The sequence below is a fragment of the Lissotriton helveticus genome, chromosome 5_1 (assembly GCF_964261635.1).
Source record: "Lissotriton helveticus chromosome 5_1, aLisHel1.1, whole genome shotgun sequence".
NCBI lineage: Eukaryota > Metazoa > Chordata > Amphibia > Caudata > Salamandridae > Lissotriton > Lissotriton helveticus.
The window spans coordinates 685,927,251-686,215,608 of record NC_136065.1 but is presented as its reverse complement, the minus strand read 5'-3'; positions in this window follow the sequence as shown (position 1 = coordinate 686,215,608).

The window sequence follows — 288,358 nt, the reverse complement described above, 5'->3', positions numbered from 1 at the left end:
GTGACTGTCATCTATTTGTTTCATACAAATTATTATTTGTATTATGCACGTGATTTCCACCTTTTTCTTAAGATGTTTTGCCTGTGGATTCACCTCTTACATTTTTGCATTCCAGCATGTGACTTTCCTATTTTACAGAAATTTTCTGTCAAGGATTTGTCACCTACACTTTTAGTGTGTTATGTTTTATCTTATATTAGTACATTGCATGTGACTCTGTAGTTTAGTCACCTACATATTCCTAATTAGTGTACGTTGTGCACACGTCACTTTATAGGAATTGTAATTTAATTAAGTACTTTTTGGTGATTTTCTTTTTCGCATATTTTAATTGTGACTTCTCCGTTTCTTTCACTTTGCTGGTCTGGCCAACTGGCATGTTGTGTGGGTGACGGTGAATTCTTTTCCTTACATCTTGTGAAATTCAATGCGAAAATATGTATTATCAATCTATTCCTGTTTTATGTGTAAAAGGGGGAAGGGGTGGTCGTTATAGATACTTTTATGTATTCATTCATAATTTCTATTCTACAATGTAAGATCCAATTTTAGGAGGACCATTCTCATACTTTACGCTATTCTTTTGTTTGTTCATTTGTAAGGGGGAAGGTGGTGTGGTATCCTGGTTTGGATGCCACGTGCCTTTCTTATTATCCTGTCTTGCTGCTCAGCCCTATCTGGGTGAATGGTGGAATGTTGAGTGTGTGAGGTAATATGGAATGTGTGGTGTGTGGATGGATGACAGTTGGAAGAGAGGGCTGAGTAGCAAGAGAGCTGCTCCTGGTGGGGTTTAGGAGAGACTTGAGTATACTTATATGATCCTTAAATGATACTTTAATGACTATATGATTCAAGCTGATTAATCTTCAATAAACCTTCTTAAATGATCACAACTCGGCTACCGATCATCTTATTACAGTCAGTCAGTCAGTCAGTGAGAGTCAGTCAGTCAGTGAGAGAGTCAGTCAGTCAGTGAGAGAGAGTGAGAGAGTCAGTTAGTCAGTCAATCAGTGTGAGAGAGTCAGTCAGTCAGTGGGAGAGTCAGTCAGTGAGACCGAGTCTGTCAGTCAGTGAGAGTGAGAGAGTCAGTCAGTCAGTCAGTGAAAGCCAGCGAGAGAGTTAGTCAGTCAGTGAGAGACAGCCATAAACTGAACCCTCCATGTCACGCAAAACAAAGATGGCGTTGGCCTGTCCATAAGGCCCCAGTGGCAAGGTGCCACCGCTAGGAGAAAGCATACCAACCTGCATTGATTGGGCATCAGCACTATGCAAACCAACATCTGAATGGAAACTTCAAGTAATAGCCGGGGCTATAAAATGCCACCACCTCCCTCAAACAGCCTGTACACACCAGCCATCTGTTCACAAAAGACTGAGCGCCTTCTGGAGGAGAGGAGGGAGTTTGAATGACCTCTCCATCAGTTATTTGGGATATTAGTCCGTAAAAGAAGACCTTTTCAATCCCAGAGCTGGCAGCTTGGGGTCGGCCATAGCCTTTGGGCCTGTGAGCTGGAGACGCCCAATGGCCAATTAACGCCAGCACTCACACCTCACACAGTTTAGAGTTTCATGGAATCGCCCCCACCCACCCCTCCGACAAGCCAAGTGTGACCAGCAAGCAACCGAGAGCGGCAGCAGGTACAGCGCTGAGGTCTTACGAGAAACACACCTGGGCAGACACCACAGGGGTGCAGCGCAGAAGCCTCATGCTGGAGACAGGAGACAGGGTGCCCTCGTCACCCCGATGAGGCTGCACCCTGCGGAACACAGCAGAGAGGGACTCCGCCCCACGGGCCTTCTGTAACACTGAGAAATTGCACAAAACTGCTACCGTAAACACACTCCCGCATAACTTTTTGTGAAATCACTGCCCCGATTTCCTGCCACGCATGTATCTTGGAAAATAGTGCGCTGGTTTATCCATGTACCAACTAAAGACAGCGAAAACAGGAGCGCCTAAAATGCAGACTCTAGTGGGGGTTGGGGGTGGGATTAAGAACACTTGAGACGCCACATAAGTCACTGAGAACAAGCGCAATGTGCCCATGAAGCTACAGTATACAATGAGGGGGCCCCAGTATAATAACATCTAAAGTGTCAGACAAACAAATCACAATAAAATACAATTGTAGAAAGCAAGGTGCAAACGAAACGTTTCGGTTGTTTAGTGTTATTTAATTACACTGAAACTGATCGTCTTTTCATCAGGCAATTATTGAAGAGCCTACATTTTTACCATCATTTCAACATGACAGTGCCCCAAGTGGAAAGAAGAGGGATGGGGGAGGCTGTGACTTAGGTGGGGTTGTGAGGTAAAGTTTAAAAAGGGTGACAGAAAATCAAAGACAGTTCAGGCATGTGTTCCTCGTATGCCTGTGCAATAGGTGGTCAAGTACACATTCATCATAGTACAAAATACATGTACAATTTTGCCATGTTACTAGAGAAGACAAAATAAGCTAATGACATGTGAAGTTATTGCTTTTTATTCTTGTAGAAAATTTCTTTATATATAAAAAGATTTGCACATAGAATCACATTATTTAAAATGGTGTTTAGCTTATCAAAAGACAGCTACAACATCAACAGTTCAAAACATAAATTAAAACAATTACATTTAATTTGAAAAATCATATAAAAAAACAACAAAGGAATAATTTTCACTAAAAAACACACAAATAGCACAAAATTAATATCAGTGGCACAATATTATTGTCGACGCGCGTTTCGGCGACCTGCGCCTTGTTCAGGAGTAGCCACATGTAATTAAGTCACCAAGATATCGATTACCTAGGTACTTTACTAGATTCTTCTCGAAGGATTAGGAGAAGGGAACTTATTAACTACAATAATTTCAAGGGCGTTGATACTGATTCGACTGTCCTTCGTTGTATACGGTATTCGAGTTCGAGTATGCAATAAACTGAATAAGAAAGACCGAACTCACAAGCTCCCAATCAAATAAAATTGGCTATGTTGATAGTTTGGGATATGCTAAGATCTGGATATAGGGATATTTTAAAGTTTTGCCTCCTGGTCTGTAAAAACCGATGTTTCCCAAGGTTCCACTAGAAATCCTCCTGATATGGGGATATTCAAATACTTTTACTTGTGAAATCAATGTACCGACCAGGGGCCCGAACCGGCGTATTTCTCGGATTTTAATTCTTCATCCTGGATGAAGAATTAAAATCAGAGAAATATCCTTATACTCAAATAATATTGTGCCACTGATATTAATTATGTGCTATTTGTGTGTTTTTTTGTGAAAATTATTCCTTTGTTGTTTTTTTAAAATAATGTTTCAAATTAAATGTAATTGTTTTAATTTATGTTCTGAACTGTTGATGTTGTAGCTGTCTTTTGATAAGCTAAACACCATTTTAAATAATGTGATTCTATGTGCAAATCTTTTTATATATAAAGAAATTTTCTACAAGAATAAAAAGCAATAACTTCACATGTCATTAGCTTATTTTGTCCTCTCTAGTATCATTGTTGACAAGCAAATAGTGAATTGCCTAGGTTGTTATTTTCATATGTTATGTCCCTGACCTAGGAATTTTCTGAAATCGGTCAAGCAGGGGGTCCTTGTTATTTTCACTCAATTTTGCCATGTAACACAAGGTTCACAGTAAGGTAAGTACTGTTGACAGGACTGGCAAAACTCAAATGTCGACATTTCGACCCCAATTGTTGTGTAGGTTCTTTTCGGCCTTACACCAGGGGTCTACTTCAGGACAGTGGTGTGGGGTGAAGGGGGACCTGGAAGGGGACAAGGGATGGAGTGTCACATCCAAGCTAGGGCGCACAATAAAAACCACAAAATCCCATAAGCTGGGTTGGACCATTATAATTACCATGAGTGAAAGGGAGGATTCTCACTAATCAATGGTGGAGAATCAAGGGGCTCCGTTGCTCACAAACAAATGGCGAAAAGAGTGAGAAGACACCTGTGGAGATAAGGTGACAGTCAGCCATCTGTTCCACAATGAAAGGAAAAATGAGGGTTCTAAGTCAAAACAATAACTCACTAAGCCAGTGAAAGGCAATCCAGGCAAATCAGGGATCCATCATTCACAGGACGGCCGAAGCATGTGACTGTAGTCGTAAATGAATTAAAGCTCCAGAGTCAATCAAGGGAGAAACCAGAATCAATCTGTGAGGGGAAGCAAACCAGCTATAGATAATGACCCACAGCGTGGCAGTCAAAAACGCATTACAAGTAATGTTACCCAATGTGAACGGGTGTGCGACATGCAAGTGCCGCGCGAAGAGAGGACTATTAAGACTGCGCGTGGGACAGCCAAGAATTAGTCGTTTGGTGATGGAAACGCGGTAAAGACAAATATATAAATGCAGAGGAAGGAAGATATAAACTGCATCTGAGTTAGGTTAAAACTGCTCGGTGGTAGCCTGCAAGTGAACAATAAGTGAAGGGCCAAACTATTTGTAAGGTGGGTAAGTACTACAATGGAGTGCCTCTGCATGGTTAATGCATCAAGTTTAGGAAGGCTGATGGTGCTCTGAATCAGATCAAATGCCCCTGTTTGGCAAATAGTTAAAAATGGCATGGCCTGGTATCGCAATGTGCTCAGTGAAGTAGCTGCCGCCATAAGTTTAAACACACGTGGTCCTAAAAGACATCAATATTCTGTGAAGGGCAATTGGAATGCCCTCTGTGGGTAAGCGATGAAGTGTAACCTTATCACAGTACGCATAGGTGTATGCCATGTGCAACAATTGTTCGAATGGTAATCTACAACCTAAGCTGGCGTGGCTGCGAACCAGAGTTAAAAAGCAGCCATAGACATGACTAAGCAGGCTGTGTGGGGACCGTGATTGTGACAGGAGCAAGTGAAAAAAAAGGATCGCACTATGGAAAGTATCACTTAGTTGTCTTATTGCGTGAATGCGTTAAAAATCCTGTCAGTGAAAGATACGTGAGTGCCCCGATGCCCCGATGGTGACTGAAGCCCCTGACACGGATACACAGGAATTAAAGGGATCTCACAACTCTTCACTCCCACGTCGGAAAGCTAGCAAGAAAACACCATCATACATTCTCCTTTTTTAAAAACCTGGTGCAACAGTGACAAAGTTAACGGCTGCATAGGGCAAATAATAATTCACTCACCGCTATGGTGGACACAGCGTATCAAGAAAGCGATCGCTATAACGGCGGCCTTGGTGCTATTAACACCTTAGGAGCTAGTAAACAAACCTCCCCAGTGCTGCGCTGTCCATTATCCAGTGCTGAACTGGACGTCCAGCGGTCGCACGCAGCACTGGGGAGGTAGTGCCCGTGACGACCGTTGGCCGACGGCAGCACCTAAAGGGTTAAAGGCATTGGCGTGCCGCGTAATGCGTGCACGCTTGCTGCCTCGAGTGACTTTAGAGCACTGGTAGCCGCCCGACCGGGCCGATTCACCGAGTGAAGAAAAACAACGAGAAGGTGGCAGTATTGCATAACTCTAATCTGGTAAAAGGACAGGAAACGATAAAAAACTAGTTGGAGAAATTCATACCTATTGTGTAATAAATAAAGGTACTCAACTAGAACGATAGTCAGGTCAGTTGCCATGTTGACACCGAGGATGCATATTGGTTAAAGCATGGTGACAGGAGCACTTAAGGCACAAAGTACTTATTGGATTGCAAAACATTGTAAAGCTGGCACTGAAAGAATCACTAACATGTGTTGTATTAGTTGGCAAATACAGATAGTAGACACTAGTATTGACAATGGCATAACTGTTTAATGTGCACTGTAAATAGGAGAAAAGGAATGTGCAAACATAAACCATACACATCTTTGCAAACTAGGAATTACATGTCCAAAAACACATGGTTTTTATAGATTTAAACTAGATTTTGAGGACCAACAGAAGTTGTTGACCAGTTAATAAGTAGAGACAATCAAATCAGTAATGACAGTAGTATGGCTGTTACATACATACATATTGCAAATACAGTTGGAGAGGTCTGTATACACTCCCAACATAAACGTCTTTTAGTATTAAATCTTTTTATTGAAAGATCAAGGCACATACACAGAAAGTGTTTATCAATATCGCCCCCTTCAACCATTGCATAGCAAATCCCAAAACTCATAAGAAACAGATAAAACAATTCCAAAGTGCGGGGTAAGGTTCGTGAAAGGGCGCTTGGTATGTGCAAATGATCAGTAGTGGATAAAAGAAAAAGAACACTCAAACAAAACCCCCGACTCACCCTAACCCACCCTTCACCACCCTCCTCCCACGTTCCAAGTCCACCACTCCAGTCATCCAAGAGCTCCTCTCCGCTAGTCTGTCGCCGGGTGCTCCACATCAGAGAGGCGCAACAATCGCAAGAAGCGAGGACAAGTGACCTCCCAAAACTCCGAGGCCAACAAAGACAGAAAGGGTTGCCACAGCTCAGCATATTTGGCCCACTCCCCAGCCAGAGTCAATGAAAGCTTCTCCATACCTAACACAAACCACAAGCGGTGTAGCCAACCTTGGAATGTAGGGATGTGTGTAGTGCGCCAGTGGGAAATGATAATCGCAATCAGGCGACCCCTGCGGAAACGCAGTGGATATGTGAGTGGATTTGGTAGGCCCAACAATACATACAATGGAAATCGTGGGATCTCTGTTCCAAAGTGTGCATCCACCTCATCCAAAATGTTCTTCCAATATTCCTGAACATGAACACAGACCCAACGCAGGAGTACCAGTGTGCCCACCTGACCACAACCCTGCCAGCATGTCGCCTCTCTAGAGTGATCCATCTCATGCAACCTTTCAGGAGTATAATACCAGTAGGTAGCGACCTTGGTGAGTGTGTCTGTAAGGCCCATGTGATAGGCAGAGTGCCTAGCTCTATAAAAAATGCCCTCCTGTTCCTTATGGCTAAACGTCCTCCCCAGTTCCCTTTCCCAGCGCGCCTTCCCCGAGCTATAGGTATGAGTGTATTTAACCTGCAACATCTTGTACGAATCTGAGATGAGTTGTTTATCGGATTTGCGTGTGATTAACCAGTATTCATACGGTAGAAGCCGCCTGTCAGCCCTAGAGCGTACCTGCTCACTAAGCGCCCAGTGCCGAGCTTGTAGAAAGCGGAGCCTCTCTGCCTCTGGTAATCCATACTCTTGACGGAATACATAACACCCTCCTCAGTGTACAAGTGGAAAAGGTACCTGCACCCGGCCGGCCTCCACCTCGCGTATGCCACCGAATCCATGCCTGGGGTGAAGTCAGGGTTATCCATTAAAGGGGTAAGTGGAGACGGGAAGGTGGTAAGCTCATGTTTGATAATTGTATGATCCCAAACCTCCATGGGGACCCTGGTGATATACGAGGCATACAAATTAGGAGGTCTATGCTGCTTACGAAGGAAGGAGATGTCCTGCAATGGCGACCTGCAACCGCCTGTTCCTGAAAGAGCCAGCGTTTGTTAGACTCCCATTTGCTCCACTCCACAAGAAGGCGCAGCTGTGCCGCCTGAAAGTAGAGCAACAGGTCCAGGAAGCCAAGGCCCCCGGATTCAGGGGGAAGTGTAACGACACGCAGCTTTAGGCGCGGCTTTCTGTCATTCCAAATAAACTGAGCTAGCTCCGACTGTGTCTGTTTTATGCAGCCCGCTGGCGGGCGCAACGAAATAGTGCGGAACAGATACAGGATTTGGGGCAAAATCGTCATCTTGACTGCCACAACTTTACCCAACCAGGATAGAGAAAAGTGCTTTCACCGTTCCAACTCTTGCCTAATTTTCTGTCGCAGCAGGGTATAATTAATGCTAACCGTGGCCGGTAGCGAGGGGGCCAACTGGATCCCCAGATAGGGAATCCCATCTGTCACCCATTGGAAGGGGAACGAACCCTGCAGGAACTCTCTAGTCGATTTCTCCAAGGACAGATCAAGTGCCATGGACTTGCTCATATTCACCTTAAAGCCGGCCACCTGGGTAAAAGAACGCAGGTCTTCGAAGCATGCAGGCAGCGACTCTCGTGGATGGGACAGCGTAAGCAGGATGTCGTCGGCATAAAGGCTGATGGTGGGAATGTAGCCTCCAAACTTGATTCCCCGCACCCTCTGGTTAAACCTCAGCCTCTGCGCCAACGACTCCATGTAGAGGGCAAAAAGCAGAGGCGACAATGGGCACCCCTGCCTCGTGCCCCATTCTATAGCAAACGGAGGGGATGTGCAACTGTTAACTCGGACCGCCGCAGTTGGAAATGTATAGCAATTCAAAACATAAGTACGGAACTTTTCCCCCAACCCCACCTTCTCCAGGACTCTTTCCAAGTAAGGCCAATGGACCCGATCAAACGCTTTTTCAGCGTCGATGGCAAGCATCATGAATTGCCCCTGTGTATGCGTAGCTTTTTCCACCAGATGCAAGGCCCTCCTAGTATTGTCCGAGGTTTGGTGCTCCTGGATGAAGCCCGCCTGATCCAGGTCCTTTAAGTCGCCCATGTGAGGTGCAAGATGGGCCGCTAGAATTCCCGTATATATTCCCGTATATATTTTAAGATCAACATTAAGGAGGGAAATCGGACAGTACACCCCTAATTGTGAACGATCCTTCCCTGGCTTCAGAATAACGACAATAGTAGCCTCTAGGAGATCGCCTGAGATCATCCCCGGTTCCAAAAAGGAATTAAAAAGGTTCATAAGAAGGGGAGCCACCTGTGCACAGAACGTCTTATAAAAACTCGCAGGGAAGCCATCTGGTCCCGGCGTCTTCGCCAACTTCAAGCGAGAGATGGCAGCAATGACCTCCTCCAGTCGAACATCGTGGTCCAGGTGATCTGCCTGGTCCCTCGTGAGAGCTGGAAGTGGAACGGAATCTAGAAAAGCCTCTCCGGCTGAAGCCCCTGGAGGGTTCCCAGCATATAGATCGGCATAAAATTCGCCAAAGGCACAGGCAATATCAGCATCGTCCTTGACGCGCCTGCCATCCTGCTGGAGAATCTCCTGCACATTCTGGCGTTGTCTGACTTCACGTAGCTTGTGAGCAAGGAGACACCCGCACCGGTCGCCACCCGTGTAATATGCATGTTTCAGTCTTAGTGTTGCGAATTCTGCCCGATCCTGATCTATAGCTGCTAGCTGTTGCAGCGCTGCCTTAAGCTGCCTCCACACTCGGGCCCCCGTCCTTTGATGCATTTGCTCCAACTCCCGTGTCTGCTGACTGAGTTCCTTCCGCTTACACGCGCGCTCAACATTATCGGCCGCCGAGATCGCTATATACTCGCCTCTGACCACAGCTTTCAATGCCGCCCACTGCGTTGCAAGCGTGGTATCCGCATTACTATTATGTAGGAAGTAGTCAGCCATAACTCGTATCCGCGCAACCACATCCTTGCGGTGCAATAGTGTGTCCTGGAGGCGTTGGCAGCGTGTTGCACGCGTAGCAGGGGGAAGGGCAAGAACAACTGTAACCGGTGCGTGATCCGATAGGGATGCGGTCCCAATTTCTACCGCGGTCGCCAGCGCCTGTACGGGAGCTGAAGCTAATAAATAATCTAAGCGGGCGTATGTTTTGTGTGCATTGGCATAATAGGAGTATTCCCATCTTCGAGGGTGAAAAAAGCGTCACAAGTCCACTAAGCCCAACTCACCCAGACGGGACAACCCCTCTGCAGTGAGAGTACCTGATTGGGAAGTGCGTTGACATGACCTATCCAATGTGTTATCGAAAACTAAGCTAAGATCGCCTCCCAGCAAGACATGACGGTCAGGAGTATTGGAAGCTTCAGTAATGGCTAAGTCAAAAAATCTCTCTTGACCCTCATTGGGAGCATAAACGGACCCAATCGTGAATGTGGAGGCACACACAGAAAACCCATAGGTCAACAACCGTCCCTTAATCTCCGCCCCTTTGTGCAGCACCCTATACTTGAAGCTCTGGGCCACCAGAATTGCAACCCCGCGGTCTTCGTAGCATTAGAAGAGAAGAACTGTAATGGGAATTTCCGGGACCGGAGATGATGGCAGTCACTCTGTAGCAAGTGCATCTCCTGCAAGAGACAGATGTCCGCTTGGGAATTCTCCAGGAGTGAGAGGACCACTTTGCGCTTTACTGGATTATTTAACCCCCTCACGTTTAGTGTAAGGATTTTAAGCTCTGTGGCTGGCATTCAGTCGGTCAAGAACAGAAAAGGTGAAAGAGAGCCATTCACAGGGGAATGGATCGGGCCGTGAACATCTTGCTGCCATAGTTGACACACGCTAGATGACCTGTCACAACCACAAACATCCGGTGGACTTGGAACACCCCGACCCTACCCCCAGTCTCCCCGCCCCAAAACCCCCCAAAAAGAAGCAAAACAAGCACAGTCACAATGTCCATCATCCCAAGATGACTGGAAGAAGAGTACGTATGGGTAATCTAACTAACTCCAAACAGACCCCCTCCCGCCACCGACCCAGGAAACATAGTAGGTAAACAGTCAGCCCTGGAAAAACATAAAAATCAGCCGGTTGGGGAAGGATTCCTGTCCAATGCGACCACCTCCACCACAGCTCGCTGACCCTCTACGATCTCCGCCACAGGGGGTTTCTTTACTCATCACCGTCTGCGCTGCTGCCGCCACTGGGGCCTAGAAGCGTCCTCGGCAGTGGTTTGGTTCGTCGCCTCCTCCTCCTCAGCAGGTGGATCAATGCCCAGCAGACGGCAGACTTCCAACACTGAACGCAGTTGATAGATCTTATTGTCCAGTTTAAACACCAAGCGAAACGGGTGGCCCCAGCTATAAGAAATGCTGCGCTGTTGCAGGTGGGCCGTTACCGGTTTGCAGGGTCTGGGTTTTTGCAATGTAAAAGCCAACAAGTCTTGGAACAGGACTGGTGACTTGCCCTGGAAGGACAATGGATGCATCTGCCTAGCTTTCTGGAGGATCTCTTCTTTAGTGCAAAAGTCTTGCCCGCAAACTAAGATGTCCGGCGGTGGCACCTGGAGGGCCCGCAGCGCTCTGTCAAGGCGAAGCTCCGACTCTAGTGGTCATCCCAAAATGTGATTGAACAGCTCTCGTGTGAAGCAGAACAGGTCCTTTGTCTCATCTGTCAGCTGCACATTCCGAACCCTGACATTGAGCCGTCGGCCGTCGGGAACAGTTCTCTAGATCCTCAACATGAGTCTGAAGGTCCACCAGTTGGTCATGTATTGGGATAAGTTCTTGTTGCAAAAACGCTATTTCCGTGTCCTTTCCGTCACTCTTACACTCAAGTTCGGCCACCCACTCGCCAATTCCGTCTACGTCCCTGCGGACCTCCCTGATTTCCCCTGCGAACTCCTTTTTCAGAGTGTGGATATCCTCTCGTAAGGAGGTAAACAGTGACTCCAGAAAGGCTTTAGTGAAGGGCTCAGATCCCTCTTCCTGCGCCGAGAGGGCCGGCATCGAGGCGGAGGCCATGGCACTGAGTTGCTGGTTCGCCTCAACCTTGGCAAATAGGTCCTTCACCATTTTGTTCTTACGTCCTCTGGTGGTGGACATCCCCCACTCCATCGTACCACCTCAGCACCCAGGTCGGGGGCCCCTCCGGTCCGCTCCGCCCCAACAGACCCAAAGAGTCCTTTTGACTGCCGGCGGATCAGAACCAAACCACCCGGCCTTCGTCGACCCGTCGAAAGGATCGTCCCTTGCGACAGAAGCGGAAACGCTTGCTCGTCTTCTCAGGTCACGGTTAAGGCCAGTATATTCTCCCCTAGGCAGGTTGTCTCGACGCCAGTGGACCTCTATTCTCAGGCCCCCTGCCTCCACCGAATGCCACACCTCAGAGTTCCACTCACAGGACAGGCTGAACCGCTGGACGTTGCTGTGACTTGCTATGCTCAGAGGACCCTCCCGCAGCATTCCATGAGCCAGTTGAATCTCCCTTGCAGGGTATGGAGCCGGTCATACTCGACGGCCGATCCCACCTCGCCTCAGCCAAAGAGTACAACACTGCCCCCCAAATCCAAAGACTCACCCCAGGTCCGCAGGGAGCGTCCGTACAATCACTCCGCTCAAGCCAATGCGGGTCGAGGTAGGCCGTTGGATCCCCTCTCCAGCCGGCTCTTGCTCTTCACATCCAGGTGCGGAGGTCCCCCGCACTCCCGCAGCTCCAAGGTCATTGGGGTCAGGCCAATGAGAGGCACCACTACCACTCCACGGGACCACTGTCCGTCCTCCAGGCGAGCCGGCTCACCACCTCCAGCTCCCTAGGGTGGCCTGTACCCCAGCCACAGTCACGTTCGCCAGGGCCCGCAGTCCGGTCCATGCAGCGACCCAAGATGGTAGCCTCTCACTGCCCCTCGCCTCCGCTCAGTCAGTGCGTCTCCCCCACTGTCCCCACGACTCTAGCTGCCACCTCTCTTCTCTCTGTAGGGGGAGGGCCGCAACCGCGACCTCCAGTTATTCGCGGCAGCAGGCTGGGTAGTCAGACGCACCAGGCACGCCACTCGACCTCTCGGCCTCGCTCCTCTCTCCGGTACCTCAGGCCCCCACCTCAGTCACCTCGCTCGCGGGCAGGGTAGCCGAGCAGGGCAGTCCACCTCCCACTGCTGCAAGGCCGGCCACCGGTTCCTGGAAGCTCCGACACGCTCCTCAGTCACAACCTCTGGACCAAATGGGTCGCCCTCCTCACAAGATCGCGGCCCGGATCGTCGCCTCAGCTCCACCTCATGCCACTGCCATCGGGGGCCCCCAGATACCAGTCCTCCAGGCCCGCACTGCTGGCACCTGCTCTCTGGCTCCCACACCGCTGTTCCCCAGACTGCCCAGGCCACCGCTCAGGTACTCGGGTGCTCCGTTATCGAGCTCAGCGTCCGTGCCTTCCTCCACTGGCGGAGCCGCAGCTCCGACTTTTCTCAGGCCGCTAGCCCCAAATGGCACCGCAACTGCTCACTCCGGCCCGGAAAGCGGCCCACAGTGACCCCGGGCAAATCCGCCACCCGGGCACGGGCCGACTGATGCTGGAACGACCCGAAGGTTGGTGCTAGAAAAGGCCGTCGGCTGGAGCTCCGGAGTCGTCCTTCTGCTCATGCCGCTATCTTGGCCACGCCCCCGTACACGTCTTTTAATAGTGGGAATTTCATTACCAAAAGCAATGGGCGTTTAAGTGTGACCATGGAGCGTAGCTACAACAAAGGTGGTTGGAGCAAGTCTCAGGAGAACCCAGTGTGAGTGGGGGTAGTTTGGGGTTCTCTCATTCTCTAGTCAGACATGCTAATTAGGCATTGCTGGTATCGGATTCATTAAGTGCACATAAAACAATTATGCCATTGTCAATACTAGTATCTACTATCTGTATTTGCCAACTAATACAAAACACGTTAGTGATTCTTTCATGGCCAGCTTTATAATCTTTTGAGTACCTTTATTTATTACACAATAGGTATGAATTTCTCAAACCAGTTTTTTATCGTTTCATGTCCTTTTACCAGATTAGAGTTATGCAATACTGCCACCTACTCGTAGTCTTTCTTCACTCGGGTGAATCAGCCCGGTCGGGCGGCTACCAGCGTTCTGACGTCACTCGAGGCAGCAAACGTGCACGCATCACGCCAATACCTTTAATAGCACCAAGGCCGCCGCGGTAGCGATCGCTTTCTTGATACGCTGCATCCACCAGAGCGGTGGGTGAGTTATTTCCCCCATGCAGCCATTAACTTTGTCACTGTTGCACCAGATTTTTAGAACAGGAGAATGTAGGATGGTGTTTTCTTGTTAGTTTTCCGACGTGGTAGTGAAGCGTTGTGAAATCCCTTTAATTACTGTGTATCCGAGTCAGGGGCTTCAGTCACCATCGCGGCACTCACGTATCTTTCACTGACAGGATTTTTAATGCGTTCACGCAGTAAGACAACTATGTGATCCTTTCCATAATGAGATCCTTTTTTCACTTGCTCCAGTCACAATCACGGCCCCCACACAGCCTGCTTAGTCATTTCCGTGGCTGCTTCTTAACGCGGGTTCGCAGCCACGCCAGCTTAGGTTGTAGATTACCATTCTGACAATTGTTGCAAATGGCATACACCTATGCGTACTGTGATAAGGTTACACTTCATTGTTTACCCACAGAAGGCATTCCAATTGCCCTTCACAGAATATTGATGTATTTTAGAGCTTAAGGGCCACGTGTGTTTACACTTATGGCGGCAGCTACTTCACTGAGCACATTGCGATACCAGGCCATGCCATTTTTAACTTTTTGTCAAACAGGGGCATTTGATCTGTTTCAGAGCACCATCAGCCTTTTTAAACATGATGCATTAACCATGCAGAGGCACTCCATTCTAGTACTTACCCACCATACAAATAATTTGGCCCTTTACTTATCGTTCACTCGCAGGCTACCACCGAGCAGTTTTAACTCAACTCAGATGCAGTTTATATCTTCCTTCCGCTGCACTTATATATTTGTCTATTCCGCGTTTCCATCAGCAAATGACTAATTCTTGGCTGTCCAACGCGCAGTCTTAATAGTCCTCTCTACGCGCGGCACTTGCATGTCGCACACCCGTTCACAGTGGGTAACATTACTTGTAATGCGTTTTTGACCGCCACGCTGTGGGTCATTATCTATAGCTGGTTACTTTCCCCTCACAGATTGATTCTGGTTTCTCCCTTGATTGACTCGGGAGCCTTAATTCATTTACGACTACAGGCACATGCTTCGGCCTTCCTGTGAATGATGGATCCCTGATTTGCCTGGATTGCCTTTCACTGGCTTAGTGAGTTATTGTTTTGACTTAGAACCCTCATTTTTTCCTTCATTGTGGAACAGATGGCTGACAGTCACCTTATCTCCACAGGTGTCTTCTCACTCTTGTCGCCATTTGTTTGTGAGCAACGGAGCCCCTTGTTTCTCCACCATTGATTAGTGAGAATCCTCCCTTTCACTTATGGTAATTATAATGGTCCAACCCAGCTTATGGGATTTTGTGTAGCTTTTTGTGAGTCCTAGCTTGGATGTGACACTCCATCCCTTGACCCCTTCCAGGTCCCCCTTCACCCCACACCACTATCCTGAAGAAGACTCCTCGCGTAAGGCCGAAAAGCCCCTACACAACAATTGGGGTAGAAACTTCGACATTTGAGTTTTGCCAGTCCTTTCAACAGTACTTACCTTACTGTGAACCTCGTGCTACATGGCAAAATTGTACATGTATTTTGTACTATGATGAATGTGCACTTGACCACCTATTGCACAGGCATATGAAGAATACATGCCTGAACTGTCTGTAAATTTCTGTCACCATTTTTAAACTTTACCACACAACCCCACCTAAGTCACAGCCTCCCCCTACCCTCTTCTTTCCACTTGGGGCACTGTCATGTTGAAATGATGTTAAAAATGTAGGCTCTTAAATAATTGCCTGATGAAAAGACAATCAGTTTCAGTGTGATTAAATAACACAGAAACAACCAAATGTTTCGTTTGCACCTTGCTTTCTACAATTGTACTTTAATGTGATTTGTTTGTCTGTCTGACACTTTAGATATTACAAAACTGGGACCACCTCATTGTATACTGTTTAGCACCCAGGTTCCAGTGATTCCGGGTTTACCCTTTTGCTTAAACATGAAGCTACAGTGCCCCGACAGCTCGGTAGGTACAACCTTTGCTGCAGAGCCTGGTCTACCCTGCGCCTTTCAACCCGGTGAGGATAAAAATGATTCACATACGGTATATAGTGGTAACATAAGTGGAGGTAGAAAGGCAATTCCCTGTTCGCCTGTCTCACAAAATGTCAGCTTAATAGAAAGATGTGGCAGTAAGCTTAACCTCTGAGTCAAGACCTATCCCACTCTCTGGTCTGGTTTGTAGCCCTGAAGTAATGAAGTCTACGGACTGAGACCTTTGTAAATCTGAAAAGAAATGGCGAAAGGTCCTATTCACCTTAGACACGTCCCCCCAAATCCATAAACAAAATATGAATTACCCCATGTTAAGCATACCAAATGATGTCAAACCTTCGGTCTAAACAGTAATGGTCTGACGGCAAATGGTAGCATGGTCCCCTGAGCATGTGAAGAAATGCTTCTTACATCCCTCTTCACACCGGTGTTGAGTCATCACACTGGCCCACAAGAGCATGGGGGGGTGTCGGGGGTCACTGAGGCGTCTGGTGACACCAGAAGATTGGCGGGCCTCCATGGGCACACACCTCTCTCTGCTCCAGGGGACGGCGGGGCATGTCTGGGCACCATACTCTGTAGGAGACACGGATAGGACAGTGCACGCCACGACTCTGGGCTCTGCCTCCCACTTACCACAAGGGGGCTAAAAATGACCGGCGCTTACAAATTGGAGACGTTTCAAAAGAAGGCCTTCCCCACCACAGCCCCCGCAAAACCCCCACAACGCTCCACGTGTAAGCAATCTGCCTAAATGTGTAGTGTCCATGCATTTTTTGATAGCTGCAAAGAAGGGGCATGCTTTCACAGGAGTTACCCAGACTTTCCGTGTTCGCACAAGGTTCAGGTGTAAAAAGTATCACGTCTAGGTCCCTAACCTTTCATAATGTGGCCAGAAAGGCTTAAAACGCATCCTTATGGAGCCTAAAATAGCCCTTACAGTGCAGGAGAATCTGGAGCAAGTACCATCGACAACTATGTGGTACTGTGTGCAGATATACTCAAGATGTCAGTGTGCTCTGCGAGGGCGGTGCATTACCGTCAGCCGGCCTATTGCTAAATAGAGCCAGCAGTAGAGTGACCAGATATAACCAGGAAGTAATGCATGGAACCACAATGAAAGCCTTGGCCGCGAAAGTGAAAGGTGACACAAAACAGATGTCATCCTGCGCGCCGATGCGTGACACAAAACAGATGTCAGCCTGTGCGCCGCTGCTACCTCCCCAGAGCAATTGCGTGCTGAAGCCAGGCGCAAAGGCCAATGGTGTCTGAGCATAAAATGCACAAGCTTCTCCTGAAGCTGAAGTGATTCCAAGAGGTCGATTTCCTATGCAGCGCTCGACCTAAAAAGGAAAGTAGTGCATAATTACGTGAGCTGCGGAAGGGCACAAGTACTTGAACCATTGGCCAGGAGACGGACAAACACAAGAGGCAGGAGGGAAGCCCACACTTGCGAATGAATAACAAGCAAGCAAATGAGAGTGACAACCAAGCCAACAAACAGTAAGCAGGATTTAAGCCCCCTGCAAGTAAACAAAATGTCTTGCAAGCGACAGCGCATGCAGTGTCTCAGGTGAGTCCTAAAAATGGCTGGGACATAGTGTCTGGGTCGCTTAGGTCCCTGTGATAACGGCAACTCAAAACACCCTAGTGAATCACATTTGCACTTGGCATTTGGTAGGTATTTGTGTCCCATTTACACTTTTCTGGTCAACAACAGGGGCTAACCATACAATTGCTTCCACTCACAATTCATTCCTTTTGTCGCACTACAACTGGACTTATTTGCCTCCACAAAACAGGAATGAGCACAGTTTGCACTCTGCTCCTTATAGGTGCTAATGTTAAAATGAGCTGTAGTAGCATTTATGCACATGGCCTCCCTACTGTGCAGGTCTAAATGTTCTCTTCGATGCTCCTCAATAGATCAAAGTGACAGTGCAATACTTACAATGTATTTATTACATTTCCCTTTAGATAATGCAAGTATAAATACAATTGCAATATATTGAGACTGTAGAAACCGGGAGAAGTATGTTACATAAATCTGATGGCATTAGAAAAAAATTAATAAACAAAAGTATCATGACCTGTTGTGAACAATGACTACTTTCACAGCGAAAGGAAACTTCAAGAGCCCTCTAGACAGTGCTCGTTTTGAGGGGACGAAAAAGACTTGTTTCACCAGGTGTCGAAACATTGTGGCCTCATTCTGAGTGCCCCGGTACCCCAGATTTGGGCTAAATGGGAGTGTATACCTGACTCGGGATTACAAATTGTGTACACATTTTGCACTTTTCCCCCTACAGAAATTTGGCAGGTAAGAAGAACCAGTGAAAACTGGATAGTGAAATACTACAATGTTCTGAGTATTGCACCCTGGAACAGAGACCAGTATAGTCACCCTAGATATGCAGGAGGCTTGAAATTATCCCTTTTGTGATTCTAAGCCTATGGTGAACCCTATGACTGCCATGGATTTCTGTGTACTCCTCTACTAGACATTGTCTCCTATGCTTGCACAGAGCGTGTTTAAACATTGGACAGGGCAGTAAACCTCAGCTTTATGTCTTGTGCCTAAGATGTATATACACACTCCATTATTGTACATGAGCTACACGCAGACCTGCCAACTCATACGCTACCACTGTGTGTCACACGATTTCGGCTTCTTCACACTTTCACCCAGTGAGAAGACAAGATGACACAGTGGCTGGCAGAGGAGTTGGAAACCGCCTCTTTGAAAGCTGTATCCAGCCAAAGTCCATTAAGAGGTATGAAAACACCAGAGGACATCGGTAGTAGCCCCTGCAACCTTTGTGTTTTGTTTTTGTTTTATTGGTGGGGGAATGAGGTCCATATGTGCAGAAGGGCCTCAGAGGTAGTTCTCAGCATAAAGCCCCACCCCTCCAAAGCCATGCTCCCCTCTCACAAGACACATTTTATTTCCAAGTTGGCAGGTCTGTACACATGTTTATTATGCATATTTATGCCAGGTAGCCAAGAGGTCAGTGCAGCAACAAATGGCTCCTGAACGTTTGCCCAGAATCATCAGGTCCCAATGCCATAGAAAATACATGTTAAAAAACAGAACTCGTAAACCTAAGCAGTGTGAGAATAAAGATGGACAACTGGATCACAAGGAGATATAAAATACAACATGTTCCAGGAACATCTTATTTATTTCTGGTAGGTGAATTGTACAGGACATCAGGAAGATAGTGTCGTAGGACATGCGAAAATCATCCACACGTACATATGGCTCCAGTCCTGCAGGAAGCCGTTCCTCTAGACTATCGATCACCCAAAATCATATAGGCAAAAAAAGAGGTGGTCCAGCTGTTATGTTCAGGCAAACATGACATATCACTAAAGTTGTTGACATCACCATAAAGTATTGTGAGGCTCTTCTCAACAGATGCAATCCTACACCGTCTTCCTCCTGTAACTTCCTGCTCCTTTACAGACCTCCACCCAGCAAGACGACATTCCCAGACGCACTTATAGACACAGTTTCAAAACTGATAACAATACACTCCAACCTATGTGTTCTGGGAGGCCTCAACATTTGGTTTGACAAACCCAATAGGACCCATCCAAAAACAATAATCACTGGCCTAGACGCACTAATCCTGCATCAGATTGTCCACAAACCCACACACATTGCTGAACATATCCTAGATATCAGTTTTTGCTAATACCGAACTAGTTACCTTTCAAACTACAACTCCAGTCACATGGTCAGACCACCACCTGCTTGCTTTCCAACATAAAACAACACTAAGCGACACACCTAAAACTACCTTACACCCATCCACCTATCAACCATGGCACAAACTCAATTTGGAACACTTAGAAACACAACTAACACCCAGGACAAATCTGGAAACAATAAATTCTGTTAAAAAAACGATATGAGTGGCTACGGGAAGCTTTTGACATGCTGATACCACACAAAACCACACAAAAGAAAAAAAACACCTTGGAGAAACATAAAGATAAAATACATTAAAAAACTAATTAGAAAGCTGCAACATACCTGGCTCAAAACAAACGCCAAACAAGACAAACTTCACCAACAGAAAATTAACAGATTATAGAAGTCAGCTATCACAAAAGCTAAGAAAATGTACTATTCAGACAGAGTTCAAAATGCTAAATGTGCAAATATAGAATCCTATAAAATACTTAATGAATTTCGCAAACCAAATTGCCTAGAAGGAACTCATCCTGTTACTCAAGATTTCACAGACAAACTGGCAAATCATTACACTGACAAAGCAGACATGTTGGACTCATACTTAAAACAGAGACAAAGCACCAGAACTAACCCTTTGATAAAACAACAATCCAAGAATACTCTAACCCAGCCTCTCCTAATTTATGGACCTGGTCAAAGCAAGCAGGCCTGCCGGCAGCCCTTCTGACCGTGTCCACCACAAACTTTCAAGACAATTCTTTTAACAACCTCTGCTGCCACTCCAGTAAGAAGAATCATCAACGATTCCTTAACCACCGGAATATTTTGAGAAGAACTCAAAAAGTCATACATATGCCCTTTACTGAAGAAAACAAACTTGGACCAGCTGAACCCTGACAACTACAGACCCATTACAAATGGACATTTCCTGGGCAAACTGGTAGAAAGAGCAGCGTTCGCTCAGATGACACAATTCATTGCAGAGAATGACAGACTTTCAGACTTCCAAACAGGTTTCCGTCCGGGAAGAGACACAGAATCGTCCCTCCTTGCCATCTCGGATGACCTGAATAACACAGTAGACCGCAACAGGGTTGCTGCACTTCTCCTCTTGCACCTCTCGGCTGCCTTTGACACGGTTGACCATGACACTGAAACAAAGACTCTATGAAGCTGGCATAGAGGGGACTGCTCTAGACAGGATCGTGTCCTACCTTCGAAACAGAATTAATGTCATCCATGCTCCACCTTTCTCACCCAAACCATACTCCACAAAAGCAGGGGTCCCTCAAGGCTCTGTAATCTCGCCCATGCTTTTCAACATCTACATGAAGTCATTACCGGTACTGATCAATCAATTTCACCCCACGTGCTATAACTATGCAGATGATACACAAATACTCCTTGAACTGGAATGCCCCGCCCCAAAGACATTGGAAACTCCCCAATTTTCAGTTGTCTCAGAGTCGTGGATCAGTGGATGACTTGGAGCCACCTCAAATTGAATGCTTTCAAAATGGAAATACTCAGCTGTGGCGATTGGAAACATTATGTCCCGCTTGTCGCCTGGCCTGATGAACTGGTATCACCACCTAAAGTATCAAAGGAAGTAAGAAACCTCGGAATGACCATGAACTCCAAGCTGTCGATGAATGCCCAAGGGGACAAACTAGCAAGAACAAGCTTTGTCACTATAAAAACGCTGCAACTAATTTTCCCTCATTTGGGATTTTCACAGAAGGTCCAAGCTCTACCATGGATCACCTTTAACGACCATGAAAAGACTACACCGGATTCAGAACTCGGCTGCCAGACTACTCTTGCATATCAAACCGTGAGACCACATCCCACCTGCCTTGAAAACCCTGCATTGGTTACCGGTTACAAAGAAGATCCACGTTCAAGTTGCTTTGTATCACCCACAAAGCAATGCATGGAATGGGACCATTCTTCATCAGGAATGAAATCACCAAACACATTGAACAAAGGAACATCCGCTCTAAAATGGCACCTCGCCTCAAAATCCCACCATACAAGAAAAAAACCATGAGTGGCACATCCTTCTCTGTTCAAGCAGCCAAACTATGGAACTCTTTACCCCTCAACATAAGATCCACAGACAGCCACCTTATCTTCAGAAAACTGCTCAAGAATTGGCTCTTCGCCACATAAGCACCATACGCAAACAGAAATTTACAGCATAACCCTGTGTATATAATCATTTATTTTACTATAGATATGTACCTATCTTTGTGTATTGCTTTGTATAAACATGTAGAATAATTGTTTAAAAAAATAAAAAAAAATAAAAGTACAATAAGACCTTGAAAACCGGAGTTTATCTGGTGCATCTTTGGTCTACATGTGCTTCGCCAATTGTGTATCTATGTACCTTCCATTTACTTGGATCTGTATGTTTGACACTTTCCTCCTGAAAAGCATATCGAATGGACTACCCTATTTATCTTCCTGTACCTCTATCAATATCTTTCATCTACATATACCTAACTCCTTTGTGCATCTATATACTTTCAATGTACTTATGGATCTATATATTTATCACTTTGTTTCCAGTTCAGCCTATCCAATGCACTACCCTATTTCTCACCCTATACCTCTCTCAATACCTCTCTCAATATATCTTCTAACCCAACTTTTGACTCATCTCAAACTTCTTTCTACTACTCTTTCCAATGGACTACCCTATTTCTCACCCTATACACATATCAATATATCTTCTACACCCACTCTCTCATTTATCCCAAATCCCATACCACTACTATGATCCCCAAAATAACCCTTTCTAGACTCTCCCTTACTCTACCTCTACTTGCATCATCTGACACTTCTTTTGCTATACCGATCCCCAAAACAAACCTTTCTAAACATCTTTCCTCTGACTCTTCCCCTCCACAACCCCTTTTTACTCATCCAAAAGCCTCTTCCTACTGCTATGACCTCCCCCCCAAAAAATCTAAACCCTTCACCCTCCTATCACTTTTCACTATCCTTTTCAATCAAAATAACAGAGTAACATGTTCACTTCTCAAATTTCATATTCCACTATACTAATTCACCACTAATCCTTCATGGGTCGCGGAGTAGCATGCTACACGCCAAAAAAGCGCTTTAACACCTTATCAGAGGTAAGCAAGCATTATATAAATGCAAACCTTTTCCCCTATTCTATTCTCCGCTACCTTTCTCTATCCAACTGAATACCACATCCACCACTCAAACTACTTTCATATTTCACTATACTAATTTTCAACACTAATCCTTTATGGGTTCCGGAGTAGCGTGCTACTCGCCAATAAAGCGATTCAACACCCCATCAGGGTTACAAGCGATATATAAATGCAAACCTTTTCCCTTTTCTACCCCTCCCCAACTCTTCTCAATCCAAATAACTGACTAACATATCCACCACTCAAATTACTTTCATATTTCACTATACTAATTCAACACTAATCCTCATGGGTTCCAGAGTAGCGTGCTACTCACCCAAAAAAAGCCCTTCAAACCCCATCAGGGGTAGCAAGCGCTATATAAATACAAACCTCTTTCCCTCTTCAATCTTGGCGCTACCTTTCTCTATCCAAATAACTGATTAACATATCCACCACTCAAATTACTTCAGATTTCACCACACTATACTAATTTTCAACACTAATCCTTTAATGGGTTCCGGAGTAGCGTGCAACTCACCAGAAAAGCACTTCAACACCCCTTCAGGGGTAACAAGTGCTATATGAATGCAAACCTTTCTCCCCCTCCTATCCCCCTGCTATCCTTCTCACTCCAAATAACTGACTAATATCCACCACTCAAATTACTTTCATATTTCAGCATACTAATTCACCACTAATCCTTTATGGGTTTCCGGAGTAGCGTGCTACTGCCCAAAAAAGACGTGCTTCAACACTCCATCAGGGGTAACAAGTGCTATATAAATACTAACCTTTTTCCCTCTTCTATCCTTCGAAATTCAAATAACTGACTAACCTATCTACCACTTTAATTACTTTCATATTTCACTGTACTAATTCAACACTAATCCTTTATGGGTCCCGCAGTAGCGTGCTACTTACCGAAAAAGCACTTCGGCGCCTCGTCAGAGGTAGTAAGCGCTATATAAATGCAATTACAATACAATACAATAAGAGATCAATAGAACAGTTGTAAGTAGCACAATACACAGTGGGCTCCAGGGGAGACCAAACTATATACCACAGAGCCCAAGCAACATGGGGGAGGCCAGGTGGAGCTTTTTAGGCGGCTATAGAGGAGTTTGGCTCTGGATCACCCCTTCGGCCGGCACCTACTCAGCCGGACCTTGGACATCGTTTTTTCTCATCTCTCCGTTGGGTTTCCTTCCCTCTCCTCACCCCACCTTAGGTCGCCTACACCCCTCCCATCCTGTACTTTCACCGACACATGGGATGTTTTGGATTGTTGATCCCAAACCGGTTTGTTCTGTCTTTCACATTGACTTTTTATACCCCTGAACTACTTCCTACTGTGTTGGTATGATCTGCATTCTCTACCCCTTTTTTACCATTTCCCCTCTACCCTCCATTTCCCATTTGACTTGTGTTTTGGTTATGCTATGAGCTAATAACTCATGTTATTATGTAATCAGTTTTTAGGTCTGGCCTGAGCCAGCACATGCGCTACCTTGTGAGACATTTAGTAACTGGGTTTTTAAAAGTGCTGTGTACGTGACAAAGAGGGGCTGTATGTTTAAGGTAAAAATAAAAAGATGTTTTCTTTTTTTATGAAGCCCTCACCCACCTACCTAGTTGGTGGCATGCTTCATCATCGAGCCCACCTGGTGACACTGAGTGTGTCCCTGATGTGCTACAACGCCTGTTTACAGCGGAGCAGGTATTTTACTGAGTGTGCAGTGAGGTGGTGTTGAAGTGACATTTAAAAACTGTACAGTGGTCCCATTACCCACAGGGTCTATTTCAATGTTTGGGCTACTGGCAGTAGTAAAAGCAAGGCGGTGGATGTGGGTGGAGTAATAATTACAAACTCCTACATCCAACAGACTGTCTACGTGTTTCAGCCAGGCCTTGGGTATGTACTGGCTTTCCTCAGGACCTTAAAGTGAAAGTGTGGGATCTAAACTTAAGTGTAGTATTAGACCAAAAAATGTGATGCACGCTCTAGGGTGCACTAAGTGTAAGAGGGGGATTCCCTCTCAGAGCATCCCGCCACAACAGCCGACTAGGTTCCACACGGGTGCAGAGCTGACATGTAATTTTACCAACAGCCTGAAACCCCTGCCGGGATCTAATGAGGCGTTCTCTGCTAATCCCAAACGAATGCTCTGTTAAAAGTCCTAACACACACTTTTGCTGGCCTAGCGCTTGCGGTTACGCGCGCGTGCACACGCGCAGCCGCCAGCTTTCAGCGACCGATCAAGCACCATCTGGCCTTCCTCTCGCTTGTCCACCCCTCCCCACCACAGAGCATGTCTCGCGGCCGCGTGTCTTCTTTTATTTCCTTTTCGCACGTCTTGTTTTAAATGACACCCTGATCTGCGGAGGCGCGCCTCTCCCCAGCAGTGCACTGTGAATATTTTTCAATATCTTTTCGTTGCAGATGTTGTCAAACCTGCAACTGTGCGTAATTAACACTCCCGAAGTTCGGAATCATTCCCCTCATGTGTTTATAATGTGCTCTGGGGTCGGTACACTCGGGCGTCATTCTGAACGACTGAGAAATGTATTTTCTCCACTTTTTTTGTTGATTCGAGCAATGGCGCCAGCTTGTTTACATGCTTGTTCTTTGTGCCACCTCCTCGCCAATCGCGGGTGCAGGGCGCTCCCTCCAGACTCAGTTCCCTTAATTATCCGATTCCTTCCCCCAACACCTCCTGCTTGCCGCTTCCGAAACATCTCTTGGTAATTGTTAATTATTTTCAGCACTTTTCTTTAATTAGAAAATGTGGCACATTAACTTTAAATTTACTGAGCCAGCAACTCGCTTAGACATGCACCATTATTTCTACACCGCACAATTGGGTTTGCCTTTCATATCGCATTGTGAAGATTTCTTAATATCTTTCCATTGCAGATGTTGTCAAACCTGCAAACGTGCTTGATTAACACTCCCGGAGTTCTGTATAATTCCCCTAATCTGTTTTGTGTGATTTTAATGTGCTCTGGGCGTCGGTACACTCAGGCGCCATTCTGAATCTGTATTTTCTCCGCTTTGTCTGTACACACTTTCTTCTGTCTGTGTGCACGCTTGCATTGGTCTCTGTCAAATGGCCTCTACTTTCTGGTGCTGTGGTAGAGACGTTATAATGCATGGGCAAAGTGGGCCCTGGCCTTTTAAGGGACCCCCTGAAACAGCCTGCTCTGTTCTGTAGAAAGTATTTCCCTGATAACCTTAAATAAATCTTAAACAGATGATTTAAACACCATTTTCCTTTAAATTTAATTTAGATGTGAGCGATGTGTGAGTTTATAACAGGCATTTGCAGGCAAATGTTTGTTTTACAATACTAAGCAACATCTATACAATAAGCATTGGCATAGCTAATAGGTCTCGCTTTTGGGACCTTGTAAGTGTTTACCCATACAACAGTTGATGTTGTTGCACCAAGGATATTGTGCTGCATAACTATATACTTATAAGGTCCCAAAAGCGAAACCTATTGGCTATGCCAATGCTTGTTCTCCTTGTTTATACTTGGCTCCTGTAACTGATGTTTATTTTGTAACCGATAACTTGCTAATCCTCATGTAAAGCACTCTGAGACCTGGGGGTCTAACCAGTGCTATATAAAACTCTGCAGAAAAAAAAATACTAACATAGTTGTATAGAAATCACGACTTGAGTCAAGACAAGGTCTGGAGCATGTAGAATTGCTGGGAACCCAAGGAACCACCCAAGGTGAGTAGACAAGGACCCCACAGAGGATGAGTGCAGTGTGCTAACACGACCGCGGGCTCCGTACAATTCTATTGGGAAGTCGCGGTTACAATTATAAAGTTTAAGGACCCTTCTAGGTGGACTTCGAGCAAACCCTTTGGAACATAAGGGGTTAGAGAGCCACCCCACCCACGGATATCATAGTACCCTAGTTACCTATCCCAGGGGAGCCGGGTGCATAGGTGTGGATCGGTGTCGGAAACTGCCGTCGTTCTCAATGGAGGGCTGTGAAGAAGTACTGCTGCCGTGAAGGTGAAAAGGGTCCGGAGGAATCCAAGCCTGGATTCTGGAAGGAAAGAACCTGAAAGCAGAGGGGACAGAGTCTGGGTCACTTTAGCGTGACCAGGGGCTCGGTAGACAAATGCCCACCGATGTCGGGTGCTTAAGTTGCGAAGGAGGGATGCTTGTCTCTGCAGCCACGAGGACCAGGAGATGTCGAGGATGACCAGGAGCCAGATGCGAGTTTGTAGTATGTTTATCTAGGGACCTGTATCGATACTCCAATTTCTGACCCTTGTCCGGTTATAAATCACTAATATCCATACAACGGCACAGAAACCAGTTTCATAAATTAGTCATAGCGCATGCTGTCACATTAAGCAAGCACTATTCCTCCAGCCCCCTAGAAGGCACACCGAGTTCTCTAAACAAACCAAGCCTCCAGCAAACCTGGGAAATCCCCGCTGCTATTGTTTTGATTTCGTTCGAGAACTCCTGTAAAGAATGTAAGAACGACCAGTTCTTAATTGACGTCTTATGTCCATCCTTACGTCAAACCCGGCACCTCTCAGGTATAAATATACCGACGCTGCCCTAAGTAAACAAACGGTGGTGATGAGCTTGGAGCAGCGACTACTTGCCGGAGAGCCCAGCTGATGCGAGAGCCCACGGACGCTGCCCCTCCCCTTTTGACGCGCTGAGGAAAAACGCGGCCTTTCCTCTTGCCGAGGAATCCAGCCTCCAGCGTTTCCAGCTTGCCCTCGCGGGTAACTGGGATACCGAGTCCTGAGACAGAGATACCAGCCCTCCTGCCTTCTAAAATCCCAGGTACTTAACTGACTAACCCCTTACAGAGAATTCTTGAGTCAGACTCTTGGCAAAACAAACTTAACTTAAACTGCTACTTACTTACTCCCTCCCATGTATTAGGCTTAGGTCAGGTACACCGGGGTAGGCGTAGTTAGAAGCACCAGTTGAGTACGATTAGTCAATGTATATATGTATGTATATCTTTTATCCATTTTAAAGTATCATATGCCTAAGAAACCATATCAATGCTTTTACAGTATTATTTTATAATCCTGCTTTTACTGTATGCACTTTACTTAACTATCAGTATTACAATTGTAGCGATTCATTTCTCTTGTATGAGAAAAGAGACTGATCAATAAATAACACCTTTTATTGAAAACGCCCGTCTCTTCTTTTCTCTACAATCTGGTGAAACTAAGTATGCACGTATTGACTGAGTAAAATAGCTGTCTTTTGTTTTCACACGACTCTAGAGATATACTCTTGATTAGGGAGAGCAAAGTTGTCATGTTCTATGGTTGTCAGAAACTAAATCCCTTCTTGTCTATCCAGGGAGGTTAAACTCCTCCTCGCCTATTCGAGAAAGTTTCTAGTGAACTCTGAGCTAGCTGGCACACAAAACTTAAGTCTAATATCGTCAGTAAAAGACCTAGTTAACCTCAGTCCTACGTCTACACTACTGAAGATATTATTCCAATGCGCAGAGCCTATTGGGAATATAGGAACTACACTACATGGCGCCCAACGTTTGGTAAGGCGATAAATCTAACGCAAGGCATTAGAGTACCTCAGTCGTGCTTTTTCACACAGACCCTTTCTCCCATAAATACTCCAAAGACGTCTGGAGTGGGTCAAAGGTTAAAAATCCGCCAGAACTTAGTAGAAAGAGATTTCTATGTATGGTTTTTGGTTTATTCAACGTTGAAGGATACAGTGTTCCAAAATATTGTGCACCTAATCTTTGTTTCCTTGGAAACCTGATCTGCAACAAAAAACCTTCCTGTCAGTAAAATGTCAGACGGTGAAGAAGAAAGGGAGACAGCTAGAATAGCAGCTCAACTCCTAGCGGATGACACAAGTCTCCTACAGCAAGACCCGGATGCAATACTCATCCCGGTCAGCATAAGAAAAACTATAACACTTAAACTTATAGAAAATGGACTAACACCCAGAGGTGGTACAGTCATATTCGTAATTGAGGCACACAAATATCGGCAGACAGAGGTATTCTATTCATGGATAAACTTTCCAGCAGCAAACGCTGTCACACATGAGTTCCACTGTTATAAAATAGAGGAACCTCCAGATGAGTACACTCCTTTCGAGGAGGTGGAAATACCATTAAAATACCAAGAGTACCTGCTCTGGTTTAAAAGCGCCCTAAAACATAATGATCACATCACCAGGCACTGTCCACTAGGTAGACCAGGAGCAACGTGGCCGGTTCTAGCCGGTTACACACCACATCCAGACATTGAAAAAATGTCAATACCAGAACTTTTGGTACAGTTAAAACAACTGATTAAAATACATAGACAATTAGTCCAATATGTAATGCGGACTTCAACAGTCCAACCAGCTATTAAAATTCCACAGCTGCCCCCTCATCAGGAGAACACAAATAAAATCACACCACAGAACATACAGTCCTGTCTAGGCAAAGTACCCATTAAACGGGAACAAATTCCATTCTGGTTAGCACAAAAAATCACTCAAATAGAGGCGGTATTTCCGGATACTACCCCTACTGAGAAACACAGAATTCTGACTATCGGCCTTCCAATGGGGATCGCACCACATGTGGAGGACTGTGACACTTGGGGCACAGTCTTTGCTTCCATTTACACAAAAACACATGGTGTTCCTTCCATGGCGGTAATACCAGATGTACTAAAACAGATTCAAAATTAATACGGTCCAGAACCTGCTTTAACTCTGGGTATGAAATTACTGAAAGACTTCAAGCAGGTCTCAGCTTTATTGTTATCCAACATAAAAGGGGAAGCAGCATCTGTGGCGATCCACCAGAAGTTGAAAGAAACAGATATAGCAGAACAACCATTTGAACTTGCCAGAATCATAGAAAAATCATATGAAGAACTAGGAAGAGATAGTTTGGGTGGGAAACCAGTGAAACCCTAACTAACTGAAAATCCTGAAAAGGTATTTATTAAAAATAATCTAACAGCTCCAAAAAAGAACTGAGATGGAAATAAACAATCCACTCCCAAAGAAAAAAGATTCCAGTCCAGAGGAAGGTCTCCTCGGCGGAGAGAGAGATCTCCGGACCAAGGACACAAGTCTCCCCAGAGGGAGCCCTCTGAGAAAAAATACAACCTTAGAAATAGGGATAATTTGAAGAAACCTGATAGATATCAAGATATTGATACACGTCGCTCTCGATCTTTTCAGACTTCCTCGCAGAAATCGGAAAAAAGAGGACGGTCAGAACAAAGGGAAGAGCACTTCAAGTCCAAAGACAAGGAACCTGCTCATCAAAGTAAAAAGTTACAATTTCCAAAGAAAAAGGTACTATAACAAAGTGAATGTAAACCGCTGCACTCCAAATGTATATATAGTAGTAGAATTTGTACCACTAGTCCAATCTTATAGGTACTTCAGGTGTTCACCTCCTGGGTCACGAGGTGCTATAGACAAATAGAACCGGAAATCCTACGGCGAGTAGGAGTAACCTGAAGTACTCTTGGGCACACAGGTGCTGTCAATTGTTAAACGTAGTTAGTCCAAAAGTAAGTTGTAGATATTAGTCCATACAGTTTACGTTTGTTTCAACTGTTTATTTGTAAATCATCATATTCAATTCATATGACTGGATAATCTCATCATATATTCCATAGTTAATTCTCCAAAAAACATGTTAATGCTCCACATTGTTTTGGAATCCCCAATGCATTTCGCACAAAAGTGCGCTTCCTCAGGAGGTCTGTAATTAAATAGAAATAACACAAATCGGTACACTGCACGTATCCAGGAGCAGGTAAATACATGTATATGCGCACTAATTAGACAAGTGAATACTAGTCTAACTGAAGGTAAATGTGTAAAGAATGAACAGTGGAAGGTAACAAGTGAGAGCCAAAAGACAAGAGGGTGCTCCACGTGTATATCTACAGTGAATAATAAGAAGTGAGAAGAGCCAAAGAAAATCCAAAGAAAATCAGTGTCTAAATATATGTTCAACATCACGCGGATAGAATGCCAAAGGTACCGGAGGAAGCCAAGAGTTTAGCAAAATGTAAAACCGTGCACTGCATTTTCCCGTGCGGTTAAACACCCATCCATAGAGTCAAAGAAACGTGAGGTATCGAAGGACAATAGTGGTATCGATGTCTTACCGATGTGAAGAAAAACGGCGAATTAACGTAGGGTAATCGTGTATCGGCGAGGACCAGGCTCCGTGACTAGCAGGAACCCGGAAGACGCCACGCATGCGCAATCATGCGGTAAAACGTGTTTCAGAAAGTAAACATAGAAAAGAGACATGCTCGGCACCCGTGTGTTTAAAAATGAGAAGATAGACTCGTTAAGAGAGAGATGCAGGTATTCGCCATAGGCAAAAAGTGGGAAAAAATCAAAACGTCTGACAGGAGTGTTAAAAAAGTAGGTACAACAGTAAATATGAGATAAAGCAATGTGACGTAATTAGGAATGAATAATATAGTGAGATAACAAGAATCAAGAGAAGGAAAATAAAATGTAAAACAGAGGATATGTCAGCAACATATAAATACACCCTCAAGTAAAACAACGATATGAATACAAATGATCAAAAAATACTATAGGATCACAGCTAAATAGAGATCAATATATATAATGCAATTTGTCACTGGTATCAAAACATTATTCATAGATGACAACTAAATTCAAGACGATCATTTAGTCCTTTAGGCTGAACCGCCTGCAATCGGTATATCCAGTATAGCTCCCGCTGTAATAGCTGTTTGTTGTTGTCCTTGTGTGGTTGTTTCTCAACTGTTTCCAAAATAAAGAATCGTATCTGACTCGGGTTATGCGCATGTTGAATGAAGTGTGCAGCAATATTTGATTTTAGGTTTTTGGTGCGGATGTTACTCCGGTGTTCATTTAGCCTAATTTTGATTTTGCGTTCAGTTTTACCCACATAAGGGAGACCACATGGGCATTTTATCATGTATACAACATTGTTAGTATCGCACGTAGCATTAACTTGAAGATTAATGGTAGTTCCTTGAGTAGGGTGAGTCATAGTGGATCCAAGAATTATACTGTTGCAGTGACTACAGTTGTAGCATGGGATGGTTCCTTTGAAAATGATTTGACTGCTAGTTGTAGGTTGCTTGATTAGTTGTTGTATAGTCTTAGTGCGTTGGTAGGCAAATATTGGGGGCTTTTCAAAAATTTGGTTGAAGTCAGTCTCTGATTGCAGTAATGGCCAGTGTTTGCGAATAACCTCTTTAATTTGTCGTGATTGTGTGGAATATTTAGATACAAATACAGAGCGGGTTTCTTGTTGTTGAACTTTCAATTTGGGTTTCAATAGTTCACCTCGGTTCTTGAGTTTTACTCTGTTTTCAGCAGTGGCTGTAATGTGTTCCGGGTATCCACGTTGGTGGAATTTTTGAACAATTTTTGCGCTGTTGGTTTTGTATAAATCCTCTGTAGAAGCAATGCGTTTGGCTCTCAATAATTGTGAGTACGGTAGATGCTGTTTAAGACTGGGTTGATGAAAGCTTTTGTGATGTAAATAATTATTGCGATCTGTAACTTTGGTGAAAATGGAAGTAGTAAATTGATTATCGCACAATTTGACAAGTACATCCAGAAAAGCAATTTCGGTTTTGTTTAAGGTGTGAGTGAATTGAATCCTGTCGTTGACCGTGTTGAGGTAATTAATTGCAGCAAGAAATTGAGTCTCCGTACCTTGCCAAACAAGAAAAATGTCATCAATATATCTGTAGTATGCACACATGTGCGGTTGCCAAAGTACATTGTGGAGTATGTGTTGTTGTTCGAATGCATACATGAAAAGATTAGCATATGCTGGAGCAGCACAGTTGCCTATTGCTACTCCAGACAGTTGCAAATAGTACTGGTTGTCTGGAGTTTTAAAATAGCTGTGGTGTAAGATGAATTGCATCAATTCCATTATAAACACCTGGAGATCCAGTGGCTTGTCAGTTTGTACTAGAGCAGTCTCTAAAGCTTCCAATCCCAGATTGTGAGGGATTGAGGTATATAAGGAGTTGACATCAATCGTGCATAAGACAATGGGTTGGTCATTGGGAATTACAATTTGTTGTAATTTGTTTAAAAAGTCGGTGGTATCCTGAATGAATGTACTCATGCCTTTAACACTTGCTTGTAAATGTTTATCAATGTACGTTCCCGTGGGGGCGTGTATTGAGTTGGTAGTGCTTACAATTGGTCTGAATGGTGGTTGTCTGGGGTTCTTATGAATTTTAGGTACTAAGTAGATATATGGTACCTGAGGGTAATCCTTGATAAGATATCTTTTGTCTCTGTCAGAGATGGTGTTGGCAGATACAGCTTTGTTGATAATCTTTATTAGTATCTCTTTGAAAGCACACGTAGGATCGGAGCTCAAAAGCATGTATAAATCTGGATTGTGAAGATGTTCATGCAAACCTTGTTGGTAATACGTAGAGTCCAGAACGACAATGGCGCCGCCCTTGTCCGCCTTACATATGGTCAATGTCTGATTGTTAGCAAGTTGTTTGATGGCTTGTCTCTCTTTAATCATAAGGTTACTACGGTTGTTTTTTTGAGTGTCAAACAGTAGGTGCAAGTCCTGTTGCACTACTTTTTCAAAAACATCCAGAACCTTATGGCTAGTGGGAGCCATAAAGTTACTGGGAGGACGTAAACCCATAAGAGTATCTCTGTCTTGAGTAGTGGTAGGTACACAAATGTTATCAAAAAAATGTCTTAGTCGTAGTGTTCTCATAAACTTGTAGAATGAAATGGAGATATCCAATTCATTAGTTTGGTACGTAAGAACGAAGTTCATACCTTTTTGTAACACTTGTTCTTGTATTTGATTTAAAGGACATTTAGAGATGTTAACAACTAAATTCTGTGACTTCTGGTCGATTTCGCCGGTGGGAGTAAATTGTCTCTGGCTTCTGGACCTCCTCGATCGTCGGTTGGTTCGGGACCAACATCTAAAAAAGAATCTGCAGTGGCGGTGGTGGTTGATTCTGTGGTAGTTTTAGAGGTAGTTGGTTGTTCAGGTCTTGTATTCTCAGTTGGAGGTTGTTGTCGTGGTCTGCCTCGTGGAGGCATTCTACATGCAGAGTCCTCTGAAGATGATGTCTCTCCATCTGTCGATCTATTAGGTTGGTTGCGGTTTTGTCTTCTGGCCGCATATATCTCGGCCCAATTATACACCTCCCCTAACTTGTAGTCGACCGTATCACGTTTGAACTTTCTCAGTTTTCTTTCGTTAATTTCTTTGATGTATGTATCTAGTTTACTGTTAATATCCTCTAGGGTGGTGGTAAATTCCTCTTGGGTAATTTTTTGACTAAGTTCGTGTTTAAGTTGTTTGACTTCTTTTTCAAGTTCCTCTAAAAGTTTGGAAAGTTCTTCAACAATCAGGAGGATCAAGTCGAGTGAGCATTTATTTAGTATGCCATACCATTTCTCGGTGAACCGGGGATTGTTTTTGCACAATGTTGACTTGAGAGGGATTCGCAAACCTCTGGGAATGCGCTGTACACGATGGTATCTAATGAGTGTCGAAGCATGAAGTCGTTGGTTAATCTCTCGTTTAGCTGTGAATAATAGTTGGCGCACATTAGCTTGTATTGATCCTGTACTTGATGCAATATATTCCGGCTCCTGGATTAATGAGTAAATTCTGTCGGTATCGTTGGTGTCAAATTCAAAGGTTTCAGCCTTATTGCTGGTTAAGCCAGCGATATCTGCATAGGACATGGTTGTGGGTGCTGAAGCGGTGTGAGCCAGAGGGAACTATAACAAAGTGAATGTAAACCGCTGCACTCCAAATGTATATATAGTAGTAGAATTTGTACCACTAGTCCAATCTTATAGGTACTTCAGGTGTTCACCTCCTGGGTCACGAGGTGCTATAGACAAATAGAACCGGAAATCCTACGGCGAGTAGGAGTAACCTGAAGTACTCTTGGGCACACAGGTGCTGTCAATTGTTAAACGTAGTTAGTCCAAAAGTAAGTTGTAGATATTAGTCCATACAGTTTACGTTTGTTTACACTGTTTATTTGTAAATCATCATATTCAATTCATATGACTGGATAATCTCATCATATATTCCATAGTTAATTCTCCCAAAAACATGTTAATGCTCCACATTGTTTTGGAATCCCCAATGCATTTCGCACAAAAGTGCGCTTCCTCAGGGGGTCTGTAATTAAATAGAAATAACACAAATCGGTACACTGCACGTATCCAGGAGCAGGTAAATACATGTATATGCGCACTAATTAGACAAGTGAATACTAGTCTAACTGAAGGTAAATGTGTAAAGAATGAACAGTGGAAGGTAACAAGTGAGAGCCAAAAGACAAGAGGGTGCTCCACGTGTATATCTACAGTGAATAATAAGAAGTGAGAAGAGCCAAAGAAAATCCAAAGAAAATCAGTGTCTAAATATATGTTCAACATCACGCGGATAGAATGCCAAAGGTACCGGAGGAAGCCAAGAGTTTAGCAAAATGTAAAACCGTGCACTGCATTTTCCCGTGCGGTTAAACACCCATCCATAGTGTCAAAGAAACGTGAGGTATCGAAGGACAATAGTGGTATCGATGTCTTACCGATGTGAAGAAAAACGGCGAATTAACGTAGGGTAATCGTGTATCGGCGAGGACCAGGCTCCGTGACTAGCAGGAACCCGGAAGACGCCACGCATGCACAATCATGCGGTAAAACGTGTTTCAGAAAGTAAACATAGAAAAGAGACATGCTCGGCACCCGTGTGTTTAAAAATGAGAAGATAGACTCGTTAAGAGAGAGATGCAGGTATTCGCCATAGGCAAAAAGTGGGAAAAATATATGCTAATCTTTTCATGTATGCATTCGAACAACAACACATACTCCACAATGTACTTTGGCAACCGCACATGTGTGCATACTACAGATATATTGATGACATTTTTCTTGTTTGGCAAGGTACGGAGACTCAATTTCTTGCTGCAATCAATTACCTCAACACGGTCAACGACAGGATTCAATTCACTCACACCTTAAACAAAACCGAAATTGCTTTTCTGGATGTACTTGTCAAATTGTGCGATAATCAATTTACTACTTCCATTTTCACCAAAGTTACAGATCGCAATAATTATTTACATCACAAAAGCTTTCATCAACCCAGTCTTAAACAGCATCTACCGTACTCACAATTATTGAGAGCCAAACGCATTGCTTCTACAGAGGATTTATACAAAACCAACAGCGCAAAAATTGTTCAAAAATTCCACCAACGTGGATACCCGGAACACATTACAGCCACTGCTGAAAACAGAGTAAAACTCAAGAACCGAGATGAACTATTGAAACCCAAATTGAAAGTTCAACAACAAGAAACCCGCTCTGTATTTGTATCTAAATATTCCACACAATCACGACAAATTAAAGAGGTTATTCACAAACACTGGCCATTAACGCAATCAGAGACTGACTTCAACCAAATTTTTGAAAAGCCCCCAATATTTGCCTACCAACGCACTAAGACTATACAACAACTAATCAAGCAACCTACAACTAGCAGTCAAATCATTTTCAAAGGAACCATCCCATGCTACAACTGTAGTCACTGCAACAGTATAATTCTTGGATCCACTATGACTCACCCTACTCAAGGAACTACCATTAATCTTCAAGTTAATGCTACGTGCGATACTAACAATGTTGTATACATGATAAAATGCCCATGTGGTCTCCCTTATGTGGGTAAAACTGAACGCAAAATCAAAATTAGGCTAAATGAACACCGGAGTAACATCCGCACCAAAAACCTAAAATCAAATATTGCTGCACACTTCATTCAACATGCGCATAACCCGAGTCAGATACGATTCTTGATTTTGGAAACAGTTGAGAAACAACCACACAAGGACACCAACAAACAGCTATTACAGCGGGAGCTATACTGGATATACCGATTGCAGGCGGTTCAGCCTAAAGGACTAAATGATCGTCTTGAATTTAGTTGTCATCTATGAATAATGTTTTGATACCAGTGACAAATTGCATTATATATATTGATCTCTATTTAGCTGTGATCCTATAGTATTTTTTGATCATTTGTATTCATATCGTTGTTTTACTTGAGGGTGTATTTATATGTTGCTGACATATCCTCTGTTTTACATTTTATTTTCCTTCTCTTGATTCTTGTTATCTCACTATATTATTCATTCCTAATTACGTCACATTGCTTTATCTCATATTTACTGTTGTACCTACTTTTTTAACACTCCTGTCAGACGTTTTGATTTTTTCCCACTTTTTGCCTATGGCGAATACCTGCATCTCTCTCTTAACGAGTCTATCTTCTCATTTTTAAACACACGGGTGCCGAGCATGTCTCTTTTCTATGTTTACTTTCTGAAACACGTTTTACCGCATGATTGCGCATGCGTGGCGTCTTCCGGGTTCCTGCTAGTCACGGAGCCTGGTCCTCGCCGATACACGATTACCCTACGTTAATTCGCCGTTTTTCTTCACATCGGTAAGACATCGATACCACTATTGTCCTTCGATACCTCACGTTTCTTTGACACTATGGATGGGTGTTTAACCGCACGGGAAAATGCAGTGCACGGTTTTACATTTTGCTAAACTCTTGGCTTCCTCCGGTACCTTTGGCATTCTATCCGCGTGATGTTGAACATATATTTAGACACTGATTTTCTTTGGATTTTCTTTGGCTCTTCTCACTTCTTATTATTCACTGTAGATATACACGTGGAGCACCCTCTTGTCTTTTGGCTCTCACTTGTTACCTTCCACTGTTCATTCTTTACACATTTACCTTCAGTTAGACTAGTATTCACTTGTCTAATTAGTGCGCATATACATGTATTTACCTGCTCCTGGATACGTGCAGTGTACCGATTTGTGTTATTTCTATTTAATTACAGAACCCCTGAGGAAGCGCACTTTTGTGCGAAATGCATTGGGGATTCCAAAACAATGTGGAGCATTAACATGTTTTTTGGAGAATTAACTATGGAATATATGATGAGATTATCCAGTCATATGAATTGAATATGATGATTTACAAATAAGCAGTTGAAACAAACGTAAACTGTATGGACTAATATCTACAACTTACTTTTGGACTAACTACGTTTAACAATTGACAGCACCTGTGTGCCCAAGAGTACTTCAGGTTACTCCTACTCGCCGTAGGATTTCCGGTTCAAAGAAAAAGGTAGCCAGTATTAAAGTAATCAAACATGCCGAGGATACTGAGGACACAGCTGAAAAACGGAGAGTGGGCTCAGACAATGCTAGACAGCGCAGCAGAAGTGAGCATAGCTCACAAGATCCTGATGAATCATCTGGAGACAGTGGACACGAATGAATACATTCAGGTGGAAACTGCAGACACCAGAGTTAGCAAACCTCATAAAATATACGAAATAACATTACGTATAGAGGGAGATAAGACTAGGAAAATAAGGGGTCTATTTTGGGATAATCTCTCCAAAGGCTATGACATCCTTTTAGCTGAAAAAGACTGGCCACCGGAGTTTGTCAGGGAGTACCCTCCTGGCGAAGAAATGATTATGCCTGCCTTCTCAAATCACATTCCAATTCATAAAAAATATACACTTGCAAGAAAGTGGGCAGTAGCCCAAGCTCCTGCATTATATAAAAACCATGTGGGATGGGATGAGGACTCTTTTCCTCACAAAATCCAGTTAAAATCACAACCAACTGCACAAAGGCAGTACCCAATTAAGCAAGAAGCAAAAAAACAGGTCAGGGAGATCTTAGATCAACTTGAATACCACGGGGGGATTGAAACATGCACCTCACAAATGAACAATCCTTTGTTTCCTGTCTCCAAGCCAGATGATTCATATTGTCTAGTTTTGGACTACAGACACCTTAACTCATGTTGCAAAACATTTGCAGTACAAAACTCACACAGTGCAGCACTAATGAATAGCATAGTGCGCAAAAAATACAAAACAACATTAGACATCTCTAATGGATTCTTTTGTCAAAATATAGCACCAGAAAGCAGATATTTGACCGCTTTCTCTATAAATGGCTCGCAGAAAAATTTCTGTCGTTTGCCACAGGGGTTCAAGAACAGCCCAGGATTATTCTCAGCGAGAGTAACAGAGTTACTACAAATATATGATGATGAGGCATTATCTTATGTCGATGACATCTATCTAACAGATGATGACTTGGATACTCACTTGAAAAGAGTGAACACCATAATACTTGGGTTCGCAGCAGAGGGTTACAAATCAACTTCAAGAAGTCAAGAATTGCCCATCTGACTGTCCTGTTTTTAAGATATGAATTATCAAGTGAAGGCAAAAGCCTGGCTGACAATTTCCTAGAGAAATGTGCCGTAATCCAAGCACCAAGAACGCTGAAAAACTTACAATCAATTCTAGGTTTCCTGAATTTTGGAAGAACTTACATTCTAAATTATGCAGAGAGAGTTAAACCTCTCTATGACCTAATAAAACCAGATTTTAAAACAATCAATTGGACTCAAAACACACAGAGATTTTGAGATCATTGCAAACAGACATGTTAGCTAAAACAAAATTGCAAACACGCGATAACACACGCAACCTTGTAATCCGAGTCATCCCAGGAAGATGCGGATTCACATACCTGACCTCTAATGAGGGAGAAACGGTACCAATAGCATACAAATCACATTTGTACACAGAAGCTGAAAAAACATCAGCATCAAGGAAAACATTGTTCATGCGGTTCAAACAGCTGTAGTAAGAGAAAGATACCAAGCTGACGGCAGACAGATTACTGTTAGAACAGCAGAATCAGCCTTTGAGGCATTAACAAGCCCATGTAATTTACCTACTATGGCATTATATCCAAAATGGATACAATGGGAAAATTCTCTTGCTACAGACAAGGTGAAATACTATTTTGACCCGGAAATGAAAAAATAAAAAAATCTAGAATACGAAAGAGAATACCCTCTGCCAATCGACATTCTGCCCATACGACAGTACGCCTGTGTAATATATACAGACGGACATGCACAACCCTCGGTTTGGGGAAAACAAGCCTATAACGCCACATGCGAAATTGTTAAATACGTGTGGCGCGGAGATAAATTGAGACCTCTGGTAACTAAAACACATTCAGTGGAAAATAATTCAGAACAACAAACTGAAATAATAGCGTTAAAAATGGCGCTATATAATGCTGATCGCGAATTCCCGACACTAATAGTGTGCGAATCATATTACTGCGTCAAAACATACAATAAAGATTTGCAGAACTGGGTTCAAAACGGTTACAAAGATGACACAGGTGCCACAATAAAGCAAAAATCGCTTTGGGAACAAGTAGTTCTTTTACAGAAAGAACTACCAAAGACTCACGTGATACATTCATTGAGTCATGAACGTGATGGCGTTCACGTTCCAGGGAATTTATTGGCTGAGACAGCCAAAGCGGAAGCAACTAAATCAGCTCCCGTAGCTACAAAAAAGCGTTCAGGAAAATACGTTGACGGGGAAACCATGCTGGCGGTGAAAACGTCATCAAAAGGCGACTGCTCAGCGCTACCCATCACCTATCCACTCAATTATACATACATAATCGATGCAAACTCCGTTCCTTTTGCTCGAATCCCTGGAGTGGGGGATAGAGTAATTCCAAACACGAACAGGAGAGTCTTGTTAATAGCAGACGCACATATGGGTGAGGGTCTCAGACACCTCAAGCTTAAAGATTCTCTAGAAGAATTGCAATCCACGTACTGGTGGCCAGGAATGAGCCTGCAACATCACATATTTGCGAAAAACTGTCCAAACTGCAACAGAGATCGCAGTGGCAACCGAGACGGTGTTTTGCCATGGCGTTTCGCTCAAGATGGGATTAAACAATAAATATATAAAACCCAATATGAATAATGCGTCATATTAACATATAGAGACTATCATCACTTAAAATGTAGACCCCAGCTCTCGGCTGACGTCTGAACTGTTATAAAACGATTTGCGAGTCTATAATGGCATATACGCATGGGGCATGCTACATCCTGACCATGGTCCTGCTTTTAGCTCTCCAGCTTATGGGAAGGGCATGGCCAGCATGGGCATTGCATTGCGGGACTCTTATCACTTCGTTCCTGAGGGAAACGGGATGGTGTAAAGAAAAAACCAAGGCATAGATCAATCTATAACGGCAAAGGTATTAGGTTCGGGAGCTGGGTGGGTCAAACATTTAATAAGTGTCCAACGTAGTCTTAATAATCTGCCAAGAATTTCTCTGAGGGGTCTCAGTCCGTACGAGCTATTGTTTGGGACTAGAATGTTAATCCAGGACCTCGATAGTCAAACTTCAGTGGTTAAAGAAAAATGCTTTGATATCAAAGATCGTTTGGCTATTTTACAGGACTTAAATGAAACAAGAAAAGACCTGAGCAACATAAAGTTTAAACAACAGCCAACAACCACTGAAGAGAAACCACCTGTCCCAGCAAGGCCTGTCTGGATTCCAAAAATCGGGGATCTGGTCAGAGAGAAAATAACGGTAAAGAAGGAATTTGGGCCTTCTTACAGAAGGGCAGTACCTGTCTTAGCTATCAACGGAACAAGATCAGTTGTGCTACCGCCCCTTACTGGTAAAAAGGAGAACCGAGTTGTATCCATCGACTTGGTTAAACCACAATCATGTGGCCGATAATAAGTAGTAGGCCAAGTGGACTCCCAAGAAATAGCAGAACACCAAAATTTGCTACAAACACAGAGGTTCAAACTGAGAGACTAATCACATTTGATAAACCTACAGTGAATCAACAAGGACTATGCAACAAAGCCATGGAACTTAAACCTCTTGAAACCCAAATCTTACATCAAGAAACACCAGTCTACAATGATGTAACCACAGACTATGCTAATGAAACAAAGCAAATTCCAAAAACAAAAAGGAATCCAGAAGCAATTGAAACAATTGACAGAACAACATCAGGCTATTTCATCAACTTCGATGATTTCTCTGAGGATCCGAGCGAACCTGAGGAACTGCAGACACCATCAAAGACTTTTAAAGACAAAGCTAAAGAACTCTTTCATCAACTACAAGAAACCTATCTGATTTCTCCATGGATTGAATTTTGGGTGGCACAAGGTGTATTTGTCCTCATACTTTGGCCCATCCTGGTACTATACTTGGGTCATTTCATTGAGGGAAAATATGTTACAATGGACACAGCAAGTCAGAATATCAACTTGGTCCTGAATCCACACAAGTCTTCACACATCGAGAAAAGAGAACTTTCTTCAGTAAACTTCACAGCCAATCCTATACCCGGTGGGGTAGCATGGGACAAAACTGATTACGAAATCTATGGCCCTGTTGAGCTCCTGAAGTATCCTCATCAATTCAAGATTTCATTAAGTGACTTTGTAAAATCAAGCACATTCGCTGATGATTGGGACTTTGAAAGTATTAATGATATGATGTCAGATCTAGTGATGTCAGCTAAATTTACAGAACATGATTATTTACAGGGTTCATCTAATTATGACCAGATGTACTGTTACAACCACTATGGTAACCATTATCTGCATAAATCTGCTCAACCTAGAAATGTTTTTAATTATAACCAATGGGAACATTGTGCAACTCCACCAAAAGGCAGTTCGAAAACATTTTATGAAAAATGTCCATATTTCTCAGGGTTTAACACAAGTAATGCAGAAACGTTTTATTTCAAACTGTTAAATAAGACAGGAATGAAAACCATGCTTACAAATACAAAATTAATCTATTCAGATAAATTTTTTGACAAAATGAATACATTCGGTTTTGATTTCTGGAACAATAACATTGAAACTAAAACAATCTGGGGTACAAGAGATTGTCAGGTCAAAGGTATAGAATCATTGTTTAGAGCCTGCATGATCCCAGAACAAATTGTATTCTTGAATGACACAATTCAACAGACAACCTGTTTTGGCTTAGCCAAAATTAAAGACTTAAACAAACCGTCTATTCCAAAACCAACACCTGACAGTAATAACACTACAGATGATGAGATAGACGTATCCCATATTTTAAACCAAAACAGAACACATCCTGATTGGAAAAAATGGTTGATCTGGCCCACAGACACGAACAACTGTCAAGATAGATTCCTGAACAAAATAGAGGGGTTAACATTAACCAGGCCAGACCCTAGATACTCCCAGCGACAACATCCAGGGATTGTAACTACATACAGTGTAGGTAAACTCTGCCTCGAATGGCTACGAACATCCACACTGGCAGAAATTAAGCAACACTTGACTTTACTTAAAGAAGGTGCTGACTTCATTATGGGACCACGCAAACAGCGTCAAAAACGTTTCATAGCGGCCTCTATATATGCAGCTTACAACGAAGCTTGGAAAATAACTCAAATTGAAACAGCAGAGAAAATACGAGAAATTGACCGTGTTAATTTGGAAAAATCACTTTCTGTTGTGGACAATGGGTTAATGACTCTGTCTTCCAGAATATATTCACTGGACAGTATTGTATCATCTGCAATCGATATAATAGAACAAGACTTACTGATGTTACAACACGGTCAGTCCCAATTGCGTTCTATTGGACAGCTTGGCTGGACGTTACAAAATCTGCGTTCAGGCTACGTGCCTTGGCGTTTAATCAACACAACGTCATTATTCGGTATCTTTAACCTTACTGATACACAAATCAGCTTGGCACAAAAGGGTGCAGAGTATACAATTCTGAGCATTGAAAAACTTGAGAGATTATCATTGACAATGTCAGAACGACCTGTCATTGAATGGATAATACATGGAATCATAACTATTCCGATAACGACTTTCCAATTTCGATACTGCCAGAAATATATACAGGCAGGCCAGTATGAAAGGTTGGGTAAAGGATACATTAAGTCAACATGGAACCTACCTTATACACACACATGTTATAGTGAAAAAGGACAGAGTGTATTTCTTAGTGGTAACAATTGTGAAAAATCACTAAGTGGTATACTTCTGTGTCAGGGTATAAGTTTACATGGGGCCTGTGAGGGGACTTCAAATAACCTTTCATGTCACCAGCTCGGCACACCTGCAACAAAAATAGAACCATTCTTTAGAAGACTTTCTAACGGGAGTTACATTCTAATTGTAGATCACAGATGTTGTGGCTTGCTGCCAGGAAATCCTTATCTAGTAAGCGTAAGTTCCATGGTCACTTGCTGTGAGCGAGTATTGTATCCAAACGACACTCCAGATAGGGAGGGAAAAATTTGGCCCAGTTTGAAAATCTCTTCTATTCGAATTGATACTTTAAGCAGAATGAAGACTGTGCTCCTACAGACGCCAGTTCACTTGACGTCATCAAAAGAAACGTATGATCTCCAAGTTGCAAGGACAACGGAAGAGATACATGCATTGTTATTGACAAATTGCCCCCTACACTTCGCAGAAATGCTAAACGAAATATTAAACATTTCGGATACGAATGGTATCGCGAGTGTATTTAAGACCGTTTTTCGGGACTGTTAACCCCATTCAAAGCAGTCCTGGGTATATTTCCCAATTTCGTCCATTCTGTCTTTGGCGGACTTCCACTCCTGTTGGGACTCGTAGCAGGCATCTTATTTTTGCTACTCCTGCTTCGTTATGGCAAGCCATGTCACAGACAAGTCACCAGCAACAATGGAAGAAACGATCCTAGCTATACGCTATCGGGACCGCATAACTAAAGTCCTTGGATTAGCCCGGCTAAGAGATCTGAATATGACCTGGTTTCTTTCGTTCAGACTCATATGGCAGAATTGTGTCTTACCTGTATTGAGATGCATGCTATGCGACGAAGAATGCGTGTTGGACACATGTCTTACACTACAATCAGAAGTACCATTGGATGCAGATACTTTGTTGGGTCCAGTAAAGGCTCATGCATTGTGCTGTCCCCAGCGGCTACCTATCCTGATGACGGCATTTGTGGAGACTTCACCACTACGATTGAAGGGTAGTGAAGTACAGGATGAAAGCAGCATCAACCAGGTACGGCCTTCTGTAAGCAATGCTGATCAAAACATCACTGAAAGCGAACATGCGCACGACTGCATGGTAGCGACATTCTCCTACTTGGTCGAACTTTCACCTGAAGCGGTAAACTGCTTTTTTGAAAATCTATCTGACATGATGTTTTCCCCCGAACTGAAAGAATAACTTTAAGCAATCGAGCACACATCGTTCCCTGAACTCTGAATTTGTCCTTCGGTTTTAAAAACAAAGCTACTGACAATTTTTTCCTTCTTCCCCTGAAAACGAAAACTTTTTTTCCCAAATCCAAAATATTTACTTTTTGGCACTTATCTTCTGCTTAAAGTAGAACTATTCTTAGAGAACAGAGCTTCTATGTTTAGGAACTCTAGAGACAATATTTTACCTCAGCCTCTAGCATATTTACAAGTAATTGTATCTATATGTGATGAAGTGGTCTCGCACTTTTTCTTCTGTATTAAGAGCCATTTCATGTGTTATTTTCGCAAATCATTCATGCTGAGATAAATTGTGCTTCCCTTTTTTGAATGATTACACTGCTTGAATGCATACAGCACCTATACTCATTTTCGTGTATTTCGAATATGCCTATTTTCAAATGCAAAAAATGTATTTTGGGGTGGTTCGGTATACACATGCACTATTAGTTATGTTTACTATTGATTAGGTTAGTAAATATGGACATGAATTTGTGGAGTGGGTGTAGTGTGTTTATCTAGGGACCTGTATCGATACTCCAATTTCTGACCCTTGTCCGGTTATAAATCACTAATATCCATACAACGGCACAGAAACCAGTTTCATAAATTAGTCATAGCGCATGCTGTCACATTAAGCAAGCACTATTCCTCCAGCCCCCTAGAAGGCACACCGAGTTCTCTAAACAAACCAAGCCTCCAGCAAACCTGGGAAATCCCCGCTGCTATTGTTTTGATTTCGTTTGAGAACTCCTGTAAAGAATGTAAGAACGACCAGTTCTTAATTAACGTCTTATGTCCATCCTTACGTCAAACCCGGCACCTCAAACCCTATCTTTTATCCATTTTAAAGTATCATATGGCTAAGAAACCATATCAATGCTTTTACAGTATTATTTTATAATCCTGCTTTTACTGTATGCACTTTACTTAACTACCAGTATTACAAATGTAGCGATTCATTTCTCTTGTATGAGAAAAGAGACTGATCAATAAATAACACCTTTTATTGAAAACGCCCGTCTCTTCTTTTCTCTACAATCTGGTGAATCTAAGTATGCACGTATTGACTGAGTAAAATAGCTGTCTTTTGTTTTCACACAACTCTAGAGATATACTCTTGATTAGGGAGAGCAAAGTTGTCATGTTCTATGGTTGTCAGAAACTAAATCCCTTCTTGTCTATCCAGGGAGGTTAAACTCCTCCTCGCCTATTCGAGAAAGTTTCTAGTGAACTCTGAGCTAGCTGGCACACAAAACTTAAGTCTAATATCGTCAGTAAAAGACCTAGTTAACCTCAGTCCTACGTCTACACTACTGAAGATATTATTCCAATGCGCAGAGCCTATTGGGAATATAGGAACTACACTACATGGCACCCAACGTTTGGTAAGGCGATAAATCTAACGCAAGGCATTAGAGTAACTCAGTCGTGCTTTTTCACACAGACCCTTTCTCCCATAAATACTCCAAAGACGTCTGGAGTGGGTCAAAGGTTAAAAATCTACCAGAACTTAGTAGAAAGAGATTTCTATGTATGGTTTTTGGTTTATTCAACGTTGAAGGATACAGTGTTCCAAAATATTGTGCACCTAATCTTTGTTTCCTTGGAAACCTGATCTGCAACAAAAAACCTTCCTGTCAGTAAAATGTCAGACGGTGAAGAAGAAAGGGAGACAGCTAGAATAGCAGCTCAACTCCTAGCGGATGACACAAGTCTCCTACAGCAAGACCCGGATGCAATACTCATCCCGGTCAGCATAAGAAAAACTATAACACTTAAACTTATAGAAAATGGACTAACACCCAGAGGTGGTACAGTCATATTCGTAATTGAGGCACACGAATATCGGCAGACAGAGGTATTCTATTCATGGATAAACTTTCCAGCAGCAAACGCTGTCACACATGAGTTCCACTGTTATAAAATAGAGGAACCTCCGGATGAGTACACTCCTTTCGAGGAGGTGGAAAGACCATTAAAATACCAAGAGTACCTGCTCTGGTTTAAAGGCGCCCTAAAACATAATGATCACATCACCAGGCATTATTCCAATGCGCAGAGCCTATTGGGAATATAGGAACTACACTATAAGTTGTCCCACAAAGGATGTCAAGTGCTGAGTGGCGGTGTCCGGCGGGAGCATCAACAAGCCTTGGCAAAAGCAACCCATGCAGGAATGTCAAACAGGTTACAATGTGGACCAGCAAGGTCCAGGGGACTCACCAAGCAATGGGGAGTCAGGGCACGACTGTAGCAACCAGAGAAGCTCAATAGAAATCATTATGACCCTCAGGAGGACCCACAGGCCGAATGACCAGGAGGCGCGAGGGGACCTTGAGCTGATTGCAAAGTACCAGCCCACGGATCACTCGGAGTGAGGAGGCCCAAGGTCTTTGGTGCAAATACTGCTCAGGGTCTGGACTACCGAGATTCCAATGCACAAGCTCGGTAATCACCAACAAGCAAATCAATCAATCAATCAATCATTTGTAAAGCGCACTACATACCCGCGAGGGTCTCAAGTCACGGGGGGGGGCGCTACTGATCAAACAGCCAGGTCTTGAGTATCATCCTGAAGGTCATCAGGTCTTGGGTCTGTTGTAGGCTCAGTGGGAGGGTGTTCCATGTCTTGACGGCGAGGTGGGAGAAGGATCTCCCACTGGTGGTTGTTCTTCGGATGCGCAAGACGGTGGTGAGTGAGAGGTCGGCGGAGCGTAGCTGGCTGTTGGGGATGTAGAAGGAGAGCAGTCTGTTGAGGTAGGCTGGGCCGGTCTTATGGAGTGCCTTGTGTGCATGGGTGAGGAGCTTGAAGGATATCGTCTTGTTGACGGGGAGCTAGTGCAGTTTTCTCAGGTGGGGGTGATGTGGCTATGGCGTGGTACGTCGAGGATCAGTCGTGCTAAGGCGTTTTGGATGCGTTGTAGTCATTTGATGAGCTTGGTCGGGGCTTCCGCGTAGAGGGTGTTTCCATTGTCGAGTCTGCTGCTGTCGAGGGCCTGGGTGACTGTCTTTCTTGTATCTGTCGGGATCCATCTGTGGATCTTGTGGAGCATGCGGAGGGTGTTGAAGCAGGAGGAGGAGAGAGCGTTGACTTGCTTGGTCATTGAGAGCATTGAGTCGAGGATGATTCCCAGGTTGCGTGCATGGTCGGTGGGTGTCGGGGCTGCCCCCAGTGCCGTCGGCCACCAGGAGTCGTCCCAGGCTGAAGGGTTGGAGTCGAAGATGAGGACCTCTGTCTTGTCCGAGTTCACCTTCAGACGGCTGGTCTTCATCCAGTCAGCGACAGCCTTCATTCCTTCGTGGAGGTTGGCTTTGGCGGTGATGGGGTCCTTGGTGAGGGAGAGGAAAGGCTGAGTGTCGTTGGCATAGGAGATTATGTTGAGGTCGTGCTGTCGGGCTACGTGTGTGAGCAGGCCATGTAAACGTTGAACAGCGTCGGGCTGAGGGAGGATCCCTGGGGTACGCCTCAGATGATCTCGGAGGCTTTGGAATGGAACGGGGGGAGGCGGACCCTCTGGGTTCTGCCGGAGAGGAAGGAGGTGGTCCAATCCAGAGCCTTATCTCGGATCCCTGCGGCGTGGAGGTGTGCACGTAGTATGCGGTGGCAGACAGTGTCGAAGGCAGAAGAGAGGTCTAGGAGGATGAGTGCTGCAGTCTAACCGTTGTCCAGCAGGGTCCTGACGTCGTCAGTGGGAGCGATGAGGGCAGTGGTTGCTGCGGAACCCTGACTGGGAAGGGTCCAGGATTCTGTTTTCTTCGAGGTATCAGGTTAGCTGTCTGTTGACGGTTTTCTCGATGACCTTGGCCGGGAAGGAGAGCAGAGAGATGGGTCGGAGTTCTTGAGGTCTCTTGGTTCTGCCTTCGGTTTTTTGAGTAGGGTGTTGATCTCGGCGTGTTTCTAGATTGCTGGGAAGGTCGCGGCCTCGAGAGAGAGATTGATGACGTTGTGCAGTTGGGGTGCGATGGAGCTGCTTGCTCTGTTGAAGACGTGGTGCGGGATTGGGTCTGACTGAGAGCCGGAGTGGATTGTGCGCATGGTCTTGATGGTGTCATCGATGCTCATGCTGGCCCAGGCTAGCAGGTGGTCGTGGTCGATGGTGTGCGGAGGGTCTGTTGTGTTGCTGTCTGTTGGGGCTGTCTGGGTGTTGAAGCTGTCGTGGATGTCTGCTATCTTGCTGTGGAAGAAGGTGGGAAGGGAGTCGCACAGGGCTTGCGACAGCGGGATGTTGTTGATGTTGGAGCTGGGGTTGGAGAGTTCCTTCACGATGTTGAAGAGCTCCTTGCTATTGTGTGAGTTGTTGTCGAGGTGGTCTTTGAAGGAGGTCCTCTTGGCCGCCCTGATGAGGTGATGGTGGTTGCGGATGGCGTCCTTCTGTGCTGCGTGGCTGTCCGGAGTTTGTTCACTGTGCCATTTCTTCTCTAGTTTCCGGCAGGCTTGCTTGGAGGCTAGGAGTTCTGGGGAGAATCAGCTGGCTCTCTTGCTGGTGTCTCTGTGGGGGGGTTTCTTCAGCGGGGCGAGGGTGTTGGCGCAGTCCTCGATCCAGCATCTGAAGCTGTGGGCAGCGTCGTCGGTGTTGGAGGGTTCGGTGGGTGGGCTGAGAGCGAGGTTTGCGTGTAGTTGGTCTTCGGTGATTTTGCTCCAGCCGAGGCGGGGGATCTGTTGGGTGCGGTGGTGTGTGGTGGGTTTCTGGAAGGCAAAGTGGATTCAGCGGTGGTCGGTCCAGAGGAGTTCGGTGGTGTGGCTGACGGAGACGTGCAGGTTTGAGGAGAAGACGGGGTCGAGCGTGTGGCCGGCGGAGTGGGTCAGCATTGTGACGAGTTGCTTCAGTCCGAGGTTGGCGAGGTTGGCGATCAGGGTTGTGGAGTTGTTGTCGTTGTTGTTCTCTTTTTAAAAAAAAAATGTTTTTATTGAACCAGGACATACCCGAGTCATAACATACACAATTCCAAATGGTACATAACACAATAGCAATATACAGTAAAAGAATATTGGAGCAAATGCAGACAAACTGGAAACTGAAACAAAGTTATCAGGACGTCTTGAAAAAGGTTAGAGAATACAAACACAGGAACCAACCAGCAACATCAATATCAGCAATATATAGCTCTAACAGTAATTACTACCCCTGAGAGTCGGGCTTATTCCTGCTTTCCAATTACTAACAGGAAGCCAAATTGCAGCTCCCAGCTTCTTTGCTTTGTAGCCCCTTGTGGCATAAATAGTTGTTTCGTAGCTATAAACCGCTATGAAACGGGCTAGCCACATCTGGAAGCTGGGAGGATGAGACTCTTTCCAGCGTGCAGACAAGATGATTCTTAATACCGCTGTACCAATAAATAAAAGTCTTTCTTCGCTTCTTGACAGGCTTCAAGAATTGTCATAACCCAACAAATATAAAGAGTCGGAATCAGGGAGTTTATGTCCAAACAGTTCTTCGCAAAAGTCAGAGATCATACTTTTTATTAAGTCCAACTCACAGCAATTACTAAACATGTGGATTATGGTCGCTGGTCCAAGTAAACACCTGGGACACAGGTCATTCTCTCTTTTACCCCATGCGTGTAACTTAGCCGGAGTATAATAGAGACTGAAAATAGTTTTAAAAAGCTGCGCTTTGAGGTTACTGGACATAAGAAGAAGGTGGGTCAATTTCAAAACTCTATAAATATCAACATTGGGGTTGCTCAGTTTAGCTGCCCACTTTACTTCGGTTTTTTCAAGATCGTCCTGGATTTTAGTCAATAAGATACCATACAGTATTCCAATTCTAGTCTTTGATCTGCTCATTACATCAATAATTTCAATACTAAGCATGCAGATGGATGATTCATTGGCTTTAAGCTTAGCATGCAATTGTACAAATTTAAGGTAATCTCCAGTAGACAAATTATATTTCAGTTTTAGATCCAAAAAGGTAGTTTCAAAACCTCTTAACAAAAAGTCATTAATTGTTCTAATACCGAGCCTTTCCCATTTTTTCGCTATAGCATCAAAATCCAAGCCAGTTGTAACATTCGAGTGCCACAGAGGTGTATACCTATTAATTTTCCCAATATGCATATGCTTAGTAATCTTGTTCCATACCCTCAGGGTGCTAGTTATAGTAGCAAATTTACAGTTCTTTCTATAGTACATCGAATCTGTATGCCGTAGAAAAAGACCCCTCACTTTCTGCCCAAGTATGAGCTCATATATTGATGGTATTGAGCTAATTTCGACATTGCCTTCAGTGGCAGGGAGGCAGATCATAATAGCAATGTGTTGCAGAAATGTCGCCCAATAATACAGGGTTGTATTGGGTATAGCAAGCCCACCTCTCTCCAGTGGTAGTGAAAGTAGGTTATGTGACCTCCTAATCTTGCCTTGCTGCCAGATGAATTTGGACATAGGAGTTTAATGTTTTTAATATTTTATCATCAATGGCAAGGGGAATAGCACAGAATAAATATAGACACTTGGGTAGCACATTCATTTTTAAAAAATTGCCTCTACCTACAATTGATAAATGAAGACTATTTACTCGATCTAAATCTTGCTTTATCTTATCCAGTAGGGGGTTGAAGTTGAGCCTTGAAATAAGTTTAATATTAGGGCTGATAACAACTCCCATATATGTAGCTTTATTAGCAGTCCTAATATCGGGGCAAATAATATTATCAGTACATACTATTGCTGTCTTCCCCTTGTTACGACAGTAGCCTGAGTGATTGCCATATTCCATCGTCACATTCTCAATTGCGTTCATGGCTTCCAACGGGTCAGATGTGATAACCACGATGTCGTCGGCATAAGCCAATAGCTTCGTTTCATATTGGCCACAAACAACAGGTTTATTTGACTGATTCTCAAGAAGTTTTAAGATTAAAGGGTTAATATAGAGTGCAAATAATAAGGGTGAACAGGGGCACCCCTGCCTGCTGCCCCTGGAAACGTAGATATAACCAGAATCAAAACCTAACATCTGCAATTTTGCTTTGGGAGATAAATACATACACTTAATAGATTTCACAAATTTGGGGCCGAAATTATTTCATGACATGACCGCCCAGAGGAAAGACCAGGAAACGCGGTCGAAGGCTTTTTCAGCGTCTAGTAGGATCATTGACATCCGGCCCCCCATAACAGACATGGCATCGAATAGGGCGATAGCCCTACATATGTGATCAGTAGTCCCCTTGCCTGGGACAAAGCCATGCTGCCACGGGGAGACCAAGTGTTCAATGACCCTGCTGAGCCTGGCGGCCATCACTTTAGCGTATAATTTTGAGTCCGAATTGATTAAGAAATTGGGCGATAAGACGTTAATTGTTCGGGAGGTTTACCTTTTTTAGGGAAGAGAATTATATTAGCCTCATTCCATGATTCAGGGGGGACCCCATTATATTGAATCCCTAAAAATAAATCATGAAGAAAAGGTCCGAGTTGGTGACTTAATACTTTATATAAATCAAAAGGTATTTTGTCCGGGTCAGTGGTTTTGCTCGATGAGAGTGACGACAAGGCAGCCAGCAACTCTGCCAAAATAATTTCTTTTTCTAAATCTTGCCGAGATACATCGTCTAGACGTAGTTCAGCCTCTGGGCTGTTAAGGAGGTTTTTTAAATAAACAGACGAATCATTTTCTGATAATATTGTTGAAACAACAATATAATATCTGAGGTTTGGGTATAAGTCTGCCCATTATCATGTATAGAGCTGATATTATTAGAGACATTCTTCTGCCGTGTGCGTAATGCCAACTGTCTACCAACCTTTTCACCGCTCTCATATATATCCTTCCTATAGGCCCTATAAGTTTGAGCAGCTCTCTGACTGAGGCTATGGGTAAGTTCTGATTTTAATACTGCTACTTGATACATCCCGTGCTTCGCATCAAGTCCCTGTGAGATTTGTGTAGTATGTTTTTCTTCGGCTTTTGCTAGGGCTAGTATCTTTACATTATATTCACTAGTTAGTTGCTTCCTAGCCCTATTTTGAAAGCTAATAGTTTCACCTCTTAGTGCAGCTTTGAAACTGTCCCAAACGTTATTTCTCGACGTACTAAACCGATTGATGCTGAAGAATTCTTCTGTCCATTTTTTAATAAAAGTGATATACTCATTATTCAGCAGCAATTTACGGTCGAACGTCCATGGCCTGCACTGCTTAGATGGATTTCCCAGTTTAGTTATAAAGATAAGTGGATTATGGTCTGAAATGATCTTCGGACATTTACTGATTGAGGACTGTGAGGCTAGATCGTTAGTAACAAAAATATAATCTATCCGAATATGTTTCTGATGTGGATTCGAGAAATATGTGTACCCTGGATCTTGATGGTTCATATGAGCCCATAAATCAATTAGGCCCAGGCTATCAACCAATCTTTTAATAGCCTTAAAAACGTTCGGCTTACGGACAACATACTTCTGTTGGAGGGGGTTTATGTTTGACTGAGTTTTAAGGGAGATGTTAAAATCCCCACAAACAATAAGTGGGCCCTGCCAAGTAGAGAGCTCTTTTTCTAAAAACTCAAAAACAGCAGGATCATCTTGATTCGACACATAGATGGTGCAGACAGTGATGCCCAGGGCAAGTTTAACCACTGCCCACCTGCCATGAGGGTCTGAGAGGTGGCGTAGTACCTCACCTAGATGTGTTTTAACTAAAATCGCCACCCCCCTTATATTTGATGTTTGTATCGATGTTGCCAGTAGATTATAGCCCCTCAGCTTCAACAGTGATCTTTTCGCCCAGGGAACGTGTGTCTCTTGAAGACAAAGAATATCAACTGGGTTTAGGCGAATCAATTCAGCCAGCCGCTATCGTTTATTAATGGTCAGTAATCACCCTACGTTCAAGGTTTGAATAGTCAGCCTACCCATTGGCGTATAAGAATAATTAACCAAACTGTCTTCCAAAAATACTGTTTAATATGCATCGTCTTGCTTTGCTTTACATTTGCTTTAGCAGAAAAAAAACGCCCAGCTGGGCAGCAAATAGTATACAGTATGATCAGTGTGACTCCTGTTAGTTGACCTGGTTCTTTTCTGTGATTTTCAATTGCCCCCCCCCCATCTCCCAACCTCCCCACCCACCCCCGAATGCCCCTCCCCCCAAGCTAGTCCCCCCGCACCATAGGCATTCAGACTCCACCAGAGTCTGGGTGATGAAAAGCAGTGCAACACCTGAGCTACTGCCTCAGACTATATAACACCATAAATAGGACACCAACAGCAAACAAAAAAAAGCTAAATAGTGCACCCCTCAAAAACAATATAATACAGTGTGTATTCTCACTTCAAATTTTCTCACTTCAGTTTTCAGGAGGGATGCTAAATTAAGTTAACAACCTACTCATTCCCTTATATTTTTTTTTATAGCTCGTCCAAATAAGCTTTAGCTTTAATCTCCGACAGAAAGAATTTTGACTGGTCACCTCGAACAACCTTTAATCTGGCAGGATTGTTCAGATACGCCTGGGCTCCCTTATCCTGGAAGGGCTTAATTAATGAACGCAAGCGCCATCGTCGCTCGACTGTTGCATGGCAAAAGTCCGGCCTTGTAAAGTACGAAAAATCATTGAAAATCAGTTTGTGATCAGGCCTCGCTTTCTCTGCAACTGTCTGCTTTAGCAAAAAATTTCCAAAATAAACTAAGATAGCGCGTGGATAAACTCCAGGTTTGGGTGGTAGATTAAACGGCATCCGATGGGCCTGTTGAATTTCGACATCCCAATTCCAGTTAGTTGCTTCAGGGATTGACTCCCTGAACAACTTCACCACAAAGGCACGCACATTTTCCCCTCCACTTTCTCAGGGATTCCTAATATGCGTAGATTATTGCGGCGTTGCCGATTTTCAAAATCTTCAAGTTTCCATTTCATGTCTGTTAGTTCTGCTTCTTGTAGTTTAATTTTTTCGGTGTTTGCCGCGGCCTCATTTTCGTTAAGGAGCACCCTTGACTCAATCTCGGTGACCCTTTCCCCGAACGTAGTACAGGTCTTGGTGAGTTTTCTGACCACCCCTTGCACTTTACGAAGTGCTGCTCTTGATCTCTTACTGTCTAGAGTTGTCTCTTCCCTATGAGCTGCAATGGCCTGCAGAATAGTCTCCACAGCTGTTGATGAAAGCTCAAATGAGGGGTTAAGGGGTCCTTGTGTGAGGTGCTGAGACTGGTTTGAGGTGGGGTGATCCCCAGCTGAGCTGCTTTGCACAGATCTAGAAGTAGGAATTGGTTTGGAGCGTATTGTGTTGACTTTCAAGCTTTCTTCCGCACTATCCCCCTCAGAGGAACTGTAGATAAACTCAGATTCTTCATCGGACTCCAAATCGGACTCAAATTCTTTTGACCCCTCAGCTTCTATCTCCGCTCGCGCTTCATCTGAGAAGGAGTAGAATTCACTCGATTCCTTATCCCCCTCAGTTGCTAGATTGAGCATTGATGCTATAGGTCGCAAATCATGAGCAGCTTCAGATACCAGCAAAGAGGGGGAGTAATCTCAGGAAGTGTTACGGGCGGGGCAGCATTTGTTGGCGTATTAGAGATAGTTAGCACTGATGTTGCGGGGGAATAGTGGGTAGAGTTTGAATTAGTTCCGGAATATGAGTGTTTGCTTCGCTGGCCTGGCCCTCTTGCCCCTCTTGCCACTCTTGGACTCCAAGTATGTTTCCGCCCTCTCCAGAGAAGGACATACAGTGCCCTGCTAAACCTTGCTCGCCATTTCCATCGTTATCTGCTGCATCGTTGTTGTTCTCAAGGTGAAAGTTCAGGTCTCCGAGGAGGATGTAGTCCGTGGAGGTCAGGGCGTGCGTGCTGATCAAGTCGCCAATGGAGTCCCTGAACTGGGGGCAGGGTCTGGGGGGTCGGTAGGCGAGGGTGCCTCTGAGGGTGGAGTTAGGGTTGTGTGGATCTGGAAATGCATGTGTTCGGCGGTGCTGAGCGCGTCGTCGGTGCTAGTCGAGACCCTGATGCTGTTCTTGTGGAAGATGGCGATTCCTCCTCCGACTTTGTTGGTGCGGTCACTGCGGGTGATCTTGTAGCCGTCAGGGACGGCTATGGCAATGTCGGGTGCGGAGGAGTCATTAAACCAGGTCTCTATCAGGAAGGCGACGTCCGGGGATGTTGTGTCGAGCAGGTCCCAGAGGTCGATAGCATGCTTGCGTGCGGAGCGGGTGTTCAGTAGTATGCATCGGAGGCGGTTGGGGTCTTTCTTGGCGGGTGGTTTGTCGGCTCTGAGGCTGGTGTAGATGCAGTTCTGGCAGGTATAAGGGCCGTGTGTGCGTTTTGGGGCGGCCTTGAAGCAGGTGTGGCTCCGTCCGGAGTTGAGAGCGTGCAGAGTGCTGGCATCGTAGTGGCGGCGGTTGACGTGGTGGGTGCCGGGGCCAGGGGTTCTGGCACTGGACGCAGTCCAGGCATGGACAGGTGCAGACGGGCTTGCCTTAGGCATGCCTTTGGCGAGCCAGCGGGGCGCCCACTGCGCGCAAATGCAACTGCAAATGAACGCTGTGCACAGGGGTTATGCAGTCCCCACAAGGGATACTAGCCTCAAACTCGCTGAGAGGGCAGTTCAACCTCAGTGACCTTCAGAAACCCACCTCCTGTGTTGCTGAAATCTTCGGAGTCCGCAGGATCTCTAAAGCAGCAGACCAGTCAGTTGCTTTGAGGTACCTGCTAAGGCAGGGGAGGGACTCCTTCACTCCAAGGAAGATTGTTCAGTTGTCCTTAGTGCAACACAGGTCCTGCACAGACTAAGCATCAGGCAGTAAGGGGGACAAAGTTGAGCCCAGTCGAGGTCCAGCAAAGTCCAGAGTGTCCAGACAGTCGAAGGTAAGTGGTTTCTTCTTGTAGAATCTTGTTCACGTAAAATTTTAAGTCTTACAGCCAGGTAAACCCTTTTGTACCCACGGGAGAGGGCTGGACAGATTCAGGGAACCCTGCGAGGGGAGGGGCAGGACAGAGGGGAGGTTACTCCCACGTGTTTTGTTCAGTTTCACGCCAGAGCAGGAGCCAATGGCTCCCAGAACTGGTTTGAGCTGGACTATGCACAGGGACACCAAATGTGCCCCAGGTGCAGAATTTCATCCATCTCAGAGTGCAACCCACCCAGCCCCAATACACTAAATCCTGTCTGGGAGGTGGTCACACCTCCCTGTAACAGGATGCCTATTGTGCTGCCTTCCTCTGCTCGAGCTTGGCTCAGCAGCACGAGGGCAGAAATGTGTCTCTGGTCGGCAGCATCCATTTTGTGCTGTCCCGGTCGAGAAGGCTGGCACTGGATAGATCAGTGACACCATGAAGCTCACTTCAGAAGGGTGGAATCATATCCCACACCGGCTACCAGTGTGGAGGTATGATTCCAAGATTTTTTATACCAAACACGATATGTTTCTATGCAGCCGTTTTCGAGATAGCTGTTACCGCAAGGTTATAATGCACCTCTGCCTATATGTCACAGAGAACCCGGGAGAATGGTCTCTGAAGGCTACAGAGAGGCTCTGCTCATACAGGGGTTCCCTCTCACATAAAACCCAGCACCCTGCCTTCAGGATTGATAAGGCCTGCTATAGGGGTGGCTTATAAGTTTTAAGTGTAGTGACCAATAGATATAGTGAATCTATATCTAAAGTAAGTGGTGCAAGCACCAGCTTACACAGGTTGCAGTAGCAGACCTGTAGTTCCTTTTTGCATGGCCTCTCATGGGTGGCATAATACATGCTTCAGCCCATCGGAGGCCTCTGGGGTACCTATGCCCTGGGTATATGGGTACCATATACTAGGGACTTATAAGGGTACCCCAGTATCCAATCTGGAGTGTACCAAAGTACATGTATGTCAATTTAAAGGAGAAAGCAGATAGACTGGAGTCCTGATTAGCAGGATCCCAGTCAGACTAGTCAAAAACTGCAACATCAATCAAAAGTGGGGGTAACCATAAGAAGCAGATCCTACTTTCCTATATTAAACAACAACAACAAAAAATGCCAGCTCAATCAGTTGAAACGTTACTGAAAACACATTGACATGTGGTGCCACACAGTGGAAAGCCCTATTCGAAGTTTGATTGGCCACCGTCTGCTGCTTATTGCAGCATTTGCTTGTTAAATTGGTACTAACTAGGTGCAACCAATGCCCATACAGTGTCAACAAGTGTAAAAACAACAAAATAGTGAAGCAGCACTATCACAAAATGTGCTGCATTACGCTGCATAAATTAGTTTTTTTGCTGCATAATGTACTCAAACCTGCTGCATAATGTGGCCCTCCCCTGTCGCATAATCGCAGTAGCCCTGGTTCTAGGTAGTGTCAGCAGAAGCACATGGAACAGCATTGGGCCATGTGAGTAAGCTGATTCAGAAAAGGGGGTGGTGATGAACAGAGTGCCTGAATTAAGCAGACCACTCTTACCCAGTCCAAAGATCAGGGCTTGATCCATCACCGTTTTTTAGCTCACTGCACCATCCCAGCTCAGAACTTGGCTATATGTGAGTAAGCAGCAGCACAGGGAAGCGGGGAGGCTCCTTCGGGTACATCAGAAACACAGAGTAAAGGAGGGATACATCACAGGAACCAGTGGGAAGAGGCAGCAGGGAGGGAGGAGCAGTGCACGTTCAGGGTACGGGGAAGTGCAGGGACCAGGTGGAAGGAAGCAGGAGAGCATCTAGGCCGATAGGGGCTTTTTTCAGTGTAAATGTGAAAGGGAGCAGGGCAGGTGGCATTGCAGGGCCCATGGAGTTGAAAGCAGCACTTGGGGCTGATGCATTGCATGTTCTGGGGGAAGCAGCACATAGTCCTGATGGAGCAACACAGGGCCTAGAGGAAACAGCATGAAGAAGCAGGAGGCATGAGCAGAAGACAGCCCAGCAGCAAAGCAGGCAGGATCCATGAAGGAGTGCGGCATAGAATCCAAGGACAGCTCAGGATTTGGCAGAGAGCACATTGTCTGGGGTAGAGCAGCCCAGGCTTCAGGATGGGATTCTTACAAGGTCCGGGGACAAAGCAGCCTGGGTGGTTTTGCAGTGTAGAAGCCTGTGGTCTGAAGAACAAGCAGCAGAGCTCCCATAGTGGTGCAGCACAGGAAGTGCAGAGTTCAAGGGTGTGACAGCAAATTTTGCATCCTCACAACTTCAGTTGGTGCCTTGATCAATAACAAGGCTCAAAAAAGCTACAAGAAAGGAGAACAGGCGTAAGCAACTCCTCCCTCCCAGTTACCTTGTGGTCAAAGGCATATCTGCAGAGCAGAGTTGGGGGATATCCTGCACAGCTGTATGAGGCAGCCACATGTATGCTATTATTTGAACTTTTCTAAGGCTCTAATTCCAAGTAGGTCTGAAGAGGGGGTGATAATTATTATAACTGGTAAATACCAATATAGCAGGATAAGGTAACTTCCTACTATTCTGGGTTGATGCAGACTTAAAGGGAACTATATACGCAAGCAATGCTTGCCACAAAGAATTTTACATATATCGGAGTTTCACTGCAGATTTTGCTCTGATAAAGTTAAACAGATTTTACCTGCTATCTGTCCCAGCGAAATTGCAGGGACGTAGGCCCACATTTATCAAAATCTCATGCAATGCAACGTAGCAAGTTACCTTGCTGTACAAAGGGATGGAATGTGCTGCATACCATAATACAGCGCATTCTTGTGCTTTCCTAGCGCAGGCACACTTTGTGCTGCCTAGCGCCAACGCAGACAGCCTTGCGTCATGTTGCAAGGGTGCCGGCATTGCAGGCAGGATTGGTTTTGTGCACAAAAACAATCCTCAGAGGCATTTTCCTTTTCCTGCAGCACACTTACGAGGAGAAATAAATGTCAGAATCCATGGGTGGATGTGTAGGATCACAAACACATAGAAGAGCAGACCAGGTCTATGGGATGGTGTGTCGCCATGTCAAGGAACAATAGAAAGTGTGTATGAGCGAATGCAGTCAAAGACATAGGCTTGTACAAATCCCCTCAGCCCACCGTTGTGGTGGAGTTAACGTCATGTGGGAATTCCCACATGACGTTAACTCCACCACACCATCCCATAGACCTGGTCTGCTCTTCTATGTGTTTGTTGTCCTGACAGTAGGGGTACGAACAGACAGGTCATTAAATATTCCCCTTGACCCTCCACACACATTTTTGTTATTGTTATTTGGATGTGTAGGATCACCTACACTCCGCCCATGGCACGCCTCCCTGCCACAGATTAACGCAAGGCAGCGGTTTGTGCTGCCTTGTGGTACTCTAGATTGGTCTAGGTGGCCTTGCGTGGCTTGATAAATCTCATTTAGGTTTTGCGTCACCCATGCGTCTCCTTGCGAGGAGCAAGGGCTACACAAAACCTTGATAAATATAGGCTGTGATGTTTATCCCAGAATTCGAACTCCGAACTGATCAGAATTTGCTTCCAAACCCGGAATCAGGGACTCAGGCCCTCATTACCTGAGCCCTGGTAATTGGTGTGATATTTATCTGACTTGATAAAATCCGACTCCTTTATCACAAAGATAATAATTATTACTTCTCATATCACAACTAATTCGGCAACTCATATTTTGGGCCTAAGGTGGGGAAATGTACAAACTCTTCTATTGCTGCAGCATATCAATTTTGGATGATTTACCCAAAGTAACTACGGCCATATTATCAAGAAAGGGCGATACATTATCGCCGCTTTTATCGGCAGGAAACTGCCGCTAAAGCGGGGATAATGGGCTTGATGATATCCCCTTGTGAATTCCCATAGAAGCCCAGTTTCTGGTGTTAACCTGGCCTTCTATGAGAATCCCCAAGGGCATATTATCAAGCCCATTATCGCCGCTTTAGCGACAGTTTGCTGCCGATAAAAGCGGCGATAATGTATCGCCCTTTCTTGATAATATGGTCCTACATCTTCAGTTAATGAGCTGTAACTTCATACTGTGGCTGCAAAAACCAGTGCAACCCTGCTAGCAGTGTGGGTGAAAATGGAGAGCTTCACCCAGCTGTTCCATCTGCTGGTTATTTATGCAGGTGTCTGGGCAGCCTGCTACTTTCCGGTAAGTGGACAAAAACATTCTTTGCAGACAGGGTGCGCAGCAAGGAAGGCTTAGCTGCAAGTTTGTTTACGCCTCCAATATTTTCCTCCAAATATCACCAATTAAATTGAGACGCTGGGCACTGCATGTAAAAAACGTGCTTTCTTAATCATTTACAAGGCTTTATTCAGAAATCTATGTATGGTTGCTATAAAAGCAAAGCGCTTTGAAAAGAAATGTACATTTGTGAACAGTTTGTACAATTACACCTTTCGAAGATTTGAAGATAACATATCGAAAGCACACTGTTGACCTGCTGTCAGTCACCAATGGGCAGTGTGACCAACTGGCATAGGTGCAAATTCAGGACGGTAAGTGTAAAAATTCAGGACAAAGGGTCAAAATTCAGGACCAAAATTCAGGACAAAAATTCAGGACAAAGGGTCAAAATTCAGGACAAAATTTCAGGACAATAGGTAAGTTTTACAGACATGTCAAAGTTGCACGATAGTATAAAAGTAAGTAAATAGGCAACCACTTGATTATAAGTTAAAATAAGTTTATATTAGGTTGAGAAAATCGTTTTTTTGGTGTGTGCGCAGCTTTGAGCTTTTAACTGTGCAGGTCTTTTTGTGGTATTTTATATGATAATAATCTATTTATATGGTTACTGAACTCGTTTGTCCAGTCTGATATTTTGTTTACAACTCATGATCCTGAGCGGGCATGTTTGTTGAGAGAAGTGGTCAGGAAGATCTGCTGAGATAGACTTTGTCACTAGCATCTCATATCTGAGTGCCATTGTTAGATGTAAAGCGGCATGCACAGGTGAACTAAAGGAAGGATTGCCGTGATGAACACACTATAGGGTACGCATTATGGGTGTTTCAGCAAGTGGAACTTAAAATCTGGAATCTGACTTTGCTTATAGGGGCTTCGCAGAAAGTTGCACTAGCTAAAGAAAGTCACAAAGGTGCCTTTTCCTGCAGCTTTCTTAAAGAAGGCACTGTGGATGCACTATTACAAAGTTTATTTTTGACACCTTGCCTATTGCTACAAACACAATATACATCTCGAGCACAGCTCATGGCACTATGAGGCTCTCCCTAAAACCTTACACTTAAAACAAAAAATGCAAACATTTACAATTACTAGTGTAACATTCAAGTAGTAGTTGGGTGTCACACAAAATGTCATATGCATGATGTATAGATCCCATATATATGCACACAGCATACACAGAATAGTAACACATAGGCAAGGGAGTAGCCAGACAATGTAAATACCTCCCACTTAGAACTAAAGCTCTTATGGCACCAAGAAAGCAAAGTAAGTCATCACAACCCTCCCCAGCACAGGCGTAGCTAGAGCTTCTGGTGCCCGGGGCTATCCCTCAGATTGCCACCCATGGCAGGTGGGAGGGAGGGGGATGGGGGGGGGGTCCTGGTGAAAAAGACGGCGAGCACTTGAAAGAGGTCCGAAAGGCACATAGTATCGCCGCTAATAGTTACCTTGATCATGCAAGTTACATGCACATACAGGACACAGTCCAAGGCTACACAGTAGGTTGGAAGGCACATCTTTTAAAGCTTTTACCAGCTCCCTCTGTGTTTTTCACTTTTCAAATAAAGCAGGGGATGCAGTTGGCATTCAGAGCCACTGCTGCCTTACATCAGGCAATACATCAGGGGTGCCCACCGCCATTCTGTTGCGGCAATCGATAGCACTGCTGTGCCTGCTCCCATCCTGCTGTGGCCGCCGGAGGTTCTTGGCGATCACTCTGGCTTTTGGGCATTAGATGAGACTGACAGCGTCTGCAACATCGCAGAGGCCCGGCACAGATCGATGAGTGCGCCCTACCCTGCGCCCTACGCCTTTCAACAGTGGGTGCTCTGGGGGCTCTGGCGAGGAATCGATTCTTCCCTGACGTGGCATCGCCACCTGTGGATCACTTCTTTAATTATGTATTATCTTGCACTTTCCTGGTGAACTTGTGAGGACAGTGCTTCTTCTGGTTTGAAAAGTTTACTAATCTTCAATAATTTAATTCATATATTTTGCAATACATTTTAATGTTGACAACCTAAAGCACACTTTTTTCCGCAAACATTATAATGTGCAACTTTGTTTTACAGCATACCACATTACGTTTAAAGCTTTTATGATAGATTAGACAACAATGAATATGTGCAGTGGAATTTTGTACTAAAACTCCCGCTGATCAACCCATGCACAAGAGACATTTCCACCCACGTGCCACTACTGTGTTTGCTTCTTGGATCAGGCGGCTGGGACACTTGTACAACCTCCAAATACTTGAAGCAAACATCAAAAATAATTGGCCATTTCAATAGTGTAGAAATGATCATGTGTATCCATGCATATAATACATGTTGTGTTTTTAAATGTACCCATTATATTTTTGCTTTGATGCATTTTTATGGTGCAAGTAAAAAAAACAAAAAAAATTAAACTATAAGGCACTGCCAAGGAGGGCTAACCAGTATGCTACTTTGGACTTATTTTTTAATTGAGAGCTTATTTGGTATTTTCACATTAGCTTTTGATTTTACAAATCAAATTGTTTCTCTTTGGGGTTTTGCTTCGAGATTACTAAAAATACAGCAAAACGTGTGTGAAGTAAAAAGCTGGCAATGAGCATCCTCTGACAGCCTGAAATTTCTGACAGGCTGACAAAAGTACTAAACGTTCCCAAATAATCATGCTCACAACATTTGAGTTATTTAGTTGAATATGCAATCCGCCCCCAAACTAGTGCCGCCTGAGCCGGACCGCCCCTCCCCCCCCCTAGCTATGCCACTGCTCCCCAGAAGAGCTCTATTGTCCAAGGATCTAGCCATTCATCCTTCCATCAAACCCCTGATAACCACCATTTCAAATGTACATTATGTCATCTATTAATTCTTTCATCCATCATTCAGTCTTTCACCATTCATTCTGTCCTTCCATCTGTGTGCCCATCCATATCCAAACCTTTTTATCCATTTGCAAACCTATCCATCCTCTATCCTTCCAACCATCATTTCACTCATCCATCCCTCCATCCACCCTTTGACGCATCCATCCATCCAACCATTGACCCTTTCACCCAAGCCATCCTTTTACTCATCCATCCACTCTTCCATCCATCCAACCATTTACCCATCCAGCCTACAATTCACTTACTCATCCATCCACTCAGTTACTCATCCGTCCACCCGTTCAACCTTTGACTCATTCATTAATCCTTTCTTCCAGCTCTCCACCCTCCCTTTCACTCATGTATGCATTCTTTCACTCATCTATCTTGACATTCTTCTTTTTACTCATCCATGCAACCATTCGCCCATCCATTCTGCCAATTATTCATCCATGCTTTTACTCATCTATCCATCCATTCATCTTCCCTTTGTCTCTCCATTCTCCTTTCACTTAGCCACCAATGCTTCCATCCACCCTTCACCCATCCACCCACTCATCCATTTACTCATCCACTCATGAATCCATCCATTGACGCTATCACTCATCCATCCATTCTCTCATCCATCTACCCTTTCACTCATCTAACCATTCTTCTGTCCATCTACCCTCCCTTTCACTCACTCGTCCTTCCTTACATCACTCTTTCACCTATCCATCCATCAATTACATTCACACTTTCATTTATCAATTCATCAATCCATCCATCATTTCTCTCATTCATCCACCCATTTACTCCCCCATCATCCGCCCTTTCACTCGCCCATCATCCACCCTCTCTCTCATCCAACCATCCTTCCACCCTTTTACCCATCCATCTACCCTTCCCCCCATCCAGCCATCTATTTACCCTCATCCATCCTTCCTCTCACTCACTCTTCCATCCATCCTTTCTCTCATTATCCATCCACTCACCCTTTCACTCACCCATTCAACCTTTTATTAATCCATCCAGCCACTTACCCATCTCTTCACGTACTCACTCACACACCTTTTCACATTAATTAGGAGCTGAGCCTTTGTCTACAGAGGTGCAGACAGAAGAGGCCCATCAAGAAATTCACCCTCGCTGTAGTTCCCAAAGCAAGGGGTAGGGCGGGGTTCACTTTGCCCCTGCACACAGGCAATCTGAAAACTTGGAAGTCATGAGTCATACATGATGCACAGCGCTAGGACATGAGGTTACTGTGACATGGTGTTGTTTCCAGGGCTTTAAGAGGGATGAAAAAACTGGGGGTCTCTCCAAGGGGTCTGTCTGATATAATTAAGGGTGTGGCTTAAATCACCTAAGCTAAAAATTTGTGCTGAGCATAATGTGCCGCCCGACTGGTATTTTGCTGTTTCTATCATTGCATCCAGTAACATTAGGCCTACACCAAGGCATAACTATTGGCTTTGTCAATGGGTTTTAGTTGCATAAAATAAATAAAAAAGTAGCAACTATGGCTTGATTGTATATAATATAAAAAATGCTTCAGGTCTGAAATGATGAGACCGTGAAAGAACTATAACCTCTTCTTTCTAACTTCTTTCCCCAGCTCCTTTTCATGAACTGGTACAGAGTGGCATGGGCGTTTTTGTACATTTGTTTTGTACATTTCTTCCATCTGACAGAAGTCCCTGCCCTAGACTGAGACTGGAGGAGGCCACCATATGCAGTAACAGACCAGACTGGCCCATTGTCATTCTGTATGTGGCAATCAGCCGTCACTCAGAATGACAATGGGTGGGGTGCTGCTGCTCTTGTGCTCAGAGGATGAGTGCGTGGCGACCCTATCAGGGAGCTGAGGCTTTTCGCAGGGAACAGCTCTGCTCCCTGCAAGGCCCAAAATTATGGACAAAAGGCGTACGTAAAGGGACCATCACGGACAACGGACGTGAGGTCCAAATTTCGGACGGTCCGTGAAATTTACAGACGGTTCGTCACCCTACCAATGGTTCTTGGGGGGCAGATGACTGGAGGGAAGCATGCCCCAGGAGAATTTGGGACAGTGGGTCAGTCCAGGCGATATTTGTTCTTCATTGTGCTATACCTGGGCTAGGCAACATTGGGCTACATGCATAACATATTTGCAACCATTTTATAATTACAGTTACCATTTTGATAGGTGACACAGTGACCGTACTCTCAGCTAGTGATTTTTACACCAGGTAAGATCAGAGGGCTGCTCAGAAGAGAGGAGAGCGCGCGGCCTGAGGGGTGTCCGAGATCCACGAGCTGGGAGAGGCCCAGAGTGGCAGCCCATGCTTGAATTCCTAGGACCATCATGGCAAAGCTCCTCCCCCTTAGCATAAATGCCCGCAAATAAATACACCCCACACAAGTTTAAACTTGGGAAAAACTGCTGCAGGTTTATTACATACAACGTTATGTAATCTGGTGGGTTAGCTTACGGGCGATCCAATGGTAGGCCGCATTCTGGCCACCTGCCCGCCTGATGAGCCAAGCAGCACCATGGCGAACCACCTTTGTGCTGCATCTTCTGGGGATCCCCTTCCCGGATCACATGACCATTGGTCCCTTATACTCACGCCCCTTTCAGGGCGGAGGGTAGCTAGGCAAGCCCCCGGTTGCTCAGGCCCACAACCGCCCGAAGGACCAACAGGGCACCGACACAGATTCCAGGAACCTCCAATGAGGCTCCTGGGGTTAGGCTCTGGCCCCCATATGTGCCACGCAGAGGTACCCTTCTGTACCCATTCACTTCCAGATTGCCCTGTAACTCCGCATGCAACAAAAAAGTACAACATTACAAAGTTCGTGCCATGCCTCCTTCCGCCAACACGCCGGGTAAGCGGTAGGGTGGGAGACAGCGTGTCCAGCTCCCTGGTGTCTGTGGTGTGTCCGGTGCAGCAGGAGGCAGAAAACCTGGTGAGGGGGACTTATGTACCCCTCAGCCTGCCTGGTGCACCGGACACGACGCAGCACACCCGTGTCCCTGGAGAGGACTCCTCCCCAGGCCAACCTCCCAAGGGGGGGAGGGAAAGCCCGATGCTACTAGAGGGCCGCACTCCTGAGTGGCCCCCTGCGGTAGCCTCAGGCAGCCGCATAGCACCATCATGGCAAAGCTCCCCCCCTTTGCCTAAATGCCCGCAAATAAATATACACCACACAAGTTTAGACTTGGGAAAAACTGCTCCAGGTTTATTACATACAACGTTATGTAATCTGGTGGGTTAGCTTACGGGCGATCCAAGGGCAGGCAGCATTCTGGCCACCTGCCCACCTGATGAGCCAAGCAGCACCGTGGCGAACCACCTTTGTACTGCACCTTCTGGTGATCCCCTTCCCGGATCACATGACCATTGGTCCCTTATACTCACGCCCCTTTCAGGGCAGAGCGTAGCTAGGCAAGCCCCCAGTTGCTCAGGCCCACAACCGCCCGAAGGACTAACGGGGCGCCGACACAGATTCCAGGAACCTCCCATGAGGCTCCTGGGGTTAGGCTCTGGCACCCCTATGTGCTGCGCAGAGGTACCCTTCTGTACCCATTTGCTTCCAGATCGCCCTGTAACTCCGCCACAGCCATGGAGGCGGCCACCATCTCCGCCAGGGCCCCCCACCAAACCGCTCCTGTCTTTACCTGCAACCCCTTTGTGCTAATGCCTCTTGTAAGTCTAACAAGAACAAGTCCATCCCTACTGGTGATAGGTGTACCCCATCTGACTCAAATTCTCCCATCTCTGGGACAGCGCTCACTCGTTAAGAGACTGCTCCTACCCCCGCTGCCTACTTAGGCTATTAGGGCGAGAAGGATTATACTTAACCTTGGCACAGTCCCTTTACTTGCTAAATCAAGGAACACAGGAATGTCCATAACTGGGCGTATGAGACAATGAGCAAGGCTGCCCTCCAGCACTTGCCCTGCATCCCTTATTCCTATGGGAATTTCGCCCGCTCCGCTCCCTCTGGTGAAGCCCCCTATGCATACCTGCTTAGAGAATCTGTCTGATTCGATACAGGGCGCACTGTCTGTAATATGGTGCCTAACTTTTGATGTGGGAGATGCCACACACCGCCTAGGTCATGGGATCATTAAAGAGCACACCATTTTCCCCCGGGTGTACCTCTAAATGGGGCTGGCTCCACCTAGCTGTAACGCCAGATACACACATATCTTAAACCTCTTTACTGGTTTTTTCCACTTGGCACCCTTCTGGTTGCAGCTCTGTGTATTTGTGCAGCGCGCATGCCCCCGGGGCACGATGCCGCTGAATAGACAGTGTATGTTACCCATTCACTGATATCTATTGCTAACTGCCCTTACTTTGATTGAAGGATTGCTGGATGCTACCTAAGGACTGAAGACTTAATGCTCCAACCCAGTTAGACCCCAGAACTTGGGGACCACCCAAATAGTGACCATGCTTTCCATGGTACGTCTACCCCAGTGCTTGACTATCAACTTGTTAGGGACCCAGTCCCAAAAGATGCTCCTTCTATTGTCTGGTTCTAGCCCACAGAAGGATACCCAGGGGGGCACAACAAGTCTGTGGAACCAGAGGTGAAAATTATGTGCCAATACCTGCCCTTTCCTGAATAATGGGAATGCCCACTGGTCTATAACACCCTGTCGCCGATTGGCTCTAACACAGTGTTTACCAAATTTTTATGCACTGCAGCACATTTGTTAGATGACAATTACCACAACCCGCCTGCTGCCCTGGCTAAAGAGCGGGTGAAATGTCTTAACTGAAGCAACCTCTAGCCTGCCCTTGTTTGCAGAGGGCACTTTTAGCTGCATCGACCAGACATAGCACGACGAGATAGGCTTGCGAGCCCCACTCCCACACACTCAAATTAAACATGGTCCTTTAGGGGCCGAGGCATTGCCTTCGCAGCACCTCTTCTTTCATTGTAATCACCTAGAGTAAGGGTAAAATTGTACTGTCCCACCATTGGGGTGGTAACCAACGGCAAAGAAAGACTGAACCTGTGAATAATATCCCCGTCCCCTTAGAGTAAAACAATAATTATCCTGCACCATTATTGATTGTGCCGCAAGCACCCAATGTGCTATCCACCTGTTGCTATGCAGATATTATCCAATTCAATGACATAGATGACTTATCGACCCATTCTGCCTTTGTAGATGACACAATACCATCTGCCGGGATTCCTCCACTAATCTTTTGATGCTGAACCTGGATTTGTAAGACACACATGAGATTCGCCGATAGTCCCAATACTAGCTGCCATGTCCAACTGATCAATATCGACTCACCTTGGCCCCCTGACATGCATGTGTCTAGGGGGTGCGGGGGCAGAGAAACAATGACCTTTGAGTAGTCACTTGCGAAACAGATTGGGTCGAATGCCCAGACAGAACTGACATTGACACCTACATGTACCATGATTTAACTCGGGCACCATGAGACTGCGTCTTAAACACGAACCAGTGGACAGCCAGCCCACTGGAGGCAGTGGTCTGTCCATTTCTCCTCCGAATTCTCCATTATAGGGGCTCCAGATACTCAGATGTGAGAAAAGCGCTCCACACCTACCTTTTCTTTTTCAGGAACAGCGTCACACCTGTCATGCAGACTCGGAGAGTCTTATGCGGCTCACAGACTCCGAAGGGATGTGATGGCAGGGTCTCAGGTGGCCAGCCGGATGCTGACCTGGGATGGCTACAACATTGTCACAAGAAGGTCTAGGGAGGCCTCGGATGAGCATCAGCCAGGACGGCTCAATACAGCCCATGGTGCGGTGGACAGGGTGCGCTCATATACACTTGCTCGCATATACACTTTAAAATTATTTAGATATAGTTTTGAGACATCAAAAAACGAGCACACTGTCAGTGTTTAGGACGTATTTCTTAAAAGAAAGGCAAAACTGATTTCAACTGCATTTGGAGCGTGTTTACAGCAATCAATAAATGGTTGACCGGCAGTGTTTAACAGTGCGTCGTACTGCGCTATGAAGCCCTGCTGGGTGGAGTCGATGCTAAATAAGATATTACATAAATAAATATAAGGGGGCTGTTAACTTTGTTATTCTGTTCAGGGGTGGGGGTCTGTCCTTTAACTGAAGACCCAATAAGAGATGGCAGCTAACACTTGTTTGAAGAGGTGACCCCTTTCACTGGACCTATTTACCTCTCTTATCACAAGAGCCAGGCCCCGCTGTCGCCAAATTAACCCCTCCAGCCACCTTTTCAGATATCTTATCCGTCACCAGCGGCCTCCGCCCATGCGAGAGACATTAAACCTCTGTTTGCACAGTTGGGCCGAGTGTCTGGTGTCAAAGGACGGCTGGTTATACAGGGGCTCGTTCACAGGGCCTCGGCACACGCTTTGAAGAGAATTGAGGCAAACACGCTTGCATCCTGCAGCCAACCAGCCAGCGTGGTTCAATTCACTGCGTGCCGAGCCGGAGGCAGCCGCTGCACTACAGAGTAACACTTTTGGCGCGCATGTGCATAATGTAAAGCATAGCGCGCATGCGAGAGTCTGGACAGCTCAGGCATTAGAAAGTGCGAATGCAGGCAGCCAATCATATGAAAAAAAAGCATTTACAAATGCAATAGGACTCGTATTTATGCAAGTCCTATTGCATTGTAAACAAAAATGCGGGCGCTGAAGAAGGCAGGAACGGGAGTGGGTGGTGGTCAGAGAAGTCACGGACTTTGGGAGGGAACAGGGAGAGGCAGGGGGACAAAAGAGTTGCTGAAGTAAAGGGGCTGATAGCCATGGAAGGATACAAATAACATCATGGCATTAAAGAGGCGGCACTAATACGCCAGCAACCAATGAGAATGCAGCATTTCAGATTTGAGCCAATCAAAAGCATGGGCAGAAAGTGGGCGGAGCTTCTCCCACAATACTGTATACGGCATCTCTCGCCGAGACAGCGCATGCGTTGCCAAGGCGAAACCTAAAAATGAGGGAATGGCGTACCCGGCGTGACGACCTTTTTTTCGAAGATATAAAATATTACATCATTTTTTAAATTAAAAAAAGGATAATAGAGTTCCAAAATATTAGAAAAAAATTAGCAAAAATATAGGTTTTATAAATATTAAAATATGAAATTAACATTTAAAAAACCTTCGAAATTCACTGAAAAAACCATAGATTTTACAGACGTTATAGTTAGGAATTAGCATTTAAAAAACCTTTGAAATTCACTAAAAAAAACATAAGTTTCAGGGATGTTATAGTTAGTTGGACATTTGACTCACATAAAACCAGAGAAATTCGCCTGTTATAGTTAGTTGAGCTAACTAGAACTCGTGCACCCCCAATGCACTGGTGATGATGTCACATATTACTTCGCTCATGACATGGTCAGTGACATCACTGATGATATCACTGATGACCTCTCAAATGACATCACTGATGACATCATCCACGTGATAATCTGATGCACATACTGATGCCCTAATATAAACTTTGATACACGCACTCTAAAACACAGACTACTATTTTTGAAACCATACACACAACAATGCCAGACACTACATACAATCCACTATTTCCTAGGTCTACACACACAACCAGTCACTTATACTTGCAGTTACTCATCAATACAGTACTATAATATGCACTCATACACCTATACATACAGTCACACTCCACCACTAATCCCTAGAGTTACTCAAACACCTAGTCAGTCATGCAAAGAATCAATCACATGCCCATTTACTCGTGTATACAGTTATACACATCAACTCTGTTATTTATAAACACAACACTTCACTTATTTATGCAGATACTAACACATACTTACTGTCTTATACAATCACGGATACAAGCAGACACTCATTTATACACCCACTCTTCAAATAACTTACTCCCACATATAGTCATTTATATACTACAACACTCACATATACTGCCTTAAAACATATGTAGTTACTCACACATATACCACTGAGACAGTCATTCACTTACCAACACACCCATACACACACTAACTCACCCATATAGCCCTTCCCAGATGCACTTTTGAATCCTTACAACCAGTGAACCACCCACTCAGACATCTATGCACAGTCACCAACCCCCCACCCACCCAAACAGATACTCAGGCACCCATACAGATACTCAGACAACAAATCAACAACCCATATAGACACTCAAGTAGCTACTCACCAACCCATGCAGCTGCTTACACACCAACTGAGAGACTAATACAGACTTTCACACAGTTTAGTCACTAACCCATGCATTCAGTAAGACACGTTCAATCACTCACTTATACACTCAGTCACGCACCTACTAAATAATCCCTTCGGGGACTTGTAAATCCACTCATTCTTCAACACACCTTGGCATAGATATATATGAAAAATATTTAAACTTTACAGAAACACACATTCACTGGATGATGTCATCAGTGATGTCATCAGTGATGTCACTAACCATGTCATCAGTGATGTAATATGTGATCTCATCACCAGTGCATTGCGGGCGCGCGAGTTATAGTTAGCAAACATCAGAGGGGGAGACAGAGTGCTGAAATTAAGGAGATAGGAGTCACGATATATAATCGACCTCGAAACCAAGACCCCCAAGGGGTAAATAGTGGGGAGGAGCTGATAGTACACCTGGGGACCTAGATTGTGCAAAAATGTGTCTTTTAGAAAAAATGAGTAATTGTTTCACAGTGTTGAATGTGATTTCCTCTTATCTGACTAATATTTTTTGGTGGCTGCCGATACACGGCTGTATGTAGGGATAACAGATGGAAGAACGGCAATCCCCAGATAGGGATTGCCAAATGCCGATCCAGGGCGAGATTTTTAAGGAATGGCAAATTAAATTGTCAGAAAGAGTGAAGTTTAATCCTAAACTTTAATCACACAAAATTTCATTGTGAGATTATTCGAATATCAAATTGCAATTAGGCATGTTTGATTTCAGGAAACGCTTATATTGGTTTGAGAATGGGCTTTTCAATAGTAATATATACTACTGTAACATGGCGCCCATATAACGGTGACCATAATCCCTCTTCTGTTTCAATGACCCATCGCTTGATGCTTAAAAACAGCGCCTCTCAGTGTAAAATGTAAACACTGACGAAGGTACCTTTCCGAAACGCGTTTGTTTGCCGCGCCAAAGGAAATAAATTAAGATTGCAAAAACCTGACCCCACGAGTGCTGGTATCCTTTCTGAGAAGGGGAGAAACTTCGGAGCCGCAAATATATATATATATATATATATTCACTGAAAAAACCATAGGTTATAGACCATATATAGTTAGGAATTAGCATTTACAAAACCTTATTTTACTCACACAAAACCATTGAAATTCCATATATAGTTAGTTGCACTAACTATATATCGCGCACCCGCAATCCACTGCTGATGATGTCACATATTACATCATTCATGACATGGTCAGTGACATCACTGATGACATCACTGATGACATCTCAAATGACATCACTGATGACATCATCCATTGACTGTGTGTTTCTGTAAAGTTTAAATATGTTTTACATATTGAAGAATGAGGAGATGTATAAGTGTCTGGATGAAGGATTTAGTAGGTGCGTGACTGACTGTATGAGTGAGTGATTAAATGTGTCTCACTGAGTGCATGGGTTAGTGACTAAACTGTCTTAATTTGTGCATCATTATGTCTGTTGTTCTGTAAACTGCTGCATGTGTTGATCAGTAGCTATATGAGTAACTATATGGGTTATTGATTGATTGTCCAAGTATTTGTATGGGAGACTGAGTGTGTGTGTGGCTGGCTGGGAGATGTGTGACTCTGTGCAGATCAATGTGTACTTGTATCAATGATTGTATAAGAGAGTAAGTATGTGTTAGTATATGTTTGAACATGTAAGGTACTCTATGTTTAAATGGAAAATGGAAAAAATAGAAAATGGAAGTGTGATTGATTCTTTACAGGACTGACTAGGTGTGTGAGTAACTGCATGGATGAGTGGCAGAGTGTGAGTGTCTGTATAGGTGTATGAGTGCATATGATAGTGTTGTAAAGATGAGTGATTGTATGTATGAATGATTGTATGGGTGAATGAGTGAATGTGTGTGTAGACGTAGGAATCAGTGAGTGCGTATGTAGTAACTAGTATTGGTGTGTCAATGGTTTCAAAAATTATACTCTGTATTTAACACTGGGTGTAACAGAGGTTATATTAAAGTGTGAGGAGATGCATTGTATTGTCACATGAATGATATCATCAGTGATGTGGTCATTGATGTCAAATGAGATGTCATCAGTGATGTCATCAGTGATGTCATTTGAGATGTCATCAGTGATGTCATCAGTGATGTCACTGACCATGTCATGAATGATGTAATATGTGACATCATCAGCAGTGGATTGCGGGTGCGCGATATATAGTTAGTGCAACTAACTATATATGGAATTTCAAAGGTTTTGTGTGAGTAAAATAAGGTTTTGTAAATGCTAATTTCTAACTATATATGGTCTATAACCTATGGTTTTTTCAGTGAATTTTCAAGGTTTTGTAAATGCTAATTTCTAACTATATATGGTCTATAACCTATGGTTTTTTCAGTGAATTTCAATGTTTTTTTAATAGCAAATATCAAAAGCTTTAAAATGTATTGTTCTTTTAATCGTAAAATATATTTTATATGTTTTTAATACAATTTTTTTATGTATTTTTTTTTTATTATTTTTTTTTGTTTCGCTCCCGATCCGCGAACCGGGTAGCTTCCCGTTAGCTCAATTTGGTGCCGCGACTCGTTCCGCGAACCGATAAACGTTCTGATTGCGCAACTGCCGCGTTAGAAAACAACATCGTGACGCGTCGCGTAACCGCGACGTATCGCGTTGTCGCGTAATGCGTCATATGACGCGCCGCGTTAGCGCACCCGGAAGTGCTCCGGTGCGCGAAGCGAGGCGCGAAGCGCAGCTTCCCGGAAGCGATCCGGGGCGCGGTGCGGAGCGCGTAACATAAGCATAACAGGTCATGTGACTTGTTAATAAAACTTTTCATTGGTTCATTTCACTTTTGGGTTCCTAATGATGTAAGGCTAGGTCATGTGACCTAAAAATAACACTTTTCATTGGTTTAGAACTATTTTTTTTCCCAAATGATGAAAACCCCTCCTTGTTTCCTCACTTGGACTTTCATCTTTGTGAGAGGAAGACCTTTTTTCATCACTGAGCAATGGCAAGTGTTGTAGCTTCAGCTGGTGCATCCCCACCACCACCACCACCTTCTTGTTGCCTGATCCGGCCAGCTCAAACCCAGGGTCGTCCCGAAGTGCAGCAGGTCCGCGGCTACGCCCATCCGGAAGACGAGGCCCCCGGCACGTATAGGGCGGGGCCTTGCTGGCAGCCATCGGCCGAAAAGGTCGTTGGGTGGATGGCCCGGAAGCACCACGGCCACGATGTTGTTGTACTGGCCTTCCCATTCGTCCACCCTGAGGTGGCATCCAGCGAGCCATGGGTGGGGGGGGGTGAATGCCTTGCTGATGACCCCCCCTCTTATTGCATGGTCCGACCATCACATATACCTGCGCCAGGAGACGGCGTGGGGTGCACTGGGAGGGAGAGGCGGCGCGAACGAGCCTCCCCCACCTCCCCAGGTGGAGGTTCCTCAGCTGCACCCCAGAGCTTCACTCGGCCAGCTGAGTTGCGCCCCCTCTTGCGGCACAGTGCCTCGCTCGGCCAGCTTAGTTGCGCCCGCTCTTGCGGCACAGTGCCTCGCTCGGCCAGCTGAGTTGCGCCCGCTCTTGCGGCACAGTGCCTCACTCGGCCGGTTGAGTTTCGCCTGCTCTTGCGGCTACAGCGTCTCACCCGCCATCCGGCTGAATTGCACCCACTCTTGCGGTATAGCGACAGGCGGCTGCCACGGAGCTCACGAAATGGCGGACAGCTCCACAGACTTGGGCCTGGCCTGCAAGGATGGCTCTGGGCAACCCTGGAACTCGGACGCTTGACTGCTAGGGCATGGGCCCCATTCCCGAAAGCGTCCCCTCAGCCTTGAAGATTCTACAAGAGTCACCGGGGCCCCCGACTCCCGCAGGCTTCCGGTGGGGAGCGACTGCCATGATTGCTCGCGGAATAGCCACGACGTAGCCACGGGATGGTGGTGCTCTCATGCTGACGCCAGCTTCAGTCTGAAACATCCAGAAACACTGTAGACTACCAATTCGATCAGTTCCGGTGGAGCCTCAACGTGACCCGGTAGGGAAGAACTTGCCCTCCCCTCTTTGACTGATGGTTCTTGTTGCCTGTCCCTTCTGTTGTCATTTTACGGAACTTTTTGGACTGCTGAAAGGGGTTCTGTTCTGACCGCTGGTTGGTGGAGACATTTTGACTATATTCTGGACCTGTCCGGCCTCGCCCAAAATGGCGCCGGTATAAATGAGACTCGCAACTCCTTGATGTGTACTGGTTGCTCAGCCTTGATATCACGAGATATGTATGCAGTTTTGGAGCACATGGCGGGCGGGGACGGGTACTGATTGAACATTTGGATATCCCTATTGATATTAAGTTCTGATGTATTATTGATTACTGTAGGAAGGTGGCTACCTGACTATGGTTACCCCAGATTTTTTTTGCCTTGTGTTAGCTGGTTTTTGACTTAGTTGACCTGGTTCCCTGCTAATCAGGGCCCCAGGCCATCTGCTCTCTCTGTAAAATGGATTCCATGTACCCTAGGTACATACCACAAATTGGAAATGGACTCCTTGTCAGCCCCTGTATAATGCACTATAGGTGCCCAGGGCATAGGGGCCACCAAGGCCTACCAGGGGCTGCAGCATATCTTTTGCCACCCCTGGCTGGTCCTTAAATTGACACAACAGGCTGATCCCTCAGCTGGGGTAAGGTGGTGTAATCACCCCTTGCTTAGATGTAGTATACCTATGTCTAAACCTATATCTGGACACATATAAACCTGTGAGCCACTCCTATGGAAGGCCTCATCAATCCTGGAGGCAGAGTGCTTGGTTTAATGTGAGATGGAGCTCTAGCATGAGCTGAGCCTGTCTGCAGCCCTCGGGAACACCTCCCTAAGCTGTTTCAGGATAATGCCATACCATATACTCTTAAGTGCATTATAATCCTCGCGGTTATATAGCAACTTTGGTTTGGCTTTATCAAAACATGTCGTGTAAGGTGTCATAGGATTTGGAATACTATCCCCTCGCCAGTTCTGGTGACGGGGATAGCATTCCACCCCTCTAGAGGGAGTAGACATGTTACTTTGCTTAAATGCGGTTAATTTCTAAAAGGACCTTGGATCCACAAAATGGATGCTTCTGCCACAGACACAGGTCTGACCCCCTGCAGCTGACCGAAACTCAGCCAAGGGGGCCTGGACAAAGGGTTTCCTGTCGCAGGGAGGTGTTACACCCCCCCAGACAGGAGATAGTGGATTGTAGCAGGGAGGTTTGAAAGAAACCAGACACTGCATGGGGAGCACAAGGCTGCCCCTTGCATAATCTGGCCAAACCGGTTCTGGGGCACTCCAGCCCTCGTGCCAGCGTGGCCTGGATCAAAGGAAAGGGGTGTATCCACCCCCTTCCTGGGTCCCACCCATAGGAGGGGACCTAGCAGGTAATCCAGCCCCCCAGATTCGAATAAGAGTGGGAGCAGTGCCAATGCACTTGAGATTATCCTGATGAAACATAAGAAACAAAACTCTGGACCCTTCGACATCCTACTCGACGTAGAAGCCCGAAGAATCTCCCTTGTGGTCAAGGAGTGACCACCCTGTGCAAACAGGCACCATCCAGCCATCGACGTCTGCTTTGTCGCAGTTCTCGCCAGAACTCGAGCGACAGAGATCAACGAGATCAAGCTTGCCTGCCTTCTAACAGCCCGATCCACAGTCCCTGCAGAGCTGAGACCCGTGGAGGCGACCGGAAGCGTGGGGCACGCCATCTTGGAAAGACCACGAGACGCTGACCGTGCAGCCCACGAGTGACCCTCGAAGCTGTACACCGGGGTTTGAGAAGCCCCAACCCTGAGCCACTCTTGCACCGAAGTTCAGCCCTCCACACTCGACGAGTGCTGCGTGGGGCCCTTCTGCTTCTTTTGGCTCAACGCATTGGCCCGGTCACTTGCCAGCCGGCTTGTGGCCCCTGTGCCGACGAAACTTGAAATTCGACCTGCGAATCAGGTTGCTCTAGATCTGCACCAGCTCCCCTGAAAAGGAGCCCCCACTCTGACCCTCCTGGTTCGAGTGAGAAGCAATCTCCCGGTTCCGCGTGGATTGCTTTTGCCAAGTGTTGTTTGCTCCAATCTTGAAGCCGACGGCGAGAGCCTGCGTGGGACAGATCGGGACCTGCTCCTGGACATCGTAGATGCCCCAGAGCCCACGTGACAGCGGAGAGAAGCTCCTCGACGACCACCTGATTGCGCCCGACATTGCCTGGTTCCGTCCTGGTTCCACCCTGGTCACTGCTGAGTGACCCAGACTCTGTCCCCTCTGCTTTCAGGTACTTTTCGACTTGAGTCCAACCTTGGACTCCACCGGACACTTCTCCTTCACCCCGCCTGCAGCCCTTTCAGCTTCAAGCACCAAGAGCCTGCGTGACGAAACCCGACTCAACTTCGACCCTGTGCACCCGCTTCCTGTGGGTGAGGTAACTTTGCTCCGCCGGTGTTCCCACACTGGTACACATCTCGAGGGTCTGTGTCTTAAGTTTTGTTCCTCTAGGTTCAGCGGAAGTGTCCTTAAACTTTAACTTTACAACTTTTACGCACAATTGGTTAACATTGGTGCATGCGTGCGCTTTCTGCACTGCACCCGAATCCCGCGGGCTTTTCCCGACTTCAGCACTGCTTGTCCCGACTGCTCCCAGCGATTCCCTAGGCCCTAGGCCTAACCACTGTTCGATTGGTATCTCTTATACCACTTGTTTAGTATATGGTCTGAGTGGCCCCTCGCCCTCATCCATATTTGTGCAACTTTGTATGTTATACGGTGCTTTTGATTTAACGCTTGTGCCCCTTTATTCATAAAGAATACTGGGGATTGTTTTTTAGTAATAAATACATATATTTTTATAATATATACTTGTGTGGTGTCCTTTCAATTGATATTACAGGATTGTATGTGGTAAAACAGCTCGCTTAACACGACCTCTTAAGTTAAGCCTTTAGGCTGCTTAGTCCATGCTACCCCTAGGATAGCTTGTCTAATAAGGTTGACTTACAACCAGACACCATAAGGGATTGTTTGGTCTGATAACAGGTGGTTCCAGAATTGGAAACATCACCTATCAGGCCAACTTCTCACATTGGTGAGCAGCGGTGCTGATTTGAGCTTGCTGTTGTTTTACCATTGCAATCTTTTATCAAATTGAAAGATCACATCAAGTACCTCTAGGTACATATAAATCAAAAGCTTAGCATATTTAAGTTCTACTGAACTTAGTAGTTGTAGATTAAAGGGATTAGCACACCCTGACTACAACTCACTAGCAAGGTACAGTAGGAAAACACTTAGTGTAGGTAAGTGCACCACTTACACCACACTAGAGTCATGTCTGGCACAGGTGAAGCCTCAGGATCTCTGCCTGTGACAGTTGACCTTACCCAGGCAACTTCCAGTTATGACAAACTAACCCACAAAGACTTGGTTGCCTTGTGCATATCAAGAGGGTTAAAAAGGGGCAGAAGTCCCACCAGTCCTTCCCTGATAGCCATTCTAGAACAGGATGACTTAGATAAGGCAACTGTAGTTCCCTTAGGATCAGGAGATGGAGTACACCCCCCTGAGAATGAGATTCCCCCAGTGGTAGAAGAAGAGGAGGACTCAGATATAGAGGACCCTGAAAATCAGGATCAAGGGGTTAACCAGGTTATAGTTGCCAGGCTTAACCAGGCCAACTTAGACCTACTGGGAAATGGAGAGGGCCAGCACTTCCCCAGATCCCACCATGTCATTCTCCCAGGCAACAGAAGAGTGAGATCTCCCTCAGGGGACTCTCATATTTCTAGTGCCTCAAGAGAATCTCAGAGAGGTATGCCTGCCTCTCAGAAGATAGAGCATAGGGCCAGAATGAGGGCTGTCAAACTCCAAATAGAGAGGGAGGAGGTAGCCTTGGCTCAAGCTAGACTTGCCTTGGCAAGAGAGCAGAAATTGTGTGGCTTAGATGCCACTGGTGGCAGCAATATTCCTAAAGAGAAACCCAGGTCCTATGATAGTAGAAACCTGACAAAGATTGTGCCCCCCTACAAGGAAGGGGATGACATCCACAAGTGGATACCTGCTCTTGAGAGAGCCTGCATGGTACAGCAGGTTCCTGAGGAACAGTGGGCAGCAATCTTATGGTACTCCTTTTCAGAGAAAGGGAGAGATAAGCTCCTCACTGTTAGACATGAGAATGCAAACAATTACAAAGTCCTGAAGAGTGTTCTGATAGATGGGTTTGGCTTAACCACTGAACAGTACAGGTTGAAGTTCAGAGACACCCAGAAGACACAGACACAGGACTGGACTGATTTTGTAGATTGTGCTACTAAGGCTCTGGAGGGTTGGCTAAATGGCAGCAAAGTACATGACTTCACAGGATTGTATAATTTGATTATGAGGGAGCAGATCCTAAGTAATTGTCAGAACCAGCTCTTACACCAGCACCTGGTGGACTCAGATTTGACCTCTCCCCAAGAATTGGGAAAGAGGGCAGATAAATGGGTCAGAACCAAGATTAGGCCTAAGAATCAGGACAGTAACCAGAAGAAGGAGTCTACCAAGCCTCAAGAAAAGGGTGGGGATAAAAGTAAGGAAAAGACTTCCCCAGGGCCCCAAAACTCCAAGAATGGGGGTGGGTCCCAAGACACTTCTTCAACTGAGAAAAAGCCCTATTGCCATGTCTGTAAGCAGGTTGGGCATTACAAAACAGACAACTGTTGTCCCAAGAATGGCAATAAAGAGAATATACCTCCAAAGCCAGCTCCAGCACCTCCTGTTACTGTCAGCAGTAATCCCCCAGGAAGTGGGAGCACACCCAGGAACCTGGGTGGGTTTACTTTTGGAGCCCAGGAGGACCCTGGCCTATCCAGGTCCCCATCCCCAAATAATCTTGTTTATGAGACTGGCATGGGGTTTGCCAACTTCTCTGATTGCCCAAATACTTTGAGCAAATATAGACAAGAACCCATCATCAATGGTTTGAGAGTTGAGGCTTTTAGAGACACAGGGGCTAGCATCACCATGGCGGCTGATTGTATAGTCCCCTCTGAGCAACTTTTACCTGGTGCCACATACCAGGTAACAAACATTGATGGCATCCAAACAAATCATCCCATGGCAGTAGTAAGTCTCAGCTGGGGAGGTGTCACTGGCCCAAAGAGAGTGGCAGTGTCATCAAACTTGCCTGTGGACTGTCTACTTGGTAATGATTTGGAAATCTCAGCCTGGGCTGAGGTTGAACAGGAAACCCATTCTAGAATGGTAAATTCCAATGGAAAGGTTAGTGGGGCTGTAATGGCTACAGCCCCAATTCAAGATGTCCTTCCTGAAAAGGTTGGTAGGGCTGAGCAACTCTCTGCCCCATCTTTAGCAAAAGCTCTTCCTGAACAGAATAGCAAAGCTGTTATGATAACAGCAGAAACCCAAACTGAGTCTCCTCCTGAAAAGGTTGGTGGGGCTGTGATGGCCACAGCCCAAACTCAAACTGATATGTGTGTTGTGAAGCCTGAAATGATGGATAACTCCACACAAACTGAGAGCACAGAGGAGGACGAGAAATCTCCCCCTCACCAGACTTTAGGAAAGGATCAGCCTCCTCAGGGAACTGATCTTACCCCTGATGAAGGAACTGCCCCAGAGGTGGTTAGGCCTAGCCTGACAGAGCCTCTGATGTCAGTGGACCCTTCTCAGGTGGGACCCAGTCTGGAGCAGGTAACCTGCCCCTCTCTACCTTGCCTTACTCAGCCCAGGGCTGCAGAGGACAAGAAGGACAGTGAGACCCAGAGGGTTCCCTGTCAAATAAAGCACCCCCATCAACAGATTAGGGGCACCAAAACTAGTAGCCCTAGTGAGGTGAAAACTTTAAAAACTCCTGAGGGAGCCCCCTCCCACAGATGGATTCTGTTGGGCACAGCCAAACCTGGGACCCAAAGGGCCCGAACCTGAACTGTCCCTCCAGCAAGCCAAACAGAGGGACCCAGCCTCCCGCTTTAGGTAGCCAGAGGCTGACCCTGAGAGCACAGTGCAAATCAGTTAAAGAAAGAAAGGCACACATGGTGGAAGATAATTGGAGGAAGCTGAGCCCTAAATTAGTGGAGCCTCACTTCAATACTCCATATCCAAACCAGCCTTTAACTTTGCATAAACACACCCAAGGTAGTGATTCCCTATGGTGGAGACCCTCTAATACCCCAAGGGTGAGGGACTGCTTAGTGGACCATGAGACAGGGCGTACCCATGCTAGTGCAGGTACTTCCTTATATGGCCACTCAGGCAATATAGGCTTACCTGGCCAAGGATAGCCTTATCTCCTTTCGTTTGGGGGGGGGGGGTTGTGTAGGAAGGTGGCTACCTGACTATGGTTACCCCAGATTTTTTTGCCTTGTGTTAGCTGGTTTTTTACTTAGTTGACCTGGTTCCCTGCTAATCAGGGGCCCAGGCCATCTGCTCTCTCTGTAAAATGGATTCCATGTACCCTAGGTACATACCACAAATTGGAAATGGACTCCTTGTCAGCCCCTGTATAATGCACTATAGGTGCCCAGGGCATAGGGGCCACCAAGGCCTACCAGGGGCTGCAGCATATCTTTTGCCACCCCTGGCTGGTTCTTAAATTGACACAACTGGCTGATCACTCAGCTGGGGTAAGGTGGTGTTATCACCCCTTGCTTAGATGTAGTATACCTATGTCTAAACCTATATCTGGACACATATAAACCTGTGAGCCACTGCTATGGAAGGCCTCATCAATCCTGGAGGCAGAGTGCTTGGTTTAATGTGAGATGGAGCTCTAGCATGAGCTGAGCCTGTCTGCAGCCCTCGGGAACAACTCCCTAAGCTGTTTCAGGATAATGCCATGCCATATACTCTTAAGTGCATTATAATCCTCGCGGTTATATAGCAACTTTGGTTTGGCTTTATCAAAACATATCGTGTAAGGTGTCATACGATTTGGAATACTATCCCCTCACCAGTTCTGGCGACGGGGATAGCATTCCACCCCTCTAGAGGGAGAAGACATGTTACTTTGCTTAAATGCGGTTAATTTCTAAAAGGACCTTGGATCCACAAAATGGATGCTTCTGCCACAGACACAGGTCTGACCCCCTGCAGCTGACCGAAACTCAGCCAAGGGGGCCTGGACAAAGGGTTTCCTGTTGCAGGGAGGTATTACACCCCCCCCAGACAGGAGATAGTGGATTGTAGCAGGGAGGTTTGAAAGAAACCAGACACTGCATGGGGAGCACAAGGCTGCCCCTTGCATAATCCGGCCAAACCGGTTCTGGGGCACTCCAGCCCTCGTGCCAGGGCAGCCTGGATCAAAGGAAAGGGGTGTATCCACCCCCTTCCTGGGTCCCACCCATAGGAGGGGACCTAGCAGGTAATCCAGCCCCCCAGATTCGAATAAGAGTGGGAGCAGTGCCAATGCACTTGAGATTATCCTGATGAAACATAAGAAACGAAACTCTGGACCCTTCGACATCCTACTCAACGTAGAAGCCCGAAGAATCTCCCTTGTGGTCAAGGAGTGACCACCCTGTGCAAACAGGCACCATCCAGCCATCGACGTCTGCTTTGTCGCAGTTCCCGCCGGAACTCGAGCAACAGAGATTGACGAGATCAAGCTTGCCTGCCTTCTAACAGCCCGATCCACAGTCCCTGCAGAGCTGAGACCCGTGGAGGTGACCGGAAGCGTGGGGCACGCTATCTTGGAAAGACCACGAGACGCTGACCGTGCAGCCCACGAGTGACCCTCGAAGCTGTACACCGCGGTTTGAGAAGCCCCAACCCTGAGCCACTCTTGCACCGAAGTTCAGCCCTCCACACTCGACGAGTGCTGCGTGGGGCCCTTCTGCTTCTTTTGGCTCAACACGTTGGCCCGGTCACTTGCCAGCCGGCTTGTGGCCCCTGTGCCGACGAAACTTGAAATTCGACCTCCGAATCTGGTTGCTCCAGATCTGCACCAGCTCCCCTGAAAAGGAGCCCCCACTCTGACCCTCCTGGTTCGAGTGAGAAGCAATCTCCCGGTTCCGCGTGGATTGCTTTTGCCAAGTGTTGTTTGCTCCAATCTTGAAGCCGACAGCGCCGACGGCGAGAGCCTGCGTGGGACAGATCGTGACCCGCTCCTGGACATCGTAGATGCCCCAGAGCCCACGTGACAGCGGAGAGAAGCTCCTCGACGACCACCTGATTGCGCCCAACATTGCCTGGTTCCGTCCTGGTTCCACCCTGGTCACTGCTGAGTGACCCAGACTCTGTCCCCTCTGCTTTCAGGTACTTTTCGACTTGAGTCCACCCTTGGACTCCACCGGACACTTCTCCTTCACCCCGCCTGCAGCCCTTTCAGCTTCAAGCACCAAGAGCCTGCGTGACGAAACCCGACTCAACTTCGACCCTGTGCACCCGCTTCCTGTGGGTGAGGTAACTTTGCTCCGCCGGTGTTTCCACACTGGTACACATCTCGAGGGTCTGTGTCTTAAGTTTTGTTCCTCTAGGTTCAGCGGAAGTGTCCTTAAACTTTAACTTTACAACTTTTACGCACCATTGGTTAACATTGGTGCATGCGTGCGCTTTCTGCACTGCACCCGAATCCCGCGGGCTTTTCCCGACTTCAGCACTGCTTGTCCCGACTGCTCCCAGCGATTCCCTAGGCCCTAGGCCTAACCACTGTTCGATTGGTATCTCTTATACCACTTGTTTAGTATATGGTCTGAGTGGCCCCTCGCCCTCATCCATATTTGTGCAACTTTGTATGTTATACGGTGCTTTTGATTTAACGCTGGTGCCCCTTTATTCATTAAGAATACTGGGGATTGTTTTTTAGTAATAAATACATATATTTTTATAATATATACTTGTGTGGTGTCCTTTCAAGTGATATTACAGGATTGTATGTGGTAAAACGGCTCGCTTAACACGACCTCTTAAGTTAAGCCTTTAGGCTGCTTAGTCCATGCTACCCCTAGGATAGCTTGTCTAATAAGGTTGACTTACAACCAGACACCATAAGGGATTGTTTGGTCTGATAACAGGTGGTTCCAGAATTGGAAACATCACCTATCAGGCCAACTTCTCACAATTACTGTACTATTGAAAGTTCGAATTAACTTGTTTTCTAGTGCTCGTAAAGCCAGGACTGTGGCAGAGCGTCCAAAATCTACAAAAAACACCACTGCCAACTCTTCAATAACTTCCATCACCCAGCACCACATTTCCAAAGAAACAGCATAGCAAGCTTTCGTGGCCTTTAGAGTTTTCCGAAGCAGTTTCCCAAGACCATCACTGCAGCCATTACAATCCAACAGAGGAACTTTTTCCAAGATCGGCATATTAACAGGGCTGCTGGTGTAATCGGGGCTCTTGCAGCCATTCAACTTAATTGAGGCTTTCACAATGACAGACCGCCCACTGAACTTCGTGCCATGACATTTACTTATAACATTCTGCTGGGTCTTCGCCGAACTGAAGTCTACAAATGCAAAGCATTTCATTCCGGCGCGAACGAGCCTCCCCCACCTCCCCAGGTGGAGGTTCCTCAGCTGCACCCCAGCGCTTCACTCGGCCAGCTGAGTTGCGCCCGCTCTTGCGGCACTGCCGAAAGGGATTCTGGTCCTGCCGCTACTTATTGGAGACATTGAACTATACTCTGGACCTGCCTGGCCTCAACCAAAATAGCGCCAGTATGGGAGCGACTTGCAACTCCTTACGACGTTCTAGTTACTTAGCCTTGACGTTATGGGGGATGTATACGGTCTTTGTGCACATGGCGGGCGGGGAAGGGTACTGACTGGGCATACGGACAACCCTATTGATGTCGATTTTTCATTATTGATTATTGTATTAATAAAGCTTCGAAGTAATGTTACCCATGATACTCGCCCATGGTGTGCGTATGGACGATTTTATTGTAACTGATCCTGTTATACTTTCAATTATAAAATCAACCTTCACTGATCCTGCAACCGTTTGTCACGTTTAGTTTTTTCAATTAAATGGCTCGCTTGTTACATACTCCTATACCCCTGGCTTTTGACCCTTTCCTACGCGCAGTCTGTACTACCGCCCTCGGGCGATCTATGTAATCTATGTAATGAACAGACTACCATTGCCGAAACACAAGGGAATGCATCTCAGAGAGATAAGTCAAGTACGTGGTAGATAAAAACATTTTCGTGTTTATGCACGCTGATGTGCTTTGAACGCTGCCCCCCCTCCCCCCCCATCATTTAGATTACCACCGCCCATTGCACAAAAGCGTACCGGGCGCTCCCCACGCAAAAAAAAATGTTTTTTTTTGTTTTGTTTTTTGCCCCACGGGGCCCTTTTAAAGCCTCCACATCAAACCTAGGGGGTCAGGGAGGATCTACTATGCCCCCTTATGGTCATTTCCCCCTTTGTTTTGGCCTCCTCTTGTCTCTCGATCCTACCGAGAGACAAGATGGCGGCCGCTCCGGACTGTTTAGAATGTTGACAGACACCGGAGAGCCAATCAGCTTCGCTTCGCGAAGTTCCGTTACGCGTCAAGTACGCGAACCGGAGCGCTACCCGGAGCGCTGTTACAGATATATATATTTTTTTGAACGTTAATTTATCAAAATCCACTGGAGCACATATATTGAGACCTAGCAAAGGCACATCGGGCTAACAGTCCCTACAATTTTGCCAAGTTTCATGCAAATCCATTCAGCCGTTCGGGCTAAAAGTGAGGCCAACCGCCCTATGGAAATTAACATGGGAAAAACGCGTTTTGGGACCCCCCTTTTTTCTCGGCCCCCCCTTGACGAACCCCCCCCCAAATTTTCAGGGGCTGCTCAGAAACAAAATGTTCCATTTTCCTGAAAATTTCAGCCAATTCCGTCCACAAACGCCAAAGTTATTAGACATAGAATTTTCAAAAATCCCATAGAGAAAAAATCCTAACTATATATACCTACTGGCGACCGCCAGTAGGTAATATATATATATACATATATATATATATATATATATATATATATATATATATATATATATATATATATATATATATATATATATATATATATATATATATAATTAGACTTATCTGTGAAATACTTACCTTTATGTTGTAAAGGCATGCATGGCAAAGGCATATGCATGGTAATTGGCGCGTTATAATTGCATGCGTGGTAATGGCATATGTGGTTCCGTCATTCATCCCTTTTGGAGAGGGTTGACTTGCTCAGTCGTCTTATAGCTGGCACTACTTTTTCATTTCTATTTTGCCTTTTCATTGCTCCCAGACATGTGACTTCTAAGACTGTCCTGCATTTTTCATTCAGAAGCAAAATTATTGGCCCATTTTGTGAACTACTGGCTGGACGAAAATAATTATTTTGCATTCTGTTTGCTGCTAATGACATTTATTGTTACATTGCGAAGATCATGGGGAATTTTAAAACGAATGTAATTGCAATAGTTGCTTAGTAGTAAAATGTATGTTTAGCAGGCTACTCAATGAAAATTTTAAAAAGAACAGGAAAAATAAAGGACTGTAACAGATCTGTCCCAGGGATATGGTGCACTGCTGTTTAAAGCACAACTCAACATCCAGGCTTGTAGTTCACATGATGTGAAACGATCGCTGACTTTTCTCAACAAAGGTCTGTCTGTCTGAAACTTGTAATCTGATGCTTTGTGCTTAAAAACAACAAACAGCGTGCTATTCATGTCCATGTGCAACTGTGTCACTAAACCAAAGTATGATTACTTTGTCTTTTTAATGTTTGGTGGGAGGTGTCCCTGATTTATGTGTTTACTGGCTTGCTACAAATATGGAACTCTTCCAAAGTTCTGGTAATTCTGAGAAACCAGACGGAAATAGCATGCCAGGCCCCCTGGGCAAATGTTAGGCTGTTTACGGTTTATGTCCTGGTCTTCAGGCTTTGAGAACACACGCTCTTCTAAGAACTACAGTGCCTAAAAGGTCTCTGGATTTATTAGTGCAACAACAACGTATGCTTTCGCCTTAGTGCAGGAGCCCTACATAACTATCTGGCCATTCGTCACGTGTGTTTGCATAGGCGTCTCATGTAGGACTAATACGTTTCCTTACTGCTGCTGGGAGTGATGGGACACATATGCAGAAATATCCTTTCCTTTTTAACACCCTTTACTTAAAGTGTTTGGATGGCTACTACGTTACTGTACATAAGCAGGGGCGTAGCTTCGAGGGGGATGTTTGGTGTGTTACACACCCCTCAATTAATGTATTATTTGGTAAATAGTTGGGTACAGGAGCCTTTAGTTGGGTACGGTAAGGTGTCTGTCGGATTACACCTGGGATTTTTTAACACTCACGCAGACAAAACAACACACTCTTCTTTTTTAAGGTTTTAAAACATGGGTATTTTACAAAATACTGGGGCATATGTACAAGGAAATGTCGGACCATGGAGCAGTGCCAAATTTGGCAGCGCCACACTCTGATATTTCCAAAGCGCAGGAATGTATAACAATACAACGCACCCCTGTGTTTTCCCAGCGCTGGTGCTAAAATGAGCTGCCTAGCGCCAACGCAGGAACCCTCGCACCATAGTGCAAGGGTGTCTGCGCTGCAGGAAGTGATTGTTTATGTGCAGGAAGGTGCCCCTTTCTGCACATACACAATCAATAATGGCGATTTGTTACTTCTCTGTGTGCTGCAGAATGCAGCATACATAGAAATAGCTAATTGTTATTATTCAATGATTATGTGCAGGAAGGGACATCTTCCTGCACATGAACAATCATTCATGGTGTTTTGCCCTTTCTTTTTGTGCTGCATTCTTTGTGTGCTGCAGAATGCAGCACACATAGAGAAAGCGAAAACGAGGAGAAACAAAAGTGTTTCTCCTTGTTTTGCCATTCTAACACCTGCATTTGCATGCAGTTTGTTTTGGCGCTGCCACATATTTATATATCCTTGTAAATCTGGGGCGGCATCAAAAAGCAATGGGTGTTGCAGTGGAACGCCCAAAGCAACACCCGTTGCACAGCCCTTTTTTTTTTTTTTTTAATATATTTTTATTGCAGAATCAAAAAGAAAACCATTCAATAGGCCAACCTACACACTTATGGCCTCCCGACAGTTAACATCACAGTATTAAGTACACAGCCCTTTAGCCCACGTCCCGGAGGCTGGGCGGCGCTTCAAAGTCTCATTCTTCGGGAAATGCCTCAGTGCGTGCCCTGTCCGGGCTGCAGGTCAGTTATGTCATGTACATCTGCTTTTCTCCCGCAACACCCCTCCCCCCCCCCCGCACCGCCAGACCCCAGGCTGCCCATACGGTCGCTCCCTTCAGGACTAATCTATCCTTACTCTGGGCCCTTTAGGTTGATGTGTTGCAGTGCGGTACTAACCTACCCACTCCAAGAACACCCCCGCTCCACCCCCCCTCCCCCCACAACTGCTGCTAATGCGGGCTCCCATAATCAACTACAGCTCCGAGGCACGTCATCCATCAGGATATTCAGACAATCATGCACCTCACATGGAATCTCCGACCATCTCTAGTCTTCCTCTGCATCATCTGTGGCATAGTCCCGTAACGCCTGTACCACCAACTCCCAGGACCGTGCCCTTTCCAGACTTTTCTCGTTGCCAGTTCTAGTTGCCTGACGCATCTGAAGCACACTCTCGCAGCCCGACCACCTCAACAGCTCATTCTTCCATCTCCTCACCGATGGGCCTTCCCTAGACTTCCAATGCCAGGTTATTTCACGCTGCGCCAGTATGACCCCCAAATCAATGAATTAGCTCGTCACTTTAGTCTTCCTGGTATGCGGGAACCAGAGGAGCATGCACGCAGCCATATCAAAGTCTATCTCTCTGTCCGTAACAGCATTCAGAAGTTCACCGACTTCCAGCCAGTAGTCCCCCAATTTCGGGCATCCCCACAACATGTGATCAAGATCTACCTCCGGCTCCAAGCACCGTGAACATATGGCATCAAGTACCTGGAAATGCCGCCTTAATCTCTCCGGAGTCAAGTATGCCCTATGGTCAATGAAAAAATGCACCTGCTGAAACCGCGCATTTCTCGTCCCTTTCCAGGTCCTATGCAACACCTGGCCCCAGACCGCCTCCGGTATTTGTTTACCTATGCTGACCTCCCATCGCGATTTCAGCGCCAGCAAGGGTGCCAGCCCCTCATTCAGCATTCTGGTATGGAGGCATGTCACAGCCTTAACGGTGCCCGCCGCCATTACCACATATTGGCATGCCATGGTCACCTCCGGCTCCGCCAGCCCTCCCCCCCAGTATCTCTGCATCGCCGTCACCACCGCTGCATGTAGTAAGAAGGTTCCGTCCGGTAAGCCAAATTGTTCCTGTAAAGTCTGATATGGAACCAGTGTCCCGTCCACATAGAGGTCACCTACCATCTGTAAGCCCAGCTCTTCCCACGTCAACAACCTGGACCAATCACCCCCATGCAGTAGCACGGTCAGCATTCCCAGCGGTATCTCCGGTGCATATGGCCGGATTTTCTTAGCCCTTTTAAGGCTCCTGTTCCAACACAGTTTGAGCGTCTTTTCCTCTATAGCTAGATCCCTCACGTCCAGTTTCTGTTGCATGACTATGGACGATAAGACATGCCTCTGAATGCCAGTCCCCCTATCACGATCCAGACCCCTGAATTCCCTGGCCACGTTCTGCGTCAAGACCTGAAGTTGCGCCGCCAGATAATATAACTCGAAGTCAGGAACGGCCATACCCCCCTCGCTTTTGGGCCGAGTCAGAGTAGTCAGTGCTACCCTCCGTCGGCCGTGACCCCAGAGGAAGCCGGTCACCAATATCTTCAATTCTCTAAAAATTCTTTGTGGGATCCACACTGGCAGTGTCCGGAAATAATAAAGTAGCCTCGGGAGTGCCACCATTTTCAGCAGTGCTACCCGACCCAACACCGACAATGGGAGAGACGCCCAGAACTCCATGCAACCCTTTAGTGCTCGAATACAGCGCTCCACGTTCCCCTCTAAGAGGTCCTCAGCGTCGTGGTAGATGCGCACCCCCAGGTACACAAAGCAGGAGGGCTCCCATACCACCGGCCTCGTGAGCTGCGGGCAGGGCGTAGCCTTCCGCAAGGGGAACACACATGTCTTGGTCCAGTTCACCTTGAGACCTGATAGCCTCCCGAACCTGCCCAGCATGTCTACCGCACCTTCCAGAGCACTCCCAGGATCCGCCAAGTACAATAACAGATCATCAGCGTATAATGATATGTAGTGCGAATCAGGCCCCTGCGCTATCCCATCATATACAGTTCCTGATCGTGCCTGCGCCGCTAGTGGCTCCATCGCCAAGGCGAATAACAAAGGAGACAGCGAACAACCTTGCCGCGTGCCTCTACACACCGAATAAGCTGAAGAAACTATGGGCCCAAGCCGCACTCGCGCCTTCGCTGACGAATAAAGCACTCTCGTCCAACTCCGAAACCCCTCCCCTATTCCAAACTTCTGTAACACACCATCCAGGTACTCCCATTCTAAGCTATCGAATGCCTTTTCGATATCAACCGCTAATACCACTGGATCCCACTCCGCTGTTGCGGCAAGGTCGATGACTCTGACCAGTCTACGAATATTCATCGATGTGCTCCTGGTCGGGATGAATCCTGCCTGATCCCCATGCACTAAGGTGGTCATCCGTGGAAGGAGCCTGGAAGCCAGAATGCGACTCAGGACCTTATAGTCCACCGTCAACATAGACAATGGACAATAAGAGGTCACGTCTAACGCGTCCTTGCCGGGCTTCAACAACGGCACCACCAGCGCTTCCCTCATGGAGTCCGGCAGCCGCCCCAACCGTTTCGCCTCCGCGTAAACATCCAGCAGTCTGGGCACCAAGATATCCACAAACTTGGCGTAGAATTCAATCGGGAACCCATCCACCCCTTGGGTTTTATTCCGCGCCATCTGTTGAATCGCCCCTCGTATCTCCGCTAAAGTGATGGGGTCCCCCAGGTCCTTCGCCTCCTCTGCATCCAACAACGGTAAAGGGATCGGAGCCAGGTAGTCACCTATCTCCGAAGCCCCTGCCACCAGGTGGCTCGAGTACAGTCCCCTATAGTAGGATGTGAACCGCTCCAAGACCGCCGATTGAGAATAAACCACTTCCCCATTGTCGTGTCTTATACTCAAGATCGGACACCCCCTAGGCACCGGATCGGCCAGCTTGGCAAGAAGTGTGCCCACTTTGTCCCGTTCGTCATGCACTTTAACAACATACGACTTATAGTCATAACTACGCAGTCTTTCCGTCTCCTTCGCCACCGCCTCTTTAGCCTGCAACAATTGGTCCTGCAATTCTGGCCTCTCGGGTCTTCGCTGTTCTAGCCCTCTCAGCACCTCCTCCGCTTTCGCATGGTCATTCAGCACCGTACCTCTCACACTCAGAAACCTACTCATGCATACCCCTCTCATCACCACCTTCATCGCGTCCCACTCAATCGACCTCGTGGCTGCTGTGCCTGCATTGTCTGTAAAGTAGCTATCAAGGCCCTGGCGGATCGAGTCGCTGAACACCGGATCTTCCAGTGTATCAGGACGTAAACGCCACGATGGAACTGCCGATCTCGTCAGTTGCCACTGCATTGAGATCAACAGGGGATTATGGTCCGAAATGGTCCTGGACAGATATTCAGAATGAGTCACCACATTTGCTAAGGAGCTGCTACACAGCACTGAGTCCAGTCGTACATGTAGGTCGTGCAATACAGAGAAATAAGAGTAATCCCTGGTTTCAGGATGGTGTGCCCTCCAGATATCCAACAATCCCCACCTGTCTTGCCAATCCCGCCTGTGGGTCGCTAGCCGGCGAACCGGGGAGTCTACTAGTGGTGGGTGCGACCTATCCAACAGCACATCAGTGATGGAATTAAAATCCCCCGCCAGTAAAATAGGGCCTGCTAAATAATACGCCAGGGAGCGCGACAAATCCTCGAAAAAACGAGCTTGATCAGAGTTGGGGGCATATATGTTACACAGTACCACCTCCCTACCACAGAGACGCCCCTCGACCACTACATACCTTCCCTCCGGATCTATTCTCTGGCTCGTGACCTGAAATGGCGTACCCGCCCTTATCCATATCAATACCCCTCTGGCGAAGGCCGAGTATGTCGTGCCAAATACCTGGCCTCGCCATCTCCTCTGTAATGCCCCGCACTCCTTCTTGGTCAGGTGAGTTTCCTGAAGCATTGCGATCTGAACTCCCCTTCTTATCAAGTAGGCATGCACCTTATGTCGTTTTACCATCGTACGAATACCACGGACATTCCATGTGATACATTTCAAGTTAGGTAACGTCCCCATAAAGTGTTGTTCCACACAGTGACGCTAGCCAATAAATGAGTCCCGCATTGCAGCAATAGTAAAACCCCTTCAAAACAGTTCCCAAAACTCCCTCCACCCCCCTCCCCAGGACAGGACTTAATAACCCAGCTTCGGCCCCGTTCCAAACCTTAAACACCCCACACATCACACTAACCTGTGGTCGTCACCACAGAAGGCGTTGCACAGCCCTTTAACGCAGATACCTGCACGAAAGGGTACTATATTTACAAAGTGGCGTTAAGCCACAAAAGGTTTTTTAAATGCTAATTCCTAAATATAATGACCTTGAAACCTATGGTTTTTTCAGTGAATTCCGTAGGTTTTTTAAATGCTAATTTCTAACTATTCCTATAGAGGTAGGACATATGCAGAAAGAGGAAGAAAAGCTCAGAAAGAAGCAAGAGAAATGCAGAAAGAGGCAATGGAGGTCCAGAAAGACGAAGAAAGGAGCAGAAAGAAGCAAGAGATATGCAGAAAGAATCAACAGAGGTGCAGAAAGAGGCCTTGGTGCAAAGTCAATCTGTACCCCCAACTTTTTGTTGACTAGTACTGGTGGTAACTGATTCTGACTAACCAGGTCCGGGCCCGTGCTATCCTGCAAGACACTTAGAATACAGTGAAAACACCTACAAACACTATGGTACACTATGGGTTGGGGTACCCCTGTGATTGGCTTGACCTCCCCTATAAAGCACTAGTACATAATAAGGCAGGGAGATTAAAACTACCTCGAGGACAGAGGTGCAGAAAGAGGAAAGAGAAGTGTAGAAAGAGCGAAGAGAATTACTGAAAGAGGCAAGTGAGGTGCCGAAAGAAGCAAGAGCAGTGCAGAAAGAACCAACAGAGGTGCAAAAAGAGGGGTGCAGAAAGAGGTAAGAGAGGTGCACATAGAGGCAAGAGACGTACAGAAAGAGGCAGGAGGGCTACAGAAAGAAGGAAGAGAAGTGTAGAAAGAAGTAACAGAGGTACAGAAAGAGACAAGAGAGGTACAGAAAGAGAAAAGAGAAGTGCACAAAGAGGTAAGAAAATTGCTCAAAGAAACACCAGAGGTATAGAAAGAAGAAGAGAAGTGCAGAAAGAGGCAAGTAAGGTATAGAAAGAAGCAAGAGCAGTGCAAAAAGAACCAACAGGGGTGCAAAAAGGGACAAGGTGGTGCAGAAATGGGTAGGAGGGGTGCACAAAGAGGCAAGAGAGGTACAGAAAGAGGCAGTAGGCATGCAGAAAGAAGGAAGAGAAGTGTGGAAAGAAGTAACAGAGGTACAGAAAGAGACAAGAGAGGCACAGAAAGAGAAAAGAGAAGTGCACAAAGAGGTAAGAGATCTGCAGAAAAAATGCTAAAAGAGGCAAGAGAGGTGCAGAAACAGGCAGGAAAGGTACAGAAAGAGGGAACAGTGGTGCAGAAAGAGACAAGAGAGGTACAGGAAGAGAAAAGAGGGGTGCAGAAAGAGGCAAGAGATCTGCAGAAAAAAGCAACAGAGGTGCTGAAAGAGGCAAGTGAGGTGTAGAATGAGGTAAGAGATCTGTGGAAAAAAGCAACAGAGGTACTGAAAGAGGCAAGTGAGGTGCAGAAAGAAGCAAGAGGGTGCAGAAAGAGAGAAGAGAGGTGCAGAAAGAGGCAGGAAAGGTGCAGACAGAGGGTACAGGGGATAAGAAACAGACAAGAGAGGTGCAGAAAGAGAAAAGATGGGTGCAGAAAGAGGTGAGAGATCTGCAGAAAAAAGCAACAGAGGTGCTGAAAGAGGCAAGTGAGGTGCAGAAAGAGGAAAGAGATCTGCAGAAAAAAGCAAGCGAGGTGCTGAAAGAGGCAAGTGAGGTGTAGAAAGAAGCAAGAGAGGTGCAGAAACAAGTAACAGAGGTACTGAAAGAGACGTGAAAGGTGTAGAAAGGACAAGAGAATTACAGAAAGAGGCAACAGAGGTACAGAAAGAGGCAAGAGACGTGCAAAAACAGGCAGGGAAAGTGCAGAAAGAGGGAATGGGTGTGCAGAAAGAGGCTATATGTATTTGCTTTATATTTGCTGGCATTATTTGTTATAGGCTGTCCAGCTTCAGTTTGTTACTCCTGTGGATCATAACCTTTTTACTGTATTATTCCACAAGTGCACACTTCCTTTAACCAGGCCTTTAAATCTTATTATTAGAATTTCACAATTGCTGTGCATTCAAAGAGAGAGGTCAAATGTCAGGCTCTGTCTTCTGATGGAGCTTGGTGTTTACTTTTCTTTCTCACAGTTCAACGTAAGAAGATTCATGAACTGGTCAGATATTTCAGAACATATCAGAATTAGGAAATAACAAATGAAGCACATTTTTTTGTATTTCTGAAGAGTGATGAAAACAAATTTTTTATACGATCCAAACAAATCTATACTCTTAAGTGATAACATTTCCACACCTTCTTGTTTCGGCACTGTATACTTTTATCACAAAACGGTATGTCTCTGCAAATGCAATGGTGATTATCTGTAACAGCAGTGTGCTACCACAACACGCATACTCAACACTACGCCACTCCACTCTATGCCCTTTCGCTCCATACCACTCTATGACACGCCACTCAATTGTACGACACTCCACTCCACTCTACGACAAGTCAATTCACTGTATGCCACTCCACCACATGTCACTCCACTCTATGCCACTCCACTCTATGCCACTCTATGACATGCCATGTCACTCTATGAAATGCTACTCCATTATAGTCTACAACATGCACTCCACACCATGCCACTCCATTCTAAGACACTCTACGACACACCACTCCCCTCTACTCTATGACACTCTACTCCACCCTACGCCGCTCCACTCTACTGTTGTAATTTAACAGCGATTAGATTGAGCATTAGCAAAAGACATCTTAGTTCTAGCCGATATCTTGACATTTAGCGGACTCCATTTTGTATTCACGGCAGCCATTTTGTCTGCTACATGCTGCCTCGTGCCGACCATGTGCTTTGTCCTACCTTCCTGTTCATGGTGTTTGAATCTGCCCAGCAACAGGCTATAATTAGCGTCCCCTACTTTGCCGCTGACCGTTAGGGTTCACATCTGGTAGTGATTAGCTCTAGATAGGAATGTGTTTGTCAAGCCCCCAAGACTGTTAGCTCCTCCCACTGATCGATTGTGCCTCTCGATATTACCTTATATGTACATAAAATGTGCTCTTGTGCTTTGTACCGCCTTCTTTTGAGCCCCTGTGCGGGTATAAATAAACCATGCTTTCTTAGCTCGTGGTGCTACTTCTTGCAATACCGAAGGGTACTGTTTGAACCGTAGCACCACCTCATGAGGTGTAATAAATGTTACATTTTCTATTTCTAGTTTCTGTGCCAACTTCTTTCTAAAGGTCTGAGGACTTCGAGCAGAGAAGGGCGAACCCCTTGCACTAGCGGGTCTGGCTGAGGCCTGATACGAAAAATCGGCGCCCGACACGTGGGGCTCATCGACGACTTGGATGCCCGAAGAATTGGTTGTGACAAAGGTTTGGAACCTCGCTGAGGATGCGATCGCTGCGAGAAGAGACCCGAGTCTTGGCACCCAAGGCGTTTCTTCCCTTCTTTCCGATCTGACCATCCAGGCGGCGCCAGTCTTCGACTGAGATCTCTTCTGTTGGTTCGCCGTGCAGTGACCGTTTGGTCGAATTTAGAACTTGGCAGTTGGAATCTGGACACCCTATGATTGGTAAGAGCCGTTTTGCGGAACCTACTACGGGTTTTGGATGCCCTTGTATGGTAAGGTAGTTTTAGGAACACTTACTGTGGCATATTTGTATTTGGAAAAGACTAGTCTAATTTGTATTTGGAATTTGGTATATATATATATGTGTTGCAACCCATATAGGCAGGCAATGTGAAGATTTTTCTTCAATTATTTGATTTTGAACGGTGCAACATACTAAAGGTACTTTAAGTGCTACTTTGTGTATAATATTGCATATTTCGCATTATTTCTGGCATGCCTGTTTTTAGCGTACTTCGAAAGTTGTGTTGATTTTGTAATGGTACCAGTCTACGACTTGAGGAATGGCAGCTGGCTCCCCCAGAGGGGACGCCTAATAGAGATATGCATGTCAAATTTGGTCTTTCTGCCATAATGTACAGCACATTGTGGCATAAATATACCAAAAAGGACCCTGAATTACGTTGGCCAATGCATGGGTCATTTGATGCACAGAAGATTGAGTATGTGGAGCAATGTATGTTTGAGCGGAAGTCTATCCTGTCCTTAATAAACCGCAAGATGATTTTTTATTATTAGATCGACCTGCACCTCCGTATGCTGTTCCTTCCGCTCCGACCGAAGACGTTGAGGATTCTGATACAGAGCAACAAAAAGCGCGGGACACTCGATCCATGTTGTCTCCTGAGCGTGCATCCCAAATCAGACAAGCTGCTCGTAAAGCATTATGTAGTACTGATTCTGCTCCCGATCTTTTAGCTAGTATACAGGGATGGTCGGAAAAGGAGCAGATATATTTTACTGAGACATTTGCCACAGAAGTTGTAGAATTTTTTCGAAAAAACTCTTTAGTATTAGAACCTAATGATGTAGCAGCTGATCGTAAAGAGATGCGTGATGGTCTTTTTGTTCTCTCTCAGGTGGCTGACACGATTAGACGGTTGGTTAAATTACGAACTGAAGCGGTTCACTTGAAGAAAAAGAACTACTTAGGTCACCTTTTGTCTAAGGAGGGACGTGCATTGACATCAGATCGTATACAAGCAATTTTAGACACACCAGTGCCTACTACACAGAAAGGAGTACGTGCATTCCTTGGTCTTGCCTCCTTTTGCAGACAATGGATTTTGGGGTTTTCACATATTGTTAAGCCTTTGTTAGCACTTTTGACAAAAGATACTCCTGTACCCCTTCCATGGACAGATGAATGTGAAAATGCTTTTCGACAGTTACGACAAGCCCTTTGTTCAGCACCAGTTTTAGGTACACCAGATTACACAAAGCTTTTTACACTTTACGTGCATGAGAAATATGGATGTGCATTGTCAGTTTTAGTCCATTTACATGGCGATAAGCAACGTCCTTGTGCTTATTTTTCAGCAGTTCTTGATCCTGTTGCTAGAGCATTACCTAGGTGTTTTCGCTCAATTGCGGCAAAATCTGTGTCAATACGACAGAGTGAAGGAATAGTTTTGTCACATAAGCTGTTAGTGTTGATACCCCATGCCCTTTTGAATCAAACAAAGACGCAGCACTTAACTAGCGCTCGTCTGACAGGATATGAACTGACATTGCTAGCTCCTCACATTACATTGAAGAGATGTGCAACTTTAAACCCAGCTACTTTGTTGCCGTATCCGGTGACTCAGCCTCAGTCACAAGAAGCGCATGATTGTATATTCCTGACAGAGGAACAGACAAAGGGTCGCATTGATTTGCAAGATACGCCCCTTCCAGATGTGGATGGTGAATTGTGGGTTGACGGGTCTTGTTTGAAATTACCAGATGGTACGACCTCAGCCGCATATGCAATCACCACATTTGAAACAATAGCGGAGACAGCTCGCATACCACAGAAATCGTCTCGAGCAGCTGAATTGATAGCTTTGACACGAGCATGTGAGCTTAGTACTGATTTAATGTGTGAACATTTATAAAGATAGCCGCTATGCTTTTGGAGTAGCGCATGATTTTGGCCTACTCTGGAAGGAAAGAGGCTTCCTTACATCTCATGGAATGCAAATAATGCACGGAGAATTAGTGCATAACCTTTTGATTGCATTGACATGCCCAAAGAAAGTAGCCATAGTGAAGTGTAGTGCGCACAAGAAAGTTACAGATAAGATTGGACAAGGTAATGCCTATGCAGATCACGTGGCACGTGAAACTGCAACGCAAAGAAGCACTACTCCCATGTATATTGTGAAGTCACAAGCTGAGAGATGGCATGATGCTAGGCAAAAAGTACGAGAGATACAGAGGACAGCCTCTGACAAAGAACGTGAACAATGGTCTAAAGAAGGAGAGTTAGATAATTAAGGTTGTTGGCGGAATAAGCAGATGGATAGATGGAAGCAGCCTATAGCCTTCGTACAACCTATGGTTCAGATGGCACATGGGCTAGCACATGTTGGAGCTTCAGCAATAACGAAAATGCTTACGCAAGTTTGGGAGCATCCTGAAATTGCTAGCACAGCTAAAAGAGTAGTACAGTCTTGCTTGATCTGTTTACAATATAATCCTGGAAAAGGAACGCGAGTTTCATCTGGAGGTTCTTCTACACTAACTGCACCTTTTGAAGTCTTACAAATGGATTACATCCAACTTGAGCGTTGTAATAATTTAAATTATGTTCTAGTGGTGGTTTGTGCCTTCAGTAAATGGATTGAGGCGTACCCCACAAAGGACAATACTGCTATTAATACTGCTACGGTGTTATTGAAGGAATTCTTCCCGAGATTCGGTGTTTGCAGACTCCTATGGAATGATAACGGACCTCATTTTGTTGGGGAAGTTATCAAATATGTCTTGAAGGGATTAGGAATTAAACAGAAGTTCCATGCAGTGTTCCATCCACAAGCAGCAGGATTGGTGGAAAGGTATACTGCTACTCTGAAGCTGAAAATTGCGAAAATTCAAGCTTCTACACACTTGACTTGGCCAGATGCGTTGCCATTGGCATTGTTGTCTATCAGATCAGTACCACATTCTAGAACGGGTCTCACGCCATATGAAGTGGCATTTGGACGACCCATGAATATTTGGGGAGTTCCAAAACCGAGTTCTGTGTATGATGTACCTTGTGTCTTGATGAATGACTATTTGGCACAGTTAACCGACAGTTTGGTTTCTATTCATCAACAGGTTCGAGAAGCACTTCCTGACAGATCTACAGGTGAAGGCCATGAACTCCGTCCTGGTGATCTGGTAATGATCAAAGCATTCGAGAGGTCAAGCAGCTTGGAGCCGAGGTGGCGTGGACCAGAACAGGTGCTCCTTGCCACGAGAACAGCGGTTCGAGTCACCAACAAGAAGAACTAGGTGCATAGTACCCATTATTTGAAGGTATCGTTGACCTTGGTGGAACCTGCTGTGCTGACTGATCATCGAGAGATCTTGACCACGGAGAAAGGCCCTGCTGTATCACCTGACGAATCTGCGGAGTTCTTCCCGGACAAGACGATTCCTGGAGCAGTGCGATATAACTTGAGACCGAGGAAAGAGTCTACAGTTTTTTGAGAGAGACAGGTTGAGCAACCGCCCTGGGTAGTGGAAACGGAATGCCGATATGACAAGGGAGGGGGATCAGCCCTGCGTAGTGTAGTGACACCTGTCTTGATCTGCGGTGAAGAAAACAACGTCTACCCACGGGAGAAGAGCTCCTATGATTATTTTTGTTTTGTTTTTATTTGTAGAGAAAGTTGATTTTGTTGCTATAATGACTAATAAGAAGAAGATTTTGGGATTGATAGGTGTTTTTGCTCTTCTGACAATTATATCAGTAATCACCTGGTCTGTTGAAATGTTGGCTCCTGCTCATGAGTTTTTTGTGGTTACTACTCCAGTCCCAGAAGAACACCAGCATTTCACTCTTTTGTATCATGAGCAGAAGCATTGAGAATCTTATCTTAATAATACGTTTGTCCAGATGCTCCACCATACCCATAATGCAACGAACACCACTAATTGTTGGATATGTGGTATGCTTCCAGCGCATCAAAAGAAAGGAGGAACACCTTTTATTCCACTTCCTTTCTCGCATAATGGTTCTTGTCGAGCCTGGTACACTCTTTTGTTTGCAGCTAGAAAACCTACAGTAGGTGGACTTCTTTTCCGTTTGAAGAAGGAGTGTTATCAGGACAAACATGGGTATCCTCAAGCAAATGGAACTATATGGGAATGGGAGGAATACCGACCGGACAATGCTTCTACGCCATATGTTTTCACCCACACGAGAGAATTTACCACAAGCAACCAATCTGTAATTACTGTTACAAGGACTAAAGCAGACTTATGTGTACAAAGTACTGGACGAATCCCAGTTGGAATTAGTGATTGTGTTACTGTATTAAATATAAATGGAATAAACAATAGTTCGTTTTTGGCTTCGCATAACACATATCTAGTATGTGGAAGTCATGGATATCATAGACTACCAGTTGGGTGGTCAGGTGCAGGTTATGTTTCTTTTTTATTGCCTCCTGTTTTTCTAGCACCTGCATCATACCATCGAGATTTTAAACTCTTTAGGAACATTTCAATGAATCGTTATAGAAGGACAATAAGTACTGATGATGTGGATCAAACAGACACTAGTCTACAGCAATATGTTGATGTTAATTTGGGTCTGTTTCCCTTTGTCGGCGCTGCATTAAATAGCAGGAAAGCGCGACGATTGACTAGAGTTGTGGAAGCTGTCACTAATGAAACAGCTATAGCTCTTGGAAATATTACTGAAGAGTTACAGGTTGCTAGAATTGTAGCTCTCCAGAATAGGATGGTGTTAGATGTTCTGTTAGCCGATAGAGGTGGTGCATGCAAAGTTATCGGTAGTAGTTGTTGTGTTTTCATTCCTGACAATTCGCCCTCAGTGTATGATGCAATTCTTAAACTGCATAAAATAGCTGCAGATATTCATACTAAGAATGGCACCTCGACTTTTGCTGGATGGTTTTGGGCTCTAGTCTCTGCTTGTGGTTGGAAATTACTGACTATTCTCTGTATTGCAATTGCAGTGATTTTCACCTGTTGTATGTGTATCCATTGTCGCACAATGCTATGTTCTATGTGTATAACTGCTTGTATACTATCCAAGAAGAATACTGTGAATGTAAAGGCACAACACACGTTAGATAAAGAAGTAGCTGATATGATGCGTATAGATATACAGGATGAATGTATAGATTATCCCAAAAGAGCGTATGTCTTTAGCTAATGCTAAAAGGGCCGTCTGTTGTAATTTAACAGCGATTAGATTGAGGATTAGCAAAAGACATCTTAGTTCTAGCCGTTATCTTGACATTTAGCGGACTTTATTTTGTATTCACGGCAGCCATTTTGTCTGCTACATGCTGCCTCGTGCCGACCATGTGCTTTGTCCTACCTTCCTGTTCATGGTGTTTGAATCTGCCCAGCAACAGGCTATAATTAGCGTCCCCTACTTTGCAGCTGACCGTTAGGGTTCACATCTGGTAGTGATTAGCTCTAGATAGGAATGTGTTTGTCAAGCCCCCAAGACTGTTAGCTCCTCCCACTGATCGATTGTGCCTCTTGATATTACCTTATATGTACATAAAATGTGCTCTTGTGCTTTGTACCGCCTTCTTTTGAGCCCCTGTGCAGGTATAAATAAACCATGCTTTCTTAGCTCGTGGTGCTACTTCTTGCAATACCGAAGGGTACTGTTTGAACCGTAACACCACCTCATGAGGTGTAATAAATGTTACATTTTCTATTTCCAGTTTCTGTGCCAACTTCTTTCTAAAGGTCTGATGACTTCGTGCAGAGAAGGGCGAACCCCATGCACTAGCGGGTCTGGATGAGGCCTGATGCGACACTACGTCACTCCACCCTACACCACTCTACTCCATGCCATTCTACAACACAACCCCCACTCAACGCCCCTCCACCCTATGCCACTTCACTCTGCGCGTTACAAAAAGGGGGGTTGAACCCATGCAGTCGCGGGGACCTGGGCGCTACGTGGTACATAAACAGAAGGGTCCCCGCAAGAACAGCGTATTGTACACTACATACACTGAAGATTAAACACAATTGCAACTTTACAGACAGCGCACTACAAGGACGCGCTCACCGGCTTGGGAGACAGGCATCACCTGGCATTACCGGACCTCGCCGCACCCGCTCCGCGGGTGCCGCTTCGGCGTTGGACTCTGCAAGGGGCGTCATCCCTGAATCCAGTGGGGAAAACCTTGTGCTAGTGGTTGAGGGCTGCAGGGCTGCGAGCGTCAGGGACTCCATTACCCAGGAGTCCCTGCCAGACCAGTAACAACTTCCGGTCCGCTCTCCCTGGCGGCCGCCCACCGAAGGACCTTTAAAAACACCAATTTCCCCCAGTACCAGTGGGACACTTGCAACTTTACAGACAGCGCACTACAAGGACGCGCTCACCGGCTTGGGAGACAGGCATCACCTGGCATTACCGGACCTCGCCGCACCCGCTCCGCGGGTGCCGCTTCGGCGTTGGACTCTGCAAGGGGCGTCATCCCTGAATCCAGTGGGGAAAACCTTGTGCTAGTGGTTGAGGGCTGCAGGGCTGCGAGCGTCAGGGACTCCATTACCCAGGAGTCCCTGCCAGACCAGTAACAACTTCCGGTCCGCTCTCCCTGGCGGCCGCCCACCGAAGGACCTTTAAAAACACCAATTTCCCCCAGTACCAGTGGGACACTTGCAACTTTACAGACAGCGCACTACAAGGACGCGCTCACCGGCTTGGGAGACAGGCATCACCTGGCATTACCGGACCTCGCCGCACCCGCTCCGCGGGTGCCGCTTCGGCGTTGGACTCTGCAAGGGGCGTCATCCCTGAATCCAGTGGGGAAAACCTTGTGCTAGTGGTTGAGGGCTGCAGGGCTGCGAGCGTCAGGGACTCCATTACCCAGGAGTCCCTGCCAGACCAGTAACAACTTCCGGTCCGCTCTCCCTGGCGGCCGCCCACCGAAGGACCTTTAAAAACACCAATTTCCCCCAGTACCAGTGGGACACTTGCAACTTTACAGACAGCGCACTACAAGGACGCGCTCACCGGCTTGGGAGACAGGCATCACCTGGCATTACCGGACCTCGCCGCACCCGCTCCGCGGGTGCCGCTTCGGCGTTGGACTCTGCAAGGGGCGTCATCCCTGAATCCAGTGGGGAAAACCTTGTGCTAGTGGTTGAGGGCTGCAGGGCTGCGAGCGTCAGGGACTCCATTACCCAGGAGTCCCTGCCAGACCAGTAACAACTTCCGGTCCGCTCTCCCTGGCGGCCGCCCACCGAAGGACCTTTAAAAACACCAATTTCCCCCAGTACCAGTGGGACACTTGCAACTTTACAGACAGCGCACTACAAGGACGCGCTCACCGGCTTGGGAGACAGGCATCACCTGGCATTACCGGACCTCGCCGCACCCGCTCCGCGGGTGCCGCTTCGGCGTTGGACTCTGCAAGGGGCGTCATCCCTGAATCCAGTGGGGAAAACCTTGTGCTAGTGGTTGAGGGCTGCAGGGCTGCGAGCGTCAGGGACTCCATTACCCAGGAGTCCCTGCCAGACCAGTAACAACTTCCGGTCCGCTCTCCCTGGCGGCCCGCCCACCTTCCTGAGCGCAGGTATAACTGGGACCAGCCCTCCCGCAGCGCGGGACGCAGCCCGGAGCAAAGACCGGGCTAAGAGCGGGCCGTTTGAGGCCGTTCGAGGACGGCAGCGGACGGCCCCGGCCCACAATCCCTGGTCCGCTGTGTAACAATAGTAAGATTGGCTAAATTGTGCCCGGAGCGGGTTTGGGTTCTTGCATATTCGTACTGTCCATTAGGGCGGTCTATCTAGTTTTATCGTATTTGTATAAAGATTGTAATCAGGTACGATTACAGAAGCTGGGATTAATTCCGAAATCATGGTTCTGAGATCCGGTAAAACTCGCAACGTCCAAATCCAAACACCCACAGGAGTGGTATCAGGCCCACTAGACGCTTTTATCACGCGAGCCACGGGTATCCTGGAAAAGGAAATTGCAATGGTGGAAAAGCGTCTTTCCTTAGATTTAGTTAGCGGAAAACGCTCTTCACTAGGTGGGTTGGCCAAGATTCCCAGCCCCGTACCACCAGCACAAGCACACGCAGCTTTCAATTGTATACACCTAGACACCACGGAAGCTATTGTCCACATGGATAGCGAGGATATAAATCCTCTTGCCCACACTACACTTTTCCCTAAACATCCCCTGGACGACCTTGAAGTAACAGGAGAAATTGATACTCAGGATAGCCATATTACTAAACAAAGTTTTGATTCGGTCGATTTAATCCCTGACTCACCTAAAGTAGATTCTAATGCCCCAGTTTACACAGATCTCACAGGTATAGACAAGGGTTCTAGGAAAAGAAAACAAGACTCCAGTTATATGGGAGGGAGAGAATCCAAGATGCCGAAATTAAAAGATCCCGTTGGTAATCACACACTAGGTTCAGGCCATTCAAGCGGAAATCAATGCACAAATGCATTGCCTAACACCCTATGCCCCTCCCTTATTTCCTTAGGTTCCTCAAACCCTTGTCCGACATGTTTAAGCAGTGATGATTCCCTGCTGGCAAAGATGGAGGTTTTAATGAAAAACCTCCTATCACCTGTTTTGGAGAGGACTAGACTAATGTTACTGCAAATAAACTCTCTGGAGGCTGTAGTTAATGCGAACTCTGCAATACTATTGTCCTTATCGGACATAGATTCTGGGTTGGCTAAACACACCCATTCATCTTTGGCCCCTAAAACAACTATCATTCCACCTAGTCTAGTTGATAACAATCATAATCCACCAGGACCAGTAACGGACAACCCCAATTCCAACAAAGGGAGTGCTCATAAAAATTCTCCAAATAAGGTATTAAAGGCCGCACCCCAACGCTCTCATATGACAAAGCCTATGAATAAAACCCCCGCCAGACGTCAACCAACCAAACTACCCCCTCAGGTAAAACCCAATACCGCCACCCAGAGTTTCCCACCCCATAGGCCCCAAGCAAACCACCAAAACGCCCTTAATCCCCTGGCAAAGAAGCAACCCAGGCATCCCACGCCGCGGGTCGATATCCCCATAGAGGCAACACCTTATACCATGGTGCTGACCGGTGTTGCCCCACTACCATCAGGTAAAAGGGAGACTCACGAAGACCTGCGAAATAAGGTTATCTTTTGGTTGAATAAAAACAGACCCCTGCCCCCATCTTCGCCAACAGAAATCTTATTTGTAAGGAGGGTTGACTGGGTGGGCCAGAGTCCCAAGGATTTGGAGGGTGACTGTATTTTAATATCGTTCAGGGACTCTTGGGTGGTGGATACAATCTGTCGAGAAGCCAGGTTTGCTAGACAGGGGGACGTTCAAACTTTAGACCTTTCTTATTTCTATCCCCAAAGACAGGCTCACTCCCAAAAAGCCCCGAGACAGGGACGATTCATCGTTAAGAACAACCCTATGACACCACACCTACCAATTTTTCCATCATTATTCAACCGCTTTGGTCCCCTGTCCGATTTGGAGGCAATTGATTGACTCCATAAACCACCCCAAACATCAGAACCCGTAGAAAATGTCGACCCAGGGGTAGGGGGTAAGAGGCAGGGCCAGGCGCTTATCCAACTCACAGTCATGGTAGAGGAGTGGAAAAGGGTCCCATTATCAAAAGGGAAGGATACACCATCTTTAAGGGAAGGGGGAACCTCTTTGTTGTTGGTTGAACATACCCTCATGGGGGGGTCAGAAAATGGGCTGGAAGCTGGGATAGGACAGGAAACGCATGCAGTCTCCGAGGGGGTGGCCTCTTCTATGGTACCCACATCGGAAACTCTTGCCCTAGTGTCCTGGAACATTGCTGGGATTAAAAACCGCGTCCACTCTAGTGATTGGCTTGAGTTCATGGACAAATATGATGTCATACTACTCCAGGAAACCTGGGCTGTGGACCCAATTTATAAGCAGGGCTATGTAAATTTTTATAAAGCAGCCACTCATAGTGCTACTGGGAATGCCAAAGGGCGAGCCTCCGGGGGGTTACTGATCTGGGTGAGACAATCCCTGGGTTATTGTATCACGGAGATAAGTGTACCAAACCCGGACCTCCTCATTGTTAGGTTGGGAAGGACTGGCCACCAGGACCTGATATTGCTAAATATATATGCACGAGGCCTGCCAGGTGGCCGTACGCCACCATTGTTAGAGGTATTAGAATCTGTTTTGGCAGCCCTCGATTGTACCAATGTCATCTTGCTTGCTGGGGACCTAAATTGTTGCTTTGAACCCCTACTAGACCCTGGGGACTGTTGGGGCTCTGTGGAGGATACAGTATGGGGCATACCTGAGCTGACGTCTGTAAAACCAGTACCTGCCACAGAGGCAGCGGTAAATTGGACGGCCTTTTGTCTTAACAGTGGCTTTCGGGCCTGTAATGGCCGAACTAAATCAGACCAGGGAGCCAGCTGCACTTTTGACAACGGGCTAAGAAGAAGCCGCATCGATTACATCCTGTTAAAAGTAGCAGATTGGCCTCTGATGCTGGACATGGAGGTAACTCCCCGCCCTGAAAGCGACCACAATCCCCTGACTCTGCAATTAAAGGTGCCAGGTTTAGCAAGATTAGAGGAACCCGGTATCTCACAGACGGGGGACACCTACTTAACAAATGATAGGAAGAGGGTAAAATGGTCCAAAATTGAGGGGGACGAGCTATTGAGAAACAAGATTTCTAGTGTGGTTAACAATACTCTTAATAAAATGCGGACTCACGCTGAGTTGGGGGACAAAACCAGAGAAGCTGACCTCATCCTAAATCTCCATAATCGCTGCTTTGAAGATCTAAAAATCCTGCTTTCTCAACCTTGCCGACAGGGAAATAACCTGGTACCCACTTGTCCCCACAAATGGTACAATAAAAAATGCAGGGAAGCACATACTGCCCTAGTTAAAGCTGTTAAGTCTCGGAATGCAAGCTTGGTGAAAGCCGCTAGGTCATCCTATAGGAAAGCACAAGGGGAGGCTAAAAGGGAGTGGGAGGATAAATACTGGTCCGACCTCTTGGTAGCCTCCATGTCTAGCAACCCCATCAAATTTTGGGAAATAGTTAAGTGGGGGAAGGATCCGGACGGACGTATCCCCACAAACCATGTGCCCCCCAATGAATGGGTGATCTTCTATGCAACCCAGTTCCGTGCTGTTAACCCTACGCCATCTAGCACAATTGAAAAGACTCCCCACTCCACCACCCAAAGCGAGATCATCACTTTTACAGAAGGAGAGGTCGAGCTTGCATTAAATTGTACCATGCGAGGGAAAGCGCCAGGTATGGATCTTATACCCGCTGACCTGTTCAAAGCTAACCCTGCCCTGTGGATACCATACATTGTCATGGTGGCAAACTCCATTGCTGCAGGCGCAGGCATACCCAAATCTTGGAAGGGGGCGGAGATCCTGCCGATTTATAAAAAGGGCAATAGGTCTAGTCCGGGTAATTATCGCCCGATTAGTCTTATTGACTCTATACAAAAACTTATCGCTCGCATGGTCCTGGGCAGGATCCAAGGATGGATTGAGATGGAGGACATCCTATCCCCAATGCAGGCGGGCTTCAGATCGGGAACCAGCACCATCGACCAGGTGTTCAGATTTTGTCTGATCTACTGGAAGGTGGTGCTGCTTGGCGGCGGTACCATCTTTGCAGCGTTCATCGATCTGAAGTCCGCATTCGATCTTGTACCGAGGGAGAAAATGTGGGGAGTCCTGAAGACTCTAGGGATGCCAACCGAATTGCTTGACTTGATAATTAAAATGCATAAGGACAACTTTGCAAGGGTAAGATGGGGTGACCAGGGCCAGGTGACTGAACTCTTCCCAGTCACCCGTGGTGTCCGCCAGGGTTGTGTTTTGGCACCCACTCTCTTCCTATTGTTTATTGACCAAGTCGTAAAATTCTTTGAATCGACCCCAACTGATGCCCCCATGCTGGCAGGACAGCGATTCCCAATGCTCATCTTTGCTGATGACACCTTACTCCTCTCCAGAACACGCAGCGGCCTACAGCGGGCCCTGGACCGCTTTGAGGAGTTCTGTGTCATCAGCGACCTTAAGGTGAATGTTGGGAAAACCAAATTTATGGTCCTAAGCAAGAACCGCACTGTCCGGAGTACAGTTAGTATGGGAGGGGTCAAGCTGGACCAAGTTGAGAACATGACATACTTGGGGGTTATGCTAGATAGTCGTTTGAAATGGAAAACACAAGTTGATGCCCAACATCTTAAACTTGCACGACTTACTGGCTGTTTACTGAGTGAGCAAAGGAAATCTATTACCAAGCGGGTCACACCAGCCCTCAAAATCTACGATGCCAAAATTAACCCTGCAATTCTATATGGTGCGGATCTGTGGGGTCATATGGATTTGCAGGGCCTGTTTAGAGTACAGTGTAAGTTCCTCCGCAACTTGGTTGGTTTGCCACAGTCGTCCCCCTCAATCCCCCTCTGTTTGGATTTGGGATGTCCTCCAATTAACGAGTTGGCCAGATTCAGACTGGTTGCCTTTTGGAGGCGCCTATGGACCTCGCCCGACCTTACCCTATTTGCAAACGGGGTAGTAGAAGTAAGGGCAATCAGTGGATCGGACAAAATTCCCTGGTTCCGAACGGTTAAATTGATCTTGACGGACATGGGCTTAGAGTACCTTTGGACTTCCCCAGCTGTTAGTATTTTTCCAACTAAACAGGCATTTAAAGAATTGTACTGGTCCACGCTTCGCCTGAACAGAATAAATGCCTCCTGCTCTACTAGTCTTACTGGTAGGTTTCTTTGTTTTAAGTTGGACCCCATACGTGAACACTACTGGGACACGGTTTCCAAATCCCTAGACAGGAAACTCTTCCACCAGTTCCGGGTGGGCACTTTGCCGTTGAATACCTTCACGAAAAATTGGTCTTCTAGCACCACGGATCAATGCAAATGGTGCCCAGGTCAGAAAGAAACAGAGGGCCATTTTCTGTTTGCTTGTCCCAAATACCATGAACCAAGGATCAAATGGCTAAAACCACTCTTTCAGAGACTGCCCATAAGAAAATCAGAAGAGGCTATCCATGTATTAAAAACTAACACACTGGAAATTATTACAGTGTGTATTGCCAAATATCTGGGTTGGGCGTGGATACTCAGGGCAAAACAGTAGCTTAAATCTGGATAGCATGAATTTACTTGTAATCCCATTCTATTTGGGGAAATCTGTTTTAGGGAACTTGACTCAGGATTGTCTACAAACTGTTTAATTCCTTTTTAATGTATGTATATTTTAATGTCAATTAATTATTGCTTGTAAAATTGTCTTTTATGATTTTTTTTAATAATCGAAATAAAGACTTTAAAACCTGAAACCTGATTAAACACAATACAAAAAATTACTGTAAAAATATGTATAAAGTATTGGCATTTATTTGTCAACACCACGTAATTGCCAAATAGCAATCAAAATTCACAATCAATTAATGGCCCCATAGGAAGGCAAAGGGACAGAGGGAGAGGAAGGTAGGTGCTCGTGAAGCGAGTGGGGAAAAAAAGTGAACACAGTTCAAAGACAAAATCAATTGTAACTTTATCGATCAATCACAATACATAAAATGCATAAGCCCTAAATCAGGGCGGACAATGAGACTAAATAAACAAATGACAATCAACGGTCACATACAGATTTTGAAAACAGTCTGGGGCATGTGCCGGAAGTCCAAGGAAAAACAGTCGACGTTTCGACCCCTGTCTATAGGCTATCTTGAGTCCTTTTACGGGGTCTTCATCAGGACATAGAACCGGGAATTGGGGAGGGAAGATTGGGGCGATGATCTCTGAAAAATTAAAAACAAAATTTGCACTTAATATGGCGAAGGTGGACTTAATCCAACCATCCATAAGGTGTTCTAACATACAATGAAGTGGTAAATTAACATGGAGTAAAGGCCCACAATGGCTCTAAACATGGAAACGAAGATGATGCCACGCGATATGTCGTGATCAATCTCATCGGTAAGAATTCGCAACTACAGAGGGGGACAGTAAATCATGAAGGTGAGTACAGGACTCCGATCATCAATATGATCTAACATCAGTTAACTTGAAATACAATAAAGGATTTACACATGACTCAAAAGATATTGCCGTGATGGACGGTGAATGAGTCAATTCTTGATTTATGAGCCTACCCGGCCCACAAGGGCACCAACTGTAAATAGACATCATTAAACTACGTAAGAAAGGGAGGATTTACTACAATGACCTTAAAAAACCAGATCCAAGCTTACATACCGTTGCTTAAACGTTCAACCACACATGTGTCTTGTGGAAGTATAAAGGTATTTCGAATGTGGCAGCTATTACTGTAATATACAAAAGAGAAATCTTTAAAACTGAGTTGGTAAACAATTATAAAATACACCTCGTGAGACCAGTGTCTATAACATACCTCTACGAAATGGAAGAAAACAGCGAGGTGCTTTTAACGTGGCTATTGTCAATATTGACGGACCTTTGGCTCATGGATGCGTTCACTCGTGGGTGAAAATCGGAGTTGACACTCTAAAAACGAGTAAATAAATAGACGGGCTTAGTGATTTAATTACATCAACCTTTGCTTCTAAAACGGTCACAGAACTGTTGCCTACCTCTGAGTGTAAGACGGGCTGTCTAAAAGCTACGGCACCAATGGCGCGATGTGTGGAAAAAACAAGGTTGGGCGGCAATCTGTCCAAACGCCTTAACAGAGTCAATCCTGCGGGTTAAGAGGAAAGATCTAAAAGGGTAAACGGCAGAAACCAACGCTACTTACATGTATACGGAGGAACGCTGCATGCTGAGATACTCGTGCGGAAAAACAGCCAAACCACTACGCGAAGTTGGAGGCGGAGTTTGTGGGTTAAACAAGGTTACCAAATAGAAACGGGAAAAAGACTTCTTTGGTATGTGAACCATGGATAAGAGGGCAGACTCACTTACAATTAATGAACGTGCACTTTTTACAGTCAGAGGGAAAATATAAACTTTTTTAAAAAACCATTACAGTGTATTTGAAATTATATTTGTTCTTGCCACCGTGCCACTCCCACGCAGGAGGTTGAAAACGGGTGCGATCATCTTAAAAAATATATACATGCCACAATGCAAAATTCTATCAATGGGAGAGAAACAATAATTGGATGAAACTACAGTCTCAGTCAGTGATAACGCGCAACTCTCTATACATGAGGTTGTAAGCGAAATATTTACACATATTAAACCTTGATCTCACGATCTGCAACACTTGAAAGTGTACTATTACAAGATTTTCAATATAACTAGAATTGAAGTTATATTGAAAATCTTGTAATAGTACACTATTGTTTAACCCACAAACTCCGCCTCCAACTTCGCGTAGTGGTTTGGCTGTTTTTCCGCACGAGTATCTCAGCAGGCAGCGTTCCTCCGTATACATGTAAGTAGCGTTGGTTTCTGCCGTTTACCCTTTTAGATCTTAGAGAGAGTACGCGCTTACCGGTCTTTCCTCTTAACCCGCAGGATTGACTCTGTTAAGGCGTTTGGACAGATTGCCGCCCAACCTTGTTTTTTCCACACATCGCGCCATTGGTGCCGTAGCTTTTAGACAGCCCGTCTTACACTCAGAGGTAGGCAACAGTTCTGTGACCGTTTTAGAAGCAAAGGTTGATGTAATTAAATCACTAAGCCCGTCTATTTATTTACTCGTTTTTAGAGTGTCAACTCCGATTTTCACCCACGAGTGAACGCATCCATGAGCCAAAGGTCCGTCAATATTGACAATAGCCACGTTAAAAGCACCTCGCTGTTTTCTTCCATTTCGTAGAGGTATGTTATAGACACTGGTCTCACGAGGTGTATTTTATAATTGTTTACCAACTCAGTTTTAAAGATTTCTCTTTTGTATATTACAGTAATAGCTGCCACATTCGAAATACCTTTATACTTCCACAAGACACATGTGTGGTTGAACGTTTAAGCAACGGTATGTAAGCTTGGATCTGCTTTTTTAAGGTCATTGTAGTAAATCCTCCCTTTCTTACGAAGTTTAATGATGTCTATTTACAGTTGGTGCCCTTGTGGGCCGGGTAGGCTCATAAATCAAGAATTGACTCATTCACCGTCCATCACGGCAATATCTTTTGAGTCATGTGTAAATCCTTTATTGTATTTCAAGTTAACTGATGTTAGATCATATTGATGATCGGAGTCCTGTACTCACCTTCATGATTTACTGTCCCCCTCTGTAGTTGCGAATTCTTACCGATGAGATTGATCACGACATATCGCGTGGCATCATCTTCGTTTCCATGTTTAGAGCCATTGTGGGCCTTTACTCCATGGTAATTTACCACTTCATTGTATGTTAGAACACCTTATGGATGGTTGGATTAAGTCCACCTTCGCCATATTAAGTGCAAATTTTGTTTTTAATTTTTCAGAGATCATCGCCCCAATCTTCCCTCCCCAATTCCCGGTTCTATGTCCTGATGAAGACCCCGTAAAAGGACTCAAGATAGCCTATAGACAGGGGTCGAAACGTCGACTGTTTTTCCTTGGACTTCCGGCACATGCCCCAGACTGTTTTCAAAATCTGTATGTGACCGTTGATTGTCATTTGTTTATTTAGTCTCATTGTCCGCCCTGATTTAGGGCTTATGCATTTTATGTATTGTGATTGATCGATAAAGTTACAATTGATTTTGTCTTTGAACTGTGTTCACTTTTTTTCCCCACTCGCTTCACGAGCACCTACCTTCCTCTCCCTCTGTCCCTTCGCCTTCCTATGGGGCCATTAATTGATTGTGAATTTTGATTGCTATTTGGCAATTACGTGGTGTTGACAAATAAATGCCAATACTTTATACATATTTTTACAGTAATTTTTTGTATTGTGTTTAATCTTCAGTGTATGTAGTGTACAATACGCTGTCCTTGCGGGGACCCTTCTGTTTATGTACCACTTCACTCTGCGCGACATCAATCTAAGCCTTTCCACTCTACGCCACTCCACTCTTTGACACAACACTCTACGGCACAACACCCTACATTACTTTACTTTATGACACTCTACTTCACAACACTCAATTCTATGACATCTTACTCCACTCTACTTTACACTTCTCCACTCTACTCCACTCTACAACACTTTACTCTGCTCTACGGTACTCCACTCTATGCCACTCTATGCCACTCCACTTTACCACTTTATGCCACTTCACTCTACTCCACGCTATTCCACTCTATGCCCCTCTATTCGACAACTCTCTATTCCACTCTCAATCACTCTTTGCCACTCTACTCTCCACAACTCCCTCTATGCAACTCAATGCCACTTTACTCCACTCTACTCTATGAAACACTACTCCACTACACCCCTTTATGCCACTCCACTCTAAGCTACTCTATGCCACCCCACTCTTTGATATTCTATTCCACTCCACAACAATCTCCTCCACTCCTCTCCACTCTACTACACACTACCCCACTCTTTTCTACAAAACTCTACTCGAAAACATGCCACTCAAATCCACCCCATTCAACAACATTCTATTTGACAACACTCCCAGTGGTTGAAGTTGGTGGGAGATGATGGACTTCAAGTGTCATTACTTTTTTAATTTATCAAAAACAGTTCACCTACTTTTTGTGAAAAGATAACCATCCCAGGATGGTTAATTCCAAGAGCTGAAAGGCTTCAGGTGAAATAGACTCCACCAAGACAAAATCCACCTTTTTGGTGGTCAGGAAACATCTACGGAGCTCTTTAGATGAAGGAAATTAAGCAGCCTTAATCCTTCTAAGACTGTTATTAGTATCTTATGCTGATGACACTCAGCTGGTTACCTCCTTCGCCAACAAATCTAACAATAACTTAATCAAATTCCAGGATGATATGCTGGCTGTAGCGGAATGGATGTCAGCCAATTGTCTTCAGCTTAATGCCAACAAGTCAGAAACTTTGTTGTTAGGAAAAGACACACAATTATGGACAACCCAGTGGTGGCCGGATATGCTGGGGTCCGCACCCTCGCCAAAAGATGTGGTAAAAAACCTGGGCATATGGGTTGATTGCGCCTTGGCCTTCGGAGCACAAACAAAAGCGGTGGCAGGTGTTTGTTTTGGGCTTATACACAGACTCAAGGCTCTTTTAGGGTTGTTCAACCCACAAATATGCCAGATCATAATGCAAGCTAGATTCTGTCCAGATTGGACTATTGCAATTCCTTATACCTAGGTGCAAACGAATCTGGGCTACATTGTTTGCAGAGAGTACAAAATGCAGCAGTGCACTCTCTCTTTGCACTCCCTAAATCTTGCTCAGTATCGAAACTCATCCCCAAATTACACTGGCTGCCAGTGGACAAGAGAATTCATTTCAAGTCCCTATGCATTGACCACAACATTTTCATCCACCAAGCACCCCCTGTTCTATCAGATCTTCTCTTTCCTTATACACCACGCCGCAAGCTGCGTTCCGCGGATTTGCATTTAGCATGTGTCCCTCGAGTCCAAAGAGCAAGAGCGGGGGACGTTCCTTCAGGGCGCTGGCATCAGCCCTCTGGAACTCCCTACCTGTGATCATTAAGAGTATCCAGAATCATGCGGCTTTCAGAAGGGCAATAAACACCTGGCTCTTCTTCGTCTTGTCGTATCCTCCAGTTTTCTCCATCCTGCAATGTTATTTCTGGGTTTAGCGATGGGACGGCCCATTGCTGGGGCAGCTACGCACTTGATAAATCTAGTAACAATACATAACATAAGCCAAGCAGTCTCCTGTGCTGTGAAACCATTGGAGGGTCAGACAGCTAAGCAAGCCTTCTTGCCATTGTGTCTTCTTGCCTAAAAGAAATGTTCACATGCACAGGTGGTTAGTCTGCAACTGTAAAGAGTGCTTAGAGCCCCTGTTGACGTTAACTGATAGAATCACTTGAAGCTGCTTGACGGCACAGATTTATTCTTTTTTTTAGTGGTAATGCAAGAGAGTTACTGGCTGAGCTGTGAATTATGTGTTCTTAAAGGATAGTTCTAAAAACATTGCACTATGTGCAGTCTGGCTATTACTATAGCCTATAATTTGGAAGCACTTTTTTATCTTAAACCTTTGTATGTATTTTGTCACAGCCTATCTTATACAGTGTGTAAAACACGTTTGAAATAATGACTTACATATTCACAGCGCTTTTCACTGGGACCTCGTAGCTCTAAAAATATACAAGTCACTATTCTGCACCAACCAAGATTCCCTTCTGATGCTCTCTTGTTAAACAGACAAAGACATCTGCAGTGCATTAACTAATAGAGGTTTTATAATGTATGATAGTGCATTTCCCAGTGATTAATTTAGGTTGCCTTTATTTTTTCATCTAAGCTGTGCCTTATTTTACATATAGTTACTTGATGTTAAAAGTCTGAAAAAAGTTGCAGAATATTTTTTTTCTTTGACCCCGCCCCTACGGTCCCTCACCGCACCTTTTTGGGCACAACATCACCGTTCCCATATTCTTTTGTAATGCTCTTCGAACACTGGACACTCTACTCCATTCTATGCCACTTCACTCTACGACACTCTATGCCACTCCAGTCTGCAATACTCTACTCAACTTTATGCAACTCCCACTATGCACCACCTTACTCCACTCTATACCACTATACTCTACTCCACTCCACTCTACTCTATGTCACTGTATTCCACTGTACACCACTCCACTCAATGACACTCTATACCACTCCTCAACATTCTACTCCACTCCCCTTTACTGTATGACCCTCCACTCCACGACACTCTATGCCACTCCACTTTTCTCTACAACACTCTACTCCACTCTACCCCACTCTACGACATTATATGCCACTCTACTGTGTGAAATTCTACTCAATTTTAACCCCCTCCACTCTAAGCCCTTCCACTCTACTCTGTTCTACTACCATCAGGCCACTCTAAAACACTCCACTCCATATCACTCCACTCTACGCCACTCCATGACACTCCACTCTACTCCTCTCTACACCACTCCACGACACTCTACACCACACCACAATGACACTCCATGCTGCTCCATTCTATGACACTTTACTACACTCTGTTCCACTCCACTCTACTACAATCTACTCCACTCTCCACAACTACACTCTACTCCACTGTACGCAACTACCTATATACCACTCCATGCCACTTTACTCCACTCTACACCACTCCACTCTATGACACTCAATGCCACTCCAATCTACGCCAGTCCATGACACTCTACTCCACTGTACAACACTCCACTCCACTGTGTGACACCCTACGCCCCTCCACTCCTCGCCCTATAGACCACTATGTGCCACTCCACTCTACGCCATGCCATGACACTCTATACCAGTACATTACACTCCACTCTACTCTACTCCACTCTCAGCCACTACACAACACTCTACGCCACTCCCTCTACGTCACTCCACTCCATGTCACTCTCTTCTACATCACTAACTATTCGCCATGCTGAACAGCAGCCATGCAGGTGTAGAAAATGGCTAAAACACATTGGCAAAGCCACTAGCTCTTGCATAGGTGAGACCTATTGGCTTTGCCTATGCTTGTTTTCTTAATCACCAGCTCCAACAATTTTCCTATGATGACATCCCAGGCCCTTCCAATCTGGCAGGCACAAAAGCATTCTGGAAAAAAAGTAAGGTGTCCCTGACTCTTTAAATTGATGGGTTTGAGATAGCCCAATAAATTTTATTGGGCTATCTCAAACCCATCAATTTAAAGAGTCAGGAAATTTTATTGGGCTATCTCAAACCCATCAATTTAAAGAGTCAGGGACACCTTACTTTTTTTGCTGTTAAGACCCCCTTCCCTGCGATTAACCACAGGGGCACCTCCTTTCTGTTTAATACAAAAGCATTCTGAACAACACTACACATACATTCCCAGGATAACAATCAAAATCAATAACCAACTTGATGCCACGGTGAATGCTGTCAAGGTTAAATAATACTAGCACATGAAGTGTGCATCAGCACTGCTTCTGCGGAAACAGTCATTTATATGCAGGTACTACCATTGCTCTCTTAAGCACTACATTACCAAGTATATCTCATTAGATTTATGTCCTACAAAATCAAACACACATCCTACATTTGTTATTGTATTACTTACGTCTCATAATATGCCCTTTTTCTTGATGTTTATTATTCACAACACAGTAATTCTACTACTCTCCTCCGCTCACCTGTCTCTCTCACAATCTATGTTCTCTACACTCCTCCTACTCACTGGTCTATTACTCACAGTCGTGCTCCCACCATAGCCTCCTCCTCATATGTTACTCAGCGCCTATTAATTTGTCATCGCTGTTGCAGGCTGCAATGAGAAACTGCTTGTTACGCACAATATGCCTTGGTTATATGGTTCCAAAAGATAGCTACTGGTACTCAGGCTGTGGCTGTGTTTCAGAATTTTATTCGTAAAATTATCGTCTGACAGAAATAATGTGGTCTAAATATTGTGGGCCTCATTTATGAGGCTGTGCGTCACTTTTACGACACCGGTGCGTCACTTTTTGTGACGCACCAGTGGCGTAAAAAATGCGCCTTGTTGCGCCATATTTACAAAGTGACGCATCTAGGTAGATGCGTCACTTTGTAAACCCCTGCGCCACATTATGCCTGCGGCAGGTATAATGTATGTAAAGGGGGCGTATTGACGCAAGAAAGGGTCGTAGAAGTGACACAGTGAAATCTATAAGATTTCACTGCGCCACTTCTAGGACGCAAATGCGTCAATATGTTACGCCTGCCTCACAGCAGGCGTAAGACTGACGCAGGCCCTTTCACATGGGGCTTTCTCCATGTGAAAGGAAACATTGCTGGAGTTGCGTCACTTTTGTGACACACTCCAGCAATGCGTCACTTTTGCACCTTACAGATACGTCAGAAATACTGACGTATCTGTAACTCCTTGCGACATGATGCGTCATACAGTAAATATGACGCATCAATCATGTCGTAAGGAGGGCGCACTGAGAAGTGACGCATTGCAGCTTTCACGCAGCGATGCGTCACTTCTCATAAACAAGGCCCTGTTTATATAAAATATCACCCCAACTGGGGTAGTTCTTCTATTATTGCCTTTACAGAACACTATATTACAGTGCATTAATCTTCCACATTATAACCTCCCCTCCTCTGACTGATTGTCTTAATGCTCAGTGGCGGCTGCTGCACTAAGGCGGAGGAGCATCGCCCCACTGCTCTCAGAGCAATGAAAATGGGAAAAATAACATGATAATATGAAAGATTAAAATATAATAAAATATTTTTTTTAAAAGATAATTATTATGATTGTATTTTTTGCTACTGCTGGGCTGGATTAGGGCGGGCAGGCGGGGTGGCTCAGGGAGGAGGAGTAGTATGGGCATACTTAAGTGCGCATGACTGCTTGGCCTGCTGTCTGGGGACGGCCAAATATTTATGGCCACTGTGCATATTCCCCACCAGGCTATAATGCACAGCAAGATGGTGGGGAATATGCCCAAGCTTCCTGTCCCCATCTGAGCGCCGATCCACGGCGCTCGGACCAATCACAACGCTGCATTGTAGCGTTGTTGGCTCAGGCGAGCATGTGTGCGAGTGAAGTCACGAAGAGAAGCGAAGTGGAGATGGAGGAGAGATGGCTGAAAAGGTAAGTGTGTTTTTATTTTATATTTTTCAACCCCCCCATTGCCCCCGCCCGCCATCACATGCAGACATACATTGCCTCCACTGGGACAATATTTCTAGAAAACAATATTTAGTACACAATATTTATTTCAGATGATAAATTGGTTCTGGTTTATAGTGCCATACCCAGTGTGTTCTATGCACAACAGCCAAAACTGCTGTCTTGCACTCCCATGTCACCTTAGCTCATATTTCCCCCAAAAGGAGTGCAACTCTTCAATGTTTTTTATTTTTCATATATTACGTTCTTGGTGATATGCAGTAACAATACAACACCGTTACATAAACCGAAACTACAAACTGAGTTACATTCACAGTTGTGGACAGGCCATTTATCAGATATATATGTCTGTACAGCCACATCACATCCCCATTCAAATATGCCTCTGAATGTTCTTTGTTAAATGCACAGTATATTACGACTTCTTGCAATAGGGCTCCCTGATAAGGGTCCTGCTAGGAGATGAATCGTGGACTTGGGCCCAGAATTATTAACGGACAGAATCACCGATTGTGGTTGGTAATGCCTCGTCTGCATCATGAAATTATAAATTCAAGATGGAATGAGGACTAACCACATGGCCCTGGGATTACCATGTCCTTTTTTAGGTCGAGCCTGTCCCATTCCGCAGGAATGGATAGGATCGAATTCATGTCGGCAAAATCCTCTTCAAACTAAGGGGTTTCAGCCCGGCGTTTTCTTGCAGTTCACGTGAACATGCACGAGCATTCACGGCCAGGGCTTCTCCTCCCCTAGCAGCACTCCTCCCACACCAGCAACTCCCCCCTCCCACACCAGCACCTCCCCTCTCTCTCCCCGCAAACACAGCCTTGCCGTAGCAGCACTCCTCCCACACCAGCACCTCCCCCCTCCCACACCAGCACCTCCCCTCTCTCTCCCCGCAAACACACCCTTCCTTTCATTTCTCCTCCCCCTCCCCAGCCAGCTTCCCCCAGGCCGTGTTCCCTCAGATATGCTATTGCATATCGTTTGCTACCTCTTGTATTTTGTTGCTCTTGATACTTGCACAACTGTCACTATTGTCTCATGTAACGTAACGTTTGCTTTTGTAACATGCTCACTTGTAATTTTCGCTTCATGTATCTAAAAACGCCTCCCTCGCGCTCCTTTCTCCCTCTCTCCCGCTGCCTAGTCCTCCCACCCCCTCCCTCTCCAGCGTGCGCTCCACTCGCATCTGCCTGCTGCTCCCCCGCCCACCCCCCCCACTCCCCCCACTCCCCCAACCAGCAATGCCGAGAAGCTTGTTTCCTCTAAGAACATATTGTTTGCTACCTCCAGGCCGTGTTCCCTCAGATATGCTATTGCATATCGTTTGCTACCTCTTGTATTTTGTTGCTCTTGATACTTGCACAACTGTCACTATTGTCTCATGTAACGTAACATTTGCTTTTGTAACATGCTCACTTTTAATTTTGGCTTCATGTATCTAAAAACGCCTCCCTCGCGCTCCTTTCTCCCTCTCTCCCGCTGCCTAGTCCTCCCACCCCCTCCCTCTCCAGCGCGTGCTCCACTCGCATATGCCTGCTGATCCCCCGCCCACCCCCCCACTCCCCCAACCAGCAATTCACACACAGCAACGCCACTCACACACGCAACGCAACTCATCCACGCAACCCCACTCATCGACGCAACCCCACTCATCGACGCAACGCCACACACACACGCAACGCCACTCACGCACGCAATGCCACTCACACACGCAATGCCACTCACACACGCAACGCCACTCACACACGCAACGCCACTCACACACGCAACGCCACTCACACACGCAACACCACTCACACACGCAATGCCACTCACACATGCAACGCCACTCACACATGCAACGCCACTCACACACGCAACGCCACTCACACATGCAACGCCACTCACACATGCAACGCCACTCACACACGCAACGCCACTCACACACGCAACGCCACTCACACACGCAATGCCACTCACACATGCAACGCCACTCACACATGCAACGCCACTCACACACGCAACGCCACTCACACACGCAACGCCACTCATCCACGCAACCCCACTCATCGACGCAACCCCACTCATCGACGCAACGCCACACACACACGCAACGCCACTCACACACGCAATGCCACTCACACACGCAACGCCACTAACACACGCAACACCACTCACACACGCAACGCCACTCACACACGCAACGCCACTCATACATGCAACGCCACTCACACACGCAACGCCACTCACACACGCAACGCCACTCACACACGCAATGCCACTCACACATGCAACGGCACTCACACACGCAACGCCACTCACACATGCAACGCCACTCCCCCAACCAGCAATTCACACACAGCAACGCCACTCACACACGCAACGCAACTCATCCACGCAACCCCACTCATCGACGCAACCCCACTCATCGACGCAACGCCACACACACACGCAACGCCACTCACGCACGCAACGCCACTCACACACGCAACGCCACTCACACACGCAACGCCACTCGCACACGCAATGCCACTCACACACGCAACGCCACTCACACACGCAACGCCACTCACACACGCAACGCCACTCACACACGCAACGCCACTCACACACGCAATGCCACTCACACATGCAATGCCACTCACACATGCAACGCCACTCACACACGCAACGCCACTCACACACGCAACGCCACTCACACATGCAACGCCACTCACACACGCAACGCCACTCACACACGCAACGCCACTAACACACGCAACGCCACTCACACACGCAATGCCACTCACACATGCAACGCCACTCACACATGCAACGCCACTCACACACGCAACGCCACTCACACACGCAACGCCACTCACACACGCAACGCCACTCACACACGCAACGCCACTCACACACGCAATGCCACTCACACACGCAACGCCACTCACACGCAACGCCACTCATACACGCAACGCCATTCACACACGCAACGCCACTCACACACGTAACGCCACTCACACACGCAACGCCACTCACACACGCAACGCAACTCACACACGCAACGCCACTCACCCACGCAACGCCACTCACCCACGCAACCCAACTCACCCACGCAACCCCACTCACCCACGCAACCCCACTCACACACGCAACGCCACTCACACACGCAACGCCACTCACACACGCAACGCCACTCACACACGCAACGCCACTCACACACACGCAACGCCACTCACCCACGCAACGCAACTCACCCACGCAACCCCACTCACCCACGCAACCCCACTCACCCACGCAACGCCACTCACACACGCAACGCCACTCACCCATGCAACGCCACTCACACACGCAACGCCACTCACACACGCAACGCCACTCACACACGCAACGCCACTCACACACGCAACTCATCCATGCAACCCCACTCATCCACGCAACCCCACTCATCGACGCAACGCCACTCACACACGCAACGCCACTCACACACGCAATGCCACTCACACATGCAACGCCACTCACACATGCAACGCCACTTACACATGCAACGCCACTCACACATGCAACGCCACTCACACACGCAACGCCACTCACACACGCAACGCCACTCACACACGCAACGCCACTCACACACGCAACGCCACTCACACACGCAACGCCACTCACACACGCAATGCCACTCACACACGCAACGCCACTCACATGCAACGCCACTCACACACGCAACGCCATTCACACACGCAACGCCACTCACACACGCAACGCCACTCACACACGCAACGCCACTCACACACGCAACGCCACTCACCCACGCAACGCCACTCACCCACGCAACCCAACTCACCCACGCAACCCCACTCACCCACGCAACCCCACTCACACACGCAACGCCACTCACACACGCAACGCCACTCACACATGCAACGCCACTCACACACGCAACGCCACTCACCCACGCAACGCAACTCACCCACGCAACCCCACTCACCCACGCAACCCCACTCACCCATGCAACGCCACTCACACACGCAACGCCACTCACACACGCAACGCCACTCACACACGCAACGCCACTCACACACGCAACGCCACTCATCATATTGTGCTGCAAAACTAAATACTTATAAGGTCCCACAAGCGAGACCTATTGGCAATGCCAATGCTTGTTTCACATGGACATTACAAATTCAGGAACGTTTCCGCGCCCATACACCAGCTGCACGCTGCAGCTGCTAAATGGGAGCGGGGCCAAGGTGGGGGGCAATGTGACGCAGAAGGGTGGGGGCAAGGTAGGCTCTCCTGTGGCATGGCGGAGCGTCCCATGCTGTCCCTGTGGTGAAGGTAGGTTGGTAGATAGGTAGGTGGTGGTGATGGGTTGGCGGGGCCGGGCTGTGTCCCTGACAGGATTCCCAAGTGGTTTAACCGGGGAGAGGAACCAAGTAAGGAAATTCATTTTAAGATCCCTCACCTTGTAATTTCGGATGTGTCAATATAAAGTCACATAGAATTGTCCAGGGCAGTATTCCCACCCTGCCTGTCCCAAAGGGATACCGCTCTGGCCGACTTGTAATCATGCCCCAAATGTACTGATTAGAAGCAACCGTGTTCCTCCCAAACGAAAAAACTAGTTTTGTTCTCTGTGGGGAGTGAAGAAATAAGCCCACAAGAATCGTGCGTGGCTACTTTTTTAGCTCTCGCGCCTTCAAGGTTCAGTCCCTTCCTGAGGACCATCATCCCCGGGAGGGTCTGGAATCGTCATACGATAACATGTCCACCACAAACACACACATAACAGAGCATGTGGCGTTACAAAGGTGCCGTTGGCCGAAATTCGAGCATGGGAAATGTCCCCCCTGTCCCTGTCTGGGCAGTAGAAATATTGATAATTGGGCTGCAGGGGGGTACCTTACAGCCATGGACCCCGGCGCCACTGCACCTGCTGCTCCATTGATAGCTACACTCCTGTTTATGAACTGTAACAGAGCTGGCTCCTGCTCTCCCTGTCCAGGTACTTTTCAATTTATCACGTGAATGTAATGCCAAAGTTCATTTGTCTCTATTTCAGAGACTAAGGAGGTTTATTACAGGTCAGGCCTCGAGCCCAATCCACTGATAAAGTACAGACAATCACACAGACAGCACTGGATTGGGACAGTAAGCATTCAGCCAATTAATAATTAACCGCAACCAATCCTGTCTGTGGTGTTTTATGCAATGGTGAGAGTCAGTTCTTCTGTGCGAGTCTCCTACCGAACTGCCCAAATTAGTGCCTCCTTTCGCTCCCCCCTTAAAATGTATTTCCCGGTGTTTGTCGGGACCCGTCGCTAGCTTACTGCACTCACTACCAGAACAAGTGCCATCAAAATCGCAGTCGTAAAACTCCCTGATTCTACTTTGTACACACACAGGTGTTTGCACAACGAGCACAGCTAATACTTGAGCAAATTTCGCAGTGTTCGGTTGCCCCATGGAACGGACGGCTATCTTACTCAAACAGAGACAAGGAGATTATGGTTCCACTTTGGACTGGTCCCTGCCCTGCCCACTTACTTCTCCTTGTTCATGTGTCCCATAAACGTATGGGGGAAGCACAAGGGCAACCAATGGAGGCGCCAATAATACCAAACCAAATATACCTGATGGGGAGAGATCATTAATGAAGCGTAAATTACTGGCCTTGGGGAAAATATCACCACATTAACCCCCAGATTCATCATTGTCCACTTTTGCGAGTCCTTAATAGCGATTATTAAGGAATCGCTATTAAAGACTAGCAAAACGGGATTCATGTAGAAATCGCAATTTATTTTGCGATTTCTACTGCTTCCTTATTTGCGATTCGCTAATTGCGAATCACAAATAAGGAATGGCTTTCCTATTCATTCCTATGGGCCTCATGGCCCATAGGAATGAATGGGGAGTCATTCCTTATTTGCGATTAGCAATTAGCGAATCGCAAGCAAGGAAGCAATTTCAAGGGTGCCAGGGTGTCCTAAGGTCCCCCTGTAGCACCCCTGAAATGCAAATGTACACTGGTGTTGCGCACACACATGTCCAAAGGACATGTGTGTGTGTAACATACAACTTAGAAAAATGCACTAAAGTGCATTTTTCTAAGTTTTCGCTATTTACCACAAAGTTACACTTCTCGGTAAATAGCGGCCCCATATTGCGAATTCGCAATTTTTAAAAGGTTCATGAATAGCATTTAAGGAATCTCTAATTGAGATTCCTTAAATGCGATTCTTCGCAGTTTAGCGATTTCTATATTTGCGATTTTTGCATTTGGGATGATGAATCTCAAATGCAAAAATAGCGCTCGCAAAGGGCCAGATTCTCAGAATCTGGCTTTTTTATTGTAAGCACAATACTACAATTTGTGGTTATAATATTTATTTGGTGATAATGCTCTTTCTATCAGCCTTATGGGTTGGGCGACTAATGTTTAATATAGTGAAGCATGCGCTGCAAATGTATCCAAGAGGAACATATTTCTGCAAGCATGGCTTGCTTCAGTCACAGTGCCTTTGACTAATAAAGGCGAAAATAAATTAGCTAAGGAGGAACTGACTAAATAGTTCTGCTCTTTGCAAGAACTACCAACTGATCAGTACATCCAGGTCTTCCAGAGGGTGAGTCCCCCATCTGATCAATGGGTAGAATATGCACTATTTGCAAGGTGTTGCAATTTTTCTGCATAACAAGCGTTCAAATGTGTTACATGTCCTACACAGCTCTTTCCTTGTCCTGTGTATTATCTGGAACAAGCTCCATGAGTGCATACACCCGGCAGAAAGTACTACACAACAAACCCCTTCTCTGGAGATAAATTAAATAAAACAGGAAGTCTCCATGGCATTCAAGACTCAGTCAGTCAGTCAAAAGATACTTTATTTCGGCCTACAGGACCTTAAAAACACATGTGAAACAATTACAAATTCATTACAATTTATCGATGTAAACATTTTTGTATACTCATAAGAAAATATAAGAACATCTAAAAAGTTAAAAAGATAAAATATTGAATAGCTTGGTAGGCATTAAGTATCTGGATCATAAAATGCAAAGTCAAATGTATTAAGAGATAAAAACTAATTAAAATGCGGTGTCCGGGGTCTTGGAAAGTGCAGAGGGTGGGCAGTTTAAACTTGCACTTTCTTTAAAACTGGCAACGAGCACACCACATTGAGAACAAGTAACGGGAGACAGAATAAACAATTGGCATGCTGGTATCATATTTCAGGATTCTGTAGGTAATGGGAAATTCCAAGGTTCCTACAAAGCTGTCTTAACCTACGAGCCCTTATAGCCTTGTAGGTAGGGCAGAAAAACAGCACATGCAAGTCGGTCAGTTTTTGCAAGACGGACAATCTTTCGTCAGACTCCCCCCCCCCACTAATAGGTAACAGCACATAAGACGATTACACCATGCCTGAATTGCATGTAGAGTTTTTTAAGCTAGGCATCAATGCTAGGTTCTAGGAGGTATAGGAATTTCACATCTAGAAAGGATGAAGTAAGTGTGCCTGTCCTGGGGCCCCTCTGGAGTAAATTGAGATGGTGATCCTTAATGTTTTTCATCAGGACTTTTCTTGGTGTTACCAAAGAGCTTTCTTCCGGGTTATCTCATAAGTCTCCCATTCCAATGGCTACAAAGGAGTTGTTAATATAGGTGAGCCAGAAAATGTTGCTTGCCCCCTCAATTCCTCCTTATACGTGGATAACCCTGGGGTTCTCTATAGGCGGCGCCAGTCAAGTAGGGATCTGAGCGCTACCTCCTGTGCCATTGGGCTCACGCCCAGGTCCATTCGGAGCGGTGTTAAAGGGGTGCTATTGGGAGGACCCACCAGCTGTCTGAGGAATGAGTTTTCGATCCTTACAAGTTGTTCGGTTGGCCTATGTCCCCATAATTCAGCTCCATACATGGCAGCCCCTCTAACTTGCGCCTTATAGATTTCCAACACCGGCCCCAGCTTCTTACGTATACACTTCCTCTGCTGTTTCGCAAGGCCCCCTGACGTTTGTGTCAGCTTGAGACAAACCTTCCTGATTTTATCACCCCACTCCATTTTCTCGTTGAGGGTTAGGCCCAAATAGTCACAAGCAGAGACTTTCTCTAAAACTTCCCCGGCTAGTTCTGGATTAGGACGCTTTAAGTGGCCTGCATTGAACACCATATATTTTGTTTTCTGGGTGTTCATTTCCAGGACCCTGTTCTTGCAGAATAGAAAAAAATATCCAGTGCTCTTTGAATACCCATCTGTGATTTTGACAGCAGGAGTGTGTCATCTGCGAACATCAAGGCAGGTACCTTGCGGCCCGCTAGTTTTGGAGCGTCTATGTGTCCCCCCCCGCTGCCAATACTCCCACTAGGCCATTTATAAAGAGACAAAAAAGGGTTGGGGCTAGGACACACCCCTGTCTCACACCTCTCTCTATGGGTATACGATCAGTGAGATCTCAATTCTTTCCAAATCTAGTTTGGGCATAGTTGTTCGCATGCAATCTTTTCAGGATCTCGCCTAAGTACGGAGGCGCCCCTAAATCAGATAGGATAGCCCATAATTTTTCTCTAGGCACTAGATCAAAGGCCAATTTCAAGTCCACAAAGACCATTTAGAGACTGCCACCCTCCAAGATTACTGTTTTCCAGTGCACAAATTGCAACCTGAACACTTGATCAATTGTGGACGTTTTTGTACGATAACTGGCCTGATAGGAGGCAAGAATGGAAAACTCCTCCATCCAGTTCTGCAATCGGTCCAGGAGCACTTGGGCAAAGATTTTTTGTGCAACATCAATGAGGCTAATGGGCCAATAGTTTGCAGGATGGAGGAGTGAGCCCTTCTTGAAAATAGGGATAATTTCAGCCCCAAGCCATGTTGTGGGGATCTCCATTCCCTGTAGTATAGCGTTAAATATGCTCCGGAGATAGGGGGCCCAAACACTAGGTTCATTGCTGTAGAGATCGCCAGGGATCTTATCTAGCCCCGGGGCCTTAGCAGGTATTACTCGGGCAATTGCGGCCGTTACCTCTTTTATTGAAATTGCCGGGGTGTCCGAGCTGCCTAGGTGTGTGAGGGAGGTGGAGGTTTCGGCTTGCTCAAGAGTACCCTCTTCCTAGAGTAACGTAACTGAAAGTGTGCCCTCCAGACATCGGCGCCCAAGTTTGGTTCGAAAGTAACCCTGGGCGAAGCACTACGCACGCTCGCGGAGTTTGCGAAGTTTTCGCAACTTCGCACTACGCGAGCTGCACGTAGCACTGTGCGAACATGCGTAGTGCAGCGTAGCGTAGTGCAGCAGTCATTTTTTGCTTGTTCGCGGTCCTGAACGTCATGTTCGCGACCGCGAGCAAGCAAAATGACATCCCGGCGAGATTCTCAACGCGAGGAGGTCAGGTTTCTCATTGTGAGTGGTTGCGCATGCTCGCGACCGCACTCAATGAGAAACTACCTGTTCGCGTTGAGAAAGCTGCCGCTCGAGTAATAATCTACTCGATCAGCAGAAAACTACAGCTCGCACTGTGCAAGATGCCGTTTTCAATGCTTGCACAGTGCCGGATGCTTGTCCGCACTGTGCAATCATTGAAAACGCATCTTGCACAGTGCAAACATGCTACTGCGCAGCTCGCGTAGTGCTACGTGAAGTTTGCGTAGTGCGAAGTGCACTTCGCGTAGCTTCGCGTAGCGCTACCACGCGAACTACGCCCAGGGTTATTCGAAAGCATGATTATCCTCCTTTGTGTCTAAGCTTATTAATTTCCAAAAGGTCCTCATGCCCCTCCTGTTTAAAGCATCTCTCAAGCTATCCCACTTTTCTATTTCCCATTCCTTTTTAGCTTGTTTAATTTCATGTGTATATAGTATCCTGTTTCCCTTTATCTGCAGCTTATCGTTACTTTTAATAGCTGTCAACAGGTTTGTCTTAGCCTTACGGCATTTGCCATTCTACCAGGGTTGTCTAGGAGCACTGCCTGCCTTTATTTGTATTATTTTTACAAAGCTATCCGCCAGAGCAGCCACTAATCCTCGGTGATTTTCTGCTATTTTACTGAGGGCGCGGACAGAATCTCCAGACTCACTTATTTGGATTGCAACCTCCAAATAAGGCAAAATTGTTTGGTAAAGTGAGGATAATCTGTCTTGGGATTCACATAGGGTGCCCCATCTTACTCTCCTCCTACAACTAGTTATTAGTGGCCCTGATGTTTTCAGCTATTGGTCCTTAGGGGCTTCTCCAGTATATGGAGAGTCCAATTCTAGGATCAGAGCATTATGATCACTATCGAATCTAGAAACAATCTTAAAATTGACCAACCGATGCCAGGATTTAGTTTTCCCCATATCATAATCTAGGATCGAAGGGGAACCCAACCTGTTATAGGTGAAATTTGCTGGACTGTCAGAGTTAGAACGCCCATTGCACGCCCTAAGCGAATGATTCAGGGTGAGGGTGTTCAACTGAACAACTAATCATGTCCATGCCCGTACTGGCTGTGCATTGGCCACTGGCATGGCCCAATGCAGGTCCTCGTCATTTGGTTCATCAGCCTCCAGATCCTTCAATGGTTCGTACTGACAATTAAAATCACCAGCCAAGATCACTGTGTCATTGTCGATGACTGTGGATATGAATGATGATAGATTGTCGAGGGTGGAAGACTCTTGCCCGTATCCGGTTGGCCGTGAGTATACATTAATAAGCACTAACCTAGGCCTGGCTGGAGAGCTCAGAATAACACATAGAATGTCACTAGATGATGTCTCCACCTGCTTCGCTGTGCAACCCAAATGTGTAGCAACCCAAGTAGTAAGTCCCCCAGATGGTCTGCCCTTCCCCCCAGATGTGGCAGGTATGCTGTAGGTTGCGTAACCAGGTCTATGGGTTGTCTCCCTGGTCCAGGTTTCCTGCAGCATACATATAGCTGAGTCTTGGATGAAGGTACCCCACTCTGGGTTGTCTATTTTGGAGCGGAGACCTGCCGCATTCCAAGACAGTATTTTGAGCTTCAATGAGAAGTTTGTGGGGTTGCTGAGATTTTCAGACTCCCTATCCAATGGCCAGTGACCGCTCCTAACTATGGACTGGTGAGCCTCTGCAGTAATTGGAGATGGGTTTGCCAGCTGTTGGACATTGTACATCTCCGGTAGTAACTCTGCAATTTTGTTGAGAGGAAGTTTTCCCGATGTCTCATTCCTTTCGCCACTACTGTCTCCCTTACCCTCTCCTAGTCCTTGCGTATGTAGGATTGTCAATGCCTCTAATTTCTGCCCTTCTCTTATGTGGCCCATCTTTAGATGTTTCCAGTCAATCTATGTCCTTCATAATACTGTGAGCCGCATAGTGATTGTTCACTGGGATGTTATATCTACATTGGTTCCAGCCCCCACCACCATCCGTTCTAAGTGGCAACTGCTTATGGCTAGGAGGCTTGTAGAAGAACCCCAATGGTAGAATGTGGATCCCTGTTTGTTCAACTGTTCAGTTCCCCACCTTGTCGAACAATGTTTGAACAAGGTTGGGCGACCCAAATAATAACACCACACAATCACCCCCTAGCAACTTCTTGGAACTGCCTATCCAACCAGCCCGTCTGGCCATTTTGAATTCAGTGAAAAGTGGGGAGGATAATCCAGATCTTAAGCTTAGCAGAGACAGTGCTTTATTTTTAAGTGAAGACCAGTGTTCCTTAGTGCCGTCAGGCAATGTGGGGACATTGGCTAGCACTATCGTATAAGGAGTTGCTTCCGGTGGAAGGTGTAGGGTGTTTGTGACAGATGTACTTCTTGGTTTGTGAGATGCTTTGTCTTGTCCAATTTTCTTTGGTGATTCTCTTATGTTTCCAAGAATAAGTCTACCAGTTAAGGGTTCATTTTGTATATTTAATAAACTTTCCTGGATAGAACTTTTGGACTGCGACTTGTGGTGAACAGTAGACGTCCCTGCCTGGATCTGTCTCATGTGCGGGGGAGCTAATTGACCTGATTGTGGTGTAGTCACGAGACCAGGGTTTGAGGGTCCTGATTGTGAAAACAAGGGCCTATCATCCCCAGTTTTTTGTATGTCCTTTGTAGTACAATACCAGTGGCAGGGATTAGTCAATGGGGGCAGGCTAATCAACGGCCCTAGCTGGCTCAGCAGAGGCTACTGCATCCGTTCAAGTTTATCAATACTCACTTCAATTTGATTTAATTTTTGAAGTAGGGGTTCTAATAGGGTTGTAGCCAGCCCTCCTATTTTTTCCCAGAACTCTCTACTTACTGTGCCCTGTATAGAAGTTGTGGGACTTGTGGGGGTTGCTATATTAGCGGGATTAATTGCAGAAGGAGGCCCCTCAGCCACCTCCTCCCTCGTAGTTCTACTTTTGCACCCTCTCTTCGGTGCTGGAAGAGTAAGCTTGATTGGGCCCTGCCCCTTTCCTTTCCTCGACTGGGTAGGGGAACTTATCCCCTGATTAAACGTACTCCTCTGTCCCCTAGTGTTTATTTTGGTTTTGGCATTGGCCTCCCTCAAGACGACACTATCCTTTTCTTTAGTGGTGTTGCTAGTCGTTATCCTGGTATGGGGAGTACTCTCTTGGCGATCAATGCTGTTAAACGCCTCTAACGGATCGATCTGCCCTTAGGGGAGTATTGGCTCCAAGGATAATCTTCGCTCCGTCAGGGCGATTTCATGGATAAGGGTTGACTCAGCTCGTAACAGAAAAGCATCAAGAGTCCCTACCACACCCTGTCCTGAAAGGGATTTTCTTTTATTCATGTTGTCAATGTATCAATATGCCTAAGTTATAATGTTATGTGACAGCCTAGGCCAAATGGATAGTCAGCGGGCAAACAAATTATTTCAATCGATCCAAAGGGAGCCCTAGGCCCACAAACGCCAGCCCTCCAAATCAAACAAAAGCAATACTTATAACTTTAGGGCTCAAAGTGTTAATAAGGTGCCGAAGGAATGCCGGGAACTGTAGTCCGGCGCCACACGCAGCCCCCTCCTCCCGGGAGAGGGCACAGCGTCTCAGCCTACTGAAATAGCGGCAACAGCGGGAGAGTGGTCATCCATCCCAGGCAGCCCAGCAACGGGTGAAAGGTCCCCTAAATTACTTGTTGGTTGGTGCTTTGTGTCAAGTTCACTTCAGCCTGAGTACGTTAGCCTCACCGAAGGAGTGCCTTCACCTTCCTCTCTCACTCTATCCTCCTCTCTTCCTTTCCCGTTTTGGAAGCTCCGGAGACCGATCAGGGTCTCTGCTCTCCGTCTCCGGCTCAAACAAGATGCAGCACGGGCCCAGAGAAGTCCCAGGCTTCTGCAGGTATCCAACGCTCTCTCCAGGCTCTCACACCTCCGATTAGAGCCCCTCAGGTCTCCAGGCACTGACCCCAACTCCAAGTCCGCGTTTCCAATACTCCCCCCCCACAGCGCCAACAGTGTGAAAGACGCCACGAAGGAATGAATCCGCTCAGCACCTTCAAACTCCACACCGCTGCATTTGAGTCGGTTTCTTCAAAACCGCCATCGCTGCACATACCCTGCCATCGCTGCACATACTCCTCCGTACCTCAATGAGGCGTTTTTGTTCCACTGCAGTCTGGTTTCTCATAAATGCAGAGCGAGCCCCGGCATTGGCACAGTTCTGATGAACAGACGGGGGCCTGTAGAAATTAACCACCCGGTCAGAATGCGCAGATAAGGCGCTCCACTTCGCCAGCTTGCAGACCCCAGCGCCAGCAGAGACGCAGGAAGGTGTATATGGGCAGGGGTTGCTCGATACACAGACAGAGAGAGCAGCTTTCAAGAAAGTGTCAGAATTCTTGAAATTGAGGGGATCCATGTCAGACTTCCAACTCAGTTCATGCCCTGGCATGGAGCCCTCATTTACTGCCCTCTGGGACGGCTGAAAGCAGGCGAAAACAAAGTAGTGACCCTTTTTAGGTTTTGCCTGCAAGTGCGCACGTAGTGCGCATGCGCTAAAAAACCTTTTGAGTTGTATGTCGGATCGATGACCCGCCTCTGTCTCTCATTGGCTAGCTCCATAAATGGAGGCTAGCCATTGGGAGACAGAGGCTGTCAATCACGCTTTCTTGGGGAAAACGCGATTCGGGGGCGTTTCTCGGGCTTTTTTAAGCCCCGCCCCTTGTTGCCGTGTGTCCCGGGCCGCGCTGTGATTGGCTGCAGGCCCGGGACACCCCAGTGACGTCATTTCCCGGGCCGCGCTGTGATTGGCTGCCGGCCCGGGACACCCCCGTGACGTCAGCCAATCATAGCACGGCCCGGGACCTGACTTGTTTTTCTTGTTTCTTGTTCTTGCCTTATGTCTTCCCGCTCTCCGTGCCTGTCCGTGTGTGTGTTCCTGCTCCCCCCACCCCCCACCCGATTGCTCGCAATGAAGCGTGCACCACTAAACCCCAGCACAGCGAGGCACAAAGCAGCCCGAGGGAGGGGGCGGGGCTCTCAAAAGCTCCAGGCAGCGGCGCCTCGGTCAGGAGAGGAACGCGGAGCTGCACCAAGCGTGGAGAAAAGGTACATCATGTCCCCCGCCCGGTCCCCCGCGTGGATCATGGCCACACCAGGTACCCAAGATGGCCGAAGAGCGCCTGACTATCGAGCGCAAAATGGCGCTAACCGACCCAGCGCTAACGGGCTCAAGATCATGCCCACCCAGCACAGCTAGCTTTCCGGCCGGCCATGCCAGGTAAGAGCGCTACTCCCTCCCTTCCCCCGGTTAACCACGACCGAGGAGGACCATATCCCATCCCCCGAGTCGGGTAGGGGGTGGGAATTCAAGAGGGGGGTGCATGCTACGCCTGCCAGGGAGGAGGACGCGCTCACGGGAACCCCCCTGGTAAACGCTGAATTAGCCGCAAAATAGATTCGGCCCATCTTCGACCAATGTTCGAGCCTCGGGGTGTAGCAGCATTACTGTAAAGAGTGTCTGGATTATTCTAACAGGAAGTGGACACAGCACTTTCACCTCAACCATTAGGGAAGTTCACTGCGCTGTGACTGCTTCTGCTGCCATGCAGATGAGGAGCGACCACGGACCATTTCCGTCAAATCGTCCAGAACCCCATAAAAGCGGGGTTACCATGTGCGGAACTCTCGTCCCGGGGGTGGTTATGAGAAGGGGTAAAATCCGGCCCAGTTCGCCCCTTCACTAGCCGCGGTGGTGGGGTCGGTTTGGCCCACCCCTCACTGTCCCAGTGAGCTGCCACTTACGACGATCCACCGTGTGACCTTGGGCATCGTGGTACCACAGCCGAGTGACTGACGTAGATTCCGCTTCTTGTTATGACAGCGCAGGGCGCGTCTGTAGCCACCATCACCTGTGCATGGGGCAGTGATGTCTGACACTGTGATACAGCCACTTGTTAAGTGTCTGTAGTAGCCAGCCTTGTGATACCCATCACTGCTGGAACCTACCACCCGAGGCTGCGTGTTGGGGGGGGGAATGGTGCTTTCTGAGCAGCAGTGTGTCTGTTGTAGCAAGCCTGGTGCCACACAGCACTGTTGGAACCTACCACATGAGGTTGGTGGGGGGGGCTTCTCTGAGCAGCAGCGGTGTCTGTGGTAACAAGCCTTGTGCCACCAAGCACTGGTGGAACCTACCACATGAGGCGGGCGGGGGGCTTCTGTGAGCACCAACGGTGACTGTGGGAACAAGCCACGTGCCACCCAGCACTGCTGGAACCTACCATGGAGGCTGCCAGGTGGGGAAGGGGTGGGGGCGCGGTCTCAGCATCAGTGGTGTCTGTGGAAACCAGCCTTGTGCCACCCAGCGTTTTGCATTACGTGTGTTCTGTTTTGTGTAAATCTGACTTGTACACCAGGGGTCTGCATCATGTTGCTGATTTGTGTGTCTAGTGTGCATCTCGTTGTGTTGTGTCTGTATATGCTACCTCTAAATCGGATGGGTTGTCTGTGTGTTTTGTGCTGTTTGTTGTCTATGTCCTGTTTCCTATGTGTCACCAGGTGGTGTAATATATTGATGGTCCTGTATGTGGGTCTGTGGGGTGTGCTGTTCTTTGTGGTGTCTGTCTATGTTCTGCGAGCGTTGCACTGCCTCTGTGTGTTTGAGAGTCGTGTGGGCCTGTAAGTACTGTGTTGTGTGTGTTGTGTATGCCTGTGCCCTGCTTGTGCTGTGCGTGGGTTGTCTGTGAGACTCGTCTGTTCACGTGAGTTGTGGGTGTTTTAATCTTTAAAATATGATGCCTTTTTTTATTTTATGTTTTATTTGGGCATTTATATTAGAGCGTTGTACTGCGCATTGCTTTAATGCACGGGGAGGCAGTAAGTGATTCGCAGTGTGTGGCGCTGAGGCACTGGTTGGCACCTGGCTGCTGGAGTCCGAAGTGATATGTCTGCCATCACCAGGCCACGTCTACTATCTCCCCCTGTGCTACTCTCCCTCCCTGTCGCTATCTCCCCTTGCGCTGCTCTCCCTCCCTGTGTCACTATCTCCTCCTGCGCTGCTATTCCTCCCTGTGTCGCTATCTCCTGCTGCACTACTCTCCCTCCCTGTGCCATTATCTCCCCCTGTGCTACTCTCCTTCCTTGTGTCACTATCTACCCTAATCTGCTCCCCCTCCCTGTGTCGCTATCTCTCTCTGCAGTACATGGGAGGAAGAAATGTTCAATTCAACACTGGAAAAAGTGTGGGGTTCAGAGACCGTGAGAATGAGGGGCCTGAAATAGCGTAGAACAAGAAGTGGTGGATAGTTCGGGGAAAAAAGGGGAGAGTTGGTTTGTCATGAGTGATGCGCCTGTTGCCTGCTTGTGACCCTGTTCTCGTGCCTCTGTTGCCTGCTTGTGATCTTGTTTTCGTGCCTCGGTTGCCTGCTTGTGACCCTGTTTACGTGCCTCTGTTGCCTGCTTGTGGCCCTCTTTACGTGCCTCTGTTGCCTGCTTGTGAACCTGTTTTCGTGCCTCTGTTGCCTGCTTGTGACTGTTGCCTGCTTGTGACGCTGTTTTCGTGCCTCTGTTGCCTGCTTGTGACCCTGTTTTCGTGCCTCTGTTGCCTGCTTGTGACTCTGTTGCCTGCTTGGGACCCTGTTTTCGTGCCTCTGTTGCCTGCTGGTGGCCCTCTTTACGTGCCTCTGTTGCCTGCTTGTGACCCTGTTTTCGTGCCTCTGTTGCCTGCTTGTGACCCTGTTTTCGTGCCTCTGTTGCCTGCTTGTGACTCTGTTGCCTGCTTGGGACCCTGTTTTCGTGCCTCTGTTGCTTGCTTGTGACCCTGTTGCTTGCTTGTGACCCTGTTTTCGTGCCTCTGTTGCCTGCTTGTGACCCTGTTTTCGTGCCTCTGTTGCCTGCGGGGGGGCTCGCAGTGTGTGGGGCTCGCAGTGTGTGGGAGGGGGGCTTGCAGTGTGTGGGGGGCTCTCTGTGTGTGGGGGCTCTGTGTGGGTGTGTGTGGGGGGGGCTTTGTGTGTGTGTGTGGGGGGGCTCTGTGTGGGTGTTTGTGGGTGTAATTTGCGAGAGATAAAGCTAGTGGCATTGTAAATGACAATGCCATTTATTTATGTTAAAAAAAAAACCTAAATCAAAATAATGTCAAGAGCAATGCCAATAGCTCTAACTTTAACAAAGGCAAAACCATTGCATTGTAAATGCTTGTTCTATTTGAACTGTCATATGCTTGGGTCACTGTTCAAAATGCCACTTTTTCAAAGGCTCAGTGCACTTGGACTGAATCCAGTTGATCACCCTAAAGTGCATTTTACTTGCAGGGAGAGCCTAGATAAAATGATTGCGGCCCTTTGAACTCTCACTTGCAGCATTCAAGAAGGTATCCCCCAAGAACCCACCTACAGAGTGACTAGACGGTCCAGATTTTCAGGCCAGTTCTGTTTTTTAGGTCTTGCCTGTGACAGTGCATGGATTGCATGAGCTCTCGCCAGGGCAGGACTGGGAACCAAAACCGGGCTGGCACAGTGCTTGGCGGGCCCCCCGGGGGAGGTTGGGGGTGCGACTGAGCTCTTTGCCGGGGCCGGTTTTTTGTCCGATTGTGTCACAGGGTCGATTTGCAGCTATGCTGCAAAAGCGACCCTGTAACAAAAACGGCCCCCAGGGGCCCAAAAACGGCCACACCCTTGTGGCGCACCAGTCCTGCCCTGGCTCTCGCTTATGAGAAATATTGTATGAAACAAGGGGCTTGCAGCCCATTCATTACTTAGCATTTGTTGGCGTCATTGTCCCTCTTATTAGCTGTCTTCTAATTGGCCAGGACGTGCTGGCATCACTTCCTCTTTCGCTGATCTCGAGTGATTGAGGTACTTCTTCCCTGTAATCCTCGATGAGCCTTTTGTCATTTGTCGAAATGTTTTACTATGCCACACACACTTCAAAAATATATTTTCTCCTTTGAAATGGATGTTTATTGTGACAAAAGATGTTATCTGCTTTTATTGTGACAAACGATGATATCTGCTTCCAAATGTATTTTCACTAAGTCTTGTAAATGGGTGCAATTGCTTTTTTTATGTGATGGGATTTTTACCCAAATGACATTTTTTCACCCATAGGGAGATTAACTGATTTGCTTAGATTCACATGAGTGTTGTGCCAAGACTTACCAAGCATTGGAAAAGCCAAAAAGTCCCGCTTTTGGGACTGTTGGCTCTGGCATTGCCTGTTGATTCAACTGTTACAGCAAGGGCTTTGCCTACTTATGCAGTGACTTGTAGTCTTGCTGTAAGGCAGTGTGGCTGCTCTATAGCATGGCTACAAATAATAATGGAAAATGGACTTTTATGCATCCAGCGCTAGTACAGTTTTTTTTAAGTTCAGTAGCCCTCGTTGTGTCATATCACTTTTTAGAATGTGTTTTAGCCACTACAAATCATCAGCTATGCTGTACAGCATGGCTATAAAACATTGCCAATGCCAATAGCTCTCACAGGCGAGACATATTGGCTTTACTGATGCTTATATGCAATCTCTTATGATACATTTCAGTAAATTTAGCACATATCCTGCTTTTCAGAGAGGGTCAACTGAGCACAGAGGGAAGCATGTTTTTGTGTGCTCCTGTTCAGAATTACTTATCAACCCCCTAGTATGAAGACATTTAATTAATGCAGGTGATAACGTGTGTAAATGAAGCTTTTAATTTCCGCAAGCTCCACATTGTCTGTGTTTTCTATTTTGGTGAGTGCTGCCAATTAGGTAATTTTGTGCCTGATACAAAATTGTAGTCCTACTTCTATGTTTGTATAATAACCTTTTTTTTGGTTTTCCAAATCTGGTCATCCTACCACCGTCATGCCCCTATTCCTCAACCACAAACTTAGCCTACACCCCAACATTATCAAGACTTACCCCACTCCTTACCTTCTGACCTTGAGCGCAGTGATCTTGGATCCTGCCGCTGAAAGTTAAAGACTGAATGAACTGCAATCTCTTCAAATGCAAGACATTGAAAATTGAAATGCTCATATGTGGGAACTGGTCAACCGTCCAGCCATCGTCGTATGCCCAGGATCAGGAAGCCACACTAACCCTCACCAACGAATATGTGATGTTACAACGCAATCAAAATGATCACGGTATGTAACATTGCAGTTTTTACAAAGCAAGTCGTTACAAGGAATTGCTCTGGAGGGCGCAGGACTTTGGATTAGTAAGATTTACTATTCCAACACCAGTCTGCGTACAGTAGGGAAGGTGGTGCAATAGTAAATCTTACTATTCCTTAGGTTATAGCGCCATCCAGCGCAAGTCGATATAACGACTTCCGTTGCAACGGCTGCATTCTAACTGCATCGCGGTGTAATCACCGCGATGTAAAGGATGTTTCCCTCACCAACAAGGTCAAGTTACTTGGTGTCATCATGGACACAGAGATTTCACATATCCGACCAACTAACACATAACAAAATCTGCATTTCACACTCTGAGGCTCTTTCGACGAAATTTCCCTTTCCTGTGTGTTCTCACATTAACTTCAAGTAACTACTAATCACATTCTGTCCTGATGGTCTATGCTATGGCATCACCATCCAGCTCTGGTGGATGCAGAACTCAGGAGCCTGGTTGCTCCGATACCTATGACCTTGGGAACACATTACGAGTACAGAACTGTTTCCCTGTTACTAGTAGAATCTCCTTCACCCTGCTTCACACATCAGGCAACGAATGGCGTAACCACTCATGGGCTTTGATTCAAATCCCAGTCTACAAAGAATTGCAGACAGGGATTTTCAACAAATAACAGCGCAGTGGCGGCTCCACCGCTAAGACGCAAGAGCATCGCCCACTGCTTCAAGCAGAAAAAGAAAGGAAAAAATAAAATGATAATAACATAATGTTAATATCATTTAATATGCCCTCCTACTGTGGCATCCTGCATGAGGGGGTGGGGCAGGGCTGAAGAGCAGGGGAGGAGGATACAACCCTCCTAAGTGCTTAATGACTGTTTATGACGGCGCTCAGACCATGCAGCATTGTGATTGGTCAGGGGCGCCTGTGTGCCGGGTGCTTCCTGTTCCTGGAAGACGAGAGCAGGAATAGAGATGCAGGACCCGGCAGGAAGGTAAATGTTTTTTTTCAATTGGGACCCGCGCGCCCCTCTACCCCCTGCACGCGCGCCTATCCGCCCGTGCCCGTCCACCACCCACGAGCCGTGCCAGCCGCCACTGATACAGCGCTTCCCTGAGTGAGTTGTAATAAGGTGAAATATTTCTTTTCTTCTTGTTTTTTTTTCGTTTTGAAATATGTGGTATTTTGCAGCACACCTACAAAGAGGAAAATGCCTTAAAGCATGCGAACTAAACCACAGACATCCTTGTACTATGACACAAGGGTGCCTGCATTGGTGCATGGCAGCCTCAAGTGCACCAGCATGGAAAACAGCAGGACTGTGCCATTTCTTTGAAGATATGGTGAGTTCTGCTCTTTCCCATTCACATAACGCAGCGCAGAAATTTTACGTTCTTCATTGACTCATAGTAAATATGACCTCCAGGTGAGTATAACCACCAAGCACGTGTGGAATGGAATATCTGACTAACTGCCTTCCTAATTCTTTATTTCAGGAGTGGGGCAATGAAGACTACAGTGCTATTTGTCAATGAATCTGAAACTGAGGGGTATATATTTACAAGCCCCTATCACCACGGGAACCTCACTTTATAGGACGTTCCTGTGGCGATAGGGGCTTTGCCTTATATACAAAGCAGTGTTAAGCCACTTAACGTGGCTTAACGCTGCCTTGTAAATAAGACCCCCTTACAGGCTATGCTTAGCGAAAAAGGGGAAGGCAATGGGTGTTGCTGTGGGCGTTCCACCGCAGCACCCATTGATTCTGAAGCTACTGCCTATTTACAAAGGAGGCGTAAATAGGAGGCAGCCCCAGCATTAAGACCAGAGAAAACCTGGTCTTGGCGCACTGAGGAGAAATGTTTAATTTCTTCTCGTTTTTGCTGTTTTCATGTGTGCTGTGTTGTGCAGTACACATGATAACAGCAATAGGCCTATAATTGTTTATGTACAGGAAGGTTTTCCTTCCTGCACATAAACAATCATTTTTAAAAATGCAGTTTTGCAGCTTCTGTGTATGCTGCATTAAGCAGCACACATAGAAGTTACAAAGCAGCATTTAAAGATTGTTTATGTGTAGGCTGTGGGGTTTTAGGTTTAAACCTATAATAACTGATAAAACCCCACTGAAAGAAAAATGACCCTCACCGGTGAAAACATATAAACACTGAAAAAACACCTGGACAACCACAAACTAAATGCCATTCAAAGAAAGGAAAAAGAGAGTGAAAGAGTCATTTTTTTTCTTCTTGAATGGGTCAATACAATGTTACTTTGTTATACAAGCTAGCAGAAAGAAAGACTGGCTAACATTATTCTGCTTGAGTTTTGTTCTTTAGGGATGCCACTAAAATATTGTTTCTTCTTCCTTTTACTTTTTCAGTTTTGTGGCCTTTGGTCTAAAGATGCAGGGTTTAGTTTCATGTTTTAGGTCTAGTTTAATTATTGTATTAACTATAAAGAATCAGGAAATGTCAAACTCATATTTGATATTTTGGCTGCATTTGGTAAAATGGCTGGTTTTATAAACATCTTTCCTAATATGTGTCATCACATTTACCCACAGAATGGGTACAAACCCTTAATACATCAGACCATACTTTCTAGTGGGTCAGTATTGATAGTAGGTGAATTGCCAACACCTCAGGCTTTAAACATTCAATGCAAGGTATAGTGACAAGTATATATATCACCAAGCATCTGGGATAGTGGTGAAAACATGATACCAGACATTTGGAAAACACGGAACGCAGTGTCACTTGTAATGCTCTGCAAAAAAGGTTCTTTCCAAGTTCAACAAAGATTGGAGTGATTTTGTTTGTATTTGCAGTGATTCAGCTACGTATATAAAAAAGTTGTGTGATGACCTGTCAAAATTGATACCCGAGCTGAAGTGATTCCCTGTAGTAGATGCTTGCCACTTGTTAGATGGTATGCTGAAAGCATCTTTACAATCTTAAGAGTTAATGAGGGATGCTATTGACTTTTTAGTCCATTCTGGTGCACTGTTTTCTTATGCACAGGAACGAAGACACAAATATGTATCATTTTGTGCTTTATGTGGCATCAAAGAAAGAGTCATCCCAACTGTGTCCCTTAGATGATGGCTCTCAGCCCAATGGGCTATTAATGCTGAGAGGGCCTTTTCACAGAAGTTTACATGGGAAGGAAAGAGTGAGTGCACATGACCCAAAGACTCACTGAAGAAGTATTGTATGGTGTACTACAATAAGATTAATTTGCAAAAATCTATTTGGACCTCATATACACTATAAGTACACTGTCTATATACCATGTTCTTTCAGTGCAGAAAGCAATCAATAATAAAAGTAAAACGTTCCATAAACACCGGAAAAACACTTTTTCTGTTTTTTTAGTGGCGCGAAAATGTGTAACCACTGATAACAACTGTTTTTTTAGATATTGAAAATACTGAAAAAACCCCACCAGAATTTACCAAAAATAGAAACTGAAAACAGGAAAGCCTATTTATGTGTGACCCCCTGACATCTGGGCCTCCTCATATCCTACCTACAGCACCTTGCCGCCCCAGATAGCCCACCATCTGGCTCCCCAACTGGAGACACGCTAAATGCTGGAAGTACCACTGCGGACAACCTCCATCGCCACACTCGCCCTCACTTACACCCAACAGTTTATTTTAAATTCCACCTAGGCTGCTTAGGTCTGACACGGTGCCCTCTCAGATGTAACACCTTTTCTCAACTCTGTTGTAAACTGTAGTTGGTCAATGAGAATGTGACTATATCTATGCTGCAATGAAAACTTGCATTGTGCTGTGTTGTTTAATCTTTTTATGCAATAAAGACTTAAAAAAAAGATTGTTGATGTGCAGGAAAGGGGACCTTCCTGTACATAAAAAATCTTCCCCTGAATGCAGACACCCTTGCACTATGGTGCAAGGGTGCCTACGTTAGCATTTGGCTGCTAAACTTAGCACCAGCCCAGGGGGTGAAACGCAGGGCTGCACCATATTCTTGTAAATATGGTGCAGCCCTGTGTTTCAGAAGTGGCGGAGTGTGTCATTAAGCCAAGGAGGCTAACGACACACCCTGCCACTTCTTTATACATATGCCCCTGAATGTGGAGAGGTGAGGGAGCTAAGCACAATATTCCAGGAGCTCAGGCATGTATCAGTATTTAGGTCAAGATCTTAAAGGCAGACATGGCTGTTTTTTTGGATGGCTGGCAGCCACATGCTCCATCCTTTCTGGGGTGTAGTGTTTTACCATAGTTCAGTATGAATGGAGGAGGGATAGACATCAAACTGGGGGCATATTTACAGGGACCTAAGGCCACCAGAACATCACTTTTTCAGATGTTCTGGTGGCGTTAACTCCTTTGACTTATTTACTTAACTTGGTTTAGCGCCACCTAGTAAATAATGCCCCTTTTCACACAGTACTTAGTTTGATAGGGGCGTGCAATGGGTGTTGCAGTTGGCATTCCGACACCACACTAATTACTTATTTACTCTACCCCATATTTACAAGGTATGGGGCAGCACCAAAAAATAACGCCAGGGAATACGTGGTCTTAAGCATGCAATACGAGGCGAAATGTGTTATTCTCCTTGTATTTTGCTCTTTCCACGTGTGCTGCACTCTGAAGCACACCTTGATAGAGCAAGTTGCCTCTAAAGATTGTTTATGTGCAGGAAGGTGTCCCTACCAGCACATAAACAATTGCCCCTGCAGCGCAGGCACCCGAGGCAAATGGCGCTAGGGTGCCTGCGCTGGTGCTAGGCAGCTTTTTTACGCCAGCGCTAGGGGTAAGGCAGGGGTGTGCCTCATTCTTGTAAATACGGTGCATTCTGCATTTTAAAACTGTCAGAGCGCTGCGTTACCAATTGTGGCGTAACACCGCACTCAGCCGTTTTCTTGTAAATATGCCCCCCAGTGTCACAGCTTGGAAACTAGAGGGTGAGAGGTCTATCCATCTTGCAAGCTAAGTGGTGCAATCATTGTCAACCAAGCTGACCTGTTGTAATATGGTACGGATGAGATAGTTCTAATAGAGGTTCATAGATTTCTATACATTATGACTATCCATCTTCAACATATTGCTTGGCAGTTAGGAATTTCCTACCTTTTAGTTTGTTACAACCTCAGAGATGCACTGGTTCAGAATGACATATGTTAATAATATGTAGGTGCAAACTACCTTGCACATGTACATGGGTGACTGGTAGATTGCTGAAAATCTGCAGATCAAAGTAAGCCTCTTAGTCAATGCATGAAGAAATTGAGCAGCTTCATGGGCATTACAGTCACACGTGCCTGCCAGTGGTCTAGAAAGGATGCACTCCAATTCAGCAGAGAACCATGTGATATTTTGTACAAAGATTTTGAAGAAAGTGAGCATGGCAACTTTTGATTTAGTTGTACATAAGTACCAGCATTAATCTGACATTACTTTTTGGACCACTAGGGCTAGATGTAGGTGTCCAAATACCGGTCGGAAATGGCCGAAAATACCGATTTTCGGCCGTTTCCGACTGGTATTTGGACATTGGTATGTAGGGGCTTGAAAAACCTACAGATTCGGTAATTCTACCAAATCGGTAATTTTACTGAATCGGTAAAATTACAGAATCGGTAAATTTACCGATTCTGTAAATTTTACTGATTCGGTAAAATTACCGATCGGTAAAAATACCGAATCTGTAATTTGCTATGTAGGTAGCACTGTTAACAGTGCTACAGGCCATTCAGGATTAGGTATTTACCATGTAATACTATTACATGGTAAATAACGAATTCCTGTGTACATGCACATCTGTGCATGTACACCTGTGCCATGTGGCACACAGACATGCCCTAAGGGCATGTCTGTGTGTCACATGGCACACAAGCCTGAAACAGGGGTGCAACAGGGTGTCAAAGTGACACCCTGTCCCCTTGTAAAATCGGTAAATTTACCGATTCCGTAATTACCGATTCGGTATTTGCTATGGAATCCTATGGGCTTCAAGGCCCATAGGATTCCATAGCAAATACTGAATCGGTAATTACCGAATCGGTAATTACCGAATCTTACCGATTCGGTAAAAAATACCGAATTTTTACCTACATCTTATTTACCGATTCATAAATACCGAATCGGTAAATTTCGGTATTTATGAATCGGTAAATGAGATTTACCTACATCTGGCCCATAGGCAATTATTTTGTTTTTACCTTTCTCCTGTGGCATTAACTGTCACTCTGCTACCACTTGACAGCGGTGATTCTTGTATCACAGTCTTCAGGTGTATTAATTAAATAACCCCTGCCATTGGTCATATGGACCTTTGTTCATCGACAAGGAGAACTAAGAAGGATCATTTATTTACTTCAAACTACATGAGCAGTGAAGTCCATTTGAGATGTCACAAGCATTACTAAAGAGAGATGTTGTGGGTTAAAGGGTTTAATTAACAAATCTACTAAGTTTAAATTGTTTTATTCAGTAAATATCAATCTTTTAAACATTAGTATTTCAAATTCAAATAATATATTAGCCAGTAAAGCTAAAATACCAAATGAATGAATATTAGAAATAAAATCGAGAAAATTCTAGTGTGTTCCATAAAGGACTTCCCTGATCAAAGTTAACCATGGGAAGCAGATTCAGTAGTCAGTAAGCAAAGAAAAGATGTCAGTCCAGAAACCCAAATAAAGAGTTCTGATGACAGAATATAAATAATGTTGCATGAAGCCTTAGCATTTCAGCAATAAAGAATCTTGCAAGCTGGACAGGATACTCAGCTATAAATCAACAGGGATCCCTAAAAAAGAAATGGGCTCAAAGGGGGTCTCCCCTGGAGAGATGTAATCCTAAAAATCCTAACTGCTCTAGGAAGACACTCTAATATAAATCTGCTAAAACATAGGTTGTAACAGTTGATGCATTTTCTGTACTCGGGATCAGATCGGATTTCAGCAAATCCTTGGAGCAGGTAAACTCCCCAATTTATCACGCCTTCACAATAGGCCACAGGATCACGTCTTTAAAAAGGTACCTAGATGACATCTTGCGGTTCCGTCAGTTCTTTCCACATTTCCCTCCATCTCCTCTCCTCCAAGTGAGCCACTATCAGTTGTCTACAGGCGCAGCCCTGCACATAAGAGCGGTAGGGCGGGGTACGGGGGGGATTGTATTATGTTATGTTACAATTGTTTGTAAAGCATGCAATCAAAGACATGGCATCCCGGCACCAATACTGACATTCTAAAAGGTTAAAAATCCAATCATGATAATTAACCAGTGTATAGGTGGGTGAGTTTTAAGCATTTTCATAAATACAGAATGAACACCAGTAAGACATAAATAAGGGAGGCCAATCCACATCAAAGAGGCACACAAAGAAAAGCTCTTCACCTAGCTTTGCTTTATGAATCCCTGGGGTGGGGAGGGCCAACAGAGGAGCCTTAGTCAAGAGCAAGTTCTTTTAAGGCGCATAGATCATCACAAAATCCCTGATTAACGATGGAGGGATGTATGACATTACAACGCATGCTTTTACATCATATGCTTTTACAGCGCTGTTTTTACAACGCATACCATTACAACGCATAGTGCTTTTAGGCGCTGGATAGTGAACTGTTTAATTTACTATTCCAACTCCAGTCCCCGTGGATAGTAGGGAAGGTGTTGGATAGTACATTAAACACATTCCCTATCCTAGAGCGCCCTCCAGCGCAATGCGATGTAATGGTTTGCGTTGTAAAAGTTGCGTCGTAAAGGCACTGCGTGGTAAAAGTTGCGTTGTAAAGGATGTTTCCCACGATGGAGCTATTTCATAAATAGCTTTGTGATATATACAAAGCCCTTTACATTTGATCCATTTCTCAACTGGCATCTAATTCATATATAGCTTTGTGATAGATACAAGCCCTTTACATTTGATCTATTTCTCAACTTGCATCTAATTCATATATAGCTTTGTGATATATACAGAGTCCTTTACATTTGATCCATTTCTTCGGGGAACATCCTTTACAACACAACTTTTACCACGCAGTGCCTTTATGGCGCAACTATTACAACGCATGTCATTACAACGCAGTGCGCTGGTGGGGTGCTCTAGGATAGGGAATGGATTTAATTTACTATCCAACACCTACCGTACTATCCACGGGAACTGGAGTTGGAATAGTAAATTAAACTATTCACTATCCAGCACCCCTTAACGCTATGCGTTGTAACAGTATGCGTTGTAAAAACTGCGATGTAAAGGCATGCGTGGTAAAAGCATGCGTTGTAATGTCATACATCCATTTCTCCACTGGCAGCCAGTGTAATGCACTAAGATAGTAGGAAAACAAAACTCTTCGGGGTACATTTTGCATTTCTCTATCTGCCATGTTTTCTGAAGTTTTTCCATTGAATTATTTTGAGGAGCCAGGTAACATGCATTGCAGTAATTGAAGTATGAACCTACAAGTGCCCGGATCACTGTGAATTTATGATGTACCGGCAGTAGTGGAATGTGTTTCTTAGAACATGCAAATGTGGAAAGCAAAGTGATGTAATCTTTGTAATCAGTGTTCAATAGTTCAGTTTGCGGTCAAACATTGATCCTACGTTGCGGCCTGAATCAACTGCAGTCGGATGGCCCCGCATTACTAATATCCATCATGCTTGTATCCAAATAGAAGTGGGTCCCCCTAGAATAAGGACCTTTCTTATTCTGAGCTGAACTGTAAAGGTCTTCACCTGCCCAGTGGATAATTCTAAGTTTGCTGAGCAGCCAGCATGTTTAAAGCACCGTTTGGCAAACTTTCTTGGTTCTTATCATTACAAAATCTGGTGGTCAAATAAAGCAAGAGAGCAAAAGAGGACACCAATATTACCACAACAAGAATATAGAAAACACTGGGAGGCGACCCCAGTGAGGAAAAGTCGGATTTCCATCAACTGCCAAGAGAGGCCAGTGTCATCATTTGGATATCCTACCACCCCCTCTCTTGATGATCGCAAAAAGAAAGAGGTGTAGAAAAGAAGTTACAGTCGATGACCCATGTAGTCATTGAATGCAAAAGATAGGATATGTGTATGATTCAGTGATGGTAAATATTTGTGCAGTGCAAAGTGAGTGAACATTAAAAAGAATTTGGAAGAAAAAAACTTTTATTCTAACATCTCTTACAATCCCATTAAAAACGTGTCAAAAAGCGGCTTTTAACAAATAGGCCGCTTATCAGGTGATAGTCAACGAGTTTCAGCCACAAGGGCCACTCGCCCAGGCTTTCTTCAGGACCTAATTGTAAATAGCTACTGCATAATTATAATTTGTGCAAGTGTGCATACACTTATTCACATATAGAAATACCTCAATACAAGCTGGGTGATCTTCACACCTGCTTTGTATGAGGTCAAGGCCATACCTCACCTGGTAACTACTCAGGATTTGGAGACCCCGCCCTCTCCGTTGGTGCCTCGGGCTTTCCCTGAGATCGTGGGAAAGCCCGAGGCACTGACGGTACCGTCCTTCCTTCCGAAAGTGGGTGGCATTTCACAATTGAGAGCGGCCGCCTGAGATTCGGAGGTGAGGACAGAGACCCGGGTGCATCCGGGCTTGCTGGCGTGCCCGCACCACACCGTCCAGCGTACTGCCCCAGCAGCTGGACTCGTCGCAACAGGTGGGGGTTTGCCTGTCTCGACCCCCACCCCCAAGGTGCGGGCCACCTTGGGAGTCCACCGATGTCGCCGAGCCTTCAGCCGACCTGAACACACGGCGTGGAGGGTTTGCCTACCTGCCCTGCTTCGATCAGCCTCGCGCTCGGACCAAGAGTGGGCTGTGGGGGACTATCCCGCTGCCTGCGGACTGGATTCGACATGCGGCCTGCGCTGCTGGGCCTGGATTCACAGCGGTACCAGCAGCTGCGACCCGCCCCTCTGCCTAGGGAGATCGTGCCGAACCGGCGCAGCTGGCGGTGAGGGGTGGATGCGGGAGCACAGTGGTGGGTGAGGCCTGACACAACCGCAGTGAGTACCCGGGGAGTGTGTCTTGAGGGGGAGGCTGTGGCTGGCCCTTGGCCCCTGTTCTTAAGGAGCCTGAAGCTTGCACTTTGGACTCTGCTAGATACTGGGATTGCGCTCCTCCTCAACGGCTTCCAAGGTGCTCCTTCCTTAAAATCCTGCTCTGAAGATCCCCCGCGTTGCTGTATTTGAGCTTTGCCATTGCCTTACCACCTGCTTTGTTGACTGCCTTCGTGCTTCCAGCTTTCCAGCCTTAGGCATAAACTGCACCTTTCCCCATGGCGGTGAAGACACCCTGGTGGGACGCGGTCCCAGGGTCCACGCTCTCCTTGTGAATATCCCCGCTGTTGGCGCCAACACTCTAGGAGAGGGCTTCATCTCCCAGTGTGCAACCTTCTTGGCCCAGCTGCCGTGAGTGAGGGGGAGGGGCCGGCGCCACGCTTAACAGCGCTGCCTTTCCCCCTGCGGCGTGGGACGCAGCGCGGGACCAAGGGCGGGCCCGTCTGAGCCCGTCAGAGACTGGCAGAGACTGGGCTGGGCCCTACCATTATCATTTGGGACTCAAGGTACATAACTCTCAACTACTCAAAGGCTTTAGTGGGAATAACTTGAGTCTTAATCCTACAAGTACTAGACTAGAGCCTTGGGCGATGAGTAAACGCAAGTTCGTTACAGGGCCGGGGGTTGTGGGCACTTTAGAAGCCTTTCTTCTGCGAGCAGAATCTGCCCTGATACACGAGATAGAGCTTACAGAACGTAGGATCTCGCTAGAATCCCTAGTGCCAGCGAATAGATCTATCCATGATACGTCCCACAGTACTTCACAACAATCCAACAAGGATAAAACCCCCTCCCCTGTAAATTCTATTCCGGACATTGAGACAGGCTGTGCCCCACCCTCCATATCATTAAGTGTAAGAAGCAGCTCACCCGTAACAACTAGGGGTCAGAAAGCTGCCACTCGCAATAACATTAGTGAGGAACCACCCTCTGAGAAGAGGAAGGGTAGGGGCACACAAAAACATAGTCAAAAGTCGAATACCCCAAAAGCCACTAGACCAAAAACCAGAAATATTGATAAAGGTTCTAGTAATGGGTCCCCTGCAACACATTTGCCACCTGCATTAGCCGGTTCCCTACCTCCCGCACAGGAGGATGTGTTCTGGAAAAAGCTTGAGGCAACTGTAACGGCATTAATAGATTCTTTGGCCCAAAAATTAGCTTCAATTGAGGACAGGATGATTAAATTGGAGGGGTCGGTCAGTAACATTACATTAGGAGGTCACAACATAGACAGACGAGGGAATGCCGCACCTAGTAGGGGTCCAGGGGGAAACGCTTAGCAGCCATCAACACGGCAGCTGTCTTATCCAGCCTACATGTTAACACGCCTGGGGTACAAGTTCAGACCCAACACCCAACGGTAAGAGCCCCACCTAGCACCCTAGATCAGCCATGGTAATTATTGCAAATTGATGGCTCACACCAGGGGAATAGTATGGGCCCGATACTCCCGAATGTTCTACACATAGCGGCAGGAGGTACTGTAGATGGACTAAGAATAAACAGACCTGAACATACACTCAGTCACCTTCAGGGTTTTCATAGGGATAGGGATAGAAATCTTAATCTACACCTACCTCCAGAAACTACAGCGTATACGGTAGTTCTGGCAAATACATAATATCCCCTTGAGGAACCGTTATGCCATCTTTAGCTCCTTAGAAGATCAAGATTGACTGGCCCCCTCTTTAGGATTTGCCTTATATGCGGAGGAGAGTACAAATAGATACCATAGTACTGACAGATATCGTAGTACTAAGGGGTACAATAATAAAAACAGGACATCTCCAGTTCAACCAACTTCCCCTATCACGGAGAATCAGGTATTAGCCAGTACAAGTCAAATCTTGACGATTCTTAACAATCCTCTAGTTGCCATTAACCCAGTAGGATCAAAATCTATCCGTGAAAGTAGATCAACCAGTCTAGCAGTACATCAATCATTAACCCAGAAGCAGAGGGAACCTTATGTAACATAGCTTCCTGGAATGTTGCTAGGTTACTGTCCACCTTGACGAATCCCCTATTTGGGGATTTCGTATCGAGCATACTGTCCTGTGTCTTCAAGAAACATGGGCAAAGGAAGTAATTCATATTAATGCTTTTAAAACATTTGATACCCCAGCCATAGAAGGCAGGAGCGGTAGAGCAAAAGGGGGACTTGGAATTTACATATCCAATATGCTAGCAGTGAAGAAGATAGAGCTGTTGAGCGAGGAACCCTACTACCAATTTGTTTTTATCCATGTTAAGGCAAACTTTACGATTTTATTGATACATTTTTACAATAATATTCCCTCAGATAAAGTACTTAGTATTTTAACTCAATTACTCAACAACCTGCAGGCTCTGATGAGTAGAACTCACAGAGACATGATGGTGATAATGGCTGGGGATTTCAATTGTAGTTTACGTCAAAGTAAGGATGGAAAAACCTGCGGCGTCTTATTTGAAGACGGCATCAGTAACACTCACTTTCGCCACTCTGTTCTGGGGGATTTGAATAATAACCTGATCTTTAGCACAACTTTGGGTTTTGCCAATGAATTAACTAATACAAATTTCTCCTATGCCCTGTACCTATAATGGACGGGGCTGTCATTCGACCATCGATTATATTCTGGTATCTAACAGCCATGCCCAGAGACTAATATCTTTTTATGTAGATGAGATTGCACTGAGTGGTCATTTCCCACTCTGCCTCTCAGTCCAAATTCCTGGCAGTGGTTCACCTAGGCAAGATGCAATCGAACGGGCCCTATCTGATATTGTTATTGATAAAACAAATGGTTACAGTCTACGCTGGTCGATGGTGAACCCCGCAGAGTTCTCCAAAAAATTGATAGATAAGTGCAGACCAGCATTTGATACCTGTCTAAGTGAGACCGCAACCCCCTTTAGTATTATTTCCTCCTTCCAGGCTATTACAACGGCCGTTAGAGAGTTGCTAACTGTCAGGGCAAAGAATAGAAAAAAAAACAGCGGCTGGTTTAATTCAAAGTGCACACAGGCATATTCTAAACTAAAACAGGAACTGCATAAGCTCCCCAAAAATGCTGCAAAAACAGAACTGTAAGAGCGGAATATAGGGCAGCCATTAAGGAAAGAAAAAACTACTTTAAGAAACAAAGGGGCATATTACCAAGGAATAGCGATATTTATCGCAAAATGCGCTTAGCGCATTTTTTTTATCGCTGCCTATCGCTGGATATGTTAGCAGAGAAAACATGCTATTAGCAACGTTTTTCTCCATTGTGCTAACATATCCAGCGATAGCGGCGAAATGCGTGAATATCGCTGAGAATACAGCGATATTCACGCATGAGCGACAAAATGCTCTTAGCCATGTTATCCACCTCCCTTTGGATAACATGGCTAAGAACTGGAACGCTACGCCTTCCTTGCTAATAGGCCATAGCAACGTTAGCAACTGCTTTCAGTCGCTAACTGGTTGGGTACGCCCACTTTGCATGTCACTAGCGATAAACCTCGCTGACATGCAAAGCGGGCCCCAAACTGCTCGCTATCGCCTAAAAGCTGTCGCTAACATCAGTTAGCCACAGCTTGCTAATAGGGCGATGGAATTATCGCCGCTTAGCGGCCGAAAACGGCCGCTAAATCGGCAATAATTGCCTATCGTCCCCCTTGGTAATATGCCCCGAAGCGTGGTAATCTCTTCATGAAGCCTCCAAAAGGGCTGATAGTCTGGCATTCTGGAGGGCTGAAAAAGCACCCTTCCTGAATTCCGGGGAAGGGCCATCAATAGAAGCCGCTATCTCCGAGAGGCAGTGGATTGACCACTTCTCGGGAGTATACAATTTAGCCTTCAACCAAGCTACCCACAGTGGAAATCCCCAGAGGGTAACCACAAGTCACCCAACAACTGAGTATTTTGATCTCCAATTCACATTAGAAGAGGTGACACAGGGGCTTGCTGCGAGTGCGGGTGGAAAGCCCCAGGACCTGATGGGGTTCCCATCAACCTTTAGAAATCCAATAATGAACTTTGTGGGCCAATTATTATCCAATACTTAACAGCCAGCTGCCTCACCCCATTCCCCACAACATGGGTTGAATCCACCATTGTTCCGATTTTCAAAAAGGGGGACTGTCAGGATCCGGAATGTTACAGACCCATCTCCTTGCTAGATGCTACGACTAAAGTAGTTGGCCGAATCATATTGGAACGTTTACAAGACTGGGCAGAAGAGAACAATATCCTTTCCGATATCCAATACGGCTTCCGCGAGGGGATGGTGACCGTGGAGCCAAGTGTAAACTTAGCCATTTTAGTTGGGAAGTATACACGGGTGAAGAGCGGTAGATTGTTTCTGGCGTTTGTAGATCTTACTGCCGCATTTGATTCAGTGAATCATAGTGAGCTGTGGGTCATTCTTGAACAGATAGGGATGGACACCCAAATCATTAATTTCCTTAAACGCCTATATTGCGAAGCTAAGGGACGAGTGCGCTTCGGAGTAGCAGGTGATCAAACCGCCTCTTTCCCTATTAGAAGAGGAGTCAGGCAAGGGTGCGTCCTGGCTACTTTCCTTTTTAACCTTTATATAAATGGCCTGTACGAGGCACTGATTAAGGATAATAAAGATTTTCCACAAATAGTGCACACCCTATTCCTGCTCTTCTCTACGCTGATGATGCGGTTCTAATGTCTCGCACTCAAGTGGGCTTGCAGCGGGTTTTAAATAGTTTTACCAAATATATGGGTCATCTGGACCTTAAAGTAAATATCACAAAAACATATATAATTAGGTGTGGGCCAGGGAGCCTTAAATATAGGGATATGTTTTTGGAAGGCCAAAAAATAGAGCATACAGCTAGCTTTGCTTACTTGGGCATACTCTTTGATCGCAATGACACATGGTCACGAGCCATTGCGGCAAAGAAACTTGCTTTTGTTAGATCTACAACAGCCCTCGCTAATTTTGTGAGGAAGCTTGGGAGAAGACCTCCATCAGAACTAATACACATTTACAAAGCCAAATGCATCTCAGCAGCTATGTATGGGGCAGGTGTATGGGGATTTGCGGACACCCAACCCCTACAAACTGTGGAAAACAGCTTTCTGAGATACATATTGGCAGCCCCCAGCAGTTTATCTGTGTATGCCTGCCACTCTGAGTTGGGGCTTCCCTATATCGCAGACTTAATTAAGATGGAGCCTATTCTCCTTTGGCATCGGATATGGATAAAACCTGAGACTAAGCTAAATCGGGATATCCTAGCAGACAGCTTACAATGTGAAAAAGCCATAGTGATTCCATGGTTGAGGTTTATCAGAAATTTTATGTCTGATATCGGACATTTGGAATATTATACTAATCCTTGCAATCTATTAGCAGAAAGGAGTTAAAGAAAAAGGGTCTCCTTCACTTAAACTCTATAAGACTAGCAGGAGAAAGTATAAAACGCATGGTCATGCTTAATCAACTGGTTTTAACTTCTTTTAATATTCAGTCTTGGTATTTGTACCTGGTGGCTATGATCGGTTTCTATTAACGCGTTTTAGATGCAGCATCTTTCACAGGCTTGTGAGTTTCCAGATTGTTAATGACTGGTCTCGAGAACTAAGCCTGTGCCCATGTGATAATCACTCAGAACAAACTACAATTCATGTGATCTTTTTCTGTAAATTTTATAGCCATTTAAGGAAAGTCTGGATTGTCCCAATACTAAAAGCGCTTGGGCTGAGGCAATGCCGTCCTGCTTTTCTGGTATACAGCTTCTGGATGAAATACACAGGGCTTGGAGAGTAGGAATGTTTTTTTTTAAAGTTTATAGCCACAGGAAAAGTATCATATTGTTATTACGGAACTCAATATTATGATTGCTTGCATTGTGAAATTTTATTGTATATAGGCCCTGTATATGATATTTCTATCATATCTTTTGTATGAATTGTCTTTTTAATGTACTTTTATGATTGTGTTAAAAAGCAATCGCATAAAGGGAATTGAAATACCTGATTGGTCTCTCAGAAGCGCAGTAGTGTCCAGCAATGATCTAGCATCCTCTAAGGCTCGGATGCACTGCATCTCATTGTTCCAGACAAACTAGAGCAGGAAGTGGTGCCCCCATTTCTACCTAATTCCTTTCTCACATAAGATTTCTGTCAAGGACCGGGAGGCCCTATTACATTGCAGAGTTATTGGGGAAAGGTCTTGGTAAAGCCACAGTTTTAGGCCCTCAAATTCAACGACAGTCTTGTCACACACTGCGGCCAAGATTACCTCCTTTTGTCTATAGTAGTGTACGGACTTAAGAATGTATCATGCTTGGCCTGGAGCATGGACTCTATGAGTGCGGTCGAGTACGAATTCTTGGTCTGCGAGTTCTGCGGCCACATGGCGAAAGAGGCGGGTAACAAAGTCCTCTAGTTTGTCAGGTATCGCTTGTAAGGGCACCTCTTTCATACAGATATTTGAGTTCCGAGATCTGTTTTGAAGCTCTTCCTGTTGATAATGAAGTTCTGTGTTCTTGTCTCATAGCTGTAGGAGCTCCCGGCAGTGTTCATCTAATTCTTCTTCCCGGGAGTCGTAGGTTTGTTCCAAAGCGTTCACTCTTTGATCCAGATCACCTGGATCTTGTCTGAGATCTTTCAACTCTGTCGCTATGTCCTGCTTGAGGGTCACAAAGTCCTCCTGGAGGATCCCTAAGAGTTGACCAGAAATGCCCTCATGATAAGGGCCTCGCCTCTGTGCGATCTCCTGGTTGCTATCTCTTTGGGGGGGTGGGAAGGTCAGAGATGCCTCCTTATTCTGATTGGACTTCTTTGCTGGTGTCTTAGTAAACATGTCCTAAGCATGGTGTCGTTTTAGGTCTCGGCCTGGCGTGAGCAGCGCATGCGCTGCGCTCCCCATGGCGAGGGCCTTTTGGAATCGATACGGATTCCAGGCGTGCACGCGGTGGGACAGAAAATGTGCACGCGGGGAGTGGATGCTTTACTGGCGGCGTGATACTCTGGGGACTTTTTTTTTCACCGTCAGTAAAGCCGGATGTACGTCATGACAACGCGGGCTTTTACACCGCGCTGCCATTACGACGCATCCATTACAACGCAAGTCGTTACAACGACTTGCGCTGTAGGCGCTGGATTTTGGAATAGTATGATTTACTATTCCAACTCCAGCCTACACAACAATAGGGAAGGTGTTGGAATAGTAAATCTACTATTCCTTAGTATCTAGCGCCATCCAGCGCAAGTCAATGTAACGACTTGCGTTGTGATGGCAGCGTCGTAATGGCAGCGCGGTGTAAAGCCCGCGTTGTCATGGCTGTCTCCCAGTAAAGCCAGCCCCCGCGTGAACATCTTCTGTCTGCTCTGTAAACAGCCGTTCACATCCCATCTGATCTTATTTCTGCATGACGTAATTGCTCTGTTTAGGCGGGGGTTTCAGCTCGCAGCTATGGGTAGGTGGGATGTCTCAGCCCACAGTAATCACACAGTTAAGGCTTCCTCCAATCGCTGCGCAGCTCTCTCTACGGTCACTGGAGGTCAGGTATAGAGAATGTAGCTGTGTGTAGTTTTCGGTGCCCTGCTTCTTTAAAGGGCGGTTTCACGCCACAAGAAGGCACATCAAAGGGCATGCTCTGAAATCAGTTCACTGTGCAGGAAGAAAAAATTGAGAGAATCGGATTCTTCACATACCTCAGAATTTATATCTTTCTTCTCTTGTCTCTGTCCATTGCACTCTCTGTTCACTGCTTTCTGCAGCAAGTCTTGTTTCACTTTATGCTTGTGTCTTTCTGCAGCACCTCAGTCACATTCTTTGAAATCACGTGCTGTCTCTAGTGTCCCTCTAATTTCCTTATCCTCTCCGGTGCTATTTCTCCTCCCTCAGTGGTCTTTTCCGTCGATTGCCTCTGCTGGGTTTCTCTCTCTTTTTCTCTCAATTTATGGTTTGCTGCAATGCAACAGAGAGCCTTTTCCTTGCACCTCTGTAGTTAAGCAACAGTATGTTAATAATATTGCCACTGTGCTGTATTTTTGCTTCAGGTATCACAAAGAACCTACTGAAGCCAGACAGCTGCTCCAGTTGTTCATCATAATATAACTTTCAATGCCTTACTCTTTCATGGGGCACCCTGCCCTGCTCCCCCATTCTACATCTGTGATGCTGGACTCTCTTTCTCTGATTCCAGGGTGTGTAAATAACCTGGAGTTTACGTGTTTTGTGAAACATTCCTAAAGGTCCTGCCTCACAACAATATTTTCTCTCCAATGGAAACTAAAATGATAATTTAGCTTTCCCCATACCGCAACACGCCCTATTAATAACCAGTGTTTTGTTAGTCAAATCGGAAGGATGAAAGACAGCTGCGGCCCTATGAGCCTCTAGTTATGCATATGCACCCTCTGAATTATTTCTTACATTACATATTCTAAAAAATATCCGTTAGTATTTGGTTGAATTAGGGACCCTTATTCCTTTCTTCAACCTTGTATCCCTAGGTCCATGGTTAGTTCACTGTAAACCGTTGTTAACTACTACACTCACACTTTCTATTTATTTTACTCAAACCTGTTGTATGGGGTGGGAGTTAAGGCTGCGTTGAAACCTGAACTGGACAACTTCTAATCTGTTTTTTGAAGTTTTGGACATAGCCCGCACATTTTTGCAATACAAACCCTTGTGCCTACTAAGATTCATAGCTGATGTGCAATAGGTCTCGCCTTTGATTAAGTTAAAGCCATTTGCTTCGCTAATGGTATTGTATAGCAAAGCAAATGGCTTTAACTTAATGAAAGGCGAGACCTATTGCATTTTTAATGCTTGTTTCGTGTTGCGTTGGAAAGTCATGGTAGTGCAACCAACAGACTCCTGTTCCAGCAGATGAGTGGGGCACTGACATGTGGAGTGCAGTCACTGACACCGGAGGATAGACAGAACACTCAGAGCCCCAGGGTCCACCAGAATCTCACAAGACAGCAGAAGGCACAGGCAGCGGGGGCCGGAGCAGCACCCCGAGCATAAAAAAGTCCCCGTCATGGGCTGCACAGTCTGGGCAACTTATTTTGGAGTGCAGGAGGCATGGGTGTGTCCTTCGCGATCGACCGCTGTCCAGTGGGTGAGTTTGACCAGGAGCACTCACTTTCTTGGGTTATGGTGAAATGCAGGACGTAGGTATTGCAGTGAGGCCTTCAGGGATCTTATGAGTGTACAATGGTTCACAGTAGTACTAAGCACCATGGCTGAGGAGAAAGCATTTGTGGGGCAATATGAACCTGAAGTTAAAACAAAATGGAAGTATCAGGGCAGCCAAGTCCTCTCCCTCTGCACAGGGGGGCCCATCTGGTCATTCACCAATGCAGCAGTCTCCTCAAGATGCTCCCCCTACTCACAGTCTGGTTGCTAGAATTCGCGAGCATGCAGAGAGATGGGAAAAAAGGGATCCCTTGCAGGAAATCTTTGTACTGGGGGGCCTTAGGTGCTTAAGGGTCCTACCAGACTTCACCAGGCCCGCCACGTACCTCACAGTGCTGCTTCCATTGGCGCTGAACATGTGGTTCTGATCCAGCCGCCAAGTTCATGCACCGGAGACTCCGGGTAGCCGGGGGGATCAAGGATAATGGGACGGGCTGCTCCAACAGTCCAGGATGGCTGCATAAGGTCTGCCAAAGACACACCCTCATCTATGATGTGCAGCCACCCACCACGAAAGTCACTCTGTCCGGGTAAAAGGAGTAGACTGGTGCAGGCAGGCATGAACTGCAGGTGTAGAGCAGGCAACAGAAGGGGTCCTAGACTTTAATGAAGCCCACAGAGCCAGTGTATGATGTGGTGCGGACGACCGCTGGCTGCAGTTGATCGAGGCTGTCAGGCTCCGCAGCGCCCGCCATCTTGGCAACACGGCTCCAGAGCCACTCCCTAGCCAACACTCCCCAGCAAGTGGATCTGCACAGACCAGGGCCACCAATACCTCAAATTTCGATCCGGAGGCGGCCCCAGGTGAGGTTCCCAGGAAAGGTCGGCATCCGCCCCTGTGCAAAGAGTAGGCAGCGAAGCTCTAAGAGATCTCTCTCTTTTGAGCACCATCTCGGACATGCCCGCCCAGGTTTAAATTTTGATGAAACAAAACAATTGAAAGTTAGTGCAGAGCCAGGCTTCATGGTACAAGGTGACCTTCTCCCTGTACTCCACTCTACACTTGCATTTCAGTATTCCTTGGGAAGGAGCTACAGGGTATTCCTCCCCCATCTGCTCTCTGTGGGCAGTGGGCATGAAATACTGCTTGGGACTGAGAGATCACTTTTTATTAAACAAAAGTAGAAATGGAGGGCCTCATTTACGAAACATTAACAGCACTTTTGTGCTACCAGAGCGTCACTTTTTTGACACTCCGGTGGGGCAATGTGCCGCAGCATATTTACAAGGTCACTATATGTGGCTTTTCATGGGCGAGGAGTTATGTGCCCCTTCAGGGGCGTTCCATAAGTGTTGCTGTGGGTGGTCCCATGCAATACCCATGGAATGTGAAGTATTCCAGATTTACGAGGAATACTTAACCTGGGAATGCGTCAGATTCCTTTGCCTCCCCATGGGAGGCGTAGGATATGGGCGCAATGAGTAGAAATACTTTAATTTCTCCTAGTTTTTTCCTCTTTCTATGCGTGCAGCATTCTGCAAGTGTGTCTGTGTTGGTGCACGGCTGCTGTTTGTGGGTCAGCGCAGGGAAGAAGGAAAAGAATGCAGCATATCTTGTAGATACCGCGCATTACTGCCCTTTTCTTATGATACATGCCAGTGCCACAGAAAGGCCTACTGTGTTGCTGTGCATCAAAAGTTTGTAAACGAAACCCTGAGTAAGGAGCTGCATTTCCTTGCTGAAGGCTAGCCTTTCTCTGGCCTCTAAACACCATGTGCATTTAAACTCATGTCAGTGTGCAAATCTGTGTCATTTACTCGCCCAATGTTCCAACGGCTTGGACCAGGAGCGGTGTAGATCCCTATAGGGACTTGTGTGCTTCCTGATGGACCAGCCTCAGTTTAATTAATCAATACATTTGAATAATGTAAAAACATTCGCTATGAGCATGACAGACAAGGAGTAAAGTTTTAAAGTTTACTCAAAGAATATTCTACAGAAAATGAAGCATAGATCTGCCTTCTAAGAAAGGGAAAAGCTGAATGGGACGAAGAAAAGCAGGTCCTTCTATAGAACTTGAGACAAAGGATTTCATACATTCAAATGCATAAGGTGAGTACAGGCAGGAGAGAAAGGAATGCTTGTGAAACACTTCTCCCTGTTCAGTTTCTATTTTTTCGTGTCACTAAAAAAGAATCCCAGGTAGCCTGGGATCATTTCAAGTCTAGAATAACATGTGAACTCAGGTGAGTGTGGTAACTGTTTTCTTGAGTGGCAGTGTTTAATGCGCGAGAAATCAAACTTAAGCTACTTTTCAATTTCGTGCATTTTTCCATTTTGAATGACACATCATAACTTACCACATCATCACTGTTGTTTTTAGGTCGAGGGCCGTAGGCTGCGCTTGCGCAGTTCGGTCCGAAGATTTAATGTTTTTTAGTTAGGGGGCTTGAACCCGCCCCTCTTCTCCATTGGCTGGCCCCGTAAATGCTGGCCAGCCATTGGAGGAGAGGGGCGTCACTCCGTTTAAGCCCCGTCTTTTTCGGATTGGGGCGTGTTTTTTCGTTTCTTTCTTGCTGTGATGTCATCATGAAAAAACACCCCCCCCAGTCTGAAAAGGACGGGGCTCTTTCACGATCCCTCCCCCGAGGGAGCTGTGCCCTTTGCTGCAGGCCCTTGTTAGCTGATGCGTTTCCGGCTTCCCTGAGGACCACAGCACGAGCCCCTTACTGATGTAGGACCCCAGAGAGAGGCCACGGTTCTGGCAGATGCCCTCGCGCTTTAGTAGGTGGTTTTCGCAGTGGGGTTACCTGCTGTGCTCTACAGGTTCTCTCCAGGGGCCTGTGCAAAGTTCTCCAGAGGTGGTGTTCTGTGTTGCGGTTTTCCCAGAGTGCCTCCTCTCTGTGCTTTGTTTCCTTGCTTTCTATACCTCCTGCTCCCTAGAGGTACCTGTTCTAGGCAGTGCAAGGTCTCCCCACGTCCAGCAAGACCTCCGGACGGATGCTTTCCACTTGCCTGCTCCTCGTGCGGCAGTTTTCCCCCAGACGTGCCTGCTCGCTCTGTGCTCCTCTGTGGGTGTAGTGTTTGTACGGCTGGCTGCTTTAGTGTGCCTGCTCCCCATGCGGCAGAGCCTCACTGTGCCTGCTCCTTGTGCGGTAGCGTATTCCAGACATGCCTCTCCTCGTGAGGCAGGTTCCCCCAGACGTGCCTCCTCGCTCTGTGCTGCCTCTCTGTGGAGTGATGCTTTGTGCAGCTGGCTCCTTCGGTGTGCCGGCTCCTCGTGCAGCACGGTCCCCAGACGTAAGTCCTCCTCATGAGGCAGGGTCCCCAGAAGTGCCTGCCACTCGTGCGGCAGGCTCCCCACATGTGCCTGTTTGCTCTGTGCTACCCTCTCTGTGTAGTGTGTGTTGTGCTAACATAGCGGGAGCTTAGGAGTTAACGAGATCTAATGTTAGGTGAACACTATAAAATGCCTCGGAGCGCTAGAGGAATTATGGGTGTGACTTTGGTGCTCAGGAAAAGCGCTTAATTGACAGCAGAGGAATAGGATCCCCATTCTCAGCCTACTTCAAGCCAGCAGGAGTGGGTCAGAGGCGTGAGGCAAGTTGAGACTCCACGTTTATTAAATCGGTGGCCTCGCTGCTGAGACTGGGAGGGTTGAATTTACTCTTGTGAAAAAGTGGTTATAAGTAACAATCAAGGGACAGACACTAGAACGTCTGGCAGGAAAGACTGATGGAGAGAGTATGGCCCAACGGCAAGGGCTTGCCGACTCTGGAGTTGGGGAACCAGGCTCGAGTCTCGGCGTCTGCTCAATATCCTGTGATTCATGGCAAATCATCCAAAAATTATTGTGTCCGGTGTAATGTAACTGGTGCTCATGCACAGCACTCCAATACCTTCGGGTTGAGTTCGTGCTACATAATACTGCCCAAAAAATGGTAATGAATACTGGTAAATTCTTCTTTTTTTCTCCATGGTGATATATTTATTTTCTGAGAACCCGCGTCCCTGCTCCCATTAAATATGGGGGTGATTAATGGAAAAGTACAGGAGCAAATCTGTGTGTTTCCTAGGGTTGGGGACTTTATGCATGAGGTGAGAAAATATCCAGAAACTACAAAGTGTAAGCATGTTCACCCTGCTTCGGAAACGTTTCTGGCACAAGCGGGGTTTTTCATTTACTTATGCAGGGTGCCCCACCAAACAGCCCTTGATCCTGCTTTTAACGCTAAACATGCGAGCACTGCATTTCCTCTGCCATACAAGTTACCGCACCTTAAATACATAATATTCCACCAGTGCTCATTCTGTGAGCAACGAGGTGGAATTAATGCTTGCAAAAAAGCTTTTATTGCACGTGTGTTCCACTTGTGTGCCAAAAAAGACTGTAAATCGGGTCAAAAGTTTAGGAAAGATGGTTGAGCGTGACACGGAGCATTAGAATGGAGAAATCCCAGCTCTCTTCATTGGCTATTAAATGAGCGACCCGCAGACTGATCTTGCGCATGCGCGGTTTATCTTGCTGTCAGCTCCCCGGGGATAGCAGGTTAATGGTTAGATGGTAAAATTAAAACAGGTTGGGAGAGAGGCAAGGGTATAACTCGATGGACTTGAAAAAGACCCCTCGGCCTTCGAGCGCTCTAAGTTACACTGGATCTCAGCTGCCTGCACTGGGGCAAAGATAGCTCAGAGGGTTGGGTCCTTGCTGCCTAGAACTGCGTGTAACGTGCAAAACTCGGCCTGGCTGACTCAGTGTATCACCCTTTTCCGATTTAGGAAATGAGTCGATTAATGATGCTTACTTAAAGTGCCAAGAAACAACTGGTATGTGCTTTACACATGGTTTAGGTTATAGAGCTGGGTGAGTTTTGGATTCATTCTCAGTGCTGAAAACTGAACCCTGTCAGCGTATACCTGCCCCGCCATCTCACCAACTGTGGCATGGTCGCATTTGTTGGGGTCTCTCCATCTCAGGAGATGTGCCGGAAGAGCCCCGGACCCCCAAACATCCGGTACTTCTCCCAGGAAAGAACACTGAGGCACAGGGTACAATATTGACATTATCTGCAATAACGAGGAGCCAGGGCTTAAGCCCTGGGCGAGGAGGGGGCGACAGAGGTCCAAAGGGAAAGACCTCAGAAAAGGGCAATACCAAACCGGAAGGACAGGCTCTGAGATGGGGGTGAGATACACAGGATCAGAGGGGGGGGGAGCGGAAAGGGGAGGAGGGTCCACCGGAAACGTGGGGCAAGGCCATACAGGGGAGAGAGCATAGGGTGACCAGATCTTGAAAACCAAAAACAGGGACATTTTAGGAAAATAGAAGAAAGACTACAATTTTTCATCAACAGAATGTTGCAGAATGACAGTTCTCATCTACATAAGATCACAGAAAAGGCATTAAGAAAATAAATAAAATGTAATTTCTACAACCACCATATTAAGCTGCTCACTAGCACAGCTTTAAAACACCCAAAAATGTGCATCTCAATGTTTTTCAGTCGACCCCCTCTAAAAACCGGGACATGAGCCAAAATTACCAAAATGTGCCCGCACAGCCGGAGAAAAACCTGTGTTCATAGCCAATCACAGAGGTTGTCCATAGTGGCCTGTCTAAATAATATTTATTAGCTGCCCCCTGGTTGTGCTTGCCCCCCTGCCCCCTTGCTGTGCTTGCTCCCCTTCCCCCTCGCTGTGCTTGCTCCCCTGCACCCTGGTTGTGCTTGCTCCCCTGCCCCCTGGTTTTGCTTGCTCTCCTGCCCCCTGGTTGTGCTTGCTCTCCTGCCCCCTCACTCTGCTTGCTCCCCTGACCCCTCGCTGTGCTTGCTCCCCTGCCCCCTGGTTGTGCTTGCTCCCCTGCCCCTTGGTTGTGCTTGCTCTCCTGCCCCCTGGTTGTGCTTGCTCTCCTGCCCCCTGGTTGTGCTTGCTCTCCTGCCCCCTAGGCTGTGCTTGCTCTCCTGCCCCCTGCCCTCTCGTTCGTTGTGCTTGCTCTCCTGCCCCTGCCCCCTCGTTGCTTGTGCTTGCTCTCCTGCCCCCTAGTTGCTTATGCTTGCTCTCCTGCCCCTGCCCCCTCGTTCATTGTGCTTGCTCTCCTGCCCCTGCCCCCTCGTTGCTTGTGCTTGCTCTCCTGCCCCTGCCTCTCGTTGCTTGGGCTTGCTCTCCTGCCACTGCCCCCTCGCTGTGCCTGCTCCCCTACCCCTTCGCTGTGCTTGCTACCCTGCCCCCTCGTTCGTTGTGCTTGCTCTCCTGCCCCTGCCCCCTGTGTGTGGGTGCTAATGAAATAGGTCTTGCATATGCAAACGATTAAGCTATTGGCAATGTAAATGCCAATGCCATTTATTTATGATTTAAAAAAAAAAATGTCATGAGCAATGCCAAAAGCTCTACCTTTAATAATGCCGAGACCATTGCATTGTAAATGCTTGTTATTATTTCCCGTTGCAATAAAGAATTGTGGGCGTACTTGAAAAATCAAGATTTTCCCTGTGACACTGAACGTGATGTACATACTTCAGAACAACCTAGTTGAATTATGAGAGAATCCTTAAGTGCATTCTGCAATAAAATGTTTCTTCATGCGTGTTCCTCATTGGTGTATACCCTTTGAACCATGTATTGATGTAGTGAACAACAAATAGGTACTGCGCACTTTACTTCCTATACTTTACTACGATGCCGATGCGGAGCCGAACGATGCCACCTACAGGCATGCAGGTTTACTGCTCGAATTTTTTTTAGATCCAAACTGATGCCTGGGGATATTCAAAGGTATCGTCAATCAAAAAGAGGGGGAGAATGAACCACAAAGATCTCAATACCAGAGCCTCAGGAATATTGTATCGGAGACCCTCCACCACACATTCACAGTCTGAGGTGTATATAATCTCCGCTTAGTGTAGTTTGGAGGATAGTGTCATCAGAGAGTGGCATATACTGTAGTAGAGTATTGTAGAGTGGAGTTGTATAGAGTAATATGGTGTGTGAAACAGTAGAGCTGCGTACAGTGGATTGTTGTACAGTAGAGTAGAGTGAGATAAAGTCTCCTACAGTGGAGTATGGAGGTGTAACGTAGTGTGGAGTGAAGAACTATAGAGTGTAGTGGTGTGTCATTGAGTAGAGTGGCATGGAATGGAGTGTACTGGCGAAGCCTATGTAATAAACCGGTATATATTGGAGTGGGGTCTCACACAGTAGAGTGGAGTGCTGTGTCATACAGAAAAATGTTGTATCGTGGAATAGAATGTTGTACATTGAAGTGTACGGGCATAGAGTGGAGTATAGAGCTGGACAGTGGAGTGTACGGGGAAAGAGTAGAGTAGAATGTCGTAGAGTGCCTTGAAGTGTGGTAGTATTTTGCAGAGTGGAGTTATATAGTGTGGAGGAGAGTGTCATATACTGAAGCGGTGTAGAGTGGAGTGGCGTACACTGTAGTAGCATAGAGTGGGTTACAGTAAAGTGGAGTAGCATACAGTGGGATAGCGTATAGTGGAATACTCTACAGTGGAGTGTAGAAGATTGGAGTGGTATAGATTGGTGTAGGTTACAATTGAATGGTGTAGAGAGGGGTGGCATACATTGAAGTGGCATAGGGTAGATTCAAGGAAACATAATTTGGAGTGGCGTCTCATACATTATAGTACATTAGTGTGTCATACAGTGTTGGAAAAATTGTAGAGTGGAGAGTGTTGTACAATAGCGTGAGCAGGTACAGCACTGAGTGCAAATTTGGAAAGTAGAGTGGACGGGGATAGAGAGGAGTAGAGTCCATTAGCGTGGCATAGAGTGAAGTAAAAGTTTATAAAGTGGAATGATATAGAGTGGAGGAGAGTACACTGGAGAGACTTAGAGTGGAGTAGTGTAGAGTGGAGTAGTGAAGCCTGGAGTGGCATACAGTGGAGTGGCATAGTAGCATATACTGCAGTAGCATACAGTGGAATGTCACATACTGTAATATTGTATAGTATAGTAGCATACATTGGAGTGTCGTACAGTGAAGTGATTTAGATTGGAGTGGTATATTGTGGAGTGGGGTAGAGTGTAATTGCGTAGAGTGAAGTGGTGTAGACTGGAGTAGAATAGAGTGGAGTGGGGTTAAGTGAAATAGCATATAGTGGAGTGGCATAGAGTGGTTTGGCATCCAGTGGACTAGAGTAGAGTGGAGTGGCGAAGAGTGGAGTAGCATAGAGTGGAGCGGTGTACACTGGCATGGTATAGAGTGGAGTGGTGTATAGTGGAGTGGAATACAGTTGAATGAGTATCCGGGCCAGAACTTAATGGCATTCGGCAGCGCCATCTCCCCGGCCCTGCCAAATAATAGGGGTGGGGGGTGCATGCCCCTCTGCCCGATTTCAGACCCGGGACCCCCGTCCCCAGAGACACGGCCTTCAAATGCTGGGTGCCCTGTCAGCACCATTGAGGACCGCCGGGGGACTGAGTGACCTGCAGTCCCTGCCAGCTCCGCACCTCCTGCCCTTACTCACAGGTAGCTGCTAAACATGCAGCTCCCCGTGTGTGGGAACAATCCTTTTGTCTGTTTCCCTCCTGCTTGACAGTGGGCAGGGAAACAGACAAAAACTCATGTCTCATCAAGCGGGAGCAAAGTTCGTGTTTGCTCTGACTTAGCCAGGGCTGTCGAAGCCCCCACAAAGTCAGAGCAAACAGCTATGCCCCGGGGGTGGGCACCCCGGGACATAGCAGGAGCTGACCCTGGGAGGTCCCCCTGGAATATTAAAATTAAATTTTGGCCCTGGTGAGGTGGCGGCGTCCGCACTATTGTTGACTTAGCCCCAGGGAGGTGGTGGTCCCTGGGGCTTGAAACAGTCCAGGAAGGGGGGGGGGTCCAAGCAGCCCCACTCCATTGATTAAATAAAGCCCCAGGAAGGTGGTGATGCCTGGGGCTAATTTGAGTCTATGGAGGAAGGTCGATGTGGCCCCCTTCATTTTTTTTATAAAATGCCCTCGGGACCTGACCCAGCTAGTGGCCCTTTTCACAACAAGCGCGGTAGCCTGCACTTTTTTTTTACATTTTGTTCCCAGCACCAGAGCTAGAAGGTCAGGGTATTCTTACCCTGCCCCCATTTCTTTTTCCTGCGTTTCTGTTTTTGGGACTCGGCTGATGGGTAAAAACCAATATTTTGGGCAAAAAGATTTGAAAGAATTCTCCATACGAAAAATATCCCCCCCACCGGATAAACCCCTTCTCATATAACTCCACCAATTGTGGGGATGTTCCCTTCTTTTTTCCTCCCATTTTGGAAAGGAGCTTACTTTTACCTTTAGCAGGAGTAAACCTCTGACTTTCACCAATGTGGTAAGCGCTGGGAAAGAAGTTTGTGAAATCCCACAAACATGTAAGTTTTGGGTTGTGCACAATCAGATGGACTACCCCCACCCCGGGCATATATATTTACTCATGTAGAAGTCTTCGTATGTATAAATTCTTTTATCTCCGTCAAAAATCGTTTTACACTCGTAAAAAAGGCTATTTGAGCGTGGAATCTAAATTTATACATGCAAATGGCATTGGGACCTAGGCCCTGAGATTGTGAAGACACTAATGGACAGTGATACTTTGCTGACACTGGTCGAGCTCTAACTGGCACTGCTGACCACTCCTCCCTTATGGTGCCTGCAGAGCTGTACACTGGTACAGTAATGTGCAGGAACCAATAGACACGGCCTTTAGATTTCCTCACCCTGATGTACACTGCAGGGTACTGAGATTAATGGGCCGCATGCCACGTAATACTGCGGCGAGGCACTGGTAGTAAAGGATAGCTGCAAAGCGAGGGTACTAAGCTCACAGAAATTGTAAGGGTACTGTAAGTGATGGCAGCCCTGAGACTGAGGGTACTGAAGACGATAGAGACAGACTCTGCAGACAGTGAAAAGGATGGATAGACACAGTTGTGGGCTGCTGGCACGAATATACATTAACATGGTAGGGCGCTGGCAGTGTAAGCGTGAAGGCGCTGGTGACCACTGCGGGGTATGGCAATGATGGCTTGGGTAGGGAACTTTTGAAAAAAGGGGGAGGGGTTTGGCCCTAGGGGTTTGAGGGTAGGTAGGGCCTATTTATCAAAATGAGAAAAAATTACCTAAGCCTCAAATCACTTCAAACACATTACTTATGTGAAGTAAGATAAACAAAACTTAATATGTTTACCTTGGCAATGAATGTTGCCTTTTATTTCATATTTTTTAGAATTTATGATTCAAATCGCAAAAAAACACATCATCTACACCACAAAATGTCACAAAGATACATAAAGTGCAATAACAAATAAATTGTGTCTTATCGTACATATAAAAACAATCACATATTCAATACATTTATACACAACAATAATGTGTCAAAGGAACAGTTGCTATATACATGATCTATCTCATCTGGTTGTCATAAAGATGAAAAGATTTCAACAACTAAACACCCTATACTTAGAAAGTAAATACTCTAAGTATACATGTACTTGAAACAGTTTACTGGTTATTCAAGGACATTAATGCCAATCAATGCTATTGCCGACGCGTTTCGAGTTCAGGTTCGTGAATTACCGGACTCTCATCAGGGCTGGATTAATCTTTTCAATGAAAGACTGTTCATGATAAAAAACAATAAAATGTTTTTAGAGGGCTTCCTCAATGCCTTAAGAGCTCATATCATTTATTTACATGGTGCAAGGCCACATACCTGTATGGTGCTAATGTAGGTTGTGAGCCTAATGATGTATTACAGCGCAGTGGGTGCCACCCTGCAACAAAATACCAAATTTATAGTACTGCTACATACTGCAGCCTTTGAAGTTACATGATAAGGCTGTTTAAATGGAAGGTGAAAATGACCTTATTGTCGGTGTGTATATTTAAACATCCTCCTATTTTCAGCAAATTAGATCAGGAAGCTTGTGGGGCTTTATTTCTGCAAGTGCGAGTAATAATGATCTAGCCAAACAGTCATTTGTTGAAAGGAAAACATTGTATCCCGATCAAACAAGCGTAGCTATTTACTCGCTGGGGGGAGAGTTTTCGATTTATCAATGTCGATCGTTCTTTCTTTCAAGGTTATTCGACTGCAGGGAAAGGGGTAAGATTAGTCACCAACTCACTGCATCAACAGCGCTAGGCTTTGCTGCGTCAATTACGATGTTCGCTCACCTTTTTTAACTTTTTAACTTGTCTCCATTGCGAGCCCACTCCTTGTTCGCGAAAAGCTAGTGGAAGCGGCTTTCAGTTGAATTACAGAATCACATCATCACGTGGTTATTCTTATGGAAACTCGTGAAGGGGAAATGCCCATAACGTCGGTAGTGGATTATGGGAGTTGTATTGCAGTGGCAAGGAGTTTCAAAAAGTTTTATTTATAAAAAATGGAGGCACCTTACAATTATGCACTAGGCGTTCCTATTCACCGGGTAGTTCTATCTTTCCAAATCACGTGTTGATTCTAAGGGGACAGCAATTTAGTGACTCATCGCTGTACGAAATGGCTCAGTAGGGTGAACTGCAGATTGTATCTTACACTTTATTTAACTCACTCATGCAGTTCAATCCCCTATTGATGCTATCGAATTTCATGATTAAATATGCCTCTTTGCGTAGCAGAGCGTTTTCAATGCACGGAGACCGATGTTTAGGATCAATCCCTGTGAGGATGGTCCATTGGAAATCATTTTCACTGTGATTTCCCGACAAGAAATGTTCAACCATGGGAGCAGTTAGAACTTTTCTCCTGATCCTTGATCTGTGTTGGGTTATTCTCATGTTAATCTGTTGGCATGTTTTGCCAATATATATTTTGTTGCATGGGCACACCACTGCATAGATTACATTCTTCGTTTTGCAGTTTGTGAAACTATCATGTCTCCATTTGACCCCACTGTGGTCAAACAAACTGCCCTCAATCGTTGCGGAACAGGCTATGCAATTACCACATTTGTGGTGCCCGCAGACAGGTTTCAAATTCCATTGTGTGATCAAGTCGCTTTTAGGTTTGGGGATAAAACTGTCTGCTCTTACTAATTGCTGACCAATACTCTGATTTTTCCGCATCGCAAAAATAGTTTTTTGCAATGGATGTTCCAAATTCTCAAGTAAATGCCAGTTTTTTCAAAATGATTTGTCTAAACTTGTTCGTGTGCGTCCCAAAGGTTGTCACACAAACAAGTTTATCCAAAGCTACTTTCTCTTTTTTCTGAAGTAGGTTCTCTCTAGGGGTAATTCTGGCTCTCTTCCTAGAGTGTTTTAACAGTTTTTTTGGATATCCCCTCTTTTTCATTTCCTTACAAAAAGGCATTGCGTGAGTGTCAAAATCCATCAATTCCGTACGATTCCTTCTGATCCTTAGTAGTTGCCCATAAGGAAGGTTCTCTTTAAGACACTGTGGGTGTGAGCTTCTATAATGGAGTATAGTATTTCTGTCTGTTTCTTTTTTATGTAATGATGTAGTTAATTTTTGGTTGTCAGAGCCAACTGCCACGTCAAGAAACGTCATCTTCGTCTTGCTGGAATGAATAGAGAATTTGATATCAATATGTCTTGTGTTTACCCAATCAAAAAATTGATCCAACTCAGTCTGACTCCCCTGCCACAAGAGCCTGACGTCGTCGATATACCTGAGCCATTGAAGCATGTTGCCTAAGAAAGGGTTATTGCTGTATATGAATCTCTCTTCATATTGGGCCATATACAGCACTGTAAAGTCAAAGAAAAAATCCCTGGAGAAATCAATGTATAGGGATACCTTAATTCAAGAAGACAGTGTAGGTTCAATATTAAATATTAATCATTCTGGTCACGGACTAGTTTGTGATATTCACAGTTTTTTTATTAAAAAAGAATGCATCATAGTTAAAATTTCAGTAGAAATTCAATTATACTGAAAGCATACAATAAAATGACATACAATCAAAATGACAAATTTCAAAAATTAAAAAACAATTAAAAAACAGTTCAATCTGTGCAAATTCAACTGAACAACACAGTAAGAGGAGATACACAATTTCTAAATCATCAACATGCTATCATTGTAGAGCAAAGGATAGAGAAAGGAAAGAAAAAGACCCCTCTATGGAAAAGGATATAGAGTATAATCACAGATAAGGAATGATTCAACAGCCTGTCCAATCATTTACTAGAAACCCAGGTATTGCAGTGTGCAAAATATCCACAGTTCTAGAGGCTTGAATTCATGGAGAAGTACAAAATGCGTCGACGCGTTTCGGTGTATAGGCCCAAGAATGTGGCTACACCTTCATCAGGACGGTATCGATAGGGGTCATCTGAATCAATTGGTGAAAATCGATGCTGTGTGAGACAGAATATGTCAGTCAATATCAGTTATCACCTCTCTTTGTTCAATAGTGATATTTCTGAAACCTGCCCTATGGTACATGGTGGCATTTAGTTACAGTTCTGTACAGGGGTATATGTCACTTCACACTCTAGGCATGCTCTATTAGTTCGAGACCTCTCATGCCGTTGGCACCATTTGGTTCAATCAATATAGACATCCAATTAAACAATGAAAACATATCTCGTTATGCATGATTGGATTACTTCCCTTTGTGACATTACAATATAGTCAATGACCGGTTCTTTTACACTTGGTTTCAGCACAATTTCTAAGGACTACTGACCTTTATATCTGTGACATTACAATATAGTCAATGACCAGTTCTTTTACACTTGGTTTCAGCACAATTTCTAAGGACTACTGACCTTTATATCGGGTGCAGGACACCCGTAGTGGTGTTGGTAAATTTTCACACAACTCCAAGGCTTACAACGTGGAAGAATTTATTTTTGGACAATTCCAATCTATTAACAAATTTTTAAACATGTATTAGTCACTATTTATTTTGGCAAAAAATGGCAAAATAAATTCCTCTGGGTGAGGGATAGGACATTACCATTATATTCAGTGGAACAGGTTTTATATTCTTTTTTCTGTGAGACAAAATAAATAGTGACTAATACATGTTTAAAAATTTGTTAATAGATTGGAATTGATGTGGTTTCGAATAAAAGTTCACAGGCCCCTGCCAAACATGACTGAGTCCTTCCCTAAAACTGTACCACAATTGGCACTTCAGATCCCCTGTAGGTCCCTAGTAGGAGCATTAACACTATTGATCTATTTAACAGCAGCTCTACAGTCTGGTTTCAAAGCATGTGAATCATGGCACCAGACCTTCTTAGTACAATATCCCTTCTCCTGACCCCTGACACCAAGTCAAGCTGCACAATGTTTTGTGAGCATCCATTATCATCACTTACGGAGTCCGTCAAAGTTACTTCCTCTCTAGAGGTTGCCCCAATATCTACATGGTGCTCATGGCTCACATCCTATAAGCGTCCAATATGGGATACCACATTGTACCCAGACAAAGAAACATCACAACTCAGAATCTCGTACATTGTTCTGAAGTTTCTCCAGGGCTCTGCCACACGCTACCTCACCAAACTCTTTTTTTCCATATACCAAGTTGAGTATTTTAAGATCACCTACTCTGAAGCTATTGTCCATCTGCTCATAAGAACAGATGGACGACAGAGCAGATAGACCATATCTTCAGATGTACAGGGGTTCACCATTCCTGTGAATTGCCTTCCTTTCATGCTTAGGACTTCCTAAGCATTCAATGAGGACTGACGGCATACCTTTTCAATCTGACCTATGGATTATTACCATTATTCCACAAGTTAACCTCAGAGGTGCTCCAAGACAGCCTCAATACGTGCCCATACAACATCATTCAGTCTTTTAAGCCTGACTTCAAGATCATGGGTTCAGTCAATAAAGGCATTGCCACCACTCCGTAGAACTAAATGCAAGGATATCTCTGCATTTTTCTTTTGTGTTCTCTTTCTACTCTCTACTCTTGGTCTCTCTGATATGGCAGACATGCTGTATGGCATGTGCCACAAACACACAAATAAAAGGATGAAGAAATACTTTCATTTGGGATGCAGCTGCGGAGTACATCAGCCTCTAAGCAAAAATCACCCTTTGCATTTGGAAGGAGGCAGAAGACTTACAGACTATCAGCATTCTGTAAACTCGGGCCCTATAATAGTCTGGTCATCAGCACTGAAGCTGAACCAGTATAGAGAGGAGGAGATAGTCACCTTGGACAAACTAGGCCAGATCGGTTGATTTATCTAGTGATGATGGACTTGCACCACTACAGTTACTGCCAGAAACCTTGGCACTACCTGAACTCCCATTAACGCTTCATTGACGATTCAGGTGCCTGTGACATCATGAGGCAGCACTTCCAACTCACAGACAGATGGACAAATCTAACTTGGCGTAGAAGCGTGAGGATGATAATGCCGCTTAGGACAACAATGATAATCAGTGGCAGCCTGAATCTAATGTCAAGCCTTCTTATTAGTGTAGTGCATGACATCAGTCGGAGTGGTATGGTTTAGTGGAAGTTTCAACAAGCCTTGCTATTTTTGCATGGGCTGTAACCACACCTATGGCACCAAGTGAAGTGGCTATTGGGATGGACTTCAGCCGCTTCTGCAATAACCATTGTTAGTCCAATCATAATACTCCAGTGAATTTGAGGACAGGCACCTCCAACTAGTGAGGACCTCTACCTCTGACCTTAAGATCTTTTGACTGAACCTACACGCGTCTACTCCATTTTAAATTGTTGCAAATACTACTGGTAACCTGTCTACTCCACCATCATTTACATATGATTGCTTGTTGTCTTTATTAATTTCCCTATATGTTGTCTGTAGGTATTGCTCTACATAACATGTGATGTGCTCTAATACCCTCAGGTCAAGTTTGTGCTATATAAAACTCGAAAAATTATAAATTAATAAATGTCACATATATCTTTTAAAAGGATAACGATGGCGCAATTGGTCAGGGAGATAGAGATGTAGATCCTTCCAGAGGGAAAAGAGATATTAGCTCATTACTGTCTAACTCAGTTGTGCACTTTCTAAATACTGACAGGAAGGAAGGGCTGTGTTGGGATTCAAATGTTTGACCTCCCACCGCACCTCAATGAATCGCTGGGTGCGCTGATATGGACGTGGCTAAGCCCAGTCCTGTATGGATGGTTGAAAACCTATCATGGCTACCTTGACTACCTTTTTTTAATTTTGGAAGTGTCCTGAAGTGTGTGCTGTATGTTCAAGAAGTCAGAAGAGTTGTGCAATACTCTATGTGGAAGCTAATATTGCAGTCTTTAATAAAAATTGAAAAATGCTCAAAGATTTTGCTCTACACATGTTGTGCTATATGATTATAGCACAAAAAGACTTTGAATTCACATATAAGAACCAATGCAGTATTATTCCAATTGAGGTCCTGCTCTCCAGGTGCATTGAAAGAGTGGCCGTCCATACCCTCAAAACAGGCCCACTGGAATTATGCGACTGTGCGACAGTGGCATTTTCGCACAGCTATAGATTTGCCTAATTTGCCACATAATCTATCATCTTCTGCATAATCTGCAGATTTTAACAATAATAAAAAGAATTCTAAATCAAATGGTTAAAAAGTTACTAAAAACACAGCGACACATGTTGCTGCGCAATGGAAAGCATATTGCAAAGGTTGACTCATCACCTTTCTATTGCATATTGCTATATTTGGGTGTGCAACTGGTACTTATGAGGTGTAACCAATGCCAGGACAGTGTTAACAAGTGTAAAAATGACAAAATAATGAAGTAACACTATCACAAAATGTACTGCCATATGCTGTATAATTTACCTTTTCTTGCCACACAATTTACAGAACACTGTCCCACAATTAGGCCCTTCCCTGCTGCATATTTCCAGTGGCCCTGCCTCAGACACTTTCAGAAAATAGTGGCAATGTATATACTTCTCTTCATCTATGTCTTAAACCCTGGGCATGAGATTCTGGCATGGCAGTCAGCAACCTGGGATTCTTTTGCAATTTAGACACAATTTTGAAAGTCTCAGAATGAGATTACTGTTGTATATTAAATCCAAAGAAACAATGTAACATAACAATTACCTCCATAAGGTGTCAGCGGCACCCAACTTTACTCTATCTCATACTCAAAGAGCAACAATTAGGCAGCTGATTTTAGCAGTTATCTATGTGTAAGGTAAATGTGTACCCGGATAATTAATTTGCTTGTTGAAGTACTAACTCATTTCATGGGAGTTGGAACTGAGACTAAAATTATCAATATATATATTTTTAATGTATGGCCTAAAACATGCATGGGCTAGCATATGAGGTACATGGTGCTATTAAAAATGGTGAAGAGGTTGCACAGGAAATAATTATACTTATGTTCAGGGTTGCTGGAATTATAGAATTCTGCAGGATTTTCCATCTAATTACAGATTTGACACTCTTGTCACATATAAGTAACTGCTTGTGTTTAATGATACAGCTAAAAGTGCCCACTTAAGAGAAACTAAGGAATATGACAGAGGCCTTGAGTCATGCTTGGGTTGCATTCAATCGAAACATATACTGCTGATCTGTTGCAAATATTTACAACAGTACCAGTTACAGCAATATATCTGAAAAGTGCTTTGGTTGTCTTTACATGCAAGAGCACTTCTTTGGACTTCACACAGGGCTGGACTGGCCGTAGCGGGCACTGGCCATTTCCCCGGCGGGCTGCCAGGGTGGGGACTGGTTTTGGACCCCTGGGGATGGAGGGGCGTTTTTGTTACCAGGAGCTGGTTATCTGCAATATCGGCTCCCTGTAACAAAAGCAGCTGCAGTGTTTTTCATGCCCCCCTCATCCCCCGCTGCGGGCCCAACTCAATTGCCAGGGTCGCTTTTGCATTTCTAGTCCAGCCCTAATTTCACAGGCACTTTATCCTACCCCAGAAGCAATTTTAGATGGATTGGCAAAAAGGTTGTCTTTGTGAAAGAACTTTGAGAAGACTGGTTTCAGGATGTTTTTTGTTGTCACCAGCAAAAGCTGCTTTTTAGGTCGAGGACCGTAGGCTGCGCTTGCCCAGTCTCGGGGAGAGATTTAATGTTTTGTAGTATGGGGGCTTGAACCCGCCTCTCTCCCCCATTGGCTGGCTTCCTAAACGGAGGCCAGCCATTGGCGGAGAGGGGCATCACTCCATTAAAGCCCCATCTGTTTCGGATTCAGGGGCGTGTTTTTGGCGTTCTTTCGCCCTATGACGTCATCCGTCCCTCAGAACGCCAAAAACACGCCCCCGATTTCGAAAATTTCGGCTGTTTGCGACCGCCATTTTTTTTTCTTGGTTTCAGTCTTTTCCCTTTACGCTAACATCCCTTTCCCTGCAGGAACAGGCTTCATATTGTTTGTTGACCTTTCACATTTCCACACTGCCAGGGAGGGTAAAGCGGGTTTCCTCCGTGTTATTAATATTACGTTTTCGGCAGGGGACAAAGGAGCTCGGGGCCCGCAGCTATCAACCCAGTGGATGGAGTGTTGGGCTGGGTTTCTTCTCACTTCCTACGCCACTGCCTTCTTGAATGTCCGCTGCACAGTGGGAGGAAGCGTGCTGTCACAGGGGTTCGCGCTTGTTCTTGTACATTGTTAATAAGATAATAATGCGCATCACAATGGGGTGTAATGAATGAAGAGGAAACAGCGAAAGCAGAGCAGAGGAAAGTGGGAGGCTTAACGTGGATTTGTTGCTTCGTTCTGTTGTGCTGTAAGCTGTCAGGCAGAAATGCGATTGTCGGGGGAGAGCGAGGGTGGCGATTACAGAGCCCTGCTTCCGAGGTTTGTGATTAAAGCAGCATGTTAATGTAAGCTTATAGAAAGCAGGCGAGCTCTATCCCTGTCCTGATTTTTGCAAATGCTGCGAATACCTGTAACTCGGGTACATGAAGCGAGTATCTTTATGCTGAGATGTCAGCGCTGTCTGGCAGAAAAACTGTGTTAGGAAATTAATGTGTAAACGATCCGGTCAGGCGGTATTGGTTTGGAAAGGGATTCCCAGACCTTGTGTTGTTTATTCTCATAAATAACATTTTGCCTGAGGTCTTTTCGGGGCAGATTCTTTTCGCGGAGATGTGCGCGGCAATGCACGGCACTTTTACGAATGGCTCAGCGGATGAATGCCGCCTTGTGCACCATTTATTCGACTGCGTGAAGTTAATCTCGATAGAGCTTTCTGGTAGTCCTAACTGAAACGGCCTAACTCCTCCTTGACTCGTTTTTAGGTCGAGGACCATAGCCGACCCCGCTCGTATCCGGCCCCGCGGAACGGGGACACCCGAGCCGATGCTGTGGACTCTGAGAAGGAGAGGTAAGTTTGTTTTGGTTTTCCTCGAATATCGTTCGGGAGTTGTGTGGGAGATTAAGGCCGGGCGTCTCTGAACAGGGCCGTGGTTGTCCGCGTGGTGTGGCTGGCTCCCGGGGAGAATCACATGGGGACTTATAATTTCTTGCCTTTCGTCCCTTGCAGGAATGTGAGCGTGAACGCACCGCTCTTTGTGAGGGTTTCCTGGTTTGAGGTTGACTGACCTAGTGTAACCCCTGCCTTCTGTGTGACTCTTGTAAGATTATAGTCTTCAGGGCCTTAACTGCTTGTTTACTTGCTAGCCGCTCTGCTGCTCTTCATTGTGTTGCTCTTACTCTCGGTCTCACAAAAGCAATCTTGTTTGAAGGGTAACCAGAGCTGCCCATTGAAGGGCCTTCTTTGAGACAATGCTCTGCTTAGGTGGTGATCTCGCTTAATCGTCTTGTGCCTACCATAAATGCATGTGTCCTTGACTGGTGCTCATGAAGAGCGCCCGTGTTGATGATATGTCGTCTCTGCTGGTAGAGCACTGGGCAGCTGTCTAGTTTTGCCCTTGCATAGAGATGTGGAGGTAACATGCACTGAGACAGTGCGTGGCCATGGTGCCTTGCAAGTGTCAGTTACACATATATGTTATTTACTTTTTCACAGGCACTAGGATTTTTATTAAAAGGGAACTAACATGGATTGCTAGATATTATCAAGGTTTAATTAAGCCACTGAACTGTTTTACATGACAGCTATTTTACATAACTGAGCTTGATGACACTTTGACCTTAGCAACGCTTGTCTATGGGCTCACGAGCACAAATTAAACCTTAACATGTAAGAGCAGGCTGAACAGCACATTACTTCTCAGCTTATACTTCTAAGACAGACCGGAATTTCAGGAGGATGACAGACAGCTCTTCTAGTAGCCTGCAGCCTGAAGCGTCCTCTCTGGCGGCGGGAGGCCTCACTCCTCTGGACTGTAAACAGTGGTTAATTGTGTAAGAAAAAAAAATACCCGGAGGTGACATGCACTGAGACAGTGCGTGGCCATGGTGCCTTGTAAGTGTCAGTTACACATATGTTATGTACTTTTTCACAGGCAGTAGGATTTTTATTAAAAGGGAACTAACATGGATTGCCAGATATTATCAAGGTTTAGTTAAGCCACTGAACTTCCCCTGCAGTCTCATCCATTAGGTGTTGACTAAGACACACATGCACTGCAGACACTTTAACAACTGCTTCTTGCTTTCTCAAATATGCTTGAAAATGCACCATTTGCCCGCTATGTTTCCAAACTTTTCTCAGGGGAAGAACCCACCCCCAAAATTCCTTTATGATGGTGTGCTCACAATGCTCGCTTGTCACCAGGCGCTCACTCGATCTTTTACGCCACACCACTTTCAAATGTCACCAGCCACCACTGTGTAGCTCTGTGTGTGTGTGGCTCTGTGTAGATAGCTTTTTTTGTAGGTGGCTCTATGTGTGGGTGGCTCTGTCTGTGTGAAGGTGGCTGTGTGTATGGGGCTTTATGTGTTTAGGTGGCTCTGTGTGAATGACTCTGTGTGGGTGGCTCTGTGTGGGTGGCTCTGTATGTGTGTGTGGGTGGCTGTGTGTGTGTGGCTCTGTGTGGGTGTAAATGCAATAGGTCATGCATTTGCGAGCGATTAAGCTATTGGCATTGTAAATGACAATGCCATTTATTTAACGATTACGCTATTGGCAATGTAAATGACAATGCCATTTATTTATGATTTTAAAAAAAATAAAAAAATAAAATGTCATGAGCAATGCCAAGAGCTCTACCTTTAATAATGCCGAGACCATTGCATTGTAAATGCTTGTTTTGTTTTCAGTGCTTTCAAATCACATGTCAAAGTCTATTGCCCTTAGCATTTAAATTGGATCAAATCTACTAAACATTTTGTAAGTTGTTCTTTTTTTAAGAAGTAACTTTATTAGCATTTTTTCAACAAGCATTACGTGCAATTCAGTTAAATACTGGTGTTCACAACCTTGGTCAAAGCCAAAGAATTAGTAGACATGGCACAGCTGCAGCAGAATATTGTTGATATCCCCATTTCAATCACATTACACAGCTCAGAAAATATCTAACATGTTCCCAATTCTCATATTCCACCCCCACATCAAAATAAAACTGCAAAGGACCCCATAAGTTGCTTTCTTTTTGTAGTCATCCTAAGGCCTTCTGCTTTGGGACTTCCAGGATCCATCACCTTTTCATCCCTGTTATTCAACCCTCTTTAGTAAAGGATTCCGCTGCCTGCCACTTCTAAAGCCAAGTAAGGTTATTCATTGAAGTAAAATAGTTGTAGACAAATACGTATTGCATATCTGTAAGGGGAGAGAAAAAGGGGGGTAAGGGACGAATAAAGGCATATCTACATATATATGATATGAAAGGAACAAAAAGAGAGCAAAATAGAAAATATACAGGCATATAATTATTTAACAATATATCATCAGCAAACCATACAAGAAATTGAAATAACTAATAATGTCCTCCACAGAGGTTTGGGAACTTCTTCTAATAAAGGACGATGATGAGTAAAATTACAAGCACAAGTGTCTATATCAATAGTAACAGGTGACCACATATTATCTTGTTTAATAAAAAGGGAAAGTGGGAAAACATATGCTCTATCTAATCGATGATTGTAACAAACACTGTACCATCAGGCCTGAAAAGAAAGTTGTGAGGATTGTTTCCAATTCTTAGAAATTTGCTGAAGGGCAACTGCAATTGATATATCTAGTATATACTACATGTGAGGGTTTGTCAATGATCCGAAAGGGTTCCGAGAAAAATATTTGAGGGTGAAAATGCAATGTTTTTTTTAAAAACATGGTTAATTTGAAACCATACTTTTAACCAAAATTGATTTGTAAGTGGGCAAGAAAAAATAATATGGTATAAGTCTGCAGATGCTGCATTACATGACCAACAAGTGGGCAAAACATCTGGGATAAATTTATGTAGAGCGTCTGTTGTGATCATGAGTCTGTTGTATATAAAGAAAAGAGTTTGAGTAGTGGCAGCAGAGCATGACGATTTCCGAATTCGCAGCCAAAGATTATCCCAGAGTGAAACAGGACATGACGTTTGAAAATCTTGTTCCCATTGTAATTAAATTTCCGAAGTTTGAAAATCTCGTTCCCATTGTAATTCAATATCCGTTTTATCTTTATGTTCTGGAGGTTTGGTAAGTAGTTTGTAAATGGACGAGGTATTTCAATGGGTGGTTAGTATTAGAAGATGTTTATGAAGTGGCGGAATAGGAGTATGTGAGGATAAAGAGGTAAGGACAGAAGTAATATGCTGGATTAATGTATTACAGCCTGCCACTTCTGATTACATTGTGTTGATCGAGAACCAGACTCAGGTTACAACTTTTAGACATTTGTTGACCTCAAGGAACTCGACTACATATAGTAAAGTGAATTTTGCACTAAAAGGGACAGGCCAACTCATGACCTCCTGATGTAGGCTGCTATTTTCTGACCGGAATGGCTGCTACACAGACCCAGACCTTGTGTAATAAATCACCTTTAAATGTATGGTACTACAAATACGTTCTTTCTAAGAACCCAATAAGTTTGGGCCTATACATTTGAATGCATCATTTCCTGACATTCTTTACCTAAATCCCTTTGTGGGATGTCCACGGTGTTCTGTTTAAAAAGTTGTTATTTTAAGTTCAATTTATTTGAGACCAGTGCAAGTGGACTAGTTTAAAAATGCGCTACTTACCAAGATAATCTAAAAAATTACAACCACAAAACCAACACCCTGACATGACTACTTTCTCGTAGAGTTTTAAACTGGACCGTTTGATATTTATTTAAAACTTATAAAAAATAAAATAACTGAATATGATGCCAAACTTAAATATTATTATGTTGATACCAATATTAATGTACACATTTTTCAAAACGTTACTAAAAATAAACACCTCAAATTCCATGCTGTACCGGAAAGAGAGAGAAATGGTACCACAAGGGCTCTGAAGTTGGCATCAGGCCTCACAGTTTGAATAGTTACACTGTCACTTCTCTTCTCGAAGTAACTGGGCCTCCGGGGGTCACTGATGCTAGGAAACCACCTGAGTCCTGTTTTAATGTGTTCCAGCTCTTACCTTGACCCCTGAGGGGCGATAGATTCTGAGATTCTTCTAACTGTGCGCTGCACAGTAGAAGTAAAAAAAAAACTAATCTTTCTAGGCTCGGTGAAAGATGTGAAGCGCTGGACTCAAATTGTAGGTCACATTCATTCCCCTACATAAACTCCGAAATTACGGATTGGAGTTTTTTTTAAGTGTCTTTGTATAATGTAACTGGTGTTTATGTAAAGCGCTTCAATGCATTCTGGTCGAGTTCGAGCATTGCAAAACTGCAAAAAAAGGCAAATGTGATTGTAAAACAGATTTATATCCCTGGGCACCATTGGCAGCAGGAGTGAAAGGTGAGTAGTTTTGGCCAAAAAGTTACTATTTGATTGGAGAACTTCTGTTCTTAAGCTCCCGTGTGTTTGATTGACACCTCATCGGGCCATGAAATTAGGGTGGGTGGTGTTGTGTTTGCGTCTAGAGGTCTCTAGGGGTGGGTTCACTGGTTTCCAAGCACTCAGCTGAGCATATCACTTAAACGCAGGGTGAGAGGCCAGCACCTGGCGGGGCACCCCTCCCTCCCTGTGACTGGGTAGGATCCGGCGGCAAGCACGTACACATGTTTACTGCAGCGGATCGCCATGTGCTCCTGGGCAGCTGAGCCTCATCACAGCTTTTAAGCCTTGGAAAAACATACTGTGACTCTCACTTACTACAATCACAGCACGGCGACTGCTGAAACCCTAGCTGGACTGCTCCCAGGCCTGTCTGACAGGCCCATTCATCTCTCATCGCCAGCTGACAGAGCCCCCGAATGGCGTTCGTACCCTCTCAGCGTGTATGTTAATGATCCTGGCCATCTTGTAACCGAAAACCTTGTCCTTGAAACCAATAGAGTAACTGCTAGGCGATGAAAAACATTTCCATAAAAACACACGCTTCTTTTATTCCCAAATGAATTCCATACAATTATTAATTAAAGTAGAAACATCTAAATGTGTACCCTAAATAAAAATGTGCAATATTTGCTGTACGAGGTGACCGATTATATAAGTCTATATTCATAATGACTACAAAAACATAAAAACTTTAGGGCCTATGTACAAGCCCAGTGGTTCGCCGGAACGTCACTTTTTTTGATGTTCCGGCGACGCACACTGTGGCTTAACAATAGCACCCGCATCCCCCAAATGTTGGGGGGGGGGGCTTACCAACCCCCCAGTTCCAGGCACCCTCTGGCACTGTGCACGACGGACCTGAGTTCATGGCTGGGGGGCTTATTTACAAGCCCCTTGCGCCGCCGGTATGTCACTTTTTCCCATATTAAAAGAGCCTGGAGCATGCAGGCCCCCCTCAATGCACTTTGCAGGGGGGGCCCTCAAATTTTATTGTGCCACTGGGCGCACAGTGCAGAGCCACATCTACGAGGCCACGGAAAGCCACCCTGCGTGGCTTTTTATGGCCTCGTAGCTATAGTGTAAAGCAACGCAGCCCTAGTCGCTCCGTTGCCTCACACTGTCTCAGGGAGGCATGCAATGAGAGTTGCGGTGGGTGTTCCCACTCCACGCTCATGGTTTTTGACACATTCCCAGATTGACAACACAGTATAAATCTGGGAATACGTCAAAACCCTGCACCTCCCCCCAGGGATGGCTTATCGGTTGTTTTTGTGAAGGAAAGTGCCCCCTACTGCACAAAAACAACCTGATTTCAACGCAGGTACCCCTGCACCATGGTGCAAGGGTGCCTGAGTTGGTGCTAGCCAGGCATTTGTGCGCCAGCGCAGTGTAAGGGGACAGGAATACACCGTGTGTTATACATACAGTGCTTTCTTGCCCTTTTCTTTTGACACAGGGCAGTGCTGAAAAGTGACATACATACGTGCGTCAAATTGTTGCAAATGAGGTCCTTTGTTTACTGTTCCCTGCGTGTTAACCCCTTCCGTGCGCGCAAAATTTTCGCGCTGTGTGGGAGTTTTTATTAGTGGACGGGATTTGGACGGCCGGGGGCCGTCCTCCGCACACGCCCACCGTGACGTGTGACTGCTCCCGGCCGTCACAAGCATGCAAGGGGTTAATCTCATACTTCCCAAGTTGGCCGTACTTGCGTGTATACATATGTGTATATATATATTCACTGAAAAAACCATAGGTTTTAGGGAAAGTTATAGCTAGTTGGACATTTCCCTCGTACACAACCAGAGAAATTCCCCCGTTATAGTTAGTTCAGCTAACTATAACTTGCGCCCCTGCAATGCACTGCTGATGACGTCACATATTACATCACTCAAGACATGGTCAGTGACATCACTGATGACATGGGTCTCGCATTTGCTGACATCCCTGTCCTGCTGTGCTGCATTGCCGGAGAGGTCTAGGGGGACTGCATCGCAAAGCCTGCCTTGCCGGTTACCACGTAATCAGGAAGTGCCAGGAGGCGCTTGAAACCATGTCTCGGGCTCCCGCAGTGCGGGTCCTGCATTTGTTGACATCCCTGCTGTGCTGCATTGCCGGAGATGTCCGGGGGACTGCTTCGCCCAGCCTGCCTTGCCGGTTACCACGTAATCAGGAAGCGCCTGGAGGCGCTTAAAACCGGGTCGCGGGCTCCCGCAGCGCGGGACGCGCGTGGGCGTGCCCGGGCAAAGCCCAGGCTAAGGGCGGGCCTGTCTGCGCCCTTCCAAGCCAGGAAGAGGCAGGGCAGGGCCAAACCCCTTCCATCCGACCTTTGGGACAAAACTCTGAAGACTTTCAAGGTACTGTGCTGTTCAAGGGTCACGCAGCATATCTTGTCGTGCCGCTAGTTATACCCCTGTGGGAGCCTTGAAGTTGTATAAATATAGCATGTAAATTGATACTTGTATAGCGCACTACTCACCCACTGTCAAGAACTTACGAGTTGTCCGAAGCCTTCGTGTTGCCGCCACTTGTATTCCTGCTCGGCATAAGAGGGCTCGAACAGTGGTAAACCCCCAGAAGTTAAATGTGTGGTTTCCCTGGCCAATGTAATAAGATTCTGGCAATTGTAAATAACCTTTGTACAGTCCTTTCTAGTTTGGGTAATTCTATTAGTAGGCTTCCCCTAAGATGGCCGACGGACGGAGTCGCTCTATGAGCTAGGAGCGGTCGGCATTCTAGTGAACCTGTGGGGAGCGCGAGCTTTGTACTGCGCACTTCAACAAGAGAATCCGTTGAGGAAGCAGCCGGGTTTCAGCTTCGTGTCAATAATTCATGACGGGAGCTTGAATAACTTTCGGTAATGCTTCGCATTCTTCAAGTTTAGTCAGAGTATGTTCTTCGTGTTCAGAGAGTACTTCCCTAAGCAGAAGGGGAGTTCCCGTCTTCGAGAGTAAGTCGAATCCAAGACGGCTGAGGAGACAATATCGATACGACGTTAGCAAAGACTTCATCGACTTTCCTTCCAGTAAACTTTCACGGTATAGAACCACAGAGACAGTGAGTGGCAGCAGTGGAAACAATTGGAAGTTTACAGTAAGACAGCTTTTCTGCGTACTGAAGCAGCGAACTTTGGTCCTTGTTCCCTTCCTTGCGCTTTCCCTATCTTTTCCTTCTCCTTGTACCTTCCCAGTACCTTTTTGCGCGCTCTGAAGGAATAATTGGACTGAAGCTGCTAGGAGAACTGTCCTATCTGTCTACACTGCATATACAGAACCCCCCTGAAAGGCAGGAGAAAGAGGCAATCCAGGTAAAAGGCTAAGAGGACACTAGGGTACTAGAACTGCTAAATTGAACCTAGAGTAATGAAAGTCTCCTTACTTTCCAGTCAGGAAGCCTCCATAGAAAGCTATCACTTACAGAAGAGAAGCATAGCCTAGAGAACCACTGGTAGGATAAAACTTATATATTTCTCATAGAGTAATGACTGTAGAGGTAGGTTGTTGTGGTTTATTCTCTTCCTCTTCTGTGCATTAGGCATCATCACTTTGGCGAACAGCAGAACCCAAGACAGTCTGAAGCCAGAACAGGTGCCAGAGGTTTTCGAGGTGTCTCTTCTCTCTATCCACTTCCCCTTTCCCTTTTGCTGGTGTACTCTGCTCTTGTAGCGGAGACACTGGTAGGAGGGCGATTGGGACTTGCAGCTATACTACCTTTGCGAAGTGTTCAGGAGCCTTCTGACAGTTTGAAGTGCCCACGTATTTTACTTCGCCCGGGTAGTATGGCGGAGGGAATGGATTTGAAGACTTTGGGAGAAATTCTGGAGGGTATTCAAAGAGATATAGGAGCAGTAAGGGTAGAAAATAAAAGTTTGCAACAGGAATTAGTGGCCTCTCGTCTAGAGACGAGGATGTTAGCTCAGAAGGTCGAGGGATTAGCTTTGGGAAATCCAGTTCAGAGCATCCTCGCTCCAAGTACCAGTAATGCCAGTACAGACCCTAAGACTGTAGCTCAGGTTATTCATTCGGTCTCTCCTTTAATCCCGTTAGCAGCACCTGAAAGATTCACGGGGGACCCACAAAAGGCCCAACTTTTGTTTGACTCAGTGCTCCCTCCATTTCATGTGCCGGCCCACCCTTTTCCCCGATGCCCAGTCTAGAGTGGCTTTTTTTCTTTCCTATTTGGGTGGAGATGCTGCTAATTGGGCCATGCCGTTAATAAGTGAAGATGACCCTTTATTATGTGATTTTGCTCGCTTTAAGAGTGAGTTTCTTAGGATTTTTGACAGGAGAAGGATTTCCCAGGCCACTGATAATGAGCTGTTGGAGTTACGTCAGGGATCTAAGGATTTAATACCTTATCTTACGCAATTTAACAAACTTATTTTGGAAACAAATTGGCCCGAAGAAAAGAGAGCGGCATTGTTTTACTGAGGATTGCGAGATGAAATAAAAGACACCTTGGCTCAAGTTCCAAATCGACCGACAGAGTTGTCAGCGTTGGTGGATTTGGTGTTAGAATTAGATTTCCGCCAATCTGAACGCAAAGGAGAAAAGAAAAAAGATTGGAAGGCAACCTTCCCTCGTTTTGATCGGACTCGAACGGAGAAAGGATCAGGAAATCCAAATGATGTAGAACCAATGCAGATCGGAGCAGTAAGAGGACCACTTAGTCAGGAAGAGAAAGAGTCCAGACGACAGAAGAAATTGTGTTTATATTGTGGAGGGGCCGTTCACTTTGTGAAGGAATGCACTAAGCGCCCCAAGACTCAGTTTAAGGGAAACGAGAAGAGCCATCAGTAGGAGGAGTCGCTCCGGTGGTGAAGGAGAATAAGTCGGCTCCAGAACCTCATTTCATTCTTAACACCTTACAGACAATGATCCCGCATGTGATCCTTCATATGACCTTAAAGTTCAGGGAGCGTCAACTTTCTGGAGTAGCCATTATGTTGGATTCTGGGGCTACTGGCAATTGCGATATTAAATATGCTCGTCATATGGGAATTCAAGCCATTCGAAAAGAAAGACAGGAACCCGTTCGTGCAGTTGACGGAACGAATTTGACCTCGGGCCCAATCACTTGTCATACTGAAGAACTTACCTTGATCCAGTCGGACGGTCATTGGGAAGTCTTGCAGTTCAATTTGATAGACGCACCCCAATTTCAGCTGATTTTGGGGTTGCCGTGGTTAACTACCCATAATCCGACTATTGACTGGGAAAACAGAACGGTAAAGATGCAATCGCAATTCTGCTTGGAACATTGTTTTGGTCCGCAGGAAGTTCACAAGGAACCCTCACAAGCTACCTTGTTGTCGTATGGAGGGCAGTCGATTGGAGTTATTTCGTCAGGAGAGAATTCTACTGAGTATCGGGATCTGGCAACGGTTTTTAGTGAGCAAGAGGCCGAAGTTTTGCCACCCCATCGGTCGTATGACTGTACCATCGACTTGGAGCCTGGGGCAGTCCTCCCATGTAGTCGGATTTATGCTCTAACGGAGGCAGAGAAGGAACATTTGAAAAGTTATTTGGACAGCTATCTCGCAAATGGTTTCATTAGACCTTCCCAGTCACCGGTATCTTCTCCATTATTTTTTATTCCGAAGAAGCAAGAAGGAAGTCTAAGAACATGCATCGATTATCGAGCATTGAATCAAGTAACCATTAAAAACAGATATCCGTTGCCCTTGATCTCTGTTTTATTAGATCAAATAAAGGAAGCTCGCATCTTCACGAAATTAGATCTGCGGGGAGCCTAACACCTCATTCGAATGAAGGAAGGGCATGAATGGACTAAATTCGGCTTGTTTGAATATTGTGTGATGCCCTTCGGGTTGTGTAATGCCCCCGCAGTATTTCAACATTTCATTAATGATGTAATGAGCGATCTCATTGATAACATTGCGATCATTTACTTGGAGGACATTTTGATTTATTCCAAGAACACACAAGAGCATCCGAAGCATGTAAGATTGGTGTTAGAAAGACTTCAAGCCCATCATTTGTTTGTGAAGCTAGAAAAATGTGTTTTTCATGTGAACCAAGTTGAATTTCTGGGATTCGTCATCTCCTCACAAGGCATCACTATGGACCCAGGAAAGGTGTTAGCGGTGGAAGATTGGCCAACACCACATAACATCAAGGAGATTCAGAGATTCTTGGGATTTGCCAACTTTTACAGAAGATTCATCTAGGAATTTTCTCAATTAATCTCTCCTATAACTCGTTTATTGAAGAAAGGTGTCAAGTTTGAATGGTCTAGTGAGGCTGAAAGGGCATTTTGTGATCTGAAAAGAAAATTTGTGTCTGCTCCAATTCTACTGCATGCTGACCCCATGGAACCTTTTTACCTTGAAGCAGACGCCTCTGATCAGGCAATTGGAGGTGTCCTTTCTCAACGACATCCACAAACTGGGCAATTGCATCCTGTTGCCTACCGTTCTAGAAAGTTGCTTCTGGCAGAATTAAATTACACAATCACGGAAAAAGAATTATTAGCAGTAAAAGACGCCTTTGAGGATTGGAGACATTATTTGCTGGGAGCTAGACACACAGTTACAGTGTTCTCTGACCATAAAAACCTTCAGTTTTTAAAGACAGCCAAGACTCTCACTCCACGGCAGTTACGCTGGTCCTTATACTTCGCCGACTTTGATTTTGTAATTACTTATCGTCCAGGTACTAAAAATGGAAAAGCGGATGCTACAACAACGACCGCAACACCAGCACCCTGCTCGACAACCTCGCCAACCTGGGACTCAAGCAACTGGTGTCCACCCCCACCCACCTCGCCGGACACACACTCGACGCAGTCTTCTCTTCCAGCACAGACATCGACTTCAGCCACGCCACAGAGCTTCAATGGACGGACCACAGCTGCGTCCACTTCACCTTCAAGAGAACAACGACCCACCAACACCAGCAACAGGCCGCCCGCAGAAGCTGGAACAAGATCACGGCAGACCAGCTCGCCACCTCCCTGAGCCAGCACCCTCCTGCCAGCTCAGCGAACCCCAGCCAGGCCGCCGACAACCTCACGAAGTGGATCAGCAACTGCGCGGACGAACTCGCCCCACTGAGGACCCCGCCTAGCAGACCCGGCAGCAAGAAGGCCCCATGGTTCACCGACGAACTCAAGAGCTCCAAGAAGAACTGCCGAGCCCTCGAGAAAGTCTGGAGAAGGGAACCGACACCAGACAACAGGACCTCCTTCAAACTTGCCACCCGGAAACACCACCAGCTGATCCGCGCCGCCAAGAAAACAGCATTCAAGGACCGGTTGGACAACAACGCACACAACTGCAAGGAACTCTTCAACATCGTGAAAGAGCTTTCCAACCCCAGCGCAGGAAACAACGACATCACCCCATCGCAAGACCTCTGCAACTCCCTCGCTTCATACTTCCACAACAAGATCGCGGACATACACAACAGCTTCAACAACCAACCAACGCACACCAGGACCGAACAACCACCCCCCACCACCACCCTCCACGCCTGGACCCCGATCAGCACCGAAGACACCATCCGCACGATGAACTCCATCCACTCCGGATCACCGACCGACCCCTGCCCTCACCACGTCTTCAACAAGGCCGACGCTGTCATCGCACCCCACCTGCGAGACATCATCAACACATCCTTCGACACCACCATCTTCCCGGAGAGCTGGAAGCACGCCGAACTCAGCGCTCTACTCAAGAAACCAACAGCGGACCCCACCGACCTCAAGAATTACCGCCCCATCTCGCTCCTCCCGTTTCCAGCCAAAGTCATCGAGAAGACCGTCAACAAGCAGATGGCCGCCTTCCTCGAGACGAACGGATCCCTCGACCCCTCACAGTCCGGCTTCCGAGCCAATCACAGCACCGAGACCGCCCTCATCGCCGCCACCGATGACATCCGAACCCTGATGGACAATGGAGAAACAGCGGCCCTCATCCTCCTAGACCTCTCCGCGGCTTTCGACACGGTCTGCCACCGCACCCTAGTGCAGCGTCTCAACAACGCCGGAATCCAGGGGAAGGCACTGGAATGGATCATCTCCTTCCTCGACGGAAGAACACAGAGAGTCCGCCTACCACCGTACAAGTCAGAGGCCTCCGAAGTCATCTGCGGCGTCCCCCAAGGATCATCTCTGAGCCCCACCCTCTTCAACGTCTACATGAGCCCCCTCGCGGCCATCGTACGCAAACACAACCTCAGCATAATCTCCTACGCCGACGATACCCAGCTGATCCTCTCCCTGACGAACGACCCCGCCGCCGCCAGAGCCAACCTGCACGAAGGGATGAAAGAGGTAGCCGAGTGGATGACGACCAGCCGCCTGAAACTGAACTCAGACAAGACGGAGGTCCCCATCCTGGGCTCCTCACCCTCCGCCTGGGACGACTCCTGGTGGCCCCCCGCCCTGGGCACCGCACCCAAACCGACAGACCATGCACGCAACCTGGGCTTCATCCTGGACTCCTCCCTCTCCATGACCAGGCAAGTCAACAACGTCTCCTCGGCGTGCTTCAACATCCTACGCATGCTACGGAAGATCTTCTGGTGGATCCCCACCAAGACCAGGAAGACCGTCACCCAGGCCCTCGTCACCAGCCGACTGGACTACGGCAACGCCCTCTACGCCGGGACCACCGCCAAGCTCCAGAAGAGACTCCAGCGGATCCAGAACGCCTCAGCCAGACTCATCCTCGACATCCCACGAACCAGCCACATCTCCGGACATCTTAGAGACCTTCACTGGCTCCCCGTCAACAAAAGAATCACCTTCCGCCTCCTCACCCACGCACACAAAGCCCTACACGACCAAGGCCCGAGCTACCTCAACAGCCGAGTCAACTTCTACGCTCCCAAACGCCACCTCCGATCAGCCAACCACGCCCTCGCCGCCGTCCCCCGCATCCGAAGAGCGACTACAGGAGGAAGGTCCTTCTCCTACCTGGCCGCCAAGACCTGGAACTCCCTCCCGACCGACCTGCGCCTGACCCAAGACCACCTCTCCTTCAGGAAGAAGCTGAAGACCTGGCTGTTCGAGCAGTAGCGGCACCCCCCCCCCCCCCCCCAGCGCCTTGAGACCCTACGGGTAGGTAGCGCGCTCTATAAGTGTCAATGATTGATTGATTGATTGATTTGTCCCGTATGAACACTGTAGAAAGCGAACATTCTGTGGAGCCTCAACCTATAATTCCGGAGTCCAAGATCATCTGCACCCTTTCCATTGACAATTTTCAAGAAGAGGTACGGAAAAGTTTGACCCAAGAAGAAATTCAGAAATGGGTGCAGTTGGAAGATGGAAGACGTTGTCAACAAAATTTACCTTACTTTAAGGAAGCTCTGTATCTGCCCACACCCTCTCTTCAACAGAAGGCGTTACAGCACTGTCATGATCACCCCTTAGCGGGCCACAAAGGAATCTCCAAGACGCAAGATTTAGTACAGCGCTATTTTTGGTGGCCTGGGTTGTCCTCTCATGTAAAAGAGTATGTGCAATCTTGTGAGCTTTGTGCTCGTGGGAAACCTAGCAGACAGGCTCCTCAGGGTTTACTTCAACCACTTCCTACACCTACCCATCCTTGGCACACCATCTCCATGGATCTTATTGTAGATTTGCCTAAGAGTAAAGGTTTTAATACCATTTTGGTGATTGTGGACACTTTCACAAAAATGAGCCACTTTATTCCTTTGTCAGGCATTCCCACTGCTCCAGAATTGGCCCGGGTTTTCAGTGAGAACATAGTGAAACTGCATGGAGTCCCAAAGATAGTGGTGTCTGACCGGGGTTCTCAGTTTATTTCTCATTTTTGGCGGGCGTATCTGAAAGGGTTGGGAGTGGAGAGTAGGTTGTCCACTAGTTACCATCCTGAATCTGATGGTCAGACGGAGAGAATCAATCAGGAGCTTGAGCAATATCTCCGTTTGTTTCTCATTGATCAGGGTGTGTTAAAATAAAGTCGGGTCGGGGACAATCGATATTTGCCCGGCGGTATTGCCTCTGTGACCCTCTAATTATTTAATCAATGAAGAGGCAGGCGCTGGAGACTGGAAAGCAGGAAACAAGGTTTTTATTCTCTCCGGAGGAGAACACGGCAAAACGGACAGCAGGTATCGTTCTGAGGTGCTCTAACTTATGTCTGAGGCCTGGCCCCTTATATACAGGGTTTTGCGGTTTTTTATTACAGTTTACATACTCATGACAAAGCTTTGATGTACGGAAAGACATTCCCGGAATCCCCCCTCCGGGCCCGTTCCCACACACATTTACAGTAGAGGTCCCCACCCTAGTCACAACAGGTGATGAGTATCGCGCAGCTGGATATTCCGTCAATTCATGGAATGCGGGGTTCGATCGGATCTCATGGGGTGGGGGCTTTGATCAACCCGGGGATCCTTTGATGGGGGAAGCTTTCTATTGTACGGGGAGGGGCAAGGAATAGTATCGGCAGAGCTGGGTGTCGGCCTGGGAACGAGGAAGACAAACGGGCACACGGGGAAAAGGGTTTGCATCAAAAGGGCCGGGGATCATGAAAGGGAAGAAGGGAGGTGTTGCGCTGGGAACAGGATGAGGGCCTGAGGTAGAGCAGCGCTGAAAAGGGGTTTATGATTCAAGGCAGGTGCAAGCAGGGGGTTGGTCAGCGTGCAGGCTTGGTGAGGGCGAAGGGCGATGTCAGAGGCCAGCGGCAGGCAAAAGGGTTTGTTCTGCCCAGGGCATCTTAAAATGGCGGGTGCGCACGACAAAAGTGTGGCATCAGGGGAAGAGGCAAGATGGCGCAGATAATGTTCACCAAACCGTACTAATTTTCAACAGTCCTCCCTTTAACATATTCAAGACATCTTGCTGGTTCATTTTCTACTCGGTTCTATTGTGGTGGGCATGAGAAAGAAAGCAGTAGGAACCCTAGATGAAAGAGTTGTAAACGATACATTTTAAGATTTCTAGTTTTAAGAGGCGGACCCATAGACAAACTTTGATAAACTTGTTTAGCAGGAAAGTCATAGTAATGCAATGCAAAAGTGATTCGAAGTGAGAGCAGTGAGTACATTTCATAAGGTGAACTGATGGATTGTTACATTATCAATACAATGTTGGCTGGGAGAGAAACGAGACGTGGCAGAAATGATCGGGAATGTTCGAGGTTTAGTAAGCTTTCAGCAATTCTTCGTCTTCCGTTGGCACTGTGGAGCACCGGCGGTGGAGCTACGAGTCCAGCTCTATTCTAAGTTCCGTGTTGCAGGGCACAACCTTTTCCTCGCGTTTCTGGTCAAAAAAAGGTCTTTCTCGCCCGGTGTCCTTTGGGATCAATAGTCAAAAGTTCAGGTGGAAGAAGAGTGTACAAAATAGTCCATAGGGTAGGTCGGAGAAAAAGGGGGGATGGAGCAAGGCCAAATCAGGAACAAACTAGGGGAACGAGAGATTTCAGATAGGCGGGCTCATGACCGAGTCTAGAGAGCGGGGACCTTTCGGCACACATTCGAACATGGAGCAGGGGCATCAGGTTAGCCCTTTCTTCTCATTTTGTTGGAGACAGTGCCTCGTCCTGTAGCTCTGTTCTGTCGCGGTCTCGCCTTGGCCCATGTCGCAGACGTTCCATAGTCCGTAGTCAGGCCACGTGCTCCCACATCCGGTCCTTCTTTCCTCCGACAGCCGTACCCTTGAAGGAGTTTGAAAAGACAGTTTTTAGAGAATTGGTAGAGGAAAAGTAACCACATAAGTCTATTTCTCTCCCAGCTCCAGGTAAATGAGGATAGAAACGTTCGTTATATTAGGGTTCACAACTGACGCATAAATGATCGATGGTGGACCTGCTGGATTTACTATGACTTTCCTTCACAACTGTTTAATATAGTCACGACAGTTCATCTGATGGGGACCCACCTCAGTAATGCAAGCCTGACAATGCTAAACCGTTCTCTAGGGGTCTACATTTACAAAAAGGCGGTGTGAGGCTGAACATTTTTCATATTATCAATGCATCCTGCCCTTTAGCTAAACATTTTCACTTTCGGCAAGGCTCATTGTAATGGGTTTCTTTGCTCCGGTCTAATCTTTAACTTTGTAAAACATCATTCTGGTCCCTATGCAGCCTCTCGCGGCCTGGTTACTAAATTAGAAAAGACAGGGGCCTCATCGGAAGACGCCTAGGTACATAGAAAACTGTGATGGGGGAGGCAACTGAACGCAATACTGGGAGCGTCCTGAGAAGATGGGGGGTTTCGGTTACCTTTATGGTTTTGGGTATCGCGACAATTTGGGACGGGAGGGGCGCGTTATCTGAGGCACTTTTATTTCATAGTAGTAGCCGCTGACATGTAGTTCCCTCATTTCGGGTCAGATTTAGGGAACCTCAGTCAGCTTACCTGTCCTTTCCTTTATGACCAATTCTCGGTTTCATCAAAATATTTCCGGAAAGGAGAGGTGGTGACACAGCATTAGGGTGATTTTATTAAAGACAAGTTTGAGCAAATACCGGCGGTATTTGAAGCCAATTAGGTGGTGTGCTAGGGGTGGCAGTCTGCCAATTTCGGGGCTAATCGCTCGGAGGAGTGGGAGTGCAAAAAAAAGAGAGAGAGAGAGAGAGAGAGAGAGAGAGAGAGAGAGAGAGAGAGAGAGAGAGAGAGAGAGAGAGTGCAACGGCAGGCTAAATAGTACACGTGCAACAGAGAGAGTGGCAGTGTATTTAAGAAAGGCTATTTAGTGCATTACACAGTAAAGGACATTCACGGGTCTGCGTTAGAATCTTGAAATCATGCAGTTTGAGCATTAGACAGGGTAGAGGGGACGTGCCTTGAGAAAAAGGAAAAAAGAAAGGAGGTACCATTTTGTCGCACTTTCTTGCATTCTCGGTCCTTCGACCAGTTGGGTCGACGCCTCAGTCACACACACACATTCTCTCATAGTTTCGCATCATACGTGACATGGGTTCATTCATGCGGTCTGGTTTAAGGGTGATCACTTTTTATCAGGTCATACTAATTTTACGGGTTTGTTCGCTACGTGAGTAGTTTGTAGGCGTGCTTAGGCGCCACCTTGCAGCGCCAGTCTGCTTCGTGTATTAGACATGGCAAGGCTTCAGATCTTCGCCACACCTCGGCTGTAATCTCTGATGTAACCTGCAGAGGGAGGAAAAAGGGGGAGGGGAGGGGAACAGCATTCGAGCATATTCAAATACATTGATTCGAGAGTCCTTTACTTACCTCTTACTCGTCTTTCCTTCTCGGGGCAGAGTCCCCGGGGATATGGTTTCTGGAGTCGGGGGGGGGGGGGGGCAGTGTGTCCATATAGGTCGCGCGCGGGGAAACGTAAAAAAGGAAACCAGAGGTGCCTAGTGCGAGGTATCTAGTCGAAAGATGTATCTCACTATCGGGATCCTTAAACCTCCTTCAGCGCTGTGCCGTTCTAAGGTTCTTCGGTTCTTGGGTCAGCTCTGTTCCCTAATACCTTTGAACGTCGTACTTTATAACATTTACATCGTTTTATTTTACCCTTCTTTTACATTCCCTCATTTATACCGTTCGTTTTACCCATCCTTGGAAGTCGAGGTCTTCCTCCATGCGAGAGTTCATGAGTCAGTCGCGTACTTTGAAGGCAGAGTGTCGTGTTGTCGATCCGATCCGTCCTCCAGGGCTGGGCAGCCATCTTCTTAATAACCTTAAAGAGAGAGCATAGTAGGGTGCACAGAAAAGAACTCTCCCGCCCATCCCATATTTTAAATAAAGCATGCAATACCCGTTCATCATTTCGAAAAAAAGAACCTTTATTTTTGCGAGATCATAGTATGTGGATTCATAAGGGTGCAGTCGTATTTGGCCGGGCACGGCAATGGCTAAAGCGCGTACAGTGGGGGTGTCGTTTTTGCAGCAATAAAAACGTTAGAAAGTTTTAGTAATTCATTTGTAGCAAACCAGAACGTCTATCAGTTGGCCGGGGGCTCGGGGGCGTTTATTTCATAATTTAGAAGCATAGTCATACTAGTTGCAATCAGATTTCCTATATGCATACCGTGTGTGTGCGTCATAAGCGAGGATATACATCGGCTATAAAAATATAATACATTGTACATTTATAATCATCATTTTTAACGCGGTCCTTTTACATGTTCCTCGAGTGAGCTCTCCTTTCTTCTCGTCAAGTGTACAAAGGGTCATATATGTATCAGAACATTAAGTTTGTATAGTAAAAAGGGACACCACGAGGTGTTCGTAAGTTCCTATTGATACCGGCGCCATTTTGGGCGGGGCCGGGTTAGTCCGGAAGTAGCATCAGGGAAAAAGGTTTCCTACAACCGGCAGTTGGACCAGAGTCCTTTTCGGCAGTTCTAGAATTCATGCTAACAGAAGGAGTGGCAATGTCATGTTTATTTCGTTGGCGATCAAGGCAGCCGTCCCTTACCGGAAGCCTGCAGGGGCCGAAGGCTCCGCCGGGGACCTTTGTAGAATCTTCAAGGCTGCGGAGATGCTGTCGGAGGTGGGGGCTCGTGCCCCAGTGGGCAAGTGTCCGAGTTATATTGCTGTTCAAAGTTACTCTAGCGGCCGAGGCCCGCCTTCCAGCGGACCCAGACGCCATTTTGAGGCCCTACAGGGGCCACTCTCGTCGAGTTTGCAAGAGCGGAAGAGATCCTTCGGAGTGAAAGGAAAAGAGCTCTGTTTTGTGAAAGCGGGACGTTCGGCTGGGGTGCAGCTGTGATGCCCCCACCTGGGGGGCGAGGGAGACTCGTTCGCGCCGTCTCCTTCTCCCGGTGCACTCCATGCTGCTCTTTTTCATCGCCCCGCACGAAGGTCTCTCCACATCCGGTGTTCCCCAAGTCTTGTGCTCAGTGCTGTGGGAGTATGGCCATCTGTGGCGCACACTCGGTGCCGCACAAGTATCGGTGCAGTCATTGCATATTCGGTGCTCCGAAAATATGGGCACCATTGCACGTTCGGTGCTGCGCAAGTATTGGGGCACCATCGCCTGGCTGGGGGTGTTCGGCGTTGGGCCGGGGGGCTGGGAGACCTCCTATCCGTGGAGGTGGGAGAGGCTCGTCCGCGTCGCCTCTCCCTCCCAGCCCAACTTGGACAAATTGTTGCGGAGGTACGTGCAGGACATCCCGCCGTCCAGAGCTGCTGCGGCTGTTACGGAAGGGAAAAGAAAGAGGTGTCTCGTTCTTCTCTGGACATGTGGCGGGACTACCTAAGACTATCCAGGCCCGTTGCGGCTGGCCGAGGAGACATGTGGCGGGACTACCTGTAACTGCCCAGGCCGCTGGCCCCTTCCTCTCCTCCGGCTCCCCAATACGTTAAGATTTCCTGACCAAGAGTTGGCAGCAGGGCCCGCCTTATATGGGTTGCCGCCGGTTGGGCGTAGCCGTAACCCTACCCTACTTTGGAAGGTTCCAGAAGGTGGGGGGGGCGAATGTTCTATTGACTTTCATGTTCTACAGTTTACCGTTCTTGTTTTTCTAGCGTTATTGTGTTTTTCCTTGCTTGTTATGTTAAAATAAAAGTTTGTTTTTATCAGTGGCTTACTGATTTCGTTTCCCATTTCTTTCTTTCCAGGTTGTTTCATGCTAAAATTTCTATTAACATAGTTTATGTAACATGGAAGCACGTGCAGGGGGATGACGCAGATTTACGTACACATAAACTCAGACGGGGGGGGGTAGTAGAAAAGTATGACACACAAGATCCAAAGACAAACATAAAACAGTGATTATTTGGCCAAAATTATCTTTTTCCGTCTGTTAATTTAGAGCTAGGCTGGGTTCCCGTTTTTATATTGTCCGACCTAGGAAAACTCGAACATGTCGCTGAAATCGTTCTGGCGGAACCTGTGCCATCGGGCATAATCAAACGTGGTGGTTCTATCTGGTCTGTCCGTGCGAGTCGGATTTTTCTTTGTCTCGCGCTTTTTCTCATTCTGCCGGCCTGTCATTCCTGTCGGCCCTTTGCCCTTACTCACGCTCAGTAGAGTCGGGCATTGGGCTTTCCAGTGTCCGACATATCTACAAAAAGCGCATTGGTCTTGCCCTAAGTCTGGCCGTCTTTTGCGTAGTGTCGGGGGATAACTTTTGGGTCGTGGTGCCCCGGGGTTGTCCTGTCGGTATATTTCTCTACCTGGTTTGTCCTCGTCTTTTCTCTGTCGTTGCATAGCCTCTCTGCGCCACATACCGAGACTGTCGAGCATAATAGGCGTTGTCTTATTATTGCGAAGGGCTATTTCCAACGTTTCTATTTTATCAAGGTCAAAGGATCCTGCCAGTGGCCACTGTTTGTCTTGACTTTCTTTGGTATACCTGTGCCACAATTTATTATAGGCTATGGTAACTAATCCATAGTTTATGAACATGTCCTTATTAGGGGTGCCTTCTAGTGGAGCTATATGGTCCACCTCTAATACACGGTCCGGGCTGAACCAATTATCAATCAGTGGGGAGAAGACAGACATGACGGCTCGTAACGAGGGACAAAAGTCAGCACTGCCTATCTTATCACTGGGCGCAAAGACTAGACAGAATATTCCTATTCTACGTTGTTTGCAGGCAGTGAATACCTCATGAACAAAAAAAGTAATCAATAACGAGGAACAATCAAACAATCAATAAATAAATAAGATAGAGTAAGATCAATGGGGAGAGTAAGTAGGGCGCAAAAGTCTGCGTCCTCTACCCTTTCACTATCCGCAAAGAGGAATCTGTTGTTTCCGGTTTGCAGACAGAGAATCTCCAGAAGACAATCTGCGAACAGTAGTTCGGGGTCAAAGAACCCAGTTAATCAGTGAGGGAGAGGGAGTCTCCCAAAAACCGTTAGGGAATAATAGAGTCAGTGGGGGAGAAAAATAGGCGCGACGGTTGCGTTACCTATCCTTCACTGTTTGCAGAAGGGAAAGAGCCTACTGTTTCTCCGCGTGCAGACAGTGAATCTCCAAATAAGTTAACAAAGAGTAATACTAGTATATTTTTTTTTTTAAACAATCAAGCAATCAATTATTTTCGCAATCCGTCGTGTTTACACGACCTTACCCAGACCGTATGGACAGTTTCTTGTCTTCCGAATCCAGCGCCCGTTCGTCCTCTTTTTCTCGTATTTCTCACGGCACTCCTAATGGTCCCCAGTCAGGACCGTAGATCACTCGAGAGAGGTCTGTTCGGAACTAGTGAAGTTCGGATGATCGGCTGCCAGACGAGGGTCTATTGGGCAAGAGCTCTCCCGATCGTTGCAGTCGTTCACTCTGTCGTCGGGACCTCTCCCACTGGATCCACGAGTCGCTGATGGGCCCCACGCTTGGGACGCCAATTGTTAAAATAAAGTCGGGTCGGGGACAATCGATATTTGCCCGGCGGTATTGCCTCTGTGACCCTCTAATTATTTAATCAATGAAGAGGCAGGCGCTGGAGACTGGAAAGCAGGAAACAAGGTTTTTATTCTCTCCGGAGGAGAACACGGCAAAACGGACAGCAGGTATCGTTCTGAGGTGCTCTAACTTATGTCTGAGGCCTGGCCCCTTATATACAGGGTTTTGCGTTTTTTTTATTACAGTTTACATACTCATGACAAAGCTTTGATGTACGGAAAGACATTCCCGGAATCCCCCCTCCGGGTCCGTTCCCACACACATTTACAGTAGAGGTCCCCACCCTAGTCACAACAGGTGATGAGTATCGCGCAGCTGGATATTCCGTCAATTCATGGAATGCGGGGTTCGATCGGATCTCATGGGGTGGGGGCTTTGATCAACCCGGGGATCCTTTGATGGGGGAAGCTTTCTATTGTACGGGGAGGGGCAAGGAATAGTATCGGCAGAGCCGGGTGTCGGCCTGGGAACGAGGAAGACAAACGGGCACACGGGGAAAAGGGTTTGCATCAAAAGGGCCGGGGATCATGAAAGGGAAGAAGGGAGGTGTTGCGCTGGGAACAGGATGAGGGCCTGAGGCAGAGCAGCGCTGAAAAGGGGTTTATGATTCAAGGCAGGTGCAAGCAGGGGGTTGGTCAGCGTGCAGGCTTGGTGAGGGCGAAGGGCGATGTCAGAGGCCAGCGGCATGCAAAAGGGTTTGTTCTGCCCAGGGCATCTTAAAATGGCGGGTGCGCACGACAAAAGTGTGGCATCAGGGGAAGAGGCAAGATGGCGCAGATAATGTTCACCAAACCGTACTAATTTTCAACAGGTGGTGATTGGTCAGACCGATTATGGATGGCAGAATTCGCAAGTAATAATGCGAAGAGTTCCTCTTCTGGTTACTCTCCATTTTACTAGAATTCTGGTCGCCATCCCAATCTTTTTGTAACTAAAGAAGATTTGGGAGTTCCCGCAGTGAAGGAATTACTAACTCATATGAACGCCCTACATGAATCGGCAGAGCAAAATCTAATCAAGGCCAAGATCTCATATAAGAAATGTGCTGATAAGCATAGGCAAGTTGCTCCTGGGTATCGGGAGGGTGATTTGGTTTGGTTGTCCACCAAGAATCTTCATTTAAAGGGCAGTAGGAAATTTCAGCCTCGGTTTGTAGGTCCTTACCCTGTAGAGAAGGTTTTGGGTCCAGTGACAGTGAAATTAAAGTTACCAACGAACTCAGCTATTCACCCAGTTTTCCGTGTGTCCCTATTGAAGAAGACCAAGCCACAGTTGCGTCTCAAGAAACCCCCAGGTCCTTTGAACATTCAGGGTCAGGCAGAATATGAAGTCAAGGACATTTTAGATTCCAAGTACAAGAAGGGTTCACTCCATTACTTAGTGGATTGGAAGGGTTATGGCCCTGAAGACAGGTCCTGGGAACCTGAGTCTCAAATTCATGCTCCACAGTTGATTAAAAGATTTCATACACTGAAACCGTCCAAACCAGGACCGATAAATCAGTCCTTAAGAGGGGGTACTGTCAAGAACTTACGAGTTCGAACAGTGGTAAAACCCCAGAAGTTAAATGTGTGGTTTCCCTGGCCAATGTAATAAGATTCTGGCAATTGTAAATAACCTTTGAACAGTCCTTTCTAGTTTGGGTAATTCTGTTAGTAGGCTTCCCCTAAGATGTCCGACGGACGGAGTCGCTCTATGAGCTAGGAGCGGTCGGCATTCTGGTGAACCTGTGGGGAGCGCGAGCTTTGTTCTGCGCACTTCAACAAGAGAATCCGTTGAGGAAGCAGCCGGGTTTCAGCTTCGCGTCAATAATTCATGACGGGAGCTTGAATAACTTTCGGTAATGCTTCGCATTCTTCAAGTTTAGTCAGAGTATGTTCTTCGTGTTCAGAGAGTACTTCCCTAAGCAGAAGGGGAGTTCCCGTCTTCGAGAGTAAGTCGAATCCAAGACGGCTGAGGAGACAATATCGATACGACGTTAGCAAAGACTTCATCGACTTTCCTTCCAGTAAACTTTCGCGGTATAGAACCACAGAGACAGTGAGTGGCAGCAGTGGAAACAATTGGAAGTTTACAGTAAGACAGCTTTTCTGCGTACTGAAGCAGCGAACTTTGGTCCTTGTTCCCTTCCTTGCGCTTTCCCTATCTTTTCCTTCTCCTTGTACCTTCCCTGTACCTTTTTGCGCGCTCTGAAGGAATAATTGGACTGAAGCTGCTAGGAGAACTGTCCTATCTGTCTACACTGCATATACAGAACCCCCCTGAAAGACAGGAGAAAGAGGCAATCCAGGTAAAAGGCTAAGAGGACACTAGGGTAATAGAACTGCTAAATTGAACCTAGAGTAATGAAAGTCTCCTTACTTTCCAGTCAGGAAGCCTCCACAGAAAGCTATCACTTACAGAAGAGAAGCATAGCCTAGAGAACCACTGGTAGGATAAAACTTATATATTTCTCATAGAGTAATGACTGTAGAGGTAGGTTGTTGTGGTTTATTCTATCCCTCTTCTGTGCATTAGGCATCATCACTTTGGCGAACAGCAGAACCCAAGACAGTCTGAAGCCAGAACAGGTGCCAGAGGTTTTCAAGGTGTCTCTTCTCTCTATCCACTTCCCCTTTCCCTTTTGCTGGTGTACTCTGCTCTTGTAGCGGAGACACTGGTAGGAGGGCGATTGGGACTTGCAGCTATACTACCTCTGCGAAGTGTTTAGGAGCCTTCTGACACCCGCAAGGGTCTCAAGGCGCTTGTACGAATACCGCTGTGGAACCCATCCTGGCTTTCCCTGTGAGGTGTCCACTCCTGGGCACCCCCAAGGTGGAGGCCAGGCATCCTTAGCATTGTGGGGGCCGTTGCGGAGATTAAGCAAGCTATTGCCCAGAGTTGCAGAGTGGGACTCCATGATTGGAATAGGCACCGAGACGAGAATTATCAGGTCCGTGGAATTTTTTAGCTCAAGACCCGCCGAGGTGGGGAATTGAACCTTGGTCCCGGGCTAGACCTCTGCATCAGGGTCTGCCGCTCTAACCATTGAGCCACACTTCTCCACAAGTGGGTTAAGGTTTTAAAGTTTACTATCCTCTATTTTCCACAAACATCCTAACTTGTGATCCTGTCGTAGCTCTAAAATATCCATTTGGGTATAATGGGTAAAAGGAAAACTATGGAGGGCACAGGGGGGACAAGCGGTCTTGCTGATGGGGCAGGTAAAGGGAACAAGCATTGGAAATGCAATAGGTCTCGGATTTTTTTGAGTTAGAGCTAATGGCATTGTAAATGGCAATGTCTTTTAGCCATGTGTTATGGAGTGTATGCATGTGGTGTGTAGTGGAATTATGTGGTTTTGATTGGAATTGTTCGCCCTGCACACTGACACACTGTTCACCCTGCACACTGACACACTGTTCACCCTGAACACTGACACTGTTCACCCTGCACACACACACACTGTTCACCCTGCACACACACACTGTTCATCCTACACACACACTCTCACACTGCTCTCCCTGCACACTCACACACTGCTCACCCTACACACTCACACACTGGTCACCCTACACACTCACACACTGCTCACCCTACACACTCACACACTGCTCACCCTACACACTCACACACTGCTCACACTCACACACTGCTCACCCTACACGCTCGCACACTGCTCACCTTGCACGCTTACACAATGTTCACCCTGCACGCTCACACACTGCTCACACTACACACTCAAACACTGCTCACCCTACGTAATGCGAAAAGACCTAGCACTGCCCTTTGGCCTGTGTTGTAATCGTACAGTAGGTTATGACTAGTTGCGCTTGATTGGTTGAGGCGTCCCCTCCTTGCTGCTCCCCTCACAGAGGGCCGGCTGCCTTAATGAAGTTCCCAAGACACGTGTTAAGCTGTTCTTTGTTTTAGCTCCTGTGTGTCAGTGCACTGTGTACGCGCACACGCATACCCTGCTCTCTCTGGAACAGTCACTCTGCATTCTGCCCTTAACAGCCCTCTGCCCTCAACAGCACTCTGCCCTCAACAGCACACAGCACTCACCAGCACACAGCACTCAAAAGCACACAGCACTCTGCCCTCAACAGCACTCTGCCCTCAACAGCACTCAACATCACTCTGCCCTCAACAGCACTCAACATCACTCTGCCCTCAACATCACTCTGCCCTCAACAGCACTCTGCCCTCAACAGCACTCTGCCCTCAACAGCACTCTGCCCTCAACAGCCCTCTGCCCTCAACAGCACTCTGCCCTCAACAGCACTCAACAGCACTCTGCCCTCAACAGCACTCAACAGCACTCTGCCCTCAACAGCACTCTGCACTCAACAGCACTCTGCCCTCAACAGCACTCTGCCCTCAACAGCACACAACAGCACTCTGCACTCAACAGCATTCTGCACTCTGCACTCAACAGCACTCTGCACTCAACAACACTCTGCACTCAACAGAACTCTGCGCTCAACAGCACACAGCACTCTGCACTCAACAGCACACAGCACTCTGCACTCAACAGCACTCTGCACTCAACAGCACTCTGCACTCAACAGCACAAAGCACTCTGCACTCAACAGCACACATAACTCTGCACTCAACAGCACACAGCACTCTGCACTCAACAGCACTCTGCACTCAACACCACTCTGCACTCTGCTCTCCGATGCCTGCCATCTACTTTCAGGGCCGCGTCTGTTGCTGCGGTGTTTAGTTTGGCACGGCCGGGGAGCAGAGAGCCGGGCGCTGCTCCGGGTGACGTGCTCGGTTTCAGAGGGTGCAGTGACACCTCTTAGAAGAAACACTCACAATGTTATGCAATCTGCAGTTCGGGTGGCAGGACGGAAAGAAAGATTGTTTCCCCCCAGCCCAGCCGCAAACAAACACTGTTCCTTGAAACGTGTCTCTGAGATCCCGAGCCGGACACCCCGGGTGGATCCCTTAGATGGGGAGCCCCCCTAAGATCCTTCGACCCTGGGACAGTACAGGACATGTAAAACCTTCACTATGATGAAGGACTGAACAAACACTGTGTTCCCAGTGATGGTTCTCTTGTGGGGCATGATAGTGAGTGTGGGGGGGATAGGGTGGGTGGTATGCTCCTACAGCATTGTCCGGGTTTATGACTACCCCTTAGGCCCAAACGATTGGGTCCTGGTGCCACTGCACCTGCTGCACCAACGTTACGCCCCTGGTGGTACTCAAATGCGAGGCTCCTATGGCGCGCCCGTTCGTTGTATTTCCCATGGAGAAGGGTGTTGCGACCCTCTGGGGTGGGGATGTCAATGGAAAGAACTGCCTTGCACACTCCAGGCTGCTGGAGACAGGAGGTGAACAATGAATAACAACGTCACGTATGAGGATAATGGCTTCACGTGGCGAGTAAGACTCGCAACAAAAGCATCCCAGCAAAGAGGGGCACTGGGGGCGCAACGTACAGCATAGGAAGGTGCCCCCACCCCACCCCGACAAAGAATAGAACGCTCCGCGGCGTCCATGTACTACTTCTGGGAACAGGACAAAGGTCAAAGGGGGCTCGATCTCTGATGTCAACAATGCAGAACTTACCCTAATGTATCTGAATCTAAACAAACGGTAAGTGACACTTGGACATCCAAGGAGGGACAAAGCACTGCTTCCACAGGTGTGCACACAGAGTGCTGCTATAAAGGGCCCCACTAGTGCGGCTTTCGGTGGCAGGAGAGAGGCGATTCCATTGGCTTCTCGAGAGAAGAATGCGGGCGGGGGGCGCTTATTATTATCGAGTGCAATCAGGGGGCAGAAGGCAAGCTTAGTAGAGCAGACAGAAAAGAATGGTGCACGCGTGCCCCGCAACATCCAGTCCAGACACTAAATGCCCACGCTCCAGGAAGCCCAAATAGAGTTCAGAAGCTTTATAGAGCACACAGCAAAGAATGGTGCACGCGTGCCCAGCATCTGTCTTCAATTACCGCGGGCCCTGACAGCTGGTAATTGAAGAAATATGGCCTTCTGGTGCGCGTGACCGCACGGAATATGCCATAGGTGGAGCTACTCTACCGCCTATGGCCTATTGCGTGCTCTCTTCTAAAAACACACGCATGCGAGGGCCAATTGCCATGCAGCTGGCAAAATAAAATAGCAAAATGCACGAGCATTCTGGAATTCGGTAGGTACGATTTCCGAAACCCTCAGAAAAGGACTCTTGGGCTCCGCCCACACTGCTACGCAGTGTGACGTAGGCCCGAGCCCTAAAAAGGCCAGAAAAATAACAAAGATAGCAAATGTGACTAACAACTGTGTTATGAATAGAATTGACAATCTCATCACAGAATGCGAAGGGTTATTAGGAGTTGATCTTCCAGTTACCTTTGACCCTGCTAACTCTTTACCTGCAAGAAAAACAATTCCCTTGCGTCCAACCACTGTCCCGCCAATGTTTCAGAAAACGTATCGCAAGACTATAGTAGCTAACCAGGAGACCACACAATTAGGCCCTGATTCGCAGCTGATGATTGACACCTCATGCCAATTGCCCTTCTCTCCTGTCCAAGATGCTATTTGTCATATTGAGCCCTCAACCATTTGTACAGATCGATTTGCAGTTTTGGCTGGGGAGCCTGACTCCTGTGAGGATGTACAATCCTCACATTCCATCATAACCTCAAAGAAGAATTCAATTGAGTTAGATGCCACCATTTCTTATTCAACACAGACCCTCCTCCAGACCGTAAATTAACTCAGGGAGGAGGTTGGGTCTTTGAAGGCAATGATATAGGCGCTTGTGGCCACTGTAAAACTGCTAGCTCATAACAATATATTACACATACCAGTTTCTTCTGTACCATCCAACTTACACCAGGTAGCAATGCCTGGAAACCCAATAGATAGTGCCCTGTTATCAGCTCCCACAGTCCTATCTGGACGAGCCGCTATGGTTCTGCCAGTTATTCTGGGAGGTCCTCCTGGAATCCTCCCCCCCCCAATATTCTGCAAAATCAACCGTACTCTAAAGTCACTGCAAACTGTAGAAGGACAATTGACGTTTTGCCTGTTTCACTCCTGGGCAGAAACACACCCTTTCAACAGAGTAAACAACTTCCCAGCCCCCCAGCACAAGCACAGATAGTTTTTATGATCAATGTGCCTAAAATGTGTTCAAAAGGCAGATATGAGAATGAGGACTCCCTGATAAATAAGTCCATACATTGGTTAAGCCACGTTAGGTGTTGCCGCTCGCTGATTAGAGAAGATTTAGTCAGGGCACAGAGATGCACGTCCATTAGTCAACTCACAGACTGCATCGAACTTACCCTGACCAACCCTATCTTGGTGGAAAACCTCTTGGCACTAGAATATAGGACCTGCTCTCCCGATTCTTCATCTATTCAGGTTAGGTGTTTCCCTACAAATACAGTAGCCAGGGCTCATGATAGTACGAAGCTACTAGGCTCACTAAGAGTGTCCCCGCTTGAGGCTGTGGATTGACTATGTCAGGTCCACCAGCCTCGGCAGGAATTACAACTCACCCGAACCACTAATATTCAAAGTGCCCCTAGCAATACTCGATCAGTTACCACTTCTGACGAATTTCCAACCCTGCTAAAACTTAACAGCCATAGCGGTGGCCTAGCATGTAATTTGAGGGACCAGGGGACACTAATATCTCTGCTCCACTTTCTGTCCCACCGCGCTCGACACAACAAACCCCTCTGAGCGATGGAATCCTAATATCCCTGCTCAAAATTCTTTCGTGGAATATTGCAGGTCTGCATAGCAAAATGTTGTTACCCAAGTGGAACGACTTGATTGAGGAACATCACATTTGCATATTCCAAGAAACTTGGAGCTTAACCCCATTATATAAATCTGGGGAGGGGGCGGCCATCTGGAGTCCTTATTGTTTGGGTTAAGATCGATATGGGCTGCCAAATCATCAAACATCACTGTGACAGCCCAGATATTATGTGACTCTCGATTAAGGGAAGCAGGTGTGGAAAGACCCTTGAATTTTTTAACGTTTATATAAGGGGAACACCAGGGGGCAAATTGTCAAACGTTGTCCTGTCTTTAGAACAGGAATTATCCAACTGCCCACCAAACTCTTACGTTATGATTGCAGGAGATTTTTTTTTTTTTTTTTTTTAAATTATTAAAGTTTTTACAACATATTATTAATTGCCCCTGGATCCCACCCCCCCAGCCCCCATGAGGACGGGTACTTCTATAGTTACATACATTGATATTGCACTACACACATATAATTTCATTAAGGAAGGAATAAAGGAGAACAGGAAAAAAAAGGATAAATATTAGCATCAAAGCTCAATACACTCTTAATCATACATTTCCTTCTGTAATGTTTTAATGAGACCTAATTTAGTATTATCAAAAAAGGGTTATGTTGCGTTATTTGGTGATTAAAGAATTTAGCATTTAACTAAAGTTTTTTCAATTCCTGTATTCAGTGCACCTGAATCCAATTGCAGGAGATTTTAATTGTACTTTCGAGCCATTAGGCTCTGAGGACTTGTTGGGGGCAGAGGAAGATGACATCAAGTGGGGTGTCCCATTGTTAAATATTCCTCACATCAAGAAATGGTCCCAAACAGTAATACAGATTAGCGCACTTGTCATAGAAATCGAACTAAGGGCTGTGAATGGCAGAACCCCCTCTGATGTTATACGAGCTAATACATATAACAGAGTCAATTGCCCCTCACAAATTGATTATATATTAGTAGATGTGAGACTCTGTAAAATGATAATAGATATGGAAGTGGTCCCTTCCTCTGACAGTGACCACAACACACTAAGTCTGAGTATGGAAACCCCCTGGGCCCCTCCTTTTTCCTTTAAACCAGGTTCCGGGGTCCCTTATGACAACTAAAGAACTGATCCCTTCTAATTGTAGAAGGTCCCTTAAATGGCCTAGAGTAACTGCCCAAGAATCCCAAATGGCTGGCATTAGTCATACCGAGCGAAAATACGCTTATATTAAGGGAGGCCTATGATGAAATAGACGGCCAAGTAAATATACCAGAATTATACGATAGAATGACAGCTCAAATCGGGGTGTTCTTTATAGTGAACAATGCTGGTAAACCAAGTGGAGGTGTTAAAAAGTGCCATACCTGGTTCAAAGGAGATTGTAGACAGAAAAAAGGACCTTGGTTTTAGCAATAAAAAGCAAAAATTGATCATTAATTAGAGATTCAAGCAAGAACTTTAAAGTCGCTGTTCATCGTGCTAAGCTCGAGTGGGACGAGTCCCATTGGCAGAACCCAAAAACTGCGAGCACAGCTAAAGACCCCAACATCTCCTGTAATTTGGTTAGGCGGTCTGGTAATAAAGATCCAGACCTAATTCCTAACCATGTCACAAGCCAAGATTGGTATAACCATTTTGGGAGCCTTTATTCAGGGACTAACTCAACTCCCCAAGTGGGATTATACGACCAACTAAGTGCTAACCCCACTTTGAATATCACTGACTGTAGGAGGGTGGATACCTGACTATGGTTACCCCAGATTTTTTGCCTTGTGTTTAGCTGGTTTTCGACTTAGTTGGCCTGGGACCCTGCTAATCAGGGCCCCAGGCTATCTTCTCTCTCTGTAAAATGGACTCCATGTACCCTAGGTACATACCTAATTGAATATTGGGTCACCTTATGAGCCCCTGTACAGTGTACTATAGGTACCCAGGGCATAGGTGCATCCAAGGCCTACCAGGGGCTGCAGCATATCTTTTGCCACCCATGGCTGGCCATCCAAACTGACACAACTGGCTGATCACTCAGCTGGGGCAAGGTTGTGTAATCACCCCTTGCTTAGATATAGTATACCTATATCTAAACCTATATCTGGACACATACATACCTATAAGTCACTCCTATGGCAGGCCTTAACAATCCTGTAGGCAGAGTGCTTGGTTTTATGTGAGATGGTGCTCTAGCATGAGCTGAGCCTGTCTGCAGCTTTCGGAACCATGTCCTTATAGCTGTTCTAGGATACTGCCATACCATATACTCTTAAGTGCATTATAATCCTCGCGGTTATTGCTAACTTTGGTTTGGCTTTATCAAAACATGTCGTGTAAGGTGTCATACACTTTGGAATACTACCCCCTCACCAGTTCTGGCGACGGGGGTAGCATTCCACCCTTCTAGAGGGCTAAGACATGTGGGTAACAGTAAATGGGGTTAAATCTAACCAGAGCCCCAGCATCACAAAATGGATGCTGCTGCCACAGACACGAGTCTGGCCTCCTGCTGCTGACCGAAACTCTGGCAGGGGAGGCTTGGACAAAGGGTTTCCTGTCACAGGGTGTTGGTACACCACCCCAGACAGGAGACAGTGGATTGAGGCAGGCAGGGCAAGTGAAACTAGACACTGCCTGGGGCACACAAGGTGTCCCATGCATAGCCCAGTTCAAATCGGTCCTGGGGCGCTCCAGCCCTAGCTCTGGCGCAAAACTGGACAAAGGGAAAGGGGTGTAACCACCCCCATCCTGGGTCCCACCCATAGGAGGGACCTAGCAGGTACTCCAGCCCCTTGATTTGGATTAAAGGTAGGAGCTGTGTCCATAGACATTAGATTATCCTGACTGAAACTTTGATACAGAACTCTGGACCCTTCGACATCCCACTCGACGTGGAAGACTGAAGAATCTCCCTTGTGGTCAAGGAGTGACCACCCTGTGCAAACAGGCACCATCCAGCGCCCAATGGTTTGCTTTGTTGCAGCTCCCGCCGGAGCTCGAGCAACAGAGATCAACAAGAACCAGATTCCCAGACATCCAACAGGCCAATCCACAGCCACAGCAAAGCTGAGACCCATGGAGGCGACGTGAGACGTGGGACCGGCCATCTTGAAAAGACTGTGAAGTGCTGACCGTGCAGCTCCCGAGGCACCCTTGAAGCTGTGCATTGGGGTTTGAGAAGCCCCAGCCCCGAGCAGCTCGTGCACCAAAGACCACCCCTCCACACTCACTGAGTGCTGCGTGGGACCCTTTTGTATTTTCCTGCTCGACGCGTCTGTCCGGTCACTTGCCCGTTGGCTAGTGGCCTCTACGACGACGATGAATCTTTGAAACTACTCTGCTAGTCTGGTTGCTCCAGACTGGCCCTCGCTCCCCTGAAAAGGAGCCACCTCTCTGACCTTGCTGGTCCGAGTAAGAAGCGATCTTCAAATCCTGCGTGGGTTGCATTTGCCAAGGGCTGTTAACTCCGATCCGGAAGCCGACACCGCCGTCAGAGAGAGCCTTTGTGGGACAGCTCGTGATCCACTCCTGATCATCCTCAATGTCCCAGAGTCCACGTGGCAGCGGAGACAAGCTTCTCAACAAGCACCTGATTGCGCCCGACATCGCCTGGTTCCTTCCTGGTTCCATCCTGGTCACTGGCTAGTGACCCAGACTCTGTCCCCTCTGCTTTCAGGTACTCTACATCTTCGATCCACCCCTGGATCCAACCGGACTCTTCTCTCCTGGCCGCCTGCAGATCTTCATCTCCAGGCTCCATAGAACTCCACGACGAAACCCGACACACTTTGGCACCTATGCACCCGCTTCCTGTGGGTGAGGTAACGATTGAACGCCGGCGCTCCTGTAGTGGTTTACACCTCTAGTGTCCTAGTTTTAAGTGGCTAAGTTCTATTCCAGTCGGAAGACTTCTAAAACAGTAACTTTGTAACTTTTACGCACCATTGACTTTGCATTGGTGCATGCGTGTGCTTTTAGCGCTGCACCCGAATCCCGTGGGCTACTCCCGTCCTAACTGCTGTTAGTCCAGTGTAGTCCCAGCGATTCCCAAGGCCCTAGGCCTTACCATTGCTCGAGAAGTGGTACTTATACCACTTATTTAGTATATGGTTTGAGTGGCCACCGGCCCTATCCATAATTGTGCAACTTTTGTATGTTTAACTGTGCTTTTGTTTAAACGCTTGTGCCTCTGGACTCATAAAGAGTACAGAGGATTATTCTAGTAATAAATACATATATTTTTATAATATATAACTTGTGTGGTGTCCTTTCATTTGATATTACAGGATTGCATATGGTAAAACAGCTGGCTTCACATGCCCTCTTGAGTGAAGCCTAAGACTGCTTAGTCCATGCTACCATTAGGATAGCTTGTCTATAAGGTTAACTTTACAACCACCACCATAAGGGATTGTTTGGACTGATACAAGGTGCTCACTAGAATAGTGAACATCATACATCAGGCCAACTTCTCACACTGACCTCTTCATATTAGAAGAAGTGGAGATGGCCATAAAGAAAATAGTTCCAGCAAAAGCCCCGGCACCCGACGACCTCCCACGAGAATTCTTCCTTGCAGACTCCCGTAATTGGGAAAATTATATTATGCTCTTAATTAACTCCATGGCAAAGGGTAGTGCAGTACCAGAGTCATGGAAGGGCGCTGATCAAGCATTTAGGTTACTCTTAATTTATTGGAAGGTGGTATTAATTGGCAAAGGCAGTCTTTATTTGGCATTTATTGATCTATGGACTACCTTTGACCTGGTCCCTCGTGAGCAGTTGTGGCATCTGCTAGGCGAAATGGGAATCCCACCTTTGTTGCTGAATTTGCTGACTCGTCTACATGAGGGCAATTACGCCCAAGTGAGGTGGGGGTCCCAAGGTCAGAAAACAGAAAGGATCCCAGTTAATAGAGGAGTACGCCAGGGCTGCGTCTTGGCACCCACCCTGTTCTCTTTATATATGAAGGGGTGGTTAGCTTTCTCCAAGAGTTTCCATCTGATGCCCCTGCCCTGGCAGGCAATAGGGTCCCCACCCTTCTCTTTGCAGACGATACATTGCTTATATCTAAGACACCGGTACAGCTGCAAAAGCTTCTAGACAGATTCCACCTCTTGTGCGAGTCCAGGAGGCTGATCGTTAACACCTCCAAGACCAAACATATGGTGTTTAATCCCTATAGGTCATATAGAGGTAATCTCACCTTAGACGGAACCCGCTTGGAAAAAGTCACAACGTTTGATTACATAGGAATAAGGCTAGCTGAGAAAATGCAGTGGAGATACCACATAGACAAAATGCTTTTAAATCATAAACGTGTCTCAGGAAAATTAGCCAGAGAACATCGCTCCTCGCAGAGTAGACCTGTGGCCCCTGCTCTTGCAATGTATGCAGCAAAAGCAGTTAGTTCAGCACTCTACAGTGCTGAATTATTGGGTTTTGAGAATGTGGATAGTATTAGGAGATCAGAACACAAGTTTTTAAGAGATCCAGTGATGCTTCCCCGCAATGTGCCACTCAAACCATTGATGAGAGACATTGGTAGGCGTTCTTTTAAGGATGTAGCTAGGTTACGGACTTTGTTATTTTGGGCCTGCTTGTGCCGGACTCCTGAGCTTACCAACTATGCCTCAGCACTCACTGAAGTTATGGCCTTGGATGGCAGTCAAAGGATCATCTGGGTGCCTAATCTCAAACAAATGCTCTTTGCACTCGGCTTTAAGGAGTCGTGGGATACGCAAACTCCACCCAATAAAGCTGAGCTCAAAAGGCACTATTGGGACTGGGTAATGCCCAGAAGCATAGCAATTTAAGAGTAGGAAGACTTATGGAAGAATTTTATCTTCACAAGCAGCATATCGTTTTAGAACCATACCTAGATTTCATCCAGACACTACGAGATAGAGCACTTTATATACAGTTTAGGGTAGGTTCACTCCCGGTTCGAGAGCTAACTGCAAAACGGAGCACCCCACACCAAACACCAGTGGGGTGTCCCTACTGCAAAGCGCCGACTGAGAGCGTGGCCCATCTTATGTTTGCCTGCCCTGCCTACAAAAGTGCTAGAACTGGATGGCTAAAGCCCATCTGCAGACAATTGGGCATATATGAACATGGCACCGCTCTACGTATTTTAAAGTCAGATGCGCTGACCCTTTTTGCCTGTGGTGTGGCCAAGTACCTCGGCTGTGTTTGGATAATGCAGGCCGCCCGACACGGAGCCGCAGGTGACCCTCATAAGAGGGCGGGCACCGTAGTGCCACAGGAGAGCCGGCGCACCAGCCCTCAGGGGTCCAGTGGCCGGAGGCCGCTGCCTGGGCCATGACGTCATCGCTATTTATTGGGGGGCGTGGGGGGACAAGGTATTTATGTCTCCTCCACGCCCCTGAGCAGTCTCTTTTGTTTTCGCTGCCCTCGATGTTGCCCTCCCTGCCGCTTACCCTACATCTCGGGTGGCAAGGGGGGGTTAGGATTTAATGAATTGTTATTTGTGTTGCAGGAGGAGTTACATGATGATCCAGAGGCGAAAGGTACTTAGGAGTACCCTATGCAGAAGCACAAAGGGTGCTGAGGCCTATTATCCCTGGGAGATCCGTGCGGTGGACCCTGGGGGTGCGACGGCGCCCCGTTATCCTACGGGCGGTTGGTTACCTGGACAACCGGGGGTTGCTTGAACGCTCCGCCCCTCGTAGGGGGGGGGGCGTGGGCTAGAGGGTGGACCAATGGTTCACCGGACAGGTGAGGGGCTACCCTCTCACCATCAACCGCTAAGCACCGCATGGCCAAGGCCGCGGGCTACTTGGCCTATCAGGTGGCAAGCTGCGAGGGGCGGCTTGCCTTGGATCATCTGTAAGTTAACCCACCATGTTTTAGCAATGATATGCTAATAAACCTGCGACTACTTTTCCCAACAACAAGTTGTCTTGTCCAATTATTTTGATGGGATTCATGAATTTGGAGGGATGGTGGGCGCGCCGATATTGGCACTATAAGGTTTACATTTCTGAGCGGGCATCCCAATGAATTACTATGTTTTTATGCTTTTTTTTATCCTTAACGGTTTGCACAATTCATATTGCACTGTTATTTTTACATTACAGCCCTTCTTTTATAAAACAAAAACAAACAAAAAAAAAGCTTGTATTATGCGGGTAGGGCTGGAATCGATTTTAATTTTAGCAGTGTCACAAGTTTTATCTGTTACAGTCTGCTTTTGCCATTCATGGGTAATAAGATTTTAATGAATTTAATGAACTGATGGATTTTTATACTCTTAATTGATGCTTCTTGATAACTCATATTGTTTTTATACATTGATGAATGTAAGATTGCTAATGCTTTTAAGATACCTGTTATCGAATAAAGCTATTTTTAAACACTGATGACATCTCAAATGACATCATCCAGTGACTGTGTGTTTCTGTAAAGTTTAAATATATTTAATATATATAGGGAAAGGCGTATTGAAGAATGAGTGGGTGTATAAGTGTCTGAATGGATGATTTAGTAGGTGTGTGACTAACTCTATAAGTGAGTGATTAAACATATCTTACTGAATGCATGGGTTAGTGACTAAACTGTGTGAATGTCTGTATCCGTCTTACTGTTGGTGTGTAAGCGGCTACATGGGTTTGTGAATAGATACATGAGTGTCTATATGGGTTATTGATTGGTTGTCTGAGTATCCCATTATATGGGTGGGGTGTGTGTGACTCTGTGCATAGATGTGTGAGTGGGTGATTCACTGGGTGCATGGTTTTAAGAGTGCATCTGTGATGGACTGTATGGGTGGGTGAGTGTGCATATGGGTGTGTTAGTGAGTGAATGTATATCTTACATCCCTTTACGTGGAGTCTCATGATCTACTCCACGAGCGACAGGCTCCCAGGGACCCCCAGTATGCAAGGGGACTTAATCCCCCAACTTAGAACGTGCTACGGGATGCGTTTGCACAGTGGTGAAGGTAGGGGGGCGGGGCTTGAGGTGATATGTGTGCAAACATGCCCTGTAGTGCATTTTAAGTTGGGGAATTAATTCCTCTTCAATCCAGAGGTCCCCTAGTGGCCAACTAGCCCAACAGGTACCTCCAGTAAGCACCACGGAGCAGTGTAGCAGAGTGTTGTAAAAAGGGGGCGTGGCCTCTGAACACCTCTCTGCAACACAGCTCCCTGGCGCATACTGGAGGTACCTGGTGGGCTAGTTGGCACACAGGGGACCTCAGGATTGAAGAGGAATTAATCCCCAAACTAAAATGCCCCACAGGGTGTGTTTGCACACATGTCACCTCAGGCCCCGCCTCTACCTTCAACACTGTGCAAACGCGCCCCGTGGCGCGTTTTAAGTTAGGGGATTAAGTCCCCTTGAATCCTGCAGTCCCCTGGCGGCCAACTAGCCCACCAGGTACCTCCACTAAGCGCCAGGGAGCAGTGTTGCAGAGAGGTGTAGCAAGGGGTGTGGCCTTAGAACACCTCTCTGCAACGCAGGCCCCTGGCACATACTGGAGGTTCCTGGTGGGCTAGTTGCCCCCCAGGGACCCCCAGTATTCAAGGGGAATTTGCTGCCCCTCTGCAAAAGTGCAAGGGGGCGCGTTTGCAGAGTGATGCTGGTAGGGGGCATGGCCTCCGGCCCGATCCCGTTTTGTTTTAATTTAATTTTTTAATGAAGGGAGGCTGTGTAGCCCCCTTTCTTTTTCTAATTTATTGGCCCTGGGGACGCCATCCCCCAGGGTCTGCCCCCAATTTTTTATTTTTTTTAAAATCGGGAAGGGGGCCGCGTGGCCCCCCTCCAGAGGCCATAATTTTCCCCGGGGACCCCATCCTCCGGGGCATGGCCCTTTTTAAAAAATATATATATATTTTTGAGGGGGGCTGCCTTGCCCCCCTCTTATAGTCAGTTCTGGCCCGGGGAAGCCATCCCCCAGGCCGTTTCTTTTTTTTTTTAAATGTATTATTTTATTTTTTTGGAGGGGACGCCATCCCCCGGGGCTGACCCTCTTCGTTGGGGACCGTGGGGGGGAGGTCCCCAATCCCCCCAATGTCCCGCCAGTTCCCCGCCTCCTGCGGGAGCCGGCATTGTTTTTCCATATGGGGAGCAGCTAACATGCTGCTCCCCATATGGAAAAGCAATTTGCTTTGCTTCATTGAAGCGAGAGCAGGTTTCCCTGCTCTCGCTTCAATGAAGCAAAGCAGTTTGCAATGGCAGGGTGGGAGCCGCGAGGCTCCAGCCTGCCATTGCAAACAGCAGTGTCAGGGGGGGGCACCCCAGGACACTGCAGGAGCCGGCCCTGGGGGGTTGCGGTCACCAGGGCCTGTACAAGGCTCCAGGAGTGGGGCCGCGTTGCCCCCCTGCCACATTTTTTAGACGCCCCGGGGGGTGGCTGTCCCCGGGGCTGGGGGGACCTCAGAGCCCCCCCACGTGATTTTCTAAAGCCCTAGGGGGTGGCGGTCCCGGGGCGGGGGGCCTGAGAGCTCCCCACCTATTTGTTTAAAGCCCCAGGTACACCAGCCCCTGGCGGACCACGCAGCCTTTGGCAAAGGGGGTAATGCAGGTCGGCGAGGGATGGACAGCAAGACATTGTTTTACATTTCAGGTCTTCCTCCACGCTGGAGACGGTAGCGACGATCAGTCATGCATGCACGTTGCCCTGTTTTAAACGCGGCCGGCCCAAACTGGGTTGTAGGCGGCTTGCTGTGTATAACTGCCCCCTCGTAACTGGGACCTGCGCTTTATTCCCACTTGATGCATTGACTTGCCTGTCGCTTGTCGGACTGGCGGGTGACGCTATACGCTGTATTGTATCCATCCTGTCTTGACATGTTCAATAAAAATATTTAATCCTAAAGCCCCGGGAATGGAGGTCCCCAGGGCTGCGGGGGGGCCCCGTGAGCCCCCCCATACATTTAATTCTTGCCCCGGGGGTGGTGGTCCCTGAGGCTGGGGGGACCTGAGAGCCCCCCTCCCATTTGAAAATAGCCCCAGGGTGGAGGTCCCCGGGGGGGCCCTGTGAGCCCCCCCACATACATTTAAAATGGAGCCCCCGGGGTGGCGGTCCCCAGGGCTGGGGGTCCCCTGAGCCTCCCGCATATATTAAATTGGAGCCCCGGGGGGTGGCGGTCCCCAGGGCATTGTGGGTGGGATTGGGACCCCTCACACTTTTTTTTCAATAATGCCCCCGGGATTTGGCCCTCCCGGGGGCAAATTTACATATTTTTCCGCGGGAGACCGCATTTCTTTTTTTTAATATCGTTAGGATTCGCTGATCCTACGCGAATCCCACGATTTAAAAATAATAATAATAATTCTTGGGCCCTGGGGGTCCTTGTGGGACCCCCTGAGCAGGCCTAGGGAATCAGGGTGTGTCTACCCTGCCCCCTTTTCGCGTTTTGTGTTTTTGTTTTCTTGTGCCTCGGTTCTACCGAGGCACAAGATGGCTGCCAACACTTCCTGATTTTGACAGTTGTCAGCCAATGAGCATTCAGCTCGTGCACGGCAGGGTTCTTGTAGGTTGTGCGTAGGGTTTGCGGATACTACTCCGGATCCTCCGCACCCATAGATATATGAATGACTTTAACCGTAATTTTCTCAAAAACTACTGAACAGATTGACACCAGATAAGCGAAAGGCACAAGTCGGAACTGAGGACTACCTCTCTGCCAAATTTGGTGTAATTCGTTCAGCCGTTCGGGCTGTAGCCATGGCTAAAGGTCCTACGAGAAACTGCATGGGGAAAACACGTTTTGGGACCCCCTTTTTTCTCAGCCCCCGCTTAACCAATCACCCCCAAATTTTCAGGGAAGGAGCGGAACTGAGCTGGCCAAACGTTTGAAAAATTTCGTGCAGATAATAGGTCCTAACTATATCTACCTACTGGCGACCGCCAGTAGATAATATATATATATATCTATATATATATATATATATATATATATATATATATATATATATATATATATATATATATATATATATATAGATATATATATATATATATTCACTGAGAAAAACAAAGGTTACAGGGACGTTATGGTTAGGCTCAGATTTCACTCATACAAAACCAGTGACATTCAGCAGATATAGTTACCTGAGCTAACTATAACTTAAGCCCCTGCAATGCATAGCTTATGAACTCACATTTTACATCACTCATGACATGATCAGTGACATCACTGATGGGATCACGGATGACATCTCAAATGGCATCACTGATGAGATCACGGATGACATCTCATATGACCACTGATGATGTAAGGGTTTTTAAGAGTTTATGGTTGTTAAATATATATAATAACTAACTACAAAAGTTCATTTGGTATACTAGGTGCACTACTACGGAGTGATACTACTTCTAACATATATTATGTGAGTGGCTGTGTGACTGTATCCTTGCGTGTATGGATGTGTAAGTTTCTGTATGGGTGTATAGGTGGATATGGGAGTAGCTGTGTGGGTAAATGAGATGCTGTGAGAGTGGCTGTATTGGTGAGTGAGTGGGTGTACCAGTGGCTGTATGGGCGAGTGAGTGGCAGTGTGTGTGACACAATGAGTGGGCAACTGGGTGTGTAGTGCCTGTATGAGTGACTTTATCCCCCAACCAGTTGGACGCCAGGAGGCGCGTTTGCACCGTGGTGATGAAAGGGGCCGGGGCCTTCAGCGACTTGCCGTAATTTTCTATTTACATTTTTTTTTATTTATATGGGGAGGTGGTCCGGGTGGCTCCCCCCATCCATGGACTGATTTCGGTCCTTGGTACCCCATCCCCTCGTGCCCAGTCTTTTTATGGACTCGTCATCCTATACTTCCTTTGGCATCTTTAATAAAACAAGCATTAGTAAAGCAAATAAGTTGTGGCTTTAAAATGCCAAGCTATTGTTTTTGTCAATGCTTTTTTTTACCATTGCATGCATGTACGTACATGCATATGCATCGCATGCGTGTACGAACACACATATGCATACATGTAATGGCAATTTTGGACGGGTCTTCAAATAAAGAAAAAAGCATCTCAGGATGGCTGCTGGCATCATAAGACATGCAAACCCATGATTCTTGATGCAGGCGTGTGCATGCGTCATGATGTCAACAGCTATTTTAGGTCAAGCCTGCAACAGCGCATTTGCTTCATGATCTCTAGCTTGCAAGCTGTGTTGTTTACCAAAAAGGCCTTGGAGCCCACCTTTTGCTTATCCTTTGTTAGCTTTATTGTGACTCTTTTGTGCTGATTCCTAATAGGACAGCGCATTTTAAGTGTTACTTCCTTTCCTTTCTGTGAAGCATGGACCAAACACAGATTGATTTGACTTAATTAGTGCCTGTCCGCTGATTGTGCTGTGATTGAGGTACTATTTTGTCTTCCCCCTCTCACTCACATTCTGCGTGGTGCTTCTTCCCCTCCCACCCACCCCTTCACCATATTGCTGCCCCATCTCGTGCTCCCTCCCTCCCCTGCACTTCCCTCATTTAACTTTCACTGTACCCCCCATCTACCACTGTCTGTCATTGCTGCTCCCCCCGGCACAACCCCTCATGTTACCAGGGGAGTAGCTTGAAAGGGGGTGTTTGGGGTGTTACACTGCCCTAATAAATGCATTTTTTAATAAATAGTTGGGTACAGGAGCTTTTCAGTATGGTGAAGTGTCTCTCAGATTTAACTTGGGATTTTTAAATACTCACTCCGACAAAAATACACACACACACACACACACTTTTGTCTCTGTTTTGAAGGGTCTTAAAACATGGTTATTTTGCCAAATACTATATTTTAAGTATCCCCTCACTATCTGCACTCTTTCCCTTTAAACTGGCCCATAAGCCCCCCTCATGCTCTGCTTCTCCTATATACTGACATGATATGCCAGCGTGATTGATGAAAATCTGAAGCTGTCCCCAGTCTTACTGACCAAGCTACACCCCTACCGCTGTCTATTGTTGCTGCTCCCTCCTCCCTTGCACCTCCTTTATATGATTAACATTAATAAGAGTAAAGTGATGATTTTTTATGCTAAAGGAGGTACAAAGTCAAGAACTTTTAAGTGGCAATTAGGATCCTAGCAATTGGAATGTGTTAATTCATAGCCTCTTTGGGTAAAATGTTCTCCACCATTCTTTCTGTGAAGGAACACATTTCACACTTATCAGGTAAAGTTTTGGTACATACAACACACTCTTATCATTTTATAGGGCTGTAAGCTGCAGACACTTTACCCACTTCCTGTCTTCGTATAAAGTAAAAATCCCCTTAACTCTACTTTTTACTATTGAAATCATGAACTTGAAATATTGGATTTTTTTTGTATAAAATGGAGGGGAAAATACTTTGTGATATTTGGAATGTAAATACCCATGCTCCAGTTGATGCCTTACGTTTGGAAATGGGGCTCCAAAGCATTTGATTTAGGTTTAAACCTTTTTATTGTTTTGTTATCATATATAAAGACGCCTTTAGATATATCACAATTCACTGAGTATAGCATTACATATTGCTTCTTCCATTGCCACACTCGGTTATGTCCGCACTGTAACAAGTTTTGCAGTTAACAGGTGATGTTCTTTGCTTTATAAGTACTATAATCCTAAACTCTCTTCCTAAAATTTAAACTGTGAACAATGCCTCCCTCCCTTATCCCCCCCCCAACCCTTTCCCCGGAATTCACAGTACTCTACTGCTTTATAACTTGGTGTGCAAAAGTGTATCGTAGTCAGGTAGCAAGTGGGGTCGTGGGGTCTAGTTTGTACTTGTTAGCCTGAGTAGGCGAAGGTATTTCGGGTATGTGACTTTGTTGAATTCCGAAGCAAGAGGGTTGAGAAACGGTTTCCACACCTCCTTGAATGCTTCTTCAGAATTTGTCAGTGTGATATTGATACGCTCCATCCCCAGGACAAACCACAGTCTGTGTAGCCACCCTAGGAACGTTGGTGATGTTGGCGTTCCCCAGTGCGACAGTATGTTCTGAATCATCGCGTTCAGTGCAATACCCATCTGCCGCCCCCCCGGGCTTTTTTAACCGGTAAGTTAGTGGATTAAGTAAGCCCAGTATCACATAGCCTGGAAATCTTGGTATCTGCGTGTCAAATTGACGATCTATCTCATCTAAGATTTTAGGCCAGTAGGAAGTTAGTGTTGGGCACTCCCATAAGATGTGTACTAAAGTCCTGTCTTCCCTGCATCCCCGCTAGAATGTGGGGCTTCAGTCCGATGTTCCCTTTATTTAATCGCATTGGCGTCAGATACAAATACATTGCTATTTTTGTAGTGGTCTCTAAGCTGGATGCGTTTCACGTGGTATGTAGGCCCTATAATAAGTGTCTACCCACTCCTTGCGTGTTAGATCTCTTCCTAATTCTTTAGCTCAATGTTTCTGGCTTGGGTGGTTTGTGTGGAAGCTGCAGGGCGAAGCATAGCATATAGTTCCGGGATCAGTTTCCTGTCATTGCTTTTGGTTACTAACCAATTCTCATACTTCGTCATATTCCTACTGACCTGTGGGAATATACTAGGTTGGAGCAACCAGTGCCGCAGTTGCATGTACGGGAACCGTTCTGCCTCCGGTAGTGTGTAGTCCTGCCCTAGTTGTGTAAACGGTATGATCCCCTCCACATCGAACATATGTCCCGCGCTTTGTAGGGTGTGGTGAGCCATGCCGTGAACGCCGTAGTTTCCAGCCCCTGGGAAAATTCCTTATTCCCAAACAGTGGCGTCATCGGGGAGGGAAACTATGTCAGCCCCCTTTTGATTGCTGTCCTTTCCCATACCTCCATCACGGACTTTTTAACGGGTGACCTGTATAGACTTTGTGGCCTGTCTGCTTTCTGTAGAAAGGGTACCTTCCACAATGAAAGACCCGCGAGTGCCCTATCTTGGAACAAGCATATTTTTTCCGACTCTTCTCTGCTCCACTCCACCAATCTGGTCGGCATGATAGCACTCCATGAGACATGGAATCCCCAATCCCCCTTCCTCTGGCCACCTGTACCACAGATCCCGGCATATCCATGGGCACGAACCCGCCCAGATACAATGGAGGATGTCCCTCCGTAGTGACGCTATTGTTCCCTTAGGTGGAGCGATCAGGATTGTTCGGGACAGGGAACATCCATTACGACGCGGTGTTTACACCGAACTACCATTACAACGCTGGTTTTACAACGCAAGTCGTTACCACGACTTGCGCTGGAGCGCGCTCTAGGCTAAGGAATAGTAGATTTACTATTCCAACACCTTCCCTACTGTACGTAGGCTGGTGTTGGAATAGTAAATCTTACTATTCCTTTTGTAAAGAGGAGACCTTTCTTGTAGATTAGAAGATGTTTATTAGTTAAATGGGAACAACCCCTAACAGCTACTGCTCGCCTCCTCAGCTGTCTTCTACTGGACTCCACACACCGGATTCCAGGAGTAGAAGCTTGAGGTTGCTAAGCAGCACACGAGAATAACATTAGGATGGAACATATCTCCCTTCCTTAAATAATAAATAAAAACAATTAACACCATAAGAAAAATCATCCACAAACATAATCCTGAAACTTTTGTGGAACAAACCTGGCTCGTGAAGTAAGTAACCTTTGAGGAACCACTTTGGTACAAGAATTAGGTGAACTAACAGCAGATCCTGTAACAGGAATGGACTTGGATGATGATGCAACATTACCAGTAACAGGAATAGACTTGGATGATGATACAACATTACCAGGAACATTACCAGGATCTTTCGACAACCAATCACGTACTTCAGTGACATTGCACTTGGTTACACGATTGGCGTTCCACCACTTACCATCTGATAATTCCAAAAGATTACCTTTAACCTTTATGATCTTCTTAGGATCAGATCATTTAGAACAACCCTTATGCTGAACAACTCCCAACTTTACTCTAACATACTCATCAACTTCAAATTTCTGTGAGTCCTTATGTAAATTTGAATTAAGTTTGTCCACATAAGACTTCTGATACGACTCAACTTTAGCACGTATAGCTTTATCATCAACACATTTTCTTCCACATCTACCCATCCAAGCTGGAACCGTAATAGAACAAGGAACCCTACCCTTAAGTAAACAAAAAGGTGTTTCCCCTGTTACAGAGTGTGGCGTAGTCCTGTAATTCCACAACATTTTTTTTATCAAACCCTTCCAATCCCTATTGTTGTAAATAGCCATTTGGATACATTCTCCTAAAACCCGGTTGAAGCGTTCAATAAGACCGTTCCCCCTAGGATGATAAACTGGAGTTCTCAAATGTTTAATTCCCCATGTCTTAAGGAAACAACTGAATTCATCGGAAATAAATTGCGGACCATTATCTGATAGAATTTCTGCAGGACAACCTTCCCTCCTGAAAATCTCCTCACAAAAGTCAATTACATTCTCACTTTTGACTTCCCTAACAAAAGTGACTTCCGGCCACTTGGAAAAATAATCCATCAACACAACAGCAAACCTACTGCCAACTCCCAAAATGTCAAAAGGACCACAAATATCTATAGCCAATCTTTCCCAAGGAAGTTTCGGCCACTCCATATGTTGTATGGTAGTTTGCTTTACCAAGTGAGTCTTATCACTCCGAGAACACTCGACACAATCTCTTACAAACCTTTCAATACACCTATCCATTCCTGGCCACGAAAAATCCTCCCTGGCCTTCCTTTTCATCGCAGACATTCCACCGTGACCTTAATGTAAGAGATTCAACAACCTAGACCTCAACGAAAAAGGCACCACCAATTTATCACATCTTCTCAAAATACCCTTCACCAGCGATAACTCATTCCAGACCTCCTTGAACGTAACTAAGTCTGCATGAGATTTCCAACCCTCTTTGAAGGTGAGACATTCCATAACTCTTTTAATAACTACATCATTACCCATAGCTAATTTCCAATCAGACTCCTTAATGGCTTGACACACATCCACCAATTTGGCTACAACCCATTCCTCCTCATCTACATCAATGTTTTCTTCATCATTCTTATCCACAGGAAGACGCGACAAACAATCCGCATTCACATTCCTAACGCCAGGTACATATTTAATACAAAAGTTATAGTCCTGCAATCGATAAATCCATTTCGCTATGCGTGGCGTGGCCTTTGCTGCACCTGATGTAGAGAAAACATCAATCAAGGGTTTATGATCAGTTTGAAGATCAAAACACATTCCCCACACAAAATTACGAAAATGCTGCACCCCCCACCAACACGCTAAAGCCTCTTTTTCTATGGTAGAATAAGTGCTCTCTGCCCCCTTCAAAGTTCTGGACTCAAATGCGATCACTCTTTCCTTACCCTCATGAATTTGCATCAATACTGCTCCCAAACCATAACTACTAGCATCCGTCAAATAATATTCAGCTAAGCCCAGAAATGACCTTAACTGATCTTTATTTTGAGGGATGGGCGCTCTCTCTAAGTCTTCCACTAACTTAAACTTGGGTCTGATGCCATCCTTACACAAAGTGTGACCGAGATAATCTACCTCATTTTGGGCAAATTTACATTTTTTAAGACTGATAGTCAAACCTGCTTGTTCTAACTTACTTAAAGCTAACTCTAACACCTGGTCATGTTCTTCCTTGTTCTCTCCCCAAACCAAAATGTCATCTTGAAACACCAATAAATTGGTCATATCTTTAAGGATCCCTTGTATGATGCGCTGAAAAACTGCCGAAGCAGATGCCAACCCAAATGGCATACGAATGAATTGAAATGCTCCTTCAGGAGTAATAAACTAAGTTAAGTGCTTGGATTCTGGTTGTAACAACACCTGGTGGTACGCACTCGATAAATCTAAAGTAGAAAAACATTTAGCATTATGTACAGTGGCCAACATTTCATTTATGTGAGGAAGAGGATGACGGTCTATCCAAATATTCTCGTTAAGATGCCTTAAATCAACACACATGCGAATACTGCCATTAGGTTTGTGTGCGATTACAATCGGACTAAGCAATTCCGAAGCTTCAATTGGCTCTATTTTACCTTCAGCGCACAATCTTTCTAATTCCACTTTTAAAGGACTTCTCAAAGCTAGAGGTACATTTCGAACTTTGTGTACTTTAGGTAGAGCATTATCTTTCAATACAATTCGATGTCTAAACTTCTTCAAACATCCCACTTCTTCCTTAAACAAACTTGGAAATTTTGCTACCCATTCCTCACTGTTATCCCCTTCGGTCAACAGTACTTGCATGGAATTATTGGAATTTGAAAGTACTTGCATCGGATGGTTTGGATTAAGTATAATGTCTAAAGCTCTCTGATCCCTCCACCCCAACAAGGATTTTCCTTTTTCTACCACATATACTTTTGTTTCAATTTCTTTTCCAGAAAACTTTATACAAGATTTAAAGTAACCTATAACAGGTAGTTTTTTCCCAGTGTAACCTGCTGGATTGACATCAGAACTATATAGTGTTTTGGATCCCAAATCCTTCCACAGTTGTCTATCAACTATAGTGATAGGAGAACAAGAATCCGCCCACACTACCAACTTCTTGCCATTAACAACAATTTCACCTTTAGGAGGATTATACTCTTCAGATGTACTCGCAATGTCATCAATTTCCTCAATTAAATATACTTCTACGTCACTTTCAACTGCAACTTCATCCTCATTGTCTTCAATGACATTAACATTTGTTTTGGGTTGAAAGTTACTGGAAGCCCTACACATTCTGGAATAATGTCCTACTCTTTTACATTTATAACACCTGCTCTTAGATGCAAGACAATGTACAGCATCAGAATTGTGTCTGTTGCTTCCACACCTATAACAAAGAGTATTTTTCTGTTTTATACTAGGTTTGACTTCCTCATTAAAGTGACTTTTTTTTTGTTTGTCCACAATCTTACAAACAGTAGCAAGCTTGTTGTCAACCTTAGGTTCGGATAAAGATAGTTCCTTCACATATAATGTAGTATTTTCTATCCGCTTCGCAATGCTAATAGCCTTCTCTAAAGTGGGGTCACCCAAATCTAACAACTTTTCTCGAATTTTGTTATGTTATGTTATGTTATTTATTCTTTTGTATAGCGCAACGGTTACTCAAAAAGAGTGTCCCGGCGCTTTAGGTAAGGAGAATTAATTCAGAGTAACATAACACAGTTAAAAAGAGTAGAAAACAAACAGACAAAAAAAGAGGGACTGCTAGGGAACCTACTGGGTAAACAGCCAAGTTTTGAGACCTCTTCTAAAATCAAGGAGAGTAGTGGCCCCCCGAAGTGGGAGCGGAAGCGGATTCCACATCTGTGGAGCCAACAGACTGAAAGAGCGGCCGCCCAGGCGAGCTCTCTTAACCCGAGGGACAGCCGCCAAAAGTAGAGATTCAGACCTCAGCGAACGAGCCGGGTGGTAAAAGGCCAGTCTCTTTTGGAGATGCTTTGCTCCCACGGCATGGAGCGCCTTGTAGGCCAAAGTCATGGCCTTAAAGGCGATCCGTTTGCGGATGGGTAGCCAGTGCAGCGTCACCAATAGCCCGGTGACGCTGGTGCGTCTATTTAGACCAAAAATGGCCCTGGCCGCCGCATTCTGCGCAACTTGAAGCCGCTGCAACAGGTACTCTGGTAGGCCCAGGTAAAGAATTTTGGCATAATCCAACCTGGAGCCTATCAGAGCCTGCACAGTCAGCCTCCTGTGCTCCTCTGACAAGAGAGGCAAAAACCTCCGCAACATTTTTAAAAGGCCGAAGCAGGTGCCAGTCACCCCCAGGATCTGGGCTTTCATCGTCAGCCCCTTGTCCATCTTAACCCCCAAGTTTTTAGCCATGGGGGAAGAACAGGACGGAGGGAACATGTCGATGGGCCACCAGGCCTGCCAGCTAGGCTCCGTATCGCACCCGAAGAAGAGTACCTCAGATTTGTCGGAATTGCACTTGAGGCTGTTCAGTTGGAACCATGTGAACACCGCCCCAAGGCAATTCCGGATACTCTCCCCGTCAAAGTCAGCCCCTCTCTCACAAGAGAAGAGGAGCTGGGTGTCGTCGGCATACGACACGATCCGGGCACCAAATGACTCCGCCACCGCCGCCAAAGGGGTCATAAAGATGTTAAAAAGGGTCGGGCTCAATATAGAGCCCTGAGGGACCCCGACTCCCAAAGGCGGCATCACAGCGGTGTCAGGTGATGTCCAGACCGTTTGCCGGCGGCCGGCTAGAAAAGACGAAAACCATCTGAGCACCGTCCCCCGAAGACCAATCTCAAAGAGTCTTGCGAGCAGGCCATCATGGGGGACGGTGTCAAAAGCCGCCGACAAATCCAACAACACCAGCATGACTTTGCCCCCGGTATCCAGCACCCCTTTGATGGTTTCAGAAACCTCAAGGAGCGCGGTCTCGGTGCTACGATTTGAACGGAAGCCCGACTGGGAGTCATGTAAGATCTCATGGGACTCCAGAAAATTGGAGAGCACCGACTGAACGTGCTTCTCCAAGATTTTTACAAGCGCCGGCAACAGCGAAATTGGCCTATAATTAGCTGGAGCCTTCGGGTCAAGCCCCGGCTTTTTAAGCAGCGGGATGACCATTGCCTGCTTCCACACTGGCGGAACCACTCCCTGACTCAACGAAAGGTTGAGAAGAGGGTGCGCCAGTGGATTGACCACCTCCGCCAATTTACCCAAGAGCTTAGCTGGGCAGGGGTCAAGCGGAGACCCGGATTTTAAATTGCCCATAAGCGCTAAAGAGGCGGAGGCTGGCAAAGATGGAAACTCGGCCAATATAGCGCCCTGCACGACAGGAGAAGACATACCAACCTCGGATATCGGCGGCCTGACAGGTGCTCCAGATGGAAAAGAGTCCTGGATGAGTTTAATCTTGCTTGTAAAGAAGCAAGCAAGATCCGCCGCCCAGGATTCTAAGGGCACCTCTTCCGATGCGATAGTCCGAGGGGAAATGAATTCTCGAACAATGGTAAAAATCTCCTTACTGGAGTTCGAGGCAGCTTCAATTCTCCCTGCAAGATAGGCTTTCTTTTCGAGGCGGATGTCCCGGTGGTAGGCCTTAACCACAGCCTTGTAGGCAGCCCTGTCCATGCTGTCATAGTGTGCCCGCCAGGCCCTTTCGGCTACCTTGCACTGCTGCCGCGTAGCCCACAGTGCAGTAGTAAACCAAGGGGCCGAAACCCGCTTTGATGTCAGGCGGGGGGGCAACATTGGAGCCAGGTCATTAAGCCTCTCCGTAAGCCATTCTTGCAGGGCCTCCAAATCTCTCTCCAGCTCACCTGAAAGAGGACAGGGGTGACTCGAAGCAGCCTGAGCCAGCATCTCAGGGGTCACTCTGCTAAATGCTCTAAAGGCTCGTCCCCGTTGCTGTGGGACAGGGATAGACGACCTGACGATGCCACTGATTACAAACTTGGCAAGCCAGTGATCCGACCACAAGACCGGGAGAATCTCTTTCACCACCAAAGGGGAGGTAGAAAAGACCTGGTCTAGAGTATGCCCCTTAGCATGAGTCGGCCCCTGCAAATGAGGGGTAAGACCCAGCGGAGTCATGGCTTCAGAAAGCTTTATAGCAGCGGGGTCAGACGGATCATCCATCCGGATGTTAAAATCCCCCGCCACTATGCAATGTTCTGCTCTCAGGGCTAGACCCAACAACACCGAATCAAGGTCAGTAAAGAACGTTCCAAGCGGGCCAGGGGGACGATAGACCAACAGTCCCTTCACTGATTGGTGCGGCGCTAGCATGATTGAAAAAGCAAGCGATTCCGAGCCACGGATGTCCTCTGTAGGCAAGACGGTACACAACATGCCCTTCTTCACCACCAGTGCGACCCCACCGCCCCTGCCCTTCGCTCTGTCCTTCCTGAAGATGTTATAGTCCGGCGGGATAGCCATAGCCACATCGGGGTTAGAGGATTCTCCCCACCAAGTCTCCGTCAGCATTAAACAGAGTGGCTTCTCTGTCTCGAGAAGCTCAAAGATGTCTTGCGCATGACTGCACGCCGATCTGGTGTTTAGCAGCATGCAGGCATACTCTGCGCCAGCTATGTTACTGATCGGGGCTGATGACAGAACCCGGTTAGGACGCCAGCCACAACCCGGGCATCGCGACTTACCCCTATGGCGGCCCGGAAAGACAGAACAACAGCAGCTCTCCCTATGATTCAGAGAGCACAACTCCTCAGATGAGTACCGCACCAAAAGTGCGCCAGAATTACTCATTCTAGGAGAGCAGAGCCCCGCCCGCCAGCCAAGACGCCGCCGGGACGCGGACGGGCGCAGACGGGCAGGACTCTGGCTTGACTCAGGCGCGAGTCAGGCGCCTCCGCTGCGCGTCACCGCTGCGCGGGTGAAGCGAGCTTTAAATACAGCCTCCTCGTTCTCCACACGGAGAACTAGAGCGCTGAGTAAGGTGGCGCGCTGCAAGGCAGCAGCCCCAATATGGCGGCCCAACTTCCTGCCCCAAACAATTGTACCAGGTGACAGCGCTCCGCTTCTGCAAGCAGTGGGGGGCACTATTATGGTGCAAGAATGAGGGCGCTACCGCGCTGTTAAAAAACAAGTAAGAAATCAAATTTTACACACATATACAAACACGAGTAAAATGCAGGTTTAAAAAGCGCTGCGTGCCTACTGCAGCCTGAGAATAAAGGCGCCAAAGCGAGAAGAGTTTCCTCCTTACCGTAAGGTCGAGCAGCTCCCACCAGCTCGCCTTAAATACAGCCTCCTCGTTCTCCACACGGAGAACTAGAGCGCTGAGTAAGGTGGTGCGCTGCAAGGCAGCAGCCCCAATATGGCGGCCCAACTTCCTGCCCCAAACAATTGTACCAGGTGACAGCGCTCCGCTTCTGCAAGCGGTGGGGGGCACTATTATGGTGCAAGAATGAGGGCGCTACCGCGCTGTTAAAAAACAGGTAAGAAATCAAATTTTACACACATATACAAACACGAGTAAAATGCAGGTTTAAAAAGCGCTGCGCGCCTACTGCAGCCTGAGAATAAAGGCGCCAAAGCGAGAAGAGTTTCCTCCTTACCGTAAGGTTGGTGGCATTAATCATTTGATCTCTTATAATTTCATCTCTGAGATCCTTAAACCTGCAAGTAATAGCCAATTTTCTTAACGAAGCCACATATTGTTCGATTTTTTCTCCATGCATCTGTTTACGAGAGAAAAATGTGTGTCTTTCAACAACAATGCTAAACTTTTTACCATAATTCTCTTCCAGCATAGTCAAAGCTATTTCATAAGAATCTTCTTGTACACTGTTAGACCCATTACCAGATCCTTCGTCTGTAGATTCACTGTTATCAACTCTTAAACCAGCAGCAGGGGCAGGTTTAGGTAACGTTTTTAATACATTCCTTCCTTCCACTCCTAAATGGTGTTTTAAAATAGCTAATTTCCTGCTTGAAACATAGTCATCACCACCAATAGCTTCCAGGTAAGTAATAAAAGACTTCTTCCAGTCTTCCCAGTTCATTGGGGGGGTGCCAGGATCTTGTAGGAAAGTGGGAGGTGGCGCAATGACTTGAGAAGTCATTATGTGTAAGAAGCTTGTTTTGAGAAACAAAAATTGTATTAAAAATGAAAGGAAAAATATATTATCTGGAAAAGAAAAATGTGTAAAAGTACACAGATATTGACAATCCTTCGTTAAAATCCAATCGTTAGAAATCTCGTGGTTGGCAAATGAACCAATAACGAAAAAAAAACGTGGTTGGCAGAATTATTTTCTATTCAAGATGGCGGCACTCTGCGTGACCTTAGCGTGAGGTACGTGTCAACAACAAGCGTGACCTCACACAGCGTCACGTGTCAACTTCCGTCAACCGGAGAATTCTGAGTCAGGCGCTCCGGCGCTCCAAATTCTCACGCCCCTTCAAAAGATGCACCGAGTCACAGCACAATCTCTGAAGTCCTCGCGCAACTTCCAAAGAAGAAATGCACTCCAATTAGGCTACGAAAATTACCTCCACTGACATCTCCCAACAAATGCAGCTCACCTCACAGCCCTTCGGCATTCACACAACACAGCTGAAGCTCACCGGCAGACCCAAAAGTTCTCGGGGAAACCGACACTCCAAAACAGGCTGGAAGGAAAAAAAATTGTAAGTAACAACTTACAATTGCTGTTGCTGTATTGTCTCTTTTATCAGCGAAGTCTTCATGAAGTCTGAAATGGGACTTCGTCGTTATATTTTTTTTAAATGTTCCCAAATATCCACAATGAAAAAAAAAATCTAGATTTCTTCTGATAGGTCTCTATTGAAAACGTGATCCCATCCTCGTCGTCACTTTTTTAAAGAGGAGACCTTTCTTGTAGATTAGAAGATGTTTATTAGTTAAATGGGAACAACCCCTAACAGCTACTGCTCGCCTCCTCAGCTGTCTTCTACTGGACTCCACACACCGGATTCCAGGAGTAGAAGCTTGAGGTTGCTAAGCAGCACACGAGAATAACATTAGGATAGAACAATTCCTAAGTCCAGCACCCTACAGCGCAAGTCGTGGTAACGACTTGCGTTGTAAAACCAGAGTTGTAATGGTAGTGCGGTGTAAACACCGCGTTGTATTGACATACAACCGTTTGGGACATATATAGTATTTTGGGCAGGGTGGACATTTTAATGGCAGTGATGCGATCTAGGAGTGAAAGGCGGTGGTGTCTCCAGCCATCCAACTCCTTCCTGATCTGTCGAGTCAATTGGGCATAGTTTAAATTAACCGTTTGCTCGATGCTAGGGCCTAGCGCTATTCCCAAGTATGGGATTGACTTGTTTGCTAGCTCTACTGGGAGTTTCTGTCCCCCGAGCATCACCCCCCTATAGGTCCCAGATAGTTCGAGCATTTGTGATTTTCCAACATTCACGTTGAATCCCGAGGCCTCGTCAAAGGTCTCCAATTCTGCTAGGATGGCTGGTAGCGAGCTCTCAGGCGACTCAGTGGATGCTAAGATATCATCTGCATTTAAGCTTATCAGATGGTCCTTCCCCCAAACGGGATGCCTTTAATTTTGGGGTTGTAACTTGTCTCTCACTTTTTGGGCCAGCGGTTCAATGTACAAAGCAAACAGGAGGGCCGAGGGCAAACACCCCTGTCTGGTGCCTCTTTGAATAGAGAAGGGGAGGGAGGATACTCCGTTCACCCTGACCGTAGCTGTTGGAGAACGATAACAGCCTTCCACCCAAGATCTGAAACCCGGTAGGCAGACAAAATATCGAATTGTTAATATCGAAGTCCAATAATATCGAAGTAGTCATATCGAAGGGGAGTAATATCGAATGTAAGTAATATCGAAGGTAAGTAGCATCGATGTTACTAATATCTATGTTAGTAATATCGATGTTACTAATATCTATGTTAGTAATATCGATGTTACTAATATCGATTTTTATGTATATTAATATGTATTTGATATGTATCATTTTTTTTTAAATGTAATTTAAGTACATTTTGTATTTTAGTACTGTAGCAGGTTGTGGGTTTATAGGGGAATAGGGTGGGAAGTAATTTAATTATACTAAATTAATTATTAATTTATTAGGAATTATAAATTCATTTTTAATTAATTTGTATTAATTAGTAATTTATTTTAATTAATTGATTAATTGATAATTATGTTCTGTAGCGGGTTATGGGTTTACAGGTGAATCGGGTGGGAAGTAATTTAATTATAGTAAATTAATTATTAATTCATTAGGAATTATAAATTAATTATTAATTAATAGGTAATTAATTTTTATTATTAGTAATTTATTTTAATTAATTGATAAATATGTTCTGTAGCGGGTTATGGGTTTATAGGGGAATAGGGTGGGAAGTAATTTAAATGTAATTAAGTAATACATTTTTTATTATTTGTTTTTGGTAATTATATTATTGTTAATTAATAATTAATTGGTAATTAATATTTATTAATTGGTAATTAATTTTTATTAATTGATTAATTGATAATTATGTTACGTGCATTATTTTATTATTGGTGTTTGTTGTGCGCTCATAGGGGAATAGTGTGTAAAGTAAATGATATGTAATTAAGTAGTTATTACATTTATATTTGTGTATTGGTAATTAATTTATTGGATATTAATTATTAATTGGTAATTATTTTTTTAATCATTATTTATTGGTATTTGTAAATAGTTTAGATTTATTTAGTAATTAATATTTTTAATATTTTAAAATATACATTTATTTATAAGTATGTTATTTTTAATGTCTATGATATCCAACACTTTCCCTACTGTTGCACTCTCTAGAGTTGGAATAGTAATTTTACCCCTATGCTATCCAACGTTTTCCTTACTGTTGCACTCTCTGGAGTGGGAATAGTAATTTTTACCCCCACACTATCCAACATTTTCCTTACTATTTTTTGGGGGGGGGAATTAGAATAGTATTTTATTTCCTCTGTTATTTAATATTTTTTGTTTTGTTTTACTTAATGTGGTATATAATTAATTTTAGAAATATTAAAAGTAAAAAAAAACTTACATTTGTTTTGTATAATTATTAAATTTGTATTTATGTTATTATTTTATGTTTATAGTTGAATTTGTAATTTATAATATTTTTAATTATTTATAAGTTATTACAATAATTATTAAAACTGATTATTAAGTAAGAATATATATTATCTATTATATGTATTTGTTTAATATTTTTTGTTAAATTATGTATATTACTTATTAATTTTAAATAATATAAAATATGTTTAACTATATTTATTATATTTTTAAGTATTTTTAAATTAATTTTACATATGGTTTTTAATTAAAAATAACAATATATTTTTTTAAACGATATTTTTGACATCTATATATTTTTTTCGATATTTTTGTACTTACCTTGTTGTAGATATGATGTCGATATTGTTGACATCGATATTTTTGTTGCGATATTTTTGTATCTCGATATTCTGAATTTCGATATTCTGTCATAGATCCCTGAAACCCTCCCCTATGCCAAAGTGGACCATTGTTTTAGCCAGGTATCCCCAGTCCATGCGGTTGAACACCTTCTCAGCGTCGACTGTTAGCAAGAACGCGTCTCGGTTCGTCCTGAGCATTTGATTTAAGGGAATGGTCGATGTCCTTCGATGGGGCCACAGGCTGTTGCTTAGCAAAAAGAATTACATTAGAGACCTACTCTGTTTAGAAGTATTTTACCAATCAATGTAGGACTGCAAAGGCCTTCTTTAAGAATTTTAACAATGCACTACAGCCCTTTAGTCTGTACAAGGCTAAGCTTATGGCAATGTCCCCCTTTATACTTAAGAATTACTTTAAAAAGCGCATCAGGATTACCTCAAGGGGTCAAAATATGCTCTCATGTAAGGAAAAAAAGAAGATGGATGTAATAGTTCCACATGCTCCTGGGTTCACTCGCAACCATATTTAAAGTGGAACATGATATACTTCGGTTTTTCTTATGGTTTCGATTGAATATTTTACCATTACATTTTATTAAAGCAGCTTGATGGGCATAACTCTGGAGCTTAGATTGTGTAATCTCTGCAGGATTTTCATACATACCTTAGCATGGGCACTCACAAACATTTTCCCAATGCCCACAAATTTGGTCTGTGATGTGACCGAAGGCCGCATTAATACCAGTACGGTGGCGTTCGGGGTTTGGGGGGTTTTGGTGAGGCGGGTGTAAGGGAACCTAGGCGTATACATAAGGGGCCTGGTTTTGCTGTAGGGCGGAATTGCTTCCGCCTGCTACCGGCTCGGTCCTGGGACCGACCAACACCTGGTCAGCAGGCCACACCGCCTCATTAGGATGCTACCGAACACTGTTCGTCGCATTCCGACATTTCACTATGGGAGCATGCATTACGGTCGTAAACCGTCTGTAATGCATGCTTCCATGGTGAAATGGTAGGTGTGGTTCATCCCTGCACCAAGGTGTAGCGATGAAAAGAGGGGCACCATAGGTGTCCCCTCAGCCTCCAACCAGAGGCTGTGCACCACAAGGGGCCCTGGTGGGGCCCCCAAACACTCTTTCCGACAGGCAGGCATGGAAACCATGATGGAAACTGCATTGTAATCTCAAGGGGAGAAAGGCCCGCCCTTGAGATTACTGGCAGGATTCTGACTGGCTGACTGGCTCTCAGAGCCCGTCAGAAGCTAGCCGGAATGACCAAAAGGTTTACTTTCCGACCCCCTATATCTTAATTAGGTGGTCGGAAAGTAAACTGAGGAGCCCATTACGATGCGGCTCAGACGGCTCTGACTGTCGGTCGGAGCCTTACGAGCTGCATCGTAATTGTCCCCATGGTGTCTGAATAGCACAATGTTAAACCCCAAAACATGGGATTAATCCTGGCTTCTCTGCTTAACCAAACTGTGTGATCTACGGTAATTATTTTATTTCACTTTCCCTAATTTTTCCTCGGTAGCACATAAGGACCTTGAAATACATGACTTCCAGCGTGTGTGTTGTACAAAGCCTTCTCCAGTGTTTGATTTAATAAACTATATGTTGTTTATGTATAATAGAAATTCCAGCACCCAAAAGGTGCACACGACAACTGACTTACCTCTTCTTTACACTATTGGCATTGTTATCAGGGTATAGGGAAGAATGAATGTTTTTCAATTAATGTTTAAACTTAAAAAATAAAAATACTTCTCAATGCACTGATAATATGATGTTATAATGTAAAACGATTCTGCAGGTTAATGAATTATAAACAGACTTTATCATACTTTTAATGTAAGATGTTTTTTATAAATTATGGTGTTCCAGAAGTTAAGTAGTTTAGGACACCCTAATTACCTGCTTTCTTTAATTTCAATTAGCCTTTAAATAAATGCTTGCCAGCTTATTTAACATATTTTTTATGTTGGTGCTGAGTCACATAAACATTAGCCTACTGCTGCTCTTGACCAGGGGGCTGCATGTAAAGGTCAGGAGGGCAGCATGTGGCCCCCAGGCCTTAATTGAGTATCACTGCCTTAGAGCATGGCCTTTTTCTGTGCCCCACTTTAAATAATAATCACAGTTATTTCTTAAAACCATTGTTTTGAAATACGGAGTGTGCTCAACGAAAGAAGCCCTTCAATTTTTACTTAATCCAGTAAATGAAATGTTTTTTTAAATTTTTGCCATTTTTTAATGCTTTTAGGTACCTATTGATTATGCAATTTGTATTTTATGTAAAGTGGATTTCATTGTATATCTGTATCTTAAAATTAAAAATTTCAATCGTATGGCTTCCACCCCCTTGTGCTTTTATTAACATATTGCACAGCAGCACTGGCTGCTGTGCAACATTGATTTTTTAAAAAGCACTATGACATGGTCAACGCTAGCCGTGTCATAGCCCTTTTTTTTCTTGACTTTAAGCCACGTTGCGCAGCAGCTCGTGCTGTTGTGCAATATGCCTAAAAAAATTATTGACAAAGCACACTGATCTTGTGTAGGCAAGACTTATTGGCTTTATCAATGCTTGTTAATTTACAAACCTCAAATGGCAGACACCCATACTAGATCAGTGAATGAAAAGATTAAAAAACTGAAAAAAAGGTACGCAAAACACAAATGAAGGTATGAGCAGCACAACAGCGCTTTGTAGATGCAGGGCTCTCTTAAAACAATAACAAACAAGCATTGGCATAGCCAATAGGTCATGCCTTGGGACCTTATAAGTGTTTTGCCATTCAACACTTGATGTTGTTGCACCAAGGATATTGTGCTGGATAACTAAACACTTATAAGGTCCCAAAGGCGAGACCTATTGGCTATGTCAATGCTTGTTCTGTTGTACTTTTGGGAACTGTGGTCGAGCAGTGCAATATTAAAAGGGCATTGGCTGGCAGAATCATTGCCAGGCACCGAGGAGAGATGTCTTGGGTGTAAAATGGTGTGTTTAATCTGGTAACGCAAGATGTAATGTGTGTCTCTCGGATGGTGCATGCATGTATTCAAAACATTTCCTTTTATGGCACAGTCTCCATTAAACAAAGGGTATTTTGGGTCGATTTCTTTAGACACTAGGCCCATCCTGTAATGTAGCCCCTAGGCTTGCTTTTCTTTTTACGCTAGATTAGTTTATTTCTTTTCATATTTAACGCCCATTCATTGCTGCTCATTTACACTTACAATTTCATGAATGAATAACAGTGTGGTGCATTATACATGCCCACCATAGAGGCAAAAAGAATGCTTCTCCTAATGTTGATTTTCTCCACTTGAAAATCGCATTTTACATTTGGTGTCAGTCTTTTCTTAAGGTAGAGGGTGTGCCCATTGCTCTGTCTAATCTGTCATCCAAATGTGCTTAAGCAGCAATAGCAGTGTTTGTAAGTTAGTCAATATTCCACTTTCTACCAATTGATTGCTTGGCAATAACGTCTTCTCGGGCCCCAGGACTTCCCTGCCAGGGTTGAGAGCTATTACGGGCTTTAAAGGCGCCTCAGGGTTTACATATCGAAAGACCCCTAAAGAGGGAACGGACTGTAGCCCCGGCGCTGTCCAAGTGCTCTTTGTGGCACTTTGCTAGCGCCAGTTGTTCTGACAGTGTAGCACTACTGTGTGCACAAATAAGCAGTGCAATAATATTGTCAAAGCATTTGGTTCCAGCGCTATTACAACATGCTTATTATTTCCTGTTGCCGGAGGATCGAATTACCAGGCTAATTGAACTGATTCAGAAGGTGTGGGTGTCTTGCATTCCAAAACACCGCGGCAGCCATCCGTATTTTTCCATGATTTTCTGGATCTATTGTAGAGCCAAGTGCTAGATAGAAACGCTGGTTTTGTGCTGCCCGATTCGCACACTATGTTTTCCGTACTTGGGGCTTTAAAAATTTATTTCTGTTATGAATGAATCCAAAATGTGCATATGTTTTTGATCTGCATCTCACTAAAAACAACATTTACCAGAAATGTGCTTATGGTAGCTAAAAAGCTGTTATGGTAGCGCTTTGGTTTACATGACAGGTGCTGGTTTACATGTTTGCTTTAATTACTGTTCTAGGTCATGGAATCCCAATGCTCCCGAATACATATTTTGTGCAGCCGCTGTCTTATTCCTCAGCCTGCAGGAGTGTTTACATGTGTGACTGGAATCTGCGGTTGGTATCCTATGCAGCATCTGTGACACATGTCCCTGTATGTGACAGTCTCTGGTGTAGAAGGCGCCCAGATGGCAGCTTTTCGACGGGAGACACTCATGGCAGAGCGAAGCTCGATCACATAACAGAGAGGAGGAGGCAGCAGGGGGAGGGGAGAGAGTTAGGGGCCGGTGCATGTTTCCCTTGAGGGAGCAAACAGGAACCATCTGTTAATTACAAACAGATGGTTTCAAAGCTCACTCCCGCAAGGGAATCGCCAAACGTGCACGTTGCCATTGAAAGCAATGCAATGCGTGCACCTTTTTGGCCCAAAAAGTGAATCCATTACTAAAGGTCTCCCCCTAAGCAGCGCATGCACACTGCATAGGCGAGACCTAAAAAGACAGAAAAATTCACACAGGGAGCATATCGGAAGCAGATCGAGAAGCCAGCATTTGTAAGCAGAGGAAGGGGTAATTAAAAGAGAGTGCAAATAGGTGGCTGAGGGACATTAAAAAGGAGTTCTATGATGGTGGTTTAGAGAAGCAACATGGACAGCAGGAGACATGGAGGAAGTTGAAAGAGGAAAATACGACAGGTGGAGAGTGCAAGAAAACATATGCACCATAAAGGGCTTACTAAAAGAGCACAAGCATTGGTAAATCCAATAGGTGTCTCCTATGCCAGATCTATTGGCTTTGTCAATTTTTTTTCTCCATATTGCACAGTACTGTGGCTGCTGTGCAACATGACTGTAAGTAAAGAAAATAAAACTGCTAAGATGTGCATATGTTTTTGATCTACATCTCACTAAAAACAACATTTACCAGAAATGTGCTTATGGTCGCTAAAAAGCTGTTAGGGTAGCGCTTTGGTTTCCTTGACGGTTGCTGGTTTACATGTTTCCTTTAATTACTGCACTTGGTCATGGAATCCCAATGCTCCTGAATACATATTCTGTGCAGCTGTTGTCTCCGTCCTCAGCCTGCAGGAGTGTTTACATGTGTGACTGGAATCCTGGGTTGGGGTCCTGATGCAGCCTCTGTGACACATGTCCCTGTTTGTGACAGTCTCTGGCGTAGAAGGTGCCCAGATGGCAGCTTTTCGACAGGAGACACTCACGGCAGAGCGATGCTCGATCACATAACAGAGAGGAGGAGGCAGCAGGGGGAGGGGAGTGAGGAGGGGGCCGGCGCATGTTTCCCTTGCGGGAGCGAACAGGAACCATCTGTTAATTACAAACAGATGGTTTCAAAGCTCACTCCCGCAAGGGAATCGCCAAACGTGCACGCGTTGCCATTGAGAGCAATGCAATGCGTGCATGTTTTTGGCCCAAAAAGTGAATCCATTACTAAAGATCTCCTCCTATGCAGCGCATGCGCTCTGAGTAGGCGAGGCCTAAAATGAAAGAAAAATTCACACAGGGAGCATATGGAAAGCAGATCGAGCAGCCATCATATGTAAGCAGAGGAAGGGGTAATTAAAAGAGAGTGCAAATAGGTGGCTGAGTGACATTAAAAAGGAGTTCTATAATGAGGGGATGAAACAAGCAACACGGACAGCAGGAGACATGGAGGAAGTTTTAAGAGGAAAATATCACAGGTGGAGAGTGCAAGAAAACACATGCACCATAAAGGGCTTACTAAAAGAGCACAAGCAATGGTAAATCCAATAGTTGTCTCCTATGTTTTTTTGCCATATTGCACAGTAGTGTGGCTGCTGTGCAACATGGTTGAAAGTGAAGAAAATAGAACTGCTATGATGTGGTCAACATTGGCTGTATCACGCCCAAAAACATTTAAGCAATGGAAATTGTGGAACAACCAATGGACTGGGAATTAATGGTGCCAAGTATTCTTGGCTTATGAAGAAGTTTTAGAGGGGGATGACAGTCCATCCCGAAGAAGTATGATTACGAAAATACTGCTTAAAAGGACGGGGATAAGGAATTTAAAAACTTGCCACGCCTAGAAAATCTATGGTGTGAAATGATGGACCACGATGTGGAATTACATGTCTGGACAGTGAAACTAAATCTCAGTGGAGATTTAAGTGTAGTGTTTAAAATCAAAGAGGATCTTATGGTTTTGAACAATGTAATCATAAGATGTGATAAGATAGTTCCTCCTGTTGGGTTGAGGAAGAGAATTTGTTTTGGCTCATGTTGGGCATATATGCATATCAGGAAGTAAGAGGAGCATCAGAAAGTTTTACTGGTGACCAGATGTAGATAGAAAAGTGGATGCAATCAAAAATGGGGAGGCTGATTAGAACGTGATTTAGGTTATTGAGAATTACAAGTCCTCATGTGCCTTGCTATCCAGCGATGATGATGATACCCTTGACATTTGTTCTTTTACGCAGATACACTAGTGGTCCCCTCATCCACTCATATGCCCACCACTACCAAATCGTCCCTCTGGATTTCCTTAAGGAGCATATGTTGGACTCTGAAGAGATGAGACACACTAACTCCATTTCCCGCTGTGGATGACTTTGTCCCCGGATGGTTTACGTCACCTCTAGAGAAATCAGTTAGATTTACCCTCTGCTTTGAATGTCCCCACCCTTCCATTCCAGATAAAAGTTGCTTCACACTCAAAAGGTGTCGAACAGTTGTCGAGCATGCACTGAAGAATTGTCAAAATTGAGTTCTAGGGGTGATGTGCACAACCTCCGGTGGATTTTTGGTGTACGAACTTGTGGTGTAGTTGCTTATATACATAGCGCGGTGGGAGGTCCCCCCCTGTAAGTATTATGGCGCTCGAGATCGTGTCGTTCTGGTTCATTCGTAAAATGAGTGTAAGGTTGGGCGGAGGGCTGTGGCCGACTGTCTTTGTTTCCGCCCCCTTGCTCCTCCCTCCCATTTCTTTCTTTGTGTCCATGTTTTCTTTTTGTCTCATTTATTCTTCCTTTCTCTTCTCTCTACTGCATTTCGGGTTCTGGTTTAGGGCGACAGGCACGCTGTTTGAAGGGTAGGCCGTAGCCTTCTACAGGGGTGCAGGGTGGGATGGGCGGGTTGGGTCCTATTTGATGTTCATTTTCCTCAGTTCTATGGCCTTTTTGTATCTCTTTATAGGAGTGCCGCGTCTGTCCTTGCCTCCCGTGGTATGACAGGGGGTGGGTCTGTAGCGTCGTTGATCTTCTTCTTATAGTTCTGCTGTTTTCCATGGCGACTGCAATACCCTCCTCGTTGCTACTGCTCCTGCTCTCTCCTGTGTTCCCCGCCGCGGGACGCCTGTGTCGGCGTGGCGCTCTTTTCTTTCGTTTCTTGTTTTCAATTCCCTTTCTTCCTTTTTCTCCCTTCTTGTCTTCTTCTCCCCCCCCCCTCTTTCCTCTCCCCCTTTTTACCCAAGGTTAGTATGACGGGTTAGTTTTGGTAAGATATTCATCCGATCCCTTCGTTCTGGTTCCGATGTGCTATTGGGTGGTGGGCATGCAAAGTCGATAGTGATCGCATGTTGATTGTGTTTAACGCAACTGTTTTTATACCTATGTATACGGTGTTGCCTCTCCTGTATTGCGGCCCCATACCCCCTTACTGTTGTTGAGGGTTTGTCTTGGGAATTCGGATTCTTCTATGTTGACACTGAACCTGTCGTACTCCTTCTCCCCATATTATAAAATTAACCTTCTCTGCTCCTGTTTGCTGGTCGCCTAGATCTTTTGTGTTTCCCCCTTTCCGGGATTGTATTGCTCATGCTCCTCAATGATTGGTACTGTAATGCTCGCTCTGGATCTTTTGCCCGATTTCCGTATTGTGGCCGGCCAATTTGGTTGTAGGCCCAGATTTGTATATCCTTTTGATACGAATAAAGGTTTAAAAAAAATAAAAAATAAAAATTGAGTTCTAAATAGTCTGGTGCCCTCATTTGCCTTACTGGAGCCGTTGAGCAAGATGCCACATTGTCCAAGGAGTAGACATGGAGGTCTTATGTACAAACAGTAACTGTGCACACGTTAGATAGGCAATTAGGTATCAATGTATACAGGACAAACATAGATGACACTGCTGGTTTGGTGAAAACTTTATGTGATTCTCCTTGTAGAATATACAGACGCCAGCCGACATGTGTCTCATCAAGCAGGGCGAAGCCTGTGAATCATCAGGGCTGTAAAACATATTTTAAGCATTTTTGAAAAATACACACGGGTAGTTCACAAAGTAAAACACATTAGAAAAAGCAGCGGGAACCAAAGTATCATGTGCACATTTACATGCCATGTGCAACAAAATAATATATAAAATAAAATAAAACAAGTGCTCAGTGAGGAATAAATAAAGGTGATATGAGATTAAAATGGTGAGTCATAGTGCAACAATGGACACAGGAAGAAGTTTCTTACGGAAATAAAAATTACTGTCACCTCGCAACGATTGGTATACGGAGGACGAACATGAAGAATCATGGATAAATTGCCCAGCTGGGACAGTCCGAAAAGAACCTATAGGGATATTCTGGAGTGAAAAGATTCAGGCTGTTTATATTCTAAGAGGTAAAGCAAAACCAGGGCAGGTGGTGCCCAAAGTGACTGGAGGTGACAGTAATTTTTATTTCCGTAACAAACTTCTTCCTGTGTCCATTGTTGCACTATGACTCACCATTTTAATCTCATATCACCTTTATTTATTCCTCACTGAGCACTCGTTTTATTTTATTTTATATATTATTTTGTTGCACATGGCATGTAAATGTGCACATGATACTTTGGTTCCCGCAGCTTTTTCTAATGTGTTTTACTTTGTGAACTACCCGTGTGTATTTTTCAAAAATGCTTAAAATATGTTTTACAGCCCTGATGATTCACAGGCTTCGTCCTGCTTGATGAAACACGTGTCGGCTGGCGTCTGTATATTCTACAAGGAGAATCACATAAAGTTTTCACCAAACCAGCAGTGTCATCTATGTTTGTCCTGTATACATTGATACCTAATTGCCTATCTAACGTGTGCACAGTTACTGTTTGTATGTTACATGATGTTCAGGCACCTCATGCCTAAACATTAGCTAGAGGTTACAGGGTTTTCCTCTATACTGTCTGCACCGTTGTATCTCATCGCCTCCATCACCATAATCCACCCGCACTGTTTGAGCGCCCCTTACCTGCACATACCAAACCCACAGCAGATCAGACATGGAGGTCTTATGTGACTGGACTCAATGCACCCTGCTGTTTTTCTATGCCTGAAGAAAGATGTCGCTCTACCCTCCCCTTGGACTCCAAGCTTGTGGAACTATCTTCCAAGTCCCTCCTGGACCCTACCGATGGCCTCCTTTTTAGGGAGAAATTAATTACGTCTCTCTGCAAATAAGTGTTACATTTACCTTCCTTGATAATGCTTATGCCAGTATGCAATGAGTTTTCTGTAGGACTCACCTTTTTAACTGAGGTGCTTGTCCTGCTACAGTAGAAGACAGATCTCCTTCCGCCGTCCCTTCTGCATGTCCACCTTGTACCCTCAAGAAAGTTGTGATATCCAAGGCTCAGCCTTAGTTTCAAGCAGCCAAGCACACCTCCATGCAATGAAGGTAAGTCAAACATTTTCTCACTTTTCCACCATACCTCCTATCAGAGAACATATTGCCTTATTCCTCTAAATGTGGCGTACCATAATCTCTGAGCTATGAGTCCTACAAACAGTCTCTGGGTACTAAATAGATTTTTGACCTCCCCCTCTTAGACCTGTCGTCTCTTCTTAATTCTCTTTTTTGTAATATTGACTCCCCTGGTAGACCCCAAAGTATCAGAAATGGCTCCAAAAGGTGTCATCAATCTCATGCTTTTGGAGTGCAGTTTTGGATGCTCAGTTTTTTTCATCCGCAAGAAGGAAAAAGGCCTCACAATGATCATTGACCTCTGAGATCTCAACCATTTAGTTTCATGCCAACACTTCAAGATTAAAGCTCTCCACCCACTTCTTGCAGGACACTTTTTTGCCTGTTGACTGGCTAGCCAGACTCAATCTTAGTGATGCTTATTTTCTGATTACAATTTGCGAAGTCCACTAATTCTGTCTAAAGGTTTAATGGAAACATCAGACGTGGCATTTTTGCTGTCTCTCATGTGTCATTTCCTCCAACCCTGTTGCTTCACCAAGGTCCTTGGTGTGGTAGTCGCTCACCTTCACACCACTGGTGTTCAGCTGATTATCTATCTAGACAACATTCTTCTGATGTATTCACTGATCACTCTCTCCCAACATGTAGACAAGATTATATTCCTCCTCACCAGCCTAGGTCCCCTCAACAGTTTCTAAAAATCCTCCTGCACACTGTCACAGACAATATAGACACTGCTACCTGTACTCTCAAATTCCCCAACAAGAAGTTGCCTCTCATCAAGTGGCAATTAAAGACCACCCTCGTAACCTGCACTCTTTCCCTGAGGGCTCTGGCTCTATTTATTGACCTTCTCGCTGCCTCCATCCAGACCATTTTCCTGGCTCCTGTGCACTATCGAGCCCTCCAACGCTGGAAGACACATCTTCTGTGACAAGATCCCACTTATTCGGCCCACATTCCTTTAGAAAACTCCCATACAGAGCTTTGTTGATGGCTCCTCGATATTGAGGCCTGGAATGGCAAAGCTACCTTTGGTTCTTTCACAAATATGGTCATTAGCTCAGATGTCAGCAGATCCGATTGGGCACGAACCGGAGTTCGGACCTCCGGAACTCTGTTGTTCCTGTGAAGGTTTGGGTGTATTAAAATGATATGGTCGTGCGACCTTACAGTGTAATGCACTCACAAAAAACATCTTTGGTCCAGTCAGATTAATTTGCAAAACCTTAACCTCAACTCTGGGTAGCTATGGCTTCGAGCAGCAAGGCTTATAGAAAAGAACTAATGCAAAGAATTTCACAGTACCAAACAATGAAATATACAAGCACTGGCGTTGCCAATAGGTTTCGCTTTTGGAAAGTTGGAGCTATTTTGTTTTGTAAATGACATTTTATATTTATATATTGTTATTGACAATGCCAATAACGATATATAAATATAAAATGTCATTTACAAAACCAATAGTACAGTCCCGCATCTGCGAGAGGGTGGGGTTACACCCGAGGTGCCTGGGGGCTTCACTGGGTGGGCATGCGTAGAATCCAATATGTTAACGGAGTACGACTGTGCCAGGGGAAGCGTGTGCAACCCCTAGCTCTAGTGAGAAACAGATGCAAACATAGATAGAAATGAGGAAGTCGCAGTACTATTTCTGTGTGGGTGGGAGTGCATAGGCAGTTTAAGAGAGATTACTAACTGCAAACTGATACGTATTGTAGCGATAGGAGTTTACATTGTCAAGCTGCGGGCGGGGGAGAGCTCCTGGCAAATGGCCTCGCAATGCTGGCAAATGGCCGGAGGGAAGCCGGATGGGGGCGGGAGAGCCTGGTGGGGGAGCGGGAATGCGAGCGAGGGGAGGAGAAGTGTGGCAGGCGGATTAGGGAGATGCGCGGAGGGAAGCCGGAGGGGGCGGGAGAGCCTGGTGGGGGGGGCGGGAATGCGAGCGAGGGGAGGAGAAGTGTGGCAGGCCGATTAGGGAGATGCACGTGCTTGTGTGGTCACGTGAACCGCTTTTGTGGTCACGTGACTCACATGCACTGTGAAAAAACCGCAGTGGTTTGACGAGTCGATGGAGCACTTGAATTCTCGCCTATTACATTCGCAAGCGAATGATAATAGGCGAAACCTAAAAAAACCACATAACACCAAAGAAATCCAACACCAATTTATAAAAATATATTAGATTGTTGTGAATTTTTAGAGTCCGTAATGAGCATAATCCACCTGAGGGCTCTGGGGACACAGACTTTTAAAGAAAACTTAAATCTCAGTTTAACAGACAACAAGCATTGGTAACCATAAAGCTTGTAAACGTTTGAAAAGTTTGTGGTCGACTACGCCGGCCACAATTGGGCGACCAAATCGGACAGGGAGAAGATCTGGGAGGCCAATAAGGAGAAGATGGACAGTTACCTGGCCATAAAAGCATTCCCCAGTCCAGTTCACAACTTTACAGCACAACCACATAGCCTTTGTGGTTATTACCCGGTCCGCGGGTCATGTGGTGGCGACTTTGGCCATAGACGTTGGCATCCATTGAAGTCCTCCTTGAGCTAAGAGAAGGCCAGCTGCTGCTGGTCTACCGGTCTACGTCCATAGCAGCCTTTGGTGGAGGATGCTGTCCTTCTATGGGTTTTTTTCAGTTTTTAGTAACACAAAGGTTGCCAGCACTTGGAGACATGTACATTACACATAGTAAATTAACATTTCTGACATAGGTTACTGCATTAATGAGCAGTACCGGTGAAAGTACACACATTCAAAGGTTCGTCTGGAATGGGGTGAGAGCATCGCATCTCCACTCTCCCTACTATACTACAAACTGAAGGTCTAGGAGAGGTCTCTGGTCTCTTCTCTTCCCATACCTCTGGCTCAGGTGTGTGGGCATCAGTTTCTCATCTCCTCATTCTCCATCTCAAGACCATAGTGTCTCAACCATAAGGCCCAGATCCTGGTGAACTTTTTGGATCAGCCCCGGGCCTTGTATGTCACTCTTTCTGCGGCCATGTACAACTCTATAACCGCCCTCCGTTCTGCAAGTGTGGGGAGGTCAGGAGCTCAACAGTGTCTGGCAATATCCCTTTTAGCCACTACCATTCTCAAATTGCACAGTAAAGGTTTACAGTGGGGGAGCTCAGTCTCTGAGGCTGGTGTCCTTCTTGGGTAACCAATCTGAACTCAGATGACACTCCTGGGTCTGGCAGACTCTGGTGCAACTTTTGGCTGTTGAGCATCAGTCTATTGGGGTGCCTAGCAGCATTCAGTGGTGATTCTATGGATGTGGCTAACGAATTGCTGAGATGGGTTCTTTGGACTGGGGCTTGGGGATGACTTTTCCTCAAGCCAGGAGCCACAGGAACAGCCCTCTCTGTGCTAGCGTGTAGCAGGGGCAGTCCAGCAGACAGTGCAGAGTCTCTTTGACAAGTCCAGGCTCAGCGGGGCAGTCCTTCTTCACTCCATTCTCAAGTTTCAGCATGATCTAAGGTTCAGGGGTGCTATATTTATGCTCAGAAAGTGACCAGGGGGATGATGCAGTTACTAGCCAATGGGCTACCAGATCCCCTTTTGCTCTGTGATGACTTTCCGGCTATGTGTGGCATCAAGCAATCCCAGAGAGCCCCGTTCTGCCCACTCTCAAGTTGTCTAAACCCTTTCTCAGATGTTAGGAGCTTGGTAGCCCACCTTAGAGGGGTGGCTAACTGTGGGCTACATGCCCACGGGAAAACCAGTTTGGGCATTGGTCTCCCCTAGCTGTTCCCGCCACCAGCATGTTTACCTGGACAAAGGGCAGTCCTTTACTTGTGTGAAAGCCATTTGCACATCAAAGAAAGCTTCGCTTTTGAAGCTCGACTTTGGGCTAATACACTGAGTGGCTTCCTGCAAAGGGGAGGTAACACCTTGCCCTGTAGAAGACTGATATTGTTCCTAAGCCTGAAAGTCATTCACATGACTCCTCAGAAGGGGAGAAAGCTGTCTGGTGGCGAGTGACGGTGTGATGCTACTAGACAAACTGGGTCATGGAGTGGCAAGTTTCTAGAAGTTGCATTTCTGTAAAAGAGACATTAAATTCGACTTGAGCATCAAGTCAGGTTTAATGCCACAATTAATTTGTTACCTTGTAGTACCCGTTTTAGTAGTCCCTTTCAGAAATTAGCCAGGCAGAGTGTCCCGACGGTAACTCTGTGTTAGCCAATGGAGGTACTAACTCTTCCACTGCAAAAATTACAATTTGGAAGTTTTGTTGTTAGGACATAAATAAAAATACACATTCCACCTAATGATATACAGCTCCCTGTCTTAGCGCTCAACAGGTCTTCCTTAGGGAAGAGTTACATATATTGTTAAGAAAAGTAGGGGCTTTGTCATTGGTTTGAATGGCAAAGTTGAACTAGCAGTGTAAGCACTGCTCTTCCAGCTTGCATTGGAAGGCTGGAAGCCATTTTGTACTATGTCACACACAGGGTGGCACAATCAGTTCTGCAGCCCTGGGTGGACACTCTGCCTTACATACCCTGGGTAACATATACCAGGGATTTATAAGTAAACCGGTCTCTGCCAATAGGGGGTAGCAATTAAACATACACTTTGTAATGGGTTTGAACATTGGCGCTGAGGTCTGGCTAGCAGGCCTCAGTGCACTCTCAGTGTCGAAAAACCAGCCCCACCAGTCCAAAAACATGGGAGGGAACATGCAAAAAGAGGCATTTCTATACAGTTTCCATCAGAGAAAAAGCTGAATTTCAATTGAACTCATCATCAAAACTCTTCCCTGGTAAGTTGGCCGTTGTTGGAAACCGGCTATTTCTGGTAGGCTAAGGCTTATGCCAAAGCCAGGCAGAAACCACCATTCCAGTCAGGGCAAGGAAGTCACACGCCAAGATAACCCCTGCTCGCCCTCTAGGTAGCATGGCGCGGGCAGTCTAGGCTAAACTCGGAGGCGATGTGTAAAGCATTTGCGTCAGCGCACGACAGCAACAACATACTAGGCACACCACAAAAGAGACTCCACACAAGGTTATATTAAAATAACTTTTGTATTGTCAAAACATATCAGATAGAAATCACACATGTACATTGTGCCAACTGGCACGGCAATATTCACAAGGGATTATGTACACAGGACAGGGCCACATAGGCCACTGTCATAATCAGCACTTCTAGAAATAGAAAGAGTACTTATAGAACTTAGAATAAAAGTGTATAAAATCACTGTACCACAAAGTAACAGTTATAGATCACATCCAGTAACTACTGGGAACAGGTAAGTACCTCCTACGCAACCCTAAACCCCTTAGGAGACTGTCACGCAGGGGACCAGGACCTCACTAGGACCACCTGTACTAAAAGAACAACCCCCTAAGTAGCACACAGCATTTAGGGGTCTAAGAAAAGAACACATTACCCATGATGCAATAACCTACATTCAGAGGAGTAATAAAGAGAAACACAGGATGCCTAAAGCATTCAGAGGTGTTAAGAATAAAGCACATGATGCAATAAAATACATTCAGGGGTGCAGCGCAAGAAGACACATGATGACTAAACATTCAGAGGTGCAGCGCAGGAAAAGTAAGACACATGATGCATACACCTACACATTCAGAGGTGTCCAGAGTAAAGCAATAGCGCAAGAATCACATGATGTCTAAAAACATTCAGAGGTGTAAGATCAAGGTGCGTAATCATACTAAATGCATTACATTTCCTAGCACCACATCACAAAGCGCAAAACTCACATTAGGCAGATACTATCACATGAGCCACTACCTGTGGCAGTCCCTAGGCCAACTGGCCTTGTTGGGGCTCAGACGCCCTGAGTCTCAGTGTCAGGGTGCGCTGCCATGCAGCGCCAGTCTCAAAGTATAAAAAGCCTAAACGTGGCAGCTACCCACGAAGTGCTGGGCAACTGGGTACCAGAAGCTGTGGCAGGGCTCTCACTAGCCCCTAGAACAAATCTGCGCCACCTGAGCCACACAGGCTCTAAGACAAACACTGCGCACGTTGGAGCCACACAGGCCCTGGCCAACACTGGTCAAACGTTGGAGCCACACTGGCTCTAAAGCAACATGCCCCCTGGAGCCTCCCTGGACACGAGCTTCTCCCAGGCAGGAGGGGACGGGCACCGACAATATGCCCCGACGCCCCTACTTATCTAACATGGCCCCCACGAGCCTCAACAGGCTCTACACACCGTTGGGGCGGCCCGCTGCCATCCGGGGCCGCCCTGAAGCAGTGCCTCTAAACCGTCACCAACACGAAGCAATGCGGGCCCTCAAGAGCCCCTCGCGACATGGCCCCCACGAGCCTCTCAGCTGTACATCACGTTGGGGCGGTCCACTGCCATACGGGGCCGCCCAATCTTCCGGCCCACAGCTGGCGCCTCGCATCGGCACCACCGCAGCCTCGCGGAGCCCCCCCCCAGCCGCTTGCACTCACCGGCTGTCATCGGCGGGGGCTCTTCTCATTCTCATCTTCTCCGGTCTCCCTCTCAATCACGGGAGACCGGCGACACCCTCCAGTTCACCAGCAGGGCTCTCCTCAAGACACGGGAGCCCTGCTTACACCGGCGCCGCCATGCTCCTCCATCGACTTGCTCATCTCCAGCAGGTCACGAGCGATGGGCCAATCCCATCGCGGCTCCTTCGGCGAGCCCCCAGTGACGCGTAGCTTCTTCGGCCAATCGGAGCGCGGCTCCTGCCGAGGGACGGCCAATCAGGTCGCGGCCCCTTCGTGGCTTCGTCCACGGCCGTGCACCGGCGAACGGCGGCTCCTGGACACCTTTAAGCCCCCGGGCAGCGGCAATCACGGCGTGGGCAGCCGAAGTTAAATAAAACTAAAAATAAGCGAGGTGGGCACTCGCCAGGGCGGGCAAAGCGCGCCTCAGCGCTATAATCAAAATAACGCGCTCTTCCAGGACTGCGAGCACCAAAGCGCCCCCAAGGCGCTAGATCACCAAGTCCCAAAGTCCTTCCAGCAATGCAGCTCCACCATGCTGCACAAAGGTCCCAGAGAGTCTCAGCGGGCTAAGCAAAGTCCCCCCATCAGCCCAGGCGAGGCAGAGGGTCCCCCAGGAGTCCAGGAAGGTCCATCAGGTGCCCAGGGCTGGGCAGAACCCAGGGATCTTCCCCGAGCCCAAGCAGCAGCAGCCCCTGGCAGATTCAAGTTGAAAACAAGAACATTTTGGAAGGGGAACAGCCCCTTCTTATCCACAGAAAAACCTTTGAAGTCTTTAGAAGTCTTTGTGTAGGCGAGCCCTAAGCTCTGGGAGTATCTGGTTTCCCTCTCCTGTCAGCCTCAGGTCAGAGGTGACAGGGGGCATCGGGAGGGAGAGTCATCCAGGGTGGGCCGACAGACACAGCCTGGCACCACCAGAGCTCTTTCCACTCCCCCCTAACAGCAGATGGGGGGCCTTTCATCTACGGCTTGACTCAGACCCCCTCCTCCAGACAGTCCATCTACCAACAGGCCCAGGCATGCCTGGGCCAGGCCCAACAGCCAATCACGTGCTAGCAGACTCACTACACAATTATGCCAACTTCTAAAAGTGGCGCTTCTGGACTAGATACAGCCATGCCGCATACACCATTCTGCAGCATTCATTCTCACGAGTTCATACATATCAAACTCGCCCCTGCACTCCCCACGCATCAGGAATCTACCATGGGCATACATATTTCCCATTCATTCCTATGGGAGGGCAGGGCGCTCACCATCCATACACAGAAAGCACACGCACTTTACACTGTACCACAGTGAAAAAGTGCGCAGAGGCCTAAAATCACCAACCCAGGTTCCAAAAACAGGCTAGGAAAAAGCAAAAAGTCACGGGGTGAACCTGCCCAAAGGACCGGGCCCAACAGCCGTCAAATGGCTAACAAACCCAAATACCATTGCTTAATTCTTCTGTGAACGGATAGCCTTTCTTTAACATACATCAACAAGCACAGAAGTGCCAGACCTGAGCCTCTGGCAGCCCTGTCTGAAATCTCCAGCAACATCCTCTCAGCAACAGTCTCAAAGTGATTTTGAATACCTTCTCTGTCGCTACAACTCCAATGCAGATTGGTTTTCCATGTATATTTGAAATTCAAGTGTGGAGACTAGATCTGAATTTTTTTTTCTCTCTCTCTCTCACCTTTGTTAGGAGACCTGTGGACATAGGTGTTTTGCCTCTCACCCGTCAGCTTTCCACATTCATTTGCTCATCTCCCCAGAATTTTACTGTGGGCACCATGTTTTCTCTGTAAGATAGTCATAATTCCAACCCCTGACACTGTCCTTCTCAAGTCTTGTTTCCCCATCAGCCGAATCTAGCCAAGGACTATACGCCTGCTCACCTCCTGCTCCCCACTAGCTTTGCTAGTACTTGGGGTGCATCTCCTTGCTTCCTCAACTTCAATTCTGAGGAAATTTCCTATTGACACTTTTTTCCAATGGGCTATCCTATTTAACCATCAAAGTCTATTACTCCACTAGTGCAGCTTACTTCCCGCTGTTCATAGGAGACCCCGTTTTCCTTGCTACTCCTCTTCATCTCCATTATTCTTACCTTCTTAACTTCTACATCTCCAAACTGTGCACTCTCTTTCAAAGAACTCTCCCTCAAGCTAGCATCCTTGTTATGTCTCATCTCTTGTAGAAGAATGTCATACTTTAGAACCCTGTCCCTTTACGGTTTTAGAGCCCTCTCCCATTCTGGTCTCCACTTTTCGCCAGATGGGGCAATGTTCTACATTTCAGCTAACACCAAGAAGATACATCCTTTATTCTTAAATTTTCTGTCCTTCCAGGTATGTGTGTTATCTCCTGCCATCAGAATACATTTCCTGTACTTCTAATCTTTTTTGCTTGGACCCACTTTACTTCAATAAGTCTGCTTCTTGGGTCAAGCTAAATCATGTTTGCAGCAGGCATTGATATCTACTTTCCTGAGGCCAGCTCCACTCAGGGGGCTATAACTTAGAACGTTTGTTCACTGCCTCTATGTTTGAGGTCATTCTTAGGAACACTGCCTGGTCTTGGGTGCCAACCCTTAGAACCTTCTACCTAAATCCAGCTCAACACATGGCTGACCATAGAGGATGAAAGGCACCAGAAGAAGGTACTTTTCATGAATGTATTCAAAATAAGGTTGCAAATGACTGAAAAGCAACTGGTCAGGCTCAGGTCCCAACATCAACTGAAAAAACGCCACTGCAAAAACCTGAGACCTCTATTCCATTACAGAATATGAGGAGTCATATAAAAGATCACTAAGTAAGTACACAACAATATGATTACCATCTATAAATAATTTCCAAGTTAAATCAAATCAAGCACAACTGAGCACAACAACTTTCCCTTTTTGCTAAGAACATAAAAGTCATTAAAATCCAGCGACAACATCACTGCATGAAGTAATTATTGAATTTAATAGGTTCCCCACAATGCAAGAAACAGCTTTCCTCTTTATGTTACCACTACCCATTACATTACAGCACTACACCATGGACTTCACTCTAAAACTCTACAATGGTTCAGCTCCTTTTTAAGAAGCAGAACTCAGAAAGTATAACTGGGTTCTTTTACTTTTTGCCCAAAAGGCAAAAATGATCAATTGCGGAGTCCTACAGGGGTCATCATTGAGCCCAACAGTTTTCAATGTGTATGTCTCTCCATTAGCCAGGATTGGGAAAAATGTGGATTCAACACCTGCTCTTATTTGGATGATACACAGTTGATGATAGCAATAGGGGAAAGACATGAGGACACTCAAGTTAATTTGGTTGACTGTCTATCCGAAACTGCCAATTGGATGATGGAGCATTGTCTCAAATTAAACGTGGAAAAGTCAGAAATACTGCTCCTTGGGGGAGCAAATTTAATCTGGGACTCATCTTGGTGACCTACTCTATTAGGAATTGCACCAGAGCCCAAATGGGTAAGGAAAAATCTAGGAGTCCTGGTAGATAATACATTATCCATGCAAGATCAAGTAAAGGCAACGTGCTGCAAATGTTTTGCCATTTTTAAATTGTTGAGGAGACTTTTTAAGTTTATCCAAAACAATTGGAGGAATACTATAGTGCAGGCTCTAATAACAAGTAGACTGGACTACTGGAATGTCTTGTATGTTGGTATGGCAAATTACTTGTTTTCACGACTGCAGGTAAATCAAAATGCAGCAGCCAAGTTAGCCTGTAACAAGGACAAGTTAAGCTTGGCATCAGAATGTATGGAGCTGTTACACTGGCCAATGTGCCAAAGAGCTAAGTTTAAGTTACAATGCCTTGCGCATTGAGCATTACATAAGATTGGTCGTGAAATTTTGCAAGACAAAGTTAATCCTATTCTCTGAGAATAGAACAGAGATCCCGTAATCTTACAGTAGTCAAAACTAGAAGAATAAATAAAGTCAGAGTGGGAGGTCGCTCTTTATCATACCAGGCAGGCGTACAATGGAATAAATTACCATTAGACCTAGACCTCACTGAAGACCATTTGGGGTTTAGGAAGAAGCAAAAAGCATGGCTGTTTATGACATAATGCTTTTAGGTTCAGGTTCAGGTTTCATACGTCTGTATTTCGATTTTTGCATCATAAAAGACAGTTGTACAAAAAGGGATAAAAGATACATAAAACGAATTAAAAACACCATATATACTTAAACATTTCATCATTTAAAAAAGATTAAACAGTGTATTAAAGACCCAATGTATGAAATACCCAGCTAAAATTAAGGATCAAGGTGACTGCAAGTGTCTGGCTCTGATGATCCACGCCCACCCCAAGTACTTGGCCACACCTATTACCACCATCTCTGAGGTTTTGGTACGTAGCGCCCACAAAGCCTCAGTACTCCCTCTAATTTTAATTCGACGACAGATAGGCCTAATCCATTTAATTCTAGGGGCATGATAGGCGGGACATGCAAAGAGGAAATGACCCACACTCTCCTTAAGGTCAGCACACCAGGGGCACAAATCATTAGAATGAGCAGACCAATTTTTGGTAAAGGACCTTACTGGCAGGGACCCGACTCGAAACTGATGGTATAGTTTTTTGTCTAGAGTTTTTATGATAACGTCCCAATAGTTCTCCAGAAAAGGATCCAATTTGTGGACCAAAAATCTACCTGACAGGCTGGTAGCATCAGATTGCACAACAGATGGAGGTTTAACAGATGCCCAATAAAGTGCTTTAAAAACTTGCTTCGGCGGGCAAGTAGTGGACCCCGGAGAAACCCACAGTTGGTTAAGACCCATGTCTTCCAAAATTTGTTTCACCTCACGTAGCCAGGGAATATTGCTAGAACCCAATGCTGATCTCACTTCCGCCAATTCGCTGGCAAAGAGACTTAGATCCGGTGACGTCCAGATCCGTCTCCACAATGCTACTAGCCGATATCGAGCCATCTCGTTGATGGGTTTACAACCCATATCCAACAAGAGTGATTTGATTGGTGTAGATTGGGGAAGACCTACCAAATTCCGCATGAATTTATTTTGAACTTTTACCAATGACGATAGGTCCTTATAGCCCCATAGGTCAGCCCCATACAAAATGGCAGAACTGATTTTGGCTTCGTAGATCCTAAGTGCTGGTGTAACCCGTTTGGTTAGCGACATTTTTTGCTCCTGAATTAAGCAGCCCATAAGGCGTGCAAATTTTAGATGGAGCGCATCAATCTGGGGTTTCCAGCGAAGGCAATAGTCTATGGTCACTCCAAGGTATGTCATAACCTCCACTTGTTCAAGACTGACACCATTCATGCTAACAAAACTTTTATTAGGACGGTTTTTGGTTAGGACCATGAATTTGGTCTTGCTCACGTTTATTTGCAGATCGTTTAATTTGCAGAACTCCTCAAACCTATTAAGTGCAGTTTGCAGCCCTCTACGTGTCTTTAAGAGGAGTAGAGTGTCATCTGCGAAGATGAGCATTGGAAACTTAGACCCACCTAGGGAAGGAGCATCGGTGGGGGTATCAGCAAAAAACGTCACCACCTGATCAATGAACAATAAAAAAAGGGTAGGTGCCAAGACACACCCCTGACGGACACCTCGTGTTACGGGTAAGCTATCCGTCACCTGCCCTTGGCCTCCCCACTTTACCCTGGCAAAATTGCCCATGTGTAATCTAACCACAAGGTCTAGGAGGTCTAGCGGTAATCCCAAGTTTCTCAAGACCGCCCACAGTTTAGCCCTTGGCACAAGATCGAAGGCCGACTTTAGGTCTACAAAGGCGGCATAGATGTATCCACCGCCCAACAGTACCACCTTCCAGTATATCAGAGTAAATCTGAAAACCTGGTCGATGGTGCTGGTGCCTGGTCTAAAGCCCGCCTGCAATGGGGAGAGAATACTTTCCATCTCCATCCACCCTTGGACTCTAGCAAGGACCATCCTGGCAATAATTTTTTGTAGGGAGTCGATTAAACTTATAGGGCGGTAATTGCCCGGTGCCAAACGGTCCCCTTTTTTAAAAATGGGAAGAATTTCCGCCCCTTTCCAGGACTCTGGGACCCTTGCCCCCTTAGCGATAGCATTGGTGATCAAGGTTATATAGGGAACCCATAGTTGGAGGTTTGTTTTAAATAAGTCTGCCGGAATAGAGTCCATCCCTGGGGCTTTCCCCGATTGGACCAGACGGAGAGCAGACTCGGTATCAATAGTCGTAAGGACTAGCGAATGACTGTGAACAGGGTGCAGAAGTACCTGCTTCTCTTGCCCATTAAGAGGTTCTAGATCAGGATCCTTAAACTGACAGGAGAAAAAGTCCACCCATTCTTCCGCAGACACATAGTTTACTGGGGTTTGAGAATCGGGGTTCCTACCCCATTTCACAATTTCCCAGAATTTTACCTGGTTCGAGGATACACAGGCCTCAAAAAGATCGGAACACTCTCTCTTCGCCTCCCACTGGGCTTTTTTATACATTTGACGTGCCGTTTTAATATCACAGGTGTCCCTAGATTTAATGGCTTTAATTAGGTTACTATGTGCAGCCCTGCAGTTCTTATTATACCATTTATTCCGGCAACCCGTTACCATCTCTTCCACTCGTTTTGGCAGTAGAGTCAGGAGGGCCTTGAGTTTAATGAAACACTGTTCCTGAAGATCACTGATCTGATGAACAGCATCCAAAGTGGGCGATAGATTCAGAATGGCACTCAAAGTCGTGCGTCAATGCTTTTAGGGTCCTCACGAACAAATGCCTTCAGAAACGTAAGGGAGTTATACTTGCACTGTGATATCCCATTGGGATGAGTGCTGAGCTCTATTAATACTGTAAATAAAATAAGTATCCTGTGGAGGATCTGTTCTAAATGAGAAGTATTGAAAAATACAGATTTCAAGACAGCAGAAGTTGAAGACCTTTGTGCAGACATATATGTTTGTTGAACATCGGCATCATTCAGTCGGTCATGAGAAACATTGTCAAGCTGTAACCAACCCGAACATTCAGATTCAGTAACCATACTTTTGTTCTTTCTGATAATCTCAGCTTGTTGTTGAATATCCTTAACAAGACGCCTTCTGTTCCAACATCCTTTACCCTCAATGAAAAAACTGCTACTTCAGTTACTTTTACAACTTGAACGGGTAAAGAAGAACGTGCCTCTCCTGTTCTGACTCTAACTGGTCTCTTAATCAATACCTAGTCACCTAATGATGATGATGATGATCATCATCATCATCATCATTAGTCGCCTACGCAAAAATCTGTGCCTTTCATCAAGGAAGTTCTTAACCTTAAATTGTTTTAGAGTTACAGTGAAAGAAAGTTCACTTTCCAAATTAATATGTTTTGATACATTCGTACATCCTTTGTTTTTCCACCAATCTGGAAATAAATTAGTATGAGATTTTTTTCCTCTAGTTAAAGTGAAGTGGGACACACCAGCAGTGCCATGAGGTGTCATATTGTAACTCGAGATCTTGGTTTACAAACATTTGCAAACATTGTGACCCAATGTTATGGCAGTTTAGATTCCTTTTTTTTTATAAATCTATTCGCCCTCTCAGCAAAACCATTAGCAGTTGGAGAATATAGGGCTACCTTAAAATGCTTTATATCATGATGTTTTCAAAACGTACGCATGTGATGTAAAAGTAAATGTGTACCATTACCTGTAACAATTTCTTTTGATGATTTTTCCAACATGAAAACATTCTCTAAGACGGCAGTAGCAGAATCAGTGCTCGAAGAAACAACAAAAGAATAATAAATCCACTTAGAATACTAATCAAGCAATAAACAATAGACAAATATTCTAAAATTTGAATAAAAAAATTTCAAATCACCTGATAAATACCTACTTTCGGGCCAACCATTCACTATAAGCTAGTTTGCTCTTAAAAATGTCTCACACATAGATATACATCATCCATTCTTTTTCAGCCACCTTTTTTGCCAAACTCACTAACCACTTCCTGCATTGCCATAACACTTCGGTGTCTTCCAAAAAATCATCCCCATCAGCGTCCTCCAGTGGCATGCATGATAAGCAATCAGCTCGGAAATCCTTTCCACAGGGTAGAAGTTTTACCACAAACTTGAATTCCTGGAGTTTTGACTCTAATCTTACCAACAGAGCACATGCTTTACTCGTCCCACTGCTACTAAGAATGTGAACCAATGGCTTGTGGTCAGTGGATAGTTCAATTTCTCAACCCCAAATGAGCATTCAAAAATGTTTGCATAACCCATGTACAGTCCAATTCCTTATGTTTTTATGGTTCTGCAATGTTTTCCAGTTTGCTTTACCGTACTACAGGCAAAAGCCACTGTTTGCCCCTTATCTGCCACCCATTGACTGAGGACGGCTCCTAAGCCTGCCAAGCTTGCATCAAAAGTAATCACACATTTACCCCCTGCCCTAAATGGGCTTAAGACTCGTGCTACAAATAACTTCTTAACCTTCTTGGATACTAAATCCATCATTAGACCACAAAAACTTGCTTCCTTTCTTTTTCTGAGCAAAGCTCTTATGAGTACATAGCATTCTTCTAAACCTAAAAAGACAGTAGTACATCTCTATCCTTCGGTGGGGCTGCTTCTCTGAAGGTTTTAATTAAACAAACTTAGGCTTTATACCTGATGAAGTGATCGTGTCCTCCAACTCTTGAGTACCAAATTTCAATATGCTACGTCTCGTGGTCATTCCTGTTTGTAAGAGAATGGTTAATACATTTCTTGAAATTTGACTATGTGCCTCAATAGTTTCTCCAAAAATGAAGATGTCATCTTGAAATAAATAAAAAATAAATAAATATGCCTGCACACCTTTCAACTCACCTAACACATTGTCCATTCACTTTTGGAAAACACTAGCCACTAATGCGAGACAAACAGCCACCAAATATACTTGTAAGCGCCAAGGGGGATATTTACAACAGAAGTGGCGGAGTGGGGCGTTAGCCGTCATGGCTTAACGCCTCACTCACCACTTCAGAAACGCAAGGCTGCACCATATTTATAACAATATGGTGCAGCCTTGCATTCCCCCTGCGCTGGACAAGGCCGCACACATGGAAAAAGTAAAAACAAGGAGAAATAAAGGTTTTTCCTGGTCTTAATTTTGGCGCTACCTCCTATTTATGCTGGCCTTGTAAATAGGGGGCAGTGTCAAAATCAACGGGGGTTGCGGTGGAACTGCATTAATCCATGTTCAGTGACTTAATGCTACCTTGTAAATAAGGCGAACCCCTATTGCCACGGAAATGTCCCAAACAGTATTGTTCCTGTGGTGATAGGGGCTTGTACATATGCCCCCAAGTGTCACAAACGTTGTGAGTTCTTGTGACTCCAGGGTATAGCGCAATTTGATGATATGCCAAACGTAAATCGATAATAGAGAAAATCTTGGCTCCCCAAAATGACTAACAATTTCGGTACTTTAGGAAGGGGACTGCAATCAATGTTTTTGTTTAAAGTACGAAGGTCGGCACCCAAACCTAAATTCTCCAGATTTCTTTCAGGCCACTACTACAGGAGATGCCCACTGGGAATATTCCCTTGTCTTAATAATTTCTTCTGAACATAGGGGCATATTATCAAGGGCCTTATCGCCGCTTTAGCGGGACTTTTTCCCGCTAAAGCGGCGATAATTTCATCGCCCTATTAGCAAACTGTCGCTAACAGCAGTTAGCGACAGTTTGTAGGTGACAGCGATCGGTTTGGGGCCAGCTTTGCATGTCAGCGAAATGTATCGCTAATGACATGCAAAGTGGGCCTACCCAACCTGTTAGCGACTGAAAGCAGTCGCTAACATCGCTATCGCCTATTATCAACGCAGGCACAGAGATAAAAAAATGTGCGCTATGCGCGAATATCGCCAAACACTAACGCCTGCTCAGACCACTTCTTAACCTGTATAGCCAATGGGAGTTGGATATTCAGGTGAAGACCCTGTTGGCGTTAATGCCTGAATATCAATGGATTTCCAGCGATATTCACGCATTGAGCACCTATCGCCGGAAATGTTATCGCATTTGAGATAAACATTGCTAATAGCACGTCTCTGCGATAAAATGCGATGCGCGCGATAAAAAAAAATATCGCTAAACTCATTTAGCGATAAATATCGCTAGTTGTTGATAATATGCCCCATAGTGTTTTTAGAGCCTGCTTAAGTTCTTCTCTAACCCTAAGTGGAATAGGTCTAACTTTGTGAACTACAGGTTACATTTGTGGTTGGAGTATGATGTGATGTTTAAACACAACTATTCCCTCCTGTTCATGAAATACTTCGCTAAACTCATGTCAAATACATTCAACAGTGTATTGTAAGAACCATTGTCCACATACACTATAGGCATGTCACCAAGAACCACAGGAATCTCAGCACCTGTTTTGAGAAATTGTCAGGGACTGCCCGGGACTGTTTGGGACAGTCAGAGACTTGGACAAGGACTGGGAACTGGATAGGAAATGTACACAGAAAGAGGAGTACAGTGCTGCCCAGGATCACACAGGGAGTCAGAAGAGAAAAAGGGATCCAAAGGAGAAGCCTGTACAAGTGAACACGATGGCTAAGACTCAAAGGATGGGCACTAAAGAGGCAATGTAGCATTCAGAATAACTACACCCAGGATGGACTTGCAGACATTTATACATATATATACACCAACACAACAACATTAACAATAAAGGGAATGTGGGGTTAAGCACTTGGGAGCTCCACACAGTAAGACTGAAGCTCAGTAAGTTCCTCACCCACAATTGCGGTTAAAGATACTGACTGCAAATACCCACATATAGGATATGCATGCAAAGGCAGGACCTGTGGAGCTGATACCTATGGTGATATTATAAATGTAACTCAAAGACAATACTCACAGTGAACAAGAAACACCACCTAGGTTGTCAGCTGTGCCCACGGATCCTGGCAATCAAAACAGGAGCACACAAGGCAATAACAGCAAGTGGGTAAGAACTAAATCCAAGCACAATAGACAAGGAGCTAGCAAGGAGGAGTGCTTAACAGGAAAGGAAGGAAATCACAGGAAAGCAAGTAGCAAACATACAAGGAAGAAGCAAGACAGCAGGAATAGAAAGACAGTAGACTAGGAACTGGAACCAAGGAAATGGGAAGAAAAGCAGAGACTGGAAAAGGATGTACAGAAGGGGAGTCTACAAGGGTATACTAGAATAGTATTGAATCAGAAGACAAGAAAACAACACAGTAGCACTGAAGGCTGTGCAGGAGTAGAAACAAGAATTGAGCAAAAGCTCAAGAGGCAAGGAACAGGAAATTACTATAGCTCAGGAGTCAAGGTAGCACAGCAGGGAGTGCTAGTTCAAGGAAACATGAAATAGCTACAGCTTAGGAAACAAGGAGTCAATAGAGAACTGCAAGCAGTGCAAATCAGGAACAAGAAATACCTGAAGCTCAGGAACAAAGAATAACTATAGCTCAGGAACTCGGGAATTAAGGTAGCACTGCAGGCAGTGCTAATTCAGACACAAGGAATAGCTATAGCTCAAGAATCAAGGAACATGGATTAACTATAGCTCAGGAATCAAGGAGTTTCAAAAGCTCAGGAAACAAGGATTGGTCTCACCGTAACACAGCTACAATGACCATCACTGGACTGAAGGAGCTGGGGCTTAAAATGGCTCTCAGTAATCACATGCATCTGGTGTGAGTAGGCTAGCAGCAGCCAGCCACAGGAAAGCGGAATTCCTCCACCCATCCGTGGCCTGCAGAGGTGGAGACGAAGCAGTGAGCAGGGAATTCTAGGTAATGGAGTTTCAGGCATTAGCCGGCTGGCTTCCACAAAACCGAGCATGGATTGGGAATGGATGTCAATTCCCAAAAAGTGTCCAAATGACTGGAAGTCAGTATATGCATGAACAAAAGGGTCCAGTAGCTTATTATGACACTGGAGAGTCCCACAGTTCAGTTCCCTGGTGGTGGACACGGGAACGCAGGGAGCAAGTTGTGACAGAAATAAACTAATTCTTGCAAAATCTTGCCAACCTATAAAGTCTCTACCCTACACTGCAAAGTAACTTTTGGTGGTTGTAACTCTTCCCAAACATTCTACTTTGATACAAGATACTACAATATCTTTTTCACCAAAGGCTTAAGTATTGATATCTGTTGGTAAAGTGTGATTTTATCCTTTCAATTGTCATGAAAAGTTGTGTCTCTTATAATTGTATTTGTGGAACCTGAATCTGCCATAACCTGCAAAGGAACTTCAATGCCTCACACAAGGGTCCTTTTACAGAACCAGAATTTATTATGGAGTTAAATTAAATTGTTAAAATCACATTATTGGGTTTCTCTGTACAGATGGTTTCTGTTACATCTGCACAGCGTCTTTTTACCAGATTTGTACTGCTTCTACATACAGCCTGAAAGTAACCACTTTTCTTGAATAACATACAACGTTTTCCAATGGCTGGACAACTTGGAATGCTCCTAAGATGATTGTTTGAACCACACCTATAAAAGATGTTAGGACTTCTTTGTGGGGTTTTCTATCATTCGTTGCATGAATTTACTAAACACACAGGATGGCTGCCACAATCACAATCAGTAGTATATAAAATATTAACAGGATCTTCTGCATTTAATGCTTTGGAAGAAACCAAAGACAGTTCAATTCCTTTTGCTAAATCAATGACTTCGAAAAGAGTTGAGGTTCTGAAACTCAACAATCTTTCTTATATTTTCCTTGAATAGGAGTTGAAAACAAACTGATCATGCATGTATGTATCTACATTGATCCCAAATTCACAAGTTGCATCTAACATTCTCAACGCTGATATGTACTCCTGCACACTTTCTTCAATGTGCTGCTTGTGCTTATGTCTCTCGAGCATGATACGTTGCTCAACTGAATACTGTTTATGTAACCTCTCAAGAGCTTCTTTGTAGTGATCCCAATCAGCATTGGTGGAGCAGGTACAACTGAAATATTATCAAAAACATGCTGAGCAGCTTGGCCAATCCTGCCAAACAACAATGCTAGTTTGCACGCAGGTGTATAGTCAATGGCATCTATTGCAACCAGATAATCTTCAAATATTCTCAACCACTGTTTTCACTTAATTTTAGGTTTACGAGGATGCTGGAGAAAAGGAGGTGGAAGTGCGTTTTGTTGTGAAGTGGCCATGTTGAGTTGAAGAATTGTACATTTTACAGAGCTCAAATTAATACTTTCTAAGCCTGTGTGTATAAATATAACAGCACTACAATACAATACTTAAAAACTATAGACCTTGACATACTGATCAACAAATAGCAGAAACTAACAACAGTTAATAGTTAAAAAGTCAAAGCAAATGCCCGTATATATCATACAATGATCAAAACGTTGGAAAATACTCTTGTGTGACAGAAGCAAACTGACTAAATTTGTTGCAGAAATCCACTGTGTTATGTACAAAATGGGCACGAAAGTACTATATCACAATGTGTCAACGTTTTGTACATGAAGGGAGGGACAACATTGTCTCCAAACACAATGTCAGGCTCACGCTGGGCTTTGGAGGCTCGAGCTGGTAGTCAATGTAATATATATCACAGTATTGAACCCTCGGTCTGTGATTCAAAAAGTTATTTGGCAACATTGGAGTGTCCTTTTATTAGGAACAAATCCCTCACCCACCAATGGTGGCATGCTTCGTCAATAGGATTTTCCTTGTGTCAGGATTCCAACCCCCTATCTGAGAGTGAGGACCTCAGGGATGTTTTGGTTCTAAGAGGTAGGTATACTAAATACCTCAATAACGAGTTAATGGTTGGTAGGGGGCGCAGTGCAAAAGAAAATTATGTGCTCAAGTGTGGGGAAGTAAAACAATATTCAGGGTATGTGATGTATCTTTATTGGAACGTCCCTGGGGCAGAATTAAAAACAGGACACTAGCAGGGAAATGTATACCTGCAGTTAAATGGATATTACATATTGAGTGCTGTGGTTTTCCCCAATTTTTTCCATGTTGTCACATTGGATATTTTTGGTCCGACGTGTAACTCACACCTTTGGTAGTAGGGTGTGGGACAACCTTTATAGCACCAACAGAAATGTCATGATTTGTCTGGTATTACTGTATACCCACTACCTTTTGTATATCAATCTGAGATGCGATATCTAGTCCACTACTACCCTCTCTATTATATTTGTTACTTGTAGTAATCTGCACTCGTTTTCTCCTGATTGTGGGAAACATAACTTACCTGTTTACATATAACTACACAACACAATAGCATCTTTGGATGATGATAGAGACAAGCATTTAAAAGAAAATATTTCTGTCTCTAAAGCAAATACTAAAATAGACATGCCCAATATAAGTCAGGATGGTCTCAAGCAGAAATGTATCAAGCTAAAATGCTTTAGAAGGCAAGAGCTGTAGAGATGGTGGGATCTGATCATACTTTTAAGAGGTACATTGATCTCAAACAGGTACCCGAGGCTTGCGGGTTGTAATATTTACCTCATTCGAAGACTTGCACCGAGATTAACTGGACGAATGGGAACATTTGATCCTGTCCTCTTCCTTCAGGATGATGGATATCTTAGTCAGATCCGCAGAACGCAAACAAGCTAATCTGTTGACTGAAATTGGAAAATTGGAAGAAGAAATTAAGGGACACATTCTACAAGAGGCTACTGAGAAAAATGACAAAATCCTCAAAGAAATGTTGTATTCACATCAGATGTACATAAAAGACAAAAAAATTAGAACGTTAAGGAGAGACAATTACGGTTAATGAAATGGCAGAGTATTCACTTTTGCTCGCAAGTTTGACGATGTCAAACCGTGTTGCAATCTTGCCAAAGAGAAAAATAAAGCACCACAATGTCCGCAAGGGAATTCGATGTTTCTAGCATCAGTAGTGACGTTGGCAATTCCTGTGACACTAACACTGTTCCCGCATTTCCATATTACAGTATTGCTTTTTCCTCTTTTTTAGAGGAACTAGAATGTTTCAGGAAAGGGACAAGACAAAATTTCAACAAACCAAACATAAGAAAACAAGAGGCAGACCCACAGGCCAATGTAAGTACAGGAGGGACTGCAAGGCCATCATCCCGCAATCAGACGAATTGAGTGTTGGTTCTTCCTTGATGTCTAATGCTGTTTGTGCTAATTCTGTTGTGACCACGGATAATGTGACAATTGTTAATTTGTCTAATTGCAATTTTTCTGACCTGGGAAAGAATGTACTCAGTAGGGGACTAGGTTTTTGCCCTGCAGCTAGCCCTGATTTCACACAGATTCATGTAGACCTGTTCGAATTTGTGCCTTGCATGAAATTAAAGAAAATGTTCGATGAGAAGCCTTTGTATGCTTTACCTTTCATTCCAACCATGTTGAAATGTAACAGAACGATCAAAGAGGTACAAGATTTGCACTTACTGTTGTCCTTAGATGATAGCACAGTTTGGATCTACTGTACGACTTGGAGATAGCATTGAATTTGAACATTGATAGTGGTTTGAAACCCAAATCACAATTCATACCCACTTTACCTTCAGATAACATGAAAGACTCATTTTACAAAGCTGTAACGAATTATTTACATACATTGGAGGACAAATCTTTTGATAAACACAAACCTCCTAGACACAATTTGACTAAAGAAAAGGTTTTGCCCATAACACACTTACTAAAGTACCTAACATTGTCATTAAGGAAGTGGATATGAGTGATAACATAATGGTTATGCAAGACACAGATTACACCCAAGAGATAGACAGACAACTCATGGATGGGCAAGCCTAGACCAGACTCTTGGGCAATCCTTTAAGTGACATCACCAAGACCAAAGAAATCAATTTGAAATAGTGGTGTGACCAGTGTCTCATTACCAACGTGTAATTTAAATAAATGCTCAACCCATCACCAAAGGCACCTTGTATGTACATATTTCCCAAAATCCATACGAAAGGTACATTTCCCTGGGGAGACCTATATTTCCAGACATAGGCTCCCCTACAGAGCATATTTTTGAGTACATTGATGTTTTTCTACAGCCTATGGTTCGGAACCTTCCGACCTTCCGTCGTACCTTAGGGACACTAACGACCTTCTTAACAAACTAGAGGATATTGAGTGGGTATAGGATTTTAGATTTGTTACATTAGATGTCTGCTCCTTATATATGTGCATACCTCTGGAAAAAGGGACTCAATCCCTTGCATCCACTCTATCTAACGGAGATGAGGCACCTTTTTGAACATACACTGACTTGACACACCTGACTTTAGAAAACAATGTTTTTTATACAATGGCAACTGAGTCCAACATGAATTAGGTGTTGACATGTGTTCAAAATTTGCCCCTGTCTATGCAAATCTTCATATAGGTGTATTTGAACAATACAGTAAATAGGCATTGCTCACCGCATGCTTAGATTTTTTTTATAATTTAGAACATCAGGCACATAGGTACCTTGCTGAGTTAACACCAACTGATGCACAAATGGGTCTTGAATATCTGCACATTATTTCTGATATATGGCTTGGGCACACATTTACTATGTCACTTCTCTGTTTGGCACATCTTCTTAATGACCTATATATATTGTACGGAAGGGCCCTGTGGTTTAATATACATGTCAATTCTGGATCAAACCGATGAAGATGGCATTACTTTTTCTACCAGACACAGAGTTGTAATGGGTAACCTTCTAAGATGCTTATCTCTGTACATTTTCTTTTCGAATTGCTTTGGTTCATTTTCTAAATTATATTTACAAATTATTATAATGCCTTGAAAAAGTCACTGCGTGACGAAACACGTGTCAGCTGTTATTCACTATCAGGAACGGAAGAGTTTGAATTTGTGAAACATGAATGTAGAGAAGAATATCTAAACTAGGTATTTCTTCAATAAAGAAAACCCTCTACCTAACACAAGTCCTTACTGATTGGATATTATATGTTTTCTGTGATTACGTATTGAGTGCTGTGGTTTTCCCCACTTTTCTCCACATTACTGGAGGTAGCAGCTTGCCTGAAAATGCCCAAATCGAGAAGGGTAGTTAAAGCCATGTCGGAACGTGGAGTATTATGTAGTGATGTTAGGCTTCACCATGCAATACTCTCACAATACCCTAAAGATGGTCTTTGGATTCACAATAATAAATCTATAGCTCAGTACTAGTACAGTGGCAATGAGCAGGCAGGCTTTACTACAGGAACATATGTTAAACATTTCTGAGTATCAAAATGAATGATAAGTATTTTGACACAACCAGAAAGAAATCCAACCAAACAAAGTAAATCAGATAATTATAACTGGAGTCATGGATTTTTGAAGCAATATTAAATCAGTACAAAACAGTACTGAAAATGTTATCATTGCAGTCTGTGACAAAAAGTACTAGTGGCAATCAATCACTTTTAGGTTGCGTTGAGTGGAACCCAACGAGGGTAAAGGTGATGCGAGTCCCAGGACCAAGCTAGAACAGTCATTTTGATTTTACCTGGCTCGAGAAGCCCAGGTGCAGAGTTGTCCTGGATGTCTTTGGTGCTGAAGCAGGAGCATCGAGGAGCAGATTTTACAGCTTACACAGTGCTGGTGGGGAACTGGGTGCAAAAAATCAACAATGAAGCCACTGCTGATATCGGATGAAGGTTTTGCGGAGTTTCCTCAAGATGCAGCATTGAGTAAATGGGGTGTTTGCCAGACTGTCAACCAACAAGCCTTGGCAGCGGTCAGCTCAGCAGAAAGTTACTTTAATGTCTAGAGGTCCGGGGGAACATGATAGCCACTTGAAACTCAGTGGAGGTCAGAACTATGTGTTCTACAATGCACTGGACCATCTACTTTTAGGCGATCCCTCGGAGGGCCCAATGGCCAGTGATTCTTTGGTTCCGGTACATTGGTCTTACCTGCGGTCTGCTACTACTCTGACTAGTCCAGGGGAGTCTGGAGTTGCCTTTGGCTCTCTAAGGGGTCCCTCGGTCTGGGTCGAACTGAGCTTTGGTCCAGGACAAGTTGCAGTTGTGCAATTTCAGGAAGGTTACCACAGGTGCAGAGTATCATGTCTTTGATTTGTGCAGCTCCTGTTGTCGCAGTCTCAGGTCTCCTCTTGTGTCCTTTGTTGCAAGTCATATCAGAACTGAAGTTCTGGTTTCAGGGGTAGCCCTTAAATCCTAGATTTAGGGCTGCAGGTGCAAGTGGCCAATGGACTACTAGCCCCAGTGGCTAACCTGCCCCTGAGATGACCACATCCGGGGGTGTAGGTCGCCTTTTCTACCCAGAACCCTCTATTATACCACTTTTAAAAATGGCAGAAGTCTTCATTAGCTGTACAGACTAGGTAGCCTAACCAAGAGATCGGGCAAGCCTTCTGGGGGTGAACATCTCCTGAATACCTGATTTCCCATCTGCCTGGGTGCAAATGTGCCTGGGGCAGGAGAAAGGCTGTTTCCTCCCTCGGGAGGTAGCCTGGTTGCATATCACAGGTGGTGCAGCCTTTGAAGCTCACCGCCTTGATGTGCCACTTCACTAGCCATCCTGTCAGGGAAGGAGGTGTGACCTTCTTCCCATCCAGTCCATTGTTTCTGACTCCTGGGAGAGTTCACACTTCCAGGTAGAGGGTCAGATTCCTGGCTTGGCAGCAGCAGCTGCAGGCTGGCAGCTAGAACACAGGAATGACTGTGCAACCAGGAGGCAACCTCTAAGGTAGCCACCAGGGTACATGCCACATTGTCCTCGATACAAGATTTGTGTCAGGGGTGATGAGGCATGTTGTTTGATACCAACATGACATATTTAGGTTGTACCATAATGAAGCTGCCAACCTTGGGTTTGCCCGGGTGCCATCCCATGTTATGGTAGCATATAAGCTTGCATGTATATGTCTACACCTAAAATATAATGCACCCTGCCTTCTGGGTTAAGGTGTCCTTCCTTAGGGGTGACTGACATATAATAAAAATAGTACATTGGCTTTGCCACACACGGTGAGGGCAATGTTGAGTTTAAGCAGTTTGCACTGATCCTGCAGCGTGCAGTGGCATGCCTGCAGTCAATAGTTTGCTTGGGTCACTCGGGGTGGCAAAAACAGTGCTTCAGGCCCTAGTGACCCTTTAACACCCATGCCACTGGTATCATATAGTAGAGACCTATAAGGGGGATTAAAGTCCTTTCCAATTGTGTTGCAAATTCACACATATCAGTTTTAGGGAGAGAGCACAGGCACTGGTGTCTGGTTAACTGGCTTCAGTGCACTGTCAGAGTCGAACTTCAGCATCCAGTAGTCCAAATGGGGGAAAAAAGTGGTAGGACATCTGCAAAAAAGGCCTGTTTTCTTCCAGCCATGATAAGGACCATTGATGAAACTATACAACATATATTTGAAGGAAGAGAGCTTTTAATTCGGATTGGAAAGCAGCCATCACTGTGGTGCTGAGTAGGTTCAGAGGTAAGGGGTTACATATTTTGGTCATGGTTCTTGATAATGATTGTGCCATGTGTCATTCTTTTTTAAAGGTTGGAAATTCGTGTGGCAGTGTTTTGGCATTTCACAATGGTCTGGTGTCCCAGAAAGCTTGAGTGTTTCATCCAGGTAGCGTGGAGTGGATGTATGTAAGGCCTTTTGTGAGATACAAGCAGTCTTGTTTATGCCACGGGCATCAATGGGCAGCCAGTAGAGAGTAAGTACCTTTGGTGTGATGAGGTAATTTAGTTTGCCCACGTAAATGAAGCGGGCTGATGAATGTAAGACAGTTTTAAGAGGAAAGAGATCGGTACTGCTGAGGTCGGTCAGGAGAGAGTTGCAGTAGTCTAGTCTTGAGATCACCAAGGAATAAAAAGGGATTTTCAAATTTTGCTCTGGAATGAAACAGTGGATTCCCCAGAGAAGACGTGGTTGATATTGAGAATATTTGGCCATGGTGTTGATTTGCAATCGAAAATGTATTATTTTATCTAAGATGACTCTTAGAGATTTAGCACTGTTACTGGTTTTACTTTTTAGGATGTTGAGTGTGTCCATCCATGATTGTGCGGGAGGTGGTGGTTGCGAAGAAAAAATGAGGGAACATTTTTTTAGAAGGGTTTAGTTTTAAGCGGTGTGAAGTCTTTGTCTTGAACAGAAGTAAAGGTGTTAGCAAGATATCAAATATCACTGGAAGAGGAGAACTTTAAATGTAATTGGGTACAATCTGTATATTGATAGTAGACGATCGTGCAATTTCTGAGTACAACTCCAAGGGGCTCAATATAGAGGTTGATTGAGATGACAGCCAGACTGGTTCAAAATTAGGGAAACCAATAATAAAAACTGACCAAGCAAACCATAAAATGGGTCCACAAACAACCACAAAAACGGCCCACACCTTGTTCTGTCAGAACAGCCCTTCGGGCACTGCCTGGTTGCCCAATATGCCAGTCCCACCCTGGCAGTGGACAGAAGGGCTTTATTGTTAATCTTCCTTGACATATGTTGGAAAACTCCTATTAAGATGTGAAATAACCCTACATCATCAGCATTTGATGATGCAAGGATGTGTGCATTAGCACTTGGCAGGAAAAAGGGCAACAGCCCATGCATAGAGAACAAATGTGGTAAATATTAATACACATGGCACATTTGTTCTCTCTCCCTTTGACACATGTAGCCAGCAACTTTGATTGTATTAGTAAATCTGAGATTGCATGTGTTACTTTAAAAAAAGTTTGGTGCATTTGAGCTAGAAACATTTATTTCAATTCTAATTATTCAGCACATTGTGGATTATGTGGCAAGTGAGATAAAGCTTGGTTCTGCTGTAAACTAGGCCAATACTGCAGTTTTTAAATCCCCAGATTCAAAACTCTCAATTTGGTTTAAAATAGTTTAAACATCAGTGGCGGCTGGCATCTACGGGGAGTGGTGATGCGGGAAAATGGGTGGTGGGTAAAAATAAAATAATAAAAACCCACTTACCTTCGACACATCCTGCTCTTCTCTGCACATCCTCCTCCTGCTGCAGCAGTCCAGTGTTCAGCGCTGAGTCCAGTCAACTGCCTTAACCAATCCTAGTGCTGCTCTCATGCCGTTAACCAGCATAAGAGGAGCAACAGGATTGGAGGGAACGGATTCGATCGGTGCTCCCGAGGGCACCGGAGGCTTGCATTTTCTCTAACACAGAGCTTTCAAAGTGCACATATCTGGCTAGCCCTCACAGGACAGCCAACCAAAGGGACATACGCACTTTGAACTAACCTGAACTGGTAGCCCACCCTCCTCCCTGCTGATGCCACTCAGCAAGCCCCGCTCCGTCCTGCCTCTTGGTTCGGGACGGGTGGATGAAAAATAAAATGATAATAAATTAACTTTATTACAATCTTATTTTTCATCTCTGGGGCTTTTGGGAGCATTTTAGTTGGCGGGGTGAAGCTCCTCCATTCCGTCTGAGGAGCCGCCCCTGTTTAACATTCTCACAAAGCTGCCTTTGCATTATTGGGCAAATTAAAAAGAGGACCTTTAACAGGATTCCAATACAAAGGATTTAGTTTGCTGATCAGTTTTCAAACTGGAAGTTGTTCAACTTTGCTCTACCAGGTCACCACTAACCTTAAGGGTCTATTTTCAAATATCTCTTTTAGAGGGGGTCTGTCTAATTCCCATGAAATCATCCACTTACCATTCGACTATGAAAGGCCGAAAAAGTGCTCAGGAAATTTTGACTGTCTGATTGCCTATTTCGTACCCATCTGTGGGCCCATAGTTCAGCCACATTCCTAGCTTTTGCCATATGTTGCCCAATATACTTGAAGCACAGCTTTAATTGAGCACGTCCCAGTCCCAATTCTTGCTAAAATCCCTCTATGCAGTTAGGTAACTGTTATCAAATGTTATCCCATGATTATGTGCTTGAGAACCTGCTGAATTGTAGACTCGTCAGCATCTACCCTCTCAATTGTAAGCTGAAAAGCAATAATTCTTATTCTTATTATTTCTGTTTATTTTTCATTAGCAGATCAAACAACAGTGAGCAAAAAAATGTTGACAGCATTATCTTAACAGCCACGAAGAGCAAAAAAAAGTCAAACATGTTTTTTTCAATTTTCCATTGACATACACTACAAGAAGTACAGGTGTTAATGAGCTACATTGCTGTACTGGTCTCCCAACCTTTAACAGTTAGGTTGTCTGTTTTATCTGTGATAAGGGACCCTTCCAGTACCAAAGCTATCTATCCTTAGCACGTTTCCCACTTAATATGTCTTTTGTACAATGCAGCTCACATGCAAAGTTGGAAAATGAAAAAAAAAATGTCCTTGTTGCGCCTGCCTCTAGGAGGATATTTACAACAAGGGGTGGTGATGGACAGAGTCTCTGAATTAAGCAGAATACTCTCACCCAGTCAAGAGATCAGGGCTAGATCCAACACCGTTTTTTAGCTCATTGCACCATCCCAGTTTCAGAACCTGGCTGTATGCAAATTAGTCTGTCCCTGGCCCAGTGCATCATGGGAACAGGGCAGACCAGACTACAAAAGCCAATTCTTACACTGGGAAGGAAACAAGCTTCCGGGGACCGGTTTCTGGCATTACAGCCGTCTTCGGCCCGGCTTGCTTGAATCCTGATGGTGCAATGAGCAAGGGAGGAGGCGTAACATTTTGACACAAATCCCTGCCACTAAATGTTAATGGATAGGGATTTGCATAAAAAACATGAGTGGTTGTATGAGAACACCTATGTAACACCCACGGGGCGCCCCCTTGAACCAAAGTAGCTCAAAGTTGCAAACAGCAAATCTGCGCCAGATTTGAGTCACTTTTGTGTTCCAAACCCGGCGCATAGCGTAGTAAATATGGGCCATAGTGACAGTTTAGTGTAGTTCCTATATTCCCAATAGGCTCTGCGCATTGGAATAATATAAACAGCAGTGTAGACTTAGGACTGAGGTCGACTAGGTCTCTACTGACTATATTAGACTTAATTAGTTTTGTCAGCTAGCTCAGAGGTCACTAGAAACGTTCTCGAATAAACAAGGAGGAGTTTAACTTCCCTGGATAGACAAGAAGGGATTAGCTTCTGACAACCATATAACATGACAACTTTGCTCCCTCAGCATAAGAGTGTATCTCCAGAGTCGTGTGAAAACAATAGACAGCTATTTCGCTCAGTCAATCGTGCATACTTAGTTTCACCAGAGTGCAGAGAAATAGAGAGACGGGCATTTTCAATAAAAGGTGTTATTTATTGAGCAGTCTTCTTTCTCATGCAAGAGAAATGAATTGCCACAATTGCAATACTTAACATGAAGTAAAGTGCGTACAGTAAAAGGAGTATTATAAAATAATACTGTAAAAGCATTGATATGGTTTCTTGGCCATATGATCCTTTAAAATAGATAAAATATATACATACATAAATACATTGACTAACGTACTCAACTGGTGCTTCTAATCTACGCCTACCCCGGTGTACCTGACCTAAGCCTAATACGTGGGAAGGAGTAAGTAAGTAGCAGTTTAAGTTAAGTTGGTTTTGCCAAGAATCTGAGTCAAGAATTCTCTTTAAGGGTTTAATCAGCTCCGTACCTGGGTAATAGAAAGCAGGAGGTCTGGTATCTCTCTCCCAGGACTCGATATCCCAGCAAAACGCAAGGGTGGCTGAAAACACCGGAGCTGGATTTTCTCGGCTGGAGAAAAAGACAGCGTCTCTCTCAGTGCGTCAAAGGGGAGGGGCGGCGTCCGTGGGCTCTCGCATCAGCTGGGCTCTCGGGCAAGTAGATAGCCGCTCTGCTCCAAACCACCGTGTGTTTGCTTAAGGCAACATTGGTATATTTATACCTGAAAGGTGCCGGGTTTGACGTAAGGTTGGACATAAGACATCAATAAAGATGTCACTAAGAACTGGCCGTTCTTTCAGTGCTCACAGGAGTTCTAGGACAAATCAAAACAGAAGCGTGGGGATTTCCCAGGTTGCTGGAGGTTTGTTTTGTTTAAAGAACTTGTTGTACTCTCTAGGAGTCTGGGGAAGTAGCCTTGCTTATTTGGACTGCATGGGCTACGACTAAATATGGATATGATTCTTATGCCTTTATAAGGATATTGTTTATTATAACCACATAAGGGCATAAATCAGGAATATTGAATTAGGGTCCTAGATAGAAATACAACACCCGCTCCACGATCTAATGTCCCTCATTACTAAAACTAAGCATGCATGTGTTTTCCAACCCACCCCAAAATACATAATTCGCATTTGAAATGGTATATGGTAAATACACGAAAATGAGTATTGGTACTGTACGCTTGTCAAGTAGTGGTATCATTCAGTTAAAATGTAAATATATATCAGCTGAACGATATGCGAAAATTACACATGAAATGGCTCTGAATACAGAAAAGAAGGTTGAGACCATTCCATCACATATTAATACAAATGCTGTACATGTGCTAGAGGCTGAGGTAAAATATTGTCTCTAGAGTTCCTAAATTAGAAGCTCTGTTCTCTAAGAATAGTTCTACTTTAAGCAGAGTACATGTGCCAGAAAAAGGTAAATATTTTGGAAGTGAAAAAAAAAATAATTTCGTTTTCGGGGGAAAAAATAGTTCCAACTGTTTTCAGTAGCTTATGTTTATCAAAGCTGAAGGCCGAATTCAGAGTTCAGGGAATGCTGTGTGCTTGTTGCTTAAAAAGTTATTCTTTCTGTTCAGGGGAGAACATCATTTCCGACAGACTCGCAAAAAATTGGTCTACGACATCAGGTGAAAGTTCGACCAAGTTTGAAAATGCCGAAACAGTGCATGTGTGAGAATGATTGCTATCATCGATGTCAGGATAAGCAATGCTCACAGAAGGTTGTACCTGTGTGATGCTGCTCACATCTCGTACTCCACTGCCACATACTCGTAGTGGTGAAGTCTCAACGAATGCCCTCATCAGAATGGGTAGCCGCTGGGGACAACACGATGCATGAGCCGTTCAGGACCTAGCAAGGTATCTGTATCCATTGGTACTGCTGATGGTAGTGTAAGACAGACGTCCAACACGCATTCTTCTCCGCATAGCATACATCGAAGCACGGGTAAGATGCAATTTTGCCAGAAAGGTCTGAATTAAAAGAAACCAGGTCATATTTAAATCTCTTAGCCGAGCTAATCTGAGGACTTTAGTTATGCGGTCCCGATAGCGTATAGCTAGGATCGTTTCTTCCATCATTGCTGGAGTCTTGTCTGCGACTTGACTTGCCATATCGGAGCAGAAGGATCAAAAATAAAATTCCTGCCACGAGTCCCAAAAGTAGAGGTAGGCCGCCAAAGACAGAATGGACAAAATTGGGAAAAATGCCCAGAACTGTTTCGAAGGGTGTTAACAGTCCCGAAAAAATTGTCTTAAATACATGTGCGATGCCACTGGTATCTGACATGTTTAAGATTTGGCTTAGCATTTCTACGAAATGCACGGGGCAATTTGTTGATAAAAGGGTATGTATCTCTGCCGTTGTCCTTGCAACTTGCAGATCATACGTTTCTTTGGACGAGGTCAAAGGCACAGTTGTCTGTAAAAGAATAGACTTCATTCTGCGTAAAGTATCAATTCGAATAGAAGAGATATTCAAATAAGGCCATATTGCCGCCTCCAGGTCTGGAGTGCTGTTTGGATACAATACTTGCATACAGCAAGTGACCATGGAACTAACGCTCACGAGATAGGCTTTCCCTGGCACCATGCCACAACAGCTGTGGTAATTTATTAGAATATAGTTCCCGTTAGAAAGCTCTCTAAAGAATGGCTCTATCTGTGTTGCAGGAGTGCCGTGCAGGTGACATGAAAGGTTATTCGAAGACCCTTCGCAGGCCCCATGCAAGTTAATACCTTGACACAGAAGTGTACTGCTTAGTGATTGTTTACAATTTTTACCACTAAGAAATACATTCTTTTTCTTTTCACTGTAAGATGTGTGTGTATAAGGTAATTTCCATGTTGACTTGATGTACCCTTTACCCAACCTTTCATACTGGCCCGCTGGTATATACTCTTGGCAATAATTAAATTGGAAAGTTGTTATCGGGATTGTAATTATTCCGTGTATTATCCATTCAATGACCGGTCTTTCTGACATTGTCAATGGTAATCTCTCAAGTTTTTCAATGCTCAGAATCGTATAGTCTGCTCCTTTTTGTGCCAAACTGATTTGTTTATCAGTAAGGTTAAAGATAGAGAATAATGACGTTGTGTTGATTAAACGCCATGGTACGTAGCCTGAACGCAGATTTTGCAACGTCCAGCCAAGCTGTACAATAGAACGTATTTGGGACTGACCATGTTGTAACATTAGTAAGTCCTGCTCTATTATATCAATAGCAGATGATACAATACTGTCCAGTGAATATATTCTGGAGGAGAGAGTCGTTAACTCATTGTCCACAACAGAAAGTGATTTTTCCAAATGAATACGATCAATTTCTCGTATTTTTTTCTGCTGTCTCAATTTGCATTACTTTCAAAGCTTCGTTGTACGCAGCGTATATACCGGCCGCTATGAAACGTTTTTGAGGCTGTTTGCGTGGTCCCAGTATGAAATCACGCAAGTCAGCACCGTCTTTAAGTAAAGTCAAGTGTTGCTTAATTTCAGCCAGTGTGGATTTCTGTAGCCATTCGAGGCAGAGATTCCCTACACTGTATGTTGTAACTATCCCTGGATGTTGTCTTTGGGAGTATCTAGGGTCTGGCCTGTTCAGTTTTAACCCCTGTATTTTGTTCAGGAATCTATCTTGACAGTTATTTGTGTCTGTGGGCCAGATCAACCATTTTTTCCACTCAGGATGTGTTCTGTTTTGGTATAAAATATGGGATACGTCTATCTCCATATCAATAGTGCTATTACTATGAGGTATGGGCTTTGGAATAGACGGTTTGTTTAAGTCTTTAATTTTGGCTAGGCCAAGACAGGTTGTCTGTTGAATGGTGTCATTCAAGAATACTATTTGTTCTGGGATCATGCAGGCTCTAAATAATGCTCCTAAACCTTGGACCTGCCATTCTTTTGTACCCCAGATGGTTTTTGTTTCAATGTTGTTTTTCCAGACATCAAAACCAAATGTAATCATTTTTTCATAAAATGTTTCAGAATAGATCAATTTAGTATTTGTCAGCATTGTTTTCATTCCTGTCTTATTTAACATTTTAAAATAAAACGTTTCTGCATCACTTGTGTTAAACCCTAAGAAGTATGGGAATTTCTCATAAAACGTTTTTGAGCTGCTTTTAGGCGGTGTTGCACAATGTTCCCGTTGGTTATAATTAAAAACATTTCTAGGTTGAGCAGATTTATGCAAATAGTGATGGCCAAAGTGATTATAACAGTACATTTCTTCATAATGTGATGAACCCTGTAAGTAATCATGTTCTGTAATTTTTGCTGACATTACTAAATCTGACATCATATTATTTATATTTTCAAAGTCCCAATCATCAGAGAAAGTACTTGGTGTTACAAAGTCACTTAATGAAACCTTGAACTGATGTAGATATTTCAAGAGCTCAATCGGGCCAAAAATGTCAAATTCAGTTCTGTCCCATGCTACCCCACCGGGTATTTGATTGGCTGTGACGTTCACTGATGCTAGTTCTCTTTTCTCGATGTGAGATGACTTGAGAGGCTTAGGACAAAGTTGATGTTCTGACTTGCTGTGTCCATTGTACTGTATTTTCCTTCAATGAATTTTCCCAAACAAAGAACCATGATGAGCCAAAGCAGGAGGAAAAGTACACCTAACACAATCCAAAATTCAATCCATGGAGAAATCAGATAGGTTTCTTTGAGTTGATGAAAGAGTTCAGTTACTTTGTCTTTGAAAGTTTTTGTTGCTGGCGTTTCTTCAGGTTCGCTTGGATCTTCAGAAAAGTCATCGAAATTGATGAAGTAGCCAGATGCAGTTCTGTCAATTGTTGGAATTGCTTCCGGATTTTCATTTGCTTTTGGATTTTTTTTTGTTTCATTAGCATAGTCTGAGGCTACATTGTAGTAGACTGGTGTTTCTTGACGAACTGTTGCAATTTGGGTTTCAAGAGGCATAAGTTCCATGGCTTTGTTGCATAGTCCTTTTTTAATCACTGCAGGTTTATCGAATGTGATTAGTCTCTCAGTTTGAACCTCTTGTATTGTAGCAAATTTTGGTACTCTGCTATTTCTTGGGAGTCCACTGGGCCTACTACTTATTATTGGCCACATGATTGTGGTTTTACCAGGTCGATGGATACAACTCGGTTCTCCTTTTTACCAGCAAGGGGCGGTAGTACAACTGATCTTGTTCCGCTGACAGCTAAGGCAGGTACTGCTTTTCTGTAAGAAGGCCCAAATTCCTTCTTTACCGTGATCTTCTCTCTGACCAGATCCCCAATCTTTGGAATCCAGACAGGTCTTGCTGGGACAGGTGGTTTTTCTTCAGTGGCTGTTGGCTGTTGCTTTAACTTTATGTTGCTCAGGTTTCGTCTTGTTTCATTTAAGTTCTGTAAAACAGCCAAACGGTCTTTGATATCTTCTACCACTGAAGTCTGACTATCAAGGTCCTGAATGTGCATTCTAGTACTGAACAATAGTTCGTACGGACTGAGACCTTTTAGAGAATTTCTTGGCAGATTATTAAGACTACGTTGAACACTTGTTAAATGTTGGACCCACCAATCACCCGAACCTAATACCCTCGCCGTTATAGATTGCTTTATGTCCCGGTTTTTTCTTTCCACTACCGCATTTCCCTCAGGATGGAAGGGACAAGAGTACCGCAATGCAATGCCCATGCTGGTCATGGCCTCCTTATAAGCCCGAGAGCTAAAAGCAGGACCCTGGTCAGAATGTAGCATGCCAATTGCATATGTGCCGATAAAGACTCGCAAATCTTTTATAACAGTTCTGGCGTCAGCCACGCGCTGGGGTATATATTTTAAGTGAATCTAGTCTTAAACATATATGGGACGCATTTCTCCTGCTGGATTTTTGCGTATAGATAGCCTTATGCTTTCTAAAAGAAGGGTCCTGGCATTACTCCGGTCGGTTCGCGACTGCGATCTCTGTTGCAGTTTTGACAGCCCATTGCAAATTTGTAATGTTGCAGGCTCATCCCCGGCCACCAGTATTCTGATCGCAATTCTTTCTGAGATTCCTTGATCTCTCAATGCCTTTGACCCAATCCCATATGTGCGTCTGCTATTAAAAAGACTCTCCTGTTCGTGTTTGGAATTACTCTATCCCCCACTCCAGGGATTTGAGCAAAAGGAACGGAGTTTGCATCAATTATGTATGTATTACTGAGTGGATAGTTCAGAGGTAATGCTGCATAGTCGCGTTTAAGGACGCTTTTACCGCCAGCATAGTTTCTCCGTCTATGTATTTTTCTGAACGCTTTTTTGTGGCTACGGAAGCCGGTTGAGCTGCTTCCGCTGTGGCTCTGTGAGCCAATGAATTCCCTGCAACATGAACGCCATCACGTTGATGACTCAGTGTATGTATCACGTGAGTCTTTTGTAGTTCTTTCTGCAAAAGAACTACCTGTTCCCAAAGCTTTTTATGCTTTATTGTGGCACCTGTGTCATCTTTGTAATCCTTTTGAACCCAGTTCTGCAAGTCATTATTGTAAGACTTAATGCAGTAATACGAATCGCACACTATTAGTGTGGGGAATTCGCAATCGGCATTTTCAAGCGCCATCTTTAAAGATCTTATTTCAGCTCGCTGAGTTGAACAGTTTCTGAGTGATTCAGTTTTGGTGACTATTGGTCTGAATTTACCAAAGCGCCAGCGACCTTTAACAATCGCGCACGCTGCGTTGAAGGATTTTTTCTCTACATCGTAGTGTTGTGCAAATCTGTCCATGTAGATTACACATGTGTATTGTTCGAGAGGCAGAATTTCAATTGGCAGAGGATATTCTTCTTCATATTCTAGATTTTCTAGTTTTTTCATTTTCGGGTCAAAATAGTATTTCACGTCTTCTGCAGCAAGAGTATTTTCCCATTGTATCCATTTTGGATCTAATGCCACAGCAGTCAAATTGCGTGGGCTTGTTAATGCCTCAAGGGCTGATTCTGCTGTTAAAACAGTTAGTCTTCTGCCTTGGGCTTGGGCTCTTTCTTTTGCTACAGCAGTTTGAACCGCTATTAGAATTTTTTCAGTAGAACTGAATTTAATTTCAGCTTGTGTGTACAAGTGTGATTTGTACGCTATTGGTACCGTTTCTCCCTCATTAGAGGTTAGGTACGTGAATCTGCATCTTCCTGGGATGACTCGGATTACAAGGTTGCGTATGTTTTTGCAAGTTTGCAATTTTGTTTTAGTGAACATGTCTGTTTGCAATGATCTTAAAATTTCTGTGTGTTTCTGAGTCCAATTGATTGGTTTGAAATCAGGTTTTATTAATTCATAGAGGGGTTTAACCCTCTCTGCATAATTTAGAATGTATGTTCTTCCGAAATTCAGGAAACCTAGTATTGATTGTAAGTTCTTCAGCGTTTTTGGTGCTTGGAGTACAGCACACTTCTCTAAGAAGTTGTCTGCTAGGCTTTTGCCTTCACTTGATAATTCATATCCTAGAAATAGGACAGTTAGATGGGCAATTCGTGACTTTTTAAAGTTGAATTTGTAACCCTCAGCTGCGAAACTAAGTATTATGGTGTTCACTCTTTTCAAGTGTGTCTCCAGGTCATCATCTGTTAGATAGATGTCATCAACATAAGATAATGCTTCATCATCATATACTTGTAGTAACTCTGTTACTCTTGCTGAGAATAATCCTGGGCTATTCTTGAATCCCTGTGGGAGTCGACAGAAGTGTTTTTGCGACCCCATTATTGAGAAAGCAGTCAAATACCTGCTTTCAGGTGCAATGTTTTGACAAAAGAATCCATTAGAGATGTCTAATGTTGTTTTGTATTTTTTGCGCACGATGTTATTCATTAGTGCTGCACTGTGTGAGTTTTGTACTGCAAATGTTTTGCAACAGGAGTTTAAGTGTCTGTAGTCCAAAACTAGACGATATGAATCGTCTGGCTTGGGGACAGGAAACAAAGGATTGTTCATTTGTGAGGTGCATGTTTCAATCACCCCCTGATATTCAAGTTGATCCAAGATCTCCCTGACTTGCTTTTTAGCTTCTTGCTTAACAGGATACTGCCTTTGTGCAGTGGGTTGACTTTTTAACTGGATTTTGTGAGGAGGAGAGTCCTCATCCCATCCTACATGATTTTTATATAATGCAGAAGCTTGGGCCACTGCCCATTTTCTTGCAAGTGTATATTTTTTATGAATTGGAATATGATTTGAGAAGGCAGGCATAATCATTTCTTCGCCAGGAGGGCACTCCCTGACAAACTCTGGTGGCCAGTCTTTCTCAGCTAACAGGATGTCATAGCCTTTCGAAAGGTTATCCCAAAAGAGACCCCTTACTTTCCTGGTCATCTCCCCCTCTATACATAGTGTTATTTCGTATATTTTATGAGGTTTGCTAACTCTGGTAACTGCAGTTTCCACTTGAATGTATTAATTCGTGTCCCCTGTCTCCAGAAGATTCATCAAGATCTTGTGAGCTATTGTCACTTCTGCTGCGCTGTCTAGCATTGTCTGGGCCCACTCTCCGTTTTTCAGTTGTGTCCTCCGTATCCTCAGCATGTTTAATTATTTTAATACTGGCTACCTTCTTTCTTGGAAATTGTAATTTTTTACTTTGATGAGCAGGTTCCTTGTCTTTGGACTTGACGTGCTCTTCCTTGTGTTCTGACCGTCCTCTTCTTTCCGATTTCTGTGAGGAAGTCTGAAAAGATCGAGAGGGACGTGTATCAATATCTTGATATCTATCAGGTTTTCTTAATTTATCCCTATCTCTAAGGTTGTATCTTTTCTCAGAGGGCTCCCTCTGGGGAGACTTGTTTCCTTGGTCCGGAGATCTTTCTCTCCGTTGAGGAGACCTTCCTCTGGACTGGAATCAGTTTTCTTTGGGGGTGGATTGTTTATTACCATCCCAACTCTTTTTTGGAGTATTTAGATTATTGTTAATAAAAGTTTTTTCAGGATTTTCAAGTAGTTGGGGTTTTACTGGTTTCCCACCCAAACTATCTCTACCTAGTTCTTCATAGGATTTTTCTATGATTCTGGCAAGTTCAAAAGGTTGTTCTGCTATATCTGTTTCTTTCAATTTCAGCCGGATCGCCGCAGATGCTGCTTCTCCTTTTAAGTTGGCTAATAATATAGCCGAGACCTGCTTGAAGTCTTTCAGTAATTTCATACCCAGAGTTAAAGCAGGTTCTGGACCGTATTCATTTTGAATCTGTCTTAACACATCTGGTATTACCGCCATGGACGGAACACCATGTATTTTTGTGTAGATGGAAGCAAAAGACTGTGCCCCAAGTGTCAAAGTCCTCCACATGTGGTGCGATCCCCATTGGAAGACAGATAGTCAGAATTCTGTGTTTCTCAGTAGGCGTAGTATCAGGAAATACTGCCTCTATTTGAGTTATTTTTTGTACTAACCAGAATGGAATTTGTTCCCGTTTTGAGGGTATTTTACCAAGACATGATTGTATGTTCTGTGGTGTAATTTTGTTTGTGTTCCCCTGATGAGGGGTCAGCTGTGGAATGTTAATAGCTGGTTGGACTGTTGAAGTCCGCATTACATATTGGACTAATTGTCTATGTATTTTAATTAGTATTTTTAGCTGAGCTAAAAGTTCCCGGTCTGACATTTTATCAATGTCTGGATGTGGTGTGTAGCTGGCTAGAACCGGCCACGTGGCTCCTGGTCTACCTAGTGGACCGAGCCTGGTGATGTGATTTTGATGTTTTAGGGCGCCTTTAAACCAGAGCAGGTGCTCTTGGTAATTTAATGGGATTTCAACCTCCTCGAAAGGAGTGTATTCTTCCGGAGGTTCCTCTATTTTGTAATAGTGGAATTCTTTTGTTACAGCGTTTGCTGCTGGAAAGTGTATCCATGAATAGAATACCTCTGTCTGCCGATATTCATGGGCCTCTACCACGAATATGACTGTACCACCTCGTGTTGTCAGTCCATTTTCTATAAGTTTAATAGTTATAGTTTTTCTTACATTTACCGGAATGATTATAGCATTCGGGTCATTTTCTTGGAGACTTGTGTCATCCGCTAGGAGATGAGCTGCTATTCTAGCTGCCTCCCTTTCATCTTCACTTTCTACCATTTTTACTGACAGAAAGTTTTTTGTTGCAGATCAAGTTTCAAGGGAAACAAAAATTAGGTGCACAATGTTTTGGAACACTGTATCCTTCAACATTGACTAAACCAAAAACTATACATAGGAATCTCTTCCTACTAAGTTCCGGCGGATTTTAACCTTTTACCCACTCCAGACGTCTATTGGAGTTTTTACGGGAAAAAGGGTCTGTGTGAAAAAGCACGACTGAGTTACTCTAACGTCTTGCGTTAGATTTATCGCCTTACCAAACCTTGGGCGCCATGTAGTGTAGTTCCTATATTCCCAATAGGCTCTGCGCATTGGAATAATATAAACAGAAGTGTAGACGTAGGACTGAGGTCACCTAGGTCTCTACTGACTATATTAGACTTAATTAGTTTTGCCAGCTAGCTCAGAGGTCACTAGAAACTTTCTCGAATAAACAAGGAGAAGTTTAACTTCCCTGGACAGACAAGAAGGGATTAGCTTCTGACAACCATATAACATGACAACTTTGCTCCCTCAGAATAAGAGTGTATCTCTAGAGTCGTGTGAAAACAATAGACAGCTATTTCGCTCAGTCAATCGTGCATACTTAGTTTCACCAGAGTGCAGAGAAATAGAGAGACGGGCGTTTTCAATAAAAGGTGTTATTTATTGAGCAGTCTTCTTTCTCATGCAAGAGAAATGAATTGCCACAATTGCAATACTTAACATGAAGTAAAGTGCGTACAGTAAAAGGAGTATTATAAAATAATACTATAAAAGCATTGATATGGTTTCTTAGCCATATGATACTTTAAAATAGATAAAATATATACATACATAAATACATTGACTAACGTACTCAACTGGTGCTTCTAATCTACGCCTACCCCGGTGTACCTGATCTAAGCCTAATACGTGGGAAGGAGTAAGTAAGTAGCAGTTTAAGTTAAGTTGGTTTTGCCAAGAATCTGAGTCAAGAAATCTCTTTAAGGGTTTAGTCAGCTCCGTACCTGGGTAATAGAAAGCAGGAGGTCTGGAATCTCTCTCTCAGGACTCGATATCCCAGCAACCCGCAAGGGCGGCTGAAAACACCGGAGCTGGATTTTCTCGGCTGGAGAAAAAGACAGCGTCTCTCTCAGTGCGTCAAAGGGGAGGGGCGGCGTCCGTGGGCTCTCGCATCAGCTGGGCTCTCGGGCAAGTAGATAGCCGCTCTGCTCCAAACCACCGTGTGTTTGCTGAAGGCAACGTTGGTATATTTATACCTGAAAGGTGCCAGGTTTGACGTAAGGTTGGACATAAGACGTCAATAAAGATGTCACTAAGAACTGGCCGTTCTTTCAGTGCTCACAGGAGTTCTAGGACAAATCAAAACAGAAGCGTGGGGATTTACCAGATTGCTGGAGGTTTGTTTTGTTTAAAGAACTCGTTGTACTCTCTAGGAGTCTGGGGAAGTAGCCTTGCTTAATTTGGACTGCATGGGCTACGACTAAATATGGATATGATTCTTATGCCTTTATAAGGATATTGTTTATTATAACCACATAAGGGCATAAATCAGGACTATTGAATTAGGGTCCTAGATAGAAATACAACAACAGAGCCTTCACGAAAGTTAACTGGTCAAAATTCAGTTGCTGATTTCTGTATTCAGGTGTTAAACTACCGAAACCTTTGTCCGGATACTATGAATAAATGTTAAAATGACAAAAAAACAAAATAATACTGCTCCAGAATGTGGGGCCTATCACAGAATAATATGCCTTATCTAGTGGCGCAATTTAGCCTGCCCTGCCATAATTTCACAGTTCCAATGGCCACCCCTGTGGGAAATTGTCTGGCTGCCTCATCATGGATTCAGACTAGGCTTTTTTGGTGGCAGAGTCGCTTTCAAAGAGCTGAGTTTAGCACATGATTACAATCTCTTCAACACAGCGTTGCCCTCCTGTGCCCTAAAAGGACACTGAGCCAAGAAAGTTGTTTGTTAGTGACAGGCGGGTTGGCTAAACCATGTCTACTCTGAGTTTGTGCTTGACAGCCTGGGCCTTCAATGCTTTCCCAATAACTGTGTTACTAATATTAATCCACATGGAAATTGGCCAAGCACTGAATGCCCTCTTGCTGGCATTGCACACACAATGTGCACTTGCTCATCAGGAATGATTTTGCTTCCTTTTTTTAAGAGGAGCGTTGAGGTGATTTTTCTGATGAATGGCGGAAGAGAGTTCCATATTCTTGGCGCCGCTCCAGAAAATGCTCTGTTGGAGGTTTTAGTCATGTTGAACCTTGCGGGTTTCAGGAGTAGGTTATCTGTGCTCCTGGAATGTCTGTTTCCTCCAGATAGAGTATGTTTTTGGCCTAGGAACAGTGGGGTATTGTGGTGTAACGCCCTGTGAGTAATATAAGCAATCTTTAAGTGAATACGGGCTTCATAGGGTAGCCAGTTGAGTGCCTTCAGGTGTGGCGATATGTGGTCGAATTCCCTTGATCCTGAAATGAGTCTAGCTGCGGCGTTGAAACAGCCTTTTAGAGGTGCGGTAGAGGTTTTGGGAAGTCCAGAGAGGGTGGAGCAACCGTAATCCAGCCTTGAGATGACTAAGGCCTGAACTGCAGTTTTGAGGTCAGGGATCTCGATAAATGGCTTCATTTTTCTTAGATAATTGAGGTGAAAGCAGGCATTTTTAGCCATCAAGTTAATGTGAGCTTGCATTTTAAGATTCTTATCCAGTGTGACCCCAAGTGATATTGTGGAGTCCATCAACGATGCGGTGCAATTCAAGGCGGTGATCATTTTGGTCCATTCCTTTATTTCTTGGGAGTTATTGGGGGGGAGATTAAGAGAAATTCAGTCTTTTGTGCATTTAACTTGAGGAAGTTGGTCGTTAGCCGGTGTACATTTTTTTCAAGAGCTAGATTCATTAACTTTATCTCTTCAATAGAGGTGATTTTGATGTAAAGTTGGGTGTCGTCCGCGTACATGTGGTAAGAGATGCTTCCCTGCTGTAGTAGATCAGTGAGTGGTTCAACATATAAATTGAATAGAGTGGGAGACAAGGTAGAGCCTTGAGGTACTCCTAGTAGGTTAGGTGAGGATGGAGAAAGGATCTTGTTGGTCATGAATGATTGTGTTCTATTTTCCAGAAAGGATTTGAACCATATAAGGACTGTGCCAGAAAAGCCCATCCTGTCTTCTAGTCTTCTTAGCAGTTTGTCGTGGTTGACCGTATCGAAGGCTGAAGAGATGTCAAGCAAGAATAGCAGGCATGTTTCATTGCGGTCAAGAGCTGAGAGGGCGTTGTCTACTATATGTAGGATGGCTGCTATGGCCAGGTCTGAAGCCCGATTGGTGTATGTTCAGTAAATTGAAATTTGTGATGTGTGAGTTCAGTTGTTGTTGCACACATTTTTACAGGACCTTTGGTAGCATAGGGCATAGGGTTGTTAGTTATTGGTCGGAAGTTGTTGGGGTCAGAGTTGCTAGCTGTCGTTTTTTTAGGCTAGGAGTAACTTGACCAGATTTTAGGCAGTCAGGGATGTGACCTTGTGAGAGCGAGGCATTTATGAAATTGGTCCCGAGAGGGGCTATGCTATAATAGATGTGGGGTAGGCACTTTGCTGGGACAGGGTTATTGAAGTGGTTGTTGAGTTTAGTAGTTGTTAGAATTTTGATGATATCATCGATATCATAACATTTGAAGTTGGGCCAGTGAGAATGAGGTGAGCCCATGGGTATTATTATGACCACATCTAGCTACACAGAGGCCATCCTTATGTTGTGGGCATCCTTGAAATTCTGGAGGTCATAATTAGCATAATGCAGGCCCTGCCATAAGATGGTACTCCTTGCCATATTGTAGATAATTTACCATTGTTATACCATGGCAGGCAGACTTAAATTGTTGCCATCCTTCTTCTTGGGCACATGTGTTTTCTTAGTGTCCGGCTCCAGCCAGCAACACCACCTTTAAGGGGTCTCCTGACCTCCACCCCTTCACAGGCTTGGTTGATCTCAGTTCTTTATCCTTCCTGAACAGATGAGTCCTCCTTTTTTAGACGGTCGGTTGCAGAGCACACTTTCAGCATCCTTTTCACATTGACTTTAGCCCCTTCTCTCAAGGCAGAGGAAGTTTCTCGAGCATGGTTAGGGCGCACTTCTCTCCAACAGCTCCTTAGTCACCAGGCAACTGGACTGATGATGCCACAAGCCTCATCTTTTGTACCATACACAGAGGAAATCCAAAATAAGTTCCGTACAGTGTATGAAGCTCCATTAGGGAGTGCATCATACAGCAGAAAACCAAATACTCGAGGTCAGAAATTGAAAAATTTAACATTTTTAAGGGTTGGATCCCATTGCTGTAACAGTAGCATTCCCAGATGTACTGTGGGCACATTTAGCATTATTGTGGCCACACCATTGTGAGAAGTTGGCATGGTATATGATGTCCACTAATTAAAGTGGGTGCCTTGCACCAGTGCAAACAACCCTTATGGTGATTTAAGAGGTCAAAGATAATCTTAAAGTGCTAACCAAGTGGTAGCTGTCGAGAGCAGCCTTCAGGCTTAGTCTTGAAGGAATGTTAAGCAGCTTGTTTTACTAGAATGCAACCTTATTGTATTGGCTAAATGAAAGGAGAATCGCACAGTAGTTATAAAAATATGTTTTATTATTATAACACACTTTAACACTATAGCTGCTTCGAACATTCCGCGCCAGTGCTGAACGTTCGAAGAAACAGGCGTGGCCCCTTTGGCCGTTGGCCGTTCGCAGCACCAGCCAGGTAGTGCTCACGACGGCCAACGGCCGGCGGGAGCACTTAAGGGGTTAAATACCTCACAGTATCTGCTACACGCAGATAAACACAAAGCACACAATACTGTAGCACAGAAACAATCGTAAGTAGCACTAATACACAGTGGGCTCCAGGGGAGACCAACCATATACTAAAATAGTGGTATAAGAACCACGACTCGAGTCGAGACAATGTCTAGATGATGTAGAATCGCTGGAACCCCAAGGAACAACCCAAGGTGAGTAAGTCGGTACTCCACGAAGGATGGGTGCAGTGTGAGAACACGACTGCTTGCTACGTACAATTCAATGGGAGAGTTATGGTTGC